At 38.2% G+C, this 273,473-nt stretch overlaps 1 protein-coding gene and 3 long non-coding RNA genes across 6 annotated transcripts; 1 reads left to right on the top strand and 3 right to left on the bottom strand.

Annotated features, from left to right (window-relative positions):
* Positions 1–46,336: 46,336 nt before the first annotated feature.
* On the top strand, positions 46,337–218,401 carry SYNPO2 (synaptopodin 2). 3 transcript variants are annotated; one of them, XM_002745445.6, is made up of 5 exons: positions 46,337–46,623; positions 180,434–180,585; positions 183,608–184,422; positions 186,816–188,998; positions 214,422–218,401. In XM_002745445.6, the coding sequence occupies exons 1-5, from the start codon at positions 46,519–46,521 to the stop codon at positions 214,953–214,955; spliced, it is 3,789 nt and encodes a 1,262-aa protein (XP_002745491.3). In that variant the 5' UTR covers positions 46,337–46,518; the 3' UTR covers positions 214,956–218,401. The 3 variants fall into 3 exon arrangements, with proteins under 3 accessions (XP_002745491.3, XP_008991017.3, XP_008991018.1); XM_008992769.6 differs by lacking the exon at positions 214,422–218,401 and adding an exon at positions 194,083–194,270 and having other exon boundaries at positions 186,816–189,000; XM_008992770.4 differs by lacking the exons at positions 183,608–184,422; positions 186,816–188,998 and having other exon boundaries at positions 214,422–214,536.
* LOC103791888 (uncharacterized) lies at positions 106,147–108,067 on the bottom strand. Its single transcript, XR_008480107.2, has 2 exons — positions 107,986–108,067; positions 106,147–106,232 (listed from the first exon to the last, which is right to left on the bottom strand). It is a non-coding gene; the product is annotated as an uncharacterized LOC103791888 (long non-coding RNA).
* Positions 176,948–181,198, bottom strand: LOC144581760 (uncharacterized). The gene is made up of 2 exons (XR_013532975.1): positions 181,041–181,198; positions 176,948–178,956 (listed from the first exon to the last, which is right to left on the bottom strand). It is a non-coding gene; the product is annotated as an uncharacterized LOC144581760 (long non-coding RNA).
* LOC144581761 (uncharacterized) lies at positions 213,973–269,223 on the bottom strand. The gene is made up of 3 exons (XR_013532976.1): positions 269,135–269,223; positions 220,074–220,689; positions 213,973–214,744 (listed from the first exon to the last, which is right to left on the bottom strand). It is a non-coding gene; the product is annotated as an uncharacterized LOC144581761 (long non-coding RNA).
* Between the last annotated feature and the right edge of the window lie 4,250 nt (positions 269,224–273,473).

The raw sequence follows: 273,473 nt of genomic DNA, 5'->3' as shown, positions 1-273,473 counted from the left end.
TTATGACGCTCTAAATGTTTATATAACTTACAAAGTTTGCACGTTTCTGATTCCAAAGCTGCAAACAGTTTGAAAAAGCTTTATTAAAAGAAAATGGAGGTGGCCAAATCTGGAGTATTTTGAATACCTGGAAATGTAGTAAATAAGGTCAGTTAAATGGGGTGATAGGAAGGGTACATGGTACGGTAGGCCAAGTAGCAACCAATAATGGTAATAATAGAGTTCAAGTAATACCAAAGTGCTTCTAGAATTATTTTTTTGATATCTCGAATATCATGCTCTAAGTATACTATATCACATACAGCTTCAACCACAGAATGGACAGTGGGACATCACACTGCCAGCTCAAACTGACTCAGATTTGAATCCTGACAGTTTTATTTACTACTAGCTGTGCAAGTTTTACTTATTCAACAAGTGTTTATTAAGCACCTACTATAAACTGGATACTCTACTAAGCACTGTGAATTTAAAGTCAGATGAGACACTGCCCTAAGCTCTGAGAAACTCATCCAATAGTGCAAGGATCAGCCAATGGCAGCCCATACACTATATTTGGCCTACCCACCTGTTTTTGTACAGCCTCCAAGCTAAGAATGGCATTTACAGTTTTACGTGGTTGAAATTTTTTAAAAATATTTTATGACACATGAAAATTATATGAAATTCAAATTTCAATGGCCATAAATAAGTTCACTTGGAACACAGCCATGCTTCTCTATTATCATATTCCATGGTTGCTTTTGTACTATAAATGGTAGGGTTAAGTAGTTATGACAGAGACCACAAGGTCTGCAAAACCTAAAATATATACTACCTGGCTATTTACAGAAAAAATTTGCTGCCCCTGGTCTGATAGGATGTACAATTACAATATAGTTCATTTTCATTCTATGAGGAGACACAGGTTGCCACGAGAATATGTAAGAAGGGACACTTAACCCAGATTTGGAAAGCAAGTGACATGTCCCTGGTGGAGGTGGCATCTGAGCTGAGGATCTGAGGACACTAGTAATGCAAAAAAAGATAAAGGGCAGCAGGGAATAGCATGAATGATTTGAGGAAGATGAGGAACATGGGGCATTCAGAGGTGCTAGACGTCCCTTACAGCTTGGACATGGGTTTCTGGAGGAAATGGGATTAGGCAGGTATGCTAGCATAGCTCATGGACCCCTCAAAGGCACTGGAAAAGACAATGAAATATTTTAAGTATGGGAGTGACACAGTGAATTCTTTGTTTCTTTCCAGAAAGATCAGTCTGGAGTTACCAAAAGAGTAGAAGAGAGGAAAAGGCAAGACTGGTGGGGTAAAGAAGAGTTAGGACACTGTCGGCAGTAATCCAGATGAGAATATGATGGCCTGAGCAAAGGCAGTGGAGATGTGGGTAGAGAAGACAGACAGGTGGGAAAGAGGTTGATAAGGAGCATCAGTGGGAATGGGTACAGAAATCAGGAAAGTGAGGCAGAATATAGACAAACACTCAGATTTTTGATCTGGGAGAATTAGTGGATGAGTGGTAGAGCTATAGAAGTGGTTAGAGAAACAAAAATGAGCAGATATGGGGAAGGGATGGGATCAGTTTTGGAGAAGTCCATTTTGAGCTATCTGTGGGACATCTATCTATGTGGAAGTGTCCAGTCACCTGTTGGATATGTGTGTCTGGAGCTGGGAGACAAATCTGAACTGGAGGTAATAGAAGGCAGCCAGCAATGAAAATTTAAAAATCAATCTGGCAGAGAAGAGGTCAATTAGGCTCTGCAGTCAGACTAAGTCATGACTTCTGGTTCTGCCCCTTATAAGCTGTGTGTACTCTCCCTAAACCTCAGTATCCTTATCTTTATAAGGAATAATAATCATCTCAAAGGTCGTGTGGGGATTAAATGAGATCATACAGGTAAATCACTTAGTACAATGTTTGGTCTATAATAACTGATCAATAATGTTATCATTGGGGCATCATCATCCCAATCACAATTAATCACATATAAGTGACAACTGAAGTCATGCGAGTAAAGTCAAAGGATGAAACCCTTGGGAACCCTAGAATAGATACACATCCTAAATTTACTAAACCTTGGTTTACTCGTTGTAAATTAAGAATATTACATTTCTCTCATTGTGATGGAGTAAAAACGGTTATGGAACAAAGTAAAAGTAGACTAGAGTAAAAAGCATTGGGGATGGTGAGCTGGTGATCAATAGTATTATTCAGGGTAGGTAGGCAGGGCTCTTGGGGCCACAAGGTTGTGCCACTCAGCCCTCCTTTCGATACAACCTGCTCTGAGGAATGTTAAGTGGGTGACAACCTTCAGCTGCTACCCCACTGGAGCTGCTAAGACACTTAGCCCAAAGCCACACTCTCAGCAGCCCCTAGCCAATGACTGCACCTGGTGGGGTTCATGAAGTTAGCATTTTTGCCTAACATGGGACACCTCTAGAGGGAAATCTTTTCTCTGGGGTTCCCTTTGCCCTAGCCAAGACCTTCTCAGAGCTGCACTGCAATCTGAGGCTCATCCTACCTCATCCTCCTTCCTGCCCTGTCTTTTTCACAGGTGTCAGATCTGCATGCACCAGAAGGCTTTTTCTTGTCCTCTTGCTCCCTAGCTCATCTGTTCTTGTAGATGTTTCCACCAGTGAATCTCTTATATGTCTTGTTCCATGTTGTTGTCTGCTTTTCATCTGACCTGATCTGACAGCCTCACCAAGAAGGTGAGATTTGAACAAAGCTTTGGAGGAGGTAAAGGAGTTAGCAACACAAATCATCTGGGGTGGAGAAGGGAATTCTGGCAGAAGAGAGAGCCCCCAAAAGTTCCTATGTCAGGAAGTAAGTACCTGGCATGTTTCAGGTAGAAGGATGCTAAGGAGCCTGGAGCAGAAAAAAATGAGGGGAGGGTTGTAGGAGAAAAGGGCCTAGAGATAAGGGAGGGGGGCAGATAGTATAGGATCCTTAGGCTATTTTAAAATTTGTTTTTTAATTTGAATGAAAAAGGAGTCATTACAGGTTTTGAACTGAGGAATGACATGATTTGACTCACTTTCCAATTTCTTTTTACTGATATGGGAGACAGAATCTGGTGTTCAGAGAAATATTTAATTTTACAGTCTTAGTGAGATTTCAGGCCTCAGAAATTATTCTCTAATGGTTTGGTTTCACACAGGTTTTCTTGGTCATGGCCAACAATTGAGAAGAACAGTAAGTAAGTGTTTTGGAGCCTACTGTACTATAAAAGCATGTGGAAAATTGAATTCTGACTGCTGCACGACCACAGTTCTGTATTCATAGCTCACCCCTCACTCCCACCACATTCCTGGTGACTTGAAAGATTTTCCAATTGATGGAGTAAGGTGTGACTCAGTGTTTTCATTGCACTGATTTTCTTGAGGGATTTAAGTAGGCAGGTGAGCTAGTAGTACTAAACTGAGAAATTGAAAGCACCTGACTTATCCTAATAATAGGAAGAGGTAAAAATGGTACTAACAATCGAATTAAAATCAGTGCTTGAGAATATGAACATTAATAGGAAGAAATGGTGTTCCTTTGATTCTTTCCTCAAATCTGCTTTTGTGGATTTGAAACATAATGCAATACTATGTTGTTGCATAAATGAGAAATATCAGAAATTTGGATTTGGGAATATTATATATGTGGCAGAGACTGTGAATTTTTCTGGAGTTTGTGGTTGGTGTGTGGATGCCCGGCCTCCCCTGTAGCTGGTTGTAGCCTTGTGGCTCACAGAAGCACAGTAGACATGATGTGTGCAACTTCTTTGTCTCATCTTTAAAAGTCCCTTCCTGAGTCTTTCACTTTCTGCAAGCTAGAATGAAAACATGGCAGTAGTAAAGCCAAATTAATCCTCCAGGTGAGGATAATCCTCTAGGGTTGATGGTAAGAAATAAGGAACCCTGGTCTCTGGTTGTCTTCATAACCAGGGCTGCCTATCCCTCTTGAACCCCATGTCTACCTCTGAGCTGATACATGAGAGAGAAAAAAACTCCAGGCTTTTGGGCCCGTCGATAAGTTAGGTGGTTTTGTTTTTGCTTTTTTGTGTATAGGTCCTGTGTTGTTATTATTATTATTATTATTATTATTTTGAGACAAAGTCTTGCTCTGTTGCCAGTCTGGAGTACAGTGGTACAATCTCAGCTCACTGCAACCTCTGCCTGCCGGGTCCAAACAATTCTCCTGCCTCAGCCTCCAGAGTAGCTGGGACTACAGGCATATGCCACAATGCCCAGCTAATTTTTGTATTTTTAGTAAAGACAGGGTTTCACCATATTGGCCACAATGGTCTCAATCTCTTGACTGCGTGATCCGCCTCCCTTGGCCTCCCAAAGTGCTGGGATTACATGTGTGAGCCACTGCACCCAGCCAGCTTTCTGTATTTTTTAACCTAATTTTTTACCATTATGTTTTATGTGAATTTGCTTTTTTCCATTTCTATTTCTAGTGTTTATTACCAGCAAATACATTTCTAAATATATATGAGTGATAAAATTATAAAGTTATCTTTCTTATTTTATTACTTTAAATTGCAATTTTGGGGTTTTCTACATGTACAGCAACCTCATCAGTATTCCACTTTTTTTCTTATTGAACTCACAAGAAACTCCAAAATAATACTGAGTAATAAACCTGTTGTTGAACATTTCTCTCTGGTTGTGCTTTTAAAGAAATGACTTTAGCATATGCATTTAGAATAATATTTTAGGTAAAGGTGGCATGATGGTTAATTTTAATGTATCAGCTCTACTATGATATCTGATTAAACATAATTTCTGGGTTTGTCTGTGGTTGTTTTGGGAAGAGAATAGCATTTGAATTGATGGAATGAATTAAGCAGATGTCCTTCCTCAATGTGGGTAGGCCTTATCCAATCAGTTGAGAACCTGAATAGAACAAAAAGGTAGAGGAAAGTTGAATTCACTCACTCTCTGACTACTGAGCTGAAACATTAATCTGCCCTTTGCAGTTCTGTTCCCAGGAGAACCCTGACTAGTATAGGTGGTGGGCATGGCAAATACAGAAACACCTGTTCTAGCTTGCTTGCTTTCCTTTAATGGAGAGAGGTGAAAACTAAAACTACATTTTCCAGTCCTTGCATTAAGGCTTTTACAACTTCTTTGATTTTTTTCTGTATTCTTCCAATTTTCTACAATTAACCCATAACTCACCTACTCAACTACACATTGCTGATAAGTGGCCGAGTCAACTGTATTAAACCAGACCTGTTGAATCTTTGATCCCTGAAGTATCACAATGCTCCAGTGAGAGTGTTGGTTTCTCACTGGATTTATTTTCCATATTGCAACTGCATCAAATTTCTAAATTTTATTTGCATTACCTATTTTACCTGGAAATTCTAGTGAAGAGGGCAGCCCAGCATACATGCTGGTTCTTGTCTTTTGGTGAACTTAATGTATGTATTTTTGGCTTTGCTACTTTTAGCCCTATTTACTTATGAGAAATACTACATGCTGCTATTACCACGATCTGTTTTGTTCCTATCTGTTATGAAGCAAGCTACTCATTTGTTGAGGGGAGCAATTTCAATATTTCAGAATCTGATTTTGACCCTCCCTAATATTTTTTAGGTGTGCCTCTCTACCACGTGTTAATGTGCCATGTGAGAGTGGCTGTCTACTTAACATCACCTAGAATTCACTGTATAATCAAGTGTCAGAGCTGTAAGAAGCCTCAAAGATCATTCTAGCCCAATATTTTCATCCCCAGATAGACAAGCTGAGGTTCAGATAGTCAAGCTCATAGGGCCATGACTTTTGGAAGAGGTAGGACTAGAACCTAAATCTCTATTTGCACTCCTGTGGCTTTTTTATGATTCCAAACTTTCTCCACATTTTCTAGACTTGACGTTCATTCAAAAGCCTCTTTTAAGAGTTTACATTCAAATTATAACTGTGTGTTAAGAGGATACTTTGAAACCAACTTTAAAAACAGAATAAGCTTCTTAAAAAATTACACACACACACACACACACACACACACACACACACACACACACACACACATATATTGCCCCCACCTCCACCCACACACACAGACATACACAGACACAGCTCAGGGAGGGGAGGGGAGAGAAGGGAAGGGAAAAGAAGGGAAGGGAAAATCTTCCATTTATGGCTTGCTTTATCCAACACTGCACAGTCCTTGATAACCTGAGGATCTGGCTCTCAGCTTCTGCCTTTGTAGGCTCTATGCCTTCCTTATGTGGCTTGGATTCACTGTTTCCAAGTAATCCAAGGAAAGGTGCAAAACTGCTTTTGTAGCCTGATGCTTTAACTATAAAAGCCAGTTCTTCTGCCTCCAGATTTCAGCGTTAACATCTCATCTTTGCACAAAGCAGGAACAAAGTGTCTCTGAGTGGGGAGTAGAAGTTGGCAATCCAACTGTTCTCCTCCAATAGGATGATTTTACCATTTACACCTTCAGAGGCGAGACAGCCTCCTTCCTCCTGTTCCTGAGGCTGAGAGCTATCTTTTCTATTTAAATGTATTGTAATACCTTTTGCTCTACTTTCCCTACCATACTTTCAAACCATTTGTTACTCCCACTAAACTTATCCCACAGCTTACAAGAAAACAATATTTTAAACAGAAAAATAAATGGAAAAGAAAATCTAGTTTATCAAAGATCTCGTCACTCCTACATAAAACTTTGCTTCAATATGTTTGCTTTTTGTTGTTATTGTTGTTGTTTGAGACAGATCTCCCTCTACTGACTGAGCTAGAGTGCAATGGGGCGATCATGGCTCACTGTAGCCCCAGACTCCCAGGCTCAAGCTGTCCTCTAACCTTAGCCGCCCAAGCACGTGGGACCACAGGTGCACACCACCATGCCTGGCTCTGTGTGTGTGTGTGTGTGTGTGTGTGTGTGTGTGTAGAGATGGGGTTCTTCGTATGTTGCCTAGGCTGGTCTCAAACTCATGGACTCAATCTTCCTTTCTCAGTCCCCAAAAATGCTGGAATATAAGCATGAGCCACCACATCCAGCCTTCAGTAAGTCTTGATTTTTTTCATTCTCAATATTAAGAATCTTATCTTCTGTATTCCTATATAGTCTCCACAAATGTTGACTCATTTCTCAGATGATTTTCATATCTTTTTTCTTCTGTAATTCCTGCCTTGTTTTCTCATTTTTTGTCTTCCTCTACTAGCCCTTTAAAAAAAAATCAGCTACATCCTTTCATGAATATAGTGCTTACAAGGCACTGAAAAGTAACATAACAAGCTTCCTACAAATCCAATGGCACCAAATCCCCCCAGGAGCAAATAAATGATGCCTCCTATGCCTTTGTGATTATTGTTTCTGCTCTTAGAATGCATGGATAGACATGGAGTCTTTCTATATAGAAGAATCACAATTTCTAAAAGTGGGATAATGTCCTGTTGATAAAATCTATAAAAACTATGAGTATTCTGCATCTCCTCAATAATTTATATATACCTCTGTCCAAATCTGTCTTTTTTTTTTTTTCTGAGACAGGGTCTTGCTCAGGCTGGAGTACAGTGGCATGAACATGGCTCACTGAAGCCTCTACCACCTGGGCTCAAGCAGTCCCCCCACCTGCCACATCAGCCTCCCAAGTAGTTGGGACCACAGGTGTGCCACACCATGCCTGGCTAATTAAAAAAAAAAATTTATAGAGATGAGGTCTCGCCAAGTTGCCCAGGCTGGTCTCAAACTCCTGGGCTCAAGTGATCCTTCCACCTCTGTCTCTCAAAGTGTTGGGATGACAGGCATGAACCACTGTACCTGGCCCACATTTGTCTTGAACCAGTTATTTTTAGCTCTGTGTTTAGGCAGTACCTATTGACATGATCTCTAGGCACCTTACTAAGAATATTGTGCCAGCATTCTGCCTTTAAGACCAAGAAACCAGAGCACAGTGAAGATCTAAGTATGATAACTTCCTCCTTGCTTATATCACTTATTTTTAACCTTTTCTTTGACAAAATTCTTCTTATAGATTATTTTTAATAGAATTAGAAAAAATGCAGTTTAGATCACTAGGAGTTCATGTGCAATGTCAAGTGTGGATAAATCATTTAACTGAAGGTCCTTTATGAACTAAGAATATGCCATCTTTTTTCTAATTGACTTCATAAAACACCCTTCCAAGTTTCTATGTTTTTCACAGAAAACTGCCAGAGCTCACTGATTATGGGGACTTGAGCCCAATCATGAAGTAAGTCTCTAGCAGGCTTATCCATAACTAACACTGATACCACTAGAATTCAGAGGATGGCAGACCGTGATGTTGGTACTTAAGAATTTTAATCCTTTTTCAAAGGAACTGTGAATGACCAGCTACAGTTAAAATAAAGGACTGGAAAGTTGGCTCTGGGGAAAGAAACCTCAAAAAAACAAAATCCTTGCTATGAAGTTAAAGAAATGTCAAATCTATTTTTTTAAAGAGCTAATTTTCATATTATTCAAAGAATTCTAGCAATATTAAATAATTCGTGAAACAAGTTTTTAAAGGACATAATACATGCTTGTATACTGGACATGTGTTTATCAACCCTAACTCTTTGTTTTCCAGTTTATATGATGGAATGTGAGAAGAAATACCAAATTTGGTACTTTCTGTGAGATATTTGAGTTTTCTTTGCTCTTTATTTAACATAATGTGAGTCTACATAAAATGCCTCATACCATACTATTTTGTGCTGTGGAGGGGGAGGTTATCTTCTCTGGATGTAGAAAGGAGAAGTGGATTAAAAATATTTTTAGAAATAGTTTTCAAGTGCAAATACAGGCGCTTCTTGACTTAAGATGGGGCTATGTCCTGATAAATCCATTTGTAAGTTGAAAATATCATAAGTCAAAAAGGCATTCAAGACATCTAACCTATCAAACATAGATTAGCCTAACTTACCTTAAATGCACTCAGAACATTACCCTCATGATCACGTGGCTGACTGGGAGCTGCAACTTACTGCCACTGCCCAACATCCTGCAGGACAGTAGTTACACTGCATATCGCACGCTGGGAAAAAGCCAAAATGCAAAATTCAAAGTATGATTTTTACTGACTGTGTATCACTTTTGTGGAATCTTCCTAAATTGGGGAACTTCTGTGATCATTTTTAAGATGTTTGTGTTAAAATAAGTTAAATATTTAAATAAGTTAGTTAAAATAAGTTAGTTAAATAAGTTAGTTAAAATAAGTTAGTTAATAAGTTAGTTAAAACAAGTTAAATGTTTAACCCAATGTGAAGAGACGGGTTCTTAAAGAAAACATCTGAGAACAATCTGGAAAGTAGTTATTATTCTTTCTTGGTGGAGCAGGGAAGGGAATTCCTGGAAGAGAAAGCACCTGAACAAGAGCACAGAAATGTAAGGCAACCTGGAGATCTAGGGGGAACTGCAAGCTTTTTGATATGGCAGCAGCAAGAAACATGCTTGTCATGACTGAGGAAGGGCCCTGCCAAGGAACAGCATGAAGATGTAATCAAGGGCCAGAAAATGAATGGCATTTTAAGTACCACTGAGGTGTTAGTGATTCATCCTGGAGGGAGGCATCAAAAGGTTTCAAAACAGGGAAGCAACATGATTTGTTGCTTTTGTACTATTGGTTTTGGCAGCAATGTAGAAGATGGAATGGAAGTTCATTAGACTAGGGGCAAAAAGAACTAAGAAAACAGCACGATAATATAGAAAAGGAAAACAAGGAACAGTGGTAATGAAGGGTCATCCAATTGAATATATGTGACAGAAGAAGGTGAGAGTGAAAACCAAGGTGATGTGTTGGGTGGGGAGGGGCCATGAAAGAGGATACAGGAAGAGAGTGGGGTCCAGGGAAACGTTTGTTTCACTTTCAGTTTGCTGCCTTCAAAATATTCAGAACATACTGTTCTGGAACTCAGGAGAGAAGGTGAGGTAAAGATCTGAATTTGGCAGCTCAGAAGTGAAGCCCAATCTTGAGAATGAATCAGATTCGTGAGGGAGCCCATCATATAGAGTGAGAAGAGAGATCCAAGGGACAGAACTGTAGGAAGTATGAATATTTGTGGAATGAGAAAGGAAGAAAACCTCCCACAAAGGAGATGAGACCAGAGGAATGGTTACATGGGTAAGAAGAGAAGCATAGATGAATGGCATCCTCTTTATATTTCAGTCACCTGAACTCATTACTCATTATTACCTGAGAATATCAGGTGTTTCACTGTTTCTCAGCTTTTACTTATACCTTTCATCTTTTCAAAAATAGTTTCAAAATCCTACTCACTTTTCAGTCTAAGTGGAATACCGGGTCTTCTGTCAGAACTTTCCTGACCATTATCGTGATCTCTCTTCCTCATATTGTCCTAGTAACCCCAGTGCCATGAAATTAAATACAATTATGTTATTTAAGATGGTTTTTCAACAAGTTTTTGGTCTCAGGAACCCTTTACATTCTTAAAAATGATTGAGGATCCCAAAGAGCTTTTGCTTATAAAAGATACCACTATTGATATTGTGGAAAACATAAATACATATTGTTACAATATTTATTAACTTATTTAAAATAGCAATAATGTTATTTCATGTCAATGTAAATAACATTTTGATTAAAAATACTATATTTTCTAAATCAGAAAAATGTAGTGAGAATAGTGGCATTAAGTTTTTTTCAAATGTCTTTAATGTCTCGCTTAATAGAACACAGCTGGATTACCATAGCCACCTTTATATTCAATCTGTTGTGATGTGCCATTTTGGTGGAAGCATGGAAAGAAAATCCAGTCTCACACAGGGATATAGTTGGGGAGCAAAGGACATATTTTAATAGTCTTTTCAGAAAATGAAAACTGTGGATTTTCTTCTTTGATATTACACCAAAACTCAGCAAGAGTTTCCCCCCCAACAAACGTTAATTGCAATGTGGAATCTGAAACCATATCAATACAGTTTTCAAATTGTTATATCAAAATTCATTTGTCTGTCATGCAAGTTGAATGATAAATTTTTACCCATATATGATTTTGCAACATGACACATTTGTCAATTAGAAAATATTGGTTTGCCATATAAAAAAGCTCAACGTCATTCATCATTAGAGAAATGCAAATCAAAACCACAATGAGATTCCATCTCACACTAGTCAGAATGGCTATTGTTAAAAAGAAAAATAACAGATCCTGGCAAGGTTGTGGAGAAAATGGAACGTTTATACACTGCCTGTGGGAGTGTAAATTAGTTCAACCATTGTGGAAGACAGTGTGGTGTGGTGATTCCTCAAAGACCTAAAGACAGGAATGCTCTTTGTCCCAGTAATGTCATGACTGGATATATACACAAAGGAATATAAATCATTGGCTGGGTATGGTGGCTCATGCCTATAATCCCAGCACTTTGGCAGGCTGAAGTGGGCAGATCATGAGATTAGGAATTTGAGACCACCCTGGCTAACACAGTGAAACCTCAACTCTACTGAAAATACAGAAAAAATAGCCAGACATAGTGGCATGCTCCTGTGGTCACAGCTACTTGGGAGGCTGAGGCAGAGGTTACAGTGAGTCGAGATCGCACCATTGCACTCCAGCATGGGCAACAAGAGCAAAATACCATCTCAAAAAAAAAAAAGGAATACAAATCATTCTATCAGAAACACACACATGTATACAGCAGTATTCACAATAGCAAAGACATGGAATCAACCTAAATGCTCATCAGTGACAGATTGGATAAAGAAAATGTGGTACATACATACCATGGAACACTATGCAGCCATAAAAAAAGAACAGTATCATGTCCTTTGCAGGGACACAGATGAATCTGAAGGCCATTATCCTCAGCAAACTAACAGAGGAACAGAAAACCAAATACCACATGTTCTTACTTATAAGTGGGAGCTAAATGATGAGAACACATGGACACAGAGAGGGGAACAACATACACTGGGGTCTATCGTAGTGGGGTGGGTGGGAGGAGGGCGAGAATCAAGTAAAATAACTAATGGGTACTAGGCTTAATACCTGAGTGATGAAATAATCGGTACAACAAACCCCATGACACAATTTACCTATATAACAAACCTACACATGTACCCCTGAACTTAAAAGTTAAATTCAAAAAATTGATTTACTGAGTTATTCAAGTCCTCAAAATGTTGACACATTTCATTATCACATTTTGTTAATATTACCATCAATTTCATCAGAAAAGCTTTTAAATATTAAGAAATTGTCAAGCACATAGTGGGAGATACAACTTTTCCAAATTGCTATTTTTACATGAAAGCCCAAGTTTTATCATTGGCAACAAACATGAGAGTTTTTTTCTTTGCTGTAAGAAGGTCACTCCATTCTCCTCTAAATATGAATTCTTTGCATACATGCCTAGAGATAAGAGGAAGAGGTTGACTTTATTACTATTTGCATTTTCCTTTCAATTCATAGCAGAAGTTCTTGGGCTTAGTAGGTTCTCAACGGACGATTGTAGATTTGAATTAAATTTATTTCCATTGTGAATTTAAACTGCTATAAGTGTTTCATTATGTCCTAGTTTGCCCAAGATGATCCCCATGTATGTATATTCTCTTCCTATACCATCAAACTTAGAATATTTCCCCCACCTCCTGATTTAAATTAGTATTAAACATTGCAATAAAATGTCCAAATCAACTTGATGGACCTAAACTTGGCACTTTCAATTTCTACTCTAGGTTCACCCAGAAGTGTGACACTATGGTTCAGAAAACAGAAATCTCATCTTAACCCATATAAAGACAAATAGAGATAGCCTATCTCTAGTTTAGAACTTTTCTAAATGCAGAATAATTAATGCCTCCTGTTCGGGACAGTGTGCAGAATCCTAGCTGGTAAAACATTGTGCCCTTGGACTCAAGTGGCTAGGGAGGGTCAAATCCTCCTGGTCTTAGGGGTAGCAGGAGAAGTATTCAACATCATCGCCTCCTATGGTCTTGGCATTCTAGCCAGTTATTCCATGGCCTGTGCTGCAAGATTCAATATGTAACAAGCCTCCAGGCTACCAGGCTGCCAATCAGCAGTGTCATCGGGAAATGTGGTAAATTACGGATTAGGCATCCAGGAAATATGTGCAGGAAATAGAGGCTGGATACCATACATTGTAGGAGAGTCATCTGACACTATTGCAATAGCCATTTTGTCAGTATCCTATGGTGCAAAGCTTTCATGTGTTATTTTGTTGTCAATGCTTTTTTAAAAAAAATGCAATAAACTCTCTTGGCAGCAATGATCCAAAAGCTAAGAGTATTTAGTAAAAAACCATATACTGAGTTTCTGTTTCTCAAAAAAGCTAATGATAGAAGTATCACTTAGAAAAATGTTGAAATTTCCCATCCTACCATGTACCATAACTGCTAATGACACAAAACCAAAGAATCTGCTTCAGAAGTTACTGTTACCTTAAGATAACTGTAACTGCCCAGAGATCATGATTTAACATGTACAGCTGCACAACGTGTATTTACATGTCACGTTGTGAAGCATGACTTTTCATTTGCTCATTTTAGAGTGCAGGTTTTCTTGTAATCATACAAAAAGTAAAGAAATAGCTATTATCTTATTGGTTCCATTAACAGAATAATTTCACAAATAGTTAAATGATAAGAATTTTATAGCAATATATTAGATGCTAATAGATTTGAATTGGCAAAGAGAAAACCAGCCAATTCAAAATAGTTCAATTTTTTTTCTATATGAATCAAGGAATCAAAGTAAAACCATTTGAAATTCATCATGTCAAGAAACATCTGATACTATTGTTAAAGTCATTGTAAATTTACTTTAAAAGTTCAGCATTTAAGATAAAATTATTTATGTTATACAGCAATAACATGAATACAAATTTTGGTGAAGCATCTTGTCATTATAAAAACAATATTCCACCAAATTAACAAACTTATAAGGAATTATGCTTATAGCTGGTTGTGGTACATAAAAAATGCATAATGGCATCCTAAAAGAGCTGAAAACTGAAATTGAAGTTACAGTTGTCAAATTGTGTAAATGCTTTGTACATACACACAGAGTAACTGAACTATATGATTTTTTATGCATTTGATGTTGAAGTAAAAAATAATTCAGAGGCAGCACTGAAGTAGGTGCTTTCTCTTTGGTTCTCATTATTAACCAAATTTAGAAATGCTTGAGCTGTTACCATTTCTGTAATGGGTCTAAGTGTTATACAGTAATATTAAACTCACTTGCAAGTGTTCAAACTCAAAACTGTCAGTAAATAGAGTGCCCAAAATTCAGCTTGTGAAGTGTTTAGCAAGTTGCAATTAATGACAATACTTGCAAACAGGTTGATGTTCTAATTAATTTATTTTTACTAAAGCAAAAAAAAAAAGAAAAAAAACTGAACATATTAAATAAGGTTAAAATTTGATTTTGAAATTTGATGGTAGATTTTTGGAATATTTTGACTCATTAAAAGAATCTTCTGATAAATCTTCTATTTTTAGTTGGAAAAAATTCTGTGCTGAAATAGAATGAAATTTAAGAGAATCTAAATTTGGTAGGCATCCAAAAGAATCATATAGACAATTTGCTTGATGAATTATTTATTGAAATATTACTCTTCATAGAGGCAAAAGACAGTAACTGTGAACATATGTTAACTGAGATATTCTTATTTTTCAATACAAAGCAATCATAATTGAGAATATTCTCAATTTAGGATTATTTTTCATCTGAGAAGATATCTCACAACTGTAAAGAGAGCATTTTCATATTAAAAGTAGTTTGATTAAAAGAGAATAATCAATTGAATGTGTCAATAATTTCAAATATATTAACCATTTAAATGCCATTTTAAATATTGCTAGTAACGTGAGGCACATGCAAAATAATTAGACTATAGTAAAATAAATCATTTTTCAGGAAAATGCCAGGGACATGATATTAGAAATGTATATGACTAAGAAACTGATTAAAATAGGTAAATATTTCATAACAATAATTATTGTCTATATCATTTTTACTATCTATATTACTGATTATCTCTTTAAAGGTATAATTTACAAAAAGTCCACCAGATTTACAGGTAATGATTTCTTACATACATGTATACTTGTGCAGGCAGCACTCAGATCTCTTTCCCTCTCTCATTCTCTTTCTTTTTCTGTCTGTAAAGTCCAGCTCAAATATAATTTCTTCTCTTGGCAGTGTTTCATAAGCAGCCCTCTCATCACAACTCCCAGGAAAATTCTTTGTTTCTCTTCTGGGGTGCTGTAACATAGTGAATATATTATACCTCTCTTCTAGCCCATGTTGTGTGGTATATTGTGATTTGCATTTATACTTGGCCCCACAACTAGTCAGTGAGTCATTTGAGGGTAGGGGCCATATACATTTTTTCACCTTTTTCCTAAGTGCCTAGCATTGTGTGCAAGAAACATATTAGCTCCTCAGAAAATGTCCTGTGAAATGAAAATCTCTTTAGTTATTGTATCATCTGATAGGGCTAAATGCATTGTTGGCTCTCAATAATTATTTTTTGAAGTAAGTAACCCAATATCTTCTTGTTCATTGCACATACTAGTTTTGAGAGGCATGTAGATTTATTAGGAGGGATTATAAAACCTAACACAGGATAATGAGGACCTCCTTACAGCAAAGCTTCACACTAAGCCGTGGTTTATAGTGGAATGCATATAAATTACTCCAGATTATTGTTTTAAATATATATATAATTTTATTATGTTTATTGACTTTAAAAAATGTATTTTATTGCACTTTAGGTTCTAGGGTTCATGTGCAGAACATGCAGGGTTGTTGCATAGGTACTTACATGGCAATGTGGTTTGCTGCCCCTATCCCTGTCACCTATATCTGGCATTTCTCCCCATGTTATCCCTCCCCAACTCCCTACACCCCACTGTCCCTCCCCTATTCCCCCACAACAGACCCCAGTGTGTGATGCTCCCCTCCCTGTGTCCCTGTATTCTCATTGTTCAACACCCGCCTATGAGTGATAACATGCAATGTTTGATTTTCTGTTCTTGTGTCAGTTTCCTGAGAATGGTGGTTTCTAGATTCATCCATGTCCCTACAAAGAACACGTACTCATTGTTTTTTATGGCTGCATAGCATTCCATGGTGTATATGTGCCACATTTTCTTTGTCCAGTCTATCATCGATGGGCATTTGGGTTGGTTCTAGGTCTTTGCTATTGTAAACAGTGCTGCAATGAACATTCGTGTGCATGTGTCTTTATAATAGAATGATTTATAATCCCTTGGATATATACCCAGTAATAGGATTGCTGGGTAAAATGGAATTTCTGTTTCTAGGTCCTTAAGGAATTGCCACACTGTCTTACACAGTGGTTGAACTAATTCACACTCCCACCAATAGTGTAAAAGTGTTCCTATTTCTCCACATCCTCTCCAGCATCTGTTGTCTCCAGATTTTTTAATGATTGCCATTCTAACTAGCATGAGATGGTATCTCAATGTGGTTTTGATTTGCATTTCTCTAATGACCAATGATGATAAGCATTTTTTTGTATGTTTGTTGGCCTCATATACGTCTTCTTTTGAAAAGTGGCTGTTCATATCCTTCACCCACTTTTGAATGGGTTTGTTGGTTTTTATTCTTATAAATCTGTTTTAATTCTTTGTAGATGCTGGATATTAACCATTTGTTCAGATGGGTAGATTCCAAAAATTTTTTCCCATTTTGTGGGCTGCTGGTTCACTCTAATGATTGTTTCTTTTGCTGTGCAGAAGCTGCGGAGTTTAATTAGATCCCATTTGTCTATTTTGGCTTTTGTTGCCAATGCTTTTGGTGTTTTAGTCATGAAGTCCTTGCCTATGCCTATGTCCTGGATAGTTTTGCCTAGGTTTTCTTCTAGGGATTTTATGGTGCTAGGTCTTATGTTCAAGGCTTTAATCCATCTGGAGTTAGTTTTAGTGTAAGCTGTCAGGAAGGGGTCCAGTTTCTGCTTTTTGCACATGGCTGCCAGTTTTCCCAACACCATTTATTAAACAGGGAATCCTTTCCCTATTGCTTGTTTTTGTCAGGTTTGACAAAGATCAGATGGTTGTAAATATGTGGCATTGCCTCCGAGGCCTCTGTTCTGTTCCATTGATCTATTGCTCTGTTTTGGTACCAGTACCATGCTGTTTTGATTACTGTAACCTTGTAGTATAGTTTGAAGTCAGGTAGCATGATGCCTCCAGCTTCGTTCTTTGTGCTTAGAATTGATTTGGCTATGTGGGCTCTCTTTTGGTTCCATATGAAGTTTAAGATGGTTTTTTTCCATTTCTGTGAAGAGGGTCATAGGTAACCTGATGGGGATAGTGTTGAATCTATAAATTACTTTGGGCAGTATGTCCATTTTCACAATATTGATTCTTTCTGACCATGAGCATGGAATGTTTTTCCATCTGTTTGTGTCCTCTCTTACTTCCTTGAGCAGTGGTTTGTAGTTCTCCTTGAAGAGGTCCTTCACATCCCTTGTTAGTTGTATTCCTAGGTATTTTATTCTCTTTGTAGCAATTGTGAATAGCAGTTGGTTCTTGTTTTGGCTCTCTTTAAGTCTGTTATTGGTGTATAGGAATGCTTGTGATTTCTGCACATTGATTTTGTAGCCTGAGCTTTGCTGAAGTTGCTTATCAGATTAAGGAGATTTGGGGCTGAGACGATGGGGTCTTTTAAATGTACAATCATGTCATCTGCAAGTGGAAACAATTTGACTTCCTCCTTTTCTGATTGAATACCCTTTATTTCTTTTTTCTTGCCTGACTGCTCTGGCTAGAACTTCCAATACTCTATTGAATAGGAGTGGTGAGAGAGGGCATCCTTGTCTAGTGCCAGATTTCACAGGGAATGCTACCAGTTTTTGCCCATTCAGTATGATATTGGCTGTGGGTTTGTCATAAATAGCTTTTGTGATTTTGAGATATGTTCCATCGATACCTAGTTTATTGAGAGTTTTTTGCATAAAGCACTGTTGAATTTTGTCAAAGGCCTTCTCTGCATCTATTGAGTTAATCATGTGGTTTTTGTCTTTGGTTCTGTTTATGTGGTGAATTACATTTATAGACTTGCATATGGTGAACCAGCTTTGCATCACCAGGATGAAGCCTACTTGATCGTGATGGATAAGCTTTTTGATTTGCTGTTGCAATCGGTTTGCCAGTATTTTATTGAAGATTTTTGCATCTATGTTCATCATGGATATTGGCCTGAAGTTTTCTTTTCTTGTTGAGTCTCTGCTGGGTTTTGGCATCAGGATGATGTTGGTCACATAAAATGATTCGGGAAGGATTCCCTCTATTTGGATTGTTTGGAATAGTTTCAGAAGGAGTGGCACCAGCTCCTCTTTGTATGTCTGGTAGAATTCAGCTGTGAACCCATCTGGACCTGGGCATTTTTTGGTTGGTAGGCTATGAATTGCTGCCTCAACTTCAGTCCTTGGTCTATTCAGGCTTTTGACTTCTTTCTGGTTTAGGCTTGGGGGAGTGCAAGTGTCCAGGAATTTATCCATTTCCTCCAGATTTACTGGTTTATGTGCATAGAGTTTGTAGTAATCTCTGACAGTAGTTTGTATTTCTGTGGAATTGGTGGTGATATCCCCTTTATCATTTTTTACTGGCATCTATTTGATTCTTCTCTCTTTTCTTTTTTATTAATCTATATATTTTGTTGATCTTTTCAAAAAACCAGTTCCTAGATTCATTAATTTTTTGAAGGATTTTTTGTGTCTCTATCTCCTTCAGTTCTGCTCTGATCTTAGTTATTTCTTGTCTTCTGCTAGCGTTTGAGTTTTTTTTTTTAATCTTGCTCCTCTAGCTCTTCCAATTTTGGTGATAGGGTGTCAATTTTAGATCTTTCCTTGCTTCTCATGTGGGCATTTATTGCTATATATTTTCCTCTAGGCACTGCTTTAAATGTGTCCCAGAGATTCTGGTATGTTGTGTCTTCATTCTCGTTGGTTTCGAAGAACATCTTTATTTCTGCCTTCATTTCATTGTTTATCCCATCAACATTCAAGAGCCAGTTGTTCAGTTTCCAGGAAGTTGTGTGGTTCTGAGTTAGTTTCTTAATCCTGAGTTCTAATTTGATTGCATTGTGGTCTGAGAGAGTGTTTGTTCTGATTTCCATTCTATTGCATTTGCTGAGGAGTGATTTACTTCCAATTATGTGGTCAGTTTTAGAGTAGGTGTGATGTGGTGCTGAGAAGAATGTATATTCTGTGGATTCGGGGTAGAGAGTTCTGTAAATGTCTGTTAGATTTGCTTGGTCCAGATCGGAATTTAAGTCCTGGATATCCTTGTTAATTTTCTGTCTCATTGATCTGTCTCATATTGACAGTGGAGTGTTAAAGTCTCCCACTATTATTGTGTGGGAGTCTAAGTCTCTTTGTAGGTTGTTAAGAACTTACTTTATGTATCTGGGTGCTTCTGTATTGCATGCATATATATTTAGGATCATTAGCTCTTCTTGTTGCATTTATCCTTTTACCATTATGTAATGCCCTTCTTTGTCTCTTTTGATCTTTGTTAATTTAAAGTCTATTTTATCAGAGACTAGGATTGCAACTCCTGCTTTTTTTTTTTTTTTTTTTGGTTTCCATTTGCTTGGTAAATCTTCCTCCATCCCTTTATTTTGAGCCTATATGTATCCTTGCACTTGAGATGGGTTTCCTGGATACAGCACACTGATGGGTTCTGACTTTTTATCCAATATGCCAGTGTGTGTCTTTTGATTGGGCATTTAGCCCATTTTTATATTTAAGGTTAATATTGTTATGTGTTAATTTGATCCTTTCATTTTGATGTTAGCTGATTGTTTTGCCCATTAGTTGATGCAGTTTCTTCATTGTGTTGATGCTCTTTACCATTTGGTATGTTTCTGGAGTAGCTGGTACTAGTTGTTCCCTTCTATGTTTGGTGCTTCTTTCAGGAGCTCTTGTAAGGCAGGCCTGGTGGTGATGAAATCTCTGAGCAATTGCTTGTTCATAAGAATTTTATTTCTCCTTCAGTTATGAAGCTTAGTTTGGCTGGATATGAAAGTCTAGGCTGAACATTCTTTTCTTTAAGGATGTTAAATATTGGCCCCCACTCTCTTTTGGCTTGGAGGGTTTCTGCCAAGAGATCTGCTGTGAGTCTGATAGGCTTCCCTTTGTGGGTAACCTGACCTTTCTCTCTGGATGCCCTTAGCATTTTTTCCTTCATTTCAACCCTAGTGAATCTGAAGGTTATGTGCCTAGGGGTTGCTCTACTTGAGGAATATCTCTGTGGGGTTTTCTGTATTTCCTGGACTTTGATATTGGCCTGCCTTGCTAGGTTGGGGAAGTTTTCCTGGATAATATCCTGAAGAGTATTTTCCAGCTTGGATTCATTCTCTCTGTCACATTCAGGTACACATATCAAATGTAGATTAGGTCTTTTCACATAATCCCATATTTCTTGGAGGCTTTGTTCATTTCTTTTTACTCTTTTTTCTCTAATCTTGCCTTCTTGTTTTATTTAATTGAGTTGATCTTCAATCTTTGATATCCTTTCTTCTGCTTGATCGATTCAGCTATTGAAACTTGTGTATGCTTCATGAAGTTCTCGTGCTGTGTTTTTCAGCTCCATCAAATCATTTGTATTTTTCTCTAAGCTGTTTATTCTCATTAGCATTTCATCAAACCTTTTTTCAGGGTTCTTAGTTTCTTTGTATTGGATTAGAACATGTTCTTTTAGCTCAGAGAGGTTTATTATTACCCACTTCCTGAAGCCTGTTTCTGTCAATTCATCAGACTAATTCTCCATCCAGCCTTGTTCCCTTGCTGGTGAGGAGTTGTGTTCCCTTGGACAAGGAGAGGCATTCTGGTTTTGGGTGTTTTCATTCTTTTTGTGCTGATTTCTTCCCATCTTTGTGGATTTATATATCTGTGGTCTTTTTAGTTGGTGACTTTCACATGGGGTCTCTGAGTGGATGTCCTTTTTGTGTATGATGAAGTTATTTCTTTCTGTTTTTTAGTTTTCCTTCTATCAGGCCCCTCTGCTGTAGGACTGCTGGAGGTCCACTCCAGACCCTGCTTGCCTGGGGATCACCTGCAGTGGCTGCATAATAGTAAAGGTTGCTGCCTTTACTGTTTCTTCTTCTGTTATCTTTGTCCCAGATGGATACCCACCAGATGTTGTCTTGAGCTCTCCTTTATAAGGTGTCTCTTTGAATATGTGGAGGTTGGGGAGCTGCTTGGGGAGACTGTCTGTCCCTTATAGGAACTCAAGGGTTGAGCTGTGAGTTCCATTGTTCCATTCAGAGCTGCTGAGCAGGTACGTTTAAGTCTGCTGCAGCAGAACTCATAACCACCTTTTTTTCCCCGGTGCTCTGTCCTAGGAAGGTGGGGCTTTATTTATAAGTTCCTGACCTGCTGCTCCCTTTTTTCAAAGATGCCCTACCAAGTGAGGAGGTAGCCCAGCAGAGGCGTTGCTGAGCTGCCGTGGACTCTGCCCAGCTGCTATGGGAACTTCCTTGTGGTTTTGTTTATAGAGGTATAGTTAGAACTGCCTCAGTAATGGCAGTCTGCCTCAGTAATGGTGGACTGTCTCTGTAATGATGGACTGCCTCTGTAATGGCGGATTGCCTTGGTAATGGTGGACTGCCTCAGTAATGGCATACTGCCTTGGTAATGGCAGATGCCCTTCCCCCCACAGAGCTGGACCATCCTGCCCCAGTCCAGCTGTGCTTGCTGTGAAATTTCACAATCCAGAGTGATTCAGATTGCTGGTCTTTGTGGGGGTGGGACTGCTGAGCCAGATCACCTGGTTCCCTGTTTCAGCCCTCTTTTTTTCAGTTGAATGGGCGACTCTATTTCCCAGGCATTCCAGGTGCCAGTTGAAACAGCACCCAGATTTGTGTGAGTTTTTGTGTGGAGACACGCTGTACTGGCTGAAACCGCCATGCTGGAGACTCGTGCTGCTTTTCCTCCCTGAAATCTCCTGGTCTATGGGCAATAAAAACTGGTTTGGGAATGTGGTGATCACTCTCCCTCTTCATTCTCACTGGAAACTGCATTCCAGAGCTGTTCCTATATGGCCATCTTTCTAGTTTCTATTTATTGATGTTTTTTGAGACAGGGTCTCATTCTCTTGCCAAGCTGAAGTACTCACTGCAGCCTCAACCTAAAGTCATCCTCCCACCTCAGCCTCCCAAGTAACTGGGACTTTATGCACATACCATCACACCTGGCTAATTATTTTTTGTAGATGGCGTCTCCCAATGTTGCCCAGGCTGGTCCTGAACTCCTGGGCTCAAGCAATCTGCTTGCCTTGGTGTCCCAAAGTGCTGGGATTGCAGGCATGGGCCTCACCTGGCCTGTATTTTTAAAAATAGTGTTTCCTCTTCTATTGTTGATAAGAGGAAGAAAATGCAAAGAGCCTTCAATTAAATAGAAATAATGGACATTCTCCCTTTCTTTTTATTCTATGTGGTATTTTAATAAAGAATATGAATTTACTTTGTTTTTAAAACATCAATAAAAGCTCTTTATTCATAACTGTATTGTTTATAAGTATAGCCCAAAATACAGACTTTTATTTTTATAATTACAAAGAAAATATTGGCATCAAAATAATTTATTAATAAGTATATAATCAAGCTACTTATATGATGATAGTGTATTAAACTCAGCAGTCACTGGGTAATTTAACAAAGAAGTGCAAAAGAAACACTAAATATGGGAGAATTCTTCATTTTGGGAAATTATTAGTAGCAGGGGCATATCCAGCCACATACAGGAATGCAATTCCCCAGGAAACTTCATAAAATGATGATAACCATGCTCAACTGAGGACAGGACAAAGGTAATAACTGTACATATTGTCTAACTTATAAAATAAATGATAACCTCAAAGGCTAGCAAAGACACTATAAATTAATAGTAGATGTGTTGCATTTGTCAGCAAAAGCCTTTCATGAAAAATTTCTGTACTTGCCAGTAAAGAACCACGCAGAGCATATGGTTCATTGAAACAAGATAAAATTATTTTTTTAAATCAAACCTTTAGTAATCTGTGAAACTACTAAAATTTAAAGTTTCTTCACAGATTAACATAACATGAAAGTTAGTTAAAAGAAATGCTCTGAAATTCACTGTAAAGTTTAAGTTTGTACTTTAATTTCCAATAGAGTAGAATGCTCTCATACTAAGAGGGTCATTTTTCTAGCAGTAGCATGTATTTGAATAGCTTTGACCATTTAGATACATTTAGAGTATTTTTATTTATTATAAGGCAAATGAATGGATTTTTTGAGGGGATTTTTGGCTATCTTTACCAAAAATAAGTTTGGTACAAATAGTACACAGTGAGATTTCTCTCTCTCTTGCCCCGATGTGAAAATGTGCTTGCTTTCCCTGCACTTCTGTCATGATTGTATGTTTCCTGAGGCCTCCCTAGCCATGCAGAGCTGTAAGCTTATTAAACCTTTTTTCTTCATAAATCACCTAGTCTCAGTTGGTTCTTTATAGCTGTGTGAGAATGAACTAATACACCCTAATATCCAGAAACAGAATTTCAAAGAACTTTTTAAAGTTATTCACTTCTTTAGTTCTCCTTTTTCTTTTTTCAGTCTAACTGAGGAATTAGCAAACTTCAACCTAGGGGCCAAATATAGATGTTACCTGTTTTAGAAATAAAGGTTTACTGCAATACATTCATACCCATTCATTCACATATTGCTTATGGCAACTTTTGCACTAAGATCACAGAGTAGTTTCCATAGAGACCATATGACCCCTGGGCCATAGTTTACAAACATTTGCTCCAGATCTTAAACACTTTAAAGGTAAGAACCAAGCATTTGAATCCACCGTATCTAATATATTGACTTCATATTTAAATCTTAGATTTATCTAAAAGTGTTTATTGAACTTAGTTTTTTTTTTTCAAATGACTACATACAATGAAAGATCTTACTGTATCTGCCTGTATTGTATATTGGATGAGCCAAATGCCATGGTTAAAGAATAATACTGAAGGGTTTAATTTTAAGATTATAAGATATTTCCTGGTTGTTCCTATTAGTTTCTTTCTTTCTTTTTTTTTTTCAGTCTTAGACTGCTCCTCTAACCTTTACTACCCGTGTTTCAAAAGTGTAATTATTTGTTACAAAGAGAATAGGACACAGTGAATAGATGCTTCAGTACAAATCAGTCATGCCTATAGATTTTAAAAATCAGTATATTTATTAAAAGTGGTTACTTATTCATCTTTCCCCAAGTATCTTTTTTACATTATACATGTTACATGTTCTGTTTGACCTTCTTCTGGAAAAAAATGTAATTTATATGGATATATATGATATGGTTTGGTTCTGTGTCCCCACCGAAATCTCATGTTGAATTGTAATCCCCACCTGTTGAAGGAGGGCCATGGTGAGAGGTGATTGAATCATGAGAGTTCTCACAAGATCTGGTTGTTTGAAAGTATCTTTTTTACATTATACATGTTGCATGTTCTGTTTGACCTTCTGAAAAAAATGTAATTGATATTGATATATTTGATAATTTTGTGTTTGGCAATAAGAATGTTTTCTATTTAGTTTCTTTCAAAAGCAGATAGCCTTCAAATTGTTACCTTTTCTACTCCTTCATTCATAGGCAAAAATGAGGTAGAGGCAATTGGTATAATTGTATGTCACAAATAAGCTCATAAACCAAGAAAAAGAAATTATTTACTAGCTCACAGTTGTTGAGATTAGTTGTCCTTGTGCTAAAATAATATTTGTGTACCCTGTCTGCCCACATAATACCATGGTTATCTGTATACTTCCACTTCAAAATCTTAGAATTCTTTTTTTTTGATGAATAATCAAACTGGAAACATCTTATAATTTTTAATAATGATTTGTTCTACTAATCTTTAATGATATGCATCCTTAGTCAGACATTATCCTGAACTCACCTGTATCTTGAATGATATATGTGTGTATTTGTCATTCCATTAATTCTGTGACAAAAGCACATTTACCATTCTATAAATTCTACTAGTCTCTAAATAAAAATTACTTGAAACTCTGAAACAGTGTTATTTTATGGTTTTGGATTGCCACTGTACCTGTGTAGTCCCTATTATTTACTTGTCTCCTGAAAGCTATTGGTAATTCTTAATAATATATACACCAGGAGTTCCTTGATCAAAACAATTTTCTAAATAAACTGTTTGTTTTTCAAAGGAACACAATTCTTGCTAGAAAGGATACCTCTGTTTTATTAGGTTCACAGCAAAGTATCTTGCATCATTCCAATATCTGGATTTCATTTATTATTAAGGCAGGATAAGATGAATTTGGAAAAAATGAAGTAAAATCAGTTTCAATGATTATTACCTGGTTGTGCTTTGGACTGAAAATTTCCCTCCAGTCAGGCTCTGACATGTTTAACTTTGAATAAAAATGTGTACTTCATAGGTAAAAAAGTTACAGTGACCTAATGAACCCTTCCCCTCACTTCAATTAAAAAAACTACATAGTTAATGAAAAACAGTGGAGTAAGGGACAAAATCTTATTAAAATTTTTTGTGCAATGGTTCTTTTGAATTTTATATATTTAAAAAATTAGATGCTCTTGTTAAATGATTTTATTCCCCCAAAACTTAGCACACCTGGTCTAGCTTTGTTTTTCAAATTGATTATCTAAATTTGGGTAATTATTGGATTTTTAAAAATGCATTCATAAATGATATATATAAGAAACAATGCATCTCATGTATCTCACCTGTGAATTAAATTTTCTTATAATAATATTACATTTTAAAGTTATCAATTTGTACAAATTATCATGTATGCCTTTTAAAAATTTTTTACTTTTTTTGAAATTTTATAGATATTTGGCAGAACAGATTAGTTTTCAAACATCACGTTAATGTTTTAATAAACAAGTCTACCTTTTAGTTAAAAAGAGAAAGGATTTTTGAAGGACATTTTAAATCATTGCAGAGAATGAATTTTTCATATATGGTGGCCTCATTCCCAATAATCTTAATTATTACTAGTATCAACACTAAAAAGGAATAAAAAGATAGTAGGAAGAGTATAACTAGAAATAATGAAATGAGATCTAGAAGTTGTACTTGGAATGACAGGCAAACTTTTCCTTTTATATGCTGGCATAATTACCCAAGTTAGAAAGAAGGAAAGTGGAAGGAAATACTTTATTTAAGGCTAGATTTAGCAAACTGATAGAAAACAAACTACAGGAAAATACTCTGAATATGTTGCTAGGAAAATGGCCTAAGTGACCTCCTTTTACCTTTTCCTATGTGCCACTGATGTGAGCAGACAGACTTAAGGGTCTGGCTTGCTTTCCCACTGATTCCAGCATGACCTCAGGAGATGTGCTTGTCTGGCTGCCTGTGTCCTCTCTTCCCAGAAAGTTTAGCAAACGACACTTGGTGGGGCTTAATGTTTATAAGCCCTTTAGGATTGCAAAAAGAAAATTATTTTTACACATGTAAGAATTATTGCTTTCTGTCACTCTACTTGTTGGTCAATAAAATTTGAAATCTGGAAATATAAAATTTAAACCAGGTTTACTTTGTTCATTAAAACCTGCATTTAGTGTTTCCATTTAATTCAGTTTGATTCTATGCAATTTCATTTCATGCATATTCACTGAGGGGCCATGATTGCTTTCAGTTAACTCAAAGCCTGGGGCCTATAAAATTGGTTCACTGGCCATGTTGGAAGTTCAAGAGATTCCTCTACTTGAAGGGTAGAAAAAAAAAAAAACTCCCAAGTTCCTGTCTGGTTTAGTAATTTCATTAAGCCTGGATATACAATACAGCGGAAAATACTCACAACTGGGAGATAGGACAGCTGATTTGTCAGCAAATATTTTTGAGCTCCTAGTAGATTTCGGGCACCATTCTAAATGCTGGGAATTAAGAGAACTGAAATGAAATCCCAGCCATGGTTACCTGGCTCATTTCATAATTCTTTTCAAAGGTATAATAATGTTTCTACAAATTCATGGTTCTGTGAGAAACCTATGAGTGAATGAGTAATCATTCTGAGTAAAAAAGTTATGTCACTACAAAATAACAACAACGATAACGACAGAAATAAACAAGATACCTCCAGTATTCCAGCACAATGTGAGCATTGACTCTCCTGATCTATTGGCAGACTCAGGCCTAATTCCAAAGCCTGCTACAGAGTTGTGAGGGGTAATGAAATCTGGTCAGCTGAACAGTTATTCTTCAAACTCAGAGGTGGCTGTTTTACTCTGCTTGCCAGTGCCTGCTGGCTGCCTTGTAATAATTAGCAATTTTCTAGGAAATTCTTTACTTTTGCGGGAAACCTGCTGTACTAGCCCACAAGGAAAAGTAATTTCCTTCCAGAAACTCTCAGTTTCTAGCTTGGGATCCTTCCCCTTTCAGAGGCAGCTTTGTTTCCATCCAGAGAGGACCATTTGAGATAGCAAAGGGAGGGTTTAAAGAAAAGATTTATTAAGCAGTTGTTATATTGTCGGGCACTTGTTTAAAAAGCAGATGTTCCACATTTTATTTATTCAGTATATCACTGATGGGCATTTCGGTTGATTCCATGTCTTTACTATTGTGAACAGTGCTGCAATGAACATACATATGCATGTTTCTTTATAATAGGATGATTTATATTCCTTTGGGTATATACCTAGTAAGGGGATTGCTGGGTCAAATGGTATTTCTGTTTCTAGATCTCTGAGGAATTGCCACACTGTCTTCCACAATGGTTAAACTAGTTTACATTCCCACCAACAGTGTAAAAGCCATGCCAGCATCTGTGTTTCTTGACTTTTTAAAAATCGCCATTTTGGCTCTAGGGGGTATTGGGGAAGGGAGAACATCAGGATAAATAGCCAAAGCATGCAGGACTCAATACCTAGGTAATGGGTTGATAGATGCAGCAAACCACCATGCACATGTTTACCAATGTAACAAATCTGCACATCCTGCACATGAATCCCAGAACTTAAAAATTTTAAAAAGCAGATGTTTAAAAAATCTTATGTATCATTCACAGCAAGCTCAAAAGAGGAGAATACCAAGGTTAAGAAAGACAAGTGACACCCAAGACTGTGCAGAAATTAGGTTTGAATTCATGCCAAACCTTGCCTCTCATACCTACCTGTGCTGCCTCTGGAAATAATATATACTCAGCATCTTGTTTTGTCAAAATATTTTTATAATTTAAATCTGTAACAACCACTAATACTGCATCCACATCAAATAGGTCAAATATCACCTCCACATACCAGATAGCTTTCCTTGGAGTAGTCAACCTTCCTATACTACGTCCCTCCCCACACCTTCATATCTTTATTTTTCTTTTCTTTCTTTTTTTTTTTTCTTTGAGATGAAGTCTCACTCTGTCATCCAGGCTGGAGTGCAGTGATATGATCTTGGCTGACTGTAACCTCTACCTCCCAGGTTCAATCGATTCTCCTGTCTCAGCTTCCCTAGTAGTTGGGATTACATGTGGGGATCGCTCCTGCAAGGGATCCTTGACAGGACCCTCACCATCTTGAGCTTGAGCCCATACACATTTCTCCTCTCCTGGAGGCTGTTGAGCTAAGGGAAAAGAGGAAGTCTGGTTGCACTGATTTTTATAAACATCTATCTTTGCCTCTGACATCTGCAACAGAATGGCTGAGCTCAGGCTTTGTGGTCTAACGAGACATTGTGTGGTTAGACATTATGTGCCTCCTAGTTCCTTCTCTGCACAATAACTGTATGACTTTGTTTACCTCTGCCAACTCAATCATATTGTTTGCATATGATCCTATATGAATAGGCAGGGTTATAATGACATTTGGAAAGGTCCAGCTGTACCTTGTTAACTATCTTGCTTGCTTGACTATTTTAGATAAACATGTTTAGATTTATGACCCCCTTTTTTGCAAATTTTATTGTCCCTTTGCTGTACACCCTATGATTAAGAGTCATACTTTCTGTACCCCTTTTCTTGTGATTTTTGTTCTTGATTTTATTTCAAGATACAATGGAATGTACGTCACTCCTTAAACACTGAAAAGTATATAACCTATGGTGTGCATAAATAAACTTGCTGTTCTAGCATTGCCTGACAGTCCTCCAGACCCCCTTGTCTATCTCTCTTTTCTTCCGCACACTCCCTCTTCCAGGTTGAGAACATTTAAGTGGGGCTGGGGCTCTCCACTGACTGGAGGCCTCTTGGGAAACCTGCCGGACCCCCACAATTACAGGTGTGCACCACCACGCTGGGCTAATTTTTATATTTTTAGTAGAGATGGGTTTTACCATGTTGGCTAGGGTGGTCTCGAACTCCTGACCTCAGGTCTCCCAAAGTGCTGGAATTACAGGTGTAACCCACAGTGCCCAGCCTCTTTTCCTTTCTCTAAATAATTTTTTCCAGATTCTGCACAAATTACATCTTTATTTTTCTTTATAGCATTTGCCACCATGTGATAAAACATAGGGTTATTTGTATTTTTCCTTTGTTCTGCCTACTGGAATATGTGCTTGTAGGAGATTTAGACCTTGTCTGACTTATCAATTTCTACATCCCTTGTGCCTAGGACAGTGCCTGAAATAGATAATAAACAATTGTTAAATGAATAACTGGGTCAAAGCAGGTTTCTGAAAGCAGAGTAGATAGCAAGCCTGTGACCTGTTGAGAGTACAATATGGTTTAGTCTGGAAAACATGTTTCAGTGCAACAAATGTAGCAATTTGTATCATGCTTTTGCCTTAATATGTTAAAAGTGATTCCCAATTTAAGAAAATTTGGCTCTAATACAAAGCTTCACTCAGGAATCCATTGGCATTATTTATTTTACTTATTAGGCATTTTTTTCTTTGCATAAATGAATGGGGTACAAGTGTAATTTTGTTATATGCAGAGATTGTGCAGTGGTGAAATCAGGGTTTTTAAGGTACCCATCATCTGAATAACATACATTGTACCTGTTAGGGAAACAGGCACATGGGAGAGCCAGGGTGACACTTTTTTAAACTCAACTTCATCTTAAAACAAGCAATGCACATTCCTTGCCAGTCACAACCAATTGTCATAAGATGTTTATAGCTAAAAAGCAACTTAATAATACCTGCAAAGAAAACTCCTATGACAACAAAAAAAAGTCCAGATGCCCTGATATTGCATAACAATGCATGTTTTAAAAATGATTATGGTCATGCTTTAATGTACTTATGCACTAAAATGACAAGAATAATTTTCTTTAAGATAGCAAAATAATAAATTTTGGCGTGCTGTCAGCCCACCCAAACGTAGAGGTAGCTTAGCTTTCAAGTAGGTAAGACTTCTACATAAGAAAATCTTAAAAGAACAGGCATTCCTCCTCTTGCTTTCTGAGGACAGCATACTCTGTATCTTAGTAGCTTTCAGTAAACTGTCTTTCCTCATTGCACACTGAGACGCCTTGAATTCCTTCCTGCATGAGATCCAAGAACTCTTTCTTGGGATCTGGATCATACCCCTTTTCCTGGTGACATACCCATTAAGTAATTTCTCATCGTTCATCCACCGCCTCACACCCTGCCCACCTTTTGAGTTTCCATTATCTATCATTCCACACTCTATGTCCATGTGTACACATTATTTAGCTCCCACTTACAAGTGAGAACATGCAGTATTTGTCTGAGTTGTTTCACTTAAGAAAATGGCCTCCACTTCCATCCATGTTGCTGTAAGACATCATTTTACTCTTTTTTATGGCTCAATAGTATTCCATTGTGTGTGTACACACTGCCCCCCTACACATACACACCACTTTTCTTTCTCCAGTCATTCCAATCATCCATGAAAGGACACTTAGGTTGCTTTCATTTGCTTGCTATTGTGAATAGTGCTGCAACAAACACACCGGTACAGGTATCTTTCTGATATGATGATTTCTTTTCCTTTGAGCAGATACTAAGTAGTGGGACATCTGGATCAAATAGTAGTTCTAATTTTAGTTCTTTGAGAAATCTCCATACTGTTTCCCACAGAGGTTGTACTAATTTACATTCCCACCAACAGTGGATAAGGGTTTCTGTTTTTTTTTTTTTTTTTTTTGTCTTTTTAATAATAGCCATTCTGATTGGTGTAAGATGATATTGTATTGTGGCTTTAATTTGTATTTCTCTGATGAAGCATGATATGCAGCATTTTTCATATGCCTATTGGCTATCTGTATGTCTTCTTTTGAAAAATGTCTATTCATATCCTTTGCCCATTTTTAAATGGGATTACTACTATTATTATTTGCTGTTGTTTTTGAGTTGTGTTCCTTGTGGATTCTAAATATTAGTCCTTTGTTGGATGCATAGTTTGCCAATATATTCTCCCATTCTACAGGTTGTCTGTTCACTTTATTTCTTTTGCTGTGCAGAAGCTTTTTAGTTGAATGAAGTCCCATTCATCTATTTTTGTTTTTGTTGCCTGTGCTTTTGAGATCTCAATAATGAATTATTTGCCTAGCCTAATATTCAGAAGAGATTTTTTTTCTAGATTTTCTTCTGTATTTTTATAATTTCAGGTTTTTAATTCGCCTTGAGTTGATTTTTGTATATGGTGAGAGGAGTCCAGTCTGATTCTTCTGCATATAACAATCCAGTTTTCCCAGCACTATTTATTAAGAAGAGTGTCCTTTTCCTAGTGTAAGTTATTGTTTATTTGGTCAAAGATCAGTCAGCTATAAATATGCAGCTTTATTTCTGGGTTCTCTTTTCTATTCTATTGATCTATGTGTCTGCTTTTATACCAGTACCGTGCTGTTTTGGCTATTATAGCCTTGTAGTATAATTTGAAGTCAGGTAATGTGATGTTATTAGGTATTTGAAATACTACTATTATAACTGTTTAAATATTCATTTGACTTTTTAAATGTAAATGTATTTATTTTTAATATTATTAGCTTCCAGAAGCCTAAGGGCAAATCAGGCATTTTAATTCACCTTGTAAAGCTGTGAAGTAAGAGATGGGATAGGAAGAGTGAGGTGGAAAATTAAAAGGTCAGACAAGGGCCAGATAAATTATAACAATCTAAAGACTATGATTTTATCTATGGAAAAATTACACAAATTAAGCCCCATTACAAGGCAAAATTATCCCCTAATTTGTGTGACATCTATTTTAAAAAATCAAAATAAACTAAAACTAAAATCAGTGGACACCATGCAATACAATTGTGCATCTGGTATATCTGAACTAGCCCTGTGACTGAACCATGGCTCTTTTTTATAGCTGGATGAGTTTTGTTGCCTTTTCTCCCTGCTGTGGACTTCCTTGCTGTAAATAAACCAGGCAGGAGTAGATAGAGGCTTTGTGGGGTCTAACCTGTAACAATTCAATGGCAGGTGTGGAGGCCTTTTAAGAAAAAGAATACAAAAATACAAATTATAATTATAAAATTAGACAGGAAACTGGATATTTATTTAGAATGAGAAAAAAACCCAAAATTTCAAGTTTTTAAAAGATCATAAATATGACAAACACACAATGCTGCAAAAATACACAAAACCCAGATAATAACACTATTTTTTTTCAACTTTTATTTTAAATTTGGAGGTACATGTGCAGGATGTGCATGTTTATTACTTATGTAATGCGTGCCATAGTGCTTTGCTGCACGGATCATCTCATCACCCAGGTATTAAGCAGAACATCCATTAGCTATTCTTCCTGAAGCTCTCTCTCTTCCCATGCCCCACCTGACAGGCCCCAGTGTCTGTTTTTCCCCACCATGTGTCCATGTGTTTTCATTATTCAGCTCCCACTTCTAAGTGAGAACATGTGGTATTTGATTTTCTGTGCCTGTGTTAGTTTGCAGAGGATAATGGTTTCCAGCTCCATCCATGTCTCTGCAAAGGATATGATATCATTCCTTTTTATGGCTGCGCAGTATTCCATGGTGTATATGTACCATATTTTCTTTATCCAGTTTATCATTGATAGGCATTTAGATTGGGATAACAGTATTTTTATTAACCATTTTACACACTTTTTTCTCTTTTTTTTTTTTGGTTGCGTACTCTGATTTTTTATATGATAATAATTTTGTAATATCAGAGTTTATATTAACCCCTAGCATGGTTTATCACAATTAGTTTTTTATTATTGATCATTGAATTATACAACACACAACTTCCTATATGGATGTCATCACTGTAACATGGTTGCAGGTTTGTGCCCCAAAATATAGGAATTCCAATAAATTATATTTCTCATGATAGCCATAAAAATGTATGATGTGATTATGATTGTGTGTGTTTTCATTACCTAGCATATTCCTGAAAAGGGAGTTTCTCGTATTTGACTAAACCTTAATAAGAAATGAATTCTTCACTGGCAGTTTTTATTTTTGCTGATTATAAGAGTTTTCCAAAGACTAGCTTCTGGCTTTCTACATGTCAACCTTCATTTCTCCTCCACTACCCAAATACTTGCAGTGTCAGCATCTTACAATGTGTTGGTGTTGCGGTAAACTTCTGCCCTTTCATGTTTTCATGCTGGGTGAATTGGCACAACACATGGTAGAAGGATCCCTGGGAGCTGTTCATTCCTTCACTGGGCAGTGGCAATAAATTTACATGAATGCCATTTTAAACCATATATTCCACTAAACCCAAACTGAACAAATCCTCAACTCATTTTCCCTTAGCTTGGATTCCAAAAATGCTCTAGGCTACTCTGCTACCATGAGAAGAAGTTGAAGTTGACAACAATCATAACCAAATTTGGTTTAAGTATTTTACTTTGGCAGATTTTACAAAGGCATATGAACATGTCAGCACATGCTGGGGTCCTTCGGTTCCTTCAAAGGATTCTGAAAGTGGGAGCGCAAAAAGCTTCAGCTTCATCCGTATCCTATTAAATTGTTCCCTGGTAATAGGTAGGAATCCACTGCACTTCAGTTGCACTGGTCTTCATCTGTTCTTGGTGTTGACAAAGCATGTTTTTGCCCTGCTTCCCACTCTTCCTGCTTTTCAGATAACGGTCTCCTTGTCAGTTTGTGTCTCAGCTATTGGTGGACCAGCTCAGGGAGGGGTTTTTGATCAGCTTATGTGTTGTATTAATCCCATCACTCTCTGCCATATCACTCTGCTTTATTTCTTCGTTAACCCTTATTTCTCTCTGAAACTCTTTTGTTTGCTTATTTATTGTCTAGCTTCTCCAGTAAAATGTAGTCTCTAAGGGAGAAGGCATCTTTCCTCTGTGACTCATAGATACATCACCTGAACTTAGAAAAGTAACCAGCATTTATTTGTTCAGATTCCCTCCCTCCCTTTCTTGCCTCCCTCCTGCCTTCCTTTCTTTTTTTCAGTCTTACTTTCTTCTTTCCTTCCTTCCTTCCTTTTTTCTTTCTTTCTCTTCCTTCCTTTCTTTGTGCCTTCCTTTATTTCTCTTTCTTTCATTCCTTTTCTTTCTTTCTCTCTTTTTCTTTCTCTCTGTGTCTCCCCTCCCTCCTTCCTTCCTCCCTCCCTCCCTCCCTCCCTCCCTCCCTTCCTTCCTTCCTTCCTTCCTTTCTTCCTTCCTTCCTTCCTCCCTTCCTCCCTTCCTCCCTTCCTTCCTCCCTCCCTCCCCTCCTTCCTTCTTTCCTCCCTCCCTCCCTCCCGCCTCCCTTTTTTCTTTCCTTTAGACAGGTTCTTGCTCTGTTGCCAAGGCTGTAGTGCAGTGGCATAATCATGGTTCACTGCAGCCTTGACCTCCTAGGCTCAAGCAATCCTCCAACCTCAGCCTCCTGAGTAGCTGGGACTATAGATACATGCCACTATGCTCACTATGCCCAGCTAATTAAATTTTATTTTATTTTTATAGAGACAAGTTCTCCTTATGTTGCCCAGCCTGGTCTTGAAATCCTGGGCCCAAGAGACCCTCCTGCCTCAGCCTCCCAAAATACTGGGACTGCAGGGAGCCACTGCACCTGGCCTTCAGATACTTTTCAAATGATTGAATGAATAAACTATAAACTTAAAAGCATATAAATGTGTTTTTAGTTAGTTCAAGAATATTATTTTACCCCTTCCTTACACCATATACAAAAATCAACTCAAGATGGATTAAAGTCTTAAATATCAAACCTGAAATTATAAAAACCCTGGAAGATAACCTAGGAAATACCTTTCTGGACATAGGACCAGGCAAATTTCATGAGGAAGATACCAAAAGCAATTTTACAAAAGCAAAAATTGACAAATGGGACCCAATTAAACTGAAGAGTTTCTGCACAGCAAAAGAAACTATTAAGAGAGTAAACAGACAACCTACAGAAAGGGAGGAAATATATGCAAACTATGCATCTGACAAAGTTCTAATAAGAATTTATAAGAAACTTAAACAAATTTACAAGCAAAAGCCAAACAACCCTATTAAAAAGTAGGCAGAGGACATGAACAGACAATTTTCAAAAGAAGACATACATGCAGCCAACAAGCGTATGAAAAAATCAACATCACTGACCATTAGACACATACAAATTAACACCATAATGAGATACTATCTCACACCAGTCAGAATGGCTATTACTAAAAAGTCAAAAAATAACAGATCCTGGTGAGGTTGTGAAGAATAGCGAACACTTGCACACTGCTGGTGGGAATGGAAATTAGCCCAGACATTGTGAAAAGCAGTGTGGCAATTACTCAAAAAACTTAAAACAGAATTACCATTCAGCCCAGCAATTCCATTATTGGGTATATATCCAAAGGAATATAAATTGTTCTACCATAAAGGCACATGCAGGTGAATGTTCATTGCAGCGCTATTCACAATAGCGAAGACACGGAATCAACCTAAATGCCCATCAACATTAGACTGAATTAAAAAGTAGGGTACATATACAAAAAGGAATACTATGCAGCCATAAAAATGAGATTTTGTCATTTGTAGCAACATGGATGACCATTATTCTCAGCAAACTAACACAGGAACAGAAAACCAAATATCACATGTTCTTATTTACAAGTGGGAGCTAAACTTTGAGTACATATTGACACAAAGAGGGGAACAACTGACATCAGAGTCTACTTGAGGGTGGAGGGTAGGGGGAAGACGAGGATTGAAAAACGATCTATATACTATGCTTATTAGCTGGGTGACAAAATAATCTGTGCACAAACCCCTGTGACATGCAATTTACCTATATAATAAACTTGCGTGTGTACCCCTGAACCTAAAATAAAGTTAACAAATAAATAAAACAAAAAGAATATTATCTTATCATTTAAATCAATTTACTCCAAACCTAGTTCCCCATCTCACCGAGTTGGTGGAAGCACCAATTCAGACATGGTTAGGGCCCCTTCTTCTCCAGGGTCTATGGACTGAATGTTTTTGTCTCCCCTGAAATTCATATGTTGAATTGTAAATCCCCAGTCTGTATTTGGAAGTGGGGACTTTGGAAGGTAATTAGCTTATGAAGGTAGAGCCCTTGTGAATGGATTAGTGTCCTTGTAAGAAGGGAGACACAAGAGAGATGACCTTTCTCTGTGTTTCTGCTATGTGAGGATACAATGAGAAGACAGCCATTTACAAGCCAGGAAGAGGGCCCTCCACAGACACTGGACCTGGCAGCACTTTGATCTTGGATTTCCCAGCTGCCAGACCTGTGGGAAATACACTTTTGTGGTTTAAATCGTGCAGTGTGTGATATTCTGTTGTGGCAGTTTGAACAGACTAAAACACCGGGGGCTGCAAAGATCTTGGGATTCAATAGAGCAGCAGGTCATCAATCATTTGCCCTCATTGGTCACTGAACTGTCTGTGGTCTTGGCTGGCAGTCAGGTACCTAACTGCAACTTTTGTGACATTCGTGTGGCTGAAGAATGTTGGTGGCATTGGCGGCCCTGCCCTTGATATCCCGCCTCCTTCCTGAGACCCTGTGATGAAGGGAATTAAATAACAGCAATACCAGTAAAATGAAACTTTACAGTTCGTAGTTGCTATATAATAAAATTAATTTTGTGATGTTGTGTGCTGTTTTATGTAATACCTCCCAGCTCTGTCTAAGGCAGAATGTTTAACTGCCTCCCTGTAAACCATTTAACCTTATCTATCCTCCCCATATACTTAACAAGGTTCCCAGGCATCTAACAGTTCCTGTGTTTCTTGCTCACCAGCTGCAAGGTCACAAAGCAGACAGGCTCAAGACTGCAGTATGTGTTTCTCAAAATGTTACTTTTCAAATGTGAAGAAAACAGGTCACAAGTTAATGAACAGTTCTCTGTTCTGGCTTCCGTAAAACCTGCTTCTGGCTTTGTCATCCTGTACCAACTAGGTAGCACCCCATTTTCTTTGTACTTTGGTCACAATTAAGAAGTGATTCCGCGGAGCCCATAATAACTTTAAATAAAATCCTCCTGCAACCCCATTGGTCTCTCCAGATCTCTGATTTCCTGCTACACCTGGCCCCGTTTGCTTCTGAAGCCTGCTCCCTGTCAGCAGCGAGGTGGTCCGCACTTACAGGAGCAGCAGATCATCCCGGTCAGGACTGAATGCCTCCTTACTTCTCTCAGTGGTTCTGCCCTTTCTTTCCTCTCTCTCTGAGACTCCTTGCATTATCATTGAAGGTTAGGCCTTACAAAACCGGGAATCACTGTTACCACCTTCTTTGCCTGCTCAGCAAAACTCCCTGAGGTGAGGAAATGGTAAGGGTCTGGCTTCCTCTGATAAAAAGGAGAAAACCTGAAAGATCAACAAAATGATCAAAATCTGAAAAGTAAGAGTTGCTGGGGAACGTCCACTTATGACTGCGAACCTCTATGGCAGAACTTTAAATCACTGGTGGTAGCAGCAGTGATAGTTTTTCCCCAAGCCACGTTCAGGCTCCAAATGAGAGAGGGCACACAGATGGCAGGGAAAATGTTTTGGGAGGGCCTGAGGGCGTCTTCTTTCACACTGCTCATTCTCTCCCTTGCTGGAATGCTGCAGATGGCTGCTCAGATGGCTTTTCATGGAGGGGCGTGCATTTCATTCCAGGAAACCACACAAGTATTCCAGTTACATCAGGCCCTAGCGTAGCCAGCACATGATGAAGGTGTGATTCTCCAATAATCAGAGAGTTGCATAAGTATTCAATATTAATCCTCAAGTGTTTATCTATCCTGTTGATCATCTGTCTATATATTTAGCCCTTATGATTATGTTCTCTTATCTGCGATTAATTCCAACCAGCATGTTTCTTTCAGAGGTTAACAATTAGCATTTTAAAGACCTTGCTGTCTTTGTCAGGGATACAATTTCTTCCCATATACATAATGTTACTTCTTATTGTTGTCAGCCACTTCTTTTTTTAATTGGGGGAAATAAAGCAAAACAACAACAAAATACATTATTTCAAAGCTCCAAATTTTAACACTGATTTTGGGGGTTAGAGTGTAGCAACAGTTCCAAATAATCACAACCCATGAAAAAGATGATTTGGTGTGTTTAAAAATATAGAAGCTATAATTTAAATTTCATTTTCAATAATTCATTGACATTACACTTTTCCTTAAAAATTATCTTTATTCTTTCTGATGTTTCAGATAATTCAATATTACTTAAAATGTAAAATATGCAATATTTATTAGTAAAAACATAAAGTAGCAAAACTACAGTCACTGGACATTGGGTCAACATGGTCATTTCATTCTTTGATAGAGACAAATGCCCTTCAATCTTCTGGAAAAATAAAATGCCTAATATGTTTATTTATCTCATCTTCATTGTCCTAAAATATGTGCACACACACACATACATACACATGCGCATGCACACACACACACACACCTTTATAAAGCATACTTTTTGAAAATGAAACTTATAATAGACCTGTATTCTCAGAGGGCTTTAATATATGCGGTTTATACTTGTTGAGTCATTCAAACTGCACTCACATAAATAGATGCCTGCTAGCTTTTTTTTTTAAATTGTAAAGGTCTTTTAATAAGCAAGAAGATTTTGTAGGGAATCCAGGAGCCCCACACATTGGGTGCAAGAATGTAGGGATCCATGAGCCCCACATTGTGCACCAGAATGTAGGGAGCCAGCCCTCTATCACCCATGGGTACCCCGAGTTCAGTGGCAACAAAGGAATGAGGAAAAGACAGATTAAGAGAGACAGTGGGACCAGGGGGCCATCACTTATTACTCTGGAGGAGGCAGTGAAGGCCCTGAGCTCTGATCATCCACTCTGTTTATTGATTACAATAACTTTGATCTATAGGGTAGAGGTAGAGTGATGGTGGAGTAAATCAGTGAGCTGGAACTGGTGTATCATCCTAAGGATTGATAACAGTGGCGGTTTGGGAGTTTCATGAAACAAGAACATGTGGTTATCTTTATCTTATTATCTATGTACAGCTGATGGAACTCAAGCTTTACAAGGAGCCTATTAGTCTGGCTGTGTCATAGTGCTATGAAGAGGTTTTACATCCTTGAGCACAATGTTTATGATAACAGAGCCTAGGTCACCCTGCACCAGAACATGAGGCATGGAGATGCCTTCCTCCTCAGAGGCCTCCTGTGGCCTTCTGCAGTTTGTTGTTCCTTGTTTATATGTTACTCATAAACAATTTATGTAGGCACTCTGTAAGTCCTTTCTCCTTTGCTGCTTTTCCCAACAGATTTGATGGCCCAAAAGGACAGGAAGACTTAGGCTTGTTTTAGATATTAAAATCATGATGTATCTTTCCTGGTTTAGCCATTTTAATTTTCACATAATTTTATAATAATGTTTACTTCCTTGCTGTCATGCTTCATTTTTCTCCAAAAATTTTTTACCATTTTATTCATAATGAAGAGTGACTTCTAGTTCTTTGAATAATTAGGAAGCAGTCATAGACATTAGCTCAAAATGGAAAGTAATGATGTTGAGTGAAAATTGAATTAGGAAAATAAAAAAGGGGCACAAGCCAGGCATAGGTAGCCAATATGAAATTACTGTAGAAGAAGTCATTCCTAATGGAATATATGTGCTTCATAATGTGCTCTCTCAGTTCATGTTAGACCCAGAAATCTTACAGTGGTATCAAAATGGGGAAAGATAGAATAGGTATTATTTGTTAAATAAATCATTACTTGAGTGAATGAATAAATGGTAGTATAAGACAAAGTATATGGTACACTGTTAAATCATTTAAATGGCATAGAATTAGAGTTAGTCCTAGAAGACCATTATCAACATGACTAGCCATTTTTTAATTTAGAAAATAGATTTTTTTTTTGTTCTTGCTTTTATTCCTAAAACCCAAATAAAATAAAAGGAGGCAGGCTTATGTACTCTTTGATCAGGATTCTGGTTTCATTTTTGTACTCATTTGTCAGTTTCACCCTGTTGGGTCTGGGATTTGATTTTACTGTCTTTACAGGCTACTAAATTACCTTGTTACTGTTTTAAAGGTGCTGCAAGAACACATGAAACTTCTGGGTCAGAGACAAAGAACTTCATTACTCAGGGTTCTGCAATCAGCAGAAACATCAGCATGTTTGCATCAGTTCACCTTGCCCCAAGCCCCATAAGGGTGACACAATATGACCCAGATGAACGCTACACACACAGTGGGTTTTTACCATAGCTAGGGGGCACTAAGCTTAGAGAATTCATCACTTTTATAGTAATGAATTAGCAAATCTGCTCTTTGTTTCAGAATGAGATATTAAATTTTTTCTCAAGGCTGCTTGCTGTAAATGTAATCCCGAGAAATTGCTCAAGAAAAAAAAGGCATCAGGATTTTGCATTCTGGCACACACAGAAAGACATGTAGATGCACTAGAGACTCAGGAAGGACTGTCTCTCCCAACCTACCTTGTGGCGGTTTTGTTCTCACATTGCTTTCTCCATTGGCTGCTAATCAGTATCCATGGGGAAAGGGCCTTGCCCTGACAACTATCCAGGAAAGTCTTGAGCTTCCCTGTGATTGGAACATACATGAATTAATCACTCAGGCCAGGGGAATCTCCTTGATTTAGGCCTAGATTTTGTACCCATTTCCATGTTAAGGAGAAAGAATTACCCTGATTGCTTTAGATCAACCACTGCTCGGGTGGGAGGATCAATTCTACCCAAACCAAGAATTACTAATCAATGGGAGATAGACAGAATGTTAGGGAGGTAGCTACTACCTATTCCACGTGATCTCTAAGGAGTATAATTGAGGAATGTTGGTCCATTTTAAATGTTCTCAATCTAACAAAGTAAAGAAAACAACAAATTAGAACACTCGTCTCTATTTTCTATGTCTTTATTCTGGTAACTTTTTTTTTTTTTTTTTTTGAGATGAAGTCTTGCTCTGTTGCCCAAGCTGGAGTGCAGTGGTGCGATCTCGGCTACTGCAACCTCCATCTCCTGGGTTCAAGCGATTCTCCTGCCTCAGCCTCCCAAGTAGCTGGGACTACAGGCATGCACCACCATGCCTGGCTAATTTTTGTATTTTTAGTAGAAATGGGGTTTCACTATGTCGTCCAAGCTGGTCGTGAACTTCCGACCTCGTGATCTGCCTGCCTCAGCCTCCCAAAGTTCTGGGATTACAGGCATAAGCCAACACGCCCCGCCTATTCTAGGAACTCTTATTTACTCTTTACTCATATTAATTGGGTACCAATTATTCATCAGGAACTATTAGACTTGGGGATAGAATTCTGAATAAGTCAGCAATGACCCATAATCTCACAGGGTTAATAACCTAGTGTAGGATTTAGACAATTTTAGAGACCATTAGACTGAGAGGGAAAGTACAGAGTGATCATAGCATGTGAAAGGAACACCTAACCTGGACACTGGGAAGGTTGGGAAAGGCTTCATGGAGAATGTGATCTCTAATCTGAGGCTGGAGGATGAGGAGGAATTATTAGATGATTTATGTGTGGGCAGACTGAATAGTGTGGAGAAATACCTAAGCAGGTGAAACACCAAGGCAAATTAGGGAAACTAACAGTACTTCTGTGTGTCTGAATCATAAAATTCAAGTTAGGAATAGTGAGCAACAAGGTGGAAAAAGTAGGGAGTGGGAGGCAGAAAATGTTTCCATGTAAAAAAGTTCCAGCTTTATTCTGGGAGTCCTTGAAGATTTGAACCACAGAAAAATAACATCAACATTATATTTCAAATTTTCACCCTGGCTTTAGAGTAAAAAATGAATTGGAGGTGGGAACAAGCCTGGAATAGAGATAACAGGAGATTGCTGGAGTCCAGGTCAGAGATAAATGTGGTCTTGGGAGTAGGAAATGAGTGAAGGAGCAGATTTCCAAACTATTTAGAAGTTAGAGCCATAGATCGTTTTTTGTTTTTGTTTTTTGTTTTTTTCTGAGATGGAGTCTCTGTTGCCCAGGCTGAAGGGCAGTGGTGTGATCTTGGCTCACTGCAACCTCCACCTCCCAGGTTCTAGTGATTCTCCTGTCTCAGCCTCCCGAGTAGCTAGGATTACACGTGTGTACCACCACACCCAGCTAAGTTTTGTACTTTTAGTAGAGACGGGGTTTCACCATGTTGGCCAGGCTAGTCTTGAACTCCTGTCCTCAAGTGATTCACCCACCTCGGCCTCCCAAAGTGCTGGGATTATAGGCATGAACCACCACACATGACCAGATCTGTAGGTATTAACAATGAGATGAGCATCAGGGAACACATAAGACCTGGAGGCAGAATAGCAATGATTAAGAATACGTATTTTAAATCTGGATAGACAAAAGTTCAAACCCTCTATCACTTAGGATTTAAAGCATAGTTAATTACCAGTTAAAAAGAGACACTAATACCTATCTAGCATGGTTGCTTTGCAAATAAGTACAATATTATATGTTAAGTTCCTGGCACAGTATAAAGCTTTGATAAATTATAACCAGTTTGATTCCATGGTTCTGTCTAAGGGAACTTGTTGGATGGGAAAAGCTATTCATTAAGTGTAGCAGTTAGGTATGTACTGGCTGCAAATAACAATAAAATTGTCCCATAGCAGTTTAAACAATATGGGTTTCTTGCACAGGAGGTGGACAACTGTTGGCATTAATTTATTCAAGACTGGAGATGGTTGCCCCAGTTCCAGACTCTAGCACCATATTTACATTTAGTTGGAGTTGAAGGGAACTGGGCATAAGAGAAAGGTAACAGTTCTGTTAATTATCTTGAGATGGGGAACACAGGAGGAGAAGTGGAATTTGGTGCTGAGGGGGTTGAGGAGGAATAATTAACTTGTATATACTGAGTTTAGGTTCTGTAATAAATCCATCCATAGAAACAGGTTTAATTAGGTGGGGTTGGTGGCCTGTCCCTGTAGTCCTAGCTACAGAGGAGGCTGAAGGAGGAGGATTGCTTGAACCCGGAAGTTTAAGGCTTCAGTGAGCCATAATCATTCCATTGCATTTTAGCCTGGGCAACAGAGTGAGACACCCTCTTCAAAAACAAAAACAAAAAAATCAAAAACAGGTTGAGTAGGCAGTTGTATATATTGGCCTGCAGCTAAGGAAAAATGTCTGGTATTGAGGGGCATGGTTGAATTCTTTAGGGTGAATGAGAGAATCCACAGAAAGAGTGTAAAGTGAGAAAGAAGGAAGATCAGGCCATATGAATGCCAACACTGATGGGGTGAGAAGAGACAGAGAACCTACCAGAGAAGAAAGAGCTAGAGACTGGCTAGAGGGGCAAGAGGAAAGTGTAGAGCTTGCGGGGTCCCGGAAACCTAAAGGAGAAATGATTTAAGGAGGACACTGTCATTAATTTCAAGGGCTACTCAAAAAACAGTAAGTGACCTTGCCCAGAGCTTTTCCTGTTGGGAAGGGGCAGAAGCTAGAGTTGAGTGGGTTGAAGAACACTCAGGGACACGAAAAAGTAAAAAGAACAAATATGAAAGTGTTTTTTTTCTTTGTTTTCAGAGCTCATTTAAAAAAATTTACTTTAAATTTTGGGATATGTGTGCAGAATGTGCAGGTTTGTTACACAGGTATACATGTACCATGGTGGTTTGTTGCACCTATCAACCCATCATCTAGGTTTTGAGCCCCAGATGCATTAGGTATTTGTTCTAATGCTCTCCCTCCCCTTTTTCCCCACCTCCCAACAGGCCCAGGTGTGTGATGTTCTGCTCCCTGTGTACATGTGTTCTCATTGTTCAGCTCCCACTTACGAGTAAGAACATGCTGTGTTTGGTTTTCTGTTCCTGTGTTAGTTTGCTGAGAATGATGGCTTCTAGCTTCATCCATGTCCCTGCAAAGGACATGAACTCATTCTTTTTCATGGCTGCATAGAATTCCATGGTGCATATGTGCCACATTTTCTTTGTCCAGTCTATCGTTGATGGGTATTTGGGTTGGTTCCAAGTCTTTGCTATTGTAAAGAGTATCAGAGCCCATATTTTGTGATGTCCCTTGTAACTACTTTTTAAAGGAAAGACTGGGAAAATCAATTTGCATTTCAGAAGGGAATCAAACTGAGGATGACTATCTGGCCCTTGTGACCTTCAAAGGATCTCTTCCAGTGCCACAATCTCTGATTTCATTGTCCGTACTTCATTGATAAGTCACAAATAAAATCACTTGATGCCTTTGGCTTCTAGGGAGCGTGGGTTGTGTAAAATGTTAATTGTACCACAGGTCCTTAGATAATGCCATTTTATTCAACATTGTTTCATGACAACATTGATGAGGAAAAAAATCTATTTCCAGCTGCGGGGCCACTGTATGTATGGAATCTGAATGTTCTCTCCATGTCTGTATGGGTTTTTTCCAGGTCCTCTGGTTTCCTGCCACAACCCAAAGCTCTGCTTATGAGGTAAACTGGCATGTCTAAATGGTCCCCCTCTGAGTGTGAGAGTGTGTGTGTGTGTGTGTGTGTGTGCGCGCACGCCTTCTGATGGGCTCTAAGCTGCAGGGAGAGGCTCAAGCCACCGGAGACCCTGAATTGGAATAAGTGGATTGGAGGAGGAATAAACGTATGGATACAAATTATTGACAGGTAAAAATTCGTAAAATATATGATAATCACACAAATGCAAGACAACAAATGATATTGTATGAAATTGCTCAGTGAGCCTGCTATATTTGCGATGGTTTTGAATTGTGTTGTGACAGGTGGTACTCCTTATAATTTTCTCTTTGCAAACGTTTATTCCTTGATTGAATCCACTACCACTACAGCTGCTCTCACTCACTGATTCACCAAAAATTGGGTCAATGATTATCTTGGTTTTATTAATATTTCTTATATGCATGTATAGCTGACATTTATTTCCATGTTTAATATTAGAAGTGTTTAAATCTTTATTTAGAAGTTTGGCAATGTCTTGTTTTTATCAATTGGTCTATGGTAAAATTGGTTTTAAAGTCACAGTTTCCATGAGCCTATTTGTGACGTTTTAAGTGAGGACTTACTGTTTATAGAGCTTCTTAGTGCTGCAACGGGCAGCGTGTCGGAAATCACTTTTGTCTGGTACCACAAGTAACACAAACTAACTTTCCCAGGCTCTTCTTTATTTTTAGTATGTTTTTATGTGGATGAACATTATGGAAAATAAAAGCATTATGGGAAAATTAAAATGTCCCATTTGTACATTTTTGGCAGATTGCATTCAGATTTAAAACATTTAAATATTTGGAATATACAAAATCTACTTTTATATTGGACCACTCAGATTCATGACACGTGATGACAAACTATAAAAATAAACCTATAGGTGACATTGTACATTCTATGCAGTTGACTAATTGTTGGGTTTAGGTTTAAGAAGATCAGCAGGAAGAAAGAAAACACGTTAAAATTTAACATACCCAAATCCATGCAATATATGTAGTTATAAGAATGTAGTTTCCAGGAGAAAAATTTATATTCATTCTCTCTCTTTCTCTCTCCCTCTCCCTGTCTCTTCTCTTCCCCCTTCTTTAAATAGATGGTTCAGAAAAGTACTTTTCAGAGTTGTAGGTTTTAAAAAATATGTGATTTCTTTGGTTTCCTCTTATAGCATTAATTCAGCAGGCTGCAGACAAAAAAGTAGTAATTTAACTCACTTTAACTCTTTTTTATCTATTCCGTTCATAAATGTGGCAATTCTCAAAACATTTATTTGAGAGACTCTAATCCTCTAGTAGTTGAATTCCCAACGCTCATATTTTAGGACATCACTCGTGGTGTGGAGATTAAAACTTCACGTGTCCTTTACTATTTACAGAATTATTAAATGAAAGGTTTTCAAGCATACTCGTACCTTTAACTGCTTGGATTTAATCTATTAGTGCCAGGGAACTTTGCTCTCCCTTCCGTCCTCCTTTCCCTTATCTCGCCCCACATGGGGACATGTTCTTGTGTGTGAGGCTGCTTTCCTTTCCCTGAAGGTGGGCCGAGCAAACGAGAGTGACGCAAGAGTGGGCTGTGCCCTGGATGCTTCGAGCGCCTCTGCCGCCTTGAGAGTGAGCCCATTAGCCGCACAAATTCGCAGCGGGCGTCCAGGGCAGCGGTCGCAGCAGCGGCGGAGGCTCTGCACTCCAGAGTCTTGCGTCCTCAGCAGGCGCCCGAAGCTGAGTGCGCATCCTCCACCGCACCCAAGCTTCGTCTGTTTTTTCAAGCTCTACATGCTGCCCAACTAAAAGGAAAATATGGGCACAGGGGATTTTATCTGCATTTCCATGACTGGAGGGGCGCCCTGGGGGTTCCGATTGCAAGGTGGCAAGGAGCAGAAGCAGCCCTTACAAGTTGCAAAGGTAGGACCTGAAAGAGGTATCGCGGCTCTGTGCCGGGAAGGAAGGAATGAGAAAGCAACCTGTTGATGGTGTTTTCAAGTTCTGATGCAGAAGTCTATGTATTAGTTTGATTTTGCTGCGGACATTAGATTTTTCTAGGATGTGAGTTGTTTTCTAAGAAACGTTGGAGAGAAATGGACCACATCCTACGTAATTAACTTGCAATTGATGAGGAGTGGGTGGGAAGAACGACATATTTATCAGCTGAGGAAAAGGCCTAGTTAATCATGTTCTTTTGACAACCAGCAAGACGCTAAGGAGCGTTTCTTCCAGGCAATATTAGAATGTTTAGTTGAGTTTTTGTTTCATGTCACTTCACTTGGCTCTGGCAGAGAAGAAAGGCTCAGCTCAGCATAACTATTTTACTTGGCTATTTTGGGGACGCTTATACAGTGTTGGTAGTGACATTTATTATGCAGCATTCATGAAAAGACCAATTTTGGGCAATAATTTAAAAAGTATGATGAAATGTCATAAAACCTAAAAGAGTACCCTGTTAAGGATTTGACAAATAAGTGCAAAAAGGCAAGTGCTGTATTCCTTCTCACATATTCTTTTGGTCAAGATATCAAAAATAAACTTAGAAGATAATCTGCATATATTAGAACTAAGAGGTAACTTGGTAACGCATCTAATAACTATCTAAGTGCTTTATGTTTTTGTTGCCATTAGATTGGCTGCATCGCCAGTTAGCCCAAGGGGATCTGGTATTCCCTAATTGGCAATCAGGTAAAATGAAAATTAAAATGCACAAAACGAAGCAGACTTTTACCTGACGTTATCATCAAATTGCAAATTATAGTATTGCATTGAAGAACATGCAAAAGCATAGGATTAATTTCCTATTTTATGCTTATATTAAAAGTCGGCATAGATCTTTATGAAATACATGGGCCACTGCCTTTGTAGTTATTGTTTCCCTTTGGCTTTTACTTTTTTTTTTTTATGTCCCTTGTGAAGAAAGAAGTTTCCTTAAAACTTATTTTTCCTTCCAGGCATCCATCTGAAAATCCTTTTGTAATGTGATGGTGGAATCCTGCCACCTAGTGAAAATTGCAAACATCAAGAATGAAGCATAAAACAATAGATGGAAAGCATAGTTTTTAATAACTGGAAAGTTCCTCCGGGGTCCCTAGTTCAACCTATGAATTTTAGATGAGGAAAGAGCCCAGAGATGTTAAGTAACTTGCCTTGAGTTTTCACCTTGGAACTGGCAGAGTGATTAAAGGCCCAGAAAGGTGATTTTGTTGGATTTCTTTAGGAGTCAATAGCAGGCAACCTCAGATAAAATATGAATGCCCAATTTAGCATATGTAGAATTCATGACACTGAAGCAGATTTGTCCTGAGTCTAGAATAGCAGTTGGCTAGCTCTAGTTATGAGATTTGAGATTTGGGTTCTAATTCCAGCTCTGATCTAACTTGCAGGCTGGCCTTAGGAAAATCTCTCACGCTTGCTGTCTCATCTGGGGGGTGTGTGTGTGTGTGTGTGTAGGGAGAGGAGAGACAAAGATTTTCGCTTAGGTAGTTAAGAAGTAAGCAAGAAATTGGACTGTGCAATCTACAAAGCTCTGTCTTGCTCAAGTATTCTACAATCCTGATAATGTACAGTTTTAGAATCACTTGTCTACTAATTGAAATACGGGGACAGAAGTGGCTGAGTGCTGTTGTTCTCTGGTGGCTCTTTGACAGCCAGGCCTGAAGAGTAGAGTGTGTATTGGGTTCCTTCTGAGTTCTCCATGTGCTGATTTCAATGTGGAATCTCATTGTGGCAATTCACTGAAGAGCTAAGGCAGATCCCTAGGAAAGGGTGCTGTGCAGGAGTTTCTCCACTAATGGCATCTCTATTGCCAGGATTCAGTGAGGTTGTTAGGCTATGTCAGAATCCAGTCCTCCACTCCCCCCAAATCATCCTTCCTAAAACACCCAACAATATATTTGTGGTTTTCAAAAGATCATTATTAAAGCATCTAGATGTTTGCTTTGCTTTTGTAGTTTGTGATACTATAGTTAGAGCTATAGATTTTAAAATATCATTATGAAAATATCTGTAAGTTTGCCTTAATTCCTGTGTGTTTGTGTTCGTAAGAGAGACAGAGAGAGAGAAAGACCACAGTCTCTAGTCTACCTTTTGTCCATATGTTAAAAAGACTAAAGAGCTGTCTCAAGTAGATGTAAGTTCTAAATTACTGTTTCAATGCACATTTTTGATGATCTTTTTCTTTCTTTCGTTTTTTTTAATTCAAATGATTATATTCAATTTCTTATACTAGCATTATTTGTGGTAGAAATCCCTTGGAACAAAATGCTTATCACTTTCTCTGTTATCAAGGCCATTGCCTCACTAGGATAACTGTATTTTATTTAAAACATCAATTCAGTTCTAGTCATGGTATCTCACTGAGTTCAAGGCAAAGCGAGTGTTCCCTGGGCATAGACTTTCTCTTCTTGTAAGGACCGGTCATAGCTTATCAGGGCTGGATGCAAGGAAAGAAAATGCCGGAGAGATGGCTGCTGTCAAATCAAATGCTCACAGTTTTGAAGAATATGCATAGAATTAATTTGAGAGTTGAAAGAAAATTAAAATTTTCAAAGAAAAGAAAATTTCAGTGAGTGCTTGAAATATGACCCTTAAAATGGGAATTCTACAAAGCAGTTCTGTAGACAATGACATATTTTGGCATGTTGTGAAATACATAAGTATTTAGATTTTTCATAATTCTGTACAGAGTAAAACTCTAACAGGCTGAAATAGTGCAAAAATACCGAGTTTAATGTTATTAAGAATAATCAGAAACTGAATGACTTTGTAATTCCCAATAAATATCCTTATAGTGACATATTTAGTCACTTTTGAGATATGTTCAAACATGTTTAGTTTTTGGTTAGCTGGTTGAACTATATACAAACCCCAAATTTAAAAGATAAATAACAGAAATATGTATTATCAAAACTTGTCATTGAGATTTAAGCTCAATGACATAAAATCTGTTTTGTTTTAAAAAATAAACTGCATTTTTAAAAGGCCCAAATAATCAGTAACATAAGCTTGTATTTTAAAATGTTTATATATCTTTTAATTTATATTCCAAATATATGTGATGGGAAGCAAACATTTCTAACACTGAGTTATAGCATAATACTTTGCAAAGTATATTTTCAAGAGATTATACACAGAAACAAATTTATCCAAACAGAAAACCCCACTGTGTGTGCAGATAGCTTTACAAAAAGAATGTGAGCACTTCTGCTTTACAAAATTCTGTCATTTGCGACATGTACTTACCTGGCTCTGCCTCCGAACATGCTTTTGGCAAATCACTTTGGAAAATCTTCATATAAAGGAGTGGGAAGAAATTTTTGTTTTATAAAATATCTTACCTGCAATTGAAAAATTACTCACATTTTGAAAATAATTATGAAAAAAGTTCAGACTGTTTATCCTTTATATTTTTAATATAGTTATATGTTTTAATATAGTCAGAAATTTATTTTTTCTTCAAACCTTATACTCTGCTGTAGTATGTACCACTAGAGTATGTATTAGTATGTTTTAATTTAGTTCAAAGTTTCAAATAATTTTTCATTAAAATTGAGGTGACACAGTATAATCCTTCATTTCATAAGGCCAAAATTGATTTAATAATTCTTATCAATGGTTAAGCTATAAAAAATGATAGGATTTGATTTTTCTTCTTCCTCCTTGGTGGAAACAGGTGCCTGAGAGAATAAAACTGGGTTGAAGTTGTCCCAAAAGGAAAGATTATTTTCTTTAAATACCATAGTTTTTGTCCAACCCTGATTTAATTGATCTAGAGTTCATCCTGGACATCAGGATTTATAAATATTCTGAAGGTAATTCTGATGTGTGGTCAAGATTCACAACCGCTGCTATGGAAAGTTGAGGCCAAAAAAATTCTGATTCTCCTGCACAGTACGGTGACTACAGTTGATAATAAGGTATTGTAAATTTCAAAATAGCTAAAAAAGAGGAGTTTAAATGTTCTCATAACAAAGAAATGATAAATATTTGAGGTGATGGATATGTTAATTAGCCTTATTTGATAAGTCCACAATGTATCTGTGTATCACTGCTTCTCATTGTATCCTGTAATATATACAACTATTATTTGTCAATTAAAAATAAAACAAAACTTAAAAAAAGAATATAAGTACCACATACTAACCAACTGCACACACATATGTTTATTGTGGCACTGTTCACAATAGCAAAGTCTTGGAACCAACTCAAATGCCCATCAGTGATAGACGGGATAAAGAAAATGTGGCACATATATACCCTGGAATACTATGCAGCCATAAAATGGACGAGTTCATGTCCTTTGCAGGGACATGGATGAAGCTGGAAACCATCATTCTCAGCAAACTAACATAAGAGCAGAAAACCAAACACCACATGTTCTCACTCATAAGTGAGAGTTGAATAATGAGAACACATGGAGAGGAACATCACACATTGGGTTCTGTCAGGAGGTGGGGATCTAGGGGCGGGATAGCATTAGGAGAAATACCTAATGTAGATGGTGGGGTGACTGAGGAAGCAAACCACCATGGCACATGTATATACCTATGTAACAAACCCACACGTTCTGCACATGTACCCCAGAACTTAAAGTATAATAAAATAAAATAAAATTTAAAAAAGAATATATATATGATTATATATTATATATATTTTGCTGGTTCATGAAATTATCATCATCGATCATCTAAGATTCTTTACTACTCTGTCCTATAATTGTCATGAAAATTCAAGAAGAGGTTAAAAAAATAATAAAGTTGAGGTCAGATAGGTCCCCACAGGGCTTACTGAGGGGCGGTGGCACAATATGTCCTCTCTGCCCTTCCCCCTGCCCCTCTCATAGTCAGCTTAAGAGGAAGACCAGAGACAGGCTAATTATTTTCCGAGTTTTTGGCACTGTGAGCAGGTCATAATAGTAGTGGGAGGATTTTCCCTTTCTGAAGCCAGAATGGATGAGCTGCCTGGGTCAGTGGGAGTGGGGAAGAGGAGGTATTGGGAAGCCCCAAAATGATTACAGCAAAGATTAGGGGAACTGGCAAAAAGGGGAGACTAGCAGTTTATTTTCTGGTAGTTTATCTTCTCCCTCCATGGACTTGTGCCTTCATAAGTGGAAGTGGGTGGAGAGCGTAGGGGGAAAGTAGGGAAAATAAAACTGGAGAAAGATGCAGGGGGAAGGAGAGTAGGAGAAAAGAGAAGAAGAAGAGAGAGATAATATGATTTGCTTTAAAAACAGCAATGGCCTTTGTTTAATACTCAATACAAATTCGGAGTTCTTCTAAGGTGAGAATTCTATACTCTGACAGTAACATTCAAGAAACACTTCTCCAGGCTAATTCAAACTATACATCTGCCAAATAGCAAAACGCATCCCAGGTTACTAAAGTGCTGATTCACTTTAAAAAAAAGCAGAAGAAAAAGAAAGAGGAGTATACAATTCCTGTTAAGCCTAGTCAATTTTTCATTCATTCTGCTTAGAAAGCGTAGTTTCAACATGATCAATGGAAGTTGCATGAGTCAGTGATAAGTTTTCACGACTAGCATACATAAAGAACAGGTGATTGATAGGAACCTGTGTGACATAACTGATTTTTTTAAGGAGCGTCAACTCATTCCTTTGTAAGCATATATGTCTTCCAGTAACTGCTTTCAACCATGATAAAGACAAATTCCTTTGTTAGTAATCTTTTGGGCAGCTTTTGATTATTAAAACAGCCAACTTTAATTAAAGCTTCAATCAACTATCTGACTCTAAACTCTCTTCCTAGTCACCATGGCCAGGCTTGTGGCTCCAGGGTGTGGCATGGAAAAGGAGGGTGTCTGCTCTTTACCCATATCCCTCTAGCCTCTCCAAGGTTGAGTTGAAGAGGAAAGGGGAAGATAGATATATTTATTCGTAACTGAATGAGGTGGTATTTCTCTCTTCCTTGGTTGTTATGCTTCCCTGGTTAATGTTGAGTGGCCATTAATGTCCTCTCTGAGACTGCTGTCCAAATTCTGGAGCACATTTATGGTTTCTTCTGGGAGAGCTAGAGGGCCTCGTTAGTGCACAGTCCTCTAACACAGAAAAATCAGGCTTCTGACAATCTCTTCTGTACCCTCTACAAACCCATTGGTTCATCAAGATATTAGCTTGCTCCTGTTAGACTCTGGCCTTTCTGGGTAGGGCCTTAGCAAGATGGCTAAAATATAACCGCCTTTTGATAGTCACTCATCCACAGGAAATGCAAGGATCCTTGCCTTGTCAAATGGGTAAGTCGGTATGCAGTGTCATTGTGACATACACCTTATACCTAACTGGATATTTTGCACATTTTTTATAGTAATCACATCTTAATGCAGCTTCCAACATAATTTAACTTCTTTCTGTCAGTTAGTGTTCAAGAATATAAATTAATTTATATATTTGGTTAAAAATACTTCACATGTGCATATCTTATAATTTCCCAAGTGTCTTAATATGTTATCTTTTTAAACATCAATTCAGTTGATAAAGTTTTGTAACTCTCAGTTTATAGATTAAAAAATAGATCCTGAAAAATAAATTAATTATAAAAAACATATAAAGAAGTTCAAAGTTAAATATAATTCTTTCCTTCTAATAGGAGCATCATGCTACTGTCCTGCATCAGCTGGATAAAAGAACACGCTCTCGCTTAGTATTGCTGAAAATTGCAGTAACTTCAATACAGGGTTTGAATGAAATAGAATCTCACCATATCTAAGCTTAATCCTTAAAAATATTGATAAAAAACGATTCCTTTTTCAATGGGCCTGAGGAAAAGGATTACAGGCAACACATCTCTAAGATAATGTGCAGTGAGAGAAAGACTGAAAAGGGAACCAATCTGCTTGTCAATAAACCTGAAGTTTTGGACTTCAAGTTATGGATTCCAAGTTTATTATGTCTTTTCTAACAGATTCATGATGACACTGAGTTCAGTGAGTTTCTTACAAAATACAGGAAATGGAGAATTTTTGAAACAAGTTCCTTAAACAATTCTGAAGAGTAAACACCTTCATGAAGTTAAAAGACACATCTGAGAAAGAAAATAACATTTTCTCTTTTAGGGGATATTTTATTGTTTGATAATCTCAATGAGAACGTATTTAGGGTTTTGGATTATTTTAGGCACCTGATGTTTCCGAATTGTCCATCATTCTTTTCTGTTTTTCAAAAGCAGAGATGGCCAGAGTCTCAACAAACTGTGTCTTCAAGTCTTTGTGAAATTCTTTGCATGTGGTAGATTATTGGATGTAGTTTTCTTTAACTAGCACATAAATCTGATGTGTTTCAGATAAATGAACTGCAAAATGTGGTGGGTTTACCATTTGGAACATTGTGAATGAAAAATTGCATCTCCAGATAATGTAACAAATAACTATTTTCTAACCATTGGTCTTTGGTTTTTTATGACCCTACTCACCAATGACTAGCTTCTTCCCTTGTATTTGGAAGGAGTGACTTCCAAATTGATAAAACAATGAGGTACTGAATTGATAAAACAATGAGGATCAGCTTTCCTGAATGGAATTGTGGATTTATGTCTGTATTAGTTCATTTTCACACTGCTGCATAGAACTGAGACTGGGTAATTTATAAAAAGGAAAGAGGTTTAATTGACTCACAGTTCCACATGGCTGGGGAAGCCTCAGGAAACTTAAATCATGGCAGAAAGTGAAGGGGAAGCAAATCACATCTTACATGGCATTGAGCGGGGGTGTGGGAGAGAAAGAGACGGGGGGAACTGCCAAACACTTTCAAACCATCAGATCTGGTGAGCACTCACTCACTCTAATGAGAACAGTGTGGGGGAAACTGTGCCTAAGATCCAATCACCTCCCACCTGTTTCGTCCCTCTACACATGGGGATTATAATTTGAGATGCGATTTGGGTGGGGATGCAGGGCAAACCATAGCAATATTTTATCTGATTCTACCTATAGATACTATCCCTTCCTTCACCCTTCATCCTTCATCCCCTTTAACAAAATTTACCTTCTTGAATTTCACCTTTTCAGGACATGTTATTTTTATGCTAGGAAATCTGTAATCATGACCAACGAGTGTCATTTAACCCCAAATATCTTGTTGCCTTTAATAGTATCTTCTGGAGAAAATCTTATTTAAGAAACTCATATATGATATTTACTAGGTACCAGGTGCTTCTTGAATCACCTTTTAAATATAATGACAGAACTCTGAGATTACCCCTAGTTAAGATCCCCATTACAGGGGCCCAAAGAGGTTAAGTGACTTCTCAGGTCACATGGGTAGTTAAGATCAGAGCTGGAGTTCACAGCTAAAGAGGTTGGATCCAGGGCTTGTTTTCTAAGCTCCTACACTTTGGGTCTAGTATAGTCACTTTAAGTCTCGTGTAGTTTGAACGAGTTAAGATGGGAAGATGGCATCTCAACAAGAGCAAGGTGGAAAAATTTTTTTGACCCTTAAACCAAACCTGCTTTCCTTGTTCTGACATTAAGTATAATCTCACTTACTTAATATTAAATCATTTTATTTGAAACTTTTATTTCCAGAATGAATAATTTAGGAAATTGAATAGAAATAGGTAGAAACTTTCATAATTTTGCCTTTTGAAGGACAGTTTTTATTTTATTTTCATAGCAAGATTTTCCATGTCTTCTTGAAAACGATGGCATGATACCTTGGTTTTGAAGCAAAAACTTTCGAGCACTTGACCATTTTTGAGAATTTTGTCATGCAGTTCAAGACATATTAGAGGGAAAATTATTAAGAGTTTATAAATCCAATGTGTTTTGCTGGCAGTCTAGTTACTTACTTTCTACCTCCTCGGTAGCTCCTACTCCATTTCCTGCTCTGTATTTCTGCTTGTTATCATCCCAGCTCAGGCCCTCATTTTTGTCTCTTAGATAATTATATTGGCCCTGTAACTGGTCTCCTTGTTTCTGGTTTCACATTCCTTGAGTTCATGCTACGGAGAGCTGCCAGAGAGATTTTTCTAAATCACCTGTTGTATCACTGCTTAAAATACTTCAAAGGCTTCCCATCACTGTCATCAAGATAACCATAACATTGTTTTTATCTTATGTGCAGACATGGGTTAAGCACTTTAGGAATTATTTCAGTCCTGATATTCCTACTTTCCTTTTTTTTTTTTAAACAGTGGAGGAAACTGAGGCTTAGAGAAGTTAAGTAAAAAACTGTTTATCATTCAGCTAGCAAATGGCAAAACCAAGACAGAAGCCAGTTTGATGACAAAGCCCAAGCTCTTAGCTGCCACCCTCCAGTGGGGCTTGTTCACAGGCCTAATGCCCTGTTTCGTGCTCTCCATAATCTGAGTGCTCACAAACTGTCCAGCCCCATCACCTGTCACCCTCCCAGAAGTGCATTTAGCTATTTGAAAATACCACCGTTCTCTCAGACACTGTTCCTCTCTGGCTGCTTCATCCCTGCTGTGTCCTTGGCTGGAATGCTTGTCCACCCATCTCCTGGCACCTTCCCTAAAATGCTTGGAGAAATGTTACTTACCCTGGAAGAATCTGTTAAAGTCAGTTCTCTGAGAGGTTTGATTCAATTGCCTAGTCCTAGGTGAGCACTTGCTCTTCCGTGTTCCCATGATCACACACGGCTTTTGCCTTGAAGTCCCGTGTGCAGCCTGACGTTGAAGATTTTGTTCACAAGTCTTTTTCCTCCATTAGACCAGTGGTAGCCTAAAGGTCTAACTGTGCCACTTAAATTAAAACAATTTGGAGCGTATCCCATATACAGAGTGTATGTACATATATATGAAATATAGTATATATGTACATGTACTGCTGGGCTAATATTTATGTATAGTAGAAAACTTACCAAAAAGAAAACTTTAAAGCATGAGATAAAATGTGAAATGAACAATATTTTAAAACTATTTTTATTTTATTTTATTAACAATACAAAAAGTATTTTTATTCTCACTATCCAGAACTTTTTCTTTAAGTGAGAACAATGTGATTGACAGACTTTTCCAGACTTTGAAAATCTTGGTGTGACCCCATGGGGCTCAATGATTCAAAGGTCTAGTGAAACTATAATTTGTTTCAGTTCTTGAGTTTAAAGACAATCATAGCTGAAATGATAATCTCTTTTTTTTTCTTTTTTTTTTTTGAGACAGTCTCACTCTGTCACCAGGCGCCAGGCTGGAGTGCAGTGGCACAATCTCTGCTCACTGCAACCTCCGTCTCCCGGTTCAAGCAATTCTCCTACCTCAGCCTCCTGAGTGGCTGGGACTACAGGCGCACGCCACCATGCCCAGCTAATTTTTGTATTTTTAGTAAAGATGGGGTTTCACCATGTTGGCCAGGATGGTCTCGATCTCTTTACCTTGTGATCTACCCACCTCGGCCTCCCAAAGTGCTGGGATTACAGGCTTGAGCCACTGCGCCCGGCCTGAAATGATAATCTCTTAATATATGCAGGTACACATTGAAGAAATGAATCACTACCTGATAATCATTTTTCATTTTCATTAACAAATAATGCAACTATTTTTGTTGCAATTTGACCAGTAGGTTTTCATTTTCTTTGAGGGAGTCCACCCTTTTTTCTTACAAACTAATTGGAATAGGCCACATTTGTATATTTTACTATTAAACCCTCGCTGTACATTTTATTTGAAAAATATGAAATCGGGTTAGAAATTCTTCTTCCCAGTTTAGTGTGCTATTATGACGTTTTAAATAATAATACATTTAAATAACTTCCAGCCCCAAATCTCTTAATTATAGAAACATTTTCAACATATTTTTCATTTCTTTTCGAAAAGTTGCTTTCAGAGCAATTCATGTTAGGGAATATATCATGCTTATTATACTAAAATGTATGTCAGGTGACCAGCGACTAAAAGTCACTTGTCATCACAGAAAAGGTCGACATATTTGGAACATTCATTTATCTGTTAAATACAATTGAAAGATCCTTAGCTTCCAAAGTACGTTAAGGATTTGCAGGAGATGCCATTGGAACCTCAGTGGTACAAATTTTTGTATGATATAAAATCTTTTCCTAGTCACTCCCTATATCATTGCTACATGTTTTAAAGATTCCACTATGGCTTAAATGTGAGTTCTATAAAATTAATCATATTTGTGACCTCCTGTAGCACTTTTGCACTTCTATTATTTTGCTGCATTAACTTGCCTACAAGTAATGCACTGAATGAATTTGATGTAAGGCACCTTTGTAATCTTACCCTAGAAGCTCTCTCTCTCTCTCTCTCTACATATATATATATGTGTGTATATATATATGTGTGTATATATATATATATGGAGAGAGAGAGAGAGAGAGAATATATATATTTGTCAATTCCTGCTAAAGCCAAGTACTTTATCAATGATTATCAATGTACACAGTTTTTCTACAAAATATTCATTTTCTTGAATTAAGGACTTCATTTACTTTTGAGAATTTATCTCTAGTGTCTTTCTTTCTTGGATCCCCAAAGAAGTAATTTTTTATTTCAGTATTGAAATATAATTTAGAAAATACCATAAGCTGAGATATACCAGCAACATATATTTCTTTATCCAACCATACAATAAACTTCCTCCAATATGTAGTTTGTTTTAGTATTATTTATATTAACTTTCTGGTATTTTTTTCTTTGCATCTTCAACAGTCCTTGCAAAGAAATACATCTTGGTTTGTTGCCATATTGTATTATTTTAGCCATTTTTAATTTGTACCCATTAAGATCTTTCTAAACATTATACTTAGCTTAAATTTTGTTAAGTTTTAAATTGAATATTCCCTGACCTCATCCATTGCTGAAAAATCAAATTCAGAAGTTTTTCCTGCTCAGATGTTAGTTTTTAAATAGCTTCCTAATACCAATTGCTTCACAGTAACACTAACTAAACTAACATCATAGGACACAATAAGGCAAAGTTCCTTTGTCACACATTCCAAATAACCCATATTCCAAATTATCTTCTTGATAATTTTGAATATTTTCCCTACCTGTCACATAGGATTAAGCAGTAATGGTTTAGTCTCACAATATGATGAAGAGTATCCATAGGCGCACAGGGGAAGAGTCAGTTCTGCTGTATTCTTGTTGTTCTGTTGTGCTTGAAATGTGTTATCTTTAATAATTCCTTTCAGAAATATTTTAATATGAATCATTTTGTGAGAGTTGATTTTCTTGAGACTAGATAATTACATGGAAAATCACTTAATCAGGCACTGTAAAGCATACTATATTGGAAAATACTGAAAGAGAATGAACTGACGAGAAACCCTCTACCCTGCTGGGAGGTCAGTCCCCTTTTTGGTGAGGTCACCCAAGCACTGGGGAAGTACATAACTGTCTGGGTTACAGACCAGATTGGACCAGGATACCAATGTCAGTCCAAATAGTAAAGTGGATTCAGTGTTAGTTAGTGCTCATTTCCTTTTCATTTTTAGATAAAAAGTAAATATACGTAAGAATCCAGTGGGCTTGTTAGATATTTGGGGGAAGAGCCCTCCAGGAGCCCTGAGACAGACGTGTGCTTGGTATGGTCAAGGAGCAGTAAAGGTACCAATGTAGCTGGCACGTATTTTCATGACAAATTGTTATAAGAAGTCCAGTCTTTCACAATGGTAAAAATGAAAAACCCTCTCTCCAGGGAGCTCTGGACATCATTAAATGATTAACACACTGGTCCTTTAAGAACACCTTTGCAATGTGGTCTTCAAATTTTCTCTTCATCCATTTCAGCTTCTCATGATGTAGTAGCCTACTGACCAGTCTCTAGAGTTCCTGTATTAGTCCATTTTCACACTGCTAATAAAGACATACTTGAGACTGGGTAATTTATAATGAAAAAGAGGTTTAATGGACTCACAGTTCTACATGGCTGGGGAAGCCTCATAATCATGGTGGAAGGCAAAGGAACATCTTACATGGCAGCAGACAAGAGAGAATGATAACCAAGTGAAAGGGGTTCCCCTTATAAAATCATCAGATCTGGTGAGACTTATATATTCACTACAAGGAGACTAGTATGGGGGAAACTGCCTCAATGATTTAATTTTCTCCCATTAGGTCCCTCCCATAGCATGTGGGAATTATGAAAGCTACAATTCAAGATGAGATTTGGGTGGGGACACAGCCAAACCATGTCAAGCCTTATTTAAGTGAATAATCACTACAACCTCTTATAATTTTATACGTAACAATTTGGATAAAAACAATATTAGAGTAATCTTTTCTCTTCCTCTGAAATTTATTCTCCCAGTGAGAGAAGAGGAATTTAAAGAGTGTTGAGGAGAATTTTAATAGATAGATCCTGTTTATTTTATAGAGTTTACAGAGTTTTGCTGTATTTTCTTGTGTGTCTTAATTTCAGTTCTTAAAAAAAAAGAGGTGATCCTATTTGGATATAGTTTGGAAACTAGCTCATAGAAAGGACAAAAAATATTTCAGTGCTGGTTACAAGTTACTGTGTGACTTTAAAGACATTTTTCAGAGCTTCGGTTTCCTCATCTGTAAAATAAGGTACTATGTAATGAAATTGCGGCCTTTGTAGGTAAAAAATATTGGAATATTACTCAGTTTTATAGGTGAGAAACCCGAGACCCAAAGAACCAGTTAATAATATAACTTAATAGGCTTTTTAAAGACTATATATTAAGATGATTTCCTTGAAACTAGATAATTATATAGAAATTCGCTTAATCAGGCACGGTAAAACATAATACATTGCAAAATGCTAGAAAATGAGCTTATGAGAAAGCCTCTTTCTCTTTCTGTGTACCTAGCACACAGTAGTCATGCAGTAAAGGGATTTGTTATTAGTGTTATTCTAGAGGAGGAAGTAACTGTCTTCTACACAAGTTTTGTTGTATTCAAAAACTAAGAAAAGCAGTAGTCCAATTCACTGAACTCCAGATGTACAAATAAAATCAAGAGCAAAAAAGCCAGATAGAACAACTTGTGATGATGCTTTCACCCAGTGCAAGTTTTCATTTTTCATAAATATGACATTTCAGAAAATGTTTGCAGTATCAGTTACTAATCAAGATTACTTTGTTATGCAGTTCAATCAGTTTAAGGCAAAGGATTCTACAATTATATATTTTATGTGGCCAGATAAAATCAAATGATTGTTCCACTTAAAAGTTGTACAGATTTTTAAAAGGAAATACCTCAAGCTATAATTAATTGCATGTAATTCTGTTGAGCTCTATTTAGAGCAAATGGACTTTCTTTCAATATATTAGTCTTTATACCTCATTTTCTTCATTTGTAAAATGGATCTAGTTATAACACTCATTTTCAAGGATTGTTTTCAGGGTTAGAAATTATACATGCAAATCATTTAGTACTTAGAAAACATTCAAGAGTTTAAAATTATTAGCATGTTTGTGATTATTCTAATTTTATCTAACAAAATTTTATGAAATTAAGGCATATCTGCCATCTTCTATTCAGTGATTTTGGAGAACCAGATGTCATTGGAAAGGCTCCTGTAGTCCTCGGGGTCCCACCCTGTGAGGTGGCGTTTAATAGTTTTAGAATGTTGCCTCACATTTGCCGAATAACCCATTGCCCTTTAATTGGAAACAGCATATGGAAATCATCACGAAGAGAAGAACTCATTTCAAGTGCTTTGAAAATATAAAAGAAAATAAATTTTCCTTGGTAAGTAAATATAGGACACTGATCTCTGAATAGGAAAATTCTGTGCCAGGGCCTTTGGCAAAAGCTAATGAGGATTTTCTTCCCTCCCCCCACCTCCACCCCCACATGCTTGTCTTCTAAATTACAAGACTTTATTACTATATAAGGCTGATTTTTCTAAGTAAATGATAATACATTCAACTCCTTGGAGTTCTTAGCTTTTCAAACAGTGGTGTTATTTTCATCAGTCAAGATCAAGCTAAAATGGAAATCAAAATCTGTGAGAGTCAGATAATACCATAGAAGTCACTTTCATTTTGTTTTCTTTCATGAAAAGCATAACATTTTCCATTGGATGGTGCTCAGCATGATTGCTATTAGACTGACTTGTGTAAATATTATATTACATTTATCGGTTGTTGTAGGGAGTCAAAGTGCAGTGATCCATTTTCAGGTCTCCAATCTTTTGGCTGCCGGCCTGTCAGATGGGGAAATGTTGATCAGAACAATTTTATCTCAGTGCAGAGCTGTGGTCAGGGAGAGGAAGTTCATTATTCCACTCTACCCTCATGCCACAATGACCAGATAACTTCCTGTTGACTAGGTGACTGTGGGTCCCTTTAGCTGCAGACACAGAACTGAGAGTAGACACAAATTCAATTAAGGATCCCATTATGTTATTTATTCCATTATGTTCTTCATGATCTCCAATTACCCTGAGCCTCTGCTTCTCTTTCTTATTTGAGCAGGGAAATTTCCTCTTCTCTCTCTTCACGGTTCTTGTTCTCTAATTCCCATTCTTTCTTTATCTAGTTTTTTGAAGTCTCTTCTCCCTGTAGTTTCTTAAGCAAGTTGAGACATCAAATCTAATATTGCCTTACCTGCAGAAGAAACAGAAGTGATACATGGGGTGTGTGTGTGTGTATGTGTGTGTGTGTGTGTGTGTGAGAGAGAGAGAGAGAGAGAGAGAGAGAGAACGAACATAGGAAGTCTAGCATAAGTCTGTCTTAATTGATTTTCATGGAATGGTAACAAAGTGGTGTGGAAAGTTATTTTGCCCTTATAGGCATTGTGTGATTTTCCAGGAGTGTGTTTCAACAGTCCAGCACATCTCTCATAGAAAATCCTTTCTCAGGTTTTTAAGATCCTTTACTTCCTTTCATTGTACGTGTTCTCCTCTCCCCCCAGCCAGTCAGTCAGACAACTTTTCTGTCTGAGAAGCTTGTTTTGTCTAATGAGGCTGTTCTCATGTTCTCCTGAATGTGTCATGCTCATTCATCACCCAAGTCTCAAATTCTCACCTGGGTTTAGTCTCCTGGAACCAAGGTGGCAAGGGAGACCGCAGTCATTGGTATGCCTTCCTATTTGACACTTAAACAAATATTATTGTTTTGATATGGCTAATGTTATGATATAGGGGCTTGTTTCTCATTGGTATATCTAGTTAAATAATTTGCATTTTTTCACACTTAGATTGTCACCGTGCTCTTTGAGAGTAGGAACCGCATCTTTTCATAGCTCTTGGCATTTTCCAAAATAATGCTCTTCAAGGTGAATGGTTAACATATGTCACATACATGTATAACTAGATACTTAAATCAGGCTGATATACCTGTTGAACAGTTACTGAATAAATGAATGAATGACTGTACATCTTTTATTGTTAAAGAGTGGCAGCTACTGAAAAGCCTGATTTTCTGAGATTTTATCTGATGCTTTTTAAAAAATGAGCAACTTAAAGTGTAATTACACTACCTTAACTATATCGCTGACACTAACTGGCTCTCTGTTACTCTATTTATAAAATGAAAAATTTAGAATTGATGATTGTAAAGTTCCTTTTGGTTAGAGCTATTTTAAATCAAGGCAATGATGAAAGAAAGAAAATGCCCATGAATAGTCTTATTTTTTCATGAATTTGAAAAATAAAGAAGTGTTTTCTAGAAATAATAATGTATACAGTATTATATGAGGATTTTATTTGAATTTCTCCAAATTATAATTTGCATCTGTGTTTACAAAGAAAAAGAACTCTCAAAATGCTACCAATTTAATGTGTACATTACTAGATCTTTTTATGCCTAAAATGGTATTGCAGCAAATTAGTATAGAATTCAGCATTTTCCAGTGCAGCTCCTTTATTATTATTTTATTATTTATATTTTTTGTAAGAAATAGGTTGCCCAGGCTGGACTGCAGTGGCACCATCATAGCTCACTGCTGTCTCCAACTCCAAGTGTTGCTCCCACCTCAGTCTCCTAAGTAGCTAGGACCACAGGTGTGTGCCGCCACAACCAGCTAATTTTTTTTCCCATTTTTGTAGAGACAGGGTCTCGCTTTGTTGCCAAGGCTGGTCTTGAACTCCTAGTTTCAAGCTCTTCTCCCACCTCGCCTTCTGAAGTTCTGGATTACAGGTGTGAGCCACAGAGCCCAGCCTTTTTGAAATACAAATGCTTAATTCTTTTCTTTTCCTTACAACTTTTTAAAATAATGAAGCAGTTTTTCACCATATGAAAATATAATCAATATTTCTTTTAAAAAGTCATTAAGAGTGCATGGATTTAAACACAATTGATATTTTTATAAATCTAACTTCTTTACTCAAACTTTGGATCCAGTAAGATTTATAGCTTTTACGTTTTATTTTCTTCCTCCACTAGAAATCCCAAAGAAACAATTCATACAGACCATCTTGTAGAGTTAAAACCATTCATTTCCATTATTTTTATTTATTTATTTTTTTGAGATGGAGTTTTGCTCTTGTTACCCAGGCTGGAGTGCAATGGCGCGATCTCGGCTCATCGCAACCTCCGCCTCTTGGGTTCAGGCAATTCTCCTGCCTCAGCCTCCTGAGTAGCTGGGATTACAGGCACGCACCACCATGCCCAGCTAATTTTTTTGTATTTTTAGTAAAGACGGGGTTTCACCATGTTGACCAGGATGGTCTCAATCTCTTGACCTTGCGATCCACCTGCCTCGGCCTCCCAAAGTGCTGGGATTACAGGTGTGAGCCACCACGCCCAGCCCCATTTCCATTATTAAAACTGTTACAATACTCTGACCTAGCTGCCTACTTCTATGAAGCATTCAGATTTGATGGAAATGAGAGAAGAAAGGATGTGTTTGATATTGTTCATCTATTCCTTAAACCCCTCATTTGGGTAAACATGTCAAAGAGAAAAAGGAGTCATTGGTATACTTGGACTTGATTAGTATAGTGCGACATCTCAAAATGCAGTATTTTAATCAAATCATGGCTCTGGCCAACAAGTGCATTCTTTAAAGACTATACTAAAAATCCTGAAATAACTAGAATTGAAAATGGCTTTAATTTTTGGAATGTAGCTATGACATGTTGTCATAAAAGTCATTCAAACATTACAGAAAAAGGTAAAAATAAAGTAAAAATTATACCAGCCAGAAATACCACATTATTAACATTTTGGGGAGCAACTTTTCAGACCCCTCTGCACACACAACAACTCGCAATCTCTCTTACCTTCCATTCCATGTAAAAAGAATGGTACTTAATGTGCTTTCTTATTAAGTGACACATCATGGACATCTTTCCATGTCCATGAATACTGATTTACATAATAATTCTTAATGGCTGTGTAGTATTATATAGATTGACCATAATTTACTTAACTAATTCCCTATTGAACATGTAGGTTATTTCTAATTTTTGACCATTACAAATAGTGCTGAGATGAATACTTTTGTATATGAAAAATATATTAGTGTACTTTTCTGATCATCACTCTAGAATAAATTCCTAAATGTGGAGTTGCTTAGTGTGAGAATATGCTTTATGATGGCTTTCTTAAAATTATTTCCTTTCTTTTATTTTATGTTTTTGTAAAAATTAAGAATATGTGAATTGCTTTGAAATCTGTTATTATACATAAAGAGAACTTTTCTTGTCATGTACTTGTTACTCTTTATATTGGCCAATACAGATTTCTCTTGACTGATAAAATAAGTATATATAGATGTCAAATAATCTAGGTAGCATACTTCCATTTCTAGACATTTAAAAATATTAATGGTGATTCCTAACTTTAAAAAATGACTTGAAAAAATTTTGATAGAAAAATTTCTCACATTTTAGTTTGATTAAATTTTCAGATTGTTTCAGGATAAAAAGTTTGCATGAATGTGATCAATATTCTAAAAGCAACAGGCAGGACGGTATTGAAGCTTAGGAAGTCTGGGTTTTCAGCTTTTCATGGAATTATGAAGACAGGAGAAATTTAAAAAAAAATCTATCCTAAAAAATAATTAAATTCTGATATCTCTCTCTTGGGAGATATGTGAAAATAGGTTGCACACATAATAAAGCCTTACAGAACAGGAATTATAAATGTCATCATACCGCTGTCTACTAAGGCTACAGAATCAGTTTCAAGAGCAGCCATTGGAATTTAGATCTTGTAATTAATTTTTTGTTTAATTCATGAAGTATTACAAAAATCTTTATTTTGTTTCTAATATAGTTTACATAATTTAGTTTCAATATTGTTTAAAGGTCCCTGACCTATCTGGTTGTTAGAAAAAGGAACTTGTTTTTTAAACTTTGTTTAGAGTTTGTTTTTTTAAAAGACTGGGCCCTAGTAACGTAAAGTCATAGAGGAATGAGCACCTTCTGATCCATTGTTCAATTGTCTGGCACTGCAGAAATGCCCCTTGACATGCCCAGCAGCCTGACCTGGAGTCCAGCTCCATGGGAGTGACTCTGCAATGAACTATGGACACATGGCTCATATGTACCCTCAAACATCCTTGTGACATTAACAAAATATAGCTGTGATTGCAAATTCACCCTAAGGGATGCCGGATATGGAAGAAAAACTCCTTTCAGGGTTGTGAAACATCCAGGGGGTGAGAGCTGACATACATGTAGACATCTATTCCATTTACATGGCTCTTAATTGAGTTTTGTCTTGGTAACGGGGCTGGTCTTGAGAAAGCCTAGGCTAAAAAGATGTCTGTGGTGGTATTGACCTACAGGAGTTGATATGTTTTGGGGTGTGGGAGAGGGGAGAGCATGTGTGGGATATGAAGATGCCTGTTCCCTGGACTTGCCCAGATACACTCCAGTGGAGAGAGAGTTAAGTGGGAGCTTAGGAACTGTTTTCCATTAAACTCAACACACTAATTGTGCCAGAGTCCAGGTGACAATGTGGGACACAGCGTTGCGGAGGGGTGTTTCCTCACTCTTTCTTCTCATACATAGACAGTTTTGGTAGGGACAGATGCTTGGGGAGGTTGGAGCAGAGGATGTGAGTGAACTTACTCACTGTGCATGGAGGAGGAGCAGAGGGAGATGCTGCATCTGCTGCTGGAGCTCTTGAGCCAGCAAACTTGCAATTATTAGTGTCCCAAGGGCATTACCATTACATTTATATCTGTATGATTTCCAGGGCCCAGCCTGAGTCCATATCTGTGACTCTTGACAGAAGTTGGTATCCACATGCCAAAGGTTATCTATAAACTAAAACAATTACAAATGAGACGACACCGCGGTTGTACAGTGGCATTTACTGATCACTCACAGTGTGTTCCTGCTGTCTCCCATTTGTTGAAAACAGATGACCTGAACATAATTTCACCCCCTTTCCCATCATTTTTTGTTTTCAATTTCCAACGTCTTTTTTACGATGACCCCCAAATCATTAATCTAGCTAAAGTATTGACGGTTCATCAGTCCCTTCTGGGTTGCCATGTTCAATCTTAGATTTTTGTCTTTGCAGCAATACATGTGGCTATTTCTCACTGTTGTTTTATCTGAAAGATTGCTCCAGGTGCAGAGTTTGACATGATGCTTCTCCTCTCCTAAACTGTGACTTGTAGCCTCCTTATCACAGGAGACATTATGAAAAAGGATGTCAGTGGAGAATGAAGTGAGAATGAGATCATTCAACTTTGTTTTTCCTTTCTGTGCTGTGATTTTGATTTCCCCTCTCTCTTAATTTGCTTCTGACCTTGCATGACATGCCTATACTCATATCTGAAAGAGGTGCTTTGCACTGAGAATTTTCGTTTTACAGCTTTAAAAAATTCCTTAATCTTTATTAACACAAATGCTTAGAAGTTACTTGTTTAATTATATGTGTGTGTGTGTTTATGGGAAATATAAGGTACTTGAGTATTCAAGTTTTTGCTAATTGATAGGATAGACAGGGAAAAGCAGTATGCCGATTTCCAAAGAGAAGGGTGCTTTTAGGGACTAATGGCTTCAGAGGATTTTCATCAACTATCTTCAGTATTTCATAGAAAAGATATGTTTAGAAGTTTAGCATGTGGGTGGATGAGTGTGTGTGTGTGTGTGTGTGTGTGTGTGTGTGTTGGTGGGGGGGTGGGGTGTGAATATGCAGTTCAATCCAATAGTTCATTTTGAGCTAGGTTTGAAAAGAACATTAGAACAAATACTTGTTTTTTATTTGTGTAGCCAACTACCTTTCCTTTTTCTTTCTTTCTTTCTTTTTGAGACTCATCCTTTAAAGTCCAGTTGTTTTCATGATTCCTCTCCAAACAAAACATGAGTACTTTACTTTCTAAAAGTGTCAATGCCTTGTGCCGTTAATGCCTGTGCACTTGGTGCTTAATCATATAGTATTAATTTATTTTAACTTTTCACCAGAGTGTGTAGTTTTCCTTAAAGAAAATGGCAAGTTTTTTACAGACAGGGAATATGCTTTGTATTTGTTTTATCTGGTGGTTTCTCACATATTAAAGCTCCTTAATAAGTACCCAAGAGATCTATCCTGGATTTTCCTATTTATTGTCTGTCCTTTTCTCCTTGGATAAAGGAAAGATAAAACATTTTTGGTTTAAGGAAATCTCATTGGTATGAGGATGAAATGTTGAAACAAATGCATCTTTGAGTTATCTGAGATATCAAATCATTTTATGCTATCCCTAGGTCCATTATCATGGATAATTGGGAATTGCTTGCATTATAACTGCATGAACTGTCTTGGTTAGTTATTAACGTGGATCAGTCACAAGGAATTTCTCTGCTCCTCTCTTATAAACTCCAGATGTATGTCTGAGATTAATTCAATCTTTGTTTTCCCTGCTTCACCATTTGTTTTTCTATTGAATCTAGTCACCTTTCAAGCAGCTGGAGTGGAAATACCAGAATGTTCTTCTCTGATGCCTGATCCTTCGTTCTTTATTTTGTTATTTTATTTTCTTTGTGCATGCGTAAAACTTTCTTGGCATGTTCCTATGATAACATTAAAAACTCTTTAGTCTTTCTCTATAGTTTGCCCAAAGTCTCTGGGTCAGAATCAAAGGAAAACTATGCATGAAACATGATAAGGGAGGTTTTGCCATCTCACCATCATGGGAAAAAAATAAGAGATACCAACATTTAGAAGCTCTTTAGATCATTAAGTCTAGGAGTTGAGATGAGACATGGACTAGAAATTAATTTTGTTTACAAATCCCATTTTCATTCAGCAACTCGCCCTCATCCCACAATAGAGCTAAATACAATGAACACAGTCTTATATAATAAAGATAAATTTCCCTCAAGGCACAGAGATGAATGACAGGTTAAGCCAATTGACAGGATCAAGTCTAGGTCAAAATAAGATTGATTGAAGAATGCCAATGAGTGAAAAATATGGAAAACATTAATGGGCTCATAAAACCTTAGAATTGAGAACGATCCAAGATGGCCGATCGCTAACATCCCGGGACTGCAGCTCTCAGGGAAGGCGCGGAGAACTAGAGGACGCCACACTTTCAGACAAAGTCTGGTCGCTCACGAAGCAGAAGATCCCCCAGTGGAGGAAACACACGTGCCAGCGTGACTCTCGTGGTCGGCGCCGCGGTTCCACAGGCACCTCGACGCGGCACTCGGCGCAGAGTAAACGGGAATGGTTCCCCTTCTGACCGAGGTTTGGCGCCCCAGGAAGGCAGAGTCGCCTACTACAGAAACAAGAAGGAAGCCCGACAGGAGAATCCTGGGCAGAAAAGCACCATCCGTTTTAACGCCGCTGCTCTGGCCCTGGGAACTAACAACCTGGACGTCCACTCAAGAGACCTAATCTGAAAGTTGGTAATTTCAAAGACGACAGGAGGATAAATTTACAATGACGGGAAGAAACCAGCGTAAAAAAGCTGAGAATACTCAAAGTCAGAACGCCTCTCCCTCTAAAGATGATCACAGTTCCACATCAACAATGGAACAAGGCTTGATGGAGAACGAGCGCCTCCTGATGACAGAATCACTCTTCAAGGAATGGATAATAACAAACTTCGGTGAGTTAAAAGAACATGTTGTAGCCCAACGTAAAGAAACTAGGAACTTTGAAAAAAGGTTTGATGAAATCCTATTGAGAATAGACAACTTAGAGAGGAGTATGAGTGAATTAATGGAACTGAAGAATACAATACAGGAACTCCGAGAAGTATGCAGAGGTTTAAACACTCGAATTGTTCAAGCAGAAGAAGGGATATCAGAGGTCAAAGTCCAACTTAATGAAATAAAACGTGAAGAAAAGATTAGAGAAAAAAGGATAAAAAGGAATGAGCAAAGTCTCCAAGAAATGTGGGACTATGTGAAAAGACCAAATTTATGTTTGATAGGTGTACCTGAATGCAACGGAGAGAATGAATCCAAGCTGGAAAATACCCTTCAGGATATTATTCAGGAAAATTTTCCTAAACTAGCAAAGCAGGTCAACATTCAACCCCAGGTAATACAGAGAACACCACAAAGATATTCCTCAAGAAGAGCAACCCCAAGGCACATAATCCTTAGATTCACCAGGGTTGAAATGAAGGAGAAGATACTAAGGGCAGCCAGAGAGAAAGGTCAGATTACCCACAAAGGCAAGCCTATCAGACTTACAGCAGATCTCTCGGCAGAAACTCTACAGGCCAGAAGAGAGTGGGGGCCAATATTCAACATCCTCAAAGAACAGAACCTTCAGCCCAGAATTTCATATCCAGCCAAACTAAGCTTCACAACTGAAGGAAAAATAAAATCTTTTATGAACAAGCAAGATCTCAGAGATTTTATTACCACCAGGCCTGCTTTACAAGAGCTTCTGAAAGAAGCGTTACACATAGAAAGAAACAACCAGTATTAGCCTTTCTAAAAATACACCAAAAAGTAAAGAGCACCAACATAAAGAAGAATTTACACCAACAAATGGATAAAACAGCCAGTCAACATCAAATGGCAGTAACCCTAAATTTAAATTGACTAAATTCCCAATCAAAAGACACAGCCAAACCCAACGGCATGTTACATCCAGACCTGTTTCACATGCAAGGATACACAAAGACTCAAAACAAAGGGATGGAGAAAGATTTACCAACCAAATGGAGAGCAAAAATAAATAATAAATAAATAAAAAGCAGGAGTTGCAATTCTTGTATCAGATAAAATAGATTTTAAAGCAACAAAGATATAGTGGTAAAAGGATCAATGCAACAACAAGAGCTAACGATCCTAACACCCAGATAGGAGACTTAAATTCAATGAGACAGAAAATTAATAAGGATATCAAGGACTCGAACTCAGATCCAGAACAAGTAAACTTAATAAATATTTATAGAGCTCTCCACTTCAAATACACAAAATATACATTCTTGTCAATACCACATCACACCTACCCATAAGTTTAAATGAAACATTGATTGACCATTATTAATACCCAATTTTTTTCAAAATAAAGCAATATTTCCATTTACTCTCCCTCTTTCTCTTCCTCTCCTTTACTTATTTTTTTTTTCTTTCCTTCTCTCAAAAAAAAAGAAATCAACTTGTAAACCTCTAGATCCAGGTCGACAATGTCTCTTTCATTGCTTGATTTCCTTTCTTCCCTTCCCTCCCTCCCTCCCTCCCTCCCTCCCCGCTTCCTCCCTTCCTTCCTTCCTTCCTCCCTTCCTTCCTTCCTTCATCCCTTCCTTCCTCCCTACCGTCCTTATTCCCTTCCTTCCTGCCTTCCTCACCCCCTCCCAAAAAAAAAAAACCTTAGAATTTAAAAGAAATGTCTTTTTTGATATAACCTGCCTCTAATTAGAGGACTTCTTTCCACAACATCACTGAAAATAAGCCACTACAAAAATAGTTCTAATCATGAGACTCGATTAAATCTAAAGAATTAATTGTTGGTCACCACTACACAAAGAAATTTCTTTATTTGAGGCAGGGTCTCACTCTGGTTGCCGAGGCTGGAGTACAGTGGAGTGACCACGGCTCACTGCAGCCTCAATTTCCTGGGCTCAGGTGAGTCTCTCATTTCAGCCCTCCCCATTAGTTGGGACTACAGGTGTGTGCCACCAGGCCCAGCTAATTTCTTTTTCTTTTTTCTTGAGACAGAATCTCACACTGTCACCTGGGCTGGAGTGCAGTGGTGCGATCTTGTCTTATTGCAACCTCTGCCTCCTGGGTTCAAGTCATTCTCCTGCCTCAGCCTCTGGAGTAGCTTGGATCATAGGCGCTTGCCACCACGCTTGGCTAATTTTTGTATTTTTAGTAGAGATGGGGTTTCACCATATTGGCCAGGCTGGTCACTTGAACTCCTGATTTTGGTGATCCACCCACCTCAGCCTCCCGAAGTGCTGGGATTACAGGTGTGAGCCACTGCACCCGGCCAAAATTAAAAAAAAAAACGTTTAAAAATTTAAGTAAACTCTTTTTCCTTATAACTTCTTATTGATTTAAGCTCTGCCTTGTAAAAACTTGACTGGCGATTCCTTTCTATGACAGTTGTTCAAATAAAGACTTTTCTAGAAATTCTAATCATTCTTTTCCTCGAATTATCCTTTGAATGAAACATATCTACTCCAAAGCCCTAGCTAGAACAGTACATGCAAAATCCACATTTAATTTAAAGAATTACTTTTTTAAGGTAGTACCAACTAGATAGTAGTTCAGAAAAAAAATAGGACTTTAGGGTTTTAGCTGGGCAAGCGCAGTATAATTAACATTGAGATTCAGCAGTGATAAAACAATTTCTGGCATCATTAATAGAAAAATGTTTAGCTAAACATCATGGTTATTATTTTTGTTTGTAGCTTCAGCTTCATTGTTAGAATTATGTTTTCATGTAATTTTCCAAGTTGGGTCTATAACCAGTCGAAGAGTTATTTCAAGGTGAAATCAACCATACTTCCCAGGTTTATAGATTCAAACTGATTATTAGCATCAGCTTCTGATAATCATTTTAATTCAGTAAGCATATAATCAGCATTTGCTTTGTGCAACAGTACTGTACTAGATTCTGGGTGATTAAGACATTCTTGCTTTTAAGAAATTTTCATGGAAAAGGCAGATTTATAACTATTATACAAGATCACAGGGCTATAAAGAGAGGAATATATTAATATAATGTATTATGAGATACAAATATTGAAAAAATTAATCCTGCATAGTCTCATCAGGAAGCAATAAAGAGAAGTGTTAACATTCAAACTAGACCCTGAAGTCTAAATTGGACAAAGAACTTTCAGACCTAGGAGTACCTGGAGCAATGACACAGAAGGCTTGCAAGATCATGGCATGTCAATGAATGGCAAGAAGTCTGTAGAGACTAGAATTTTTCAAGAATATTTCAGTTCCGGTGCTATAGTTTCAGATTCAGTATTGTGAGAAAGGTCAGTGAATTATGTATAAAACAGAATTCATACAGCTAGAATTCAAAATACGCATCTTGAGCCTTCTTTCGTTTATTGTTTTGTTTTTCTTTGTGCGCACATAAAAACTCATTGGTTGAGAACACATGGACACAGGGAGGGGAGCACTACACACTGGGGTCTGTTGGGGGGAATAGGGCAGGGACTGCGAGGGGTGGGGAGTTGGGGAGAGATAGCATGGGGAGAAATGCCAGATATAGGTGAAGGGGAGGAAGGCAGCAAATCACACTGCCATGTGTGTACCTATGCAACTATCTTGCATGTTCTTCACATGTACCCCAAAACCTAAAATGCAATAAAAAAATAAAACTCATTGGTGTGTTCTTGTAATAATATTCAAAGCTCTACACTCATTTTCCGTAGTTTGTGTGAGGTCTTTGTGTCAGGGTGGAAGGAAAACATTGTGAGAAAAGCCATAATGAAGATCTTGCTACCTCACCATCATGGAAAGGGTTAAAAGATACTTTTACAACTTCTGAGTTTATTAACTCAGAAGTCTCTACCTTCTTTCCTTCAAATGTATCATATTATTCATTAAAAATGGTTTCTCCCAGCAAACTGACACAAGAACAGAAAATCAAACACCGCATGTAGGCAGGTGTTGGAACAATGAGAACACATGGACACAGGGAGGGGAGCATCACACGCCACTGGGGTCTGTTGCGGGGGCAAGGGAGGGACAGCGAGAGGTTGGGTGGGGAGGTTGAGGAGGGATAACATGGGGAGAAATGCCAGATATAGGTGACGGGGGATGTGGAGGTAGCAAACGACATTGCCATGTATGTACCTATGCAGCAATCCTGCATGATCTGCACATGTACCCCAGAACCTAAAGTACAATTTTTTTAAAAAAAGAAGAAATAAAGGAGACAAGGGGGGAAAAAGTTTCTAAACAGGGAGGTGTTATCATCTGTTGCATATGTGGGTAGACGACTGATGACAATGTGGCAATGGGTCAAGGGGTGGAGCTTGGAGAATGGTGATTACCATACACCATGTGAGAAATAATAGGATTCTAGATCAGACACATAGTACTAGGGTTGAAAAGGAAGAAACAGAGACAAATTAGGAGGATATAGGATATGGATGGTGGGGTCAGGAGAAGAGTGGACAGTAATTTGGTGGTTTTATCTTGGATGACAAAGGGATGGAGGTTGGATTTATTGAGAGGTTGTATTAGAGGATGATAAGCAATTATAGAAAAAGAAAATAAATTTAACTTTAAATAAATTGAATTTAAGTTATCTATAGAACATACAGAAGGAGCTGTTTTATGCAGAGATAAGAGTATCGATCTGGGCTCAGGAGGATGGCCAGTGCTGGAGGGAATCTAGGGATAATAGCTGAAATACATGAGTCAAGAAGCCAAGAGAACAGAGTATATACAGAAACTTGGAGAAGACCAATAATTAAAGTATGGACAGATAAAGAGGAGTCAATAGAAAGAAGTTAATAGAAGCCACTAGAAAGATAGAAAGAGGATAAATATTTCTGGTAAATTTAAAAAGGAAGGTATTTCAAAGAATGAATTATTATGACAAATATTGTGGGTTCAACAAGGAGGATGATAAGAAGACCACACATTTGATATCTAGGAGGTTTTTTTTTGTGATCTTTCTCAATAAAATGATAGGGCTGGAAGCCACATAATAGTGGGCTGAGAAATAAGAAATAGAAGAGAGCAAATGGAAACATAGTGTCTAGACAATTATGTTTAAGGTTTGTCAGTGAGGAAAGCAGCAAATAAAATGTAATTGTGAGGAATCAGGAAGAATGAAGATGGCATCTACTTGAAGGAAAAGATGGCCCAGGAAAATGTTTCTTAGAATATTGGGATAGGAGGGAGAAGGAAAGACTGCATAAGGCAGGGAAGTTACTCTTGTAGCAAAGTTAGTGGAGTTGGAAAGAATTAGAATCCACTGAACTTGTGTTTAATATGTTTATGTTTTATATATTTCATTTTGATATTTGGAAGTATTCATTATACAATGAAAAATACTAGATGCAAAAAGTTCTACAAAGAAACCCAGAAAAAATCAATGAATAAGGTCATTGTCTGAAAGACTTCTAAAGCATTTGAGCCATGGATCGTGAAATTTTAGTTATTTAAGTTTAGTTATTTAAATTTATTTTTAAAATTTCACTTAGGATAACAGGAATATAGAGCTGAATAATTATAATTCTTAGTTCATAGCACCCTTTTTATTTTTAATAATATCATAAACATATGTAATACCAACTCTCCAAGCAAAAACTAAGATGATACCTGATGTCTGACATTATGGACTTCAGCCCCAAAATTACCACCCTGCCTCTCCCCACCTGAAGTTACTGTCATTCTTAATTCTGTTTCATTACTTCTCTTTCTTTTCATATAGTTTATTGAATATTTATTGAATATTCCTACATTCTTAAGGAGTAGATGTTTTTATTTTAGTTGGTTGTAGCTTTTTAAAAAGGGTACCATGCTGTATGTAAACTCCAGGACTTGTTTTCCACTTACAATATTATTTATCCATATGGCTGTTACTCTGGTTGATTTGTTTTTCCTAATGTGTAATGTTTCATTGTGTGAATATCCCACAGTTCAGTCACCATTCTCTTGTTGATGGGCATCTGTGTTGCTCCAGGTTTTTCCTATTGCAAACAGGTGCTACTAGAACATAATTCCTGTTGTACATGGGCAAAGACTTCTTTTAGTTATATACCAGGGAATGGAATTGCTGGGTCAAGGTTTGTGAATGATCAGGCTTAGGAGAAAATGCCAAACTCTTGTTCAAGTTGATGCATGATTTTACGTTTCCACCAGCAACGTCTAAGGCATCCTGTGGCTCTACAACTTATTAACACCTGATATTATCAGACTTTTTATTTTTATTTTTTGCCACTTTGCAGGATATAAAATAGTACCTTATTGTGGTCTTGGTTTATATTTCTATGACTACCAAGTAAATTAAATATCTCTTTATAGGTTTATTGGCTGTATGTGTTTTCTGTGAATTGCCTATTCGTATATTTAGAACATCTTTGTATTAAATTGGTTGTGTTCTTATTGATTAATACAAGTACTTTATGTAGTCTTCATATTATACCTTGTCCATTGTACATATGGTGAATGACCTCTATATCGTAACCCATATTTTCATGTAATTTAAGGTTTATTTCAATGAATAACAATTTTAACATGTCAAACTTAAGTTTTGTTGTTGTTGTTGTTTTGAGACAGAATCTTGCTCTGTCATCCAGGCTGGAGTGCAGTGGTATGATCTTAGCTCACTGCAGCCTCAACTTGCTGGGCTCAAGTGATCCTCCCACCTCAGTTTCCTGAGTAGCTAGAAATAGAGGCATGCACCACCACACCTAGCTAATTTTTGTATTTTTCCTAGAAACGGGGTTTCATTATGTTGGCCAGGCTGGTCTCTACTTCCTGGGCTCAAGTGATCCTCTCCCCTCAGTCTCCCAAAGTGCTAGGACTACAGGGGTGAGCCATAGTGCCTGGCCTATTTTTTTCTTTTATAATTAATGTTTTTGGATTTTGTTAGAGAAATCTTCTACCTACTCCAAGTCTAAGAAATATAAACCTATATTTATTATTAGATCTTGAGTTTTAAAATTACTATTTTAAAACTTTTTTCAAAATGTTCTACCATATATTTTTATAATACACTTTTTATTCTTAGTGCTGTTTTTGAAATTTTAGAGCATTTCTGCTTTCTTCTTCTTCCTCTTTTGCGCTCCCTTTCTTTTCTTTCTTCCCTTCCCCTTCCTTCCTTCCTTCCTTCCTTCCTTCCTTCCTTCCTTCCTTCCTTCCTTCCTTCCTTCCTTCCTTCCTTCCTTCCTTCCTCTTTTGAAACAGGGTCTTACTCTGTCCCCCAGCAGTGGTGCAATCATAGCTCACAGCAGCCTTTAACTACTTGGTTCAAGTAATCCTCCCACTTCAGCCTCCTAAGTAGCAAGGACTACAAAGATGTGTGCCACCATGCCTGGCTAATTTTTTTTATCTTTAGTAGAGACAGGATCTTGCTATGTTGCCCAGGCTTGTCTCCAGCCCCTGGCCACAAGTAATCCTCTTGTCTCAGCATCTGAAAGTGTTGGGATTGCAGGTGTGAGCCACCATGCCCCACTCTTCTGCTGTTTTCAAAAGATTTGTTTTAATCATCTTGGAAACTTAAAATTGTTTGATTAAAAAACAAAAAATTTAGAAAAACCCATCTTAAGTTCAGATAATTCAACCATGGTAATAGTGTCAGAGTTTTGTGATTTAATGGATGAAAATTTAGTTTTTAAATTTTTGAATTCTTCAGCTGTAGCTTTGCTGTTAGAATAAGAAATAGTAACAATGTAGTAAAAACCAAAACTTGTTTTTATCTATGTAAATACATATGCCTATATGAATCTGTTTTTCCCTATTATATGTGACTTCCAGGCAGCAACACTAATACAATATTTCACTCTGTGAGAATGATTTTGCGTTACCAAATAGGCATCATCACTTAAAGATTTAAAAAGAAATTGTTTACTTTGCCATGAGTTATTTCTCTAGACCATCCTGAGACACTGACCAAAAGGACTGGTGATAGAAATACTTTTCTATAATGTAAGGAGAATAATGAGATTGCAAAACATTTGAAAAATAGCTAAATATATAGTGGCAGGCCATTATATACTAAATTTTTACATTCTGTCACTTTCCAAATTCAAAGAACAAAAGAGTTAGAAGTGCAAACTGAATTGGCAGTTTTCCCATGAAATTGTTGAGTTAGGTAGAAGAGAAATGAAGTGAAGAGCGCCTGCCGCACGAGTCTACCTTTAGCAATCCTTCCTATTTTATACAAATTGTAAAGCTTTTTATAAAAATTTATACAGCTTTTTATACAAATTCTTTGCCATACAAATTCTACATTATACAAATTTTCTAGAAACTTAAAGTTCTTTCTTTAAACAATGTTTGCCAACATATAATTCCAAACTGAGACCAAATGTCTTAATGTTTGCTGAAAAAAAGTTATTTTATTTTATCATTTCACGTGTACCCAGATGTGTATACTTATATAATTTGTTTCTATGTAATAGATTGTGGTATGTGAAAAACATTAAACAAACCTACAGATGTATTTGGCTAAGTGGTTCATTCAATAAATGATGTATTTTACACATTATTTCATGGTATTCTGTTCTTTGGTTGTTGAGACTATGTTCAAACAGAAATGGAAAGAGGTTTATCACTAGAAACAGGTTTGATTTCCTTAAAAGGCAGTTGTTTCTTTTTTCCTTTGCTTCTCTGGAGAATTGGCTGCAAACTGGGAATAGTTCTCCTCTGACTCATTTGCAGAGCAGCCCTAGAGCATGCAGAGTTCAGATAAAATTATAATGAAACATTCTAATTTGACGATGTGGAATAAGAGAGTAGTTTCTAGAAGAAAATTTTACAGACTTCATTTGCTTAAATCTACTTTGCAGATAAAATAAGTTGTTCCTTAAAAACAACATAGTCCAAACATTGGGATAAGATTTTCATTTGCCTTTCAAACTCAATAATGCTTGTTTGCCAGAAGACATGACATATACGTTATATTAGGTAGTAATAATGTAATTCTTCATCAAGTATTTTGAAGATAATGCAATGACTATTTTCGATTTCCGAGTCCAACAAAATACAGATTAAAAAGTTTTAAAATATTATTTAAAATATTATTAATTGTACCAACCAGGCTGAATAGGCTAAAATTAAGACTACTATAAAACTAAATATACGTTTTAAAAATTCTATAGCAGACACCAAACAGAAATGTTCTTTGCCATTTTAGCATGGTGTTCTAAATGAAAATATTCTTTGAATGCAGACACCGACTCACTTAGGTGCACAAGTATTCCAAAATAATCACTGAATACTCAATCAAAAAGGCTTGCTTATTGAATACTTATGTAATGTGAGGGAAAGCAAGTATAAGGCATTAATATGACAGCAAGTGCTAGTTGGTCATTGCTTTCATTCTTCTGAGCCTGGTTTCAGCCTCCCTGTCTCTCAAGCTTGGTTCCTTGTCAGTCATTTGGAATTGACGAGGATTAGACTTTGAGCTGAAATCTCTTTGTAATTCACTGTACTTAGTCATACTCTCATAATTTGGCTACTTTCTGTATACCAAAGTAATTGAATGAAAAAAGAAAAGTTTATTCATCTGGGTATCAACTTTTAAAACTGTTTTGATGTCAGTAAACATCAGCTAAGGGTCCAGCATAAATCAAACTGGGCTCTAGGGATGCTAAGATGAATATGATAAAGTTCTTCTCCTCAAAAAGCTTACATTATTATAGAGGGAATCCAACATGTGACCCAATTAGCGTAATACAATTTTCTAAGTGTTATTAGAAGATAGTATAGGGGACAGTGGAGGCACAAAAGAGGATGGAGAGAGATGATGGGAAGGTTTTCTAGAAGGTGGAATATATAGCTGAAGCTTGAAATATGAGAAGGTGTCTGTCAGTATGGAGGAAAGGATCACAGAAAGTGTTCAAGGCAACAGCTTTAAGGCATAAACCAGCATGGTCTGTTAAGAGACTGTGTACAGGAGTTGTCTAAAATCAGAGCCTCAGTATGCAGCAAACAAGATGTAGTGGAGAATTAGGCAGGAGTCTGCTTATACAGGGACTCGTGATCCCTGCTAAGAAGCTGGAATTTGATAATGACAATGGGAATCCACCACAGATATTTAAATCATGGGAATAATATGATAATTGATGGAGAAATTATTGGATGGATGAGACTGAAGGCTGGGAGAACAGTTATAAAATTATCATTTTGGTATAGGTGACAGGAATGAGTGGTAGAAAAGAGGAGATAGATGCCATTGGCACAAAATAATTGGCTCCTGTAGGATAAGGTGGCTGAAGAGATGTGGGAGGCAATGAAGGAGAAAGAGGAATCTGGGATGATGTGGGTATTTGAGCAGATTTTAGAGTCATTTGTGAAAACAGTGACTAAAGGAGAAGGAATGGGTATGTAAGAAAGATAAGGAGTTTACTTTTATGTATTGGTAGTGTGAGTTTTCTGAAGGACAGCGAGAGTGCCCAGTAAGCAACTTTATATAAGAACTCAGAGCTCAGGAAAAGGGAAAGACTAGAATTCATCTGTGTACAGCTGGTGGTTGAAGTCATTGGAGTGGGTGAGATCACCGTGTCATGAAAAACAACTTTTATCTAAGTGGTTCGACTGTGCACGTACTAGAGTAAATACAAGAACACTTGGCACCCACAGTAGGCATGCCACCAGATACTTGTTCTGTCTTGGACAGAACTCTAAGAACAAAATAATCCACCATGGAACAGAGGAAAGGCAATAATTTTCTCAGTCTTTCCCTAAACTGTAAAGTAATTTAACCGTCAAAAGAACTCTTTGTAGTTTGAGTATAATATAAGAAATATGTATTCCATACCTCAGATTTATTAAAATTGCATATTGAAACAATTTTGCTGAGGTTAAAATAAATCTTTAAACAAATAAATATTTTCACAGTACACATATGAAACAATTTTTTTTGACACCAGGCAGTAGGTGAGCAAACTGGCTCAATCAAAAATGATCTCTGGCTGAGTAAAATTGTTATTAATATCCACCTGAGTTCTTTTTTTTTTTTTTTTTAGAGAGAGGGTCTTGCTCTGTCACCTAGGCTTGAGGGCAGTGGTGCCATCATAGCTCACTCTGATGTCAGACTCCTGGGATCTAGAATCAAGTGATCCTACAACCTCAGCTTCCCTAGTAGCTGGAACTAAAGCATGCATCATGACACATGACTAATTTTTATTTTTATTTTGTAGAGATAGAGTCTTGCTATATTGTCCAGGCTGGTCTTGAACTCCTGGCCTCAAGAGATCCTTCTACCTTGGCCTCCCAAAGTGCTGATTATCACAGGTGTGAGCCACCACACCTGGCCCAACCTGAGTTCTTCACCTATTCTTTAAATGTTGGTATTCTGTAGGGTTTTATGGTCAGTCCACTGTCTTCACACTCTACATGATATCCCTTGGAGATTGCTTCATTCTCAGAGTACTACTACCATCATTTTATTCATGATGCCATCTGAATCTTTAGCCTGAATCTTGCCTTCAAACCCATCTTCTACACAAGACCCAGGCTGATATATCTGGAACACATATCTGCCCCATGCCACTTTCTTGATTAAGATCCTTTAGAAGCTACACACAATGGTTTGGCCTGTAATTTCAGCAACTTGGGAGGCTGAGGTGGGAGGACCACTTGAGACCAGGACGTTGAGTGCAGCCTGGGCAACATAGTAAGACTCCATCTGTATAATAAAATTAAAAAAAAAAAACCCTTTGATGCTTCTGCACCCCCTCCATAGTAAAGCCAAAGCTCTTTAATTTGGAAAAATAGATTCTTTATCAATGAAGTCCTGTCTGATTCTCTGCCTTATCTTTCTATTGCCACTTAAGCTTTAAATTCCTAGAACATGAAATTGCTTATAGTTACTTTTCACTCTCTCTCTCACACACACACACACACACACACTCTCTCTCTCTCTTTTGACAGCTTGTCTTCACTCTTGCTTCTCCCTCAATATGTAGTCCTCTCCCTCTTCCACCTGATTAACCTTGTCACCTCCCCAGATAGCCAGTCTTGGCACTGGATTAATTACCTCATCCCAGGGTTTTTATAATACTCTGAATATCTTTGTCACTTAACGCATCGTTTCACAATTATCTTTTTATAGGGATGTTTTTCTCACTACTGGAAGCACCCTGAAGGTTGGGACTATATCTTGTTTATCTTTGCATCCTTAGTGACTACTAGCACGTGCTTATAAATGGTTAAATAAATGAGGAGGGAGTAAACGTCAAAGGCAAGCTTACATAAAAAATGCCTCTTTGTACTTGAGTGTAATTTTTTAGCCATTGAGTAATTCCAGTGAACCATGTGTAGATTTGTTACTCTGAAGTTGTTTCTGTTACCCTTTTTAATTATCAGATTCGAATATAAAGTAGATGTACGTTTTGTGATAGGGTCATTTCTTTCCCTCAAGAAATCCTTCAGGTTTAGAGAAAGAAGAAAGTTGGCTTTCTGTAATGAAAGAATATGTAATGTAAGCATATAAGACCTACAGGTTGATGATTCCATCTAGAAGTAAAATGTTGTATTTGTGGTGCTCTTTACTTTGTTCTTGTAAAGAATTCCCTGAGGAAACTCTAATGGTTTACTTACTGGCTTGATGAGGTAGTCAAAAGGTTTTGCTCTCCACTGTTTTTTGAACGCTTTTTTCTACCTACATATTCACAGGATGTAGATATTTTATACTTATGTTTTCTACTGGAACCTACATGTTTATAAAAAGAGACACATATCATCTTTGTTCATGTAACCAAAGAGGGTTAAGGTAACAGCCTTTTCTTTTAGAACATCAACTCCTGGCACTTTCTGATTTCTGTTAGTTGTAAATACAAGGCTTTTATTATAATAGCATAGAGAGACTTAGTATTGTCTTACATTTTAAACACCAAGGAAAAATGCCTGGTATTATTCACATTACATTTAGAGAGCCCAGACAGATATTAGGCTCAGTCTGTTAAAAAAATCTTTTTATTAGAATATCATCCATATAGTATAGCTTAGCCATATTTCAACTGGCTGGACTTATCTGTACATGTATCCTTAATTATACATCTGTACTTACAGGACAAAGTAAATCTTTAAAATAAAATAATGGATTCCATGGATATCTATTAAAGGAACTGTGGTTTCCTGCATATATTTTGGAAAACAAAATATTCTCTGCCATACACACAACATGGTCGCAGCTTCAGAAAATTGGTACTTCCTGGCAGAGTCATGGAATCAACCTAAATACCCATCAACAGTAGATTGGATAAAGAAAACGTGGTACATATACACAATGGGTTACTGTGTAGCCATAAAAAAGAACAAGATCATGACCTTTTCCGTGACATGGGTGGAGCTGGAAGCCATAATTCTAAGCATACTCATGCAGAAACAGAAAACTGAATATCATATGTTCTCACTTATAAGTGGGAGCTAAACGTTGAATACACATGAACACAAATAAGGAAACAGCAGGTACCAATAAGGCCTATTTGAGGATGGAAAGGGGATGAGGGAGAGAATTGAAAACTACCTATCAGGTACTATGCTTATTACCTGGCTGTTGAAATAATCTGTTCACCAAACCTCCGTGACATGCAAGTTACCTATATAACAAACCTGTACATGTACACCTGCACCTAAAATAAGTTAAAACATAATAATAGAAAATTGGTGTTTCTGCCATATTGCACAAGTAAATATAGTTTAAAAACACAAATATTGAACTTTGAGTTTGCTTTCTAGTTTGAAATAAAAACAAGATGTTAGCTGACCTGTATCATCTCTTCTAGAATAGAGATCCTGTGTGCAGCTGAGAAAATGCCTGCAGAATGCAGATCTACTGGGGAGAAATATTGGTTCTCAACATTGCTGTAACCTTTGTGCTAACCCTATATTGCAACTCCTTCTGAGCTCCCTGAACCTCTCCTTATGGAAAAATACTGGCGTTAGGAAACGACAGACATCGAAAATACTGAGTTCATGCGGCAACATGTTTCTTAAGAAAGTCTTGAAGGAATTGTTATTCTAAGTTTCAATTAATGCTGATCTCAGCTGAAATAATTTGCACTTTTTTGTAATTTGTGTTTCAAAACATATATAGTTGACAGGAACTATCTAGATACATTAGATTTTATTCATCTGTCAGTAAATCAAAGATTTAAATGTGAAGGCAGTACCCAGGTTTTCCATGTGGGTGTATAGCATTCCCCAGCAGATTAAAGACCAGCAAGTCAATGCAAAGTTACAGCATACCAAAAAGCAATCCCTTCTGTTACAGGTATATCCTTACTCCAGGACTATACATGTCTGCAGAAATCCTTTGCCCATTTTTCCTGAACATAGGAATCTACAATTGGCAGAAGAGGATCATATATTCATAGTATATCTTAAGTGAAAATACAGAAACTTTTAATTTGGTGTGGGGCATTGCCTTTTAGGTTTATCATTAGGGATGAAACAAAATTATGAGCATTCTGAGTAATAATGTGGCTCCTGAGAGGGTGGAAATATTTCCCCAAACACATATTCTGTGTATTGGCAACGCAGAAGTTACTAGGGGACTCAGAGCAAAGAAGGTCAGGCCCTGGGTTGGTGTGGTTGGATGCTGGCATTTCATGGTCATGGACGCTGACATTTCCTCTCCTACCTCTGCCCATATATGCTCATCTTTTCAGACACTTGACAGGCACTTGGCCTTTGGCCCTATCCTGTGATATATGGCACACTTCCTATATGGACATGTTGGAGGGCTGTAGAATCTCCAAAATGATATGGAGAAATTTTCTTTCTAATTGTCTTCTCTGACCAGGCAAATCTCAGTCTTTGAAAATTGGAAGCTCTATCCTGCTGGTATATCTGCTGTTTTAAAGGAAGATTTTTCCTTAGGCCACTCAATAGGCAATGAAGCAACTCCTCTTTAATTCTATTTCTAGCAGTCTCTCAGTTGCAAAAGCACAAATAGTGTGCATTTGAGTTGAGTAGCTAACATATTACTGGTCTATAGAAAATTATTCTCACATTTTTGGTTAGGCATCTAAAATCTAACACATCACCTCTGTAGCTGCAGTACTGCTACCCCTAAATTCTTGGAGTGAGGGGTAGGCTCATTTTCCTTGTATAATGTGCACAGAGATACACTGTTAATTTCACTGTGGAGCAAGATGTAGCACTTTGCTAGAATCTATGTTTGCAGTTTAATTATTTTGGTGGAGGGCACCAAAGTTTTAAGAATGTGTTTTTTTTTCCAGTGCCATGGTTATTCCAAAAAATGTATTTTAGGGAGACATTAGGATGGCACACATCTCTTAACATAGGATAACCCAAGAAAATACAATTTCATTACCTGGGCTTACTAACATGTGAAGCCTTTCAGATGTGATTGGCTACCCAGACTCACCAGCCAGTAATATGCCAGGCTGATCTTTAACTCCAGCCTGGGAGGAGGAGGTTGTCTGCAGGGTACTCAGGATCTGCAGAGGCCAGGCTGCTTGGCGCCCATCACAGGAGGTTTTCTAGGCAACCCAGAAGGAGTTTTCAAACAAGCCTAGGTATTCCTGCCTGGCCTGCTGCCATTCTCTAAGAAGGCAAGTAGGCACAGTAAGTTAGAACTGGACAATAACAGTTGACATGTTGCCCTTAAAGAAGTGTTGATATTTTATGGCAAAAGGTTTGTTTGTACAGAACTAATCAGTCCACGTAGGGGTTTATTAGCTAATTGGTCAGAATCAAAACTTATAAAAAGCATTTGGAAAACAGTCATCTGTGATTACACTGAAGGAAAAAAACCCTTAGATGAAGTCGGAAGTGTTGATCTTTGAGAAAGCTTGCCAACCTGCATATAAGTGTGTGTGGGAAGAAATAAATTTTAAAAAAGTCCTTCTGTACTAAACTTTAAAACTTCTCCATGCAAGGAAAAAAAAAAAAACCCCAGATGGCATAGGTCTTCTGAGGTCTTAACTAATACTTTGAGACTTGAAATTCCAGACCAGTTCCAGTGGCACCCACATGTTTTCAGTGACATCTATTTAGAAAGATTAGACATTACGGAAAGTCTCAAGCCCCACACAGATACAAAAAGATGCTTTTTCTTTAGCCCCTTTTAATTTATTATTTTATTTTATAAATGCCTGGTGAAGGAGGTTAGCCTGTTTATTGGAGTGAATCAAAATGCTTAAATGTAGTTATCTTGGGATACTATGAGACAAACTTTGATTCTATTGTATTTTTGTATTTATATACTGATACATAAATACATATGTAGTAAGATGTAAAGCAACTTCAGAAGCCTTGGGTAATGAACTGATTCTTGTTCACAAACTAAGCCACATTCCATAGCCATGTACTCCTGTCGGATACTGTACTTGCCTGGTTGTAGTACTTATAATCTTGTAATAGACATAGTTGTTTAACAGTTTTCCATGGAAGTTTGTGAGCTCTGTGAGGAAGGAACTGTGTCAATTTTATTCACTGTTTCTTTGCCAGCATTTAGGAAAGTACCTGGTCCTTGGCCATATAAAGAGAAAAAAAGAAAAAGGAAGATGTATAGAAGAGATAAAGGAAAAAAGGAAGGAGGAAGGATGGAGGAAGAACGATGAATGGGAAAGAGGAAAGGATGGAGGGAAAGAAAGAGAAAGGAAGAGGGGAAAGAAGAGGAAGTGGAAGAGCAGAAGCAAATTATAGTCATGGTAATAAAGCCAGTTTAGTGGCTACTTTTTATTTGCCATAAAGATAAGGAACTGGCCAATTCTTTGGATCTTTTCAAATGGAATGATTTTTAAGTTTGCAAGAGTAACTGAGTTGTATGTATCTCTAAATTTATATCCACATAAAGAATTCAGAGTATCTGTTAAGGAAATCAAATAGCCTCTCAAAGTTTTAAAACCATAAGGTTTCTAATCTCGTTTTGACTAACTATATAGAAAAAATAAAAATATGTATGTTTTGCTATATTTTCCTAAGCAAAGTGAAGAGCTGGGTTTTAGTTTTTAGTAGTAGAACTTGTACTTCATTTCTTCTTCAGTGGAATCCCATGCTTCACTTTAGCCAAATGATTTCTCCAAATCCTCGTTTTTTGTTTGTAGAAATAGAGTCCTTCAGTTTCCTCCCAAGCCTCTAGAAAATTGAAATAACTTTTTTCCTAAGCTACTTATAATGGAAAGTTTCAAAAAGTACTGGGTACTTTCTAAAATAAAAATATATATATATAATGATTATCATAGATTGATCTGCTTTAAGTAAAATTCCATTAATCAAAAGCTTCAATCAACTGATTTATCATGGATACATATATTTGGTTTCTAATTTATTTGTTTCCTACATTCTGCTTAAGAAGAAAAGGGAAAAGGACTAATAAGCAGGTAGTTAGTATTAATTTAGTAAATAAGTTTATATTGTTGGAATAGATGGATTCAATGATAAATGCCTTTAAATTAATGTTCATAATAATGGCCAGATAGAGTTTTAACTAAGAATTTTCAGGGAATCTGCTATTTAAATAACATTGCATTAGGTACTCAAGCAGAGATAACATAGATGTGCCATATATGTTAGCAATAATGAAACTTCTAAGCGTTTATTACGTGCCAGGTACAATGCTAAAGCTATACCTACACTTGCCTCATTTACTCCTCATGAAAGTCCTACGAGAATTTTTTCCCCCATTTTACAGACCTAGAAGCTAATAGAGAAAGAAACTTGGAAAAGATCACACAGTTAGAATTTTAACATAAATTTGATTCTTTCTGTCAGTTGTTCTAGTTATCATATTTTAGTACTTTTTACCATCTTCTTCGTTGCTTCCTTCCCACCCATACTTAAACCGTGTGGTGCATACTTCTGTATAGCATTTGCATATTGTATGGGAATAATTTGCAGCTTAAAAAAAAACTTTGCCTTTCTTATTAGAACACAAGCTCTTTGAAGTCATGGTACAGATTTTGTCCTATTTGTAGCAAAGGGCCTAGGGCAGTGCTTGTAATCTAGCCGAATTTACCAAATGTTCGTTGAATAAATGAGGGATTGTAAATGAGGGATTATTGCCTCCATTAGATTAAAAATGGCTTATGCTGTGTGAGGGGGCTCATGCCTGTAATCCCAGCACTTTGAGAGGCCAAAGTGGAAGGATTGCTTGAGCCCAGGAGTTCAAGACCAGCTGGGGAACATAGGGAAACCCCATCTCTACAAAAAGCAAAAAATTAGCCAGGCATTGTGGCACAACTGTAGTCCCAGCTACTTGGGAGGCTGAGGTGGGGGGATCACTTGAGCCTGGGAGGTCGAGTCTGAAGTGAGCTGTGTTAGTGCCATTGCTCTCCAGCCTGGACATCACAACAATACCCTGCCTCAAAAAAAAAAAAAAAAAAAAAAATTTGTACCTTGAGGTACCTTGAGGAGAGGGAAATATATCACTTCTGAATTCTTTACCCATAGTGATAACTCAAATTAAGGGTTATTTCATTGAATTAAGGATTTAAATGAATGCTATACAATAAATACTACATTAATGTTAAATTATACCTATTATGTTAACTAAGATGCAAAAATACTATCATATCTTAGACACATGTTCAATAAAGACAGATAAAATATTTTATAGTATTGTTCAAAAAAAAAAGAACATAGTTTGTTGGATTCTCACACTAAACCTCAGAAATTCGTGAAAATATATTCATAAGTAAAATAAATTCATGATTAAAGTGTCTCTATAACTTGTCCACATTCATAGAGCTATAAGTAGGAGAGCTGGGATGAGGACATAAGTCTCTGACATTAGTTTGGGTACTTGCTACAATATTTAAACTATTATGCAACTGACATATTAATTTGTGAAAACACTTAATTCCCCAAATATCTGGAGTTATTATGCTATTATTGTTTTTAATATTTATTGAAAATTACAAATCGATAGGCTTGTTTGTGAAAAAATGTATAGCCATGATATGATATGCTCCCAAGGAGCTTAACTCCTCCAGGAGAGGTAGGGGAAAACCAATCCTGTGTTAAAATAAATCCATAGTGCTCCTTTTCTCTATAATCTGAACTGTATGAAGAATTTATATCTGCTGTATAGATAAGAAATACCCTGGAGTCAGTGAGGCGTAAAAACTTATGTAGGCAAATCAGTGGGATCCAAGATTCTCAAAAACCAGCTCCACACCCAATGCATTAGTACCCACCTGTATATAATTAATCTCTTTCCATTCCTTTGGCTTATTGAATCAAGAACTCTTTGGTTGGGATTGCCAAAATATGCTGCGGGCGTTTATGGAATGCCTATTATAGGGCCAACTTTACACATAATAAAAAATCAGTAAATGTTTGTTTATTTCCCGGGTGAAAACTCCTCACTGCTTAAGTCAGTAGTTTGAATTTGGTGAGTTACAGTTTTCATTCTGAATACCTGTCACTACTTGAAATATCTACATGTTTTAAACTGTGTTCCTCTTATGCATTTTGGAAGCTGTGAATCTAGCATAATGAACTATAAGCAGTGTGCCCACTGCTGTAAGTCAGCCACTGGATTCTGTGGTCATTCACATCCTTGTCATCTTTTCTCTCAGAAGGCATCTTTTTTTTATGACTGAAATAGGATCATTTCCAAGCAGACTTCTATTCATGTATTTCTTACTATTTATAAGAATTTTCACTTTGAGAATCCCAGGATGTTCAAAAATAGATGAGGGCATTTTCTTTGGCCTACCTGTATTCTGAGATAGAGGCACCATTGACTCCACAAGAAGTAAGGCAGCATTTAAAGTAGAATTCAAAAGAAGATACCAGGTTAGAAAAAGAATTCCTCTGAAAAGCTTCCCATTCTTGCCTTCAGAATTATAGCAGAGTTTTGAGCTTGTAAACTGGTTTGCATCTGACATGTTATTGTTAATAAAGTATCTTATCCTATGAAAGTGAGCATCTTGAAGTAATTTATCTTCTGCGCATTATAAACTTAAATTGCTTAGACTGGTTCTGACTTATGTTGGCCAAGAAATACCTAGATTTAATATTTTGTAGATAATCAATTCTTTATCCTGGTTAAATGAGAGACCTTCATAGAAACTGAGCACAGACCAAATTTATGGTTAGTGTTTGGCATAAAATTGTTTTCTCTTTATCAACATTAAGTTGAAATGTGAGAACGCCTGTGGAAGAATTTGCTTTCTGTAATTTGAAACTGATAATCTTAAATAACCATTGTTAATAAAAGTAACAGAAAAGTGGATCCTGATAGTTCATCGGGATCATGTATTGGAACAAGAACCCATCTTTATGGAGTATCCCTTACAAATTTTCCAAGGACTGTGTGGTCCCTATACCAAAATTTCTCACTTCTCTATAGCTGTGCAAATCTTGCCCATGAATAGCAATGCTATGAGGAAACATGAACTGTAACATGTACAACCCTGAAAATTTACAATTTTATTTTTAAACAGAACTTGCTAAAATCATTTTTTTCTAGGAGGAGCAATAAGAAAAAGGACATAAAAATAAATAGTGTTCAAGGGGAAAAGACAAGTGAAAACATTTTATGTCAATGACAAAAAAGGAAATAAGTTTGGGGTTTTCTTGAATTCTTTGGATTCAAAGTCAAAGGGAAGCCTTAAGTTTTCTTTACAAATATTCTGGCCAAACAATATTTATTATAGGTTTCCAAAGTTGGAACATACCAAGTTCAAAAAAAAGAAGGAACAAGGTAGAACTTTAAGTCGTGTTATTTAGGGTAGTGAATCCTGGAATTTTTATTGCAGTGCCATATGTAGGAAATGAAAATATTTCTTCAGCATTTTGGGAAAACAGGCAAGGCTGCTTCTGACCAGAGGCTACTGATGTGGGGTCTTGGTCTGCCTCTGACCCTTGGCCAGTGGCCCTGAGGACTGAGGGAAAACATCAATATCTTGAGCATATCGATGGGCCACAAGTCAGCAGCCAGGAATGTTGTATCCTGGAGGCAAGGTTGGTATTAATATTTAGCCTCCATTTATGCTTGTAGTTTTCACTTTTTATTTTTAATCACATGTAAACACAGATAAATAAGGATGGCAACATTTGAACCCAGTTAAGGATGATCTATTAATATGGGTCACAACCCAAATTCTATAGAACCAAGAGTGAGGGGGATTGAAAAACAGCATGCAGAATAGTTTGGGTCTTATAGTTCTAGTGTTGAGAAGTTACCAAAACCTTAATCAAATCAAGAAATTATTTAAGCAGTTAATATAATCTATTCACATGGTCATTAACACTGTAGGATTTCTAAATTGGTCATATCTGCTTTTTTGTTCTTTTTTTTTGACAATAACCTTGAAAGAGGAAAAAAGGATTGAGTTTATACATGTAGGATGAAAAGTTTTCTGTAAAGCTGTTTATATCTTTAAATTCTTATTAATTTTTTTAGTTGCAATGCTAGTTAACATGGTTTATTCTGAAAGAGACACTGATGGTTATAGAAACCAGTTTTTTCATGAACTGGGATTTGCCTGATTCAGAGATAAGTTTTAGAGAGATCTCTTTGTTGCTATGTGGACCCCTGTATGCAAAGTGCAGCTGGTCTCTTTTAACATTTGAGAATGGGATACTATGTTACATGTAATTGGATAAGAATCAGGAAAGATATATTTGAATGTGTCAAAAATACACTCAAATGGCTTAAATTAAAAAGAGACTCCATTGACTCGTGTAACTGAATAGTCCATTGGGGCACTTGGTTTAGATAAGGCTTGATCTACTGGTCTTGTGATGTGACCAGGTCCGCGTCCTTCTCTCTTCAATTCTTTGTTTAGTTTCCTTGTTGTTGACTTCATTCTAGGCAAGATCTGTCCTGCAGTTCTAAGATGACTACCAGCTATTGTGGGGACTGCATGCTTCTCATTCCGTAGCTCATGGGAAGAAGGCATATTAGTCCCAGAATTCTCAAGACATCAGGACTGGATGAAGTTACATGCTCACCCCCAATCCAATCACTGCGGCCAGAAAACGAAATGCACTAAATACTTAGCCTAGCTTCAAACTGCTTCCCACCACTCCACAATGCAATGCCAGTGAACTACACATTTCCATAAACTGGAAATTTTGGGGTTTTAGAATCGTGAGAATAGACGCTGGAGGCATAATCAACTCTACAATGAAAGCTTAGAAATAGAACGAGACTTTAGAATCTTCAGCCAAATCCTTTCTGACTGATCAAACTTTGTAAAACATTAAGCAAAAATGGTCATTTAGTCTCTGAAAATACCACTCATGTCAATGAACCAGTTACCACCTTCTGAGGCTGATTTTTGAACCGTTCGATTTGGAAAGGCCTGTCTTATATTGAACATAAATTTGCTTCCCCTTGTCCTTCATTCATTGATCTTTATTTTGCCTACTTTAGCCACAGAAAGTAAATTCAATCCTTCCACATTATAGCCTTTCTAGTATGTATTAAAATATTAATAGTTGATTGTTATCCTAAGCCTCTTTCTCCAGGTCAATATCCCCTGTTCTCTCATCTGTTCTTAATATTAAAAGGTTTAGAACACTCTTACTATTTTGGCCATTCTTCTTTGTATGAATTCTAGTTAACCAACTCCAAACTCAGACACACACTTCCATGATACGGACATAGAGACTCCCAATGAGGCCACTGGGAAGTAGTTTATTGCTATATGTGTGAGTAGAAAGCGACTGAGTTTAAATCTTATGCAAAATATCTTTAACAGCAGCTGCTGAATTAGCCAGTCTCAAAAATGATTACCTTTAAGTAAAATATCCACAGCCAGAATGTGTGCCAAAAATATGTTTTGGAACATGATTTCTGTAATCCATAACCATTAATATTGGGCTTAATTGCTTAATTTTTTGTTGTTGTCATGAACCTGATATTTGATTTTTAAATTTTTATAAACTATTAGTATTTAAATCAATAGATACCTGATGAAACGGTTATGTGCTGCATATGATAGTGAACAAGGGACCACACAATGGTGGTCCTATAAGATTATGATACCATATTTTTACTGTACTTTTTCTATGTTTAGATGTGTTTAGATGCACAAATAAGTTGGCCCTTGAAAAATGCGGGGGCTAGGGGCGCAAATCCCCAACACAGTTGAAAATGTGCATATAACTTTTGACTTCCCCAAAACTTAACCATTAATAACTTACTGTTGACTGGACCCTTACCAAGAACATGAGGGTTGATTAACACATATTAACATTTTGGACACTATATATATTATAAACATATATACCAATAACATAAGGGTTGATTAACACATTAATATTTTGGGCACTATATATATTATAAACTGTATTTTGCAAGAAAGTAAATCTAGAGAAAAGAAAATCACAAGGAAAACATATTTACTGTTCAATAAGTGGAAGTGAATAATATAAAGGTTTTCACCCCTGTCATCTTCATGTTGAGCAGGCTGAGGAGGAGGAGGAGGAAGAGGAGGGGTTCTTGCTGTTTTGGGGGAGGGCAGAGGCAGAAGAGGGGAGGAGATAGAAGGGGAAGCAGGAGAGGCAGGCACATGTGGCATAACTGTGGTTGAAAAAAATGTGCATAAGTGAACCCACATAGTTCAAACCTGCATTGCTCAAAGGTCAACAGTACTTACCATCATCCTACAATTGCCTAGGGTATTCAGTACAGTAACATGCAGTGTAGGTTTGTAGCCTACGAGCAGCAATTGGCTTTGCCATATAACGTAGGTGTGTGGTAGGCTATACCATCTAGGTTTGTTTAAGTGCACTCTATGATGTTTGCCTAAGGATGCATTTCTCAAATATATCTCCATTGTTAAGCAATGCATGACTGTATATGTAGAACTATTCAGTTTAATATATTTAATATTTATTTATTTATTTTGAGATAGGGTCTTGCTATATTGCTCAGACTGATCTTGAACTCCTGGGCTCCACTGATCCTCTTGCCTTAGTCTCCTGAAGAGCTCTTTATTTTTTAACATAATTCCTTTTATTTTCTCTTATAAAAATGAAAGTATTCCATGAAAATGGCCCTGTTTAGATACTGTTTGTAATCTGAACTCTCGGTTCATTAACATTACTGTTAATGTTCTCCAGCAGAGTGATAACCACCCAGAGTACACAGCCTGGAGTATTTTGTATGGGAAATTTGACAAACAGATGGTCCCACAGCTGTTCTATGGGGGTAGACAGCTTTCTTCCATCTCCTTCTCAATTTCCCCCATCCTTATCCCATCACTACTATCTAGAAATGTGTACTTAAACATAAGATCACTAACAATTAACTGTTAAGCCTGTGGTGCCCTTCTCTTCTCTCTTTCATGAAATACTTACACTGGTGTTAACTGTGCAAAGGACTGGTCCCCATCGGACATAGGAGAAATGGGAAGAAGTTGAGCAGTGGTTTAAGGAAAACCTGTGATAAGGTTTCTGGAGCACCTATTTCTTCATCCAGTCCACCACCAAGTCTTGTAAATCAAGTCTACTTCCAAAACACACTTCAAACTCATTCTCTTTCTCCCAATTTTACTGTCATCACTAGTTTAATCATTATCAGCAGCCACTTGGGACTCCTGCAGTGACCCCCAAGCTTGTCTCTTCTCATCCTCCAGTCTGTTTTCCAAAGAGCAACTCAAACTTTAAGATGTAAACAGGATCATGTTTGTCTTTACTGGATCTCTCCAGTTACTTTTCACTGAGCTTAGGATGAAACACAAAATTCCTCATAAGTTTTGCAAGGCCCTGCCTACGTCTCCATTCTCCCTATATTGCTCAGTGCATTTCAGATACACTCATTTCCTTTCATTTCCATTACTAGAACAAACTCTTTTCTGCCTCGGGAACTTTGCACATACCCTCTCCTCTGTTTGAAACTCTCCCCATCTCTTTGCCTGACAGACTCCTACTCGTTATTAATTCTCAGCCAGTGTTGTTTATTCTCCATTCTTCCCCAACAGCTCATGTTAGGACCCCATGTTATATTCTCCAAAAATATCCTCTAATTTTCCTTTGGAGTGCCTATGTGTGTACTGCTTAAGTGTCTGAAGTATGCCTCAGACAGTAGACCATAAACTACAGGAGAAGTGGCTTGGCTTACTGCTGGATTGCCAGGGTTTAATCAGATTGCCTGGGTTTGAATCCTTGTGCCCTCACTTGGCAGTTTGGGACCTTCAATACTTAGCCTCAGTTTCTTTATCTGTACCATAGGGAAGAAATATAACTTTTAAAAAAGAATTATTGCAAGGATCAATCACAATATCCATGTAAAATACTAGGGTGCCTGGCACATAATAGGTGTTCAATCTATTAATGGTTATTAGTACAGTTGTCCCTCCGTATCTGTAGAAGATTTGTTCCAGGACCCTGCTTGGATAACAAAATCTAAGGATGCTCAAATTCCTGGTAGAAATGGCATAGTATTTGCATATAACCTATATGTATCCTCCCACATACTTAAATCATTTTTAGTTACTTATATTACTTAATACAATGTAAATGCTATATAAACAGTTGTTATACTGTATTTTATTTTTAAAATATTTTTGGCCAGGTAAGGTGGCTCACACATGTAATCCCAGGTCTTTGGGAGGCTGAGGCAGGCCTGAGGTCAGGAGTTCAGTAATAGCCTGGCCAACATGGCGAAGCCCCATCTCTACTAAAAATACAAAAAAAAAAAAAAAAAAAAAATGAGCTGGGCATGGTGGCATGCACCTGTAGTCCCAGCTGCCTGGGAGGCTGAGACAGAAGAATCACTTGAACCTGGGAGGCGGAGGTTGGCAGTGAGCCGAGATTACCCTACTGCACTCCAGCCTGGGTGACAGAGCAAGACTCCGTCTCAATAATAAAATATATATACGTATTTATATACACACACATTATTATGAATTGTTATGTTGTTTTTTTTAGTTGTTGGGTTTTTCCCAAATATTTTTGATATTCGTTTGGTTGAATCCATGGATGCAGAAACCATAAATATGGAAGGCCAACTATTTATTATTATTGTTTTAAGATGTTTACCTATTGTAGGCAAAAGGCAGTAGGAAATAATATCGGTTTCTTGAATAATTCTAAGAAGTCTCTAAAAAGTTGTTGTTATTCAAGTTGGGGCAGTGCTATAAAAATTGTTTTCACTGATAGCTTCCCAGTGGCTTTCCCTCAGTACGTTTTAAAACTGTCAGATATTTCAGGTTAGCCAGGCTAATACATAACTTAGTCTCCATTTCAGAGGTTGTCTTAAAGTATTTGAGTTTTTGTTTGTTTGTTTGTTTTGTTTTGTTTTGAGACGGAGTTTCACTCTTGTTACCCAGGCTGGAGTGCAATGGCGCGATCTCGGCTCACCGCAACCTCCGCCTCCTGGACTCAGGCAATTCTCTTGCCTCAGCCTCCGGAGTAGCTGGGATTATAGGCACATGCCACTGTGCCCAGCTAATTTTTTGTATTATTAGTAGAGACAGGGTTTCACCATGTTGGCCAGGATGATCTCAATCTCTTGACCTCGTGATCCACCCGCCTCGGCCTCCCAAAGTGCTGGGATTACAGGCATGAGCCACCACGCCCGGCCCTTCAAAGTATTTGAGTTTTTAAACAATTCATAAAAGATATTGGAATACTTACTTTAGGATGCATTGAAAAATAATTCACCATTACTTTCAATTTTTTCCATTGAGATTGCTGAGTTGAGCATATTTCAAACACAGGGCACTCTAGCTGGGCCTCTTGACAAAGACATTCTATTTTTATAAACTTCATCTTCTGGAGATAATGATAACATTTTTATTCTCTATATTCACTGTCTTCTTAATAATATTTCCACAGGGGAGCTTTTTATACCTTCATCAGGGTACAGTAAAAATGCTGCTCTGTGTAAAAGGATTATGACGGTGTATAGATTTCCACTGTCAGACACCTTCCTTGGGGTAAATATTTATGTGAAATGAGGCACCGAATTTAAAATAGTCCCAAAGAAGCTTCATACTCTCCTTGACAACAACAACAAAGAAGTTTGTGTGTGCACAGTTGGTTTAGCCATGTCTGGCATAGGGAAATAAAGACAAAAATATACTTAAGTCCTGTAATATTTATAGCATTGCCAGTTTAACCGTCGTGCCCTATTTAGGAATATTTTTTGAGTGAGCTTTATTTTAATATCCAAGAACACAGTCTTAAGTTGCTGAGTGACGTCCAGGCTAACTGCAGAGGACAACCAAGTGCTTGCGTGCTGTTCTGTGAAGGATGAAGAGGGAACTTGCTTTGGTAGAATCTTCCTAAATTCTTGCCTACCCCAACAAAGAAGACATTGCTAACAATGAGGTAGCCACTTGGAAATGCTGTGCTAGGGTTTATAGGCTTTTGTAAGAAACATTGTCTTTATGAGTTTATAAGTGAGAAAGGCAAGAGATTCCATTTTGTAATTCTGAGTAATGCCTATCCACATATGGCTGCAACTTGTGTGTGTGGCGCTCCTATTATTAGAGAATCAGCCAGTTCACGTAGTGCTCATATTCTAGGTAACTGCAAGTGAAGCTAAAATGAATAATTACTTTAACATTTTGTATCTTTCTAAAATGTAATCTTCACTTTAAAAACTAAAAACTAAAAATAATTGCCATCGTATTATAAATCTATTAAAAGTTTATGTAGACCACCTGACTTCCCTGATGGAGTAACCTGTCATGGTTAAAGGTCTTAGAGGTTCAGTGTTCTCCAACAAACATCACTTTTCGAACTGTGTTGTATTCAACTGTGTGAATATGGTGGCCTTGGCACTAAAGGGCACTAGAGTGCCACACACAAAGCATTTTAACCTTTTCTGTCCTTTCTCTCCCTTTTGTTTTTGAGATGGAGTCTTGCTCTGTTGCCAGGTTGGAGTGCACTGGCATGATCTCGGCTCGCTGTACCTTTCACCTCCTCAGTTCAAGCGATTCTCCTGCCTCAGCCTCCCAAGTAGCTGGGACTACAGGCATGTGCCACCACGTCTGGCTAATTTTTGTATTTTTAGTAGAGACAGGGTTTCACCATGTTGGCCATGATGATCTCAATCGCTTGACATAGTGATCCATCCTCCTCAGCCTCCCAAAGTGCTGGGATTATGGGCGTGAGTCACCGCACCCGGCAGCCTTTTCTCTCTTTTAAGCTCTCAGTGTTGCTGTCAGTGTGTGTGAGCATGTGCTCTTCTAGTGCTGTCTTCCCTCCCCTCTAATATTCTATTTCTAAACACCTGTGGGTTAGAAAGCATTTTGTAATTACTTCTGAAATAACAGTCAACCATTTTCAACTGATTACTGAAAGAACTGCCTTACAACTTGTGAAAGCATACAAAGTTTTATTTTTTTCATTCATTTGACAAATATGTACTGAATACCTGCTATCTGCTTGTTATTGGACTGAGGACACGGTGGTGAGAAAACTGGTTCCTGCCATTGAGAGAGACATTCGTATGATGAGATCGGTGCTGTAACTGAGGAGGGACCCCCACCTCTACCTGGGGGTAATTAGGAAAAGCACCCCAAAAGAGGCAATGCTTGGGGCTGAGTCTTCAACAAAGACACTGAACAGGTTGGTTTTTCAGATGACGAAGGACACACTGACAGAGTGAAGCTGGAGGAAGTGGAGGAATGAGAGCATTCCAGGCAATGCTTTTTCTCCTGCCTGTCTCCTGTCATCTCCATCTCGCTCTGCTTTGAGGACTCCTCTTGTTCCTGTTGATTCATGTTGATGCTCCTCTGTGTTCTGCCCTGGACTCTCCTCTTTCAGGGTCATCACATAGCTGCCGTTACTCTTCCTTATAAGTGAGTTTAAAATCATTAGGACATAATTTGTAAATGTTCTACTGCTAGATCATCTCTCTTGCCTGCTCCAGAGCAGCACATCCAACTGATTATTGGACATAACGACTTTCATGTCTACCTCAAGTTCAACCTTCCCCCAGATTAGATGCTCTTCCTGGGTTCTTTGTTTCAATGAAAGGCAATACCAGAGATACCTAGACAGGTTTTTGAGCCAGAAACCTTGACTTTTTGCTTTCTCCTCCTCCCTTTCAATTCATTGGCTCTGCTTAGTTCCTTGTCTTGGACATCTTTCCAGTTTGTCACGTTCTGTTCATTCCCAATCACCAACTTCATTCAGGACACTGTCAATGTTTTCCTCCATTGCTTCACTAGTTCACTAATTGGTATCTGTCCAGTTCTTTCCCTACAGTGCAATCAGAAGATCTTCCTAATAAGACAGATCAAACCTAACCACCTGAATCAAATACTGGCTTCCAATTGTCTTCAAGATAAACACTCTAAATGAATCTGCCCTTCCAGTCTCCCACTGCAACTTGCCTATACCAGGCCATTTGTACATTTTTTTATCCCTGGATGAAATTTATTTCCCATATATTCACTTTACTGACTCCAATCCTTCCTTGGGGAAGCTATTCTGGCCCCTCTAACTGGGATAGGGTCCCCTTTTGTATGCTTCTTGTCTCAATGATTTTAATTTATAGAGGTGGACTGAGTGATAACATGGAGAGGCAGAGGCTCCAGTCATTAGGCTTTTTATGTCTTACATTTCCCTCTATGAAGATGACATGGGGAAACACCGGTGCACTTCAGAAAGCAAAAAAGAACAAGGAGAAGGCAGAGGCCACTGCCTTTATTGTATTTTCCATGGGAAAGGCAAGGCAATGCAGGCAAAACAGTTTGGGGTTGGTCAGTTTGAATAACTCTGGCAGGCTTTGGAACATAGGAGCTGGTTGGCTGGATTTCGAGTACTGTGTTGATTTAGGGCAGGAAATACTGGCTTGGTGTGTGAGAGATAAAGGAAGTGGTTACGGAGATGGACTCACAAATGCTTGGTTTACATAGGAGAGGAATACTGGCAGGCAATTATTTATCATATTAGGAATGAAGTAGCTCTGGGAGGGACAGTCTTTCCCAACCCCCAGACCTTTTTATTCAATTAAAATATCATAAAATACAGAAAATAAAGAAAACATGATTAATAAATGCACTACCCTGCCACCAACTGGGGCAAGGTACTATCTCACTATATTGTAACACATGTCTCAAACTTGCTACGTTGTTTCTTGAGAGCAGGCACCTGTCTATCTTGTTCACCAGCGTAACCTCACTGCCCAGCATGGGGTCTCTGGCAATTGGTATATGCTCAGTAAATACTGATGGAATGAAAGAATGAATGGACAAACTTTCTATCTTGTATATATAGTTCGTGTTCCACCTGGAAAGCAAGCACAATGTTTTTTCCTGAATTTAGATTTTGCTATATTAATTAATTAATGAAAACCTATTTCATTTACTTTAAATATGAGGGGTTTCTTTTTTCTTTCAAAGTTTAATCTGACTCAGCAGCATAATGTATTAGTTAAAACCCTATAAAAAGAATGACTCATCTCTAAGTCTCTGTGTCAGCCAATGGTTCTTTCCTAGGGATGGTGTTGCCGCAAGGGACATTTGGCAACGTCAAGAGACATTTTGGTTGTCACAACTGGCATCTAGTGGACAGAGGCCAGAGATGCTGCTAAACTTCCTCCACTACACAGGACAGCTCCCCTAACAACAAAGAATTATCTAATCTAAAATGTCAATTGGATGGGTGCAGAGGCTCACACCTGTAATCTCAACACTTTGGGAGGCTGAGGTGGGTGGATCACCTGAGGTCAGGAGTTGGAGACCAGCCTGGCCAACATAGCAAAACCCTGTCTATACTAAAAATACAAAAATTAGCTGTGCATGGTGGCATGCGCTGTAATCTCAGCTGCATGGGAGGCTGAGGTAGGAGAATCGCTTGAATCTGGGAGTCAGAGTTTGCAGTAAACCAAGTTTGTGCCACTCCATTCCAGCCTGGGTGACAGAGACTCCATCTCAAAGAAAAAAAAAAAAAGTCAATAGTGCTGAGGTTAAAAAAAAACCCTTTATTAAAGGATGGTGTTTGATGAGTTTACCTAAAAAGACCTCACACAACCATGTCTCCAGACTCCTCCATGAAGCGAGTACAAGGTAACTTGCCCATAATCTTAGAAGTGAAGACAGCAGCCCTAAGGGGAAAAGTAATTCTCAGAGGAGGACATACAGCAAGCTACAAGAGAGGGTCTCAGTATCTGAGCAAATAACTAAGTGGATTGAGACATATAATGGCAATGCTGAAGTCAGGGTTTGGCATTAGAACCAAAATCATAGGCTTTTTAGCTGACAGTTAAGAGGTATGATTAATTTAATGTAAGTGATGTGGGGGAAGGGAACAATTTATAGAATTTATAACTTCAAAGTTGCTCTCTTTAAAATTTGAGTTGTTTTCTCAAAAACAACTGCCGTTGATCAAAGAGATGCTGTCACATCTTTTTGGAACTGTCTTTACGTGTCATGTTCTTTTGAATATCATCAGTGGTGGTAAACATTGCCCTCTGAGGCAGGAGTTTGGTTTTAGGAGAAAATTAAATTATTTGAACCTATATAAGGAAAATAAGGAAAGTCATCCATGCTTCCAATGCCATTTTCATAAAAATTGAGGATAGGCTATAAGTTGAGTAAATCTGACTCTAAAGGCAATTCTAAGAGGAGTGTTAGAACTTTCTTATGCTGGGCCAGGTGTGGTGACTCATGCCTGAAATCCCAGCACTTTGGGAGGCCAAGGTGGGAGGATCACAAGGTCAGGAGTTCAAAACCAGCCTGGCCAACATGGTGAAACCCTGTCTTTACTAAAAATACAAAAATGAGCTGGGCATGGTGGCGGGCACCTGTAATGTAATCCCAGCTGCTTGGGAGGCTGAGGCAGGAGAATCATATGAACCTAGGAGGTGGAGGTTGCACTGATCTGAGATCCTACCATTGCCCTCCAGCCTGGGCAACAGGGTGAGTTCTATCTCGAAAAAAAAACAAAAAACAAAAAACTTGTCTTATGCCAAATCAACATCATTGTGCTGTGTACTTCTCAATGTGACTGTTTTCAGGAGAAACACTCATATTGAGGTGTGATTGTTAGCAAAACATTACTTGACAGTCATGTTTCTTTCAGTGCTACACACGTCTGTGTTTGTGTACAACCAAATTTCTGTTAAAATACTTGGTAAAGATATTATTGTGCTTTTTATATGTTAAAGTATAATTTCTAAGCTGTGATACTACCCTTCAAAAACCTGGGAATTCCCAGATTAGACAAGAATTTTATCCTTCAGGTCTTTTCTTTGATGTCAGCTTGACTTTGGCCACACAGGCTTAACCTAAGATGGCTTTGCAATGTCACATCAAGTGCACATTAAGTGTACTTGAGACAGATTAGTGTTATAAAGGAGAGTTAATACAATAATGCTACCAGTCTACTCCCAGTAGACTACCAGTTCATTGCAGCTTGCCTGGAACTGTCCTGGTGCTAAAACTGAAAGTCATACTTCTTGGGAAACCCTTTAGTCCTGGACAAATCAAGTTACCGCACCCCCAGTTTCTTGGCTAACTCCTTAATTATTTTTGGAATATCTACAGTGAAAACAAAGCAATGGACATATCCATAGTGGGAGTAGCAGAACAAGTTGAGTCAAACAACAACCAATATCAGCCAAAATGAAGTTAAGCCACTCACTGACTGTTACACTGATTCAAACTAGAGTTATGTTATGGCGATGGTTCAGGCCGTGTTTCACCAACTAATAATAACAACAAAAAAGTAATAATAACATAACTTTTAAAAATTTAATTCATCATGCTTAGAATGTTTGTTTCAGTTCTCTTAGGAGAAATATTTTGACAATTAATGTCTTTGTACAAGGAAATAATTGCCTTATGTAGTTTTTCAATGGCTTTGTATGATGTATCCAACAATTTTATACAATGCCTGAAAAATACCCATTGGTGGAGTTTAGCTGAAAGTTAACGATTCAAATACACCTTCAATCAGGGGCTAGTGTTATACAGATAGGAGAGAGGATGGTGTAGTGTTTAAGCACTGGAGTCAGGATCTGTGTTGACATCCTATCTTACTACTGACTTGTGCATGACCTTGGACTAGTTGTTGGCCTCTCTCCTCAGCTCCTTAATAAAACTTGCAACATGCATGATTACAGCATTTATCTTCTGGCATTGCTGTTTATTAAATGGTAATGAAGTACAGTACTTAATCCTGTGCCAAGCATAAACACCCAATAAATGTGAGCCATTAATATTTGTACCTACCAAAAGTTTCTAGAACGGTATTTTCTGACATTTCAGAATCATGTTGTCTTTTTAACTTATTTCCCAACCACTAGTATTCTTTGCAGAGGATCACGTTTTTAAAAATATACAAAGAACACAAAGAATTCTGACACAAGATGTGTAACTATATCAGTCTAATTGCCAAAGATCAATACAATATTACTTTAAAAAAATGTTGGCAAAAAAAATTGTTCATGACATATGACCCTTTGCAAATGCCCCAAATCAGAATGAGTTAAGAAAAAAACACACCTAACTATATGTTAGGCAGGTGACCCTGAAACATATCTTACTTTGTGCAAGAAAGTGAGATGTATTTTTTATGTCTATTAAGATAAAAATGCTAGAAACCAAGACATGACATCCCAAGATAATTGATACGCAGGTTTCAAAAATCAAGATGATTTGCCCAGAATTGTCCTATGTATTTATTTCCTAAAGTTTCATAACACAACACGCCTACCTCAAAACTAGGGTACTACTTACATGTAGTCAAAAGAACCAACAAATTGGTCCTCAAAAGTTTTTCTCATAGCTGCCTTGATGGCAGATATTTGACTAACTAACACTTTCTTTAACACCATTAGGAAAATACCAGGAAAAAGCAAGATGATATAACTGTAGGATATTGTGAATTAAGGAATGTTGGCATCACAGGATCATCTAACCAGAGGCAGATTGAAAGAAAAGAAATAGGGAAGGAGGAGGACTTTTATCTAAGAAGTTCCTCACATAAAATAATGTAAGTAGGTCCAGATGCCAAAACCTGAAAAATATGTATCCTACTGTAATGTATATGGTTTTATTTTCTGTGTGAGACATGACTTTAAAGTTTAGGAAGAAAGATAAGGAAGGCATCAGTCAAAACCAACACTCTTGACAAAATGAGAGCTCAAGATGTGCCATTTTGTGACCTCCTGTGCTATTTTGAATACAGCTGGCTGATGATTAGGAAAGATCAGTGATTTTCTTGCTCTTTGTGTAACCCAGTTTTAGAAATCTGCCACCCAAAAAAGAAAGGAACAACTCTTGAAGGAGTCCACATTTCGGCGATCAGACCATGATCAGCCTCTGCTTTCCTCTGACAGCCCTACACATCATTCGCTCATTCTCTGCTGTATTCGAAATATAACATGGAAGCAATAACTGATGATCCCTTTTATGTCCTTTACTTTTTAGAGTTGGTCTTGATTAATATTGTTAGAAATTGTAAAGCCCTAAAAAGTTACAGTAAAGTATTTTAGTCTCCTTATGATTTCACTCTAACATTTCAAATCCAAGATAAAATAATTTAGCATGTCCTCTTTTGTAAATGTCTTATATAAAGTCCTTGAGAGAAAGCTTTGTGTTGTAAGAGTGAAATTAATAAAGGCTTCTTCCCTGTAGAAATTAGTGTCTGTAAAAGAAATACATTTAGGCTTGGACTTTTGGGGCAAACCCTTAGAGTTGACCAGTTGTTTCACTGAACTGATTAGTTGTGTTGCTTTCAGGAAGTCACAGTTGCTTTTATGTGACTTTGTGAAGTCACAGCTAAAATTTTTGAACCAAATTCTCTTCCTAATCTGTTGTATCAAAATGAATATTTCACTGGTGTTTTATGTTTTACAAGAGATTACATCGTTGCTTGGCTTTAAGTCAGTTGAGTTCATCTTAAAGCATATAGAATTTTGTGACCTTCAGAATTTCTCATGATACACTTCTCTGTCATCTCTGTACAATCTGTTTTACAGCCTGATAGGGAAATGGTTTACATCAGGAACAATGTATATTTGAGCAACACTTCATAAGCAGAGTTACGTTACCTTTTATGGGCAGTGAAACACATAATGTAGCACAGCCTTCCCCTTAAGCTCCATAGCAAATGGGACACGGCACTTTGTTTTTATGCCTGGATTCCCATACAATATTATTTCCTAAGTATGTTCATGTCAACAGCCTGAGCCTTATTTAAAGCAGAATTTCCTCTTGAAGTGCAGAGGAGGAGAATGACCTTCAGTTCCAGTCCTCTTAAGTTTGATTAAAGCCACCTGCAATAAGTTTATTGCCTTGAACTCTGCTGTTTATCCCCTGTCATCTTCAGCCCTCTTCCTCTCCCTGTTGGGACAGAATTGGTATTATATTAATAAAATCTGGCCCAGGAGAGGTAATCATCACACTTCTGCTTTAAAATCGATTCTCTTCTTAAAAGGCCATTTTGAACCATATGTAAAATTAAACCAACAATGAGAACAACTTAAGAAAATGGGGCAATTTAATTCTGGCATATGCTTTCACAGCACTGTGTGTGAGAGTGTGTGTGTCTATGTAATATGTGTATGTATACATATGACAAATTATAAGTAATATATGCCTACATATGTGCTTTTAGGGCAATGTAGCTCAAAATTGACATGATTTAAATAATAATGAGTAGACTGGATACCATTATCAGTATTGTCCAAATGACTCTCATTGCTTAATGCCACCTTAATTTGGGGGATCTGATTAATATTTGATATTTCCAGGAAAGCAGAAAGAATATTAAATGTCCATAATGATCCAAAAGGAAACTTCTTTGGTTAATTAATTCTGTAAGCAAAAGAAAAAAAAACACTTATTTTCCCTTTCTATAATTTTTGTAACTAGAGGTTTAAAATGTTTGGTGTTGCACTCTGATTTCATATTTCCAATAGTGGTTTTTAAAAGTTGAAAATTTTAAATTAGTTTATTGCACTAATAAGAACTGGGTTGTTAACATTTTGGTTCACAGGAACAGAATAAAGAACCAGTTAACCACGTATAGGATAAAAATCAGCAGTAGGACTAAAATTTCCATTTTCTTAAGGAAGAAAAGAAGCAGATGCTCCAGAATCATGTTTTTACTGCAGGGTTTCTCACACTTTGGTGCACACTAGAACTGCCGGGTAAAGGGGCTTATCAAGCTACACATCATTGCCCTCACCCTGCATCTCAGATTCATCAGGTCTGGGCGAAGTTCCAATAATTTACATTTTTTATACTATGGGCCAGCACACTTTGAGAACTACGGTTTAACCAAAACTGGCCCTCCTAGGATCAGAGTGCAAACTGAAGGCTCTGGTCAGTATGCTTAACCCCAGGTAATATCCATCTGCCAACTGCAAAATGGAAAGGGGCTCTTGCTCCTTCCAAAACCGTCGTCCTGTAATCACTATCTTTGCTCACTTTCTCTTTTTATTCCAGAAATACTTTCCGCATAACCATTTTCTGAGTCTACATGGGGAATCCGTGTAAATATACACGTTTTCATTATATGTGAAAGAATTGCTGCCTATCAATTTACGTTACTTAATGAAGGGAAATTACAAACCCAGTATTTCATTTTATTTGGTGTCTTTGTTTTATGTTGCTATAAAGGAATACCTGAGGCTGGGTAATTTATAAAGAAAAGAGGTTTATTTGGCTCATAGTTCTGCAGGTTGTACAAGAAGTGTGGCATCAGCATCTGCTTCTGGTGAGGACCTCAGGAAGATTTCAAACACGATGGAAGGTGAAGGGAATCAGGCATCAATTGCAAGAGAGAAAGAGAGAAGAAAGGGTGTCAGACTTTTTAAAATAACCAGCTCTCACATGAACCAATAGTGCACGAACTGACTCATGACTGTGGGGAGGGCACCAAGTCATTCACAAGTGATTCGTTCCCATGATCCAGACACCTCCCACTAGGCCCCTCCTCCAATTGGGGATTAAATTTTAATATGAGATTTGGAGGGGACAAATACCCCAATGATATCACTCGGTTAACTTTTCATGGGCTTAAAGCATTAACTGTGCAGTTAGAGTTGCTCCTCTGTGCTCAGTAGTGGAGGATCTTTCTTGATCTAACCCACTGGAGGATTTTAGAATAAGAAAGCCTAGGGTCTCCTTGCAGACAAATAAAAATCTCTGTGTAGGGCCTTGGAATTTAAAAGCTTTCCAGGTAGTTCTAATGTGTAGCCAACAACCACTGGCAAACCAAAGATGCTTTGTCAATGGGGGTGATATGTCCCCCCAAGAGCATGAAAGTTGACGTGGGGGTGGTGAAAAAATTGTAGCAATGATCATGGATCATGGACCTCTAAAGGGCCACAGTAGATAAACAGGGATACGGCATATCTGAAGCATTCACATTTCATGGTGGGGTAGGGGCAGGAGATTATTAGAAAAACAAATGTCTAACAAGATTCCCTAGGAAGTAATAATGAAAAAAATGTTGGAAAACAATACCCTAACCCCATTAAGTTGCTGCTATGGTTTTTGTATTCCAACTTCCCTCCAAAATGCAAATCTAGTTGAATGCTCTTGCAGGTATTGGTAGAGAAAAATAACATCTTTCAATTTTGTTTCAACCAGGTGTGGTGACTCACGCCTATAATCCCAGCACTTTGGGAAGCCCAGATGAACAGATCACTTGAGGTCAGGAGTTCCAGACCAGCCTGATCAACATGGTGAAACCCCATCTCTACTAAAAAAATACCAAAATTAGCTGGGTGTGATGGGACACGCCTATAATCCCAGCTATTCAGGAGGCTGAGGCAGGAGGGTCACCTGAACCCAGGAGGTGGAGGTTGCAATGAGCCAAGATCAAGCCACTGCACTCCAGCCTCGATTACAGAGCAAGACTCCATCTCAAAAAATAAATAAAATAAAATAAAATAAAATAAATTATATTACATGTTGATCACTGAACTAGGGGCTTCTACACATGTTATCAAGTCAATCCTCATTACCCTGTACTTTTTCTTCAGAATACAAATCACAATGTTAATTAGTTTTACTTGATTCTTGTTTTAACTCAATTTCCAAAATAATTTATAATGAGAGTTACTGTCCTTATGAAGCTTACAAAAAATTCCATTTGAAGCTGTAAGGCCACCAGGTAGCTTTAAATTACTTTCACTTTAAATAATTGTCAGATATGTTTAGCCAAGTTTGAAAAAGATGACATTCTGTTAAAAGAAATTACAATAGAAAACGACTGTTACATTCCATTCTCAATAATACTATTTTTCTAAAGAATTTTAGAAAACCATCATCTCATTAATTTGTAATAAAACAGTGTTAGCATATAACAGCTGCAAAAAGGAGAGTATATTAAAATACCAGTGGTTGTGCATAATCTTTTGCAAGGATATAGTTTTGTTTTAAAATCTATCTGGGATGTTGTTTTGTTCAATTATAGCAAGGCTAACAGATCAGGAGACAATTGCCATTGAAAAGATAGTTTGCTACTCACAGTTCCCAAGGATGGGGTCACACATGACAACCCAGAGAAACACCAGGGTCAGTCAGAAGCAGAAGCAGAGAGAGAAAGGCATGGGCAAGAGCCTGTACTGTGGTTTCTACAGGAAGAAACAGGCCAGGCAAGGTGAGTAGCTAAGCAGGTTTAGAATTTGATAATTTGAATAATTTGGCAGGTTCTGGGCTATAATAATTTTGGCAGGTTCTGGGTTATATATCACTGTCTGGTACCTGGTGCTGGTGCTAGGGTGACTAGGACAGAAGAATATTAATTCTTGGAGTGTCAGAGCCAGATAGAGGAGGTAGTGGGAGTGTGGACTCAGGATTGGTTGGTTTGCTTAAACGGGGTGCTCACAGGCAAGTGTACTATCTCTAGGAATTAGCTAAGCCTTGGAAGGTCAGTGTCTCCTTCATTAGCGAGGTCCCACATGCCAGAGCATAAGAATATAGAAAATAATATTGTTAAAACAGTGTTATATAGTTACTACAAGGTTAAGTCTCAGAAATTCAGATCCATAAACTTGACTGGTTGTGAAAAAGGAGAAAGCTATCCAAATGTCATGAAAAAATACAACTAGGCACAATGAAGTCTGGTCCATTTCTACACAATCAAGTGTAAGGTTACTAAAGCCTTCATGCCATTGTATACATACATCAAGAGAAATCACCTATCCTAAAAGGCAAAACTTGTTGGCGGGGCGTTGGGGGGAGGTGGAGGCAGGATTTTATTGACATTGTGGTCTTGGTATTTACATCTCCTGTCTTTCTCTGTGTGCATGGTCTATAGAGACACAGTGTGTAACTGATGGGAGTTTAGATACTTTCTACCACCACAGAGTGTGCTGCTAAAAATACCACAGTTCTGGAGGCTATGAAGTCCAAGATCAAGGTGCCAGCAGGTATCTGTCTGGGGAGGGCCCAGTCTCTGCTTCCAAGATGCTGCCTTGTTGCTGCATCTTCTGGAGGGGGAGAATACTGTGTCCTCATATGGGATGGAAAGGGAGAACTGGTCCCCTCCAGCCTTTTCATGGAGTCACTAATCCCACTCATGAGAGCTCTGTCCTCATGACTTAGTCACTCCCCAAAGGACCTACCTCTTAATTACAGTCACAGTGGCAATTAAGTTTAGACAGATGCATTTTGGAGGACATTCAGACCATAGCACCAGTACGTGAATAAATAGCAAGTTTGTTGGGACCCAAGGGCAAAAATGTATAGTTTCAAAAAGTATGAAGAGTTTATTATTGTTGTAGTTGTTATTTTTACTGCTCAACAAAATGAATACAGCATTGTATCCTAAAACAAAAAATCTAAATTTTATAGTAAAATAGGCCATGGCTGAAAATTTAATCCAATATTTAGTACTAGCATGTTACCTTCCTAAACATCAATTTTTTTATAATAAATTCATGTTGTAATATCACTCTTGAGACTAGAAATAAATTGAAAAACATAGGAAGCAGATGAAGATTAAAATATAAACTTCAAAACAAACTAAAGCTGAATTTGAGATGTGGCTAAGACATGTAACCACAATGAACTTTTTAATATTTCATTCCAGAATTAAAGTTCTTCCCCCAGTCTCAGGCAAAGGAGAAAGCCCACTCTTCTAAATATAGCTGAGAACACATCCCACGTAAGGGGTCTTAAAAGGAACTGACCTGAGCGAGGCTTTCTCAGTCCTTTCTCTTGGTCTCAACAATCGGGCAAGGCAATTATCCTTGATCTTGAAGAGTGAGTGAAGGGCGATGAGAGAAGTGCATAGTCCCCAACCTCCCAGCTCTGGAATAATTAGAAGGAGGGACTGGAAATCCCCTTACACTACTTTGAAGATTATTGTGAAAATCGATTACGGACTATATATGCAATAGGCATTTTCAGTGGAAAGAGATGGTTAAATTCATCAAGACTTCATTTACCACATATATATTCTTCCTTCTTCTGATATGAAACTTCTTTTTTAATTTTTTCCATATCTAAGAGTAAACTTTTTAATTTATGAGAAAAAGGGATGTTCTGTATGAATTCAAGTTACTTAAAATTATGTGTTTTGAGTTAACTCTAATTAACTTTACATACGATTCTCAAATTTCATTCTAGTAAGACTGGTAAAATTGGTAAAAATACCAGAAATAATATAATATCAAACTGTAAACATGATTATTAAATTTTACGATTTCAATTGTTATTGTTGGTATTTTAGTTGATCACACTGGATGGTAGTAGGTACTTCATCTTTCTTGATAGAACAATTTAGCACAATTGTTCAAAAATGAGGCTTTTCTATCTCAGCAATGATACTAATATATGTTATTTATTAGGAGCTTTATGCAACAGACAGTGTGCCAGTGCTTTACAAAATTGTATTTCTAATAGTATAACAACTCTGGAAGGAATTATTATGGTACCAATTTTCTAAAGGAGAAAACTGAAGGTCAGAGAGAGTAATTTTTAAAAAATTTTATGGAATCAGAGTGGTAGAGTCAGGATTCTAACCCAGAATTCTGCAAATTCTTTCCTTTAAATATGCCTTTCTGACTTCCTGTAGGAGAATTTAATATGAAAAGAAAGAAAACAAGGTTGTAGTTCCATTACTGTAACCAACAGAAGTGACCTTGGAACTTCACTTGATTGAAGTATTTAAGGGACAGGAAGACAACCCTTTCTGAAAGGCTCGATATGAGTTGAAACACATCTTCAGCTAAATTGTTTAGTAGAGTCATCTAAACTATGTTGAGAGCTTAGAGAACAATGAAGTTTTCCTGCATTGCTTCTAATTTGATGCTTTTAATGAACATACCATTGCTTTTATGGTTTCATGATACCCTGAACTTCTCCCTTCATAGTCTCCATAACAATTGTAAATTATTTGCTGAAGTTTGTGTCAGATTCTAACCCCTGAGCAGTAGTGATAACTTTATCACTGTATCCCCCACTGCCCAGTGCAGGGACTAGGATAGGTGCTTATTACATATCCGTTAACTATTTGAATGAGTTAATGACTAAAGGCATAGGATTCTCAGAGATGAGTGACAGAGGTATTATCAACTTCAGGCAAGAAAAGGAAAGAGTCTGCAGTACTCAACTTTTCTTGAACCTTTTTTTTTTTTGATAATCAAAAATTACTCAGAATTGCACACACTATGAAGCTTTCAACACTTTGTACCATATGGAAAATCTGTTATATTTTCATAATTTGCATGCATAACTGCAAAATCACAATGCTTATTTTAGATTCCTAGGAATTAATGTAGATTCCCAAGGATCACCAGTGTGAAGCTCATAAGACCATAAAATTGGGCATTGATGAGCTCCAGGAAGGATAAAGGATATTGATCTCTCTTGGTTCTCTCCAGTGAACTCCTCTCAAACAAACGACCTTCTGAGCTTGGTGAGGAGTGGATCAGAATGCAAAAAAAGTGGAGTAAAATCCATATGATGAATTTTCTCTTCCTCTACCCCAGAAGGCCATGATTCCTGCAGGTCCTTGACTATCTCCACCCTCTTGATATTTAGCACATGTCTGTGGACTGCTCTCTCCTCAAGTTTTGCACCTAACTTCTCCGTGGCACTGGCAGTTGCTTATCTCTTCTTCACATACCGGTTTCATGATACAGTACAGTTATTATATTATGAAGCTATACTTTCAGTTTTTTAAAAGATTTAAATATATGGGTTTTCATGTAATGTTTTGTAGTCTGTGTATCTTTAAAACAAAAATTCACTTAAAACACTGACAATTTGCCTACAAATGTGCCTTTAATATCTCCATTATTCAAGAGTGCTTTTTCTTTTTTTCTCTCTTCCATTGTTTCCCTAACTCCAGAAAGATTATCCATGGGAAAAGTCCTAGAGCCTGCTTCCAAACTACACACAAATGTAATACAAAGCCCCCTTTCATATAGGCTCAGCATTGCCATCTAGGGACTATGTAGGTCTCAAGTGTGAAAAGATGTTCAACCAAAAATGGGCATTTCTGTTTTAGGCAAAGTCTTGACTGAAAATAAATCTTCTGCCCATGCTGGAACCACACTAGGCATAATTGAGGCATAAAACTGAGCCACAGGGAGAAAAAATGCTTATTTGTATGCTTGAAACAGATGATATTTTTACATTCTCAAATTGGTTAGTTGATCAACTGTCCTTCTGTATACATAGATTTATCTGAAAAACCATTGTTTAATATGGTTTTATCTTTCTTCCTGTCTATATAGCTCTATACAGGGGAGTCTATGAGGGAGAAGAATAGCTAGCATTTACAAAGTTCTTTATGTTCCAACACTGTTCTAAGCACTTTACACACAATAACTCATTTAATCCTCAAAGTAAGTAGATGAGAGAGGCATAATATTATCCCCACTTTTATAAATTAGGAAATTGAGGCATAGTAAAATACATTGCCCAAGTTCAGACAGGTAGTAAGCAATGACTTGCAGCAGACAGTCTCACTCCAGATTCCACACTTTTGTTTTTTTTTTTTTGAGACAGAGTCTCACTCTGTCACCAAGGCTGGAGGGCAGTGGTGCAATGTCAGCTCACTGCAACCTCTGCCTCCTGGGTTGAAGTGATTCTCCTGCCTCAGTCTCCCAAGTAGCTGGGATTACCACCAGGCTTGGCTAACTTTTGTATTTTTAGTAGAGATGGGGTTTCGTCATGCTGGCCAGGCTGGTCTCGAACTCCTGGCCTCAAGTGATCCACTTGCCTGGGCCTCCCAAAGTGCTGGGAGTACAGGCATGAGCCACTGCACTCAGCCAGATTCAGATTCCATGCCTTTTAGCAACATAACAAACTGCTTCTAGCCTCAGAGAAAGTGAAACATAATGGGAAATCAAAATAGAAACAATAATTCAGCAATATGAAATGTCCTACAATATTATGTACTTAGATGACACATGGCCTCTGAGACAGCAATAGCTGCAGATATTGAGTATACATTTCCCCTGCCTATTTTACTGTGGACTGGGGCAATCAGGTGAAACTTCTTAGAAAGAAAAGTACTGAACTGGGCCTTCTAAAGTGGCAGAATTGGATGAGAGAAGTAGAGGATAGAAGGCATTCTCAGCAGGGAGAAAGGTTTGAGCCGAAATGTACAAAGCATTATTGTAGGGGAGAGTGGGAAGACCAGTTTGCCCAGAGCAACAGTCTCAAGTAGAGAAAAGTAGATATATTTAGAAAGGTTGCTTAAATCCAGATGTTACAATGATGTGACTTTCAGGCAAAGAATGTAGACTTCATTTCATAGACAAAGCGGAGTTATCTTAAGAAGTCAAGAAAAAGAGTGGGAAAGTGAAAAAAATGTTTGGGAGAATATTAATCTGGCATCTGAGTGCAAGAGAAATAATGGGTAGCAAAAAGGAAGCAGAGCCTTACCTGGAAATTGGTGCCTTTTTCATGATAAGGGGCTAGAATTTAATATATATGTGTTAAATAAATAAAAAGGAAGGCATCAGTCCTAAAACTATTGCTTAGAGGTTGTCTGAATTGTTATGAAAACCTAAGGGAAAACATCAAAGATTATTTTAAAAATTTTAAGCCTGGGTAACAGTAAGATGGAATCCAAATAAAAAGTAGATACAAACTGGAAATGAGAAGAGTGATTATGGTTTTGAAGATGCTGATTCAGAAGTTATCATTGTAAATAAGGACTGATTTTAAAGAGAAACTGAGGGACTGATCTAACCTTAGGTAATGTCCTGTGTGAAGAGTATAAAGGAAAGTCTGCCGAAGAAACTGGAAGGAAACTAAAACTAGAGTCTGTGGGGAACTGGAATAGCATATGCTTCATGAGTGTCAATGAAGGAAATGATTTCAAGGTCAAACTGTTGTGGTCGAAGTTCCAAAAGTTTCAGGGAGAAAAAGGAGAATGAGAACATAGAAAAAGATAACTGAATCTGCAAACTCGAATTACATAGCATATATATAAGTAGTCATAACTTTACTCATTTAACTGTAATTATTTTTATTTTATCAAAATCAGAATCATTTCCTATTGGGTAAATCAATTATTCCTTATTCTTAGCCATCCAACCAATCAGCAATGCTTATCGAGCAATCACTATATTCAGAATACAAGAGGCAGAAAGCTTGGTGGGAGTGGGGGAGGTAAGTGTAACACACAGTAAAATAAAATGGTCTCTGAACAGTAGAGCTTGGGTGACTTTCACTCTGATATCCTTTTCTTTAGGTACATGGAGAATAGAGGCAAAAAGGTGACATGGTGGCTGGGTGCGGTGGCTCATGCCCGTAATCCCAGCACTTAGGGAGCCAAGATGGGCAGATCACTTGAGATCAGGAGTTCAAGACCAGCATGGCCAACATTGTGAAGCTTAATTTCTACTAAAAATACAAAATTAGCCAGGTGTAGTGACAGGTGCCTATAATCCCAGCTACTCGAGAGGCTGAGGCAGGAGAATCACTTGAACCCAGGAGGCGGAGGTTGCAGTGAGCCAAGATTGCACCACTGCACTCCAGCCTGGTGACAGAGTGAGACTCCATCTCAGAAAAAAAAAAAAAAAAAGATGACATGCTGATAAGAAGCTATGGACTTGCATTATAAATCCCAAGGGTACACTGGCAAATCTGGTTCATATAATGGATCTTTGAAACTTGGGTCTTTGTTTGGAAAAGACATTCCCCACAAACACAGGAGGTTCCTCCCAAAGGAAGTTCTTTATGATCTTCCATCTCAGGGACCTACTGAATACTTCGATTTGCAAGAGCTTGTGAGGATTAGTTAAGAGAAGAGATAAGCTAGGTTCTGTTAACATATCCACCCATGCAACTGGGGGCTATGCTGCACATCTCACTGGTCTTTGGCCAGTATGACCAGCGTGTAAGAGTGTGTGCTTCAGAATCAGATGTGGATATAGTCTCCCTCCCCCTCAATTTACCAGAATTGTGATTTGGAAAGTCACGTAACCTCTCCAGACTTTTTTTTTTATCTGTAAAAGTGGAAGTAATAACTATAAATAAAAGATTATTGTTAAATGCTCTGTTCATGGGGCCCACTAAATACATGGTAGCTACTCTAATTATTATTTTGGAATTGAAAGAATGGTGACTGTCCTAGCTGATTATGGGGCCTTAAATAGTGTCACAAGGTCTCCATCCTGATGCCTTTTACTGTGTAATAAAATGACTTGCATCTTCAAACTTCTGCAAAGCCCTTCCATCTTCACTAATACATGTTATCCTCATAACAAACCTGTAAATCACTTGGCATGTCTGTTAGTACTCCTATCTTGCAGATGGAGAGGGAGGGCCGTAGAGAGAGGCAAGGACATGTTTCAGTCACAACATGAGTAGCTCACAGAGCCTGAACTGGAACCCATGGCTGCTCACTTCCATCAGAGCTCGATGAGAAAAGTCAAGAATATGCAGCTACTTTTCTTGCCAACCCCCACCCCCCCCTCCACTTATGTGGAGAACACAGTGCTAAGATGAGCTAATTCTCTAGATACGTAAAAGAGCTGCTTGTTGAACTTTTGACTTTTTGGCAAGTTGTGCTCATTTCTTAGCCTCGGCAATGCCTTGACACTTCTTCTGCTTTAACTTTTTATCTTTCAAGGCATTTTACTCTTAGCATTTTTGAATAGCGGGCATTGTTTTCATCCTTCTCACATCTCCAAAAATATGTGTTTTATGTTCCCATTAGTCCATCCACATACTTACTTAACATCAGAATATTGGTTTGGATACCTGCAGTGCATGTACGTTGAGGGTGGGGTGATTTAGCCCGAGGAAAGTCCAGATGGAACTTAATCTCAAATATTTTGAGACATGTAATATTACTTTAAGTCCTCTCATTTCACATATGAAACATGCTTTTCTTCCCCTTTGTACACCAAGTTAGTTAATTGAATAGTCCATGACTTAAGAAATATCATACTTCCTTGGGAGGCATAAGGACCTAGACAAGCAGCAGGTCTTGGTCTTAAGTTATTGCGTTTACCCCTGGAACCTTGTGGTGGGTAGGTGTGAAAATGGGCAATGGAGGAGAGGGAGTCAAAAGCACACAAGCCCCAAATGCATTTCCAGTGGATGGGATGATGATCCTGAGTAACTCTGCCTTACAATGTGTCCACAGTTGTTGAGCAGAGGGAAATTCTGGAAAAATCCTTTGCACCTCCTCCTATAGTCTTCAACCATCTCAGGAAACAGACTGCTTTGGTCATCATGTTCCTTCTAGGAGCAAGGTGACTTGGTTAGAAGACATTTTCCTCAGATTTCTCCCCCTAGAGATTTTGAGGGTTAAGTCCCATGGTGCCCTTCTAGCCAATAAGGAACCACTTCTGATTTTTTGGTGGGGAGGGAGGAAAGACAATTGTTTCTGCATTCTGGGTCCATAAATCCAATTTTACTTTGATTGAAACTGTGTTTCTCTAAGGTATCAATGTTTACATTGTAAGACAAATGACATTTTGACCCTACATGGTATATTTCTATTCAAAGGATTTCAGAATCTGTTTATTCGTCAATTAGTAAGGCAACATGTATTGACTGCAAAGTTATTAGCAACACTGAATCTATTATTTTTACAGAAAGATGATGAACTTATTTTTCCCAGGATTGAAGTATATTAATTGCATCAAGATATATTCCCAGTTACCATATCAGGACATCAAAGGAAAGCAGTTTCCTTAAATCATTACTCCCCACCTCTTTTACTTCACTGACCAATCACAGAGGTTTGGATCCTAAATTTAACTTTGAATGTTTGCTGCCAGTTCCAAAGAATTTGCTAAATAGATTTCGAATGTTCCCCCCTTTGTAGGCTTGAGAATGAAGAATTAAAAGAAGAGTGATGGTTACCATTATAGTAAAAACTTGGCACAAAATAAAAAAGGGCTTTTTTGTTCTCTTTTTCCAGGTGCTCACCTAAAGCAATAAATGTGTGGGTGATTAATCTTGAGTTTTTCGAGCAATCCTGAGTTAAATGGCATGAACAATGTGCTTTTTAAAAAGATCACTGTAAACATTTATTTCAATTCAAGAAACCTAGGAGATTCAAAAGAAACATGACCTAGAGGCTGTCTCTCCCTGGTCATCTGTGACCACTACATTGCCTGGCCATACTTTTCTCATTCATTCCATCTCTTTCACCTTTTTTTTTCCACTTAGCCCAGCACGAAGCTTTCTATCAACTTCTGTGAACTTTCACTTGGCCCAACACAAAGCTCTCTATGAACTTCTCTTTGCTGGCATCTCTGAGTCTCTATCCTTTTTCTTTTCTTTTTTGCGACGGAGTTTCGCTCTTGTTCTCTACTAAAAACACACACACAAAATTTTCCTTTGTCTTTTCTACCTATACTCTCTGCCTAGGTGTAGTACTTTGGTGGCCCACAAAAGGATTTATTCATGTCCTAATTCCTGGAACCTGTGAGTGTTATCTTCTCTGGGAAAGAGGCCTTTGCAGATGTAATTAATTAAGGAACTTGAGCCAGAGAGAGAGCCTAGATTATCCAGGTGGGTTCCATTCTTATAAGAGACACATAGGAAAGATATGATAGAAGAGGAGGAGGCAATGTGACCACAGAGGTGGAGCTTGGAGTGATGTGGCCACAAGTCAGGGATTGCTGACAGCCACCAGAAGTGGGAAGAAATAAGTGCATTTCCCCCTAGTCTCAGCCTTGCTGACACCTTGATTTTGGATTTCCGGACTCCAGAACTGTGAATGAAAAAAGTTTCTGTTGTTTTTAGCTGCTAGTTTGTTCTCATTTGTTATTTTCCATCCTGGTGGAAAACAAACAGATCTAAAAGATATTCAACATCATTCGCCATTAGAGAAATACAAATTAAAATAATGACAATATCACTACATACATATCAGAATTGCTAAAGTAAAAAATAGCGACAACACCAAATACTGGTAAGAATATGGGGAAACTAGATCATATTGCAGGCAATGTAAAATTATAAAATGGGAAAATTATGAATTGAATGCAAAATTGTAAAATTTACCTAATATTCACCTTAATCCTGCCACGGGAAACTATTAGGTAAATTAATCTTTCATCTTCAAATTCCATCTCTAGGAGGCTCATTAATTTAAATCTCCATCACGCCAGTTAGAATGGCGATCATTAAAAAATCTGGAGACAACAGATGCTGGAGAGGATGTGGAAAAATAGGAACACTTTTACACTGCTGGTGGGAGTGTAAATTAGTTCAACCATTGTGGAAGACTGCGGCGATTCCTCGAGGACCTAAAATAGAAATTCCATTTGACCTAGCAATCCCATTACTGGGTATATATCCAAAGGACTATAAATCGTTCTACTATAAGGACACATGCACACGAATGTTCACTGCAGCACTGTTTACAATAGCAAAGACCTGGAATCAACCCAAATGCCCATCAATGATAGACTGGACAGGGAAAATGTGGCACATATACACCATGGAGTACTATGCAGCAATAAAAAACGATGAGTTCATGTCCTTTGTAGGGACATGGATGATCCTGGAGAACATCATTCTCAGCAAACTGACACCAGAACAGAAAATGAAATACCGCATGTTCTCACTCATAGGTGGGTGTTGAACAATGAGAACACATGGACACAGGGAGGGGAGCACTACACATTGGGGTCTGTTGTGGGGAATAGTGGAGGGACAGCGGGGGTGGGGAGTTGGGGAGAGATAGCATAGGGAGAAATGCCAGATATAGGTGAAGGGGAGGAAGGCAGCAAATCACACTGCCAAGTGTGTACCTATGCAACTATCTTGCATGTTCTTCACATGTATCCCAAAATCTAAAATGCAATAAAAAAAAATCTCCAATCCTGACTTCCCAGAGCACCATACTCAGACATCTAACTGCCTGCCTATTGGACATCTCCATTTGAGTATCTAATAGGTATCTCAACTTAATATGACTAAGAGAATATTTTTTATTTCTAACCCCTATGCTCACAAATCTCCTTGCAAGTCTTCCCCATCAGTAAATGACATTAACATCTCAGGCTTAGGGATTAGGCCCAAGTACTTCATGGCTCTAGTAGAGAGCCTAAGCAGCATGTTTGATTCTTTTCTTTCTCTTACCCCCTGCACCTAGTTCCTAGATGAATCCTCTTGGCTACACCTTAGTTCACCACCTCTGATTTGGGCTGTTACAGTTGCCTTCTAACTGCCTCCCTGCCTTCACTCTTATCTTTCTCCACAGAAGCTAGCATAAAACTCGGATCTTATCACTCTATGCCTAAGATGTTCTAATAGCTTCCTATCACCCCTAATAATATCCAAATTTCTTACCTTTGCCTGCAATGGTGGTTCTCAACTAGGGGCTATTTTACCCCCTAGGGACATGTGGCAATGTCTTCTGAAGACAATTTTGTTCATCCCTAGGGAGAACCTACTGGCATCTAGTGAATAGAGCCCAGGAATGCTGTTGAATCATCTTATACTGCACAGAATATTCCCCCACAACAGAGAATGAGATGTCACTAGTGCCGAAGACGAGAAACCCCAGCGTGGGACCCCACATGAACCGAGCTCTGCCTTGTTCTGCTGCCTTATCTCCTGCTTTTTCCCTCATTCACCACTAACCAGACATGCTGGCTTTTATTTTATTCTTCAGACATGCTAAACTTGCCCACCTCTCAAAGCCTCATGCTCTCCCTTTGGGTTGAAATGCACTTTTCTTAAATCTTTGCATCCCTGTGTCTTCATTACTCAGGTGTCAGTTCAAATAGTATCTCCTAAAAGAGGCATTGTCCAATTACCTCTACTAGAGCAGCCCCTACCATCCTATCCCTGTGGCACTAATACATTTGTTTATTTTTTCCTCCTATGTAGCTCTTATTGGTAATTGAATATATCTTATTTTTTGTGTGTGTTTATTGTTAGCATTTTCTCTCAAAATTCCTAAAGCTCTCTAAGGTCTTTCATGTTCTCTGCTGCCTGACTACATCTAGACTACTACCTGGCCTAGAGTAAGAGTTCAATACATATTTGTCAAATCACTGACACACAAATGTAAAACAGTAGAAGATAACTAAGTATTCCTAAAATGTTTGGTGCCAAGAGTGATGCAGTGTATCACCAAGAAGGCAGGGTTTTTTTTTTTTTTTTTTTGTAGCCCTTGTCAGTTTCCAGTATATAGCTCTTTAGTGGATGTTACCTCGGTTTAAATCTTGACTCTACTGAGAAAATGAGGCTTTGGAATATTCAGCCCATCTTGTTGGTGGGAAAGGTGAAATTTTTATCTTTGAACTTACTGCTCTGAAGACACCCATACAGAGCAAGCACCCTGTGTTCCCTTTTGTTCCCTTTCATCAGGCAGTAAATGGCTGGAAACCGATTGTTCATGTGGTTAGGCTTTGAAGCATCTGCACAGCAGCAATGGATGAATCCCTGAGAGCAGATGAGCTCACTGAGGGACTGCTTTTTGAAGACGAGCTGTCAAAGGAAATAGAGAAAAATGATTAGAAAAGTAATAGGAAAACAAAATGAAAATTAAGTCTCTGAAGCCCCAAATCCTGGAGTGATAGAAAATAGCCAATTTATAAAGGAAGTCTTGTTAATGCATCTTTGACATATTATGTTTTTTTACTAGTGGCAGATGTTTCTTTCATTACTCAGTGAATAGCTAAAAATGTTCCTGCAAAGCAAAATATAAACTTGATGACAACAGGTACCTACAGCGAAGGCAAAGTTGGGAGTGCTTGGAATAATATAATCATAATTAAATTATTCAGTTCTTACTTTCTAAAGACATTAACCCTGCTAGGACATTTTCCTAATTATAAAGGGTTTTAGAATAGTCCTAAAATCCTTAATTTTTCTAGTATTTTTTTATTAGGAGAACTTTATTTTTAGTAGCTCCAAAGTGTTAGAAATAGTGATCATTTTTGTTCCCTTTCATCCTGTGTTGAGTGATTTAGAAATCATCTAGGTAGACTGGCAAAACCAAGAACTGGGAAAAGCTTTCATCTGCCCAAGTCCAATCCAGTCCTGTTTCCATGTTTGGAAATGGTTCCTTGAGCTATCCACATTTTGTTGGCAGGTCATATTTTTGGAGAACGGCAGATGCTTTTCTCCTTACCACCCGTTAGCCATAATCCTGGCCTTGGGGAATGCCAACTGTCTATAATGTTCAGAATCTGAGGGCAAGTAAGCTGAAGACAAGGTTGAATTGTGGGTGCAGCCATGATATAAGAACTGTACCGTAGCCACACATTAAGCTTGCCTGGTGGTAGTATATTTTGCCCCATAATATGAAGAGAGAAGGGAAGGAGAGATTGTTTTTCAAAATGATACAGAGAATAAGAGCTAAACATACCTGAGAGTGAACTCAATTTGTATTACATTTTATTCTAAGAAAAAAGCACTTCTACAATACCTTTAGTGAGAGCAAATTTTTGTGCCCAAGGTCAGATACTTTCCACAAAGCATCCAAGGCAAATGTATATCCTATTAGATCATTACAGTGAGGATACAGACTACTAGTCTCTGTCCTACTGAAATGTGTTTTCATCTGGGAAAAATAAACTTTAATCATATTTGTAATTTCAAAGGTGGGTTAATTTAATTTAATGGCATATTCATATGGGCCACCAGAAGAAATCATTTTACCTGACTTACCGATCTATATTGTTAGTAATTAATTGCTACTTTAGTACTGAATAAATCAGAAATAATAAGAAAAGCTTATGACATTTGCATTTTTTATGTATTTAGACTGGACTGAAAAACTTATTTTTAAGTCTTGCATCTCTAAATTTTATTAGAAGAAAGAGTCTTGTGATGTTGCCCAGGCTTGCTGGGAACTCCTTGGTATTCCAAGTAGCTGAGACTACAGGTGTGTGCCACCTTGCCCAGCTCACAGCTTTACATTTTTTTAAATCAGATTTTATTATAGTTGTTTCTTTTACCAATTTATCAAATTTGCAGGGAAATGAAGATAAACTGATTTTTAAAAATTAGTGTTAGTACATACTGTTATAATTTATTTCCATAATCTGTAAAACTTCTATTGCAGAGGTACAACCTCAGATCCTCTGACCAAACAATTTGCATATAGCTTTTTGCATAAAGGCCTAGGAGACTTATTACTCAATTTAACCATTGCCTCTAGGCAAACTCATAGTAGCATGGAGGCCATAGCTGTCCTGGATACATTCTGTCCTTGAAATGCAATCTGTCAATCAGTCAGTCAATCAACCTCCTAATCAAATACTGGCCAGGTGTTGCATGGCTCTCACTGAGATGAGATTGCATCCTATTAGGATGTACATGGGTTTTGCATGAGGGGGACCACTCATCAAGATTGTCCACCAAGCGTTTCACTCCATTTAACCTAATTCTAGCATTAGGAAATTTTGGAGGATAAAGATAAATGGGAGATTTTTCAAACGAGAGATATGGCTGTGCATGGTGGTTTTCGTCTGCAATCCCAGCACTTTGGGAGGTTGAGGCCGGCAGATTACTTGAGTTTAGGAGTTTGAGACCAGTCTGGGCTACAGGGAAAACCCTGTCTCTACAAATAAACATGAACATTAGTCAGGCATGGTGGCATGTGCCTGTGGTCCCAGCTACTTGGGAGGCTGAGGTGGAAGGTTTGCTTAAACCTGGGAGGTAGAGGCTGCAGTGAGCTAAGATTGCACCACTGCACTCCAGCCTGGGTGACAGAGTGAGAGCCTGTCTCAGAAAAACAAAACATAAAAACAATAAAAAATGAGAGATATGGAAAAAATGTTATCTGAGAAAACCACCAGGTTTTATTTATTAGGATGCCATTCTAATTCTCTCTCCCTCTGCACGTCAATCGATATTTCCATCTCTCTCTCTCTCTCTCTCTCTCTCTCTCTCTCTCTCTCTCTCTCTCTCTCTCTCTCTCTCTTTCCCTCCCACTCTTTTATTTGATGTTTTTTTTCTCATTAGTCTTAGGTAGTTTCCAAGGAAAAAGGTTTACGGTAAAGCCATTCATTTATTTAGTTAGTAAATAGTAACTACTGTCTGTTAGACACTGTGCTGGAGATTAGATGCTCCTACAAACAAGAAAACCCCCGCTATCAAGAAACTCAGTCCAAGGGACTGAAAGAAAGACAAGAGAATTAACCATTATGTAGAATGCATAGTATGTCCCAGGTGTTAGCTGGGACCTCTTGGCCCCTTGAGATCTGACTGAAATCAGCACAAAACCTCCATTTCATGTCCTTTTGAAGCCCCAAGACTGCTTCCAAGATTTCTGTTGCATTTGCAGTCAGCTCTGCTCTGATTTCCTGCTTTCCTCTACTGTGCTGCTTGTAGCTATTCTTTTATCTCTGTCCTGGCATAAACCCAAGCTTGGGAAACAACTCTTTCTCATCTATTCTCTCTCCCCTACACCACACACAAAGCAGTCATAAAAACCAGGCTGATAATGTATTGCAAAAACTTGAACTGAGAGTTTTTGAGTCACAGGAGAGCACAGCAATAAACTTCAAATGACAGAGTGCACATTCCTGTTATGAGCCCATTTGCCATCACCCCCCAACCCCAATCAGGGCCTTCTCACCATCTGCTTTAGCCCACACAGCAGCCATACTCCTGCCAATCTTCTCATCCATCTCCCAGTTCTACTCCTCATACCATCCATCATGTACTGCATTCTACCCTCCTCCAAATTCCACTTCAGGATGTTCTTGCTGTCTGTTGTGCAGAGTAATTCTATGCTTTTCACGCATCCCCACAATTCAAATCCAGGCCCATTTTGTTCATACCTAAATCCATCCTGGTGCTCAGGTAAGGGGACTTTTACGTTCCAAGATCTACTCTCTATTCTCCAGAGAAGTCAATTATGGTTACATAGTATTGCTTTTCTTCCTTCTTTATTTGTACTATGATTCATTTATTCAGTCATTTGATAATATTTACTGGATGTCTACTTTGTGTCAGGCATTGTTCTAGGTGCTCAAAATAAAACTGTGTGCAAGATGGCACAGGTCCTATCCTCACGGATTTACATTCTGGGAAGTATGTGCAAGATGATATAAAAAGTAGAGGAGGCTGGGTACAGTGGCTCATGTCTGAAATCTCAGCACTTTGGGGCTGAGATGGGAGGATCACTTGACTCAGGAGTTGAAGATCAGACTAGGAAAAATAGTGAGGCCCTGTCACTACAAGACTTTTTTTTTTTAATTAGCTGGATGAAGACTGAGGTGGGAGGATTGCTTGAGCCCAGGAGGTTGAAGTTGCAGTGAGCCATAATTGTGCCACTGGACACCAGCCTGGATGACAGAGAGAGACCCTGTCTTGATAAATAAATAAGTTCATACCTCATTCTGGGATGAGAGAGTATTGTGGATTATGGAAAGCTAAGTCTGATAGGACAACCAGGATTTATCTAGGTGGATAGGAGGGCAGCAGTTCAGATGGAAGGACTCAAAGGCAAAAGTTGGCAGCGAAGTTCTCAACCATTCATTTGGGTGGCTGGAAAGAAGCAGGAAACAGAAAAAGTGGTTTATTTGAGAAGGCATTCATCATTGCTCCCTCTGGCTCCTATACCTCAATGCTCAAGCAATAACTTTAAAGCAGAATTGAGGTCTGAGCTCTCTAGGGAGAAAGAAGACAGTCTCCCTCCCCATTTCAGCGTCTGGGTGGAGTTGATGGGTAAAATAGTCTTGTTTGAATTGGTTCATCTTTCCCAGAAACCCTGGAGCACAGCTACCCATGCTTATAAACCCCAAGGGAGTGGTTCCTCTATATAATCTTGCCTGAAGAAGGAAAGCCAGGGTATGGCAGATGGTTTGGTCAAGATCCTAAATTGCTGTGGGATTTGAGATTGGACCCCAGGGCTGCTGCTAGTTTATATGAAGCATTTTTTAAAAATTTAAATTATATGTATATATATAATTGTATGTATATATACACATATATATGTCCCAGAAGTGCACATGTGTGTGGGTGTGTGTATACATATATGTGTATACTTCTGGGAGATATATATGTGTGTGTGTGTATACACACACACACACACACCACACACACACACACACACACACTTCGGGGATATATATAACCCAAAGCTACTGTTTTACAGGGCTTGGTAAGTGAAAGGCCCCCTCCCTCAGTTCCCTGTATTGGGTATTACCTGAACAAATACCTAGTTTGTCCCAGATTTTGTAGATTTTACAAATGCAGGTTGAACAGATTGATGAAGTTCTTAAAGTATTTGAATCCACTGATGTACTTGAAGAGTAGGTTCTTCCTTACAAAGTCTGAATGATTAGTTAATAACATGGTAGTGTTTAAGGAGCTGTACCTCTCAATAAGCACATCTTCTTTCTCTGTATCCAACTACTGAAAATAACAGTCATAATATTTAGCCATTATTGAACATAATGGATATGTTCAGACATACACTAGTTTATGGAGATGAATCCTGTAATTCTTATAACAACCCTGTAACACAGGAGGGTACTATTATTCCCATTTAATATTCCAGAAAACAAAGGTTTCAGTGGTTGAGCTGAGTAACTGAGTTTTAATTTCAAGACCATTTTAACTCCCACGCTATACTGCCCATTTTCTTTTTTCCCTCCCACCCTTCTTTCTCTCCTTTACCTCTGTCTCCCTATAGAAATCAAATTCTGCAAAGGAACCATGTAAACATGGTATTCATTGAGCCACCTGATAACTCTACAATTGACCTTTTAGCTCTGACATTCCCTGAGACTGGGATTTCCAAACAAACAACTTCTCTTTGTTGTTTGGGGTATGCTTAAGAGCCAGCATTCTGAAAATCCTGGCTTCAGGTTTCCAATCCAGCAGGTTGTGCTCAGAGCCTAATCCTTCCTGGATGGTTTCATCACATGAAAACCACAGCTCCACTTGGTCCTTGGCCTGAGACTCTGACGCTTCTTTGGCCAATTCAACTAAAAGTGCAATGGGGAAGCCCCATTCATGGTCATTTCCAGAGAACCGTTTGCCACTGGGGGAAAGGAGTAGAGCACAATCCCTGATAGTTTCTGGACAGAGAGGGTCCATGTTTTCCCCTATGCTTTTGGCGTGTCTCTGGATAATTCCCTTTGGTATTAGTCATTTCCTTAAGAAATCACAAGATACACCGCATTTAACTAAAGTTTGTAACAACAGAATCTCTCCGGAAGGTGTTTTCCTTGATTCGGCTTTTTAATTCTTCTTGATTTGAAAAATCTTTATAAGAAAAAAAAAAAAAGTCAACTTATAACATGGACCTATCCATGCAACTTTAAACTTTGTTAGAGAGTATCATATAATGAAGATATACAGCTATTCCATAAAATGTCTAACTTTGGTGAAAAAATGCATAATGTTCAATGTATTAACTTTCAAATAAGATAACTTAGTGCTCTTGGTTATTGGTTTCCAAAGACTTGCTGACCATTTCCTTGTTTGGCCTTGGAGGAATTTGCTCTGAGATTTAAGCCTGGCCCTTGACTTGCTGAAAAAACCACAAGATGTAGAACAAAGGGAGCAGGCTGAGAAGCCAGCTAGTGAAAATGAAAGCAAGAGGTCCTGGCCGGAGGCTTAGTGTGTGTTCTTGAAAGAAGGAAGTTGCTGCAGGTCAGGAGAATGTCACTGGAACTTGAACTTGCTGATACCAATCAGACCTCATGGGCTCCAGGCAGATCAACAAAGTCTGGAGACAAAATGTTTTAGTGTAATTGTTACAGCAGTGTCCTGGCTCCTCAGAGAAGTCTTTTCTCCCGGAGGTTACTGTTTCACTATTAACCATGTAACCATTTTCCCAGCCACTCCTGAGCTCCAGTGGACTCTCTCAACTCAGTAGGGAAAGTGAGTGACAGATTTTCTTTTTTTTTTCTTTTTTTATTTTTATTTTATTTTTTGAGACGGAGTTTCGCTCGTTACCCAGGCTGGAGTGCAATGGCGCGATCTCGGCTCACCGCAACCCCCGCCTCCTGGCAATTCTCCTGCCTCAGCCTCCCGAGTAGCTGGGATTACAGGCACGCGCCACCACGCCCAGCTAATTTTTTGTATCTTTAGTAGAGAGTGACAGATTTTCTCAATTAGAGCCCAGACTTTGAAAGGTCACAGCTAAGAAAGCCTCCATAGGCATTTGCCTTGCCATTTAGTAAAAGTTCTGACCAGGGTACAGTGATGGGGCAATCTAAGAAGGAATGGGGACTGGATTTGTATGGGTTTGAAGAGGTTAAAAGAGCAGGGTCTTATACTTACTTACTCTGAAGGCCAGGGTGGAGGAGTGATGGGTCTTTTTGTTTGTTTGTTTTTAGAACTTGATGTATATACTGACTTGTAATGGGTAGAGAAATTTTTAAAATTTCAAATGAATGGCATAACTCACTTGTGGAGGCCTCTCCTTTCCAAGTTGAAAACGAACTTTTGCAGAAGCAAGCTGAGGCTGTTTTGAGCCCTCCTGCATATTTCCAGGTGGGAATTCCTTGACCTTTGAACCCTGACTTAAACATCAGGGATCGTAAATCTAACTGCTAAGTATTATGAAATATAGCGTGGCAAAAACAAAAATGAAAACAAAACAGAACAAGGAACTCTACAGAATGAGAGGAGTGAAGAGACCACTGTCTTAGCCTGTATCTAGTTGAGCGAGTCCAGAAGCCTTTCCAGGTCAGTTAAAAGGAGGGACACGAATCATTAGTTAACTTCAAGGGGCCGCTGGCGCTCTTAAATTGTATATCACTAAACACAACACTGTCTCTTGTGGGTTACCCCTGTTTTCTGATCTCCTACACTGTTCGGGTAAGTTTTGGACCAAGTTTACAAGGCAGCATTACTCTCTAAAGCATTTTCCTGATACATTAAATTGAACTCTAAGTCCCAGAAATGCTACGTAGAAATTACATTTCCCTTTGTAAAAGTTCTGTATGGCCTCAAAACTGCATTAGAGACTAAAAATATATTTCCAACCTCTTACATGCATGGTGTTCATTTAAAAGTTCATTTAAAATGGAAAATGTGTTTGTAAAAAAATAAAGTGTTTCTCTCCCGATGCTAATACTGGGTTTCTATTATCCACTACCAGTGCTTTCACTGCCCTCTGCTGCTCTGAGGCGAGCGCTAGATGTGGAAAGCTAGTCTTTTCTGTCTCATTGGAGAAGGCCAACTTTTCATTTATAGTCATGATTATTAATGCTCACTGGCACATTCCAAGTGTAATACTATCTGACTTGGAAAATCCCAACAATGAAGTAAGGCCAAATAAACACTGTGTTCCTGTGAATCAGGATTTTCTAAAGTCTCCTGGGGTTTTTATTAAGTTCTGGGTGTTCTTTCTATAAGGTCACTAATAGATGGAAATAGCTATTATTTTGGAAGTTGATCGCAAGGTTTATTTTGGTAACATATCAGTTATTGTTTAAAACATGAATAATTAGTAGAAATGTCAACAAAAATGATTGGAGATGAGAACCTGGCCTCTTTAAAAAGCAGATTGAAGTACAATAGAATTTCATTATTGGAATGTTCTATTTGCATTTAACTGTGAGATGATTAGCCTAAGGAACTACTGAGCACTTCCATAGTTTCAATTAAATTTATCTAGTATTAATTAACAGCATTAGGTAAAATTTCTGTTCATTGTCTAGAACTTCTGTTTAATAATAATAGCAAAATTAATAACGGACAGATATGAGCCTTCTTGGAAATGTACTTGTAATTTGTACTCACTCTCCGCCTAGCAAAAGCTTTACCTGAAATCTATTTTATTCCTGAATTATAAATTATCAACAGATTTCATTCCCTTAACGATTATCTATCAAGTGCCTACCATGAACCAGACATAAGCATGTAGATCAATAAACTGCATTTCTGCCTTAAGGTGCTCACAGTTTATTCACAACAAAAAAACAGATAAATATTTTATTGAGAAATTTCCAAAGGACTTGTGCTAGTCAAGAGCCCCAGAACTTTGTTTCTGATCAAGATCTATGACACAGTCACTAGTGAATAATTCTGTCCCTTAATACTCTTTCATACTCACTAAATAAAACTGTAAAGTTGTATCCCTCCAATTTTTTTACTATATACCCTTTAACAACTTGATACCTCCCTTGGACAAGATGCATGAATGCTTTTACCTTAACCACTCCACATATTATTTACAAATTTGTTTGTAAATAATAGAAAGATAAATATACTTTCCATAGCAGATAACCTCATTTCACTATTATAAGGGGATTGTAATAGAAAACTGGTCTTGCTGGCTGGGCGCCGTGGCTCATGCCTGTAATCCCAGCACTTTGGGAGGCTGAAGCAGGTGGATCACCTGAGGTCGGGAGCTCAAGACCAGCTGGACCAACATGGAGAAACCCTGTCTCTACTAAAAATACAAAAAAAAAATTAGCTGGGCATGGTAGCACATGCCTGTAATCCCAGGTACTCCGGAGGCTGAGGCAGGAGGATCGTTTGAACCCGGGAGGTGGAGGTTGGGGAGAGCTGAGATCGTGCCATTGCACTCCAGCCTGGGCAAGAGTAGTGAAACTCCATCTCAAAAAAAAAAAAAAAAAAGAGAGAAGGAAGAAAGCTATGAACACTCTAGAACCAAGGTAGCTGGATCTGGCCCTTGACCACACTAGGCTTTCTAAAGGTTCCCTCCATCTCAGAAGTGTCTGCATATGCAGAGAACTGTTCACCTAGAAGAGGACTAGAACATAGTGGGTGCTTTATAACTCTTTGTCAATAAATGAATGAATAAAGTAATCAATCAAAAAGATCACTTCTGTTTTTCTCAGAGAAACATCATAACTTCCAGAGGACATGGAATCTTTTCATTTGTTTTTACCCCTAATGCTACTTTGTCTCCTTAGACTGGCCTGTTGTTAGCCCAACACTTTCTGGGGTGGCAGAAAGCTGGAGTGGCCTTGGGACTGGGCACATTCTAATGCTAGTGAAAGGTCCCATCAGCACCTTCCCTCCTCTCCTCTCCCTCCATCTAAAAATGCAATACATTATTCTTTGATGTGAAGATGGGAATATGTTATATTTGATTTCTGAGATTTGCTAGTGTCTTAAGTTAGCTGTTTTGGCTACTGTTTAGTAACTTACCCTAATCAATAAACAGATAATTATTATGTGTCTGTTAAACTGAAAACAAAGCAAACCCATGACTCTTAAGAACAAAGAGCCAGAATCTGTTGATGCTTATGTTATTCTAGTGTTTTAAAGGTCCCAAATGTTGAAGGCTCAGAGTAGCTCTTATGCATTTCACCATCCTTTTAGGCTTTAACTTGAAATCGTAAGTTTTACTCACAAAAAATATGGACTGGACAATGTGACTTAGACCTGAGGCTAGAATGGTACATCCATATCTTTTAGGAATTAATGTTCATTACATTAAAGCCAGTGGGTCTCCAGTGAAGCCAGCGTGACTCATTCATTCACAGACAGCAAAACTGGCCTGGAGAAGAGAAGCGTAGGTGGGCCAGCTAGGGCAAGCTTTGCCTGCTTTCTGAGTCCTGAAGCACAAGCGAGTGCCTTGTCTGAACACAGTGGTCTGCCACAGTAAGAGAAAGAACTGGCCAGCTCTTCCTTTTCAACGCAGTAAACATAGTCCTTGAAAAATAATGGCTCAGTGGCTTTCAGGCTCTCTACTAATCAAATTAGCTACTCTTCTCATGCAGAGAAGTGACAGGAGAGATCCAGAAGTGTTATGCTGTCCTGTCTATGAGAGGAGTGGACATTCATTCTTTTGAGAAAATATAAGAAGGAAAATAATGGTTTCCCCAACATCACATGATTCTATAGGGGTAGACCTCATAGCGTGGTCCCAGTGACCTCTGTATTACTCTGCAGTGGTCCATAGGCTTACATGCAGACTCTATTTAATGTACACAGAAATTCTATGTAGCAGTTTTCCTAACTTCCGATAAGAACTTCATCAGAACATAAAAGAAAGAAAAGAGACAGAATAATATTTAACTATACTTATAAAAGGAAATCTGAGGCAGAGTGCAGAGAGCCTCATGAATGCCTGTAATCCTAGCACTTTGGGAAACAGAGGTGGGAGGATAACTTGAGCCCAGGAGTTTGAGACCAACCTGGGCAGCATGGCAACCCTGTCTCTAGGAGACAAAAAAAGGAGAAAAAAAAAAATAGCCGGGTGTGGTGGTGCGTGCCTGTAGTTCCAGCTACTCAGGAAGCCGAGGTGGAAGAATGGCTTCAGTCCAGGAGGTCGAAGCTTCAGTGAGCCGTGCTTAGTGATTATGCCACTGCATTCTAGCCTGGCTGATGGATGGAGTGAGACCTTGTCTTAAAAAAAAAAAAAAAAAAAAAAAAAAAAGAGGAATTCTGAACTTCCCAAGCAGAATCTGATTCCCTTACGTTTCCCCAAATGGGAAAATAAAACACTTTATATATATGTTTTTTCTTTTCGTTCATGCCCTCCAAAAATGCAAGAGCTGATTTGTCTAAACTGATTTAGAAGGGAAACTAGCAAATCTGTCTCGTAGGTGCTGGCTTCAGTTTTTCTCCATCACTTCCAACATTCTGCTGTTAGGATTTTTGTTGGGTTTATAGAGACAGCAAAGGTGAAACTGTTCTGCCCACTGCCTAAAATTTAAGTTATACATCTCTAAGTTTGAATCTAGCTCTGTGACCTTGGCCAAACTATAAAAATCTCCTTACCATTCATTTTATCACATAGTGGGTGCTTAATAATTTCAGTGTCTTTCATTTGAAAAATGGAAACAAATGAGATAGTACAGAATAAGAAATATCTATTTTATAAGCTGGCTGTTCCCGCTCACCTGCTTTTTCTCCCCACTCACACCACTTCTTCTGCAGGCAGCAAGTACCAATGGTCCCCACTTATGATAGAGCAACTTAAGATGTTTCAACTTTATAAGGGGCTTATCCAGGCATTGAATGCATTTTTGAATTACAGTAGTTTTTTATGTATGATGGGCTTTTTGGGACATAGCCCCATTGTAAGTTGAGGAGCATCTGTAGAGTGAAAAACATTTAAATTTTTTAGTAAATCAGAATTATAGAATTAGTAATTCTATATTATATAAATTCCATTAATTATTATATGAATTCCATCAATTACAGAATCAATTTAATAATTCTGTTATATTATTAACAAAATTATAGTGCCTCTAATATAAGATTTTCTCAGCATTTTAAAAAGTAGTTTTTATTATACATATATATATAATGATTCATTAACTTCTAGTAAGGCATGCACTTGTAACTGAGTGTGGGCACACAGAGGTCAGCTTCCTTTAAGGATGGTGCCGACTTTTCTGAGAAAGCCACAGCATCATGCGTATGTTGGGATACTGGCAGTTTCTGTTTCTGTGATGAGTGAGGATGAGTTGATTGCTGTGGATGTCAGCTTTGGCTAACCACCATAAAAACTTCCCTTCACCAAATGTAAATATTTACCTTGCCAAGTACTTTCCACTTACTTTTTAAGCTTCATGTTTTTCGTTGGAAATTTAATCCATGTGCGTTGAGTTATTTACTGAACTCAGAATACTACTGGGCAAATGCCAGTTCATAACCAAAAAATTCCCTCGCCACAAATGAACCCACCATAAATATCTACTTTTCTTTTCTTCCTTCCTTTCATTTCCTAATCACAATTTTGGATATTAGTTAGTATCAGAACTAAAAGAAGCCTAATTTGGTCCCAAAGTTACATAAAAGCTATATAGGCTACACCAATCAGTAGCCACTGGACATAAAAGCTAAACAAACCCCACTGAAATAAGCACTCTAACATCACTCAAAACATAGTTTAACACATGTGAATTCTTCCTTGACCTGTTTTTTAAAATTTTTTTTATTTTTTATTGCATTTTAGGTTTGGGGGTACATGTGCAGAACATGTAAGATAGTTGCATAGGTACACACATGGCAGTGTGTTTTGCTGCCTTGACCTGTTTTAACATTCCTTTTTTGGCCAGGTGCTGTGGCTCATGCCTGTAATCTCAGCACTTTGGAAGGCTGAAGAGGGTGGATCGTGAGGTCAAGAGATTGAGACCATTCTGGCCAACATGGTGAAACACCATCTCTACAAAACACAAAATTAGCTGAGCATGGTGGCATGTGCCTGTAGTCCCAGCTACTCGTGAGGCTGAAGCAGGACAATTGCTTGAACCCATGAGGCTGGGCTTGCAGTGAGCTGAGATTGCACCACTGAGCTCCAGCCTGGGTGACAGAATATGACCCCATCTTAAAAAAAAAAAAGAAAAAAGATTCCTCTTTCTTCACAAAAAGGGGAGTCAGGTATTATGTTCCCATTTTACAGCTGAGGCCACTGACTTAAATCGTCAACTGATTTATCCTGGTCATATAATTTTAATTTTTGAAAAGAGAATTGAGAGAGTTAAACATAGCTGAATTTTAAACCTAGAAGACAATAATTACATTTGATCTAAGAAAAGAGGCATTTCTACAACACCTTTAATGGGAGAGTAAATTTTAGTGCCCAAAGGGAATCATCTGTAGCAAGTGGCATCTGTAGTTTTCTCCCTGGGATGCGATAGAAAATCACACACAGGTGCTCTGTTATTGGGGTTCTCATGCCCTAGAGAGTCCATACTTAGTTGTAGTGGTGGCTCTTTTTTAGAGCCAAGTTATATAACAGGACTTTTGCTTGAGAATATACAGTCCATCTTTGACTCCCTTGCCCATCCTTGGCCTCTGGCCCAGTAGAGGCCAAGACCCAGAATATTGTGGAAAACTGTGGGCTTGCCAGAGTAGGTTTGACTTCCCTCACAGTTCACTTGTCCACCCCTTTCACTTCTCCCACATCTATCCCAAGTTGATATGTTTAGCCTTGATTGCTCATTTGTCTTCTAGTCTTAATTCAACAATTCGATTGATTTTAACAGATCCCTTTTCTTGGGTACTTGTTAGCAAAGTCCTTACATACAATCAATGTTAATACTGAAAACTTTGAAAAGAAAGCTGGGATTTTAGGATTTCTTCCCCCAGATTTTGATTCCTTCCCTAGGTTTCTCACTTCTGTCAACAGCATCACCATTATAAGGACTTTGTATTTGTCCTTGACTTCTGCTTCTCTACATACTCTCTCTCTCTCACTAAGCCTGCAGTTCTGCTTCAAATGCTGTCTCTTATCTCCTACCTTGTGTTATTTCTAATCCAGGCTCTCATGTGTGTTTGCAGGACTTTAACGGTTTCCTTGTTTCCTTATCTTCAATCATGTCCCTTCTAGTCCATCCTACACACTGACTAATCTTGCTAGAGTGCTTACAAACCGATAATCATTCCTCACCACTACTAGATGAGAGCCAAGTGTCTTGTTCTGGCATTCAAAACTCTTTTCAATATGGTTCTACCTCAGTAATCCACCTTTACTTTCAACAACCTGTCACACATGCCTTCCACCCATGTGAGGCCACCCTCTGTACCTCTAGGAGTACACTGGACTCTTTCCCACCACTGTTCTGCCATACTTACCATATGTGCCACACATCACTCAGTCATTGGGCTAAAAGGAGCTAGACAAAGACCAGCACACAGAATAATAAATAATTTGGGTAGTGGATCCCAAAATCTATACAGTACCAGTGCTGGAAGCAAGACAAGCCTAATAAGTAGAATAGAGTTTGGGACAAGTGTGAGAACAGAAAATTTGGGGTTGTCTGGGCAAGGAGTTCCTTTCAGAAAATGTCAAACTTTGAGAGCGGGAATGGGCTGGCATATGAATGACAAACAGAGATGAAGGATTTAAGACACCCATTATTAGGAACTTAGGGATACACACAGACAGCACTTGGGATATCTACTAACAAGTGGTGGTAGAGTCCAAGCAATCAGGTGAAATTCAAGAGCAGGACTTTTACCTCTGAGAAGGAGGAGGAGGTACAAGGGGAAATTCCTGTCCTAGAAGAGCTGGATTACCACATAATTCATTAAGGGCACGATTAAGACACACAGGGATATAGTTGCAGAATTGGTTTCCTAAGACAAGGCAGAAGCCTAGTCATAAAAACTTGGACTCTGAATCAGAGCCAACCAGCATTAAGTGACCCAGTCTCATACACCCAAAAACACAGGGCTAAGAATATGTGCTCCAGAGCCTGAGAGGGAATCTACCATAATAAATGCCTTTAAACTTTAATTTCATTATCCTGCCACTAGCTTTATGATCAGACACAAGTCCTTTAGCTTTTGTGAGCCTTGTTTTTCTCATACATAAAAATGGGGAGAATAATAGTTTACAGATTTGATGCAAAGATATAAAAGTGCCTGCTATGGAGCCTGCCATTTATTAATAGACTCCCTGTCCCCTACCAGAGCTTTTGAAATATCTTCTGCCCAATAACTGTATTGATCCTAGTGACTGAGGAGGCATTAGTCTTGTAGGTGGGATTCAGCCATTCAACTGATGGCAGATAAGAGCTCCAGAGGCTAGAAATCAGGCATGTCTGGACCACAGTCCTACCTCATCTGTGGAGCATCAGCTCTGCTCTACAGAAATTTCTCTATTCTGTAAGCCTCCTTTGAACATATATCATGCTGATTAGTGCTTGACCTTGTACAGTGTAGCAATCCCATTTTTGACATATCTGAAGCAATCCTGTAGGTTTATGGGATTGCTACATATAATTTTGCAAAGACACAACTTTCACTCAAGAGTTCTACAAGCCTGGTTCCAGGGAGTAGGTTACTAGCCAAGTGAGTGAACCCAGCAAATAAGAGCTCATATATAGTCCAACACTGTTTTGTTGATGTCAAGTTGCTGTTGCATGAATATTTTATGAGGGAATTATATGCTACTGTAGAATTTGTGAATTGAGAATTTTCGGAGATCTTTAGGTGAATTTCTTGAAAAAGTCAATGGCTTATGATATCATAACTTACTGATTTTCTAGTTGTGCCTTGCTTCTTAGCCAGATTTGCCCAACTAAATTTCAGGCTTCTCTAGGAATGAGCCAAGTCTCATCTTCTCCTTTGTTCACCACAAGTTAGTCCAAAGCTGCCCTCAAAGCAAGCATTTAACCTGCAGTTGATGATTGAATTACTGTATCTTGTCATCATTTTATTTACTTTTTAGAATTCTAGATAATCATTTTCTCAAATTGTTCAGTTGCATCAAAAATAAAACATGACATTTTCCCTAGCATACTAAAAAGTGAAGTAAAACACAAAATAGTTGGGTCTAGCATTAATTTTTTGACAAGAAAGACATAAAAAATCATCTGCAGGAAAACTTTGGCTATACCTTATTCTTGACACCAGTTGGCTTATGAATAATCAGGGTAATTTATATTATCTTTTTCTGTTTAAGGACTCTCTCTCTTCCTCTCTCTCTCTGTGTTTGTGTGTGTATGTATATGTGTATATATATCTGTCTGTAAGGACTCTTTATATATATATGTACATATATATTACATGTGTGTATATATATAGATCCACTGGAATACATACATACACACACACACACACACACACACACACACATTTTCCACTTGTCCCAATGATTTGCTGAAATGGAAAAACATTCAACTTCATTTACAAGGTAATGATTATCAGTGCCCAATCACATCTTCTTGCTTCCAGATTTTTTAAAAAAATGTTCTTTATTTTGAAAAATGATGTCGGGACTTTATGACTAATCATAAGTACAACTATACTGTGTATCTCATGTGAAATACTGCCAACATCACACACACACACACACACACACACTCTCTCTCTCTCAGCCCATTTGTTGAAAAGTGCATGTAACCTTTCTAATCTTTTCCCCCTTTTTCAACTTATTGTTTTATCCTATGTCGTGCCCTTGAATTGAATTCTGCTTTTCAGTAACACTCCCCCACACAAATATGAACATTCATACATCATTTCTGATGCCATTGCTCTAGTTCAAATCCTTATTGTTTAACACCTGGACTGATGTGATATCCCCCAGAGCTGTTCTTGGATCAGCCTCTTTCCCTTTCCAATCGTTCTGTGCATTTTGCTTCCTCGCTTGCAGCTCCACGGCACGTCTCATCTCCTTAGCACAAAACACAAACATCCCTAGAATATGACCTTCCTATCCAGACTTGCCTTCTACTACTCTCCCTTACCCCCACACCCTCTCCTGCTCAGCTATCTCTTGAATAGTGGCTATGCTTTCCCACTGCCATAGCGTTGTTGTGCCATTCCTGCTTAGCATGTTCTCTCTTCCAATAGAAAGAAAGAATTTTGTCACCTACAGAAAGTCTTTATATCTGTAAGGCCCGGTCTCAATGCAGTTTACTTTATAAACCCCTTTCCTGAGCCAATAATCTAAAATCCCACCCTCCACTCTACCTCAAAATCACAAACCACCATCCTGTGTATCGAGCACTTACTATTGGCTGCCTTATTTTCTAGTTGTTTACACATGTGACTTTTTACTTGACTGCATGCACTTTGTGGGCAAGGCCTATGCTTGGCCTAACTTTGTATTTCCATATTGTTTATGTCAATGTGTTGCCAATAATATGTGCTCAGTAAATATTTGTTCACTGGATGAATATCCTTTCATTATCTAGACTACATTTTCAGCACAATGACAGGGGAGCAATAGAGGCATCAATTGCAGGAGGCCATCCAAATTGTACCTCAGAAATTCATACAACCAGGAATTACAGTCTGAGCAATTACTTTAATAAGTTACATCTGTAATTATAGGTTACAGATGGTAACATGAAAACACCAGGAGGACAGGAAGTTTCTTCTGCACTTAGACTTGAACTAAAAAAAGTGGACATTTCATAATTTTGGGCACCTTGGTCTTTTGCTTGGTCTGTGCCCATGTTATTCTCAGGAAAGGAGACTGGAACTCAACCATCACTCACCCACACTTGTATCATCTTGATTTAAGCACTGTAGAGAAAAAAAGCTCTTTTGGGGGTTGAAAAATAAAGTTGGACACATTGCATAGTATATGTTGTTTTCAAGCTAACTTAAAGGGAACACTTTCTGAATGAAAAGAAATCATATTAGTTTAATTAATGACGGCTGCTACTAATGATGATATATATAACCATATATCGTATAATGTAGTAAAACCTTTTCCTGTGTTTTCTGGAAATCTTGATTTTCAACTCTTTCTAATGTATTTTGCTTTTGGGGCCCACTCAGACCTTACAATATGTCTTCTGGAGGCACAGAGTGAAAAGCCTTGTTAGTCTGCCTTCACGCCTTCAGAGCTTCTCCAGAGTATTCCTTGACCAGAACCATCCATTTTCTGGCGGCTGTTCTGGTAGAGCCCATCCACACTCCTGAACTGTCTACTGTTTGCTTGGCAAGGTCTACCTAGATCCTTCCTAGGCCTGCATCCTCCTGGGAGATGTGGAACCACAGGGAGCCTTGCTACATCTTTCTTTCCGCCCTTCCCCAGCGCACGTGGGCGTGCATGCGCACACGCACACACACACACACACACACCATCATTCCAGATTGGACTAATTTTATCAGAAACGAGACTTGTAAATTAACAGAGCCATATATTATTCCACCTACAATTTGAAAAAAAGAACTTGATTAATAAGTGTCAATATCATCATTCAGAATATCTATAACTATCACAGCATGAAGTAGCTGGAAAAGAAACACACATATAGAACCCAGTGGTTTTCAGATTCCAATTTATAAAATGGATAAAGGTGAACCTGGTTTAGTTAAAGAGGGGAGGGAAAGGGGACGCTGCCTCTTAGGGCTCATCTTGGTGGTGGCCCATGGGGCCATCTCCACATAAGCCTGTGAACCCCTAATCTGAGTTACCTGAAACACTTTACCTATGTGGAAACTGAGACTGGAATGGTTAATCGACTTGCTCACAGTCACATACCCAGTTTGTGGCAGAGCTGATTCTCAGTCTCAAGTTACCAAGCACAGTGTCCTTTTTCTGGACTTTTCCCACTGCACCAGATAACTATCTGCTCATTGGGCTGGTCCAGTTTTTCTCTTTGCCCAAGAGCAGTTTAGAAGAACTAGCATTTTTATGCAAAAATCTGTTGAAGGAGATTCGTGATTAACTGAAATCACCCAAAGTACCAGAAACAACACAACAAACCATGAAGGGCAGAACAGCGTGTTTTTATCTGACCCATTTGTTCCAGGATGGACTCTCTAGCTGAGCAGCCTAACAGCTTGCCACCAACCTGTCTCATGAGCTCTGCACACATAAACAACCAGAGAAGTTAATGATAGGTATGAGAGACTTTTGGTGGTGGCCAATTAGAGCAGACCCCCCACAGAGCTTCATCATAGGGTAGCCACATCAATATCCTCCTCCATGCAGCAATCCTTGTGATTAATGTAATCACCATAATTACTGACCTTTCTTCTGGGAGTCTTGGCCACATGGAAGAGTTGAATGTTTTCCCTGAATGCAGTTTCCAAACAATGTATGTCCTTAATTATAGAACATGATGTCATGAGTTCTGATGAGGGAGTTGCCCTAGGGGAGCTGAGGGTGGCCCTGAAGGCACAAGGGGGCCAGTTCAACTCATAGCCCACCCTAGGCCTCAGTCACAGTCACATACGGGTAGCCAGTTACTTTAACGAAACAAGCCTGTGGTTGTTGCTGTTGTCCATTTGACCGCTATGCCTTTTGGGACCATATGGGGAAATAAAGGCTTCCTTTTCCCTCATGTACCTCATAATTATTGTGCCCCAGAATTGGCGCATAGTTATCATTTTTCCCTTCAGGAGTTAATGCTGCCCCCAAACAGGTCCTGAGGGAAACCCAGTTTGCATTCAGAGGAAAATAGTTGACGATTCTCAGACAAGACCACTTGAGGGCAGCATAGTCTTAGGAGAGTGTGTTTTGACCGCCTAATACATAACCTAAGGAGGAAATATGCCTAAGGCACATACACATCACTGTCATTCAGGGAGTAAAACCATAAAAATGAGAATGTACTCCCAGGAGTCAGCTCACATTTAGGAAAGAAGGAATAAATATCTAATTTTAAATGTGATTGCAAAATTTTTTTACGTAACAGAATTGCTTGGGGCAGGCACACTGTAAACCATGTATAAGGGGAGAGATTTATTCTATGAAATGAAGGGCTATTGCAAAAAGGAAAATGTCCAGTGCAGTATAGAAACAAAAAAGGTAAACTAAAATATATTGCACAGTGAAGACGGGGGGCACAATCATGAGTATATTCGCAGGTCTTTATGATCTTCTCTGGTGCACATAGTTCTTCACAATGACCATGTTCCTATTATAACTTCTTTTAATTTTGCAGGGAGCTGCTTCTTTGCTTTTTTCATATTTTGGGGGTCTCAGGATGGATAAGAGAAAATAAAAGTGGGGTTAGGAGGAAAGAGAAGAGAAGGAGGATGGCATGCCGCTCTGTGCTTGGAGAATCACTAGCCCTGGTCTCAGTCACAGGGAGACACGCTGGCTCCACTCATCTCTGATCCTCCCCCAATAAATTATTTGCAGACACCTTTCTGGTAGTTTTCACAGGATGTTAATAAATTACAACTGATCAGCCTTAGTGTGATAGAGTTATTTAAATTCTCTTTCCAAATATCACTGCATATGTGCCTAAATAACGGACTAATCATTGATTTCCAGAAACCTGTTTGGAAGGCATTCTACATTCCTTCCTTTGCTTCTTTTTATGGGCCACAGAAAGAACATGATAGTTCTTGAATACATTTTCCAGATTGTCCAAAGAGGTCGAATTCTTAATGTTAAGCACAGTGCTTTAGAGACTGTGGTTGTAGGGATGAAATTAAAGAAAGATCTGGAAGCTAATGGAAGCTACTCACATGAGCAGCTTTTTAGTGCAACCTCAGTCGGAACACCAGTGACTCTTTGAAAATTCTTTCTTCCATCCCAAGTCAATATCCTATCAAATTGTGTTCTGCATTTTTTCACAAATCTCCAAAGAGAAACTCATACCTCCCGGAACGCAGCAGTAATCTTGACTAGTTTGCAGACATGGCCAAGGAGATTAGGTGTGAAGTTCCCGGTTTTCTTCCCTTCATTGCTAATTTCTCCTTTATTCATCCCCTTCAGTCTTTTCTGGGATACTGTTCCAACAAACATCTCCCTAACTCCACCCTTTTATTTTCAACTTTTCCCTCTGCACTTACGGGGAAGGTTCTTTACCTCGTTTCTCTTTCCAGCATCTATCCTCTCTATCTCCATTCACACTAGATTTCTTGAAAAAGGTCTACACAGGACCCTCCATGCTCTGGCCTTCCTTTACTACTTCCCTTGCATTATTTTCTCCAGAAACGATTCTTTAAAGCCCACCAGTGAGCTCCTCATCTCCAGTGGTCCAGTGGTTTCTCCTCAGCTCTTCTTTGCACATCACATCCCTATTACCATGATGGCAGCATTGACCTGAAATCCCCTGACCTCTCTCCCTTTGAAATACTTTCTTCATCTGAATTCAATAACACAATACTCACTGGCTGAACAGTTCCCCTTAGTCTCTGTAAGGAAGTAGAAGGGAACCCTTCTTGATGTAAGAATTTGCTTCCTCCTTGATGTAATAATTTTTCAGTATTCAGCCCCTTTATCTGCTATGTGTTCTTGACTGAGCTCATAGAATCCTACAACTTTAACCACCATCTCTTTGCTCATAACTCCTCAGCGGTATTTCTAACATTCTCTCTCCCAAGCTATGTGCCTGCCTTTCCAACAGGATTTTTGTCATTTCCACATCTATGTCCCATATCTCAGGCAAGCATTTCCAAAGTAGAACTCATCTTTCCTGCACAGCCTCCCCACATCCCGGTTCCAAACTGAGTTCCCCTCCTTACTTTTCCTCAACTCTCAAGTCAAAATGTCAACTATCTTTGACTTCCCCTTTGCAACCCCCAAGTTGGTTGCACATGGGGAGCACAGGATTATGAAACGTCTTTTCAGAATCCCCCTTCTATATGCGCTGAGAGAGCTCTATTTCAAGCCTTCATTTCATCACCTAGACTTCTGAAATGATCACCAAACTGTTGTATCTGTCATTAGTACCCTTTCCTCTTTCCAGCCCAGCCAGTATTTGGCCATTAGCTATTATTCTCCAAAACAGTTCTTTCCATACAAAAGACACTGGTAACATTAATTGCTTCCAAAATAAGGGACTGGGAGACATGAATGTAAGAGAGAGAAAATTTACATTATGTACCATCTTATTCCTTTAAAATGCTGTGCCTTATAAACACATTAACTATTCAGAATAATAATGTTTAAGTTAAACATTAGGTACTATCTGTTTAATTTTTTAAAATATCCTCTTCAGATATTCTTCTGCTCAAAATCCTACATACATTGTCTTTGGAATAAAATCAAACTTCATCACATCGTTCAAAGCCCCTAAAATGGCCTTTCTAGTTTTCCCTTTACTCTGCTTTCCGTCCACCTTCTGACACACTCCACAGGCCAGATACTGGCCAGCACACTGGATTCTTAGGCTTCCAAACCTTTGTTTAAACCATTCCCTCTGTCCGTGGTGTCTTTCTTCATCCCAAATGAAGTCCTACCTTTCTTCCAGCTTCACCTCAGATGGCACCAATTCCAAAGTGCTTTTCCAGATCCCAGTATTTAGAACTACTTCTGCCCTTCTGTAAGATTCCTGGCCTCCACACGTGATCTTTCTATCAAAGTCTGCCTGGTTTTGTAGTTATTTATGCACATGACTGTTCTTATCTTTGTGTATTTTGCACTGCTTAGTTCAATGCATTTCACATGATGGATACTTGGGAAATGTTTCTGAATGTCATTGGTCCTCGAGACACTGAGAAATCCAAAATTTGAACTGTTTGGATATAACACCCAGTGGCATCGTTGTGTCATTTACTATTTTAATTGACATTAAGGAGTACAAAGCTCAATGGGTTCCCATTAGGTCTATGCTTATCCTATTGTAGTCCTAGATCTGGAGTACTTGCTAATGTGAAGATTCCTGGGCTCCAAGAAACCCACTGGTTCAGAGTCGCTGGGGTAGGATCTGGCAATCTGTAGATTAAGTATGTATCGCAAGTGCTCTTTATACACACTGAAGCTTGAGAGCCACTGCTCTAATAGGATGTAGCAGGGTTTAAGGAGGAAGGTTTTAGATGCAGATAATCCTTGAGGTTTGATCCTGCTTGTCTGCTCAGGGCTCCTTAGCTTCTGCCAGTCTTTCAGCCCTGCTGCTCAGCCGGTTCCCTGTGCCTGGCTGTGCCTCGTGCTCCTGGAACATGATTTGCCCTCTGTCTCTCCTTTCAGGAGACAGCTGAGCTGTCAAGCTCTGACTCTCTGCAGAAGCTGTCTGGAGCCAGCAAATTTTAATGGGAGAGGGATGCTTTCGACTTCAACAATAGTCTTGTCTTTTTTCAGTCTTCTCTTCTCCCCTAAAACTGCTGTAGGCAAGGGACTATCCTCTGTGTTGTAGATGGGAGGATCTTGTGTTCCAGAAAACATTGAGAGTTGCCTAAGCCACTGACATATTAATAGAGTTAATATCAAAAGACTTGTCATCCAACTGGGCATTCCCAGTGACACTGTGTCAATCAGTAAGTCAATCAATCAACCAACAAGTGTTTAATGAATGCCAATTGCGCATCCAGAAATGTCCTGTTTAACATCTGCAGGCTGGGCTGGGCCCTGAACAGAACTTGGTTCAGTGTCCTTACCTTATCCCTGATCTAGGATCTAATTCTGTACCATGTCGTCCACAGTTGGCTGCCTTTGTTGTCACACCAGGTTGCTGGGCTATATTTTATGTGGATATCACCATTTACTATATGATTCCGTAAGACCTAATGAAGTTAAGAGGAAGGAGCAGGGGATGAGGGCCAGCTATTTAGCCCTCCAGTGTGAACAACTGCTCAGCAATATTAGCTTGATGTTGTCCCTCAGTCTGTTAGATTTTCCTTGCACTTCATTGAATTAAAATTAGAAATTCTGCCAACAAGTGACTCTGTGAAAGAAACCTTCCCCTCTGCCAATTTATACATGTAAGATATCCTTAACCCTCAGTATAAATGACCTTTGTTCTCAAAATTTCCAAGCCTTTTTTAGGTTATAATTATTATTTAAACCCACCCTATGATCCCCAAACCTTTCTAAAACTAATCAGCCCATAGGATGCCCTCATGCAAAAGGCTGCATTTTCTACACTTACCTTTTCATTTATTTTCTAATAGTCACAGTGGAAACTGTAACCATGAATGTACAACTCAGAAATCCAGTTAACACTTGCTTTTTTTCTGCCAACTTACTCTTTTATGAGCCAGAGATAGTAAAATAAATCCAACATGTTTAAAAATGCCAAGTCAAACCTGAATTTCTGAGCCAAGAGTGTTCTGTGGGTTAGTATGCATTCTGCTAGGTCACTCAGAGTACGCAAACCAAATTTCACATGGTTTTCAAAGTAGCCCCAAAACTTGACCCTCATCTCACTTGACATTGGTGATACCAAAGGTCACTGGCACATCCCAAGTTTGAGAGATGATTATAGGGACCTGTGGCCATTTTCACTATATCTAGTCTGGGATTTAGTCTATGATTTAGACTTCTCCGCTGTATTTAACACTCAGGGAGCATAGTCCTTCATTGAGAGGGATTTTAGCTAATAATTTTACTTCCACATTGTTCCATACTCTGTTTCAGGATGCATGATGTTCATGCTTTTCCTTTTTCCATCTCATTTCACCATTAAATAAATGCCCTGGCTGGGTCAGAGGAGCCAGGAAGCAGTGTTATTCAGTGTGCTATTGATATTGCCCCCTAAAGCCTCCAACAACTTCCCTATGGGCATCTCAAAATGGAACAGAAAGTCCCAGTGGGTCACGTTGTCCATTCATATGCACTGCGAATGTGTTATATGTCTCACTCAATAAACCAACACAGTTTTGCTGAATTATGCTGAGTCAAAGTCTTCTTTAAATCTTATTATACTTATCACTGTTCTAGGCGAAACTGCAAACAAATAAAACGTCTAATGAGTTATTTTTGGACACCTAAATGGAAAATGTTAAGTGATTCCTCAAGTTTACAAAACAAGTTAATAAAGGTAGAATAAAAGAACTATAGTCTAATAACTTTCCTCTAAGACTACAATGAAATTTATTTTATCTCGTAACATAGAATATCCCATGTAAGGAACATGAAGGAGAAATTGGATAATATACTTTTCATTCTTTAGAATTTCACTTTGATGCAGATAAAATTGCATTAGTTATTTTTAATTTTACTTTCTTCACTTACTAAAATGCCTAATATGGGCCAGTCATGGTGGCTTATGCCTCTAATCCCAGCGCCTTTGAAGGCTGAGGCAGGAGGATTGCTTGAGTCTAGGAGTTTGGGATCAGCCTGAGCAACACAGTGAGACCTCATCTCTACATAGAAGAAAATTCACTGGGTGTGGTGGTGACTGCCTGTGGTCCCAGATATTTGGGAGGCTATTTAGGATGATCACTTGAGCCCTTGAGGTTGAGGCTACAGTGAGCAGATATCACACCACTGCACTGCAGCCCATTTAAAAAAGAAAAGCCTCGTGCGGGCCCGAATCACTGCTTCTAGATCTGCTTCTAGAGTCTTTTCTTCACTTAGTACTGATACATCTGAAAGTAGAATGAGAATTGTATTGCTATTTAAGTATATTAGTAGTGTTATTACTGTGTTCTGTTTTTGTTTTTAAAATTTATAATCACCTACTCTATGTCTGTCTTTTATACCTTTCCTATATTCTTCAGAACATATAAGATGTGTATAATTATCATAACCTTACAGAAAAGGAAAGGGACTCAGAAATATTCTGTAACATGTGAAGTACTTAGTTCAGAGTCTGGCAGGTAACAATCCTCAATAAATATTAACGTTATCATTATTTTTCCCAAACCCTCAGAGCTATTAGATGGCAGCATTTGAGCTCAAACTCAAATATAACAACATGGTTTTTGCTGGTATGCACATGTATTGCCTCAATTTTCACACCTGATTCCATGAGCAGAAAAGTTATTCTAGTCCTGTTTATTTGAACAGCTAGAGCAAATATTGCTTACGCTATATTTATTTGCCAGTATCTCTAACATTAATTTATGTGAATGCACACCGGCATATTGTATTTGCTCAATTTTGGTTTTGATTTTAGGTTTTAATATTGTCTACTCTCATGTTTTTATGAAAACCAAGAATTTAGCAGCTTTTTTTTTTTGCCTGGGGATGAGAAGAAGGTGTTAATGGTGAAGCAAATAAATGTGAAATGAAACAGTCCCACTCCAGGGAAGAGCAGGAAACCTCCCTAAAAGCAGAGGTTCCCAGCACAACCTTATATAGCAGGTTGAGCAAAACCTAACTCTAAAAATAGGGCTTGCTTTCAACTACAGGACGGCACATTTGGATTCTGTTTTGCTTCCAACTGGAGTGTCAGAAAGTGCATCCAATATTTCCTTTAGAAAAGCCCCATGGAGTTTCTCTACCTATGAGTTATTCTGAAAAAAAATCTGTGAAAATGTGGACTTTTAATTTTGTTAATAAATGGCTGCAGCTTTCATTTTGGGAGAAATTCAGCTGATATTATGATGAAGACTTTCAGGCCCAGATGTCCAGTGTGCTTTTGCTCCATTAACACAGTCATGAGGGCTGCAGGAGCCTCACGCTTGGCTCTGCCCAGGCACAATGCAGGCATCTCCGTGAAGGATGGTGGCTGAGGAGCCTCCCTAGGAAACATGCACCTGCCCTCACCACAAAGCCATGGAATCTCTTCAGTCTTAAGGGTCTCCACGTCTTGACAGAAGGTTCAACTTTGATGAAAACTTCTTTGGAAGAGCACCCAACTGGTACTTATAGTGAGCAGCAGCAGGTCTCACAGTTCCCTTTTTCAATTAAAACAACAAAAAAGAACAAGGTGATCACACAAAAAACAAGAGTCGTTGAATTAGGCCAGAGCTAGGCTTTGGAAATTGAATTTAAAGGTCCAGAACCAGGAAGCTTAACTGCAGACTTCAATGTTTAAACACAGGGGAGTTGACTTGGGAAAGCATCCGAGCTTGGTTCAGGCTGCAGTCAGCTGCTTTAGCCTGGTCCCCTTGCCAGAAGAACCTGAATACATTTGAAAGTGTCAGGCCCTGGCTCATGATTATGCCTGTGGATATTGTACCCATAGCTTGAGAGGAGATGATTGTCATCTGGGGGAGTGAACAGCATGTGAAGATGTTTCTGGAGTGTAACTGGGAATAGCTAAGGCTTTGACAAGCTTAAGGCTGAGTGAGAGTCAGAGCCTCAAACTGTGACTCAAATGGGCATGTGATTCTGAACTTGTTTGCACCATTCTCTAATGGTTTCATGTGTGATTATATCTCCCTAGCAAGCCTGAGAGCATCTGAAGACAGAGAGCATGCTATTTTTGATTTCCCAAAAGAATCTGCCAGAGTCACGGACTCGTTTTATTGACTGACAGTCACTGCTAGCAGTGACTTCAGCTGCAAATAAAAAAACAATTTGTGTTCTGAGTAATAAAGGAATGTGTCATATAGTCACGCTTCTGTGGTGTATCATTGATTCATTATGACAGAAATAGCCCATGAAGCAGACATAAGCCAAATGTACACAGCATCTGGAAACCCTGTGGCAGAGACAGAAGAAATAAGTGGATGCGTTAAGTTAGGGACTTGGTAGCGGGGGCCTAACTTGTGTTCAGGCAGGGACACAGACAGAAGCTTTCCAAGGAGACAACACCAAGAGTCCCTGAGAGTAAGCCCTGAGGCTGCAAAGACCCCTGTCTGTCAGTAGGCTAATGCGCTTCACACATTCATGTATTCTCTAATTCATATGTTAAATCTTTCAGAATACAAAGATGAATATACATGGCTTCTGCCTATAAAGTGAGACATACCTATAAACAGATACATTAAGACCTCAAACACAGTACCATATGGCAGTGAGATTTAATGAAAAGGGGTTTCATGCAAGAGGGAAAGGGAGCTGGCTTTGCATACAGGTTTTATAATCTATTATTGGCTGTATGACTTGGATTTTTTTTTTTTTTTTTTTGATGGAGTCTCTCTCACCCAGGCTGGGGTGCAGTGACGCAATCTCGGCTCACTGCAACCTCTGCCTGCCAGGTGCCAGGTTCAAGCAATTCTCCTGCCTCAGCCTCCCAGGTAGTTGGGACTGCAGGTGTGCACCACCATACCCAGATAATTTTTAGTAGAGATAGGGTTTCACCATGCTGGCCAGGCTGGTCTCAAACTCCTGACCTTGTGATCTGCTGCCTTGGCCTCCCAAAGTGCTGGGATTACAGGCACGAGCCATGGCACCTGGCCATGACTTGGATTTTTTTAGCCTGTTTTCTTCTCTGCCAAGTATGGGTAATAATATCTATCATATTGGATTATTGAAAGAAAGAAAGAAAGGAGACACACATACAACTGACAGCTCACACAGTGCACAGGATAGACCCTCAGGAAATGGGAATGTGCAGTGCTGTGGTTGCTCAGAGGCAAGAGCAACAGCTGCCTGAGAAAAGGAGGAGGGAACTCACTTAGGAAATACATCTTTGCTTGACCCTGAAGAATCAGTAAGTCCATTATTCAATTATTTATTCAGCAAATGTTTACAGAGCACTGTTAAACACCGAATATTGTGCCAGATGCTGGGGATAAGATGGTGAGCAAAGCAGACATGGTCCTGGTTCTCATGGATCTTACCTTCCAGACAGAGTGACAGACCAGACCAAACAAATAGACAGCAGTTCTGAGCAGGGAGGCTAAGCTGGATAATTGGTATTTGTTTGTTTTTGAGACAGAGTCTTGCTTGGTCGTCCAGGCAGGCGTGTAGTGGTGCAATCTCAGCTGACTGCAACCTCTGCCTCCTGAATTCAAGCGATTCTTGTGCCTCAGTCTCCCGAGTAGCTGGGACAACAGGTGTGCACCACCACACCTGACTAATTATTGTATTTTTAGTAGAGATGGGGTTTCACCATGTTGCCCGCACTGGTCTCAAACTCCTGACCTGAAGTTATCTGCTTTGCCTCAGCCTCCCAAAGTGCTGGGATTTCAGGTGTGAGCCACCACCCCTGCCTAAGCTGGATAATTATAACTCTCAAATGCCAGGGGCTTCTGGCAAGAGCACCAGGTGAAAGCAGCCTGAGATGCAGCCTGAACGGGGCCAACAGACCCTTCCAAGTCAGTGCCTTTGGGTTTAAGCATAAAATTGTGCAGCTAAGACCATCAGTTCCAGGACTTTAAATTCAACTTCCTGGGCCTAGTTCTGGGCCTAATTAAATGACTCATTTTAGTAGTGTGTAACCTTCTTTTTCTTTTTCTTTTCTTTCTTTCTTTTTTTTTTTTTGAGACAGAGTCTTGCTCTGTTGCCCAGGCTGAAGTGCAGTGGTATAATCTTGGCTCACTGCAGCCTCCGTCTCCTGGGGGTTCAAGCAATTTTCCTGCCTCAGCCTCCCAAATAGCTGGGATTACAGGCGCATGTCACCATGCCCAGCTAATTTTTATATTTTTAGTAGAGACAGGATTTCACCATGTTGGCCAGGATGGTCTCCATCTCCTGACCTTGTGATCCATCCGCCTGGCCTCCCAAAGTGCTGGGATTACAGGCATGAGCCACAGAACTGGCCTGTTTTTGTTTTTCTAGTTAAAGAAAGGAACCATATCACCTACTGTTCATCATAAATACCAGTGGAATGCTCTCCAAGAGAAGTTTCCATCAAAGTTGAGCCTTCTATCAAAGTCTAAGATTGAAGTTATTAGACTTTGGGAGACAGAGCCGGGGGATAAAAAGAGAAAGAAGGGAGAGATGCCTGTTGCCTGTTGAAGCTCCTTAGGCACTGACTTTTGCAGAGAGGGCTGAATGGTGCTTGGGGCAGAGCCAAGTAGAGACTCCTATAGTCCTAAGGATTGTACTTAGAGGGAAAGGGCTGGGAGGACTTCTGGCCTCATATCATCCAAGAATCAAAGGGTGAGAAAGAGCAAGCAATGTAAACAGTGAGAGGAAGAGCATTGTAAGCAGAAGCAGTACATAGAATTGCCCTGAAGCAGAGAAGGGCTTGGCTGAGGAAGTGAAAGTATAAAATAAAATGGGGAAAGGATAGCGCTTGATGAAGTTCCACCGAAAGGGCTTCAGGGGAGTTCATTCCAGAGTGAACAGCATGTGCCACGGTGTGGAGTCTTAAAAGAGTCTGGCACGGTCTCAGAATAGGGAGAACTTCATTGTGGCCTCACTGTAGCCTGGAGGAACAAGAGGGCGGCAGGAGGTGGTGCTGGGGAGGTAGGTGGGGGTCGGATTGTGAGGAACTTGCTTGTATGATAGGTGAAGACATTTACATTTTGTTCTGTTTGTAGGCCAGACTCTACACAGGTTTTTTATGTGGAAGGATGGATGCATGATTTGATTGTGGTAGTGTAGAGGATGGATTAAAAGTGAAGAGATTGGAGGGGGTTCAAATGCTGGCTGCTAAAACAGTCTGAGGAAGGACTGAAATAAAACAGTGACAAAGAGGACTGGATTCAAGGGACAGTCCTAAGGTAGAAACATGATGAAGAAGAAATGGTGTGAGGGTGTGATGAATGAATGATGACAATGAGGTTTCTAATTTGGGAAGCACACATTCCATGAGCCATCACAGTGATGGTGCCATCGCCTATCAGGTAGCCTCTGGAAAGCCCCCCTTTATACTAATAAAAGTGAAAATGACAAATAATGCCTTACTATTATTAGGAAATAGTTTTGACCCCAAAGACGCTTTGAAAGAATCTCAAGGGTGCCTCCAAGGTCCTTGGTCCACACCTTGGGACCCACTATTGTAGGCAGTGAGTTAGGACTCCTCTCACCATCCCTGACCCCTCTCCATGACCTGCTCACCACCAACAACCTCATAAATGCACTTGATCTGGAATTATTTGCACTTTGACTTGCTATCGAATCTTCGGTTTGGAGCTCCTAACCTGGCTCAGCAACCCCTCTAAGCTTGTCTGTATTTCCATTTAGAGAACTTTCGTAAACACCCACCAATTTTGGGACCCTGATTCCTCTGCATGGCTTCACCTCTTGCTACTCAGATGTGGGGCATCTTCTGTTATCTACAGGACAATTCCTCCCTGGCTCTGAACAAAGAGAAAGCATTCTCTATTCTGGACCCTGGGCAGGTGGTTAGGTAAAGCTAGATTCATCTTCATAAGAAAACTACTCAAACCAAGTAGATCTGACCTGCAAGAATAACAGGAGTAGATATGTGAGTTAATGGGAAACCAGTATGAGTCCTTGGAAAATAAAGCAACATAAGAGAATTATTTAATCCATCAATTTAATTTTTTAATTAAATTCTGATTTTCAGAATTAAGGAAGGAAGAGAGAGAAGACAAGAAATAAAATGTGTATTTGTGTGTGTGTTGTGTGTGTAGGTACTCTCTTTAAAGAAAAAATAGTGCCAGACAAGGAGGAAATGAAATAGTAAGCATGGTGGACTGTGTGGGATTAGCCATTGTAGAGAAACATAATTTTAGTGGATTGAAATTTATTTGTAAACCTTTTCCTGTAGACAAATGTATCTCATTTTACCAAGACTCCTTGATTTAGTTTGGTTGAAAAGTCAAAGGAAAAACATATTCCGTTGTATTAAATCGTCAAGTACATCTTGCTAACATGTCTCAATAAGATTCAACATCTCACCACTCAAGTGTTGGATTTGTCCTGTGTGTAACCCAGCAATGTCCCTTCTTCCTTTTCTGTTTTGCTCTTCAAGCACAAGTCTCTTGGCCTACAAGTTTCTTAGAATACAGACTCCCTTGACACAGATTTTTCCCCATATGACCTACATCTTAGTATGGTGTTTCTAGATGTTTGTATGAGAATCTATTTGATTTCAGAGTGATTTTTCTCTCCCCACCTTTTTCTCCTCAATTACATTTTACTTTGTATTTGAAATATTTTTCTGAATTTTCTAAATTTTAAAGGACTCTCAAATGAATGTTTACTTATATTCTGACATATTGAAAATATATTCCATTATCATGTTTAATCCCTGGACTTATGATCCTAGAAGCACGGGGTGATTTAATGCTTCGCTTAATCTTACCTAGCAAGCCGGAAGAGCAAGCTTAAGCCAGACCAGCTGATCTTCAGTGCTATGCATTGCCCGAGCTGATTTATATTTCCTTTTATTATTGCTGAACGTTTGGCTCTTCTAGGAGGCCTCTTGGTCAGTCACTGCCACCATATTAGGCCACGCTCTGACAAGTGGTTTTATTCTTACAAAGAATCTAATTTCTTTCTCCAACATGTGGCCTAAGACCACTGGGCTGTACTGCTGATGCTTGAACTGCCCAGGGGAAGAGGTAGATGGCCAAAAATACACCAATTTTAGCAGAAAACCCTGCCATCAGTGACAGCTGGACCACCACAAAATCTATAAACACACTCGTTACTCATCTGCTGTGCCTGTAGGGCAAGCCAGCTATGTGGCCACTGAACATTTTGTAGAGGAGAGGTTTTCTAGGCAGGGCTCCTGACAGAACCTGAGATGAGAAGAATCAAATGAGCTTGGCATACGGAACGTTGTGTGTTATTAGTTTAGCCCTGATTTGAAAGAGGAGACCTACCACCTAAACGTAATTTAAAGAACTGAGGGGTGGAGTGACAATTGGGTTAGATGTATCAGTATGAGCGCTGTTGATTCAATATATGACCTGGGGGTTCATCTGAGTTTTAATACTAATTGGTTACTGAGGAATTTTCTTTAAAATCTCTTAACAGGTTCCGTACCTAGCATTTTATCATCTTGAAAAAGGCAAAATTTTGGTAAAATGCAATCCTAATGACAGTAAATTTATATCACATAACCACAAGCTTGGTAGAAAGTGGCATGTAATTCATATAAACATCTTGGAAATCTAAAGTTAAAAATTCTAGGGGTGATAGAAAAGTTTATCCTTTGTTTATAGTTTTTGGGTATTTAATTTTTAAAATTTTGGCATTTTTTTTTCTTATCCAAATGCCTCCCAATGCAAGAATTAGGTTATCTGAATAGGAGATAAGGTGTACCTAGACCCCCTGATTAAAGTTTTTTGGATTTTAGGCAAATAACCTTAGATCCTTGTCTGATGAATAATTTTTATTTGCTCTTTTTTAAATCACAAACTAATGAAAAGACATACAAGCAAACATGCTCTCATAATTAATTCAGTTCATTCTTTCAGACTCCTTGAATGTAAGAGCAAGGTACATATGTTTTACTTCCAGTGCAATTCTCTATAGTATCTTAGTGACATGAACACCCAACAATGCTGTCTCATGATCTAATACCCATAATTATTTGCAGTATTGACTTAGGATGATTATAGCCTGTATCTCCATTTGCAAAGTTCCTTAAACATATGCCTTTGTGATGAATCAAAGTCATTTCTTGAAAAAAAAAAAAGAAAACAGAGCCAGACCAGATACGATGTTGGATATTTGATATGGGAAATACATATTCCAACTTGGATATATATTGAGCTCCAAGCCCAATATATGTGATAATAGCAACTATTATGTACTATTTATGGTATACCTATCACTCTGATTGGCAATTTATATATATTATGTCAGTTATTCCTCTCAAAAATCCCCTAAGATAGGCATGTTATTTCCAATTTTGCAAATGAGAAAACCAAAGTTTTTTAACTAAATAACTTGCTCCAAGTCACATAATTAGTAAGTGAAGAAGGAGTTATTTGAACTCAGATTGTCTGATTCCACAGGCTTTGCTTTCAGAGTGGCAGTATGATGTGTTTTGTAAGCTTCAGAGTCAAATTATAAGCCTTGGTAATTAGGTTTAAATTATACTTAGGTTTAAATCTTAGCTCTGCCCCTTAATAACCAACAACATATGTCACCTGGGACAGATGACTACAGGAAAGTTTAAAATTGAACACGTGGCTTACATTTGAGGTCCATCTCATATTTCTGTTGGATAGTGCTAGGTCTGGACTTTTCCAAATGCTGTCTTTCATTCTTGATCTATCTGTCTATGTATCTACTTATCTATTCTATCTATCAATCATCTAATTTTGCTTTTTTTCTGGCTTGCCTCTTTTCATTTCTTTGTCCACATTGGTGCCAAAGATGTCTTGCTAAACTCAATCCAATCCAGCCTCTTTTCTACTGAAAAGCCTTTGCTAGCTCCTATCACCTACTATAGAAAGTCTGAACTGCATTATGGGCCATACACAAATTTTCATTCTCTCTCTAACTATCCAGCTTCATATTGCTCATGACTCTCGTCCTTGCACTTCACATCTTGGAAACACTAAGCTGTGCTTTGGTTCCCAGGTCATTTCACACTTTTGCCTTTGCACTTGTTACTGCCTTTGTTTCGAATGCTCCTCCCTTTTCTGGTTGCAGTGACTGATGTTTTATTCATCTTCCAAAATCTAGCTCAGATATCGCCTCCTCTAGAAAGGTTTCCCAATATGGTCGGTCCCCCGACTGTTTTGCAATGTTTGTGTTCTTTATACATACTTTTATTACCTTTGTCAGATGTATAACTTATTTTTCTGTCTGCCACCCCTGCTAACCTGAGTATATGGAGGATATAATTGTATTTTATTCATTTCCCTATTGATAAAAAACCAGTGATTGAATAAACAAAATAAAACAATACCTGCTCTCAAGGAGAGAAATATACTTTTGTACAATAAAAATAAATATAATGCAAGATATAAGATATATCGTAAGACAGAGCAATCAATAAATATTTATTTTCAGGCAGAGAAGAAGTTAATTTTGACTAAAATTTAAAAGAAGATGTAATGAGGTAGGGAAACATCGACTGGCTGATATAAGGATCTCAAGATGGCCTTACCTTAGTCAGTGCAGCATGGTCCAGGGCTGACTCTCAGATAGGCAGAATCTAAACCATTCTTGTCATTGTTCAAACAGCATCTAGGGATACTATACTCATGCTACCTGAAGACACAGAACACTGAGGCTAAACTAGAATTATGGTTTCTTGCTTCAAGTAGAGGGAAAACACATACTGATAATAAGACTGAATACCTGCATATTCTGGTCAGTGTGATAGTTTTCTGTAGGAACCAAGTTTATTATGTAAAGCTAGATTTGTGAGTGTGGACAAAGTCTGTGAGTTGAAAGTCTGCTCCGCTCACCTCTGCAGTCGAATGCACCTGTTACTTGCATCAGGCAGAGCAAGTCTTTGGTCTGGCTGCCTTCTTCTCCGAGCAGTACTTTTATGGCCATTGTTTGTCTATGACTCTCTTCTAATTTCTATTTCTGGACAACCCATTCAGAAAGACACATTCTTTCCTTAGATATGTGAATCTCTCCCATTAGACCGCTCTGTTCTGTGCTCAGTCCATTTATGAGGCAACTTGAAACATATCTGTTCTCATAGACAACCTGTTGACTTAGAGTTAACCCTCCAAGGCAAGCTCCGTTCCCTTATTTCCAAGATCTTAGATGTCCCTGACTCCTGACAGTACAATAGCTTTGGGGGAATTGAGGAGGAAAGAGAGGGGGCTTCCTGGAGGAGACAGTGTTAGGATTCTGATGGGGGTGGTAAGGATCTGAGACTAGGACTTGGTAAGTGCACTGCTTGATAATCACATTTTTCAAAAAGTGTGTATCAGTTATTTGAGGAAAATTATAAGGCCTTAAACTATGTAAATATATTTTTAATATGCACACCTCCCTGGCTTGGTCATATTCTAAATTTTGCTGCCTTTTTGCTGTTTGAAAGTGTTAATTTAAGAGAATGCTTAAGGATAAAGCATTATTTGTATTGCTAGGACTGCCAAGCAGTGAAACATATTTTAAGGGCAAAGTTTCCTTTCGGTTGAACAAACAAAAGATAATTATATTATCTTGTATATTTTAGATATTTTCTATGTGTCTGGTGATGAGAAAATTCATCATTAAAACTTTTAAAAATTGTAGTTCTTGCTTCTTAGGAGCCAGAGAACCTCAATAAACCAGAGTTTAAACAAACAAGTTTATATGACTATTAGTTGCTATCCTGTTTTAAATGGGTATTTTTAATGTCTTAGTCCCTGGTTCAAAATTTACATCTCACAGAGAAAGGCACCTTAGAGTGTGGCTCAAGATCATGGAGGTCTGTGCTAGTTTCAGCTGTGTCAGTAGCTGTTCAACCTTCAACAGGGATCTTAACCTCTCTGGGCCTCAGTTGTTCTTTCTATGAAAAATAGAGGGTAGGTGTGTTAATGATTTCAATCTTTCACAACTCTACAACTTTGTGAGTCTGTGAAGTATTATTCTAACAAATGGATCAAAGTTTGAGGTTATGTTTTCTTCCTCTCCATTCCTCCTCCCCCCTCCCTCCCTCCCTCTCTCGCTTACTCTGTTTTGTTTCTTTCTGACTTGTACTAGAATGTGCAGAGCACAGATTGTCCTTAAAACATCAGCAGAGCTGGCCACATGTTGACCATGTGATCCTAGGCAAGACATGTGACATCTCAAAGATTTAGTTTTGTCTTCTGGAAAATGGATTTAACATCCTTTATCTCTCAGTGTTATTATGAAAATTAGAGACAATGTATGTAAAGTGAAATGTTTAGCTGTTATTATTATTACTAATTTACCATGATGGATAAGATTTTTTTTTCTGAGACAGGGTCTCATTCTGTCACTCCAGGCTGGAGTGCAGTGGCACCATCATGGCTCACCACAGTCTCGACCTCTCAGGATCAAGTGATCTTCCCACCTCAGCCTTCCAAGTAGCTCAGACTACCGGCACATGCCACTTTGCTCAGCTAATGTTTTTTGTATTTTTTGTAGAGACGGGGTTTCATCATATTGTCCAGGCTGGTGTCAAGCTCCTGGGTTCAAATGATCCTCCCGCTTCAGCCTCCCAAAGTGCTGGGAGTGAGCCATGGTGCCCAGCCTGGATAATAAGATTAAAATAAGGTTTCTGCTTTCATAAAGATAGTAGAGATAATACATTATCTAATAATTATAATGGAAAGTACCAAAAGAGAGATACAGGTGCATACCACCACACCCAGCTAGTTTGTATGGATGTATCTATGTATTTATTTATTTATGTAGGGATAGGGTCTTGCTGTGTTGCCAGGACTACAAAGTAATTTTTACTGAGTTCATAGAGTAATAATACCTCTTCCTGAAGAGTACAGGAGGATAATCAGGCAAAGGGCTTTATTGATCTGGGCTTTGAAGGATAAATCAACTTTGAAGACAGAAAAACATTCTGAGGCACATAGGGTAGATTCTAGTTTCCTTCTAATCCACTACTATCTTCAGGGTTTTGCATTGCCTGGTACTTTTTAAAGGTTTTGAAGTAGAGATGTTCAGTACCATCATGTTTTTGCCCAAGAAGTCATATATCCTCTGAAGAAACTGGCAAAGGAAAAGTTAAAGGAGCTTTAGGGAGTGGTCTTTTAAACAGAAAGGAACTCCTGACCACAGTTTGTCTGAGAGAAAAGCAAGGCTTCTTTAATAAGCAAATCAGAGTCTCACTCTGTCACCCAGGCTGGAGTGTGTGACATGATCATGGCTCAATGTGAGCCGCTCTCTCTGCTGCAACACGAGCAAGAGGGCCTTCCTGTTATCACCCCATCAATCATGTCCACCAGGTAGTAAGGTTTGCTGACTTAAGGAGGTAATAAAAAGCAAGCTCTGACACAGGTAGGGGATGTGAGATGTGAGGCATTGTTTCCTTGTGAACGAAAAAGAGCACTTGCAACCGACTGAGATAACCTGTCCTTCATTTTCCTGTGTCAGAGAGGGTCATTCTCCTTTACCTTTTCATTGCTTTTAATGTCAAAGACTTTGCTAATGATAGGTGAGAGCCTCCTCTCCCTTTGATATGTCCAAGCTGAGGAAGAATTCTTGATGACTGTCATATAAAATAGGAAACAGCAGAAGACACCCACAGACACACATACACAGACAGACACAAACATGAGTAATGCAACCCCCAGGGATCATCACCCAGGATTAATAAAATAGCATGAGCTGTAGTTACTCACATTACACAGGCTTCCTTCTCAGCAATGTGGTGTGGTGCTGAAATGTTGTTTAAAAATTTGTGCTGCCACCTTCATACCATGGCCATATTTTGGAGCCCATGACCTCATCACTATCTGAGTTGCCAGGGCTGGATTCCAGGAGAAAGGGGAAGGGAGGTGGACAGGAGAGAGAGGAAGCAGAGATTAGCAAGTTGAAATAACTAAAACATTTAATTCCACTTCTTAGAATTCAATCATATCTTTTGCAGAGAGGGTCCATGTCTTCCTGCTGTTCTTTCTTTCTTTTCTTTTACTCTCTCTGTTAACATCTGCTGAGATGTAAGTCTACAAAACCTCTAACCACCTGAAAGCATTCACTGGAGCACAAACCTATTAGGTCTAGGGTTTCAAATGAGTGCAGTGAAGTTATATTTGAGCTCTCCATTGTAGAATTTCTACTTCACATGGCTGTTCTTTCTTTTTTCTTTTCTTTTCTTTTTTTGAGATGGAGTCTTGCTCTGTCACCCAGGCTGAAGTGCAGTGGTGTGATTTTGGCTCACTGGAACCTCCACCTCCCAGGTTCAAGCAATTCTCCTGCCTCAGCCTCCCAAGTAGCTGAGACGACAGGCACCCACCACCACACCCAGCTAATTTTTTGTATTTTTAGTAGAGACAGAGTATCACCATGTTGGCCAGGCTGGACTCGAACTCCTGACCTCATGGTCCACCCACTTCGACTTCCCAAAGTGCTGGGATTATAGGTGTAAGCCACCACGCCAGGCCCACATGGCTGTTCTTTCTACCCTCACACTTCCGCTTCGAGAGGTAAAAAGTTTCTCCCTTTTCATACCTACTGTTTGTTCTTGGCTTTGTGCCCCACAAGAGGTGCCATTAACATGTGTCTAATGTAATCATGCCCCCTTGAAGCTGTGCGGTTTCCTGGCCCGATGGCCCTTTCATACATAGTTAAAAGAAGAATGGATCAGTTGACAGAGAAAAGAAAATGGAAGCGAGAAAGGAAAATTGCTTCTCCACCTCAAAATCTCAAATTAAACATAACCTTATACACAAAACACAGACACATTTATATATTTATATTTAGATACTGGCTTCTATACTCAGGACAGATACTGAAATAAAAACAGCACTTTAATATTGTCCTTAAGTAGATACTCATTATTAACTGAAGAATTAGCTATTTAACCCTTTGTGTCCATAGTACATAGATTATTTAATACTATGCAGCAGAACTTTTAGAAAGTCAAGGCAATTTTTTATTTGTACAGAGTTTAAATTCATAGGTTACTCAAATCCAGTATACCTGGAAGCCAAAATACCAAAAAGGTAAGGATTTGGTGAAAAGACATGATGTTTTTTAAAATTTAGCTCTTATTCTTTATCGAAGTTACATATACCTAGTTTAAAGGGTCAAATAGTGCTAGAATACTTGTTATGAAAAACCATCAAATTTGGATTTCCCAAAGGCAAAACATTTTCTTTTTACCTGTGGCTAGTTTTCTTCTTATTTCTAAAATATACATCTGTGTGATTTCTTGATTTTCTCAGTTGTAAACATTATTCATTATTCATTGCTGTACCACTATGGAAGATGAAGATATATATTCTGTTACCCTTCTTCAGTCCCTACTACAAGTTCATATGATTCCCTGGTGCACCTCCCATCCTCTCAATATAACTATATATTGATTGAATCACTATTCAGTGCTTAGATTACCAAGCTTAGCCAGGTAGTATGCCAGGAGTACTTTTTCCTTTCTTGCACAAATTATTTTCTCCTTATAATTAATAATTGTCTTTCTCTTTAAGATTTTAGTTTTCTAAGTATTCGTCATTAATTCATCCCCCAGCATGCTCCATCTAACTGTCCTCCTGGTGTTTTGAAATATATCATGGGTGCTATCAATGTCATCTTTTTTTTTTTCTGAGATTGAGTCTTGCTCTGTCACCCAGGCTGGAGTGCAATGGCGTGATCTCAACTCAGGGCAACCTCTGCCTCCCCAGTTCAAGCAATTCTCCTGTCTCAGCTTCCCAAGTGTCTGGGACTACAGGCACACACTATCATGCCTGGCTAATTTTTGTATTTTTAGTAGAGATGGGGTTTCACCATGTTGGCCAGGCTGGTCTCGAATCCCTGACCTTGTGATCCTCCTGAAGTGTGGAGATTACAGGTGTGAGCCACCACACACAGCCAGTGTGATTGGTTTTGTAGCCATCTTTCCTGGAGTCTTCTGCCCTCCTCTAATTTAAGTCGGTAGCTCTCTTTGCCAGGTGCACAGCTGTCTTCCTGGAGTCTCTTCTTAATCATCCTGGGGATTTCTCTTTTTTCTCTCTTGAGTTGGATCCCTATTTCTGTGGTTTTTCTTCCTCATTTTTGTGGTTCCCTTCGTCCAGTTGCTTCCTAAGAACGAGTGATAAGAGCTGGATTTTTTGAGACTGGGTATATTTGATAGTATCTTTATTATACTCTCATATCTAATTGATAATTTATCTGAGTGTAGCATTCTAGGTATATTCTAGGCTACCTATTTGTGTCTATTTTCATCTATTGTGTAAGCCCTTTTTATCCAGCAATGCGTGCCTTCAATTATGAGAAATTTTCTTGAATTATTTGATGACTTATTAGTTTCATTATCTGTTTTCTTATTCTGAAATTTCTATTATTTAGATGTTGAACCATTTGTATGCATCCTCTCTAATTTTCTTAGCTTTTTCCTTCTACTTTTACCTTTTTGTCTTGCTGTATTAGTCTTCTTTCACCCTTCTATAAAGAAATACTCAAGACTGGGTAATTTCTGAAGGAAAGAGAGTTAATGGACTCACAGTTCCACATGGCTGGGGAGGCCTCAGGAAACTTACAATCATGACAAAAGCCAAAGGGGAAGAAAGCACTTACTTCACAGGGTGGCAGGGAGAGAAGTGCTGTGAAGGAGGAACTGCCAAACAGGGAAAACCATCAGATCTCATGAGAACTCACTATCATGAGAACCGCATGGGGGAACCGCCCACATGATCCAATCACCTCCCTCCCTTGGGACGTGGGACTACAATTTGACATGAGATTTAGTTGCGGACACAGAGCCAAACCATATAATTGCTATGCAAACTTGTAAGGTTTCAGGAGACTCTAGTAAATTTTCTCAATGTTACTTTCCAAATTCTCTACTGAACTGTTCATTTCTGCTAAAAGAGTTTTGATTGCCAAAAGTCCTTCTCATTCTTTTTTTTTGTATCATTCTGTTTCTGTTTCATGATTTGATGTCATTCTGGAGACATTAGTAATAACATTTTTTTGACATTTTTCTCCCCCAGTATAGTCTCTATGCTTGTGTTCTGCTTTTTTAGTATCTGTCTTTTATAGTACAGGTCTTCCTTTAGATTAGAACTGATGTCCTTGGCTCTCTGCTTACTCTAGGGGAGTCAGGCTGGGGTGTTTCTTGGCAAAACCCTAATGTCACTATTTTAATTGACTGGCTAATCAGAATCTTCCATTCTCCCTCTAGAAAGGTATAAAGTCCAGCTGGCCACAGTTCTGGGAGTCCAGATAGGAAACAGCTTTAAGAGGGAATTTCAGGATCCGGTAGTTAATCATTCATTTCACCCCCTATTTTTCACCCTCAACTGTCCCTGGTGACCTGTAGGGTAAATAAAGGATATTCACATGGCTGTGGGGAATAGGAAATGGCATTGAGGGGGTCGACTGTGTTCTTAGACTTTCAGCAAGCCTTCCTGTTTTTGGCGCTACATTCACCTTCACTGTTCCCACAAATTCCTAACTCTTCAAGAAATTCCGCAGAGCAAATTGCTTTGTTTTTTGGCTTTCTCCATCTCTAAGTTAGGGTTCGGCATTTCGAAGTCAGTACGTTTGTGGAAATTGTTCAAAAGTACCTTTCTTTATAATAGACAAAAGTTTAAAAATGGCAAATAAATATCTACCCTTAGAAAACAGAATGTGCAAACAGTTGCCGAAAACAATTAAGTGATTGTTTTGAAGTAGCGTTAACACTAAGCTAGTCTAGGAACATTAAAATCCAGTTGGAACATTCAGTAACTATAATTATTACATTCTATAAAGATAATAAATGGTCTCCTATTGAACAGCTTCATGTCCATTCAGAGAAACTGAGGTGTCTGAGCTCCAGCCGGAGGCTCCTGGCCAACAGAAAGGCAAAGATGTCTGCTTCCTTAGCAAAGGAAGCTGCAGCTCACCCATGCCACACTCACCCTCACACCATCAGTAGTAGACAATAGAAAACAACTACTTAGAGATAAGCCTGAACATGAAGGTGTGAGAGCTGGTGTCCTAACCCTGGCTTTTCTTATACTTTTTATAATACGTGAAGTCAAAAGGACACACCGATGAAGTTGTTCAAGATGGAATCAGTACGTTTGAGGAAAAGAAAGCACAACAAACACTGTCAGGGATAGGAGTGAACTATTATTTTATGAGAACACAAAGTTACCAGTGAATTTGTGTACATAACCAAAACACCAAGGAATCTTCTAGCTATGGAGAAAGACCCCCAAATTATTTCCTTGGCTGTCAGCACCAGAAATATGCTCATGGAAGCCTTGGGGATTAGTAAGAAAAATTATTTGACTATCAAGTTCTTAGGATTGATAAATGACAACTGCCTTACAGGGAAAATAAAGGAATGCATTTTGGGAACAAAAATATGACAGACTCACAATCTGTGGTACTTATCCCGTTTAAAAATGTCAATATCGGCGGGGCACAGCCCAGCACTTTGGGAGTCCAAGGTGGGCAGATCATGAGGTCAAGAGATCGAGACCATCCTAACATGGTAAAACCCCATCTCTACTAAAAATAATAGAAAACTTAGCTGGGCGTGGTGGTGCACACCTGTAGTCCCAGCTACTTGGGAGGCTGAGGCAGAAGAATCGCTTAAACCCAGGAGGTGGAGGTTGCAGTGAGCCGAGATTGTGCCATTGCACTCCAGCCTGGTGACAGAGGAAGACTCCATCTCAAAAAAAAAAAAAATTCAATACAGAAGAGGAGGCAAATAAATTAAATAGCTGGTAAGCATCACTAATAATTGTATATAAAACAATGAATTAAAGTTAGATAGCCCCCCAAAAAGCAGGCTGTTTATTTCTTTATTTCCTTTATAACACTCGTAATATTTTATTTTTATATGGTTACATCTGAAAGTAGCTGCTCCAATTTAGCTGTTGAGAGCAACGGTCATCTTGCATGGCCAAGGGTATTGCAACACGAAGACATGGTCTCTCTAATTACATTTACCTTTCAATCTTACATTTATTGTCAACCAAGTTTTTCTTTGTTGTATGCATGTAACAATTTTTGTGACCATCATAAATTACTTCATATTTCTTCAGGTACACTTAATTTCTTGGTTTGTTGCATTTTAATTTTACTATTGTTTTCATTACATTTCAGAACTTCTAAGGGTTATGGACATCACATAAGGCAATGTGCTTGGCTCTTTGTACTAGGTAGAAAGACATGGTCTCTAATGTCAAGAGGCTTACAAACAATTCCCTCTCCTGCCCTCCCCTTCCCTCCCTTTCCCTCCCCTTCCCTCCCCTTCCCTCCCCTTCCCTCTCCTTCCCTCCCCTCCCCTCCCCTCCCCTTCCATCTCCTTCTCCCTTCTCCTCTTTTCCTCTCTCTCTCTCTCTCACACACACACACACACACACACACACACACACACACATATATGCATACTACTATTTTACTACTAACTTAAAAAAATAGAAGCATAAGAGAAAAGGATCATCCTGAAATGTCAAGAGAAAAACAAAACATAAAACAAAGTGATTTGATCTGGTAGTTTGACTTTAAAATTATTGAACAATAGGCCGGGCACAGTGGCCCACGCCTGTAATCCCAGCATTTGGGAGACTGAAGCGGGCAGATCACCTGAGGTCAGGAGTTTGAGACCAGCCTGAGAGACCCTGTCTGTATTAAAAATACAAAATTAGCCGAGCATGGTGGTGCATGCCTGTAATCCCAGCTACTCAGGAGGCTGAGGCAGGAGAATCCCTTGAACCCAGGAGGCAGAGCTGCAGTAAGCAAAGATTGTGCCATTGCACTCCAGCCTGGGCAACAAAAGAAAAATTCCATCTCAAAAAAAAAAAAAAAAAAATATATATATATATATATATATATATATAATTGAGCAATAGAGGCCACATAAAGTACTTACTTAGGTGTATGTCTATAAGCCTTATATGTGGCATGGTCATATGCTTATATGGCATAAATAAAACTTGTACTTCATAGTACTCCGTTCATCACTTATCAGGCAACAACTTCACTCTTGGGAATCAAAATCCGCATTCCACTCATCAGTGGCACTAGGGTCAAGCCACCCTGACGTTGGTCTTCATGTTTATGTCTTAGCTCCCAGTGCTAGGGCTGTCTCTCACATTTCCTACAATCACATCCTTTCCTATTTTAATATGGATTTTAGCATTTTTTAGCCACTGATATTGGGGGACTGACAAAACGTTTACTTATACATTTATATGTGTGCAACATCGTTTCATACTTTTGCTGCATGTATTTTGTTTCAAGGAACATGAACATGTCAAATATATATGTGTTAATGAAGGAATATATGGGAATGGATCATAGATGTAGACTCATGAAAAATTTGTAAGATACATTATTATTTTCCAGAGGAGGAGGAAGGGAATACAGACAAATAAATGAAACACAAATGGGAGACTAACTTTTGCAGCAGAGAATGCTTTCCATTTCTGAGAGGCTTTGTTCAGGAACTCGACCATATTCATCTTCATAGATTTCATAGTACAGTACCTTGCACATACTTGGTGCTTAATACTTACTTGTTGGATGAAGTCAATCCTGATGTGTTTAGTGCCCCTCTAACTGTAGGTACTGGTGATAATCTATGATTATTAAGGAAGTCAGACACCCAGTCTCTTAAGATGGGAATCCAACTGCCAGTTCTTCGTGGGTCTGTCCTGGGAAAGGCAAGTCTAGAACACTACCTGCTGCTGGAGGTACTCAGTACTTGGTGAATGAATGAATGCCTTCAAAAGTGAGGAAAAATGAGCAGTGGAAATTTGCAAGCGCATTGGTTTAAATTGCACAAGCTTTTTATTTTTTCTTGGCAAAGCAAGCTTTGAATGAAATGTCTTAGCAAATGTAAATGAGATTAAGTAGTAACAGAGATTATGATATATTATTGTGAAAGATGGCTGCCAAAACATTTATTTGAAAAAAAAAAAGAGTAGGTATTTGATGTTTTCATTGAAATCCAAATTGTTTTGTAGCAATATGAGGAGACTCAACATTACTTACATTTTGTTTTACAAGCAATTTTTAAGATTATAAAAGTTCATCTCAAGAAATTAATATATTTCTTTCCTAAAAAACATAATTTATATATGATGCTGTATAGTTTGCTTGGGTTAAGTAAAATTTTTTTTGTTGTTTTTGCTGAACTTTAACTTTTATTAAAATACTTTAACATATTTATGTGCCATTTAATTGCTCCATTTCCTTAAAATATTAGAAGATGCCATATTATTTACAACTAATTTAATTAATGTGGAGATCATTTTTTTTAATAAAACAAGCAGTTAGTAATTCCAGCTCTCTGTTTCAGTTTTATGTAATAATAGAGAGGAAATGGAAATTTCATCATATTTAGTTTCAAATGAAAATCAAGAACAAATGAAAACCCCTTGTCTTCAACATGTTAAATTTTGTGATCAGGTAGAAAATTAATAAAAATTATAGATATGATAAATCAGAATTTGAATGTATTGTTACATTCACATTGTACAGCTAACACAAATATTATCAAATGCTTCATAGAGATTTTTGTATGCCTGCAGGCAATACAAAATATTTTTGAAGAGCTAGTTGTTGGCAAGCATGATCTGCCTAGCGGTAAAATTTGGGCTGTAGATTTTACACATGTGTAGACAGTCTTCAACAGCGCACCAGCTTACATTAAGCTTGCCACTTCTAACCCAGAGAGTCTTAGCTTTGGAATGCCTTTGCTTTCAAAACAATAAAAAGCATGTAGTTTAAATAAAAGGATATGCCAAAAAATCCTAAAATAATGATCATAGACTCATCTTCTAGTCTTCTTGAAAAGTATGATTATTTGAAGCTCAATAGAATTAATAATATGGTTCTTTGTAGGGAAGTCACTCAGGCACTCAATAAAGATCTGCCTATTTCACACGCACATGCAAACATAATTGATTGGCCCCCAAAATATTTCCCTAAAGTGTCTTATAGAAAAATAACACCATGTTTTTTCAAATAATGGACCTCAGAATTACCTGGGGATGCTCATTAAAATGCAAATGCCCAGGTTCTTGCTTCTAAGAATTGGCTTCCATAGAAGGCAGGAGAATAAGACCAGGGTTCTGCACTTTGAAAGTCCTCCCTAGGAAAGTCTGATATTCACCAGAAGTTATTAACCATCATCTTATAATAGAAGGCCATTAATAGTTTATTAGCCTTTAGTACAGCACAGTCTCAAATACTAATGTATACACAGATCACCTGGGGATCTTGTTAAAACACAGATGTTGGCCGGGCATGGTGGCTCACGCCTGTAATCCCAGCACTTTGGGAGGCCAAGGCGGGTGGATCACGAGGTCAAGAGATCAAGACCATCCTGGTCAACATGGTGAAACCCGTCTCTACTAAAAATACAAAAAGCTAGCTGGGCATGGTGGTGCGTGCCTGTAATCCCAGCTACTCAGGAGGCCGAGGCAGGAGAATTGCCTGAACCCAGGAGGCGGAGGTTGCGGTGAGCTGAGATCATGCCATTGCACTCCAGCCTGGGTAACAAGAGCAAAACTCCATCTCAAAAAAAAAAAAAAAAACAGATGTTGATTTGGTAAGTCTGGGTTGGTGGCTGAGATTCTGTGCTTCTCACAAGCCTCCAGGTGATTCCAGTGCTGAGGGTCTATGAGCCTCACCTTGAGTAGCAGGGATGGGTTTTTCTCCATAACCATTTTGTAGGGTTGCACCTGCTAGCTCACCTACATAGTAATTGTTCTGAGTTCTCTCTTAGATACTACAGTATTCTGTTGTGAAAACATAGGTCATCCAGTAAGCAGTGACTGAGCGTTTACTATGTGTTGAGCTCTACGCCTTTGCCTCTCCAACTCCCCTTGCCCCACTGCACGAGGCTCACATTAATTTGTCTTTTAGCAGTGTATTAGTCCATTTTCACACTGCTGATAAAGACATACCCCAGAATGGGAAGAAAAAGAGGTTTAATTGGACTTACAGTTCCACATGGCTGGGGAGGCCTCAGAATCATGGTGGGAAGTGAAAGGCACTTCTTACATGGCAGTGGCAAGAGAAAATGAGGAAAATGCAAAAGCAGAAACCCCTGATAAAACCATGAGATCTCACGAGACTTATTCACTACCACGAGAACAATATGGGGAAACTGCCCCCATAACTCCAATTATCTCCCACCAGGTCCCTCCCACAACATGTGGGAATTATGGGAGTACACTTCAAGATGAGGTTTGGGTGGGGACACAGAGCCAAACCACATCAAGGAGACACCATCTTCTTCAAGAAGCCTTGCCTGCTATGTGCCATGCGCTTCCATTGTATACTGTGTTTACTTTAATCATATAAATTATCATATTGAGTTGCAATTCTCCACTCTCTTATACGTTTTAGCCTGTAATCCCAGCTATTCAGGAGGCTGAGGCAAGAGAGTCGCTTGAACCCAGGAGGTGGAGGTTCAAGTAAGCCGAGATTGCGCCACTGCACTCCAGCCTGGCAACAGAGTGAGACTCTGTCTCCAAATAAGTAAACAAATAAATAAATAGACTATAAGACTCAAGAGAGTATTATTCATTATTTCAGTTCAGAACCCATAACACTGTTTGTCATATAAAAGATAGTCAGTTAATATGTAGTATAATTAACTAATCAAATAAGGTAACTTAAGCAAAGCTTTAAGCTACAACTCCATTTCCTTACATAAATTCAACACAGACCCCTGGCTGAGTGAAGAGAGAGAGTAGCTAAGGGTTCTTGCCTGCCTCTAAGGCTCTCCTTAGCTAGTGCTGGCCCAGAATCTTTTTGGCAAGATGGTGACATTCATGCAGGCTCTCCTCAATCTGAAATAAATAGGAGAACTATTAGTCAGTCACAGCAGGGAGTATGACTGGTTTTAAAACGCATTAACAGAACATTTACATGGACACTAAGGGCACTTGGCACGACCCTTGTTTCCCTTCTTGAAGTACAGAATTTGGAAATCACTACCACAGCCCAGCTCAGCTCACGTGGACCTGCCAAGACCAGCAGAGTGCATAGGAGGTGCAGCAGCACCTGGGTAATGCCTCTGCTCCAGCGCCTCACTCTGCTTTGATGCATGTGTTTATCTCCATAAATTGCAACCAAGCCTACACAGTGATCATTTTTAAGTTTTATTGATTGCCTTGTGACCTTACCTCTCTCATGGGGCCAGAAGAATGATGGCGAAATACCGTGATTGGCAGGAGCAGCTGTGGAGTTACTTAATGAGTCCTGGTGGGACCGTTGCCTTTGCTGGGGAAGACTCAGGTACCTCTGATGTCCAACATTCAATAGGAGCAAATATTTTCCACAAATGCACTGGGAATTCCCTATGTATTACAATACGTGTGTAATAATCTCATACCCTAAAAGAGACTATGAAAAAATAATAGATAGAAAGTAATAGGTTTAGGAGTGCCTGTGGAGCCAGGTATTGAGAAAAGTTGAGACAGACTTTCGGGTAAAATTCAATCTTCTCATATTGTCATTTTTTTCAGCATGTATTTATTGCAAGTCTACTGTGTGCAAGACATACATCAGGTTGTGGGAGATACAAAGATCTTTGTGTTGTAATCTTAGCTTTTAAAGAATTTCAACTAGCTGGTAGTTTGGGAACTAAAAGGGAGCTATTTCCAGAGTAACCTTGATATAGTAGCTTGGCGAAGATTTTCTTCTCCCCTTCCTCTCCTTTCTATAGACTTTTTTTTTTTTTTTTGAGATGGAGTCTCACTCTGTCACCCAGGTTGGAGTGCAGTTTACCTCTTGGCCTACTGCAACCTCCACCTCCTGGATTAAGGTAATTCTCCTGTGTCAGCCTCCCATATAGCTGGGATTACAGACGCTTGCCGCCATGCCTGGCTAACTTCGGTATTTTTAGTAGAGATGGGGTTTCACCATGTTGGTCAGGCTGGTCTTGAACTCCTGATCTCAAGTGATCCACCTGCCTCAACCTCCAAAAGTGCTGCGATTATAAGTATGAGCCACTGTGCCTGATCAGTTCTCTATGGACTTAATCTGCAGAACCAGGCTGAACCTCTGCCTCTCCATTCCTCCTGCCGGCATCGCCAGAGTGATTTTTAGCCTGATTTGATTGTTGGTTTTAGTCATGCTATTTTTGCACGTAGTTCTTTGTTTTTTTCCTTTCAATATATGTATTTTTAATTTTACTTTAAATTCTGGGGTACATGTTCAGAACATGAAGGTTTGTTACATCGATATGCATGTACCATGGTGGTTTGCTGCACCTATCAACCTGTCATCTAGGCTTTAAGCCCTGCATGGATTATGTGTTTGTTCTAATGCTCTCCCTCCCCTTGCACACTTGACCTCTACAGGTTCTGGTGTGTGATGTTCCCCTTCCTGTGTCCATGTGTTCTCACTGTTCAACTCCCACTTATGAGTAAGAACATGCGGTTTTGGTTTTCTGTTCCTGTGTTAGTTTGCTGAGAATGATGGCTTCCAGCTTCATCCATGTCCCTTCAAAGGACATAAACTCATTCTTTTTTATGGCTGCATAGTCTTCCATGGTGTATATGTGCCACATTTTCTTTATCCAGTCTATCATTGATAGGCATTTGGGTTGGTTCCAAGTCTTTGCTATTGTAAATAGCAGCACATGGTTCTTAAAAGGCAGCCTTTTCTGGTTTCTGTAAGCCTTTCTTCCCTAGGTCAGACTTATTCTACCTGTTTTTGCATTGCTTTCAATGGAATTTCCTCCTGTCCAACTCAGATACCCAAGAAGGCTTACACATGGAATCCCTGACCCTTTAGATCAGTTATTCTCAAAGTGTCATCTGCAGACCTCTGGTGGTCTCTGAGATACTTTCAGGCCAAAATAATTTTTGTAATAATGCTAAGGTGTAATTTGCCCTTTTCACCATGTTGACATTCACACAGATGGTGCAAAAACAGTGGTGGCTGAAACCACTTGCACCTTAGCATTCAAGACAGAGAATAAATTTACCAGGGGCCTTTGTGTTCCTTACTATCATACATTTGGCTTAAAAAACATGATGCCAGTTTCACAGGAGGATATCCTGATGAAGCAATAAAAGTTTGATTTTTATGGAATCTTGAGTGCACATCTGTTTAATATTCTGTGTGACAAAATGAAGTGTCCATATAAAGCACTTTGGCTGAATACTGAAATGCATGTTTACCTCAAGGGGCATTTGCACAAAATTGTTTGAATTTCAAGCTATACTAGTCATTTTTTTAAATTTATGGGATGTCATTTTTACTTTAAAGAATGACAGATAAAATATGGTTACTCAGACCTGGATATTCAGCAGATATTTTCTAGAAAATAAGCAAAGTGCATCTGCCCCTTTAAGAGAAACAACTGACAATATTTGAACTTTCAAGGGAAAATTAAAATTTTGAGAAACTCTTATCTGCTACTATGAATTTGACAGCATCCCAATACTAAAAGCTTCTCTGATGAGATCATTAGTGATATTGAGAGTGGTTTCTGGATATTGTATAATGAAATGTGTCAACATTTGGAAGATCCACATAACTCAGTGAATCGGTATTTTCCAAATGATCAATCCACATATAACAAAGTCACACATGCATAAAAGATGCATTCAAAATGCAAATGGACAATAGATTTTTTTAAATTAACAGAGTATGAAAATTTTATTCCTATGGTTTTAGATTCTACACTGCAACTTTGGAAACTATTGCTTGTTAAGTTCAATGTAGTATCAAAGAAGAACATCGAAAATTACCCTATAAGGCTATTAATGTACTCCTCCTTTTCCAACTATATAACTGTGTGAGGCTAAATTTTCTTCATGCATTTCAATCAACACATCACAACAGACTGAATGCAAAGCACATCTGAGAATCCAGCTGTCTTCTTTTGAGCTCAGATATTAAAGAGATTTACAGGCCAGGTGCAATGGCTCATGCCTGTAATCCCAGTACTTTAGGAGGTTGAGGTGGGAGGATCACTTGAGTTCAGGAGTTCAAGACCAGCTTGACCAACGTGGTGAAAACTTTCTCTACTAAAAATACAAAAATCAGCTGGGTGTGTTGGTGCATGCCTGTAATCAGAGCTACTCAGGAGGCTGAAGCAGGAGAATTGCTTGAACCTGGGAGGCGCAGGTTGCAGTGAGCTGAGATCGCGCCACTGCACTCCAGCCTGGGTGACAGAGCAAGACCCCATCTTAAATAAATAAATAAATAGATTTACCGAAGTGGAAAACAATACCTCTATTCTCACTACATTACCTGTTTTATAAAATATGATTTATTTTTCATAAAAAACATATTACTTATGTTGACATACAGAGCGTTTATTTTAAATTTAATTAAAATTTAAAATTTCTCATTTTTGATATCTACTATGGTAAATACCAATAGACAGAACTCAAGACAGAGTATGTTTGAAGTCCTTAATTATTTTTAAGAGTCTAAATAGTTTCTAAGACCAAAATATTTAAGAATTGCTTCTATAGATCACATATTCTTAAATACTGACGATGGCCTAAATGAAATCCCAGTTAATTAAAGCTTTGAAAGTGATCATTTAAACCCACCCTTCCCCGAAAGGGCAGTCTTTTTGATATGACTAAATCCCCCTGGCTCCTGCACCAGCCAGTTTTTTTTGTCAATCAAACCTCTCTGTATGTGCTGTGGCTGGAGAAGTAGATATTTTCTCAATCATATGAAGAGATTATCGGCACTGTCTTTTCCCCCAATACCCTACTACATTAAATATTCAGTGCTGCCACCTTAACTTTCTCGAATTAAAACTATGAAAAATATTTATAAATTTTTACGGTTGATACTTTTTAAATTAAAACATTGATGACAATTTTATAAGATTCTTTCCAAAATGGAAAGAATGTATCTTATGTATCATATATGTATGTATCTTATATATATCTGTCTATTGCTTGACAAAGCATAGAATTAGGAATCAGAGATGTGGAAAATGATTCCCTCAGCGCTTCAATGTTTTGTTCAAAGCCACATGAGTTAGGTGACAGAATTAAGATAAGATCTCCAGTTTACTAATAACTGTGAGTCCACAGCAAAATAAGAGAACTTATACATTTTTTTAAGTCTCTACTGTCATTTGGAAAAAAGTTTTCATTTTGCATATATCTTCTTTATCTGTAGTTTTATGTATGAGAAAACTAGAAGAATAAACTGATTCGTCTAGTTGAGACAAATACAGGAAAATTTCAGACGTCTAGAGCTATGGAAAAAAACAGGGCATTGCAGACAGGTATGTTTGTTGGGTACATGAGACGTTTATATCTGAAACTAAACAGTTTCAGAAAAAATAGCAATACACGCAAGGTATTTAGGACCTTCCCTTACAGATTCTAATTCAGTTCCTTTATTAATGCAGAAATGCCTCAGGATCAATTGTAGCTTTAGATATCAGAACCGCTTTCAGCTATTTGGGATGTACTCTTTACTAAAGGTATCACATGTTTTTCTGCATCTAATCAGTCTGCTAAAAATGATGTAAACATTTTAAATGTCTGCGGATCATTATTATTAATGTCCATTATTTTACTCGAATAGAGCAGAGGCATTAAGTCCCATTGAGCATATGAGAGTTTGCTACACCTTCAGAGAGCCCCCCAATCTTCAGAGCCTTTTTGTTGTTAAGATTTTTATGTATTTTAGAATTTGGTGTTTACTCCCTAACTTTGGCGTTTGTAATAACTTTGCTGTTGATCTATCAATGTTTGCCCAAAAGAGCTAGGATGTTTACATTCTTAGGAAAGAAAGAAAAGCAGAGAATACCATTCCATATTTGTACTTAGTTTTCTAGCATCTTGATGGCTGCTTTATAACAGCTCATAGCAATTCTATTGCAGCATCATTTCTGCCTGTGGAATCACTTTGGTCTGCAGATTCTTAAGTGTGCAGCCCCACAGATTAGGGCTCGCATTGCTGTCAAAGATAGTTATTACTCCAGGAACCTTTCCAGGGTTGCTACCACAAATACTTTTTACTTTTATGGTGACTTGGTCTCTGAGGGTAAAGACAGTCATCCAAAAGAAAACTTTTTTGTCTGGAAATATCTTGGTGACAAGAGAAGGAAAGGTCATGATATTCAAACCAAAACTCAACATGAGAGCAGGTTATGAGCTTGAATTGAGGTATTGAGTGTAGAATAATAAAAAATCATAGTGTATTTGAATGTATACCTGTCACCTGATTTGAATATACAGGTTTAACTTTATTTTCATTATTTAGGCACATGATTTGTAGAACTGACCCCAAGGGCTGAAGCTGGTGTTTAGGATCTGGATAGCAAGCCCTATAAAAGTAGAATTTTGAGCTTATTTCTAAAATCTTTGCAACGATCATCTTGTTGTGCATCCTCTGACTGTTCCTCTGGTATTAGTTGAAGAATACAGACCTACCTGAGGCTTTGATTTAAGAGCCAGTTGGGATGAAGGAATGCTTATTAAACCTTGTCTTATGGGTATGAGACAGTTTTGCAAAATGCCTGAAGTGGAAAATTGAGGAAAAGCTGGAGCTTCTGAAAGAGTTGCTAGATCATGTAGACTACATTTTCTGTCAACAACAACAATCACAACAACCACAACAACCACAACAAAGCTCTGAAACTTTGATTGTTGCCTGAGATCACAGTCATGTCTTTCATCCTCTCTTAGTTATTGCCAGGTTCCTGAGACGTCATCATACGGATTGAGAATAGTCCCTCATGTGATAGGCAAACTTATGCTCATTTTCTCTTTTTCATCTATTTCAATAGATTATAATAGTGGAATTTAAGAGATTGTCTTGTTTTTATCACTCACTCTGACATTTTCCAACAGGACTCGTCAGTGAATTATACATGAAAATGCAGCTCCTGAGGAAAAATTTAGTTCTTCTGATAGCAAGCTGGCGTGATTGATATGCCATACATATACCACAAAATAGTTCACGTATTATCTATTAGGTGGATGAGAACTCAAATCTGAAACCTGCTTTCTAGCCAGTCTTGGTAGACCTGAAAATGAAGAGAGAACAACAGAAGAGAAAACTGAGTGTTTTTTTTTTTATTTTGCAAGAAATTACATATTCACATGACTAAATAGCATAGCTGAAAGTCTTCTCAGATTTAGTCTATGAAATGTAAATAATGTTGTTAAATTTCCTGGAGAAGTTTTAAGTTTCCAATTTCACTCGGTGTTGGTAAAATAAATCTTTCCCGGCATGGACCAAGAAATGGTAAGCTCCACATGAGAGTAAGAATAAGTGATCTTTGTCTTTCTGCATGTGGCTTGTTTCACTTAAGATAATGCCTTCCAGCTCCATCCATGTTGTTGAAAATGAGAGGATTTCACTTTTTTATGACTGAATAATATTTCATTGTGTACATGTACCACTTTTTCTTTATCCATTCATCCACTGATGGACAAAGGTTGATTCCATATCTAGGCTATTGTAAATCATGCTACAATAAACTTGGCAATGCAGGTATCTCTTCAATATACTGATTTTCTTTATATTGGATATATAGCCAGCAGTGGGATTGCTGGATAGTTCTAATTTTAATTTTCTGAGGAACTTCCATATGGTTCTTCATAGTGACTGTACTAATTTGCATTCCCACCAACAGGGTATGTGGGTTCCCCTTTCTCCACATGCTTGCCAGCATCCATTATTGCCTCTCTTTTGGATAAAAGAGATAGAGGGTAGAATGGTGGTTACCAGAGACTGATAAGGGCGGAGGAGAGGGGAGGGGGATAAAGAGGAGGTGGTTGATGGGTACAAAAATACAGCTAGAAGAGTAAGATCTGGTATTCTCTGGCATAATTAGATGACTATAGTTAACAATGATTTATTGTATACTTTGAGATAACTAAAAAGTGGAATTGAAATGTTCCTGGCACAAAGAAATGATAAATGTTTGAGGTGATGGATACCCTAATTGCCCTGGTTTTATCATTACACATTATATGCTTGTATCAAAATATCACACATACCCCATAAATATGTATGACTATTATGTATCCATAATAATTTAAAATAAAAAAATGTTTTAAAGGTGGTAAGCTGCCTATTCTCACTTATAAGTGGGAGCTGAATGATAAGAACTTACAAAGATAAGGAAGGATACAACAGACACAGGAGTTTACTTGATGGGGGAGGCTGGGAGGAGGGAGAGGGGCAGAAAAGATAACTTTTGGGTACTGGACTTAATTCCCAGGTGATGAAATAATATGTATAACAAACCCTTGTGACACGTGTTTACCTCTGTAACAAACCTTCACATGTACCCCCAAACATAAAATAAAAATTAACAAAACAAGAAGGAGGTAAGCAATGAAATATAGTACTGCATTTGGTAACTATTGACATTACCCATATCTCTTAGTTATGTGATCTGATTAAATTGGGAGACAATAAAAAGGAATACAATATTTTCAGGGTAAGAACTCACTCAAGGTCTAATATATGTGGAACGCAGTCTCTAAAGGAGTGTTTTCAAAGGAAAGGAATTACATCATGTGTCCATACAGCTATTCTGTGTCAAGTCACAGTTTATGACAGATAATTATACTCTATTTTGAATTTGTAACACATTGAGCCATAATATCATCTATTTTTAATCTTTAAAAACATTTTACATGTAACTCTAGAATAATAGAAGAAGAAGAAGGAAAATGAAACAAAATAAAACAGGTCTTTCCCAACCACTGGTTTATGGACTAACCAGGCAATCTTTCATTTCCTCGGCCCCGTCCCTTCCATCTCCTCCTCGGCTTTACTCCCCACCCAGCCAATTACTGATACACTGCTGTCCTCTCCTTTTTCTCTCCTCACTCTAGGGCTCCACGATAGAGAATTTAGACTGTCTGTTTAGGCAGTTCACAGAGGCAGTCTGTGTGGTGGGTAAAAACACAAGTTCTGGGGTCACATTTCCTGGATTCAAATTCTGGTTCTAGCTTTGCAAAGTACCTACATTTTCTGATTCAACATTTTCTTACCTATAAAATGAAGGTAATGGCAGTCCAACTCTACATATATAAGTGAGAACACATATTTCTAATAGATATTTTTGTAGAGATAAATAATATAAGGATGTAAAAGACACGGCATAGTAAATGCTCAAGGAAAACAAACCACTAATATTTAGTCATTTGTATTATGACTTGTGCTGGAAATGTGATAAACAAGCTTGTCTTCTTCCACCTTTCAGTTATGAAATGTGTAATTATGGAGTGAGATAGAACATTATATTATGAAGAGATGATGTCAAATATCTGGATAAAAGTGGAAAATAAATGCAGATGTTTCATACATGTTTTATAGCTTCTCTTTTCACTTGTCATGTTTCCTTCATGTGTGTTGATGTGTTTGTATGTGTGTGTAGGAAGCCAACACATTTGAATTCACCAGTCCCTTCTTGAGCACCTCTTTGAGCTGTAGGTACATCATAGAACTTTACACACATTATTTCTAATCCTGATTAAACATCTAGACTAATAAAATTCATTAGCACCATTTACACTTTAGAAACCTAAAGCTCAGGATGGTAACGTAACTCTTCTAAGTTCAGACAGGTAGTAAGCATTGGAGGAACACTATTGAAACCTGTATCTTGTTCCTTCACAGTTGGTACTCTTTCCCACTACTACATGTATTTTATGAATCCAAGGCTAATGGCTTAAGGAGACTGGCTGATAAGTTCACTGATAAAGAATTGATATCATTAGTACTAATGATTTGTGGTCTAAACTTAGTCTTGTGATGCGCAGTGTCTTTCATTTTCACAAATAAGAACACTTCCAAGTATTAGAATCTTTACTCACATAAACATGTACAATTATACAAATTATAAAATTGCATAATTACACACAATAGAAGGTGAGGATCTTAGGTACACTAATACATGTTTATCCTTCTTGATACTACTATGAGACCCTGTCATACCATTTTTATTTATTTCGTTGTCATACCATCTTTATTTGGTTGAATAGTTCTGTAAAAAATGGAGACAGCATAGTCCTTCAGAAAAATTTAAGTGACAAGCAAAGCTATCATACATAACAAGGTTCTTGAGGGAAAAAGATTTCTTGCTGTTCCGATGAAGGTCAGTGAAACGCAATCTCAGCGGTTGACTGTGAATGTTGATCTCAGAATGTATTCCCTGAAGGAATGCTAATGACTCTTACCATGATGCACTGTCTTACTTAGATACCACTAAAAGCTCCAATGTGACAAGCAGGATGATGAACTGCACTTTTCCTACCAAGCAACACATGTTTAGATAACAGACAGCTCTATTAAGTTGGGAGATTATTTATTTTAAAAGAATCAATTTTCATCTTCTTCTGCAATCCCAGTTTAAAATACAGACAACTCATGGCTGATAAAAAGAACTTCTACCTACAAGTAGGCCTTGCTGGGGTACAGAGTATAACGACACCTCTGTTTTATCAACCTAAAACCTCTTTGGTCCTCCGAAGTATGAATTTTCTGTTCAAATCCTGGTATCTCTGACTCCATTGAATGAATGACTTTATGCCTCAAAAATATGCTTTGTTACCTACATAATTTTTATTATAAATAAATTTCAATAACTGAAATGTGAATGACTCTAACCCTGACACCCTCTAACCCTTTACTTATTAAAAAATTTCTTGTGATCTTTTATTTTAAATATTTCATGAAAGACAAAACGAAACAAATATATTTATTAGCTAAGTGAATCTTTTCAAAATTAGGTTAAATTCTCTTTCTCATTACTTTTGTTACTTCCTTATAATCTTGAAATATTGAATTCATTTAATATTTTCCAATAAATTAGTATATTCTTCCCCAAGAGGTAATGATATTGATTTGTCAGAAAAAGAGCAGCCTTTCTATAGATTATAATTTATGACATTAGAAGGATAGACCCTGCCAGAACAAAACTAATTGAATCACTTCAAATTTCAATAATGCCATTGCTTTGACTCATAAAGGTAATATTTTGCATTCAAGAGCATCATTTAAAATGCACTTGTAAATGTAAACTTTAAACCTATATCCGTTAATATATGAATTATAATTTAAGACTTTAGCAGGAATTGGTGGGCAGCTTTTAGAGATAAATTGAAATACATTTTGTGCCCAGTCAGAAATAAGCCTAGTAATGAAAACATCCTTCAGGAAGTGCTGCTTACCTCATTTTCACCTCTCTAGACTCAGAAGCTTCATTTTAATAAAAAGGAATAATGCTTGGTAGAAAAAATCTACAAAAACATCATAAAGCATTCTTAAATATGAGACCATAGGGTCGTCATGTATGGTTCATTGAAAACTATTGAACTCATAAAATGAAATCTAAGCACATTAGTATCATTTAGGTTTCCAGCAGGAAATAGATGACATGCTCAAAGAAGAATTCAAGAGAATGTAATGCAGAGAATAAAAGTAGTTTTAAGGGAACCAGCAAATAATGAAGCACCCAGAAACCCAGAGATTAAGAGCAAGAAGCTGTTATCACCTGTAGGCCCAAAGGTACAAAAAGATAATGTGTGTTGTTGAAACCTAACAAGAGTTAAGGTGATGATGAGGGGCAGACTGACAGGAGCTAGACTGAAGAACGGAACCACTGCCAAACCATGGCCCAGCAGGTCCACCAGCGAGAGCACAGACCTAATCTTTTGTTCCGCTTGCTCTTTGATCTCTTACTGGTGCTTCCTGTTGACCAAATCCAACCAGGAGCCAGGAGCCAGAGTGCAAGGGTGCCCAGCCAATGTGGTCTCTAGAGGCCAGTCTTCCCTGCAACACAGGAGAGGGTAGAGAATGGACCTGGAAGAGAAGAGAGAGAATAGCCAGCACAGCACTTTACCATAATCATCATTATACAGGATATCAATCCCTAGTTATTCCTCACTTAGGAGCTGATGGGAACCCTCTGCCATTATTCTACTCCTCTGGGTTTCTCTTCTTCCAGGGTCTGACGTTTCCTTCTAGCTTTTTATTCAGTTGTTGTTCCACATCTTTCTTCACCAGAATATGATGCAGTGCTTATGGCAAGGATGCTTTTACTTTCTGCAAAATAATCTCTTTTTTCTTTAGTTTCTGCTAAAGTTTGCTTAGCACCATTCCTGGAGTAGCCGATTTCAATGAAGCATTTCTCTCTTTGACATACTCCCTAATAGCCAGGCTCCCTGGTGCCCCACTATACTGGGATGGTTTTTTCAGTCCATGTAGCTGTACAGCTTTATCCTCAAACAAGTTGCCCTGTCATATACCTCCTCCTTATAGTCTTGGCGTTTCATTCGTCTTGGCAATGGGAAGGATTTTAAAATTTATTTTAATGCAAGAGGTCACTTTCTCACTGGAGTAAAACCTTACAATGTGGAATAATCATCATCATAATTTTTTGTTGTTGTTTTATTGAGACAGAGTCTCACTCTGTCACCCAGGCTGGAATGCAGTGGCACAATCTGGGCTCACTGCAACCTCCGCCTCCGGGTTCAAGTGATTCTCTTGCCTCAGCCTCCTGAGTAGCTGGGATTACAGGTATGTGCCACCCTGCCTGGCTAATTTCTTTGTATTTTTAGTAGATACGGGGTTTCACCATGTTGGCCAGGTTTGTCTCGAACATCTGACCTTGTGATCTGCCTGCCTTGGCCTCGGCCTCCCAAAGTGCTGGAATTACAGGCATGAGCCACCATCCCTGGCCAATAATGATGTTTTGAGACAGGATCTCACTGTGTCCTCCAGGCTGGAGTGCAGTGGTGTGATCTTGGCTCAATGCAACCTTCACCTCCTGGACTCAAGCAGTCCTCCCACTTCAGCCTCCTGTGTGGCTAGGATCACAGGCATGCACCACCATGCAGGGCTAATTTTTGCATTTTTTTTTTTTTTTTAGAGAAAGCGTCTTGCCATATTGACCAGGTTGGTCTTGAATTGCTGAGCTCCGGAGATCTGCCTGACTCAGCCTCCCAAACTGCTGGGATTATAGGCGTCAGCTGCTGTGTCTGGCTTGAATAATTATTTTTAATGTCTAATCAATGTAAACTCTAACATCTTTTCTCATTCTCTGTTTTTTATTTCTTTACATTGATTTACTTTCTTTTTTCCTGTTTACTTACAATGCTATGAATTAAATGTTGATATTATGGTACATGATAAAGTGTGTGTCTGTGTTTGTGTTCCTAGCGTGGTAAGAAGTGTTTAAATGTTCTTACAGGCTAACAGGTGAATTAAGAAACAGGACTGGTGTTACACTTGACAGATCTGATTATTTCATTCTACTATGTCTCCTTTTTTTACTCAGATTCGAAATCAGAGCAAAGCCTCAGGGTCTGGGCTCTGTGAGGGAGATGAAGTGGTTTCCATCAATGGCAACCCTTGTGCAGATCTTACCTACCCTGAAGTCATCAAGCTCATGGAAAGCATAACAGACTCTCTCCAAATGCTCATCAAAAGGTACAATAAATTTGCTGGAATATGTATTTTCTCTTGAAGCTACATGGGAATGATTACAGCTTCTAGTACATATGTAACTTGTCATTTATAGAGAAATCAGGGGTTCTTTGTAGAAGGTTAGTCTAGTTAAACAGAAACACCACTGTGTTTGAAAAATAGTTCTATTCAACTATACTTTCTGGTTAATTGAGAATTAAGTTGAAAATCATTGTTTTAGGCATTTGGTTGAAAATCTTAGGGATTTTATGCTCTTTCCTTGAAAAGCTCAGCATATTGAGCATAACTTAATATTTCTTTGATAGGTCATGATTTTGTGATGGATCAGAATCACTCAGTTGTAATTACCAGATGAACACATGAATTAAAAATGTTTAAATATTAGACCATTCAACTATACAATTTTTCATTAAAAGAGGATGTGTAAGAGATGGAAAAGAGAAACAACAAAAACTTACAAGTAGCCAGATTTCTCCAGTAAAACCAATATTTGGGGATGGACAAAAGTAGATGATTAGAATAAGGTTTTTGCACTACCAACACAAGTCATTTGGTAATTCAGTCTCTTCAAATACCACCATCCCCATGTAGTTGTTTAACAATATAGAAGAAACCTTTAAACATAAAAAAAGAAAGAAACAATGAGAACACTAATAAAAAAACTTCAGCATTGACATTTTTATGGTGTACAAATCACAGTACAGTCCATACTGATTTTGCAACAGAAGCCCTGAGTGTTGCATTATAAAGAATCCAGAAAGGAAAGCTCTGGTTTCCTGGAGAGCAGATTTTAGGAAGATGTCAGAGGATATCTCAAGATGAACCTTAAAGCCCTCCAGGTTTTTCTTCAACTTTGCAGAAACACTGCGTACAGTCGCCTCTCTGCTGATCATTCGGTATGATACTGTTCTGGGATAAAAATGAACTCACTGTGGTCAAAATCTTGAGACAATAAAGGATATCCAGAATTATTCTTATAATCTTCTATCTAAATATTCACTCATCACATCCAGTGTTTAAGGTCTTAAGGTCCTTCCTTTATATTATGAAGAGATAATAAGTTTATAAAATACATTATTAATTTATAAAATAAAAACTTTACAAAATAAATAATTAGTAGGATTCAAAATGAAATCTCAATTGAAAATCAAGTCAAAAGCAATCATCATCATCACCACCATGACCACCACTTGGAATATCTGAATATTGTTTCCCGCAGTAAATATTTCTCTCACTCATATCACTGTCATCTGTCAGTGGAAGACAAGTGTTTTTACTTTTCCTGAACTATTGCCCAGAGATAGCTAGGTGAGACTATTTTAAAATAACTCCTTTAACATTCCATATCTATTATCTTAAATTTTGTTCAAATGATAAGATTTTTAAAATTCTGTAATTCTGACACATAAATTGTGGACTTGATGAGTACCTATGTAGACTGAAGGGAAATGAATGTTTTAAGGCATAAAGCTTTACTCTCGCATGCTTTTATGATTTTTACTCATGTCTATACATTTACTTCAACTGCTGATAAATGTTAATATTTATCTGGCCATTTGTCTCTATTTCAGTCTACAAAGCTGGCATGAATTGAAGCTATCCTCTTCTCAGCTTCACAATCGATTGCTAACATAATTCAAAGTGATTTAATCTAATTTCATCACAGGAACTTCCTAAATTAAAACTCTCTGACCTTTCGATACCCTTAAATTCAGTTTAACAGTATATGTAACATTTTCTACATAATAATGATCTAATTTGCTAACACCATGCATTTTTAAATACTATATTATAATGTTGTATAAATACTGTATTACCAGGAACCTTTTCCAATTACTTGCATATAGAGAAAGCTGCATGTTGTTTAACAGTTAGTTTGTTTTTGTTATGTTTTGTTTTGTTTTGCCAAATGCAGTTGAAAGCAAAGTAAGGAGTAAGTATTTTGAGCATTGGTCTGAAATTCCACTACCATAAATTCTGCGGTAAATTCCTTTGAGTAGAATACAGGTAGAAGCTCACGCACTTCAGCTGATGTTCCCCGCATTTGTCATAACTGTCTTTTAAGGAAGGAGGAAGGGGGCAAAGATAATCATGCTGCTTCTAAAATAAAAAATTTACAAATACAAAAAATGAAGACATTTCCTACAGCTGTTCTGTGAATAATACTTCTAATAACAATTAGAGTTTCAGAAAGAAGCAATGTACTTACTAAACTGACATTACTTCTCGCAAACCCAAATTTGCACAAACAACTGAGAACAGTTAAGGTGAAAATCAAAGAACTGTGGTGTACAGCTCCAGGCTCCTTAGCTGAGAGATAAAGGAACAGTTTGGCCTCAGGTATTCTAAAAAGAGAATGCTCCAAGAAACAGGTTCAAATAGAAGAAAGGGAGACATCTCAGATTATAAATACTCCATGACTTAATGATTCATTGCAGCATGGAAAAGATTTCTCTTTACACAAGAGTACTGGGCTGGGTCCACTTATTACAAAACACATGCTCACTGGGGCTTAAAAAACAGCTTCTATTTCATTCCTTTCAAGAAAGCACAACCTCTAAAAGGATTACTTGAGTTATCTGTAAGTTAAGATTGATCTAAAGCTGCTGGACATGTGACTATGTGACTTCATAATGTTAGATCAAAACGTAGTCAATAAGACATTGAAATGCTTTGTCACATTCTAGCAAACCCATTATATGAGATACCCAGATTCCAGGTACTAACAGGATCCATGTAGCCACAACCTGTGCTTTTTAAAAATAAAAGCTGAATTTAGGATGGATTCAAGTTTCACAATCTTGTGTAACAGTTTTGTTGCACTTTTAACAAGTTTATTTGATATCTCTTTAAGTTGCAATATGAACATGTTGCCACCTTCTGTTTTCAAATATGTTGCAATTGACATTTAGAAAAAAATATTTTGACTATATCATGTATTAGACATCACAAAAGTGTCAGGAAGTTCTTTGGCAGGTGTAACATAGTCTGATTTAAGTGTCTGGAATGATTTTTCTGTGTGCAGACCATCCAGTGGAATGAGTGAGGCTTTGATGTCTGAAAATGAAAACAAAAACCACGAGCATCTCACACATGGAGGGTATGTGGAAAGCACCACCCTGCAGATTCGACCAGCCACAAAGACCCAGTGCACAGAGTTCTTCCTTGCGCCTGTCAAGAGTGAAGTTCCCCTAGCTGAGGACCAAAGAAGTAGTCCCGATTGTGCAGGGGACTTGAAGGAAGAAACAGGCCTGAGCTACCAAAGGGCTCCCCAAATGCCTGACTCCCAAAGAGGATGCACGGCAGAAGAGCTGATCTTAAGGGAGAAGGCAGAAGTAGAACAGCCCGGCCCTGTGGTTGAGCTGCAACTCTCCCTTTCCCAGGAGAGACATAAGGGCACAAGTGGCCCTTTAGTGGCTCTCCCGGGAGCTGAAAAATCTGAGTCACCTGACCCAGACCCTAGCTTGTCACAAGACAGGATTGTCCACATAAACTCGATCCCTACCAATGAGAAAGCAGACCCTTTCCTGAGGTCCAGCAAGAAGATAATCCAGATCTCCAGTGGCAGAGAGTTGAGAGTGATCCAGGAAAGTGAAGCAGGAGCTGCGGGACTGCCCCAGGTGGAAGTGATCCTCGACTGCTCTGACAGGCAGAAGACAGAAGGGTGCAGGCTTCAGGCAGGAAAGGGGTGTGTGGATTCTCCAGTGGAAGGAGGGCAGTCAGAAGCACCTCCTTCTCTGGTATTCTTTGCCGTCTCATCAGAAGGCACAGAGCAGGGAGAAGATCCACGCTCAGAAAAGGATCACAGCAGACCTCACAAGCACCGGGCGCGGCATGCACGTAAGTCCCGCCTGGGCTATCAGAAGGGGCTTGGGAGTTCAGGGCATTTTGCTACTTCTTTGCTTGCATGAATTTTTCAGCAACGTTTTTCTTATGTTTCCTACTGGCTTAAGAAATATTTGATTAATGCACAAAATCACAAATGTGACATTGTGGAGAATACCAGTTTCTAAATGGGAAACAATAAGTTTGAACTTCATATAGATTGAAACATTTTTCATGAATTTCCTTTTATTCCCAAAGGCACAGGAACTGTTAAAGAAAATAATATTGTCAATTACCTATTCAGTTTGATTCACAGAGTTGAAATATTTCTTGGTAAAATAACATAAGAAAGCACTTGAAGTCATGTGGACTCCGTTTAAATGTCAAAAACTGTTGAGTCTGCTACTGAGAGGTGTCTTTAAAATAAAAGCTCTACTCCTAATATCAAAAACATATCCTGGTTTTGAAAAAAGTCATTGTGCAGCTTGATGATGCTTGCAGAAGTGAGTTTGACAGACAAGGACATGTGTATACTGAGCAGTTACATGATCCTCTCCGTTTTGTAAGTCTTCATTAGACTGCAAAGTGTTTCATCTACCTTCTAGACACAGATGTCAGTCTCCAGTGCCATGTGGAGGCATTTAAAGGTCCCCAAACATAAAATATATTTAAATTCAATGCTTCATATGGCATTTTGTTTTACCCAGAGTAGTGAAGACAGAAAGGAGAATAGGGATAAGAATTACAGTCAGGTGTTACGATTTCTGCTGTTTTCTTTCATGTATTTTTTTAAAACTAATTTTGGAATATTATTTGAGGATGTAAAGGCTGACAGGCAAAGGCACTTGACTATAAATGATAAACAACGGCAATGCATTCGGTTATTCAAAGTATGATATTAAGTCTTCTAACCTATTTATTTCTTTCAAAGTATATTTTTAGCATAACCATTTGTAGCTTTATTGGCAAGTGCTGTTAATCATTCCTTATACTTTAAGCATCTGTAGGCCATCTTCACATTTATAGCATATTAAACAAGCATATTGAGACACCATTCACATACTTTACATGTTGGCAGTGAAGTTAGCAGCAACTGTGCAACTGTGACTGTCAGTTTAATAAGTTGTATAACACTAGTCAAAAAAAGGAATTGTATTTAGTAATAACCAAACTTTGATCACCAGGAAACGCCTGTAATCTTATTATAAATTATTTACTCAGATTATATTTTATTTTCAAAAAAGTAACCATTAAGTCTTACTTTTTTCCAGAGACAAAAAGAGCGAATTTTCAATCATAAAATAGTCACAACGTTTTTCTTAATTTTTCACTTAACTATTTTAAGGAATTAAAAAATTTAGGGGACACTCATTATCGTTGAAAACATGATATAATTAACTATAAATTATAAATTATAGATGCTATATGTTTACTTGCTATAAATTTGTTGCTAATTTATTTTTATAATGGTAATAAAGAAAATTAAAAAATTTTTTATTTTATAAGCATCATAGTCTTGTTTTAAATGACTTAATTTCTGCATCAGTTTTTGCACAGTTAAAAGGGTCACAAGTCAATTTTACATTTCTTCAAGATTTACCCTTATTCTTGCTTCAATTAAAGTAACATTGTATTTTCAAAATAGCAATACATTTACAAACAAATCTGTCTAGAAAACTTTGTAGCTAGAGTTTCTTTATGTATTTACAATAATGCCATTTTTTGAGTTATAACTATTATTGATTCAGTACCCTCAGTGATTAATTCTGTGTTTTTAATTTACATTAATCTAGTAGCTGTGAATGAAAAGATTTGGGGAAGTTGTCGGGGTTAAAAAAAGATAAAAGAGAAAGAAGAAAACCTCAATAGCTAAATCCATTACATTAAAACACTTAGAAAAGTTTAAAACATCTTCTTGGGACACTCGTCCCTTTTTAAGATACCTGGAAACAGTTTTATGCTGACATTTCATTTTAAAATATAGAAGTATGAGGTAGGTCTTATCTTGTTTTTCAGAAAATATTATGTTTTTAGATTATGTTCTTCTTAATTCTAATTTTATCCTATTAATTGGCATGTAATAGCCAGTTTTTATTATTAAAGTGGAAACATCTCTAGAGAAACAAGTGTATGAAACATATATTCTAATCAGCATATACAAAATGTTTTTATATAAACAAATAGAATATGGCATTGTTGAGTGTTATATAGAGAGTATATATATTATTGTAGAAGAAAAAAAGTTAAGAGAAATAAGAAAGAGAAATGAGCTGGATTCCTTCAAAATTCAGTACCCAATTGTAAGTTTTTACATATTTATTTTCCCCCAGGAGAGTTCATTTCTGAGCTGCTATGGTATCTTCCCTGAACTCATCAGCTCAATATAATTTTTTTTTTACTTTCCCTAGGGCTCAGGAGGAGTGAAAGCCTGTCGGAAAAACAAGTGAAGGAAGCAAAATCTAAATGCAAAAGCATTGCCCTTCTTCTAACAGATGCTCCCAACCCCAACTCCAAGGGGGTGTTGATGTTTAAGAAGCGACGTCGGAGGGCCAGGAAATACACCCTAGTTAGCTACGGTACTGGCGAGCTTGAGCGAGAGGCAGACGAGGAGGAAGACGGTGACAAGGAGGATACAAGTGAAGTAGCATTTCTTGGTGCAAGTGAGTCAGAGGTGGATGAAGAGTTACTGTCTGACATTGACGACAGCACACAAGTTGTGAACTTTGACTGGGATTCTGGACTGGTGGACATTGAAAAGAAACTGAACAGAGGGGACAAGATGGAGATGTTACCAGACACCACAGGCAAGGGAGCCCTCATGTTTGCCAAGAGGAGGGAGAGAATGGATCAGATCACAGCCCAAAAAGAAGAGGACAAGGCAGGTGGAATGCCAAGCAGAGAACAAGATGCTGCCCAGACAGATGGCCTGAGAACCATGACTTCTTACCAAAGAAAGGAGGAAGAGTCGGTGAGAACGCAGAGCTCTGTGAGCAAAAGCTACATCGAGGTGAGTCATGGTCTTGGCCATGTGCCCCAACAGAATGGCTTCAGTGGGGCATCTGAGACAGCAAACATCCAGAGGATGGTTCCCATGAATAGAACAGCCAAACCCTTCCCAGGGTCTGTGAACCAGCCAGCCACCCCCTTCTCGCCAACCCGAAACATGACGAGTCCCATTGCTGACTTTCCTGCACCTCCACCTTACTCTGCAGTCACTCCTCCCCCTGATGCCTTCTCCAGAGGGGTATCAAGTCCGATTGCTGGCCCAGCACAGCCCCCTCCATGGCCTCAGCCTGCCCCATGGTCCCAGCCAGCCTTTTACGATTCATCTGAGCGAATAGCTTCCAGAGATGAGAGGATCTCAGTGCCAGCAAAAAGAACAGGAATATTGCAGGAAGCCAAAAGGAGAAGCACGACAAAACCCATGTTTACTTTTAAAGAGCCCAAAGTAAGCCCAAATCCTGAACTCTTGTCACTCCTTCAAAATTCAGAAGGCAAACGGGGCACTGGAGCTGGAGGTGATTCCGGACCGGAAGAAGACTACCTCAGCTTGGGAGCAGAGGCTTGCAATTTCATGCAAAGCACCTCTGCCAAACAAAAGACCCCACCTCCTGTTGCTCCAAAACCTGCAGTCAAGTCCTCATCCTCCCAACCAGTAACTCCAGTTTCCCCAGTCTGGTCTCCAGGAGTGGCTCCCACCCAACCTCTGGCCTTCCCCACATCTGGCCCATCAAAGGGCACTATTGTCTCCTCCATCAAAATAGCCCAGCCTTCTTACCCTCCTGCCCGGCCTGCAAGCGCTTTAAACCTGGCTGGTCCCTTCAAAGGACCACAAGCAGCAGTAGCCAGTCAGAATTACACACCCAAACCAACAGTTCCCACACCAACAGTCAATGCTGCTCAGCCTGGTGCAGTGGGACCATCCAATGAGCTTCCAGGAATGAGTGGGAGAGGAGCTCAGCTCTTTGCTAAAAGGCAGTCCAGAATGGAGAAATATGTGGTCGATTCAGACACGGTGCAGGCCCACGCTGCTCGAGCTCAGTCCCCCACTCCATCTCTCCCAGCCAGTTGGAAGTACTCCTCCAATGTCAGAGCACCTCCTCCTGTGGCTTATAATCCTATCCACTCCCCCTCCTACCCACTAGCTGCTCTCAAGTCTCAGCCATCAGCCGCACAAGCTTCCAAAGTCGGCAAGAAAAAGGGGAAGAAACCGCTCAATGCACTAGATGTCATGAAGCACCAACCGTATCAGCTCAATGCATCCTTGTTTACTTTCCAACCTCCAGATGCAAAGGATGGCCTCCCTCAAAAGTCATCAGTCAAGGTCAATTCAGCCCTGGCCATGAAGCAAGCTCTTCCTCCTCGGCCAGTGAATGCTGCCTCACCTATGAATGTGCAGGCCTCGTCAGTGTACTCGGTACCAGCCTATACCTCTCCCCCATCCTTCTTTGTAGAGGCCTCCTCACCAGTCAGCGCATCCCCAGTGCCTGTGGCCATTCCCACCTCGCCAAAGCAGGAATCAGCCTCTTCATCTTATTTTGTGGCACCAAGGCCAAAGTTCTCAGCCAAGAAAAGTGGTGTCACAATTCAGGTGTGGAAACCATCTGTTGTGGAAGAGTAATCTTGTAGCTGAAGTTGAGTGTCCACTTTGCCTGAAATGAATTGTTTGCAGTGTTACTTGAGTCCCTGAGAATGCCTAGCAAAGTCCTCAACTTACTTAATTTCAGATATGTCATCTCCCAATCTGGGTCCAAGGAGTAAAATGTTTTTAATGAGTGAAAAATCCAACTCAGATTGACCTAAAATATATTTATCTTCTTTGCACACTTAAAAAAATCCAGGAGCACTTCAAAATAGACATGTACCTTTTTATTAAGTAAGCAGGATACTTAGAATTTATGTAATGGCCACAAGAAAGACAGTGATCAGTGTTATTAAACATTAGGAATTAGCCTTTGTGTAACACAGCAGCTGTGCTCCTATGGTGAAAGATTCAAATGTAGTGAAGATATAACCTATATTGACTGAAATTTTTTAGGTAGTGCCTTTCTCTATTATTAGTATTAAAGGAATAAGAAATCTATTGAGGACAGGGAGCAGCTCTGGTCTGTCAATCTCAGCCACCTGTTTGGTATCACAGAGGAGGTACTTGGAGGATTGTTGGAATGTATATAGTTTAGTAAGAAGTGGGTAAGAAAGAGGGTCTTAGTAATTACTGAGCACTTACAATGTATTAGGTTCTTTGCCAGATGTTTTTACATATATTAACATTTCAGAAGACTTATTTCAAGTAAATGGGTTGGGCATGGTGGTCCATACCTGGAATCCCAGCACTTTGGGAGGCCGAGGTGGGAGGACTGCTTGAGGCCGGGAGTTAGAGACCAGCCTGGGCAACATAGTGAGACCCTGTCTCAGTAATAATAATAATAATAATAATGAATTAAATTGGATAAGGAAAGAAGAATAATTATCTTTAAAGATTGATTCCCACCCTCCGTCCCCAGTTACTTAAGGAACTAAGTGAGTACATCTCCAGTTGCCCATGAAAGCATAACTTTGTTTTCCTCAGCTGAGGCAAGTGGTAGAGTATACAGGATAATGAAGTAATATGTAAAACGCAGGATGCACATAAAGGTATGTCTATTCTTTTACCTGGAGAAGCCACATGACTGGGACCTGAAGGGTTACTGATTACAGGGGCTGATTGTGAAGCACGAGGAACCCCATGTGTGTGGAGGCTGTAGGGTGAGAACACACAACTTATGTTATCATTTCTGAGTGACCTCACAGATTCTTTTGCTTGTGTTTGTTTTGCTTTTTGACAACTGCTTCTCCCACGTTCCTTGCAATTCTATTCTCGCACCTTCACTTTATTATTTGTATTTGATGGACCAGGATAATTCAGGCAAGGTTACCTTGTAAACTTGAATTGGCCACACACCATGTCGTCACCCAGCTGGCTATGAAGTGAATAATGGTACTGAAAGTAAACCTGAAGACCTTTCTTAGATCTATTTTAAGTCTGAGTCTGACCAACCATGGAAAATATTTGACATGAATTAATGTAGAGAAGTATAAAGTATTTATGACAGCTCCAAGGAAAATCATCTACTCTATGCAAGAGATATGTTTAGAGACCTCTCAGATAAACTTGCCTGGCTTGAGGGTGCACAGCACCATTTTAATCCTCTGAGAATATCTGTATTCCTGTTCTTTTTCTGCTGTCACTGTCAATCTGCTATATTTTTCACTATCCTATTAAAATATTACCATCTTCTTTATCGGTTCAATGTCCATATTTTAAAATATCTTCATTGTATGACCTATTCTGATCTAAGTAACTCCTCTGATATTTCTCTATATGGCTCCCACAGCAATTTCATTGTTAGCATATCTGTTTCTCCATACATTGTAAAACTATAAGCCTTAGGTATTTCTAAAACATAAAAAGGAGAATTAAGTCAGCCACAGAACAATGGGGCTGATTCTTCTGCTTTTTCTCTGGAAAAATCTTTCATTGCTTTTGGCGGAAATTTACCTAGAGGTTACAACCACAGGATGTAGCTTGGTCTCTTATTTGCCTTTTTGGGAAATCAATTAAGATTAATACAGGATAAAAGAAAAAAGCAATCTATTCATTATATAACACAGTTGTTTGTATGACTTGTTCCCTGCAAAGGAAATCTGTTGAATGCTTGCATTTTTGAATTCTTTTCTAATAGAACAACCAAAAAAGGCTTCTTACGGTGCAGCAGGAAAAAAGATCATTTTTATAGCTTTGCATTCTTAACATAGCATTTAAAGAACGGCATGAATTAGAGGAAAGGCGTGGAACACACAGGTAGTCAGTTTGAGATCATCGGCTCAAAAGTATCCTAGGATGGTAATGACCCAGAAGTATTTCCAGTTGTCTAGTGGTTTGTGGCATGCAGGAATGAGAAGTGTTTTCTTTCCATTTCCTGTTGGACAGGTGGCACTCTTAGCAGAGCCACTATTTGGAGTTGATAACTAAAGACATAAATAACATGACTATATCTTCTGGTCATCCTAGGACTATTTAGAGTTCCCCAAAACCTTGTAAGAGGCATGTCAGACATGCAGTAAAAGCATCTATGACTTCAACTGGGCACTGGCAGCATAGGTCTCATTTTGGATCATACAGTCCCACTTTATAGAAGAGGGTGGAAATTCTCCAAAACAATAGCCACAGCAAAGTCTGACCTCACTCTGAGGGAGATGGGAAGTCGGTGGGAGGACTAACCAGCTCCCTAGACAGAGAGGAATTTCCTTTCCCTGTCTCTCCACCAGGGGGCTGTCTGTGCCACCTTTCAGATTGGGGCCAAGGAAGTGATCTCAGTGTGACAGAAGGAAGAGTTAGACCTCCGGACACCAGTTTCCCTAACATAGGGCACACTTTCAATCTGAGTGTTATTTATTGGCTTAGCTGTGTTGGCAGTGGTTTGATTGGTTGGTCCGCTGGTTATGAGGTGTTAGGGAGGCAGTTTTTGTTTAGTTTTTAGGACTCTGCCTCTTCCTTTATCCTTAGCTTAATTTCTAGGCAGGGCATCCATGAAGCTGGTTTTTATTGCCAGCTCAAGAGTGACAATCATTTCCTGTGTTCCTATGTTACATTAAGTGCCTTATGTATATCATCCCAAATCCACTGCATCATTTAAATACAGGCACTAGAATATTAACGAAAACCATCATCACAGTTTCTGACTTTTTGCAGGACCTTAAACATTTCTCTTTCCATGAGTTTCCCCTTAATAATGTGTCAAGCCTCTCTTCCTGACCGGAATGTTGTGCTGTAGTGAATCTGCAGAACCCTTGAGATTCTAGGCGGAAGGAAGGTTCCATGGACATGTAAGTACAGCATATTCCCCTTAGTCTTCTAGGAGGCCAGAGTGAGTAAGACTGGGAAGAACTGGTAAGACTGGGAATCTGAGCATTGCCACTTAAATCTTAGAACATTTATTATGTTGACACATCCTGTTTTTTAGAGAGGAAAAAAACATAGTTTCTGCATTGGTAATATAAAGCATACCTTGTTAGGAACATGTTTTGTAAGACACATTTGGGTTTTCATTCTAGAGCATGTCAAACTTTGTACTTCAAAATATATCTAGTATGATTGTTAGTGATAACACATATAAAGGCTTTACATTGACTGTTTAATTTTCACAAGAAGTACTTATTTTAACCATAGGAAAACCAATCTGAATGACAAATAGTTCTTTAAAATAAGCCAGGGTGTAGCTATTCCAGAAAGTGCCAACTTCTTGCAAGAAGCAGGCATTGTAGGACAGCTGAGAATGATCACACATCCTAAATTCTAGCCTGATAGCAAGAGTCACATCTGAGATGTCAAAAACACATGATTGACTTTGAAAGGGGGTGGACTAACATATGTGGGACCATTTTCCTATTTGCAGTTATGAGGTTAAAGAACTTTGAAGGTCATTTTGCTTCTGAGAGGCATGTTGAACATTCTGTGCGGCTCTTTCACAGTAAACCCTCTTAAGAGCAGAAGACACATGGCTGTTAGTGTCTGCGTTTAGATCTAATCTCTCAAATAAATGCCCCCCTTTGCTGCATATCACTTCATCCAGTTTTAAACTAGGGCTTATGCAAGCACCAGCATTCTAAGGGTGAGTTATTGAAATCAGTTGCTATTTATGAGACACCACTGGCCCAGTAGGCAGGGTATTTGAAATTATGGTCATCGAAAAGAAATGATTGTTTTTTGAAAGCTAAATGCTTAAAATGCTTCTAGAGGAAAGTGGCGGGGCATATGTTCATTCCCTCTTAAAATCAGAGTTGTTGAGTTTGTTTTTAAACATTTTTATAAGTTCATGAGAAAAAAAGTATATAAATTCTAAGAACCAACACTGTATTCCCAGAAACATGACCCTCGCTGGCCTTGGGTCCACATATCATTGGACTCTGGGAGACACAGAGGCGCCTGTGACACTTCAGTGCTGCCGAGTTAGACGACAATTATTCTGGGAAAAGCAGAATTGAGTTCTTCTCTAGATGTCCCACCAGGGTTGGCCAAGGGCCACAAAGCAGGCTAATAAATTCCCACAGGATCCAGACACCAGGCAAAATTGCTCTAAGAAGTCAGTCACTGTCACCCATCTGTGGTTCTAAAACAAAAATGACAGGTCATCCTATGAGCGTCATGCCAATGAAACCCTCTCTTCTGGAGAAGCCCAGAAGAGAATTACCTTTTTTCGAATCAGAATTACCTTTTTTCTTGATGTTATCAGGTAAAGCCAGCTTCTTACTTTTTTTTAAACTGTATATTTCTGTGGTATGCATATTTGTACACCAAACTACCTGGCATTTGGAAATCACAGCACTATTCAGAGACAATTGAATAAAGAGAAATTTAATTTAAAATATCAAATCCTGCCAGCTATTTCTCAGACTTCTGATTTTATCAAAGGTTTGTCAGCCAATAAAGTGCATTCCAAGTGGTACAGGGGAGAAAGCTAGACTTCTAAAGAGTCCTGGAGTTTCAGTAATTTTTTGTTGTTGATATAGGAAATAATTTTTCTAATTTGTATTTTTTTGGTTCCAAATGTAAAGCTCCTCATGTTTACCTCTGTTTATGTCATTCTTGACATGTTTATCTAAATTATGTGTGCTCTGTGACTGATGAAATGTAAATCTGTGTAAATCTGGAATCTCTAGTCAAGATATCACAAGGACCTACTTCCCAGCCTACCTTTCCTTCTCTACCTGATAATGTTTGTACTTAAAATAACAACCTTCAAAGGTAACATGAAGAAATCCTGCTTTCACAGCTCCTACTTCTTGGGCTCCATAATAACTACTGATGGTTTGTTCATGAAAAATTTTAAAAATCAAAAGATCGCACTTGTCCCTGAATTGAAAAAAAAAGCACATTCTAAGAATAAACAGAAAAATGTTCTTCTTGGAAGTAAATAACAAAAGCCATAGTGTTTTGATTTGTCTTTTCTTCAGGATACATGGTAGAAGTCAGAGAACCTTTGATACTTTTATTTGGTGCAATAATCTGTTTCCAAGGCCACGCAACAACACAGTCAAGAATTTTGGTTCAAGTCAGGATGACATGGGTGGGGACAGAAGCTGTGGCAGTCATTCAGAAAATCCCATGGGCCCTGAGAAAAGGCAGGAGACAACATATTAAGTTTCTACTATATGTAGAAAATATTTTACATAAGTTTTGATAATAGCTAACATTAGCTGAACACAAACTTTGGGCCCTGAATTTTGCTGAGTATCTTTCATACAAGGACTTTTAATCAGCAGTCCTTGTGAGCTGGTATGATCATACATCCGTTTTATAGGTTATAGATGTGATTCTGAAGCACAAAGAGGCTGAGTAACTTGCCAAAGATCATACAATGTTAAGTAATGGCCCCCGGATTCAGTCTGCAGCCTGGCTTCTTAACCAATTATACTGTGATTTCATTTATTCTTCACAATTACACTGAAAAAGAAGGTATTATTCCCATTTTTCAGGTGAGGTATCTGAATCTGACCAGCTAAACAACTTGTGCAACAATCACTAAGCTTATAAGCAGCGGATTAGGGTTAGACTTAGATATTCGTCTGGCATCAAACCTGTGCTCTCCCTACACTACTGCATGGTTTCCACAGTCTCATCTGACCCTGGAATTTCCCTCCCTGGGACCGCTTAATTGTGAATTTCCGAAACTGATTCACCAAGAGCCTCATTGTCCATGCTTCTTAGGTGGCTTTGACCACATTCAGTGATATTAGGAAAGACTCCATTTCCCAAGATTGCTCAGAAAATCAGATGCTATAACACATGTTGAAAGTGAAAACCCATCTGTGAGAAAGAAGCATCTTTTCTATTAGTAAAAAAGATGAAATTGACAGCAGTGCTATATGTCTTCTCAAAATCCTTTTATTTTCTCATTTTGGAATGAATAGATGTTGTTCATGGGCTGGGAATGGGGAAGAATGTGATTTTTAAAAATAGAGCATAATCAAAGTCATAAATAGAGCATAAAAGGAAGTGCTCCCTTTGGCTTTATGCCATTTCAACTAAATGTAATTCAGGGAACTTTCTTATTAAGTAGTGAATCAGCACCCAGCATAGCTTGCTACTAAACCAACAATTACTTGAGGCATTTCAACAAGAATAATTCTAAACAGAATAATGCTGAGGGAGTCACAAGTTTTCAGTATTTCAAACTTCACTCTAAAAAGTAGTTACCCCTGGAATACTGGAGTGTCATGGTGCCAGTCTCAGTCAGGATAGCAGTCAAGGGCATGAGGCAGCAAACCTTTCCCACCTCAAAGATTCCTTGGTGGAAGATTTCTCAACAGATGTTTCCATCAAAGACTTCCCAGCAAGGACATTTTTAAACCCTACATTTTTTCCAGTGGCTTTTTTTCCTTTTAAATATCATTGTTATTTTGAAAAAAAATCCTGAGGAACTAGCGTGATAGATTCTAAACATAGGTTTTGAACAATCTCATCACCAACTTCAAAAAAAGAAGAGGTAAGCTTCCAGGATAATTGTAAAAACTCATTACATTTGCAGAACTTTATTACTTTAATTTAAAATCATAGAGCCCTAATAAGGTAACAATTACGGGGACTTACCATATACTAGGTACCACTCTAAGCGTAAGTATTAACTTCCTGTTGTCACCACAAAATGATGGAAGTATGATGTAGGTACTATTATCATCCCACTTTAAGATGAGGAAACTGAGATAAAGAAAAGTTAAGAAAATTTTGTAACATGGTAGAGGTAGGTCTCAGGACCAGCAGTCACACTCCATGGCTGTCCTCTAATCCCAAGACTGTACTCCCTCCCCTGATTGCAAGAAGATTCAGGTCACAGATAAAAGGAACTGCTCCTCAGAAGTGATGAGTTTTACATGTCTCAGAGATAACTCTAAACCTTCTAAATCAAAGTAAGAAATATTGAAACATCTTAGAGTTTGGTAGCTCCAAGCAATAGACATTTTTAAACAGGGTACATGGGGAAAAGCTGTAGTTTTATTCTCTATCAGCCTATTTGCTTATTTTTATTTTATTTTATTTTATTTTTGAGACGGAGTTTCACTCTTGTTACCCAGGCTGGAGTGCAATGGCGCGATCTCAGCTCACCGCAACCTCCGCCTCCTGGGTTCAGGCAATTCTCCTGCCTCAGCCTCCCAAGTAGCTGGGATTACAGGTGCGTGCCACCATGCCCAGCTAAATTTTTGTATTTTGAGTAGAGACGGGGTTTCACCATGTTGACCAGGATGGTCTCGATCTCTTGACCTCGTGATCCACCCGCCTTGGCCTCCCAAAGTGCTGGGATTACAGGCTTGAGCCACTGCGCCCAGCCAGCCTATTTGCTTATTAGAACTCAGTAATGGCAAAGGGAAGCTCAACATTTTGCTGGGTTTCACTAAACAAATTCCCACAATGCTCTAGACCAAATACCTGAAACACCCACCGCTTCCAGCCAGCTAGTATTGTATATTACCAGAGTTATGCTCATTTATACCTGGCAAACAAACGAAGAACAGAATAGTGACGAGAGAAACCTTCAAATTTCGGTAACAATAATGCAGAAAATAAGGTTCCTTCCAATTTTTAAATGAAAAAGAAGACATGCTATTTTTTTAATTTAGAAAAAGCAAAAGGTAAACACTTTTAAAAAATGAACTTCACATATGATTAGATGACATAAGGTGTGTAAACCTTGAGCCCACAAGAAGTACATTTGTAGTGGTTAAGAGTGCGGATTCTAGGGCCAGACTGCCTGTCTCTGAGTTCCAGGCCTGCCTCCTGCTTACTGGGAGACTTTTGACAAAGTATTCAGTCACCCTGTGCTTCAGTACCTCAGCTGTGAAATGGAGACAATAATAGGTGTACTTCACAAGTTGTTATGAAGATTAAGTGAAACGGTGTGCATTATGTGTATAAAACAGTGCCTGGCACAGAGAAAGTATTCCACACATGCTAGCTATTCTTCTTCTTCTAAGGGGCACTCAATACACAGTAACTAGTATTTCAAAAACTTCCGATGAGGAGAACACAATACAACAAGTTATTTTGTGTTCTCTGTTAATATGAATCCTAGTTTGAGACCCACCACAACTAAAACAGAAAAAGTAGGAGTATCGCTATAAATCTCACATTGAATCTATTCCCAGGAGTCATTAATTGAGAGAGCTTTGTTTCTTCTCTTTTTCCTTCTTAATGAAGTTTATATGTTTACATTCCTCTGTATTCAGCCTGTTTGTCCATTTTTTCCTGCTTTGTGTTCATCCATTGTGCTAACATTGTTTTCGTGATAGACAAAGATGAGACCAGATTCAGAAAGACTGCTTCAGTATTTTTATAAAATAAACTTAACATCAGCTTTGAGCCTCTACTATAAAGACACTATGTTCAGTTCAAAGTACCAATATTATGTAATGAACTTAGCAATGTGAAGAGAACTCTTCTGGAGAAATGTTTGTAAACTGAACATATTCTCTAAACAGGATAGTTGGTATCCTCAGTAAGGTCCTGGTAGGATAGTTGAAGCTTAAATAGGCCTATTACACCGAAAGTGGAGCAGTTGGCAACCCTATCCCTGAGACTACCCCACTTCAGACCTGCAACAGTTGGGCTGACCTAGGAGGGCACAGCTCACAGCTGTCCTTATCCCTCCTTTCCACACTGTCCTAGGACAAAGGGTCAGCAACCTGGCCTTTTTAGAGTAATTGATCCCTTGCCTGAGAAGCATGATCACTTTCCAAAAACAGAAAGACTGAAACCTCTGCCTGAACAGAGCAAACTCCGAGCTCAGGGCAAGTGATGAAAAACAATTCTAAGAAGCTGAGCCACCGATACAGGGAGGAACTTAATATTCCAGCTGCCTTTCAAACCCAGGGAATTTTTGTGGTTTTCTGGTACTTCTAGAATCCTTCTGAGTCAGAAGGAGAAGTCAGGACTCATCTTGAAGATTAAAAAAATCAAAGCAAGCTGAGATTCTGGAAAATTTATCTGAATCCAGAATAGCTCGTGTGTCAAACACAATTAAATTGATTTAGTTTTGCTTTCCTTTTGTGCCATTTAATTACATCAAAAACAAAACAAAACTAGGTCTCTTTCTGCACTGAAAACTGTTAGTTCTTTTTTTCTCTTAGCAAGTCTAAGACTGATAAAGAGATGTTCACAAAACAATTTTCCAGAGTTAAGAATCTCTAAGGAATTGGTTGAACTAATATAAAGTACTAATTTAAGGTATCATTCCAGTCTTTCCACAATTAGGTCTTTGGCTTGGAGTTTTGTTCTTGTTTTTGTTTTTTTAATTCACACTCAGCGTCTGTTGGTTGTGACTGGACCACTTATTACTCCTTATTAAATGGTGCAGATCATAATTCTTCATGTAAGTCCAATATGGGCTAGATTTTGAATTATACATTATGAAATACCCACTGAAATGTCATAACTCATTGTGGGCAGTATTACTGAAATAAAGAGCAATGCTAGATATATTACTTAGAAATTTTAATTTTATGTTAAATGAACTAATACGATTTCCTTTATATACAGCACTTTAGTATAAGCAAACTATGCCCTTCATAGTATTGTAACATATAGCTTTCCACCTTTTGTTCCTGGTATAAAATTAAGATTTCCCCACCTCAGAGATGGTCCTACCTTAGAGATTCTGATTTACTAGGTGCATGTGGGGCCTAGGTATTTGTTTTTGTAACATACAACCCAGGTGATTTTGATGCTAGTGGGCTGTGAACTACACTTTGAAAAACACTTTTCTAACATGCAAACCACTAAGTCAACTTGATTCTTTAAAACCCATAAATAGTTTTCCTGTTTATCCAGTCAGGGACAGCCAGGCTTGTAAACTGCACCTGCTTCCACAGTCTTAGTGCCCAGTCTAAAAGGAACAGACGCTGAAGCACCCATCTTGCCGATTTTATTTCAAACGTCCAAGAGATGGCAGCAAACTCTCTTTCCCGCTCAGTGCTTCATAGGCAGCCATTCTAAAGTTTGCTGCGTTACAATTTGCTTTGAATTTTTTTTAAAAAAGACTAAAGGGGGCCTTGAGATGTGATTTTTATCTGACTCCCTGCCTTTATTCAAGAATGAGTATAAATGTTTCTAGGAATGGAATAGAATGATACATTTTTATTATCTAGAAAAAGGATTGAATTTCCTTGGCTGTTTTTTCTTATCTCTGGGGCAAATGATTGTATGACTTCCCTTGATTGTAGGGCCCTAGACTCTGTTATCTTCAAATCCAAAATGTTCTTACTAATAACTAGCTTAAACCTATCTGGCAGTAATCTAAACATTCTTATTTTGGGATCTAGGCTAAAGGAAAATTTTGAAGCACTTGGAATGCTTATTAGCTTTTTAAAATGAAAATAAATATGATTATAAAATTTTCAAAAGAAAAAGGAAGTTCATTCACTTTATGCATCATAGGGAAAAAGCCCAATATTTTTGTTTAACTTCAACATTAATCTTAACAAACAGAGTAGTACGTCGACAAAATGCAGTATTAGTCAGAGGCTGCTTACATGTTAGAAGAGTGTACAGAACAAAGAAACAGGAAGGCCCACTTGGTGACAGCTTTGATCCTAAAAAGCACACTGTTTTCAAAACTTCGACACGGCAGCCAGGCGCGGTGGCTCAGTCCTATAATACCAGCACTTTGGGAGCCCGAGGCCAGTGGATCACGAGGTCAAGAGATCAAGACCATCCTGGTCAACAAGGTGAAACCCCGTCTCTCCTAAAGATACAAAAAATTAGCTGGGCATGGTGGCGCGCGCCTGTAGTCCCAGCTACTCGGGAAGCTGAGGCAGGAGAATTGCTTGAACCAAGGAGGCAGAGGTTGTGGTGAGCCGAGATCGCGCCACTGCACTCTAGCATGGGTAACAAGAGCGAAACACCGTCTCAAAAAAAAAAAAAAAAAAATATATATATATATATATATATGTTTGTACATTTACCAGTGAGAGGAGAAAACACTAATGCGAAAGCCGATATTTATGAATAAAGGGGTAATGCTGGAGTGCTGGAGCCTGGGTCACAGCACAGGTTTGATGCCGGGTGGTCAGGTGGTCAATGAATGACTGATCTATTCATTGTATTTTTAAGGGAAATTTCCTGCATTAACCTTTCTAATACTGAAATAGACAAGATTCAGAATGAAACTGAGAAAAATAACCATTAACTGAGGAACCTGCACACCACTACCAGAGAACATGTAACGGTATCTAAGACACAGATTAAAACAGATTTGAGACCAACTTTTTTACTAGTATCAGTTGGAAATCTTTCTGCAAATATGTAAGCTCTGGACGTGTCTTTTTCCATCCTTTCCCCAGCAGATTTTTTATTTTTTGTTTTTTAATGGATAATTGCTTAGGAACTTAGACATGCATATGACTGAAGGGTCTCTCTTTTTCTCTCTTGGTCTCAAATGTGCATTTATGAGGACCTAGCCATTTTAGTATTTTTAGAAGCTACTTTTTATCTTAGGCTAACATTATATGTTCAAAGCAGTTAAGAGGGCTGATTTGGTATTTTAGCTAACTCACAATGTTTTTGTAAATTCATCAATACATTTGCATGAATCAATACTGAAAGTGAAAAAAAATTGTTTAACAATTGTAATAGTCAATAAATACCTAACATCAAATCAAAATGAAGGCAAACTTTGGAATGGGAAGAAGTCAAGAGAATACTAAAGAATAAGATCCTTTTAATAAATGTGTGGTCTACATGGCAAAACTTGCCGTAGTATTAATGTACAATGTTATCTCTAGACAATTATACACTGCAGTTTGATGAATGCATTAAGAAAGCTATGCCCCAGCCTGGGGAGAAATGCCAAATGTGGGTGAAGGGGAGAAGGAAAGAAAAGCACACTGCCATGTGTGTTCCTACGCAACTGTCTTGCATGCTCTGCTCATGTACCCCAAAACCTAAAATCCAATAAAAAATTAAAAAGAAAAAAACAAAAAAAAACCACACACACACAAAAAAAGAAAGCTATGCCAATAAAAACCAGTTGTAATAGCATCTAAAGCCATGGGCAAAATTCACTATTTGGTCTCTAATTTCAAAAGTTTAATAAGTAGACGCACATTCCAATCACAAGGCATCCTTTTAACGATTAATGACAGACTACAAATATATCTGGAATTAGTGTTTTCAGTTGAGGCAAATGCTCCTTATTCTGAAGAATGTAGCTGGAATACTTCTGATAAAAGATGTTTCTTAATTTTCCCATTTGTATTTGAAAAGCACAGGATTGTGACCATCATTGTAAACTCTGCTTCAATCCATGTTTCTCCTGGTGGTGTTTATTCCAGCAAAACAATCATACATTTGAAAATCCCACCTAGTTTATGGCATCTCTGTGTCTCTAAAATGGAATAACACATAAAATTATTGTGTAAATTCCCTCAAACAGGAAAGATATCATTAAATAAAACTTACCACTTGGACCAGAGAGATACTAAAGTGATGAGGGAATTGAACAATTCTGTGCTTAAGAAAATAAGTTGTTGATGCCTTTTCTGATGAAGAGTTGGATTTATGATTCCTAATTTTATTTTTATTTATTCATTTATTTTGTTTTTGAGATAGAATCTCACTCTGTCACCCAGGCTGCGGTGCAGGGGCACCATCTCAGCTCACTGCAACCTCTGCCTCCCGGGTTCAAGTGATTATGAACCCCAATTTTAAACATCACTCTGGGGCCATGTTTTTGATGAGAAAAACATAAATATGATAGGCAGTAGATCTTACATTTCTCAAAGAACTGTTAAACAATTTCCCTAGGGCCTAGGAAATTAATCCAAGGATCTATTTAATAAGCTTAGAAACAGTTGCAAAGGCCAAGTCAGTCACTTTCCTCCTCCTGTATTCTGCACATCCTCGTGAAATTATGTTGTCACACGTTGTATAGTTGCTGATGTGTCTTCATCTTGCCATTAACTAGCTTTGAATTGTCATTTATTTTTAATGTAATTATAAGTTATGACAGAGGATGCTTCCAAACAGATCAGTGGGAAGTTTTGAGAATGTTATTGTGCAGAGGCCAAATCAAGGTTATTACATGGTATGCACACACTTCTTAAGAATACTTGTTTTTAAAGTCATAACTGATAAAAATTTTCTCTAAAAAAGGCAAAAGGCATTTTAGTTGGGAAATAATTTTGTTTAAGGGCTGCTAGCTCTACTTCAAATAGCGGGCACATAATTAAAATGGAATATAATATAAAAAATGTTAGTTTTTATGCTGATGATGACTCTTGAAATAAATTAATTGCTTACCATGTGCCAGGTACTGACATTTTTCTCTACAAAAACTTCCCACATCCTGGGTGCAGTAGCTCACCGCAATTCCAGCAATTTGAGAGGTTGAAGTGAGAAGAGGTCTTGAGCTTGGGAGGTTAAATTTGCAATGAGCTCTGATAGCACCACTGCTCCCCAGCCTGGGTAATAGAGCAAGACCCTGTCTCACAAAAACAAAAGCCCCCAAAGCTCCCACCAGGTCAAATGATCATTTATTTTAAACAAGGTCAACATCCTTTGTTTATTGTGAAAATTACTTTTTTCTTTGTAGAAACTGATGCAATCTGAACTTTTCATTTATATTATTCACTTTTTCTATCGTGGGAATCTAAATGAATGGCGTTTACTATTTAAATATTTTGAGGAAAGAGAAAACTTCAGAAAGTATTTTGAAATGTGTTTAACATTTATTTTTTTTTGTTTGGACCAATTAAAGTTTTATAAAAGTAAACTTAAGTAAGGCTGTTTTCCCAAAATTATAAAAAATTAAAACAGCAATCCCAGCCACTTCAATAGAACACAGTCTATATTGACACAGGTATTTTCACAGGCTCTAACTTGTAGAGTGACATACTTCTTTTTTGAGAATAAAGAAAGATAAAAGGGTGAAAATTGCTGGGATAGTAGTTTTTTTCTGTTAACAGAGTTAATGCCTTAAAATACATTATTTAAATAAAATTTTATTACCGATAGCTTTACTTCTCCAACTTCCCTATACAAGCACATACTGCTGTGCAACCTAGAGTAAATTACCTAATTTGTGTGCCTCACTTTCCTTATTTGCAAAATGGAGACTATAAGGTTGCTGAGAGGATTAATTGACGTAACAAACACTGTGTTTAGAACTGTAGTTGGTATAGAGTAAAAGTTTTATACATTTTAGTTATTATTTTCATTGTTTCAAAGATGAAAGAGACAACAAAAATATATACACACATTCCTCCCTCATATTGGTCTTCTTGACCTTAAACTGAGTATCGTTATTTTTATTCTTTTATAACAGAAGGTTAAAAAAAAAATCAAGAAGTGTATATTTTGGCCCACTCAGACCTAGCAGGGAGATGAGGTCAGTGGCAATGTTTCTGGCCAGCCCAGCTGCCTGTGTTCTGACGACAAGAGCGCAGCCAGGCTTGGCACAGTGGCCCCGGAGGCGTGCACTGCTAATGCCACTTCAAAGGCAAGTCTCCCTCCTATTTTTATCCCAGGTCACCAGGCTGCCTATGCAGTTGCCTCTTGAACAAAAGGTCCTGCCAGGTCTCTGACACCTTTAGGGCCACACAGTCTCTTCCCACAATAACAAAAATAATCTCCATTTGTTGGGCTACGTGGCATTCCATTTATAAACATAATCTTTACTCTGCCCATAATCTTGAAACTGTAGGCAGCATTACTCCCATCTTACAACCAAGGAAAGTAAGGCCGGGAGAGGTTGAATTGCAGGGGTAACAAAAGACAAAGGCAGAACTTTCAGGTCAGTGTAACATCCAAGTTTCCATTCCTTCCAGTATTAGATGCTAGCCTCCATTTTCATTTACAAGCCTTATGCTTTCTCACAAAGAGATTTCCTTTAAGCAGCAAGTAAAACTTTTTATTTAGAAATCTATTGTTTTGGAAGAGAAAATTTAATCTAGAAGTTAATCTAAGATGACTAATCAGTAGCTGAACCAAGATGATGGGCTACAAAACCCTATCTCTTATTTTGATGTCAGAGTATATCCATTGCATTCATGAAACTAGTTATTTTACTTTATGTTTTTGAGATGAAGCTTCATTCCTGTCGCCCAGGCTGGAGTGCAATGGCATGATCTGGGCTCACTGCAACCTCTGCCTCCAGGGTTCCAGCAATTCTCCTGGATTCAGCCTCCCAAGTATCTGGGATTATAGGCATGCAACACCACGCCTGACTAATTTTGTGTTTTTATCAGAGATGAGGTTTCACCATGTTGGCCAGGCTGGTTACAAACTCTTTACCTCAGGTGATCCACGCACTCAGCCTCCCAAAGTGTTGGGATTACAGGCATGAGCCACTGTGCCAGGCCCATGAAACTATTTAAATGACATGTGATTACCTGGCCACTTTTCTATTCAAAAATATGGTTTATTAGTTCTGATTCTCTGCCTTATTCTTGGCAGACAGAGTAATACTGGGAAATTCTGCTGAAAGAAATAGAAACTCTCTTTCATTTTCTAGGTAAGAGAGTCCTACAACAGAATTTCCAAAAATTCCACTTGGTGGAAGTAAACTTAAAATCCACTTTAAGAAGGCAAGAGTTAAGTAATGAAGATGAGATTATTTTATTGAGACTCGAACAAAATAACCTTGAAAGTGTTTTTGTCCTCTAACTTCAAGCTTGATTGTATTTAAATCACCTTAAGGGAGTATTTGTTTTCTATTTAAAGACCTTTAGGTAAAGGGATTCTATATCTCTATCCAAATTTTTTTCCAGTGTTGAACTGTTACTAGTGTCAAGAAAATTGTCATTGAAGGCTCATTAGAGCTGGGAGTGACTCTAAGAGATTAGTTAGTGGAGGCTGCCATTTCCTCACACCTACTTGCAGTCTCGTGATAAATGGTAAATCAACTTTCAGCTGGCTCTTCTTCAATCCTGACTAATTCCGATCTCCTTTATCTTTTTCTTTTTAGATCTTATTTATTGCATCTTACAAAGTATTTCAGGTTCTCTTTAGGGTTCAAGCCTAATTTTCTAAGACTTTTCTAGATTGTGAAATTAAAGCAGTTTGAAACTCTTAAACTTCCACTGACCTAAATGCAAATTATTTGTTTGGGTGTTAAAAATCTTCCACCTGTTTAGAAAAATTGAACTGTTTATAAATATTGGCTAATTCTATCTGTTTTGTTGAACATGACTTGGGGTGCATATTGGTTTGCATATATCGGAGGTGGTGGGGATACTTCTGTTTGTGCCCCTTGCCACCTGTAACTGATGTGTGAGAGGGGTTACATCTCGTGAACTGACCTAACATTCTGGTGAAGATAACCAACCTTTCAGTTTATGACAGCCTGATGTAGAAATTATCATTCATTCATTCAACAAGTACTTACTAAGCACCTACTATTCTGCTGCCAAATGCTTTTCTAGGGATGCCTTAAGAAAACAAAAACCTTTACCCTTAGATGAACCTTAATTTCTAGTGGAGAGAGAAAAATAAGCAAAATGATTAAGTAGAACATTTATTATGTTAGATTAGTGTAAGTCTAAGGGAAGGATTAAAGCAGGGGAGAAAAGCAGGGAATTGCCAAGCTGAGTGATCATATAATATTAGAGTAAGGCCTGAAGAAAACAAGTTGGGATTCATGCTGGTACTTGGAGTATTGTGTTCCAGACAGAGGATTAGCACATACAAAGATCCTGAGGCATGAGTGTACCTGGTGTTTTCAAGGAATAGAAAAGAGGCCAGTGTGGCTGGAGCAAAGAAAGAGGAAGAGAACCTGAAGGAGATGAGGTCAGATAATGCAAGAAGCCAGTTGGCAGATTTTGTGGGGTCTTGTAGGTCAATGAAAGGACTTTGGTTTTTTTCTTTCTTGAAATGAAAAGTCATGGGAGGGTTTTAATCAGTGGACTGAATGACATAATCTGACTTGAGTTTTAATTGGATAGTTTTGGCTGACATGTTAAGAATAAACTAAAGAAAGCAAAAATGAAGCTAGGAAAATCAAATAGGGGATAGTAGCAATAATCCAGGTGAAAATTTTTGGTGGCTTAGTGCAGGATGCTACCAGTGGAGGTTGATAAGACTTGGGCGGATAGAGGATGTATTTTGAAGTCAGTGCTGACAGATCAGCTGTAGAGTGTGAGATGGACAGCAGTCAACACTGATTCCCAAAATCTTAGCCTGAGCAAATGGAAAAATAGGGAATACCTTGTGCTTCCTGAATGGTTTCCTCTATTTGTGCACCCCTTCTAGGAGCTCTGCTTTTCAGAAATTCTAATCAATGATTAAAAAGGCAAAAGAAATACCTTTTATTCCTCTTTGCTTTTCTTGGACCTCCCGGAATCTGTATGTGATAAAGTATTTGTGATAAGTATTTTCTGATCATGTGATTAAGAGAGAAAAGAGCCAAATGATTTGAAATCATATTTACCAGTCTAAGCTCTTTTCCCTACAGTGCAAGTGTAAGCAGCATTTCAGCCAAGAGAATTTTTTCGCTTTTCAGAGTTTATGGTATAAAATAATTTAAACTTCAAAACATACATCACATTCATCTTCTTTGGCTTTTAGGAGTGTTTACATTGCTTTAAAATTCACTCCTTTGTCCTAAGTAAACCTCAGATGACACTTTTTTTAGCATGTCAAGTATTCCCTGCCAGTTACTAGACAGTCTAACAAGGAAGCTAACTGAGTGTTTTATTAACAAGCTGTGCGGATAAATCAACATTTAATTGACATGAAAAGATGGCTTACGTTAAGCTGAGAAAGACCCTCAGCTCCTCTGAGCTTTAATTCTGCAGGCAGAGCCCCAGGTACCTCACTTTCACGTAGCGGAAGTGCATCTAAATGTGATGCGTTGTATTCCCTATTCCCTGGTCACCTGCCTGTTCTTGCGACAAATGCCAAAATGCCAGTATGCATTAAGCCAAATTTAATCAAAACTTAAATGACTTTTTCCAAAATTTCTAAGATCTCGCTCTATTTAGATTACATAGTTTTGAATCTTTTTTTGAAAAAGATATTCTCTCAGAACAATATTGTTGCAAGCATAGTCCAATTAGATTTAGGAACTCTGGTATGAGACTGCCTGCCTGGGTTCAATTTTCCACCCCAACACTTATTAGCTTTCTACCCTTGGAGAAATTACTTACCTTCTTCAAGTCTCATTGTCCTCTGGAAAATAGGAATAATAATAATGCCTTTGCTTCATGGGGTTGTGACAATTACATGAAACACTCCGTATAATGCAATTGGCCCCCACTGCCTGGCACACAGTAAGCAATCTATTAATATTGGCTATTTTTAAAGGCAGAGGTAGCAAAATGCCTCCTTAGTGTCAAGCCGTTTTGTGGGACTATGTAACACCAGATGACTCATGAGTTCAGTGGGAATCCTGCATGCATTATATTGGGTCAGCTCCTTAGCTGTGTGCTTGGTGTGTGCTCACATGGGTTGAACAATTAAAGACAGAATGCTCTAAATGCACACAGACTGAATGTTCCACATGTAGTTTTAAGTATACCGTCTGCCAGATGACACAGTTCCTCGATCATTTTGAATGACATCTTCACTCATCATGTGGCCTTGTGTTTATGTACACACATCTGCTTAAGAAAATCAAGATATTATACCCACATTAGCCTTGCCCAACAAACTGGAGGAAGAAGGATGTGGAGAACTTGAGAGAATAAATGACATAGGTATTATTTCTCCTTAGTTTGAAAAATAACACACAGCAACAGGATAGTAAAGATATTCAAGGAGTGGAAGAAACTGGGGATGTTTGAAGGAATGGCTGCTTAGAAGCAGAAGTAGAAGTGATCTATTTTAGCAGAACCACTGGGGTAAAGCCATGGGAAGCAGTGTTTGATTCAATGTAAGAAAGGAGTTCCCAAAATCTAGAGCCTAAGGACTGAGCAAGGTGCTCTGGAAACAAGTAAGCCCTCTTCTCTAGAGCAACGCTTGAGTGAGGAATAAGATTTCAACTTTATTTGGAGTTGTTAGAGAAATTTCTTGGAGTTGATTTGAGGGAAAAAAATGTCCATTTTTAACTTACATTTTACTCTAAAAAGAAAAATGAGAGAGTTTTGTGCTGTACTGAAAATGAGATGACATGGTATTAAAGTTTTATCCAAGGCCCCCAATAGAAGAGATGGTGCACACTGAAGGGAGAGTCTGGATTCAAATACAGGCTTTACAAAGAAAAGAGTAGCAGATGACTTCCATGATTCTTGAACCCTTCAGCCATGTCCAAGTGATTAAAAGGAGTTGGATTATGGCAAGGAGAGAGGATTTCATGAAAAGGAATTCTAGAGCGCTGAAGATGTGTGTGCTTGGAGTACGTGGTGTGGAGGGATTTTCACCTACTCACCTCAAGCTGTGTATGAGAAGAGTTTCAAAGTGTCTTCTCACAGAACTTCATGGGAGACACTTGCGTGAGGATGGGTAGGAGGTTAGAGTGAGGTCTGATTCCCACTCAGGAAATTTGGAAGGTGAAGGACAGGATGACAAATTGTTTTGGTCAAGAACTAGGAAATTTTCTCCTGCATCCCCACAGGCAAATGATGTGAGTGTTCCTCAAGGATCAGGCCAGGAGCAAGGGAGAGCTGGATGGGGTCAACCTGGGGCCTCTCTGAGGGGGCAGATGGATCCTGGTACACACTGTAAGTAGACAGCTTCCTAAGAGAGCCCAGGATGAGTCCAAAGTCAACCCCTAGAACAGAGAAGAATTAGTATAAATCAAGGACTGGAGGCAAGATGTCCCCAATGATGGGAATCTTTCAATATCCCACAAAAATGCCCCTCTCTGGGCCTGTCTGGCCCCAAGAGTAAGAGGCCAGAATATGATGTTGCCAAATCAAGTAAAAACTTCCTTCTGCTCTTTCTTTTCTACTCTTTTTTTTCCCTCCAACTCCAGGGGCCGGAAGGCAGAGTTAGTGACCTGAGAGAGGAAGCAGAGTGAAGAAGGCAAGCAGACTCCTTCCCTGAGTAAGGCAACCTTTCTGAAACAGGCCCCAGCTAGGGAAGGAGAAGAGATTTAACTTTAATAAAGTTGAATTGCAGTTTGTTATTTCAGGGCATTGAATCAACTATTTCAAAATAAGACTGGTTTGGGTAACTTAAGGTAACCATTGAACTATTCCTAAAAGTAAGCAAAATGTCCCAGGATCTGCTAAGTTTTCTTCCAGTGGCAATGGAAAACTTTTTTTTTTTTTTAATTAAAAAGCTTAAAAGGTAGTGGAAGGCAAGAAAAAAAAAAGAAGGAATTTGATGCCACACCATGGGTAAAGCTAATTTAGCTTCTTGGTTACAGTTAAAGGCTCTTATATAAAAAAAATTAAATTCCCTTGATAATGATACAACCCATGGTAAAATGACAGCTCAGGACCTAATCCATGCCATGCTAGGATTCTAGTCTCAGACCTTCAAATTCCAAAACTAAAGAAACGCCTCTGTTACTCTCAGGTTTCTTTAGTCATTTCTGGCTCATGGTATATCACATGGCTTCATTCAACCAGCCAAGAAGAGAAAAGCAGGAGCCTTGGAACTGAGATGGAGAGAAGGAAACAGCACCAAAGAACACTATGAAAATTGCTTTGGGGAAATACATTAAAATTAGAAGTATGGTTGCAAGTAACAGTTAGAGGCCTGCAATATTTTGGGCACAAGCAGAAACAATATTGTACCTATGGAATGATTTATTTCTATCCCAGTTGGATGGCTAACCTAAAACAGTTTATTATTTTATCCTCTATTACTAGCACTTGAAAGAGTGTGAAGGTATGTTTGTCAGTCTGGGGAAATGTGGAAGAACAATGGTCATTGTGCTCGTTGAGCTGATTGCTCTTCTTTCCTCATGACTGACACTGCTGTTACATTTGTCATATGTGTGTTTGATGTGACCTTTTTGCTTTCAGCTTCAATACTAGTTTTGTTTTTTTTTAGATGGAGTCTCACTGTTGCCCAGGCTGGAGTGCAGTGGCGCAATCTCAGCTCACTGCGACCTCCGCCTCTCAGGTTCAAGGGATTCTCCTGCCTCAGCCTCCCAAGTAGCTGGGACTATAGGCATAGGCCACCATGCCCAACTAATTTGTTTTATTTTTAGTAGAGGGGTTTCACCGTGTTAGCCAGGATGGTCTCAATCTTCTGACCTCATGATCTGCCCACCTCGGCCTCCTTAAGTGTTGGGATTATAGGTGTCAGCCACTGCGCCCAGCCACAATCCTAGTTTTTAATTTCTCTTCAGAAAGCCTTGGTTTACTCTTTCTATATCATACATCAATGTTTTAGTTTTCTCTTTGCACATTCACCTCTTTGTTAATAGGATATCACTCAATAATGTTTTGAACTTTCTAAATTCTGTCATTTCAATTCTTTTGAATATTTTCAAACTCAGTGTGTGAGAGGAACATCAAAAAATAATTCCTCTCTTTCATGCAATGTTTTGGATGCCTTATCACTGCAATATATGCTTTCACATAGTACTTAATACTCCCAAGTGTATTGATAATTACTTCTTTTTCCAGTTATTAGCCAGTGAATTTAAAACTTCCATAGATGTTTAGAAGCCTCACCTAGATTTCTATAAAGTCTTAGCTTCCTTTATTGCCATCCCCTTGGCTGTCTATTTAAATACCTAAATAACTGGCTAAAACAGTCCCTCAAGATGCTACATCTAATTGATGCAGGATTTTTTTCAGCCTCTTTGCCAGACTTGCAACAGGAGTCCCCTGTTTACTCAGCCCACTGTGCTCAATTCCTTGCAGGGGGAAGCACATGAGTTAGTGTGTGGGATATGGCTGGCCACTCTGAGCACCAGCAGGAGCAAACTTCATGTGGGCCCATGGTGGCACCCAGGTGAGGGTGCCTGTGACCCCAAAGCCCAGAGGGAGTGTTACATCTGCTGTCTATGGATGGTGGTTTGTTAGCAGCTCAGTTGGCCTCTCGCCTCACTGTGTGGAGCTGCCGCCCTCCACCAGTGAGGGCAAAGGGCCAGTGTGATGGCCTTTTTGGGTACCTACACTCAGTGGATCCCAAGCTCTTGTCCAATGTCCAAGAAGAATGAGGTTGCACAGACAATTGAAGGGAAGTGAATTTTATTAAGCTATGAAAATGGCTCTCAGTGGAGAGGGGAGCTGGAGAGCAAAGAGGATGGGCAGGTTGTCTTTCCCTGAAGTCAGATCATCTCTTCTGTAGTCTGGCCATCTCCCCTGAAGTCTGGCTGTCTCTCTGAAGTCTGGCCGTCTCCTCCAAGGTCCATCTCTCTCCCTCTACCAACTGAGTCTGGGGTCTCTATAGGCACAGGATATGGGTGGGGCAGGCCATAGATAGTTTTGGAAAAAGCAATATTCAATTGGTAAAAAGACACTATTCAGAAGGAACCACTCAGAAGAGAATGGGCAAACAGGAATAGAAGTTCTCACTTTGGACTGTGGTTTTCAAGCTATTTTTGCTTGAAGGTGGGGTTTCACTAGGGACACACCCCTGTCTGTCTAGAATTTCTCTGCCGCTTGCCTCTCTCATAATCAAAGACCACAAGAAACAAAATCATGGGACTCTGAAAACTCTAACAGGGACTCTGTAGACCAGTGTTGTTCTAACTCTTCCATAGAAAGGACAAAAGTGAGAGGTAGACACATACCACAGGAGACAGCTACATTTCTCTTCATTACACTGAGTCTTCCCACTTCTCACAGTTTAGAAGACTCTCTCTTTTCTCCTATCAAGATAGTTAGAGTCTCTTCTCTATCTTCTCTAAACTGATCTTCTTTATCATTATTTATTTATTTGAGAGAGAGTCTTGCTCTGTCACCCAGGCTGGAGTACAGTGGCGTGACCTCAGCTCACTGCGACCTCTGCCTCTTGGGTTCAAGTGATTCTCATGCCTCAGCCTCCTGAATAGCTGGGATTACAGGCGTGTGCCATCACACCTGGCTAATTGTTTTGTATTTTTAGTTGAGACAGGGTTTCACCATATTGGCCAGGCTGGTCTTGAATTCCAGACCTCAAGTGATCCATGTGCCTCAGCCTCCCAAAGTGTTGGGATTACAGGTGTGAGCCACTGTATCAGCCCAAACTGGTCTTCTATAATTGACTTAATTCAGCTACTGTGGGGCTAAAGCTAGTACTGAATTGTGTGCTTATTGAGGGCAAGGACTTTATCATCTTTAAATATTCAGCTTATAGAAGAGTCCCTGGAAACATTAGGTGTACAATATGTTAACTTCTGTTAAATGAGTTTATCAAATCAACACATAAATAATGTGAAATAGAAACTAAGTCCTTAAAGGTGACTAAAAGCCAGGACTCCCCACCCCTCACCCAAATATATAGTAAAGAGAATTATGAGTGGTTCTGAATTAAGGCAATATTAGTGAAAGCTTGTTTTTGCTAAGATTCAACCATTTTAAGTAAAATTTAAATGATTAAAAAAAGAGAATCAAGATTCGTTATATTGACCCCCTTGTTTTTAAGACAGAAACCAAGAATGAACAAGCTACCTTCTTTGTGTGCCTAATGGAAATGACAAAAAGAAAACGTGAATCTGAGATATTTTGCCCAAATTCAAGTTTTGTTATTCACTTCAAAGTTAAGAACTTAAGAGAAACGGTGTTGAAATTGTTTATGAAATTAGAGCACATTTTTAACCATGGTAATGTTTTTTGTTAGGAAACAGGGTGTTTTGATACTTTCAAAATTGATATTCCTGTCCCCTAGGTGTACCCCCTCTGCATTTTGTCAGGAGCTTATCTAAGGAATTCTCATGCATATTGGAATGTGTGAAGATGTAATGTAGATAGCCAGCCATCAGCATTTCTAGAAATGCAGAGGACTCAAAGGAGAGAATGAGAACACAAGAGCTTTCATTAAATTATTTTGCTGTAGCTGGGCACTGTGTCTCATGCCTGTAAGCCCAGCAACTTGGGAGGCCGAGGTGGCAGGATGGCTTGAGGTCAGGAGTGTAAGACCACCAGCTTGGGCAACAGGGAGATCGTGTCTCTAAAAAAGATTTTTAAAAATGTAACAAGGCATGATGGTGAGCACCTGCAGTCCTTACTACTAGGGAGGTTGAGGCAGGAGGATCGCTTGAGCCCAGGACTTCCAGGCTGCAGTGAGCCGTGATCACGCCCTGTGCTCCATTCCAGGCAGCAGAGTGAGGCTCGAACTCTAAATAATAATAAAAATGAATAATATTGCTGTGTTATTAGTCAAGCGGAATATTAAGTATACACAGAGGAATGTTGCAGGGATACAAACTCTCAAAGAAATAGGAATCTAATACACATGAAAGGAAATGCAAACAAAACAAGAAGCAGGAATAATTCCCTCAGAGATAAAGGCAATACACTCCACTTAGGAAATAAAGATCCATGTGATCTTCACCATATAAATAGATTTTGAGAGGAAAAGGACCAGCCATTTAATCATACCAGTAATGTTAACTACATCTAAGGAGCTCTTGTTTGTTTTTGCTATATTTATTCACTAGACCAAAATTAGATAACAGATTAAGAGTCACTTGGGAAGAATAAAAAACTCAGTAATTTGAGGTTATCAATAGGTTTTGTTTATTTTGTACCAGGAAAACAGAATAGGAACGAGGGTGGGATGTGAATGCACATATGCTTGTGTGGAGGGCAGAGAGAAGGAAAGGTGGTTCCCAGTGATGATGGAGCCCCTGTCCTGCCCCGGGTGGTTATGCCTAAGAAAGATGACAGCAGATGGGGCTATGGGTTCACAGACGGGGAGCAACTAGGAGGGCCACGTGCAAATGGTGGGGTCAAGCGGAAGCCCACCATTTATACTTTGCCCACTTCTGCAAAGGTGTGGACAAGCAGCCTATCCTGGCTTTCAGACTAAGCATTCTGTGTTTTATTTTCTTTTCTCTTTTTTTTTTTTTGCAGTACTTGGTAATGGTGGCAGGAATACTTTGGAATAACACTCAGAACAAACAAAAATGAATAAAATATATTAATATTTTCATTGTTTCTAGGAGAGTGGACACTCCCTTTCTCTTCCTGGAAGATCAATCCCACCCACCATTTCTACATCTCCTTGGGTATACCAGCCAACTTATAGTTACTCTAGCAAACCAACTGATGGACTAGAGAAAGCAAACAAGAGACCAACTCCTTGGGAAGCAGCAGCAAAGTCTCCTCTCGGTCTAGTGGATGATGCTTTCAGACCCAGAAACATCCAGGAATCCATTGTGGCAAATGTGGTCTCAGCAGCTCGAAGGAAGGTACTTTCAGGGCCTCCAGAGGATTGGAATGAGAGACTGTCCTATGTTCCTCAAACCCAGAAGGCCTATATGGGCTTATGTGGAAGGCAAGAGTATAATGTCACAGCCAATAATAATATGTCCACCAATTCCCAATACGGTTCACGGTTGCCATATGCATACTATAGGCAGGCCTCAAGAAATGATTCCGCAATCATGTCCATAGAAACCAGGTCTGATTACTCTCTTCCAGTAGCTGATTACAACTACATCCCACACCCAAGGGGATGGAGACGCCAAACATGAAAGTTACAAGAATGGATCATGTGCCAACTATGTTTTTCTAAAAAGTGTTCCTTTGTAGGTATTTTAAACTTTTCTAATAGATTTAGATTCACTTTTGGCCTTGGCTTGTTCTCATAAGTCATTTATCTAAGTTTGTGTGTCTAGACACACAGGTGAGTGTGAATCACTTCATTGTCAGCTGATGCGTAGAGAATTACTTAGAAGAAAATTTCACAATCTGCATTGATGTGCTGGCACTTAAATGTAATTCATAATTTTGATTCCATTTATAGGTAGTCTATGCAACTAAACTCTACTCAAATAAAATAAAACTAAGTATTTCTTCTTTGCACTTTAGACCAGGAAGAAATGAATGCAATATGGTGTGCTAATTATTACTACCTATAACAGCAAGGAATATAACATTGCAGAAATTTCTCTTAGGGGTATGCCAGTGAGCAATTATTTTATAAAAATATTTTCCTTGGTATTAAGTATTTATCTGCAACATTTAAAAAAATCTAATAAATTTCAGATTTTAAAAAAATAATTAAAATATAGAGTTCTCATAAATAAACATATGAGAATAAGATTATTATACATTTTGGAAGGACTTTTGGGGAATGGCGTGATGTGTGGAGAATAGAAAGATTTAGGTATGTGATTTGTCTCTAATCTATTTTAAGCCAGAAGCCTGTGACAGGAATAGACTCTGGATTCAGGTGTCCCCATTCGTCAAATGAGAAGATTGGATTATCTCACCTTTTTTTTAATTATTTTTTTGAGACAGAGTTTCGCTCTGTTGCCCAGGCTGGAGGGCAATGGCATGATCTCAGCTCACCGCAACATCTCCTGCCAGGTTCAAGCGATTCTCCTGCCTCAGCCTCCCGAATAGCCGGGATTACAGGCATGTGTCATCATGCCCAGATAATTTGGTATTATCATTATTTTTTTTAGTAAAGACGGGGTTTCTCCATGTTGGTCAGGCTGGTCTTAAACTCCCGGACCTCAGGTGATTCACCTGCCTCTGCCTCCCAAAGTGCTGGGATTACAGGCATGAGCCACTGTGCCCAGCCACGGATTATCTAATCTTTTAGATCCTTAACAACTCTGATATTCTGAGATTCTCTCATTTGTAGAATGCCCTCTGATGCATTGTTTATTTTCGTTGTTCATTATATAAATATCGGATTACGTTTAGGAGTGGATTAGATAATTAGTGTCCCTACATGTAACAATAAAGGTCCCAAAAGGAATTGTTAGGTGGCAGGCTTTGTGTTACGTGTTACATGGAGTGAGGGTTGATGCGAAGATTTAAAACTATCAATGGATTTAAGGAAGTGGTACATAAATATGTCTGTTATTATGCAATTGTAGAGCATGATCATTTAGTCAGTTATAGAAAACATGCCACAGAAGGCTATGTAACAAGTGGTGCTTCTTTAGAAAGTTGTCATTAGGATTTCCAGAGGAAGTTAAGCAGCTGTTTCATCAATCCCATGACCCATGCTTAGTTAGCATGCCCATCAAACAATCAGATCAAACATTTGCTCCTTATTGCCATGCCCACAAAGTGTTAAATACAAAAAAAATTCATTACCTACTAAGTGTTAAATACAAAAAAATTCATTACCCACAAAGTGGTAAATACTAAAAAAAATCAAAGTATTTGACATCCTACGCAGGTATCTAAAATATTTTTAAGTAAAAAACCATCGTGACTATTCAAAATTTTCTTAGCTTTTTAAAGGTGATACTTTTGCTTTGTGTTACTTTTCAGGTCTTGAATGTATCATTATGATGGTCTCTTATAATCATGGTATATTTCACAGAATAAAACTTAAAAGTAATGCCAGGGTGCAATTGATCAAGACCTTATCTTGAAAGAAAAAAAAAAAAGAAATCACAGTAAGTTCTATTAGAGATGATAGACCAGATATAAAACTGTTAAGAGATGGAGAAAAGAAAAAATAACTACTTCTTATGGTCATATTCTTAAATTATCAAGGTATAAAAACATAATTATTGACTCCCAAGAGTTTCTATAGAATCCTAAAATATAATGCCTGATGTATAGATTAGTCAGCAAATTCTCAGAAATCCCCTACATAAAAGCCTTACTTGGTTCAAAATTCATTATAGTGGTTCAATCATTTTAGATTTGAAGTGACTATCTTGTGAATATCTTAATACTAAGATAGGAGAGACTTAGCAGAAAACACTTTGCTTGCCAGGGTCTTGTTCTACTTCATTGCTTTCTTTTATACGTGCTAGGAGTTATTTCCATCAGTTAACATAGATAGCATTATTCACTAAAATTTTCAGCAGACTCAAAATGGAGAGGTGACATTTTAAACTTACATATTAGTATAAAACAGACTTCTCTCTCTTTGCAGGTACTAGATCAATATTATCTGTATTAAGCTATCTGAACTTGTTCTAGACATTAAGAAAAAGGCAGGAAAAAGACACTAAGAAAATGGCCGGGAAGTTGCACATTTCTCACTCACAAGGAAAAGAACATCCTATATTTGCAGCAGAGATCAGTGGTTTGAAAAGTCACACTTTGCAGATATGAATTCTGAAAGGCCAAAGTGCCATTGTTAAATCATCCTAAAGTGTACAGTATTATTCTTCAGTATACTTGAAAATGAATAAAGTTAGATTTCTCACATTGAAGCTAATGGTTGAGACAGGACACCTGCCCCAGTAAAGTTTGATTCCTATGGGTGAGAAGATGTAGATGACCATTGTTCTCACAAAAGTAAAATGAGTTAGTCCTATCTTCTGAATAATAGCATGTGTAGAGACAAGCTGTTGCTTTGAAAGTCCATACCACATGTGTTACAAAACATTTGTTTATTAGTAGAACTCACATGGGTAGAAAGAGTTTGAGTTTTACTGTGAATTAAAAAGCCTTCCTTAAAAGTAGAGTGTGCCAGTCATAGAGACACTAATTTGGCACTTTTCCTCCTTCTTGAGATTAAATGCTATACCAATGCATGTGTTTGAAGTATCCATTATTAAGATGATTTAAAATCTGTTTTGTATTTTGAGTTTTATAGATGCATGGATTCTTGTTCATTTATCTCTGAATATGTCTCTTTTATATTTTGGCACCATTATATACATTGGAAAGGGCCGATCTATTAGGGCTCAAGTATATATATGCATTAGTGACTAGAAATTTTGGATTAAAAGTTATATCAAATAGGCTCAGTTATTACAATCAGAGAAAAATTGCAGAAATATTTGTTTTTTTTTTAAAGAGAAAGTAGATTTTCACATTTGAATTCTATTCAAAGTACTAATATCTACATGGTCCACACTTTTCTATTTGAAAAAATTGTGCTGTTCTATTAAATAGATTGACATTTCCACTTCTGTTTATTACAAAACACTGTATTTGAAAGATGCATACAGAAAATTGAGATTATATTAGTAATAAATGTAACTTGAAAAATCAAGTTTAGAAGCCTTGTCATTTTTGTCTTATAAAAAATTGTTCTGAATTACTCTACCACAAAGATTTATTCTTATCTACTACATATTTTTAAATTTTATTTTCTGTGATAGCTTCTAGACACATCAAAATAATTTTATTCTAAAAGGGGCAACATTTTAATGGTAACATTTAAAAACTTAAAAAAAATCCTAAAAATACAATTTATTTCACATGTAAGTTAAGAAGTTTAGAATCCAAACATACTTTAGTACTATTTTTAACTAATTCTTTCCTTCATAGTGTATTGAATATCAGTCTTAAGCACAAGTGTAATAATTAATTCCAGAAGTAAGTTAGTAAGTTTAGGATCCAAACATATTTATTCTTAATTAACTTTTTCCTTCACAGTATACTGAAAACCAGTCTTAAGCACAAGCAGAGCCAATGGTAATATGACTTGACAACATGTTAGTTGAATGCCTGTAACTACTCTGGACTCCATCTCTAATCTGCTGTGTTTGTCTATCCAGTCCTTCCAATTATTCTTCCTCTTTTGACTGGCCCAAGACTGACCTTTGTTAAACTGAAGTCTTCATTACAATAAGGTATATTTAAGAAAAATTTTTAAAAAATGACTTTGGCTCTTTTTACACAACATTAAAACTATCAGCTGAAAGGTGAGCTCCCTGGTCAATTGGTATTATACAGCACACCGTTCAAACACTTTCTTTCCCGGTAATATCAAAATAAAATGGCATTCTGATTTTTAAAAAAAGTTTTTAAAGACTAGCACTTGAAATCATACTTTAAGAATGAGGCTGGGTGCATGTCTCACACCTGTAATTCCAGCACTTTGGGAGGCCAAAGTGGGTGGATCACTTGAGGTCAGGAATTCGAGACCAGCCTGCCAAACATGGTAAGACTCCCTCTCTATCAAAAATAGAAAAATTAGCCAGGCATGGTGGCATGCATCTATAATCCCAGCTATTCAGGAGGCTGAGTCACAAGAATCACTTGAACCCAAGAGGTGAAGTTTTCAGTGAATGGATATTGGACCACTGTCCTCCAGCGTGGGTAGAGTAAGACTCTGTCTCAAAAAAAAAAAAAAAGAAAAAAAAAAAAGAATGAAGAGTCTTTTAAAGATTTAAATGACTTAAGAGTACTAGAATGTCTTAAGATGCTAATGCTACATAACGAGCCTGTTTTTTCTAAGGAATTCCTAGTGCTTGGTAAACTATCAATTTCAAAACATACTGAGAGGTACGTGGTGTCATTTTTACACAGAGCCAACAGGCAGCCTGAGGCAAGGAGAGTTCAATTCCCTGGCTTGTCTTCCAAGAAGACAGCAACAGAAATACCTCAAGAGTAGTCAGTGTTTCCCTAGTTGACATAATAGCAGAAGCATTTAGTACAAAATGCTCCTTCTCTGCAATCTTGGAAAAATCGTAAGATTTGTGACTTCTCAAATTTAACAGAACAGTATTTACCATGAAGGAGCATTTCATTATTTATAGCCCTATAAAACATGACAGTTGACATTTTTAGAAAGGATCTGGCAATTTCCTCCCTCCCCCAATAAAAATCAAGTAATTTTATGAAGGGCATTTAAAGAGGAAATGCCTCCAATGTATCTTGCTCTGATACATTTTCTCTCTCTCTAAAGTTGTAGTAAAGATTTGCTATATTGTACTTACCTTTTCCTTGACTTTTCTGTCCCCCTCCTTCATAAATTTTACTCCTGGCACTCTCCAAGAGGACAAAAGCTTCGCTGAGTCCTCAAAATTTCACAATTTATATGTCTTACTGAGGGTCTGAAGAAGCTTCATAAAATAAAGCTGAATTGTCTCATCATGATCATTTGAAGAAGCTTAAAGTTTGCTCTAATAAATTATATGTAGGGAAAGGCGCAATCTTATTTTAGGCTAAATTCCTTCTGAAGAGGCTTGTCTACAGTACTATGAACACATAGAGGTAAAGATAGGATTTCTTGCATAGCCTTTTCTCAGCATCACCTTTTCTAGAATAAAATTATTGATTTGGATAGTTGAGCTGTAAGTGTATTCTTCAGGGATAATTCTTCAACACAGAATGCATGTGTCAGGAAGTAAAGGGCCTTCTTTGGTACTGTCCCTGCCCCCACTTGGATGAAGCAATCATTGTTGAAGCAACGTAGAAAACCAAATCACAGGATTCTGCAGAAGCTTTGCAACACCCAGAGCTGATCCTTGATCTGTCAGGACTAGCCTCATTTCAAGTGGTTGGCTTGGTAGTTTTTCTTGTTGATCTACATGTCATTCATACCACAGCTTTCTGCCAGACCAGTACATAGGACAGAGAAGAATAACAGTTTAAAAATAAATAAAAGGGGTATATTCTTTTCCATAACTTGTTATTACCTGGATCTTTATGGCAATTAGATGCCTTTTTATCCTTGAATTCAAATGATCTCTCTCTCTCTGGTTTTATCTACGGCAATTAATAGCTTTGATTAGTAGCAATACAAAATGCCTACAATTTATTGAGGTTGATGCTTAATAAAAGGCTGAAAAAAGAAAAAATAATTCTAATTTTGTGATAAAACCACCAAACCTCAATGCCCAGCTAAGCTAAACCCCATGTTCAGAATAAACCTGATAAAGAAAATCACCAAAAAGAGGGACAAAAATTGCATGTCTGGCAGTGTTCTCTGGTTGCGATGTTTAAAATTTTCATCTTTTGAATGGAAACTCAACTGGTTCCTCTACATTATGTTTGAATAAGCAATTACCTGAATTTCTCATTTTGCATACAGAGGAAGACTGAGAAATAAATAAGAATTAACTGTTCAAGTTCTAAAATGAAGTCATTAGAAAAAAACAGCGGTATGAACAGATTCTATAGATACTTTTTCTGAAGAAGTTGCAAACAAATAATACATTTAGCTTTCACTTTTTATAGTATGAATAAATTTTTTTTCTCAAAAATATGTCTTACATGAATTTGTAACATGTTTTTATTTTATTACTACCCTGCTATAGAATTGTTTTAGTCTGTTCCTGCTGCTATAACACAATACCTGAGACTGGATTCTCTACAAAGAACAGAAATATATTTTGTGAGTTTGAGTTCTGGAGCTGGAGTCCAAGATTAAGGCACTGGGAGACTTGGTATCTCATAAGAACTGCTCTCTGCTTCCAGTATGGCACCTCTAGCTGCATCCACACATGGCAGAAGGAATGGAAGAGTTGAACTCCCCTCCTCAAGCCTTCTTATAAGACACTAATCCCATCAATGAGGGTGAATCCTCATGATCTAATAACTTCCTAAAGGCTCCACCTCTTAATATTGTTACATTGGGGATTAAGTTTCAACATGAATTTTGGAGGGGACAAACTTCCAAACCAAAGCAATGAAACAATTTAAGAATTATTCTTAAAACAAAGCACATTTAGAAATAACTAATATAAATATACAATTTGATAAGTGAAATAAGGCATAGTGTTAGGTAGATCAATAGGGTGACTATATTTACAATAATCTATTGTATATTTCAAAAGCTGGAGAGAATAATTTGAATGTTTCCAGCCAAAAGAAATGCCAAATATTTAAGGTGATTAATACCCAAAGTACACTGATTTAATCTTTACAAATTATTTGAATGTACCCCCAAACTATGTGCATCTATCATGCATCATTAAAATAACTAAAAAAATTAAAAATAGTCATCCCCAAATAAAAAAAGGTGTGGGGTACAGGGAGGAGTTCTGAGAAAGAGTAAATTTTGGCTGTAAGTATAAAATAAATGTTTTTGTTAACATGAAGACATTGATACTTATTGCACAAATATTTCAATAAAACATGTGTATTGCATTCACTGTAAGAAATTTCTCTTCAGTCATAAATTACCCCAATTTAACATTTTCTTCAAGTTATTATCATTTTAGGTTATCAATGGCAAGGTTTAATCTTAATCCAAGAAAACTGAAGTTTTTGTCAGTAGAATTAAAGTTCAGCAGGTAAAGTTCATGATGATTTTTAATTTCTCTGACAAAGGGAACATGAAATTTCATCAACATGAGTGGTCAGCAGATATAATAACATTAAATGTTATTTCTGTTTCTACCATTGACTTTTTAACAGAGAATACTAAAATCTACTTTTGCATCAATGTACTCCTAAAACTAATATTCTATAAAACTTTATAACAAATTTGTCCAATCACAGTCAGCATTAACTACACAAGATAAGATTTTCACAATTTTTTTGCAACTCTTTTGTTTTTTTTCACTGAGGCAATTAAGCAATTTGTATGAACTCAGAAAACCATTTGGGTAAGTTTCTATTTTTCTGAGAGTTTTATGAATACTTAATTTGTTTGAGTGCTCACTTACTACTACACCAATTAGGGTATTTTAGTTTTGTAATGCCATTGGACATACAAAAATATCATGTATACATATCCTACAAACCTAGATATATACGTACACATATGTAAACATACAGGCAGATGCAACCAGATCTTATGGATTTTTATTTTAAACATTTTTTGTGAAATAAAAAACAAATGTTGGTGAAAGTATAGAGAAAGGGGAACACTTATATACTATTGGTGGGACCGTAAGTTAGTACAGCCACTATGAAAAACAGTATGGAGTTTCCTCAAAAAATGAAAAATGAAACTACTATATGATCCAGGCAATTCCACTGCTGGGTCTATATCCAAGAGAAAGGAAATCGGTACATAGAAGAGATAACTGTACTCCCATGTTTATTGCAGCATTATTCACAGTAGCCAAGAAATGACATCAACCTAAGTTTTCATCAACAGATGACTAAATAAAGACAATGTAGTATATACACAATGGAGTACTATTATTCAGCTTTTGAAAATAAGCCTTTCATTTGTAGCAACATGGATGAGCCTAGAAGACATCGTGTTAAATGAAATAAGCCAGGCACAGAAAGAAAAATATTGCATGTTCTCACTGAAATGTAAGAGCTAAAAAAAGTTTTGGAGGTAGAGAATAAAATGATGATTACCAGAAGCTGGGAAGGAAAAGGGGAAGAAGTGTACAATGCATGTGGTTAATGAGTGCAAACATACAGTTAGAAGAAATAAATTCTAGTGTTCAATACCATAGTAGGATGAATATAGGTACTAATAATTTATTGCATACTTCAAAATGGGTATAAGAGAATATCTAGAATGTTCTTAACACAAATAATAAATGAGGTGATGGATGTCCCAGTTACTCTAATTTGATCATTACACATTGTCTGTGTGTATCAAAATATCTCATGCACTCCATAAATATGTACATTTATATGTATCAATTTAAAAATGTAACAATTTTAGTCATGAAGCACTAAAACAAAGTAATACAAACTCACTGGTTATCTCCATATTTTTAACCAAATTGTATTTTTGATGAAAATGACACAAGTTGAGCTTACCTACTCAATAAGGGATAAAGCTTTTTACCAATATTCGTGGAGAATAATTTAAATTTTCTTCATTTTCCCAGTTTCCAAATAGTTTCTTTTAAAATTCTCTTTTCAGCCTTAAGTACTTGCTTTTGAGGGAACTCTGAATCCCTTGAGAGTCCCCAGTGGAGGGTAGAGTACTTAAAGTTCCAGTGACTGAGGAGCTGGGGTGGGAAGGGAAAGGGGCTGGAAGGAGCAGATAGACCTGGCAGAGCAGATCGTCAGCAGAGGTTCAAGAAGAGGGATTTCAGAAGTTCCCTGGGACCCAATAGAAAGAACAGAGGAAACAGAATAGAGAGTTCTTACAGAGAGCCAGGAAAAAACCTTCTAGCTCACAGTCAGGGAATCATCCCCACTCAAGAAAAGAAAGCCAGGAAGAAGAGATTTCTAGCCCAGGGAATGGGGGAATGATTCCCACTCATTAAAAGGAGGCAGGAAGAAGAGTTTCCAGCCCAGGAGATGCCTTTCAAAAGAAGCCTGGGTCTCTAACCCAGCTCCAGAAAGCATAATTATACCTTTAGAATCAATATCTGTCCTTGCCAGCTTTAAGGAATGATTGTCTGTAGCAATGGTTCAAAAGTCTGAGTTACCAGTGAGTCCTCAATCAGTCAGTCAAGAGTGAAGACAAAGGCAAAGGCACACATTCAGTGTCCTGGGTGAGAGGCCCGGGGGTCCAGTGATGAGTCTAATCCTATCTGAGTTTCAGCACCATAACTGTTAAAAAAATTATTTAATAATATTCATGAAAGCAACTCAGGACTATTGCAACAGGTATAGGGACCATCGCAGTGGGGACATGCACTGGGGAGAGAGAATGGGTTCAACCATGAATACAACGTAGATAAGTGGGAATTTACAGCCAAGAGCAGTTAGAGGTTGCTGGCTAAATCAACTAAATGGGATTCTTGATCAGACCTCACCTTGGGGATGATGAAAGATAACCTGCTCGTATCAAGTATGACCAAGGATAAGCGTTCTTAATAAACTAACTTAGCAGGACTCTGCTGAAACTGAATTTTACAAGGAAGCATACAAATGGACCTAGCAGAAGACTCAGAAGCCTGACTAAAGTTTGGCCGAGCAAAGAATCTTTGACATTAGCCATCAGTTATTACCTACTTGGCTTATGCAGTGTTTGATGTTAGGAATACACTAGTAAATAATAGGTGACTTCTGTCCCCAGGGAGCTGACAGTTCTAGGGAGGGTACAATGTAAAGAGCCAAGAACAAGGATAGGATTATGCACAGAGTATTATGAGAACACAGCAAGGAAAAAAAAAAAAAGAAAGAAAAAAGTCCACACTTTAGTGTGGAAAGATTGGTGCATAAGGAGTGGAAGGATTCTCACAGCAGATTCCTGGAGGAATTTATGGCAGAGTCTTTAGAGGCTGAGGAATGGTAACTGGTAGAGGTGAGAATAGCCTAGAAGCAGGCCATTCTGGACAGAGGGAACAGCACAGTGCTGGAAAATTCCAGGCAGCTCCGTGTTAGTCTTGCATAACAAAGTGAGAATCAGAAAGCAATGGATTTTTCCCCATAGGGCAGAGTGAACATTTTCTGTAAAGGGCCAGATTGTAAACACTTTAGGCTTAAGAACCCTTGGATCTGAATTCCGTGCTGCCTTCATAGTGCAAAGCAACCATGGCCAATATAAAAGTGAATGAGCATGGCTCAATAAAACTTTATTTACAGACATTGAAATTGGAATTATACATAATTTGCACAAGTTATGGAATAGAATATATATTTTTTTCTAACCACTTAAAAATGTAAAAAACATTTGTTTGTAATTCACTATCCATGCCAAACAGTGTTTGACCAAATTTGGCTCATTGGCTATAGTTTGCCTTTCCCTGCTATAGAGCAACCATGGTGCCATTAAAGGATTTTAAATAAGAAGTTGGCATAATCTAGCCTGTGTGGTAGGAAGTTTGTTCTGGCAGCACTGAGGGAGGTAGCTCTGAAAGGGCAGGACAAGAGGAAAGCAGAACACACAAGCTGTCCAATGTTTCCACATGGAAAGGCAGGCGGTAAAAACACTCTGTAGTAAATCACTCAACACCAGAATATTCCAAAAGCATTCCTTTGCTCCCCGTTACTGCCCACCATTCTCTGACACTGTGCTTCTTCCTTTTATCTCATCATCCTCCCCATCGCAGACACAGGCTATCACTGCCAGCTGCCACCTCTTTAAAATTCTTTCAACAGAATAGAGAATAGACAGTGCTGCTGGGTGACCTCCAGCAGCATGCTTCCTTGATTTCTGGGAAGACGGTGATGGCTTAGTGAGCACTAGGATGACCTGACCTTCCTCCAAGCCATCAATATGCGCCAGAGATGTAGTTACACTCTTTGGAACATTTATTTTCCAGTTTTCTAGTTGACAGAATAAGTGTTTTTTCAAATTTTCATTTGGCAGATCAAGTCATATAGTCTCAAAAAACCAAAATGTTTAGTTCATTTTGCTGCACATAATCCAAGACTTTGCTAAATGTCTTGAATCTTGATTCAAAAATATTTAAAATTAAATATGCCACAAAAATGCTTAGATACCAAAATTATTTTTTAAATATTAGAGCTAAAACAGGAATATCATTGGTAAGTCCTCAAAACTCACAGACTACTAAAACTACAGGCCATGTAATGAAATACAGGAGGAATTTTAAAAGGCAGAATGAGAACAGGTTCTCTTTCCTTTCAATGTTGAGTTGTTTCTTCAAAGAATTAATTGCAGAGCTTTCTTCACCCACATCTGCTAGATTTAAGACAGCAAAATTATCCTACCTTTGGTATAATGCCTTTTTCAAACATTACTGTTGCTGTACTATAGAGCCCATTCTAAGCTTTTAAGAGACTTATGTATAGACCTGAACCAATGTTGCTCCAGACATGGCCTGTGTTAACATCCCTCCTCCTTTCCTGTTGTGCAGACAGAGGTGAGGTCACTGTCAACGGAGGGGATAATTTTAGGTGGCACTATATTATTACCCTCATTCTGAAATTCTCCCAAAATGGAGAAACATAAAACAAAGGAGAACGTAGTAATGCAGGACATATAATAATGTGCACTTCTAAAAGAGAAACACAGGAAAAGCCAGAGTTGACTGCAATAGTAACTCATTCTAACAAAACAGCTCTATAATCTGAGAATTGCCAACCTGTTATACCCACACAAACAGTAAAATCTCAAGAATAATGTAAAAATTTTCAATAAATGATGTGCGAGATTTATGACAAAAAATTACAAGAATTTAGTCATTGTGGATTTCCAAAAACAAACAGAAATAATTGGAAAATGTGTCAAAAAACCCATGCAATTCATCCACATGTTCTTATGATCTACTCTAATTTTCAGCACATATGTCATTTCAAATGAAGCTTCCTAAATATGACAAGGTGATTTACACTGGAGACCTAGCCATTGCTTATATATTTTCATGTAATTAACAAAAATCATATTCAGATAATCAAAGGAAAAACTGAAGTAGAGATTTATTTGGCAAAATTTACCTGAATTGTTATTGTCTTTTACCACATTCATCCAATCACTCAACAGGAATGTATTAAGTATTTTCTAGATGTTAAGCACTCTCCTAGATAGAAAGAGTGATGATGATTATGATGACAACAGTGATAACAACGATGATGATGAGATGATGATAATCACAATGATAGTGAGGGAATAAAACCTTTTGGGTCAATGGGGAGCCTTTTGGAAATCCTAGCATGGGAAAACGTCAACATGGGTACTTCAACCATATCAGGAGCCTGTGTTCAAAGTATCAGTTAGCTGTTCAACCACATTCCGATACTGCTTGCAAGTTCAATAGAAACTAGAAAACCACCACCAGAAGGAAAGATTAGGTGACTCATGGTCACAAGCCCCCTCCCCACACATGACTAGGGGTAAACACTCAACAACACCAGAGGAGAGATTAGGTAACTCATGGTCACAAGCCCTCTCCCCACACAGGAATAGGGGACAAACACCCAGCAACTCAGAATTACTTGGAGTTATAAGCCCAGGCAGCCCTGGCCAGCAACGGCAACCCACTCGGGTCTCCTTCCAGGCTGTGGAAGTTTTATCTTCACTTGGTCAATAAACTGCATTGCTGCTCACTCTCTCGGTATGTGAACTCTTGCCTGGAGCTGGAATACTTACCATGGGGGTAAGGCTCTGATCAATTCTTCGAGGAAGGGAGGCCAAGAACCTGAGCCTGGAGCCCAAGCTGCGGATCTAGTTAAAACCCTATACTAAATAATTTATCTCTGTTGTCTCGTTTAATCTTTCTAGCTTTTTGAGGTTAGTACTCAAAAAGTACCCTTATTTTACAGATGAAGCAACTGAGGCACAGAATGCATAAATAAGTGACAAGATCATGCCACTAAAAATTAGTAAATATGGGATTTGAATTTGAACCTTTCTGCACCATAGTCTATATACACTTGTCTATATATGCATGATAGAATGATATAGATGACATATCTTCCCATGTTTGGGAAACTAGACAGATACATTTATAGCAAAAGAAAAACTCTAAGGCATATAAGAGATCACGCTGAAAGGAATCACAGACATTATCTCGTCAAAACTTATTTTACAGAAAGGAAATGGAGATCTAGCTAGAATCAAATACCCATGGTCACCCAATGGAGTGCAGAAGTACTTTTCTCTACTCCTTGCGCTACTACTCAACTCCAGGCCATCATGATCTGTTACCTGAGCTATTACAATAGCATCTGGACCCCTGTCTCATTATATAAAAAAATTAACTCAAGATGGGTTGAAGACTTGAATGTAAGACCTGAAACTATCAAAATACTGGAAGAAAATGTAGGAAAAACTCTTCTGGACATTGCCCTAGTTAAATAATTCATGACGAAGACCTCAAAAGCAAATGCAACAAAACCAAAAATAGACAAATGGAACCTATTAAACTAAAAAACTTCTGCACAGCAAAAGAAATAATCAACAGAGTTAACAGACAGTGTGTAGAATGGGAGAATATATTTGCAAACTATGCATCTGACAAAGGTAGGACTAATACCCAGAATCTACAAGGAACTCAAATGACAACAAAACAAATAATCCTGTCAAAAAGTGGGCAAAGGAAGAAACTGAAAAGAAATTTTTCAAAAGAAGACATCAAATGGCCAGCAAGCATATGAAAAAATGTTCCACACAACTAATCATCAGAGAAATGCAAAGTAAAACCACAATGAGATACCCTCTTAGACCAGTCAGAATGGCTATTATTAAAGTCAAAAAAAAAAAAAGGAAAATGTGGCACATATACACCACAGAATACTATGCAGCCATAAAAAATGATGAGTTTGTGTCATTTGTAGGGACATGGATGAATCTGGAAACCATCAGTCTCAGCAAACTGACACAAAACAGAAAATCAAACACCACATGTTCTTGCTCATAGGTAGGTGTTGAACAATGAGAACACATAGACACAGAGAGGGGAGCATCACACACTGGGGTGGGGCCCAGAGGAGGGACAGCAGAGGGATGGGGAGGTTGGGGAGGGATAACACAGGGAGAAATGCCAGATAGAGGTGACAGGGGGGATGGAGGCAGCAAACCACATTGCCATGTATGTACCTACACAACACTTCTCCATGATCTGCACATATACCTCAAAACCTAATGTACAATAAAAAAAAGAGAGGCTAAAAAACATTAAAAGGACAAGGTTAAAAGGAGGATAGATAAAGTACAAAAGGATAATATCCCTGATCTAAGAAAATGCATTAAAACTTTAAATATAAAATGTTCTACACAGGTACATATAGAAAAGTATTTCAATTTTTTTGAAAAAGAAAAAAAAAGTCTTGCTATAAAAAAAAGAAAAAGTCAAAAAACATGTTGGTGAGGATGTGGAGAAAAGGGAAGGCTTATACACTATTGATGGGAATGTAAATTAATACAGTGTCTACAGAAAATGGCATGGAGATTTCTTTGAAAACTAAAACTAGAGCTACCATTCAATCTATCAAGCAATGCCACGGCTGGAGTATAAACCCAAAAGAAAAGAAATCATTGTATCAAAATGATACCAGCACCTATATGTTTATCACAGCACTATTCATAATAGCAAAGATAAGGAATCAACTGCAGTGTCCATCAGCAGATGATTAGATAAAGAAAATGTGAAATACATATACAAATATATGTGTGTATATGTATGTGTGTGTATGAATGCTGCTCGGCCATAAAAAAGACTGAAATTATGTCTTTTGCAGAAACATAGTTGGAACTGGAGGCCATTATCTTAAGTGAAATAACAGAAACAGAAAGTCAAATACTGTATGTTCTCATGCACAAATGGGAGCTAACTAATAGGTACACGAGGACATAAAGAGTGGAATAATAGACACTGGAAACAGAAGGATGGGAGGGTAGGAGGGTGGGAGACAGGTGAGGGATGAAAGCTTCCTTACTGGGTACACTGTATACTATTTGGGTGAGGGGTAAGCCCAGATCTCACTGCTATGTAATGTACCCATGTTACAAAACGGCATTTGTATCTTCTAAATTTACTTTTTAAATTAAAAATAAAAATAGCATCATCTATGTCTCTCTGCCTCCAATTTTATTTTTTTCTTTTTCTTTCTTTCTTTCTTTCTTTCTTTTTTTTTTTTTTTTTTTTTTTGCTCTTGTTACCCAGGCTGGAATGCAATGGCGCGATCTCGGCTCACCGCAACCTCTGCCTCCTGGGTTCAGGCAATTCTCCTGTCTCAGCCTCCTGAGTAGCTGAGATTACAGGCACGCGCCACCATGCCCAGCTAATTTTTTGTATTTTTAGTAGAGATAGGGTTTCACCATGTTGACCAGGATGGTCTTGATCTCTTGACCTCGTGATCCACCGGCCTCGGCCTCCCAAAGTGCTGGGATTACAGGCGTGAGCCACCACGCCCGGCCCTCTTTTTTTCTATAATAATTATATTTCTGAAACTTAGATCTATTAATATTGAACTACTTAAATTTTCAAACTTGTTTCCTTTTTCTTCCCAAAAAGCCCAGTACTGCCTTATGAAGTTCAAGTCTATCTTTCCAGCTCCTGTTTGAACCATTACTCCAAACGGCTTATCTATTTCCTCAATCCTACTCTTTATGTTTCCTTCTTTACATGTTTGAGCATGCTCTTCTCTCTGTCCAAAATACCCTTCACTTTTCCCAGTCTGTGACCCTGTTCATCCATCAAGAAGCAACTCAAGGGCCGGTCACAGAGGCTGATGCCTGTAATCCCAACACTTTAGGAGGCTAAGGCAGGTAGATCACATGAGGTCAGAAGTTCAAGACCAGCCTGGCCAACAGAGTGAAGCTCTGTCTCTAACAAAAATACAAAAGTTGGCCTGGCACTGTGATGCACCCCCGTAATCCTAGCTAGTCAGGAGGCTGAGGCATGAGAGAGTTGCTTGAACCCAAGAGGCAGAGTTTGCAGTGAGCCAAGATCACGCCACTGCACTCCAGCCTGGGTGACAGAGAGAGATTCTGTCTTAAAAATAAAGAAACAAACAAACAAACAAACAAACAAATAAATAAAAATTTTAAAAGAAGCAACTCAAACATCACTAAAGCATTTCATTCTCTAAGCAATCAGTTGCTCCCTCCTCTGCATTTCCATAACACTTCATTTAAAGTCAATATTAGACATGACAACTTGCTCACCTTTTATGCTTCAACACCTAAAGAATGTATGAATGACTTGTAGGAGCTCCATAATACATGCTTGTTGAATAGATGAATAAATTGAGAGTGTTACAGTTTCTTGATCTCCAAATCAATATTTGCCACAGTAGAGTTCATTCAGTCTTTTAGTTTTTCCAACAGATATTTATTACATTTCTATTTTGTGCCAGGTACTCTCTTAGTCAAAAGGGTAACAGTGGTGAAAAGGTAGATAATGTTTCTGCCCTCATGGAGCTGCTTCTAGCAAGAAATACAGATTACAAAAAATAACGAATAAATAAGAAGTGCCAGGAAAGTAATAAGCAGTGGATAAAAGACAGTAAATAGGAAAGACCATCTTAGAAAAACAATGGGAAACAAATCCTTCTCCAAGCACTTGATATTTTAACTAAGATCTCAAGGATAATATGCTCAGCCTTGTAAGGAGTTGAGGAAGAGTATTTCAGGCAGAGAGAACAGCAAGTCTTGTTGACAAGAAAGGGTTTGCAGTGGCCAAGGAACAGAAAGCCTCATGTGGCCACAGCCCTAGCAGTTGATGGTGAAAAATTTGGCAACAAAAAGTTTGAAAGGTAGGGAAACCCACAGTTCTTAAGTGGCTTGGCATGCTTTGTAAGCTATAAAAAATTTGAATTTTGTCTTAAAAGCACTGGGATGTCATAGGCTTCCTAGCTGGAAGTAAACTGATTTGATTTACGAGTTTAAAAATTGGGGCAACAAATTTAAGAAGGTCAAAGGGAAAAGCAGGAAGACCAGTTAGGAAGCTCCTGCAGAAGTCCAGGCAAACTGTGTGGTTAACGAGAAGTAATCAGAGACGGAACAAACACAGATTTTAATGAAACTTGAGAGCTAGACTTAGCAGGCCTTGGAAATCTATTTGGCGTGGGCCATGGAAGAAATGGAGGTATTATTGTTGATTTTTAGATTTTTATAATTTGAACCATTAGATGGATGGCATGCTATTTACTGAGATGAGAATGGCCAAGATAAGAAATAAATTTAGGAAGGAAAGTTGAAAGTCCAATGTTAGACATGTTAAACTGATACTGGGTATCATTTTAAGTTTTGATTGTTGAAAACCACTCCTACTGTAAAAATTACTAGATGGTAATAATAATAGTTAATAATTATTGGGAGTGTCTACCATGTGTCAGACTTTTCTTACATATTAACGTCTTTAATCACCACAGTTATGCTATAAGAAAGTTACTACTGTAAACTCCATTTTATAGATAAGGAAAGTAAGGTGCAGAATTATCACCTTACCTTCCCAAGGGTTCACCTTTGTATTAGTAAGTGGAAGATTGAGGATTCAAGTCCGGGCAGTCTAGCTCCAGAGCCTGGCTTTTTAACCTCTGTGCCAAAAAAAATTAATGACGTGTTGCCAGGATGGTTATTAGACACTTCTCATTTATTTGTAAAGCCAACAGGAAGCAAACATAACTCTCCACACATTACATGTCCAAACTTACCAAACATTGGCTTTAATAAATGACAATTCTATGGCGGAAAGAAGATCACTTTTCTTATCACTGATGCCATCACAGAACCATATTATGTACTGGGTTCCAAGTAGACAGCAAATAATATAATAAAGTCTGCTTCTGCCTAAATATGTGTTGCTCAACAGTGACTTGTCTGAGGGGAATTTCGATCCTTATTCAGCTCCTTTGCCTGGGGGCAATCACCTGTAGTCACCCCCTTAATCCACAGTTATTATGTCAGAAATGATGGATTGAGTGTGTAACGAGGCAGGCACTAGGTAGACATGGGAACTACAACTCCCTGCCTTTGTAGAGCTTCAGAGTAGTGAAGGAGACAAAAAAGTGAACGAAATAGCAAAATAAACTGTGATATGTGCTGAATGTAGTACACGTCCCAGGGGCACCCAGTCCTCTATGGAGAAGGTTACATTTGAGCTGAAATCTGAAGAGGGAGGCAGGACTTAACCTAGAGGCAGCCCAGTATTTAATTGCTATGGAAGAAACTTACAGAGCACTTTGGAAGTGGCGCAGGAGCATTTGTACCATTTGACACAGAAAGCTGGTGTCCCAAACTCGCAAAGGGGCAAATATTGAAATTGCCTTCACCTGTTCTTGGTGTCAGTGCTCCATCTCCAACCCCTACTTTCTTTTTTTTTTTTTTTTTTTGAGTTTCGCTCTTGTTACCCAGGCTGGAGTGCAATGGCGCGATCTCGACTCACTGCAACCTCCGCCTCCTGGGTTCAGGCAATTCTCCTGCCTCAGCCTCCTGAGTAGCTGGGATTACAGGCACACGCCACCATGCCCGGCTAATTTTTTGTATATTTAGTAGAAACGGGGTTTCACCATGTTGACCAGGATGGTCTCGATCCCTTGACCTCGTGATCCACCTGCCTCGGCCTCCCAAAGTGCTGGTATTACAGGCGTGAGCCACCGCGCCCGGCCCCCTTTTTTTTTTAATGTTATTTTAATTTCAAGGGGTATAAATGCAGGTTTGTTACATAGGCAAACTGGTGTCATGGGGGTTTGTTGTGCAGATTATTTCATCATCCAGGTATTAAGCCTAGTACCCATTAGTTATTTTTCCTGATTCTCTCCCTCCTCCCTCCCACCACCCTCTGATAGGTCCCAGTGTGCGTTGTTCCCCTCTCTGTGTCCACGTATTCTCATCATTTAGTTCCCACTTATAAGTGAGAATATGTGGTGTTTGGTTTTCTGTTCCTGTGTTAGTTTGCTAAGGATAATGGCCTCCACCTGCCCTTTGCAAGGACGGGATCTCATTTCTTTTAATGGCTGCATGGTATTCCACGGTGTATATGTACAGTGTTTTCTTTATCCAATCTGTCATTGATGGGTGTTTAAGTTGTCCACTGCCCATTGATGGGCATTAGGTTGCTCCTTAATTTTTTGGAATAGTTTCAGTAGGAATGGTACCATGTCTTTGCTATTGTGAATACTGCTGGAATGAACATACACATACATGTGTCTCTATAATAGAATGATTTCTATTCCTTTGGGTATATATATCAAGTAATAGGATTGCTAGGTAGAAAGGTATTTCTCTCTTCAGGTCTTTGAGAAATTGCTACACTGTCTTCCAGAATGGCTGAACGAATTTACACAACAGTGTATAAGCATTCCTTTTTCTTTATAACCTCGCTAGCATCTGTTATTTTTTGACTTTTTAGTAATAGACATTCCGACTAGTGTGAGATGGTATATTGTGGTTTTGATTTGCATTTCACTTATGATCAGTGATATTGAGCATTTCTTCATATAATTGTTGGCTGCATGTATGTCTTCTTTCGGAATGTGTTCATGTCTTTTGCCAATTTTGTAATGGGGTTATTTGGTTTTTGTATATTTGTTTAAGTTCCTTGTAGATGCTGGATATTAGATTTTGTCAGATGCATATTTTGCAAAATTTTTCTCCCATTCTGTAGATTGTCTGTTTACTCTGTTGATAGTTTCTTTTGCTTTGCACAAGCTCTATAACTTCATTAGATCAAACTTGTCAATTTTGCTTTTGTTGCAATTGCTTTTGGTTTCTTGATCATGAAGTCTTTGCCTGTCCCTGTGTCCTAAAATGTATTGCCTAGGTTGTCTTTCAGGGCTTTTATACTATTAGGTTTTATGTTTAAGTCTTTAATCTATCTTGATTTAATTTTTATATATGGTGTAAGGAAGGGATCCAGTTTTAATCTTCTGCATATGGCTAGCTTTTTATCCCAGCACCATTTATTGAATAGAGACTCTTTTCCCCATTGCTTGTTTTTGTCACGTTTGTCAAAGATCAGAGTGTGTGGCTTTATTTCCAAATTCTCTATTCTGTTCTATTGGTCTATGCATCTCTGTTTTTTTACCTGTACCATGGTGTTTTGGTTACTGTAGCCCTGTAGTATAGTTTGAAGTCGAGTAGCATGATGCCATCAGCTTTGTTCTTTTTGTTTAGGATTGCCTTGGCTATGTGGACTCTTTTTTTGGTTCCATATAAATTCTAAAATAATTTTTTCTAGTTCTGTGAAGAATCTCAATGGTAGTTTAATAGGAAGAGCATTGAATCTATAAATTGCTTTGTGCAGTTTGCCCATTTTAACAATATTGATTCTTCATATTTATAAGCATGGAATGTTTTTCCATTTGTTTGTGTCATCTCAGAGTTATTTGGGCAGTGTTTTGTAGTTCTCGTCGAGATTATTCACCTTCTTAGTCAGCTGTATTCCTAGGTATTTTATTCTTTTTGTGGCTCTTGTGAATGGGATTATGTTCATGATTTGTCTCTTGGCTTGACTGTTGTTGGTGTATAGGAATGCTAGCTATTTTTGAGCATTGACTTTGTATCCTGAGACTTTGCTGAAGTTGTTCATCAATTTAAGATTTTGGGCTGAGACTGAGATTTTCTACATACAGGAACCTGTTGTCTGCAAACAGGGATAGTTTAACTTCCTCTCTTGATATCTGGATGTGCTTTGTTTTGTTCTCTTGCATGATCGTCCTGGCCGGGACTTCTATTACTGTGTTGAACAGGAGTGGTGAGAGAGGGCATCCTTGTCTTCTGCCAGTTTTTAAGGAAAATGCTTCCAGGTTTTGCCTACTCAGTATGATGTTGATTGTGGGTTTGTCATACACAGCTCTTATCATTTTGAGGTATGTTCTTTCAATACCTAGTTTATTGAGTTTTTTTTTAAATGAAAGGATGGTGAATTCTATCAAAAGCCTTTTCTGCATCTATTGAGATAATCATATAGTTTTTGTCATTAGTTCTGTTTATGTGATGAATCACATTTATTGATTTGCATATGTTGAAGCAAACCTGCATCCCAGGAATAAAGCCTACTTGATTCTGGTGGATAAGCTTTTTGATGTACTGCTGAATTTGGTTTGCCGGTATTTTGTGTAAAATTTTTCCATCAATGTTCATCAAGGATACTGGCCTGAATTTTTGAATTTTTATTTTATTGTTGTGTGTCTGCCAGGTTTTGGTATCAGGATGATGCTGGCCTCATACAATGAATTAGGGAGGAGTCTCTCCTCCTTAATTTTTTGAAATAGTTTCAGTAAAAATGGTAACAGCTCTTCTTTGAACATCTGGTAGAATTCAGCTGTGAATTTCTCTAGCCCTGGGCTTATTTTGGTTGGGAGGCTATTTATTACTGCCTCAATTTCAGAACTTGTTATTAGTCATTTCAGGGATTCAATTTCTTCCTGGTTCAGTCTTGGGAGGATGTATGTGTGCAAGGCTTTATCCATATCTGCTAGATTTTCTAGTTTATATGCACAGAGATGTTAATATTCTCTGATGGTTGTTTGTATTCCTGTGGGGTCAGTGGTAATATCTCTCTTGTTGTTTCTAATTGTGTTTATTTGAATCTTCCCTCTTTTCTTCCATATTAGTCTAGCTTGTGGTCTATCTTATTAGTTTTTTTCAAAAAAAACTGCTTCTATTGACCCTTTGACTGATTTTTCGTGTCTCTGTCTCCTGCAGTTAAGCTCTGATTTTGGTTATTTCTTATCTTCTGCTAGCTTTGCCAACACTACTTTGATGGCTCTCCCTGGGTAATCCAATTAACAATGATCTAAGTTGCTACCACTTACAGGGTAGTGACAGATAATTAATGTCCAAACCTGATTTCAAATATCTTTTCAGCTCCAGCCCTGAATCTATTTACTCACTAGTCCTTACCACTTGAATGATTCTCAGACACCTTAGATCCAACACTTTCCGATGAGACCCTTTCCCACAGAGCCTGCTTCTTCTCCTATGATCTCCACTGAGTGCCCGGTACCACCACTCAACCACCCAACTGCCAACATGAGGAGGACTGGAAGCATTACCCTAATATCTTTCTAACCCTGGCACTTATTCAACACATGAATCACCAAACCCTGTGAACTTCACCTTAGTGTCTGTCATCTCAGAATACCTGGCCCTGCTTACCACCATTATCATAGCATTCGATCAGGCCCTTACCACCTTTTCCTGAGACAACTGCAATAGGGTCTAAAGTTCTTGCTGCCTACATCTCCAGTCAGTTCTTCACATTGAGGCTGGAATAATATCACAAAAATACACATTACATTATTCCCTTGCCTTAAAGTTATCAATGGCTCCCCACGTTTCACAGGCTAAAGTTCAAACTTCTGTGAAGCCCTCTAGTATCTCATCTTTCTGCCTTTCAGCTTTACCTCTTGTAGTTACCCCTCTTCCTCTTGTACTTCATATCTCACCCATACCAAACTACTTACAATCCTACAATCCCCTTATGTGGTTTCAACCTCCATGCTTTACCTTATCCTGTGCTCTCTGCTTGAGATGCCTTTCAACACCACCCCAACACCTTCACTCCTTGTGCAAGTCTCAATTTATTGTTTAACTTGTATTTGAAGCTCTTTTTTTCTCATCATGCTTCCTCCACCCCAAATAAAACTGACCTTTTTTTCCTCTATGTCCCTACTGCTTCCAGTATGGACTATTTTCATAGCCCTTTTAGTATAGTAAACCCATAAGTCTAGCACAATCCCTGCCTATCTGAATCTTTGATAGACACAAACATAATTCATGGACTGATACTATCTACCATGAGTGGCTGTGGCTAAATGTTGGAAAAGTGGAAAGAGTCATCTCTGCCCTCATAGCTTATTTATAGTCCCAAAATAAAACCTGGCAGTTCAAAAGTCAAAAATGCTCCCGAGCCCACTGTGTGTCACAGATGATATGGATTTACCCTGAAACTGACATAGTTTAAGTCAATAGTTTAAGGGATCTGATTTATAGACCTTCTAAAGTCCTGTGGTCATTTAATATTTTCAAATACAAAATTATATTAATATATATATATATTTTTTTTCTTAAAGAGGGCCCCCAAATTGTATGCATTTCAAGCCCAACAAAAACTGGTTCCAGGAGTTGTACCATTTATCTATGATCATGAATTCTGTCAACAAAGCTTACGGAAAAGTCAACAGTGATTCAGGGCACATTGGCGGCTGCACGACTTCCTCCTGGGCTGGCCTGGCTGGACTGAGTGTTGAGTAGGGGTGGGCCAACAACACTCCCTCAGTGGTCCCCTAAAGTAAAATATGAAGGTTCAATGTCTCTCTGCTGTCCTTCACAACCCCTAAAAAGAGGAGTAAATTAGCAAGCAAGGAAGGAAAAGAAAGATGACAAATACTTCATAAGCAGCAGAATACCATGGTTCTGAGCTACCAACAGAAAATGCATCACATTGGCTTACTCCACATCATCAGGTTCACAAAGATCCTGCAACATGATTGTAATTCCGGGGTAAAGTGTCTGTAGCAGTCAGAAGTGGGAGGAAGAGGGAAGTTAGAAGCAAGAGAAAAAGGGAGGAAGGACATGTGACGAAGGCCGTGAATATGATTAATGAATCCAGTTCTTCCTTGTGTCACCTGTGGCCTCCCTGAGCATGAAAAATAAATAATGGGATGGAATCTGGTCATCCACATTCCTTCTCTCTACCCCACCCCTTCCTCAGCATTTCCTTGGTATGTCAGGCCCTGGTCCAATAGCTCTGTGCGGTAAAAAGGCAGGAAGACAACAGGCAGTCAGAGACAGGGCTGAGTCCAGTTCCTGGTTCTGGTGAGGGCAGAATTCAGACCTTTCAGGGCCCCAAGCAAAGAAAGACTATGGAACCACCACATTCCCACACATATATGCTGAAATTAGGATAATTGTTTTCCTGGGTTTTGTGATTTTTACATTTTAAAAAGCTGGTTGGAGCTGAACTTCCAACTTTCTCTTTCCCCCCACCCTCCCCCCCGCCCACCACCAACTCAGTTTGCCTACACTAACACCCTCTGGCCTTTACTGATGCTGTGATCTTAGGAGAGTCCCTTACCACTATGGGTCTGTTTGCTGGTTTATAAAAGTGGTGTGTCATGATTCTTTAATTTCCTCAAGTCTATTAGTGATCATTATGTTTCATTTTCCAAAGCAAAAACAATTTTAAATACCTCTGCTTTGGCTTGTACATTCTACTGACTTGGGCAGAGTTGAGAATTCTAGTCCAGATTAGTGAGGTCACCCTATGTAAGCAGTGATACATCTGATTTTACTTACTCTACAAATATTCACTGAATACCTACCAGGTAACAGCTGCTGAGTGTACTGTGATGAACAAAGCCAACATTCTCCTTGCCTTGTCCAGTGGAATACTTCAGTGGAGCCTGCAGTCTGTTAACTATGATGGTGCAGCCAGAGATCAGCCCAGGTGTCCGATTCCAGAAGCTACCCTCTTAGTCACAACGTTATGATGGTGGTTAAGAGCCTGACTCTGCAGTTAGGTGGCCTGGGTTCAAATCTCAGCTGTGTCATTTCCTTCCTTAGTAACCATGAGCAACTTTAACTTCTCCATACTGATATTTTCCTGCCTTTAAAACCAGGTTAAAAATGGCAAGTCCAAATGCCCAAGGTGGATGTCCCAACATGCCCAGGCTACAGGCACAACTCTCCTGCCAGAACCTGTGCTATAGCCTGCTGTGCAAGGGGCCGTAGTGAGGTTGCTCCACAGTGCATGCCTAGTGAGAATGATTCTCTCCAGTTTGTGTCTTCATTTGGCATCTAGGTTATGCCATTAATGTCATTAATGCATTAACTGCATCAGGAGAGCAGTTCTATCCTGAAGTCCCATTGAGATTTTAGAGAAAACAGCCTTTTCAGTTTTAACTCAAGGGTCATTTTAGCTTCACTACCTTCTCCCGGTTTGAAAAAATATCCTTAGTGACTTAAGAGATGCTTGGGGGCTCCTGGAGACCCAGCAGGTCGTGGGTGAGGGTGATCCCCATTTCTCCTGCCCCTGTTCTTCTCTTTGAGCTTCCCAACACCTGCTTTTCCCTCAAAATATTTAATCCGCTTCACAAAGAGATATTATGAAAAAATGTGGAATTTACATAAGATTTTATGGAAGCAAAAGACAAGAAAGTTAACAACCCAAATCCCATAGATGACCACTTGAAAATTCCTCTTGGACATTGCACCATTTCTCTTTTCCAGACTCCTCTTTCCTGCCACGTTGCTACCAGCTGTCTCCCTCTTTCCCCTCGGGGGGCCTGCTTCATTGCTCCTCTCCTCCTGTTCCCAAAGGCCAGACTCCTTAGAAGGCGGAGAGATTGCAAATACCAAAAAAATTTCAGTTACCCGAGTAGTAGATGTCCCCCATATTAAGAAAACCCACTAGCCCATCATCCCCAAAGCTTTAAAACTGGGAAAATCTTCTAAGGGACTGGTCCTTCACTAAGACACTCTTGGCATCTCGTGTAATTAGTTTCCTGTGAAGCCAACCCTCTTCCCACCAGATGTTACTTGAACGCTAGTGGGGAGCAAGCTATGCCCTTGTTGAAATAGAGATGCTGGGTAACAGGTTCCATTTTCTTCCATCTTATCCCTTCAAAGCAGCCTTGCAACACAAAGCTGTGCTAATTGCATTTAATTTTCACCTCTGTCCTTCAAGCCTTCTCTGATCATGCCTTCCTACCTCCCACCCCCAACAAAACTGCCTACTTTCTACGTGTTTTCCACAGTGCCCCTACTTGCCTCTACCTAGCATTCAACATCTATCTTATAATTTCTTATTTACTGACCCATGTCCCCTAGTACACTGTCTATGAAAGGAAGTGTGCAGTTCTTAACCCAATTGGGAGTTCAGTATACATTTGTTGAATTAAGGGATGAAGGAAAAACATGGGCTTTACTATCCTCATTATAAAGTAATATATGTCATTGCCTTTGTGGCTAACCTCAGATGACAGAAACTTACAATGCTACATCTGTCATACTAAGGATCCTCTGTGCTTTTGTTAAGTTTATCCAGGCCATGGTTAACTTCAGAATTCTCTCCTTCCCAGTCACTGCTAGGGCCTCATAAAAGATGCTACAATGAATTTCTTTCTTTATTTCATTTGCTTGCTTACGACTCTTATTCCTTCTACATAAAACAAAAACAAGACAAAACAAAAGCACAAACTCTGGCAGCAAACAGACATGGATGTAAAACCCAGTTTCACCACTGCTAGCTTTATGATCATGAAAATTAGTCTTTTAGTTTTAGTTTTGTACCTATAGTACTTACATACATATCATAGGCATGTCAAAGGATTATTGGTACATATCAAGGCCTCCTGGTACATAGTAGGATGTTGGTAAATATGAAAGCTATTAAATCTCTCTTTTCTCTTACTCCTTTCTCAACACTCCCATTATTATAGCCTCAACCTACTTACCACCTGATTTTTTTCTGTACCCTTTATAACTTACAATTTTCCCCCCTAGAGCTGCTTTTAGTATTTTCTTTCTTGGTATTCTAAAGTTTCACAATCATATAGTTATGTATAGATTTGTTTTATAGATTTGTTCATCCTGTTTGGGCTTCTTTAAGCACCATGATTTTGTAGATTGGTGTCTTTTACTAGGTCAACCATTATCATTTTAGAAACTGCTGCTGTCTATTGTCTCTTGTCTTCTGCAACACTGATTATATTTATGTTAGTGCTCTTCATACTAGTCTCCAAGTCTCTTAACCTCTCCTACATTCTTTCCTTTTACTCACTGAACTTCATTTTGGGTAGTATCTTTAGAGCTATTGCATTCTTTTGTGAGCTGTGTCGAATCCACTATTCAACCAATACATGTATTCTGTGTGTGTCCCTGAGTGTGTGTGTGTGTGTATACAATGAGCTGCTCATTTTGGGAGGCCTCTGTTCATGAAAACTCTTTAAGACCTGGGAAAAAGAAGGGTTCCCATAGAAAGGATTTCAATTTGTTTCTGTCATGTGTCTTTACATTATCAGCCTAAGATCACTTGAAACTAACTCTTGGCTTAAGATTTTTCAAGCCATCACAGGTAATGGGAATTCCGTCTTCAAATACATACGAGAGCTAGTTTATGGTTAAACATTCTCAGGGAATTTTTTTCTCAACTCTGCTTATCACCAAGGTTTAATACAGGCAGTTTTCCTTGAAATATCTAGAGAGGGGCAATGTGCAGGACATGGATGTTTATTTGTAGTTCACCCTTACACTAGTGTCTTAACTTTATAGAGGGTGTGTCTTTTATTAAGTTTCCCAAACTAGGCAAGCCCTAGCCTTTGTTTTCCATCCCCATAAAACTGCAAAGATATACAAACTAAAGTTCAAGTTCATTCCAGGGCAGGAAATACTCTCAGAAGATGTATTCTGAAATTCAGGTTACCTCTCTGGGTCCCCACCTTCATTTAATTCATAGCCTGTGTGTTCTAGCTCATGGACACAATTCATTTTTTTTTTCAGTTAGGCTTAGTTTGAGAACCAATACACCAGGTTATCCTTTGTAGTTTGTGCAGTCTGATATTGGGTCAAGTGGCCTGATCACCTTTCCTGGTGATCAGCCTGATATAAAGTCACAGTATTTAAATCATTATGCTGAGATTTATATGTCAATGAGATAGCTGCATTATCTTTCTCCACTTTTTTTCTGTAACATTGCTGTACATTTTAACATTGAAAATATTGCTGTAGAAGAAAGAAATAAAGAAGATAAAGTTAACAAAGCATCTGAATTTGGATCTCTTAAAAGTTGGACTGTTTTCTTTGCCTTGCCCTGTTTAGGATTCTGCTGAGTTGGCCTTCACATTAGGAAAATTGATTATTTACAAATGTTTGAACATTTTCTCACTGACCCCATGGTTGGGTGTGCCTTTGGGATAACAAAAGATGAAGAAGCGAAATAAATGTAATTTTATCCTTCTTTGGAAGGAAATGTTGAAAGTAAACACCAAAAAAGAGAAGTAGGAATTCATACCTGGATTTCAGCATGTGAATTTTTTTCCATACACACACTCCAGAAGCCTAAAATAGAGTGTGAGACAATTAATGCTGGAAGAGAAAAGAGATTCCTCAACCCAATCCTCTCCTCTTACTAATGAGGAGACCAAGTCTCAGAGAAGTTGCGTGACCTGTTTAACATAAAAAAATAGAACCATTTTTCAGGACTTCCTGATTCCAAGGAACTGATTTGTTTCAGTGGTATCATGCTGTCATGTAAAATGCAGATTCCATTTCACTAAAAAATAATGAATATATTTAATAAAGTTAGAAGATTTAGTAAACTTAGTTTATTTTGTATACTATACAAAAATTTATGCAAAATAAGCATAAAGAATGTATTGGAACTCAAAAACAAAACAAAAACAACTGTAAAAATTAACCCTTTCCATTATGTGGCGTGGGATTGATCTTTTAACTCTCCAGTATCTTAGTTGTCTTTACTAGCTCAGTAATTAGAAAACTAAGATAAATCAATGGCATTTAGGGCTGCCGTTATTAGTAAAGATAACACTTTTATTATTTACATTTACTGCATTTTGAAGTAGACTAAGAAATTTGTTTAGACATTTAGAAATAAATATCATCATCAGAATCTCTTCTCTGCCATCATCACTAATTATAAGACCCAAGTAAATTATAACTACAGAGCTATGGCGCTCTATCAGTGAGGTTGTAGGTTGAATGTGAACTGGTGACCTGTTAGGAGTAAACCTCAGAATTCAGTGAAAGAAATGAAGTCAGAACTAGAGACAGAGAGAAGCATCAAGTATCCACTTCACTTCTCATGATACGGCAGCATCAAATCACATTGACCTAGGTACCATGAAGTTCTCTTGGCATTGAAACCAAATCACAGAAATGACCTTGTGAGGACATCTCTGACAGATTTGATGCGTCAACTCATAGCACATGAATAACTGTATATTCAGAGCCACATGTTTTTATTTTTATCTGATATTATGCAATTTTGAATTTTCCTCAAAGGGAGCAATAATAACCACACTTGAGATTATTTTTGGACACACTAGAGCTTTAACCTCCTATTTTAAAAACATAATCCAAGATTCCAGGAGATAACCTAGCCTCTCTGTTGCCAGTACATTCCAGTCTCCACAGGTTCCCAGAATTTTTAGTCACCTAGGAATAATCAGATCCAGTTGAGATTTTCATTTATTTTCTTTTGTTTTAAGTAAGAACATTGAAAGTTCACTTATCTGGTACAGGGTTTTGTTTCACATCTGCAAAAGATCAAAGTTAGCATGGGAAGTATCTCTAGCATGGGTAAGTTGTGAAATCAAGAGAACTGCATGTGCCAGTAGAGTTTAGTTTTTGGATAAAGTCACAGGAGCAAAAACTGAAGATGGGTGAGCATATTATATATCAATAATAAAATGTGCCAATCAACAAAATATCAAAGGCGATTACCTTTTAGAAATCAAACTTCATGTGTTAAAAAAAGTGCCAAAATTATTAGCCAAAATTGCCAAGAGTAACTATTAAAAGAAATGTCATTTCTCTCTTGACAGTTTTCTCTCCAGCATGAACTCAATGATGCAGACACTGGCAAAGAAAAAAGAACACATTTTCATCCTACTGCCAGAGAAAAAATTTCTCTAACTTAAACTTCATATTTCCAAAATTTGTTTAGCTATTTTTAAGTCTTTCCCTCCTATTGAAAATTTGATGAGCTTGGAGAAAAAGCTTAATGGAAGAAACAAATCCAAGGAAAGAGTTTATGGAAAATGGAGAAAGGACAATGAGAACAGAGAAAGATTGAGTCACAGACAGTAAAGAACAAGACGGTGCTTACTCATTCTTTCTTTTTTTCCTTTCTGCAGCAAATGTTTGTTAAGCTTTACTAAGTGCCAGGTATTCTTCCAGGCACTGGAGATACAGCAGGGAACAAAATAAAGTACTTTCCTTTGTAAGCTTTACATTTTAGTGTAGAGGCTGGCTAACTTTTTCTATAACAAGTCAAATAGTAAATATTTTAGGCTTGAGGGCCATGCAGTCCCCATTAGGACTGTTGCACTCGGCCGCTGTAATGCAACAGTTGTCGTAGAAAGACAGACACATGGCCATGACTGTGCTCCAGTAAAACTTTATTTATTGAAACACACGACAGGCCAATTTTTCCTGCAAGCCATAGTTTGTGGTGTGCAAAGGAAAGAAGGAAGTCCAGGATGACTTCAAAGATTCTTGCTTAAACGACTTAGTGACTATGACAAGAAATGGTTTCCGTGGAGCAGTAGAGAGAAAGCAAGTGTAGACAAATTTTTATATTAAAGGGGAGCAAAGAAAAGGGCTGAGGAAGGTGTTTTATTGTGCTTGTCTCTTTTTGTAAGGTATTTTGCTTTTGTTTGATGGGAGAAAAAATATAGCATGATTCAATGACGATGGAAAAACTCCAGTAGAAAACATGGCTGGGTGTGGTGGCTCATGCCTGGAATCCCAGCACATTGGGAGGCCAAGGCAGGTAGATCACTTGAGGTCAGGAGTTTGAGATCAGCCTGGCCAACATGGTGAAACCGCATCTCTAATAATAATACAAAAATTAGCCAGGCATGGTGTCAGGTGCCTGTAGTCCCAGCTACTCAGGAGTCTGAGGCAGGAGAATAGCTTTCCCAGGAGGTGGGGGTTGCAGTGAGCCAAGATTGCACCACTGTACTGCATCCAAGTCTTCAAAGCAAGACTCCATCTCAAAAAAAAAAGGAATGGAAGAAAGAACAAAAGAAAGAATGGAATGAAGGAAGGAAGGAAGGAAAGAAAGAAGGGAGGGAGGGAGGGAAGAAGGAAGGAAGGGAGGGGGAGAGAGAAAGAAAGAAAGAAAGAAAGAAAGAAAGAAAGAAAGAAAGAAAGAAAGAAAGAAAGAAAGAAAGAAAGAAAGAGAGAGAGAACAACAGCAATGGAGAAAAAGTGAGGATAAATGCAGGAAGCCTTAGGAAGCCTTTGAACTTTAAGTAGGGAAGAGAGGATGAGGTCTAGCGCACAAGTCCTTGACTCTAAATAAGAACATCGGCCTAGAGCAGTGGCTCACACCTGTAATCCTAGCACTATGGGAGGTCTAGGTAGGCAGATTGCTTGAACCCAGAAGTTTGAGACCAGCCTGAACAACATAGGGAGACCCCATCTCTACAATACAAAAATTAGCCATGAACAATTCACCTCTTATAATAGGAAGGAGGGCAAAATAGAAAGTTACAGATGTAAGTAAATTGTCATGTATGGTTGGGAGAAAGCAGATCACTGATGGAAAGTGATAATGAGACAGAACTAAAGGGACTACAGTTACCCTCTTGGTCTTTTCCTGTTTTCTACTCTCTGAAGACAATAAATATAATAAATATTGCAGGCAGATAAGAACACCATAGCAGAAAACAATTTTTAGACGAGGTGAGAGATGTCATTGGAGAGGAGGTGGAAGTACATTCCAAGAATGACTAATAGAGGGAGCAGGCAGCTTTGAGGAATATCATATGACCGGAGCATAGGAAAAAAATCACATTGCTGGACTGAGGGCCTGTATTCTGATGTGTGATGGTGGTCATTATATAAGAAAGGTAGGAAGTGATTGGAAGAATTTAGAAAATGTAATTTATAACTTTTATTTAATAAGCAATATTGTTGATCCGTGGGATTCCTGTAAGGTTCTGTGAAGGCGAAGCAAAAGGAGATACTTATAAAACTTCCTATTAGTGTTCTCTGTGTTAAGAGACACCAACAAAGTGGTCTGTTGTTCCAGTCCAACTGGGGTCATGTCCAGCTTGTCTCAAGAAAGGTATGTAATCACAGTTCACTAAAAAAATTGTGATAGAAACAATTACTATACAGAAATTATATGGTAGGTAGAATTAGGAACAGACAGAGAAAAACAAAGTTGACAATGAAGAATCAACAATGTATAACGTTGAATTAATTTCAAAGCTCTTATGCCCTACAAATAAAAACTTATTTCATGAGAAATGGACTCTAGAAATCACTCATGTACAGACAACAGACGCCTGTGTGAGTCAGAGCTAACAGTGCCTCTCCTGAAATACTACATTATACCAAGTGAATGTGTAATAGGTGTAAACCATGTTTCCAAACAAGAGGGCAGTGGGGTCTCCATTCCTTTTACCCACACCTCGACTCATGACTACCTGAAGTTCAAAGGCTTTGTCCCTCAGGAACAATAAACTTTGTTTTTTTGAAATGAAGTCTGGCTCTGCCACCCAGGCTGGAGTGCAATGGCACAATCTCAGCTCACTGCAACATCCATCTCCCAGGTTCAAGTGATTCTTCTGCTTACAGGAGCCCACCACCATGTCCAGTTAATTGTTACAATAAACTTTTAGGGCAAAATTTGTTCAAAGAAATTAGCAATCAACATGTAATCTTCGCTTTAAGATTTACCATCTTGAAATAAAACCCTGAGGTTTATATGCCAACCATCCAAAGAAATCCTAATTCGAGTTGATGTCTCTCAGATTAGAGTGGTGGTCACACTCAAGAATGAGCCCACTTGGCCTTCACAAAAAGCCCATAGTTTTGAAGACGGAGCAATAAAGGGCAGATGGAGCTGTTAGCACACACTACACTTGTATTCAGGAAGTTCCTTGCTCTCTTCCTGGCTGAATAAATGACTCACTGTTGTAATCTTGAGTAAGTCTTTTAAATTCCAAGCATTCAACTTCCTTCCATCCACTAACAATGACCTAATACTAAAAATACTGGAAAAATGATGTAAGACCATTCCTTCTCCATTACCAGCAGCTAAGAGCAACAAGTGACTGAGGAAAAAAAGAAAAGGAATGAGGTGTAAAGCAAAAGTAATTCACCCTTTATCATAAGACCACTCCCACTAAGTTAGTAGTATTTCTTCTAGGAATGTTTTTGAGCTATTTCAACATGGGTACTGGAATATCTAATTCAAGAGCTAGGGTTCAATTTTTTCTGCACAAACAGATTTGCACACTGTGATCTTTTGTCTAGGTGAGAATGAATGTGCCAGTGTATTTTAAAAATTGTTTTCTACTGTATGTTCATGAACTTGTATCCTAATCTTCTAGTTTAGTTCAAAAATGCTCACCAAATGTAACAAAAGTTTATAGCTTTAGTTCAGAAGCAAATAGTAATTAGAAAGAAAGAATGCTTTTGCCAGTTCACTTTTGTACAATATAAAATACAAATTTTAATTTGTTTTTTAAAAAAAACCCACAAAATAAAAACTATAATATGGGGGTTAGGTATGTAGACTTAGCCAACACACTCAGCTTCAAATCCTGGCTCTAGGTTGAGGGAAAGCTTCTTAATTGCTCTAAGTTCTAGACTTTTCATTTGCAAAATGTGGACAGTAATGCCTAATCCATGCATATTGCTGTGAACATTAACCAAGAAAAGAATACATATAAAAATTACACAGAAAGTATATATGTGGCAATTAATGCAACCCGACGCATAATTAATACTTGGGTTTTATAAGTAAGGAAAAAGTTGACCTGTGCAATACAGTAGTTTAATTTTATTCGTTTAGTTTTCAGCTATTCGGAGCCTTTATTAAGTTCTTCTTTAGAAAGAAGTGATTTCTCAAATTCTTCACAGTCATCCATCAGGTTTGAGCAGATATCACACACAATGTTTTGCTTCTCTTTAGTGACCAATGTGACTTCTACACCAAATCTATTTCTCTCTTCTGTTTTTTTTTTTTTTTTTCAGTGAAGTGGCACGATCACTGCTCACTGCAACCTCTGCCTCCCGGGTTCAAGCGATTCTCCTGCCTCAGCATCCCGAGTAGCTGGGATTATAGGCACACGCCACTATGCCCAGTTAATTTTTGAGTTTTTAGTAGAGACGGGGTTGCACCATGTTGGTCAGGCTTGTCTGGAATTCCTGACCTAAGGCGATCCACCCACCTTGGCCTCCCAAAGTGTTGGGATTACAGGTTGAACCACCACACCTGGCCACCAAAGTCTATTTCTTATCTCTATGTGTTATTTCAGATATTTAAGTAATTTAAGTAATATTTCAAGTATTACTTAAAATTTCCAGTTATTCTGGGAGATTATTTGCATATCAGACATCAACATGTAGATCATTGCTTTGTCAAGTAATATCTTGAAATCTAACTGCTTAGCAAAGCAGAATGGCCTTAGGAAAAACAGTAATAAAAAAATGGAGGGACAAATTCTTCTCTTCCCTAGCCCTAGCATATAAATGACTGGGCATCATAATTGTAGGGTTCTTTATGCTTCATACAGTAAAAATAATAGAGGACAAGGGTAACAAACACAGTTCTCTGTGAGCCAGTGGCATGCTTCCCTGCCTACCACATGTCCTAAGCCAAGACTTGAGAAATAGGTGACTTGGCAAAGAAAAACAAATAACATATACTCATAGAAAGCCCATAAACCAGAGCGGATATGTAACTTGAAAACCCAAGCAAGGGCCTACTGCTCTTTTACTGTGTTTGCCTCTGGCCTCTATGGCCTTGTATTCCCTCTATTGGTGGCGATCGTGGCTGTGAACATGGTCAGGAAAAAAGACTACTAAAACTGGCTTGGGGCTGAATCCTGTCACACAGCATTGCAGGTCCATGAGCACAGAAGCAGAATTTGACTTGCCCTTTTACATCTCTTCACCATAACCTTGTCAGTTTCTTAATAGAATTTATGGATCTCAGGTTGGTTTGGTCTTTACTATTAGTTACTGAATACTTATATCAAATGGATATTTGTTGCTGTCATTATTGTTATTGCTTTTTTGTTTTATCAAGTTCTTCAATGAAAATGGCCATAGCCAAATGGCAGAAATATTTTCTTGTCATAAATTACATATCCTGATAATATGTTTAGTGACAGGTAACTGCTGAATGCATTATATAACCCCTTATAAATGAATTTCTTCATCTCCAATTTGAATAGAGTTAAAAACTTACCAATCACAAAGTTACTACAAAGAAGGTAATCAGAATTACTCAGCTTGAAGAAAGTGATTTAATTCAGTGTCTTATTTCTATGCAAAAAACTCATAACTTATTAAAGACAAAGTTTATATTAAATTACATATAATATACACATTGCAGTATATACACACACAACTACTTTCACAGTGGAAATCTACTCTTAAGTACTGTTATTTAGGAATAAAGAATTAAGGTCAAGGATTCTATAATATTGAAATAACCAAGATGTTCTATAAAACAAATAGATAAATTAGAGAAAGATTTTGAAAGAGGTTGGGATAGATTATGCAACAGTAGCCTATGTGTGTATTCAGAAAAATAAAAAACCATTTCCTGACATTCAGGAAGAAGGGGTCATCTTATTCTACTGAATAAAGTGAGCAAAGGATATAGTTAAACCAAAATGAACTGGCTGTATTTCTAAAATTTGCTCTTCTATGAGACCATCAAAATCCATGTTTGAAAAAAAATCCTTCGTATTTTCACTTATTTGCTTTGATTACTCAAAGAGAGAAAAACTGGTATCTGAGGTCTAATAGCAAAGTTCCAACAAGTTCTAAATGTTCAAACCTGAGCAACTTAACTCCAAACTTAGCTAATCCTGAGTCTAACTGGACATTTGCCTTTTTAATTTAATTTTTTTAACCTAAAATACTGGTCTAGAATAATCAGGAAGCATAAATCATGAGACCCAAGAGGTAAAGCCAAGAACTTGCAGCTGGCACAATTGATCTGCTCTTGTCAGTATAAATGACCATGACATGTTGATTCCAGTAGGACGTGAGGCCCCCGGAATAGGGGCATGATGGAAATTGTGCTTTGGTGGAAATAGCGTGGAAATTCAGGTAACAGAATTCATTTAAATTCAGTTTCTGCCTCTTTCCAGTTGTGTGAGTTGTGACTCCTGATGGAAGTTGCAGATATCCAACTAGAACTAGCCTAGGCAAAGAAAAAGGAGACATGTATTGGCTCAGGAAAGCAAGCTGGCAAGAGGACAAAAATACAGTTGTCACCAAGGACAACTGGCCTCAGGATATGAATGCTGCCAGGTTCCTCTCTTTCATTGCCATTTTTGTCTGTATGTCAGCTTCCTTCTCTAGGACCAGAGCTCTCAAGGTGCCTATCACAACTTTCAGCGGCCCCTGCCTCCCCTGAGAACAACTTCCCAACCAGCAGAGTCCTCTCTCCCTACATCACCGTCCTCCATCCTTCTCATCCAAGTAAAAACGTGAGGAAAGATTTAAAATGACTAGGCTGTCCTCTAGCATTCAAGTCCTGGGTTGGGAGGGTTGTCGTGATTAGTCCAGCTTCTGTGAGATGGCCACTTTGAGGTCAGTGTAGCCCAGGAGATTAAGGTCACATAACAATGAGGCAGTTTCCCATCAGTCCAAATGTTGGAGGCTGGGATGGAGGAGCAGTTTCCTACAATAAAGGGATTAGCACAGACAAGATTTCTGTGAGCAAGGCAGCCTGGGTGATTTGCCTCTGCATAGTAGCTGCTGACTTGAGGCCAAGTTACTGTAACCTCCTTAGTTTCCTAAAGCATACAATGGACAAATTGTTATGTTTAACTCACAGAATTATTATGAGGAGTTACTAAATGAATACACGATAAAGTATTTTAAAAACACAAAAGGCTTGGCTGGGTACAGTGGCTCACACCTGTAATCCCAGAACTTTGGGAGGCTGAGGTGGGCAGATCATGAGGTCAGGAGATGGAGACCATCCTGGCTAACATAGTGAAACCCCATCTCTACTAAAAAAAAAATACAAAAAATTAGCTGGATGTGGTAGCATGCATTTATAGCTGGACATAGTAGCACACCTCCAGCTACTAGGGAGGCTGAGGCAGGAGAATCTCTTAAACAGGGGAGGCAGAGGCTGCAGTGAGCTGAAATTGTGCTACTGCACTCCAGCCTGGGAGATGGAGCGAGGGAGGCTCTGTCTCAAAACAAATAAACAAACAAAACACAAAATGCTTACAAATGAATAAATTTTCAGTTTTTTCCTCAGATTAGTATAATATATTTCTGGAATCTGGTGTGAGCCAGTGAACTGCCTTTCCCTCAGCCCCATTTTAAGCAATAGATTCTGGACAGTGAATTTATCAGTAAATAATTCTTTAAGAAAAATTCTAATAACTCGCAGATTATTTGTAGCAAGTATACCAGATCAAATGTAAAAAGATATGCTAGCAAGAATTAGGTCTAGCAATTTAAGATATCAAGCTCAAAAGAGCAAAAGTTTATTTTAGCTCATCAGAAAAACAGCAATTTCTGCTCCAAAATCTGATATCTAAATTATGGACTATTCTAAAGAAATGTGTTTTCCAAAGAATATAGCTGGATATTTTATCTAGAATAGGAAAGTAAATGTTACTTAGTGTTCCTTACTCAAAGTGTTCTGAGTCCTTTCCTTAATGCTGGTTTATACATCATGTGGGAGGCTAGCAACACAAATTCCATGCTGTTGAAAAGGAAACGAAGGTGGAAATATTTAGCAGCTCACCTGCAGTGATGATGTCAGCGACATCACTCAAGTAATGACACCAAGTGAAAAATCCTTCTCTACCATCCCCAAATTCAAGACCTTCACTATTTCTTGAATTAATGGACTGTTCTGAATTCCATAGCATTTGACTTTGGATTTGAAATGTATGGTATTTGATGAAATTTGTAAAGCAGGCAGGTAACTCCCTCTGTGTGTAAGGCCTTCTTAAACAAATTAATTTCCCTGCCTTGAGCAACTTTTCTCTGGTGGGAGAAGATCAGGATTGACACCTACTTTATCCCACTTGAAGCCATTCTTAAGAAAATGAAGCAATCCTGCCTCATCCCTTGTCTATTTTCTTCAGCATGCATGTATCTTCAGTGCCTAACAATGTGCATACTCTTTATTAATTCAACAAATATTTATTGGGCATCCACAATATGTCAGGCTTTATTCTAGTAGTTGTAGGAGTTGATACGTGAAACATGAATGAATGAATGAATGAATGAATGAATAGTAAATAAGACTTCCAATTCCAGCCGAGTATGGTGGCTCATGTCTGTAATCCCAGCACTTTGGAAGGCCAAGGTGGGTGGATTGCCTGAGGTCAGGAGTTCGAGACCATCCTGGTTAACATGGTGAAAACCTGTCTCTACTGAAAATGCAAAAATTAATCAGGCATGGTGGTAGGCACCTGTAATCCCAGCTTCTTGGGAGGTTGAGATAGGAGAATTGCTTGAACCGGGAGGCGGAGGTTGCAGTGAGCCAAGATGGCGCCATTACACTCCAGCCTCGGGGACAAGAGCAAGACTTCCTCTCAAAAAAAAAAAAGGATTCCCAATTCCATCTGCAGATGGAATTAGGAACCAGTTATATATCATAAGTTCTGGCTCTCCGAGGCCATTCTGGGTATAATACTTTCCATTAACCACCACTGTTCTTGTCCAGCCATTATAATTGGGCATTTCTGAAATTTTCTACTAGTGCCTTAAGTGCTTGTATATGGCTAGAATTCTGCACCCTGATACACTTGGCAAGAAATGAGCTTTTGCTTATTCCTTGACAGTCTCCTTCTTTTAAGGGCTGGGTCTAGCACAAGTGTTAGGAGCCACTTGAATCATGATGCCTCTACTCACTGAACTTCAAGCACAGCCCCCACTCACTGTCTACAGTGACCATGTCAACGTCCATTATTCCTAAACCTCCTGGGTCATCACTGCCACCTCTCTCTCAAGAGACAATCTCAACTTCTAACTTGCAGAGTGAAAAGAAGATATTAGGGGAAAACATCCTCAAATTTACATCTGTACGTCTTCAAAATTATCTGCCCCAATACCTGTTGTGTCCTTATTTCCTTTTTTCATTATGGAAAATGTCTCTCCTCTGCTGGAAACAATTAAGCCTCCAGCCTTAGTTCTGGATCCAATTCCCTCCCTCTGTCTTTAACTTTGAAACACAACTTTCATTTGAATGTATAAGTTCCTTATAAATCAAATCTATTAACTTTTCATATAGTACCTAAAAATTATCTATAGTAGCAGAGAAGGTAACAAAGTAATGTTCCCAGTAAAGGTTTCTCCACCTCAGCACCATGGCCATTTTGTTTGGGATAATGGGGTGGGTGGAGGGGAGCTGTCCTATGCATTTAGCATCTCTGGTCTCTACTCACTAGATGCCAGTAGCGCCTTACTCCTTAGGTTTTAACAACCTAAAGAGTCTCTAGACATTGTTAAATGTCCCCCGGGTTGAGGGGGGCGGTTGAAATTACTCCTGAATGACTGAGAACCACTATTATAACCAATTAGAAAGCAAAATGTAAGATTCAAGAGCAAAATCAGAGGCTTTAGGTATCTGGATACAGAATCAACCTGAGCTGTGTATTTGAGTTTCAATGCCATTAACGATAATATTTTAAGGGTTAAAAATATATGACACGCAAATTCGTGAAGCGTTCCATATTTTTAATCAGAAATGACGAGTTTGTGTTGTTTGTAGGGACATGGATGAATCTGGAGAACATCATTCTCAGCAAACTGACACAAGAACAGAAAATGAAATACCGCATATTCTCACTCATAGGAGGGTGATGAAAAATGAGAACACATGGACACAGGGAGGGGAGTATTAACACTGGGGGCTATTGGGGGGAAAAGGGGAGGGCCAGCGGGGGGGGGAGCTGGGGAGGGATAGCCTGGGGAAAAATGACAAATGTGGGTGAAGGGGAGAAAGGAAGCAAAAGACACCGCCATGTGTGTACCTATGCAACTGTCTTGCACGTTCTGCACATGTACCCCAAAACCTAAAATGCAATAAAAAATTAAAAAAAATATATATATATACTACATAGTAAAATTGTGGTAAGGAATCAAATGATTAAAAAGTCAGCTAGGGGTCTAAGATAAAGTTATGAGTGCTAATGAAATAGCAGATTGAGCATAGAAAGACCTTCATTTTGAAAGATAACATAATGATGAAGAGTTTGATCTTCTCTATTTGTTCCTTGTATAGGACACTTTATTGTAAGAAATGGGACATTGCACAAAGCTATGAAGTCATCTAATTTTTCACAGAATTCTCCTGTAAATATCCTCCTAAAAAGTATTTATGAAGTCCATATACCTGATAAAAGTTATTACCTCCTACTCTGATTTGTAGAAAATTAAGGCACAGAATAAGAAGTCAGGAACTTTCAAACAGTACAATAAAACAGTATATATTTCTTATAATATAAATGGCTCATTACTATGTTGCCCAATTTACTTCATTTACACATATTGATATTTGCTGTGTATACTAATCAATAGGTCAAATATATTAGTGACCATTTGTATTAAAAGTTAGGCAAAGGGTCATTAAAAATACATATAAAATAACCCTTATACTAATCTTATTTCCATAAAAAATTCAATTTCATGTTTAACATGTCAGCTCATTAATTTTTTTCCAGAAAGGGAAACAACTTGATAGTAACAGAATAGGTTGTGGTTAAGAGTGAGGGCTAGAGTCAAACTGTGGGGGTTTGAATGCCATGCTCCCTCACTTCTCACTGTGTGACCTTGGGAAAGTCACTTACCTTCTCTGTGACTACACCACACAATTAGAAGACACAAAGCATCTGGAAAGTATAGTGTCCAGCATGTCCATAACTATCACCAGCATCAATAACCAACCCTACCCACTATCCACTGCATAGAGGTTAACCAACATACCAGTCAAGGACATGGCTTCTGGATCTAGCCAGAGCTTGCCACTGAGAATGATGACCAATGAATATAGGCTTTCTTTCAGATGCACATCTGAGGTTTATTATTATCTGCTTCTGACTTCTAAAAGTCTCTCAGGAGCTTTCAGATAGTTCATTACTATAGCCACTGTCAAAAAAGGAATTATCCAGAAATTAGCACATTCTTCTTCAAATAAGAATGTGATCTCATTTTTTAAATTTTTTAATTAAAAAAGTAATATATAAGAAAATGTCCATTGTAAAAAGAAAAGAGGTAAAGAAAAATATGTGGAAACAGTGATCTCATTGCTTTATTTTACATTCATTGAATATCTACTATATACAAAGATTTGTTAGGTGTTAGAAAAAAAGAAAAAGATGAATGTAAGACTGTACTGATTATCTAGTAGTAGAGACATAAAACATATATTAGATACCAAATCCCACATCAGAAATATGAATTAAGAGCTATAAAAACCAGAGAAGAAAGAGAAAATTAAATAAAATATAGGAAAATGGAGAATTTTCTTGTTTTCTAGGAAGGCATACATAGGACTACTGATGGGAGAATATGGATGAGAAAGAGTAAGTTTCCCATCACACTCAGCTAAAAGTCCTCTTTTCTCCCCTTCCTTAACAACCACAATTTTTGTACAGGAGATACAGTAAATATCAAAGAGAGCCATTAGAGTAACCAAAAAACTTACAAAAGGCAGCATGCTGAGAAGCCATGTGAAAAAGAGGATTGGCCCATTCACATTACAAAGAGAAGGATTTTATGGGTGATTGTATACATGGGACCATAACACCAACCAGAAAAGCCACTGTCACCTTTATGCTCCAGTGCCCACCACTTATCACATGAATGACTGTGGTCCCAAACTCAAGGCCCAAACTTGATTTTCTCTAAGACCACTGAGGTTCTCATGCTTGGAATAGCTCCAGGGTAATTAAAGTAAAAAGTAAATAGACCAAGTTTGTGTAATTTCATGAACCAACCTTTCCTACATTTTGTGGTCTGCTTCACTAGGCAAAATTCAACTCAAGAATAAAGAACAGCAAGTGTTTTCACAGTGTGTCTACCCCTGGTTGCCAGCCAGAGCCATGTTTTCGAGCCATATTTTCGAGCCCTGTAAGAGTATAATGATTGGACTTTCTTCAGAAAGAGAATATCAGCAAAATAGTTTTAGTTTTGTAGCTACTCTCCAATCCCCCCTTAACTTATTTGCCTTTCCGTATATTTCTTTTATCCGTTTACTCTAATACTTATTTTTCTGATTTCTAAAACAACCTGGAACATGTCAATTGTCCTTTCTTTCAGAGTAACCTCTGGAAAAGCACCATGCCTAGAGGGAACGTGGCCCACTGAACCTAATTAGCAACTTGGAAAGGCTGGTTCTGGAATAAAGTAAATCTAGAATTTGATCAATACACTGTGTGTAGCAGAGCAAAGTGATGAACTTCCAATAGAATTTGTGAATTTGGAAAAAAAAAGCAGAAAGGATAAATTGTCTTAGTTTATTATAATATCACAAGTAGTTATAGTATTATGAAAATCAAAACTATTCTCATTGAATAAAAACAGATACAAACAACAAGAGATCAGTTTCTGGAATGGCCTCTAATAAAATCAAACACAATTTTCCATTCTTCTCAGAATCACATTTACATTTATTCAAGAAGATTAACAACAACAACAGCAACAGGTGAATGAAGAGAAGAGTCTGATTTCCAAAATGGTCAGTTTGAAGAACTGCAGTTTTTGAAACTGGTCTGGTAAGACTGGATCTTTTAGATCCCCACTAAAAATAAAATCAAATAATCCAACAACAAATACAATACTATAGTAAGTGTCCAACTTAGTTTGCACCTTTCCATGATTCAATTAAAACTCATTTTAAAAAATGTCACATTTTGTTTCTTGCCTCTTCTACCCTGTCAAGGAACTGTAGAGTTACTATTTATAAACGTAGGAAGATGGAAAGAATGCTGGACCAATCTAGATTCTTATCCAGATTTTACCCTGCAAACTTCAATAAGTAATTTCACCTTGTTGAATCTAATTTTCTCATTTTAAAATGGGGACAAAAGGATTTTTCCTTGTTTTATTTGTAAGGATTTCATGAGTATCAAGTGAGATAATATATATAAAGTGCTTTTAAAGAGTATAATGCTTTCATACACTCTTTACTAAAGATATGTAATGAGGAACTTATATTTTATTCATATATTTTTTCAAGCTAATTTACAGTACGCACATAGGCCTAATTATCATATTATTTTATCAATTCTTTTTTATTGTATTTTAGGTTCTAAGGTACATGTGGAGATCATGCAGGATTGTTACACAGGTACATACATGGCAATGTGGTCTGTTGCTTTCATCCCCCTGTCACCTATAGCTGGCATTTCTCCCCAGGTTATCCCTCCCCAACCTCCCCTCCCCCCTACTATCCCTTCCCTGGCACCCCCAACAGACCCCAGTGTGTGATGCTCCCCTCCCTGTGTCCATGTATTCTCATTGTTCAACACCTGCCTATGAGTGAGAACAAGTGGTGTTTGATTTTCTGTTTTGTGACAGTTTGCTGAGAATGATGGTTTCCAAATTCATCCATGTCCCTACAAAGGAAACAAACTCATCATTTTTATGGCTGCATAGTATTCCATGGTGTATATGTGCCACATTTTCCTTGTCCAGTCTATCATTGTTGGGCATTTGGGTTGGTTCCAGGTCTTTGCTATTGTTAACAGTGCTGCAATGAACATATGTGTGCGTGTGTCCTTATAATATAACGATTTATAATCCTTTGTGTATATACCCAGTAATGGGATTGCTGGGTCAAATGGAATTTCTATTTCTAGGTCCTTGAGGAAGCACCACAATGTCTTCCACAATGGTTGAACTAATTTACACTCCCACCAACAGTGTAAAAGTGTTCCTATTTCTCCACATCCTCTCCAGCATCTGTTGTCTCCAGATTTTTTAATGATCGCCATTCTAACTGGCATGAGATGGTATCTCAATGTGGTTTTGAATTACATTTCTCTAATGAACAGTGATGATGAGCATTTTTTCATATGTTTGTTGGCCTCATATATGTCTTCTTTTGAAAAGGGTCTGTTCATATCCTTTGCCCACTTTTGGATGGGGTTGATTTTTTTTTTTTGAAAATCTGTTTTAGATCTTTGTAGATTCTGGATATTAGCCCTTTGTCACATGGGTAGATTGCAAAAATTTTTTCCCATTCTGTTGGTTGCCAGCTCACTCTAACGATTGTTTCTTTTGCTGTACAGAAGTTCTGGAGTTTAATTAGGTCTGATTTGTCAACTTTGGCTTTTGTTGCCAATGCTTTCGGTGTTTTAGTCATGAAGTCCTTGCCTATACCTATGTACTGAAAGGTTTTGTCCAGGTTTTCTTCTAGGGTTTTTATGATATTAGGTCTTATGTTTAAGTCTTTAATCCATCTGGCATTAATTTTAGTGTAAGGTGTCAGGAAGGGGTCCAGTTTCTGCTTTCTGCACGTGGCTAGCCAGTTTTCCCAACACTATTTATTAAACAGGGAATCCTTTCCCCATTGTTTGTTTTTATCAGGTTTATCAGATGGTTGTAGATGTGTGGCATTGCCTCCAAGGCCTCTGTTCTGTTCCATTGGTCTATAGCTCTGTTTTGGTACCAGCACCATGCTGTTTTGATTACTGTAGCCTCATAGTATAGTGTGATGCCTCCAGCTTTGTTCTTTCTGCTTAGGATTGTCTTGGCTATGTGGGCTCTCTTTTGGTTCCATATGAAATTTAAGGTGGTTTTTTCCAGTTCTGTGAAGTAGGTCATTGGTAGCTTGATGGGGATAGCATTGAATCTATAAATTACTTTGGGCAGTAAGACTATTTTCATGATATTGATTCTTCCTATCCATGACCATGGAATGTTTCTTCATCTGTTTCTGTCCTCTCTTATTTCGTTGAGCAGTGGTTTGTAGTTCTCCTTGAAGAGGTCCTTTACATCCTTTGTTAGTTGTATTCCTGGGTATTTTATTCTCTTTGTAGCAATTGTGAATGGGAGTTCGCTCATGATTTGGCTCTCTGTTAGTCTGTTATTGGTGTATAGACATGCTTGTGATTTCTGCACATTGATTTTGTATCCTGAGACTTTGCTGAAGTTGCTTATAAGTTTAAGGAGATTTTGGGCTGAGATGGGGCGGTCTCCTAAATATACAATCATGTCATCTGCAAATAGAGACAATTTGACTTCCTCCTTTCCTAATTGAATACCCTTTATTATTTTTTTTGTTGTTGCTGCTTAATTGCTCTGGCTAGAACTTCCAATACTATGAATTAAACAGGAGTGGTGAGAGAGGGCATCTTTGTCTACTGCCAGATTTCAAAGGGCACTTCCAGTTTGTGCCCATTCAGTATGATATTGACTGTCAGTTTGTCATAAATGGCTTTTACGATTTTGAGATATGTTCCATCGATACCTAGTTTATTGAGAGTTTTTAGCATAAAGGGCTGTAGAATTTTGTCAAAGGCCTTCTCTGCATCTATTTAGATAATCATGTGGTTTTTGTCTTTGGTTCTGTTTATATGGCAGATTGTATTTATAGACTTGTGTATGTTGAGCCAGCCTTGCATCCCCGGGATGAAGCCTATTGATCGTGATGGATAAGCTTTTTATATGCTGTTGCAATCAGTTTGCCAGTATCTTATTGAAGATTTTTTTCATCTATGTTCATCATGGATATTGGCCTGAAGTTTTCCCTTTTTATTGAGTCTCTGCTGGGTTTTGGTATCAGGATAATGTTGGTCTCATAAAATGATTTGGGAAGGATTCCCTCTTTTTGGATTGTTTGAAATAGTTTCAGAAGGAGTGGTACCAGCTACTCTTTGTATGTCTGGCACAATTTGGCTATGAACCCATCTGGACCTGGACTTTTTTGGTTGGTAGGCTATTAATTGCTGCCTCAACTTCAGCCTTTGTTATTGGTCTGTTGAAGGTTTCAACTTCTTCCTGGTTTAGGCTTGGGACAGTGCAAGTGTCCAGAAATTAATCCATTTCTCCCAGGTTTACTGGTTTTATATGCATAGAGTTGTTTGTAGTAATTTCTGATGGTAGTTTATATTTCTGTGGAGTTGGTGGTGATATCCCCTTTTTTGTTTTTTATTGGATCTATTTGATTCTTCTCCCTTTTCTTTTTTATTAATCTGGCTAGAGGTCTATCTATTTTGTTGATCTTTTCAAAAAGCCTGCTCCCGGATTTATTATTTTTTGGAAGGGTTTTTGTGTCTCTGTCTCCTTCAGCTCTGCTCTGATCTTAGTTATTTCTTGTTTTCTGCTAGCTTTTGAGTTTTTTTTCATCTTGCTCCTCCAGCTCTTTCAATTTTGACAATCGGGTGTTGATTTTAGATCTTTCCTCGCTTCTCATGTGGGCATTTATTGCTATAAATTTCCCTCTAGACACTGCTTTAAATGTGTCCCAGAGATTCTGGTATGTTGTGTCTTCATTCTCATTGGTGTCAAAGAACATCTTTATTTCTGCCTTCATTTTTTGTTTATCCAGTCGACATTCAGGAGCCAGTTGTTCAGTTTCCATGAAGCTGTGCAGTTCTGAGTTAGTTTCTTAATCTTGAGATCTAATTAGATTGCACTGTGGTCTGAGAGACTCTTTGTTATGATTTCCATTATTTTCATTTGCTGAGGAGTGATTTACTTCCAACTATGTGGTCAATTTTAGAGTAGGTGCAATGTGGTTCTGGGAAGAATGTACATTCTGTGGATTTGGGGTAGAGATTTCTGTAGATGTCTATTAGGTCTGCTTGGTCCAGATCTGAGTTCAAGTCCTGGATATCCTTGTTAATTTCCTGTCTTTTTGATCTGTCTAATACTGAGAGTGGAGTGTTAAAGGCTCCCAGTATTATTGTGTGGGAGTCTAAGTCTCTTTGTAGATCATTAAGAATTTGCTTTATGTATCTGGGTGCTCCTATATTGGGTGTGTATATATTTAGGATCATTAGCTCTTCTTGTTGCATTGATCCTTTTACCATTATGTAATGCCCTTCTTTGTCTCTTTTGATCTTTGTTGGTTTAAAGTCCATTTTATCAGAGACTAGGATTGTAACTTCTGATTTTTTTTGCTCTCCATTTGCTTGATAAATCTTCCTCCATCCCTTTATTTTTAACCTATGTGTGTCCTTGCACATGAGATGGGTTTCCTGGATACAGCACACTGATGGGTCTTGACTTTTTATCCCAATTTGCCAGTCTGTGTCTTTTGATTGGGGCACTTAGCCCATTTACATTTAGGGTTAATATTGTTATGTGTGAATTTCATCCTGCCATTTTGATGCTGGCTGGGTTTTTGCCCATTAGTTGACACATTTTCTTCATTGTATAGATGGTCTTTACCATTTCTTAAATTTTTGGAATGGCTGGTACTGGTTGTTCCTTTCCTTGTTTAGTGTTTCTTTCAGGAGCTCTTGTAAGGCAGGCCTGGTGGTGATGAAATCTCTGAGCAATTGCTTGTCTGTAAAGGATTTTATTTCTCCTTTGCTTATGAAGCTTAGTTTGGCTGGATATGAAATTCTAGGTTGAACATTTTTTTCGTTATAGATGTTGAATATTGGTCACCACTCTATTCTAGATTGTAGGGTTTCTGCCGAGGTCTGCTGTGAGTCTGATGGGCTTCCCTTTGTGGGTAACTCAACCTTTCTCTCTGGTGGCCCTTAGCATTTTTTCCTTCATTTCAACCCTGGTGAATCTGATGATTATGTGCCTTGGGGTTGCTCTTCTTGAGGAATATCTTTGTGATGTTCTCTGTATTTCCTGGGCTTAAATGGTGGCCTGCCTTGCTAGGTTGGGGAAGTTCTCCTGGATAATATCATGAAGAGTATTTCCCAGCTTGGATTCATTCTCTCCGTCACATTCAGGTACACCTATCAAATGCAGATTAGGTCTTTTCACATCATCCCAATTTTCTTGGAGGCTTTGGTCATTTCTTTTCACTCTTTTTTCTCTAATCTTGCCTTCTCATTTCATTTCATTGAGTTGATCTTCAATCTCTGATATCCTTTCTTCTGCTTGGTCGATTTGGCTATTTAAACTTGTGTATCCTTTGCAAAGTTTTCCTACTATGTTTTTCAGCTCCATCAAGTCATTTATATTCTTCTCTAAGCTGTTTATTCTAGTCAGCATTTCATTTAACCTTTTTTCTAGGTTCTTAGTTTCTTTGCATTGGGTTAGCACGTGTTCTTTTAGCTCAGAGAAGTTTGTTATTACCCACCTTCTGAAGCCTGTTTCTGTCAATTCATCGGATTCATTTTCCATCTAGCTTTGTTCCCTAGCTGGTGAGGAGTTGTGATCCCTTGGAGGAGGAGAGATGTTCTGGTTTTTGGTTTTTTCATCCTTTTTGCACTGGTTTCTTCCCATCTTCGTGTCTTTATCTACCTGTGGTTTTTGTAGTTGGTGACTTTCGGATGGAGTCTCTGAGTGGATAACCCTTTTGTTGATGTTGAAGCTATTTCTTTCTGTTTCTTAGTTTTCCTTCTAACAGTCAGACTCCTCTGCTGCAGGAATGCTGGAGGTCCACTCCAGACACTCCTGCTTGGGGATCACCCATGGGGGCTGCAGAACACTAGGGGTTGCTGCCAGTTTCTTCTTCTGTTATCTTCATCCCAGAAGGGTACCTGCTAGATGTCAGCCTGAGCTATCCTTTATGAGGTATCTCTTTGGGTATATGGGTTTGGGTAGCTGCTTGAGGAGACAGTCTGTCCCTTATAGAAGCTCAAATGCTGTACTAGGAGTTCCACTGTTCCTTGCAGAGCTGCTGGGTAGGTACATTTAAATCTGCTGCAGCAGAACTCATTTTCCCAGGTGCTCTGTCCTAGGAAGGTTGAGCTTTATTTATAAGTTCCTGATGTGCTGCTGCTTTTTTCCACAGATGACCTGCCCAGCACAGAGTTAGTAGTCACAGTCTACCAGCAGAGGTGTTGCTGAGCTGCTGCAGGCTCTGCCCGGCTGCTGTGTGAACTTCCTTGAGGTGTTATAGAGGTACAGTTAGAACTGCCTCAGTATTGGCAGATTGCCTCGGTAGTGGCAGATGCCCTTTTCCCCACTGAGCTGGATCGTCTGGGGTCCAGTTGTGCTTGCTTCACAACTCTCAATCCAGAGCATTTCAGACTGCTTGTTTTGTGGGGGTGATACCCACCGAGCCAGATCACCTGGCTCCCTGTCTCAGCCCCCTCCCTTTCAGTTGAATGGGCAGCTCTGTCTCCCAGGTGTTCCAGGCACCAATTGAAATGGCTGCCCAGACTTGTGTGAGTTTCTGTGCACCAACCCATGGCACTGGCTGAAACAGCCATGCTGGAAACTCATGGTGCTTTTTGGCTGGGAATCTCCTGGTCTGTGGGCAGTGAAAACTCATTTGGAAATGTGGTGATCACTCACCTACTGCATTGTTCTTGTAGGGAACTGCACTCCAGAGCTGTTCCTATTCAGCCATCTTGGATCCTCCTTCCTTATCAATTCTTTTAAAGTAACCAGCATACACTAAAGCATCGAGGTTAAGCTCATGGACTTTTGAGGTTAAGCAGCAGTTAAACTGCTGCTTACTAGGGTAGTCTTCTTAGTCTACTTCTCAGTTTCTTAATCCATAAAAGGGTATATAATAATAGTACTTACTGGTAGGACTAATAGGGCTGTTTAAATACATTAAAATCTGTAAAGTACCTGGAACAAGGACTGTTGTAAACAGTTGGAAAAATTAGTTTTTCTAAGAATAATAAGAATCTAAAAAGATATGGGAGTCAGCTGGCATCTTTATCACCAGAGGAGGTAGATATTTCCACATTGAACCATGTGATACATTTACTGTCTCGGTGGGGATGGTGCTGGGGAATGTAGTCACCCATTTCTCTTAAATCTATCTATATTTTCTATTTAAAAAGAAGAGATCACTAAAACCTTGAAATCCTAATTACCTTTTTTTATTTTTGCAGTTGTTCTCAATAAGGAAAAAGAATATAAACAATATGACTCAGTAGCAAGGGAGAGGATGCTGGCAAACGTCATATTGCAGACTTCTACTTCCTTTAGGTGGCTAACATTTTGATCTCACCATGCTTAGTCATAAGAAAATGGAAGCAATAGTTAAAGACATTAAATGAGAAATGTGTTTTTATACTACCCAGTCCAGAGATCCAAAATAATTTATTATGTCTGGAAAAGAGCAAAATAACCTCATGGTCATCATGGACACATCTCAAGAGCCATATCTTGAGAAACATCACAGGTTTGCTCTTTATCTTATCAACCTGTGTTTCAACAACTGTCAACTAAGTTCTGAAGATGTGACTGGAATATCAGTTATGCTACTTATTGAAAACTCTAATTGTTTTGCATCATTTTTATCTTTGGTTCAAAACACAATAAAAAGTTACCTTCTCTAGCATAACTAAGCAACAGAGACTTTTTTTTCCTCCTTAAGGGTCTCATGAAATTACATTTTTTATCATTTAAGACTAAAATCCTTTCATTTTTCCTAAATAATTCAAATAATAACTAACGTTATTCTCTGGCTATTACTTTTAGCCCCCTTCATATACTATCTCATTTAAACCTCACAACAACCCTATATGTCAAGAACTGATATTAATTCTATTATAAGATAAGAAAACTGAGAATCATAGATGTTAAATAATTTGTTCATGGGGATGCACTCAGCAAATGTGAAAGCTGGGATCTGAGCCCAGGTAGTCTAGATTAAGAGTTCATGCAGATGTATGCATGAGTATAGACTTCATAAAAGATTAAGAGCTAAAAAAATAAATAAGGTTTGGTGACTGCTTCGACATGTTTGGAGGGGAGAGCTATGAAAGAGTCATATAAAAGTAAAGAATAAGGGAAAGTTTGGAAAGGAGTGAAATACTGAGTTTGACCTTGACCATGTAATAAATTAATGAACAACTATGTAGCAGAGTGATTAAATCAAGAACTATTAATCTGTCTTCTCACTAGGGTCCTGGAGGAAAAATCATATATATTTTTTAATGATAAAAATTTAAAAATATATTCTATCCATTTTATAGGCACTTTAGAAAATGTAATGATGTCTAATAAAAAAAGCAAAATTATTTATATTTCTTCCACAAAGAGAATACCACTATTTGAAAAGCATTTCCTCTATTCATATATATGCATGCATACACACACACACACACACACACACACACGCACACTACAGAATTTTATTCACCTTAGAAAATTTGTGATTTGTTTTTGTTATTTTCTAGCAGCTAGCATGGGGCCCACGATGTATGAAATAGTAACAAATATTTGTTGAGTCAATGAATGATCACAAATCTATCCCCTTTTCCTCCATTTCCCCAGCTGCTATGTTAAAATCATTCTTCCATGCTATTGTTATAATTTTCAGTTGGTCTCATTGTCTGTAGTTTCAATTCCCTTGAATTTATTCCCTACATTGCTGTCACAGTTATATTATAAAATGAAAATCTTACTACATTTTAATCATGAATCTTTGATGGCTTTTATTGCCTATGAGATAAAATACAATTCCTTATCACTCAAGAGTTTCCACAATTAATTCTAATCTGCTTTTCAGACGCACCTTCTGTGATTCCTGCCTCCACCCTCATCCTGTATCTGGCATCAACCTAGTCAGATTAGACTATTTACAGCTCTCAAAATATGCCACGGAGCCTCACTCTTGCACCTCTACTCATGCCACTCCTTCTGACTGAAGTACCCTGTCCTAGTCTTCCTCATCAGTCGATTTTTTTATTCATCCTTCAAAGACAAACTAAACAAAAAAAAAATCTCTTCTGTAATGTCTTCTTCAAACCCTTCCCCTATTTTCCAGACAAATTAATTGTTCTTTCTTGTATCTCCAGACAAATAGTCCCTACAGTTAAAGCTACAGTTTTGTAAAACTGTAGATTCCCTGAACTCTTGGTTATAGAGGTTGAGGTTCAGTAGGACTTGGGTGGAGAGAGAAATCGGCTTTTAAAACAGCACGCTATATCCCAGCCTAACCAATGCTACTTCAGAGCCAGACTGAACTCTGAGTTGCTGAGTATTAAGCATTTTCCTTAAAGTCTGAAAAAGAATCATGATAGTAACAATCAGAAGTAGAGCATGTTGGGATTCACACTTTCGGGTATTAGCAAAGCCAATCATTGTTTTTGATATGTTCTGTGGGTATGTGTCCTGGCCATGTAAAATCAAGCTCTGTTTCTTTATGTTTCTCAAACAAGTGGGGAAACAGAGGGGTGGAAAATATAAAGCAAGACAAAAGCACACTGTTAAATATAAACAAAAAAAGAAAGGAAAGGACATGAGGCACTTAAGTTGACCTCTAAGTTGCCTATACAATGTTGCATTCATGGAAAACAAACGAAGAGGTGAACGAACACAATGGAAATAGTTATAAGCAAGCACTATTTGGAACCATAAAGGGCCTTGGCTAGTCCAAATCATCACAACCATTTTGCTAGAATGGCATCAGTAGCTCTAAACAAGTCATTTTGAACCAAATTCTTAAGATTTTTCTCATTAACAAACATATGTGACTCTTTTGAAGGTTTCAGTTCAAAGTAACTCCGTGAAATCCATCTTCTTTTCTCTTGGATACAATATGCTCATTCAATGAGTAAGTGCCCCAGAACAAAAGTGCATTAATAGTTAATCTTTAGAATCAACAGCTTTAGAGACAGAAAGACTGCTAAAAGATCTGCTAGACTATTCTTCTTAATCTTTTTTATGAGAGTACATGTGGAAAATGATATTAGTGTGATATATTGGGATAATGACATGAGCCGGCTAGAGACTCAAAGTGACTGGCAGGAGCTCAAATAGTCCCAGACAATACCTAGGAATCAAAAGGATTAATACATCCTAGAACATCTATGACACATATTACTTGAGAAGGTATAATCGATAAACTAATACAATTAGAGATGAAAAAATAAGTGGCATGACACCCCAAAGGCTAATTACATCACTTAGTGGAAGAGTTAGCTTTGGGTTTTCACGGGCCTCATAACAGTGATATCAATCAATTTGCCATTCAAAATTCATCAATTCTGACAACTGTTGTAGTCATTTCAAGAGATCCACAATTCATTAAAGCACCCAGCATTGGCAACAGACTGAAAAAAATATCTCCCACAAAGGTCTGTACCATTTTCAATGCAAGTTGTTTAAATGCAAGTTGAAAAGATAAAAGAGAAATTCATTTCTTAAGTCATTGAAAAAAGTGTTAGATAAAATATTAAAAGCTCTTTTAAAATGAATGGAAGAGGCTCTCAGGAATTAAGCAAGAATATGAATTTAGGGAAATAAGTGAGCATTGCAGCAACTGGGTTCCCTGGGAGTGCCTACACATCCAGGCTTCTGGGAACTTTGCATTTTCAGAGAGCAGAGAGTTTTCTTAGTGATCATCAAGCACAGAAGCCATGCACAGGAAGGCCAGCACATGGAAATGGAAAAGAATTCACTAGAACAACGTAAGTAAACAAATGATCCCTCACACAGGAAAGCAGCAAGCAAAACTGTTTGGCACAGATTTGACTGTGGGAGAAAGAGCTCTCCTGAGAATTTGTAGCCACTGGAAAACCCAGACATGAATTTAGGATCAAAATTTGCAATGTTTACATGGTAAGGAAAATTACAAGCTGAAAATTTTCCTTTCTGGACTGATTTTAAACTAGTTCCAGACCTGTAATGTTCACAGACATGTGGCAAAAAGAAACACAGATTCTCCCTAGAGAAATGAATCCACAACTTGGGTATTAGCAAAATGTAAAGGATTGTGCTTTATTGTGAATACAACTTCAGAATCAATTTTTAAAAATCACAAAACAAATGTGAACTAAGACATTGTATGCAAGTGTCACAGAAATAATAAACAACAGAAACTCGAATATTGGAACTGTACAAATACAGCGAATACATTAGAAAACTTTTTGATAAGTTATATGTTTAAGGAAATTTTTTTTTAAAAAAAGGAAGAGGTAAAAATATGACTAATAAGCCAGAGATTAGGTAGAATTTGAGCGCAAAGTTCTCCTAGAAGTAAAAAGTATAATTAAGAGTAAAAATTCAGTGTAAAGGTTTGAAACTCACCTGCCCTGAGAGAGGCCTTTCAATTAGTGGTTGATGGTATCTGTATTTTCCTTACCATAGCTCCAGTTACAGGATATTGGAATTATGAGATAACTTGATCTGTGTTCTTTTCTAAAATTAATCCGTACCCCCGATTTGCAAGAGAGACTGGATGTTATTCACTTTTGAGTGCCCAGCGTGTAGAGTGGCACAGAGTATGCAGAGGATTTTTGTCCAGAGGAGTGGAGAGACAGTGCTTAACGGATTTTATACTTCAATCCTAAGTTTCCAGAATGGTTCCAGAGATTCATGGCTTCTTTGTAAATTTTCTGCACACAGGAAGTAGAATCTGCCTCAGAATCACCTAAATTTGTTATTCAGGTCTCTTTCCTTTGCTAACGACTTCATTCCTAAAACATATTCATTTGTTTTCACAGCAAATACAAACTGTGCACCCAGTGTGCGTAAGGCAACAGGCATTCCAGTAGGAATAAGAGACATGTCTGCCTTCAAAGAGTTTCAAATTTAATGGAGAAATACTAATTCTCCATTAATGTTAATATGAAGCCCGGATACTCATTTTCCATTAGAGGCAGTGTAAAAGGCAGATACTATGATGCCAGACTATCCAGCAACATCACTCATCAGCTGTGTAACCTAAGGCAAGGAAAATTACTTTGTTTTCTTGTCTCTGTTTCCTTACCTATGAAATGTAGATGATAACAGTGTTTATCTGGGATGTTGTGAAAAGGAAACTAGTCAATGTACATGAAACACCAAGATTAGTCCATGACATATCATGAGTGGCATAGAAATGATAGCTACTACAATGAAGAAAACAACATGATGGGGATGGTGATAGTGAGGATGACGCTTCCCTCTATAGATAGCCATCCTTCAGCAATCACAGGGAGGATTCCAGGACTCCTGTCCCCACTTGGAATATAAATCCATATATGTTCAAGTCACTTAAAGTGTACTATTTGCATATAACCTATGCACATTCTCTTGTATACTTAAAATTATCTCTACATCACCTATAATACCTAATACAATGCTAATGCTTGTAAATAAATAGTTGTTACAATGTATTGGTTTTATGTTTTTTATTGTTATATTGCTATTTTTTTATTTTTTAAATGCATTTCTGATCCAGGGTTTGTTGTGGATCTGTGGATACAGAACCCACAAAGGCAGACGGGCAACTGCATACATATTTCCCTGTCCTTAGAATCAAGCTGAATCTTCTGATTATTTTGCAAAATAGTCCCAGAGCCCTAATATTATAGTCAATAAATTATCAGAATGAACTGGGAGACTTTCTATAACATAACCTCACCCCCCGCAATTTGTTCAATGTAAATCCACTGTGGTTTACAGAAATTCCAAACTCAGAATTCCCTTGAGCTGTCTCATCAGTTAGCTAATGAGTCCTTGAACAAAAGGATGAAAAGTAAAAAGGGAAAGATATTAGTAACATTTTACAGTTGTTACCATATAAAAATACCACAACATCAAGTTTAAGCCAAAAAATAAAAAGGAAAATAGCAAAAGAGAAAAGGAGGGAAGAAAGTATTAGAGTAATAAATGCAAGTAAAAATGCAATACCTATGAGATAGAAGTTCACGTATAGATAGATTCACAGATTTGATTTGTAAAAGTGCTGTATTGATCCCTTCACCAAACATTCTCCTCTAGCTGACGACACAATTTGATTAAAACCAGGAACAGTTTTTAGCCCCCAATCTTTGCTGCTTACAGTCATAAGAAATTGCAGCCTGGCTTGGCACCTAAATGATCTGGACGCCTAATTTAGTAGTATGTACTTTTATAACAAATGGCTGAGTCTCAACCAATCACAGAAGCTGAGCTTCAGCCAATCACAGGTTGATATCTGATCAGAGCATGGTCAAATAAGGCAAACTGAGAGCTGTAACCAATCAAGCTGTTTCTGTACCTCACTTCAGTTTCTCTATCTGTCAGTACTGCCTGACCACATTGTCAGGCAGAGTTCTCTGAACCTCTTTTGGTTCTGAGTGTTTTCCTATTACAAAGTTGTTCTTTGCTCAATTAAACTCTGTTAAATGTGTAATCTGTCCAACGTTTCTCTTTTAACAGAATGGACTACTGTATGGTAATTAGGCAAAACTGAAATTATCCTTTTGAAAGAAGACATCTTCTGACAGTCAAATAGCAACACTAAATTCACTCAGGTTCTTAGAGGTACATTTGCAATCAAGTCATTTAGATGCTTTCAAAAAGAAAAAAATAATCTTAAAACTGAGCTATTTTAAGAGGAAAAAAAGGACAATTTCTTTGCCTCACCTATAAATACCCCAGAGCTTCTTTTTATCCACTCGCTTTTCTCTAATCCTTATGGAAGCTTATTTTCTATGCCACTCCCCTAACACCACATGCACCTTATTGCCAACATGTCAGCAAACACTTATTTGTTAATCATACTCCTTCCTTACTACTGCCGCCCAATTCCTTCCTTTCCTATTTAGCCTTGGTTCTTCAAGAAAAACTTTCTTGAGACACTCTTCCCCCTTTTTAATATAAATCAATCAAGCTTGCCCAGCTTCTTTCAAATCTGCAGTTCTCCTCATTACCCTTATCAGATCAACAAAACCACAGGCTTTTTTTGTCAGCTGTCCAAGGCTCACAAAACTCCAGACTCCTTAGGAACTGGCAGTCAAAGGGAAAGCTGTGAATACTTAAAACGTTTTCTTTTAAAGCAAATCACATGCTTTTATGCAATTATATTCTCAATTAGACTATGAATTTCTTGAAAACAGGAACCATATTTTCCTCATTTTTATGAATGCCTACTATAGGTATGCCCTAAAGAGGCCAGTTGGGCCACAGCTGCATGTACTTCCTACTGTGCAATCTATGAGCATTTCAGCATTTTATTTAGAAGGAGCCTAGAGGGAAGTTTGAGGGAAGAGGGTCTAGGTAGGAAACTAGTCTTGAAGCAACACTCATATAGCAAGCAGACCATGTTCTCATAGATTGTATGTTTATTCCATTTATTCATTCTTTCATGTATTTAAAAACATTGGCTGTGTGCAGTGGCTCACACCTATAATCCCAGCACTTTGAGAGGCTGAGTGGGCGGATCACAATGTCAAGAGATCAAGATCATCCTGCTCAACATGGTGAAACCCCATCTCTACTAAAAATACAAAAATTAGCTGGGCTCAGTGACACATGCCTGTAGTCTCAGCTACTCAGGAGGCCGAGGCAGGAGAATCACTTGAACCCGGGAGATGGAGGTTGCAGTGAGCTGAGATCACATTACTGCACTCCAGCCTGGTGACAGAGAAAGAATCTATATCTATCTATCTATCTAATCTATCTATCTATCTATCTATCTATGTATATATCATGTCAACTATGTGTCAGATACTTTTCTTGGTACTAGGTAATTCAGTAGAGAACAAAACAGGCAATGATCCATACTTTCATTAATATGACATTAATATGTTAGAGAGCATTAAGTATTTTGAAGGAAAATAATTCAGGGAAGAATAGTGAGTTGCGGGGAGGAAGCTTTTGATTTTTTAAAGCAGGAAATCAAGAAATGCACCAGAGAAGGTGGCATTGAATGAAAACCTGGAAGTGGTTTGAGAGGGTAGTGCAGATATGTGGACAGTGTTTTAGGTGGAGAAGATAACCTGGGATGTTTGAGAAAAGCAAAGAAGCCGGGGTCACAGCAGTAAGAGCAAGAGAGATAAGAATAGGTGTAGCCAGAGAGTTATCAGAATGTAAGATTGTGTAGGTCATTTTTAGGCCAATATGAGGTCTGGCATTTTTAGGTCATCATGAGGATGGGCATTTACTCTGGCTAAAATAGGAAACCATTGCAGCATCTTGAGCAGATGAATTAAATGTCTGATTTAAAATTTTAAAAGTTTCTGGCTACCTTGTGAGGACAGACTGAAGTAAGATATGCACAGAAGTAGAAGACCAGTTATTAGGTTATTGTAATAATCTAGGCAAGAGAGATGGATCATGGTGATAACAGTAAACGTCGTGAGAACAGGTCAGTTGCCAAGATATTCTGGATTTGCTGGCCAGATTTGATAAGGAATATAGGAAAAGAAAAAATAACAGGGGATTACAGAGTGTAGACAGAAAAGAGGAAAGGTTCAAAGACAGGACTGCAATATTTCAACATTAAGACTTTAAATTGCAGAATAGGAACCATCTCAAGGCTTTAAATATAAGTGCTGAAAAATCTCAAATGTATATTCCTGTCCCAGACTTCTCTGAAATTCAAGTTCATATATCCAGTTGGTTATTTTATGTCTCCACTTGGAAACTAGTCTTGAAGCAATACTTGTAAAGCAAGCCA

The sequence above is a fragment of the Callithrix jacchus genome, chromosome 3 (genome assembly GCF_049354715.1).
Source record: "Callithrix jacchus isolate 240 chromosome 3, calJac240_pri, whole genome shotgun sequence".
Taxonomy (NCBI): domain Eukaryota; kingdom Metazoa; phylum Chordata; class Mammalia; order Primates; family Cebidae; genus Callithrix; species Callithrix jacchus.
This window is presented reverse-complemented; position numbering and strand designations above follow the sequence as displayed.

Excerpts from the sequence above, each read along its gene's own strand:
- SYNPO2 (XM_002745445.6), top strand. The coding sequence starts at position 46,519 with ATGGGCACAGGGGATTTTATCTGCATTTCCATGACTGGAGGGGCGCCC. Across the intron at positions 184,423-186,815 it reads GCACCGGGCGCGGCATGCAC|GGCTCAGGAGGAGTGAAAGC; the intron begins GTAAGTCCCGCC and ends TACTTTCCCTAG. Across the intron at positions 188,999-214,421 it reads AAAGTGGTGTCACAATTCAG|GAGAGTGGACACTCCCTTTC; the intron begins GTGTGGAAACCA and ends CATTGTTTCTAG.